This window comes from Calonectris borealis, chromosome 3 (assembly GCF_964195595.1).
Source record: "Calonectris borealis chromosome 3, bCalBor7.hap1.2, whole genome shotgun sequence".
NCBI classification, from domain to species: domain Eukaryota; kingdom Metazoa; phylum Chordata; class Aves; order Procellariiformes; family Procellariidae; genus Calonectris; species Calonectris borealis.
In genome coordinates this window covers 3,826,174-4,066,192 of record NC_134314.1, presented here as the reverse complement: position 1 = coordinate 4,066,192, position 240,019 = coordinate 3,826,174, and the positions used below count along the sequence as shown (strand labels likewise).

The window sequence follows — 240,019 nt, the reverse complement described above, 5'->3', positions numbered from 1 at the left end:
TGTCGTGTGTTAGAGCAGCCGGTGCAATTTGGGAGGTGGAAGGGAGGGATCCTAAACTGGGGGGACTGGGCCCGGCTGGACCCCTGTGTTTTGGGGGGCAGGATCAGGTCGGGCGGGGTGAAGGTGGGGGGGGTGGGCTGGTCGGGGGGGGGGGGAAGCGAGGCACCCTGCGAGCCCGGAGACGTCCCGGGGCGGCACCGCGGCGGAGCGCACCCCCCTCCCCCCGCCCGCCTTGGGGGGGGTTGGGAATGGAGGGGAGGGGAGGGGAGGGGATGCTGCTGTCCCCCTCCCTGCCCGCTCCTGCTCTCCCCCAATCTGGCCGACATGGAACAAGGGGTCGACCCCCGAGCAGCAGCCCCCGGTGGAGTGCTGCTGGGGGAAGGGAGGAATCAGTCCTCCCTCCCGGGGGATTGATCCTGGATCCCCCCCACCACCACCACCAGTTAGACTTGCACTCCTCGCTCCGGGACCACCTTGCACCCCCTTGTACCCCTGCCCACGGACACGTGTTGGGATGTCCCAGCCCAAGGAAACCCCACGGGAGACTGCGGGCAGCTGACCCCACAGCAGGGGGGGGGAACCAACAACACCCCCCCCCACAACCGAGGGAGCGTGTGGGCACGAAGGTGTCAGAGCTGGAGGGGGGCCCTGCTTTTGCCTACCACCCCCCCGACTCATCAAAGTCTCTTGTCATACCTTCAGAGACATGTTCCTAAACAAACGTCACATCTGTTTACAGGTCAACAGTGGCCCTAAAATGCCACCACCCCCCTCACCTACATACCCCCCCCCCCCAAAAGGCCAGGTACTACTGCTTGGGAAGGGTCTCCAAAGAGCATCACGATTCAGCGATGCTCCAGGGGCATTTTAAAATCCTTTTTGACTGCCCTCTCCGCCCCCAAATATTATGTTATTGCTTTTTCTTTCTTTTTTTTTTTTTTTCCCCAATGGAAATAGATACAAATGATTTCCTCAAGGACAAAGCCGTGGGATGCAGAGGCGCGTGGAGCAGCGCTTCGTGCTCCGATGCAGCGGGAGGGGAGAGAAGCTGAGCAGTGAGGTTCAGCGCCGGGGTGATTTGGGGAGAGTCAGGATCCGAAATCCATCTGGAACCGGGACCTTTAGGGAAACGGGAGTCGCAGGATGTGAACATGTGTGCCTGGATCACACCTTGCGTGATGCCACGTGTGTCTGTGCCACCGCGTGTGTGTGGCGGATGCCTGCTGCAGGGGACAGAGGTGTCCCAGGGAGGGCACTGAAAATACAGTACGGATCGGCATGCGACGCTCCTGTTCAGCTTTTCTGCCAAAATCAGGCAAATTGAGCCTAAAATCTCAGGGCTCCACATTTCCTAACCCAGGACCCTCTCAACTGATGCAGAAGGGGCTTCCCCCGTGGGAGAGGGGCTGTGCCGCTGCCACCCGCAGCTTGATGAATGGCCATGTGGGAACCTGCGGGTGCACATCACCCGTGGGTGGGGGGGATCCCCTGGGGCCGCCGGTGCGGGGATGAATGGGTGAGCATCGCCTTCAGGGACAGGGGGAGCCCGCCGGGGATAAATGGGGGTGCGTCACCACCGGGGTTCCCGTCACCCACTCGCACCGCCGTCCAGACACATGATTTTATTGTCATTACGTCAAAGCACCGCGGTGCTCTGCAACGCGCTGTCACCACGCTGCTGTGAAATCACTTTCCCGGTTGTTGGGTACCGGCCAGCGGCTCAGGCCCAGGCACAGCCACTCATGTCCAGTGGCGATGGAAAGCTCCTTCCCATGTCGGAGAGGCTGGAAAAGCCTCCTGCATCAGGCAGAAGGCTGAGCTGCCTGGAAATGCGTAGGCTGGAGTCCTGGCAGTGCAGAATCTCAGTTAGTATCACTACCCATCTACCCATATATCCATCTACCCATTTATCCATTTATCCATATATCTGTATAACTATATATCCTTATATCCATTCCATATAGCCATTTATTCATCTAGGCATATATCCATATATCTATGTAACTTTCTAGTTATTCCTATGTCTACTTGCCTATTTGTGCCTATCTGCTTGCTGAAATACCTGTTTATTTATCTATACATATCGATCCGTGTGTCTGTCTCTCTCACTTACGTGTCTATCTGCCTATACCTAGTCTCTATATGTCCTTATCTCTCACTGTATCTTCATGTGCGGCTGCATCGCTGTATCCCTCCCTGCGGATGTGTATTTATGGGTCTGTCCATTGAGCCCTGACCCCCACGGCCGTCAGTGCCACCTCATCTACGGGGCTGCCTGTACCCCCAGACCCGTGGGGTTCCCTACACCCCCTGACAAGTACCTGCACTCCCCAGACCCATGGCTGCCTTGACCCTTGGGTCTACCTCTTTCCCAGACCCACAGGGCAGCTTGTACCCCCTGACAAGTGATGCTACCCCAGACCCGTGGGGCTGCCTGCACCCAGACCCACCGCCCTGCCTGCACCCAGACCTGTGGGGCTGCCTGCACCCAGATCATCTGCCCTGCCTGCACCCAGACCCCTGGGGCTGCCTGCACCCAGACCTGTGGGGCTGCCTGCACCCAGATCATCCGCCCTGCCTGCACCCAGACCCCTGGGGCTGCCTGCACCCAGACCCACCGCCCTGCCTGCACCCAGACCCCTGGGGCTGCCTGCACCCAGACCCACCGCCCTGCCTGCACCCAGACCCACCGCCCTGCCTGCACTCCACCCCAGGTATCCCAAAACCATTGGTCTCCCTACAGCCCGGACTGATGAGGCTGCCTGCACCTCGGACCCTCGGCTTTGCCTGCAACCCCAACTTGGGGGGCTGCCTGCTTGCATCCCCGACTTAGCCGTGTCGAGCCGTGCCGTGCCGTCAGCGGTGCCGTCGGGGCGGCGAGGCCGCAGCTGTCAGTCCCTATTGATGAGGTGTGGGCTGATGGCGAGGAGCAGCGGCCGTCGACTCTGCTCCAGACTCCCCGGCGCTGGGGTCAGTGCCCCGGCCAGCCCCGTCGCCGCCGGGAAAGGAAGGGCTGGACCCGGCGGGGATGCCCCTGCTCCCCCTCCGAGCATCACGCACCGGGCACTGGGAACAGCAGAGGTGGGGAGCTGGGGTTGGTTATGATGAGAAAGGGCCAATTCTGACCCCAAAATCCTCTGCTCCTGGATGGCAGATGTGGTGTCAGGATGGAGGCTTCATCCCTGATTTCATTCTGGGCTGAAAAAACCATTTCTCTCTCTGCACTGACACATCAGGGGGTTGCACGGGTTTGAATTAATCCGCCTATTCTGGAGAGGAGAAAAAAAAAAAAAAACCAGAAACAAAAGTGAAACCACAAAGCCAAACAGTAGTTTTTCATGCCGATGCTCAGTGCTCCAAGCACTGAAGTGCCAAATCCACGTTTAATGCTCCCAGACGAGCACAGGACAAGTAGGGTTCCATGTGCAGGCCAGTGCTGGCAGGGCTGAGCGGTAACGCAGGAGGTTGGTTTGACCTTGGAGTAGATTGCCAGTCAAAACCCACAGAATATTGACAATTTTAAAATGGAAAACTTGAAAAAAAAGGCATTAAAAATGCCTTTTTCAACGAGGAAAAAAAAACCCTCTGGCGCAGGGTGAGTGCGTGATCTGAGGTTGACAGTGACCTCCAGCAAGGGGTAGCGGAGACAACTGGGAGCTTTCTGGGAATCTTCCTCTCTTCACCTAGATCTGTCACAGACGAATTCCCGGAGCTTGGGACACTGGGTTGGGACCCAGCAGATGCTCACACAGCCTCCCCCAAATTCCCCGGCCTTTGCAAAGGAAAGGAGGACTCAAACTCCTGTGGGAATTGGGGACCTCAAAGCCTCAGCCACCCTGTGAGGTGTTGGAAGGTGGGAAGGACTCAGCTCCTTCAGAGCTGGGGATGTTTAGGATCAGAGGCTGGATAAGAAGAGCTGGTGCTGTTAAATAATTGTTAATCTCCACATGCTGCCAGGGCTCCTTTGGGTTATATCGAATTTCCATGTGATCTACACAACAATTTCTGGAGTTGAGGTGACATCGTGGGCATTTTCTTCTTTCCTAATTACGGGTCCATCCAACTTTCCGGAAATATCCCACCAAAAACCCACTCGGAGCACCCCTTGCGCTGCTGTTCTCCAGCCAAGTGAACATTGCGACCTTCCCCAGCTTCGCTCACGGCAGCAGGAATTCAGACTATGCCGCCGAGATTCCTATGGCCGCACAAATAAAGCTTCCAACTTCCCTTTACCATCGGGAAGAGCCCGCTCACTCTTCTGCTTCTCCTCGTTTGGTAAAGAAAAATATCGCCGGTGTTAATATTGCCGATGCGTTGGCATTGCTGGAGAGCAGCAGAGCTGATGACCCCTTAAATCTGCTGAAAACCAGCCTGGCTTTGGCTTTCAGACTCGGCTTCACACCGAGCTGGTGTTGTCTGGGATGGAAAATCTCGGGTGAAGGTGGCGTTTTGTCATCTGTGGGGAAAAGCAAGAAAATCCACAGCACGCTGTGATCGTAAAAGGTACCGTAACGTGAAAGTTCATTTTATCAGGAAATGAAACGATCGTTAAACTTGCAGCAGACCATGGAAAGAATACGCAGGTATGTTGGCAAATTTATATCTAATTAGCTCTCATTCTTAGGTCATTAATAGAGTGTTGATATTATTAATAAACAGTAATATCTGTCAGGCAATGCGTGTGGAGACAGATGCACCTCTGATTTTTCATGCATTATGTGAATCCGGAGGAACGCTGTGAGTCCTGGGGCTGGTGGTGCAAGAGGGTGGAGAGGGGCACCCCTGGGCATGGCTTGAGTTTTGGAGGGTTTGAATGGAAATGAAAAAAAAAACCAAAAAAGCCAGTTAGAGGCAGGAGGAACCTGGACTTGAATGTCTCTGTAGTTCTACCTATCATCTGTCAATCAAGCCATCAATCCATCAATCAATTTATCTATTGTTCCAGGTGGAAAAAAATATAGATATAGATTTAGGTAAAGCCTAATGCACTTGTACACGCAGCTATTTGAGTTTTTAATGTACCCAGCTGAACAGACAGTGCTTTGAATGGGTGCATGTAGCTCTCGGCTTGCAGCTCGGGCTCAGCCCCGTGTTGTCCTGCCCTGGCCAGGTACCAGGGACTGGATGGATGCCGTAAGGAGGGGGGTGGGAGATCCTCATCCGTTGTCATTAAGGAAGGTGAAACCGCTGCTTGAGCTGGGCGATGTGAACTGCATCTTGCCCCTGCTCTTGGGGTCTTGCCCCGTAACGAATCTGAGATTTCTTTAGCTTAATATTCTTGCTAGTAACGTAAAAACAGTAATAAAGAAGGAGCAGGAGTGCAGGGAGAGTGTGTAGCTTTTATTAGACCATTTCACTTCTTTGGGGGAAAAAAAGTATGCTTTTGCCTGGGAGCCATCACCTTTTTTAGGGTGAGCAGGGTTCCCTGACCTTTCAGAGTTGCTGGGCGGAGGCAGAGATCTTCCTTTGCTCTCCCACCTAGGTGGCCACCATCTTCATGGTTGACTCTAAGGGGAATATTGCGCTGGTGAAAAGATGTGCTGACAGCATTTCAAGCAAGGAGGACAAAGCAGACTTTGATTTAGAACGTAACAGCAAAGACATGGCAAAAGCACCCAGGTCTTCACAGGGGCTGGAAAAACGTGTGTCGCTGCAGTGTCACCCTTGGTGGTACCCAAGGAGCTAAATGAAGGATGGCTCCTCTGCTCTGCAATGAGACCTCCAAGAGAGCTGATCTTGGGCTTGCTTCTGTCCATCAGGTGTAACTCCCTGGGAGTCACTCCTTGGCCATATGAGAGCAAAATCAAGCTGGATCATACCTTTTTCTTTTTGCTTTTTCTTTTCTACAAAGCATCCCCGGGCACTTTATAAAGATTACCGAGTTAAGCCTCACAACAACACTGTGGGGTAGGTAGATCGTATTATCTGGGAAGACAAGGGAAAGGATGATTAAAAGGCTTGTGGGGGATAGCAGATCCAGGAGAGGACCCGTCTCTCCCAGAGCACTTAGTCCTGTGCCTTAACACAGGATTATGTATTTTTGGCAGAACAGCTGTGAAATCTCACTGTAATGCCAGTGGGACATCGGAGGCATCTGAGCATATTCCAGTTGTTAACACCTAAAGATAGACAAACCACCACGGAGAAATGGCTGCACGCACCCACGGAGGGCTCCTCTGCAAAATAGATACTTTTGATTTACTGTCTTCTTCTGACAGGCAAAAAGGACAATTTTTAGCACCTTTCCATACAGACTGCGGTAGAGCTGTACGTCTGATGTTCACTCCAGAAAAACACATGTCAGAAGTAGAACTGATTAGGAAATGCATTTCTTCGTTCAGTGGAAAATCCTCCGAAAATCAAGAAAAATGTCATTTGCGTTTCATCTGGAAGAGGCACAAATACAAACTCAGCAAACTGGAAGGTTCAATATTTTTTGTTTCTGGCTGAACAAAGCTCTGAAGTGTAATAATTTTGTTGTGTTTTTTTTTGTTTTTTTTTTAAATTTAGTTGAATTTCAATTTCACTTTTGGGTTTTTGGTTTGGTTTTGGTTGGTTTGCTTGTTTTAAGAAGGTTTGAAGACATTTCTGGATGAATTGCTGTTTAAACGCAATAAAAAGAAAAGCTAGGCCTGATCTGCTATAAGCAAGGAGTTTAAACATTTCTAATTATTTTCAGCTACATTTAGGGTCGAGGTTCTGTTCTTGAAAGGACAATATAACGGGAGCATGAATTCAGATGGGCTTTACTAGTTTTAGCTGAAAAACTTTTGAAATATTTTCCTTAGCTTGTAGTAAAAACGTATTCCTTCTTTCAAGAGTCTTCTTTTTTGGGGTTCACAGAGAGAATAAAGAACATTTTAAAAATTCTGTCTTCTTATTGCCTGCCTGCAAAATTAAAAAGCCTTGGCTGTTAACAGCATGCAGTGGGAAAAACACAGAATGGGCAAAAGCTGTTACATTTTATGTTGTTGCAGGCAAAAAACCGAACACACAAACAAAAAAACCCAGCAGGGCCTTTGTTGTTTAACTATTTATTTGCTGGCTTTTCATCTTCCATGGAAAATGTTATTAAAAACATGAGAGCCACATCTCTCCGCCACAAACCCCAGAATAACGGAGAAGTCTCCAATGTTTTTTTCTCACTTGTGTGCATAGGATGCACATTTCTATCATCACCCCTTGCAGATGTTTCTTGTACTCACCTGTTCTTTGAGCAAATCTCAGCATCGTAGCTGGGTCACATCAGCCCTGGCCTCGAGGTTTTAGGCGAGATGCATTTAGGAACAGAGGTTTTGCTCTTTGTTCTGCACATCTTCATACCCCATTTGCAATAAATCACAGGGGTTTTCGAGGGCATCATAAAATCTTCCATTTTCCAGTGATCGGTTGCGTGAAGAGCATCTTTGAGCCTTAGCTGCGCCTGTCTTCTTTCCTGCCTTTTGTTTGTCCCTGGGATTTCAGCCCCAAAGCAGAGGTGATGGGAGTTAACGTGCCATGCAGAGCTGTCACATCTGATGGAGCCTGGGCGCTGTGGCTACCGAGGAGGTGCCTGGAGAATTGCTCCCACCGTATCTACTTTCTTCAGACATTCAAGGCTGTAGGCAAAATTCAGGGGTTATTTGTAATCATGGAAATGTCTCTGATCCGCTCCTTTCCTCTGCTGTCCAGATACCTCCTGTGAATTGCAAAATGGATGTCCCTCTTTCATCCTCAGCTGAACAGGATCAAATCAAGCCACACACATACCTACTGCAGGCAGGGACCATGGCTGAGGTGCAGCTGGTGAAAGCAAGTCCAGAAGCAGGCCCTTATCTTCCAGGGTTGGTCCCTTCCCTTTCTCCAGGGGCCCATAGGCTGAAGCTGATGGAGTCCCATCAAACGTAGAGATCAGGAAATGGTGGCAACTAGCAGCTGTGCATTCACTTCGTTCTGCTATTCACTGGGAGGATGGTCTCTCTGCTAAGGGTCTGGACATCAGCCATAGGGACAACCAAACAGACATATCCCAAACTCTTTGTGGGAACTTGCCAAGACCATTCCAATGAGGTGGCTTGGCTAGAAACACTCTGAGTTGGGAGATGGAGTTTAATAGGATGGATGTGGCCACCTGGCCAAAAACCAAGCCTGGCTTTGTTATAATTTACTTGATGTAGCTGAGGATTCAATGAGGTCAATTCCCTTAGCTCTGCTGCAAGCTGCCCAGGAGCCTCTGGGAATGTCGTGTAGGCTTAATGTCCCTCTGCAGTCACTCCAGAGAGGTGGGTGCTTCTCAGGTGGAGGAATTGTCCCTCTCCATCAGTTACTGACAGTAACTTAGACACCATCGGGAAGCGACTGAAGTCAGGTGGGTCCAGCTGGGCCTCAGGGCCAGGTCCTCCTTCTGTGAAATGGGCTTTGTTTCCTTCCTTTATACAAAGTTGGCCACCAATGTTAAACACATGGTGGAGGGTGAGGAGATCTTCTGTTGGTGATGGATTTTTTTTCAGAATTCTTGGCCCATTTTTCATGTTTGGGGAAAAAAAAAAAAGGAGGCAAAAATATATTGAGCTTTTCCCCATTTTTATGCATTTTTCCTGGTTTCTTTTTTCCCCGCTCTCTTTTTTTTTCTCCCTGCTGCTGGTTCAATGCTGGAGCCCAAATGCCTTACATCATTGCCATTTTTGAAAAAGTATTTGGGGGAGAGCTCTGCCCTTCAGATTTGGCCTGTTTTGGAGCCTGGATCATCAATGAGCTTTTACTTTTACTTCTTTTCTTTCTGCTCCTCCACCCTATTCTCGTCCTATCAGATGAATCCTGATGTCGTCAAGTTCTCTGCATATGCTTATCTCTGCTCCACTGACTGGAAGAGGGTTGCTCAGTAAATAAAACTAAGCAAAGGGTCATGTCTTCAAAAGATATGGGGACTTTAGATGGAAAGATGTCTCTGGCCGAGGCTCCTGTGTTCGGCTGTCAGTAGAATAATGCCCTGACTTGGCCAGTCCTTTACAGCATGTTGGAGGAGAAAGATGTCCTTAAGGCTTGGGAAACCCTAGCTCAATTCTCAATCATCCTGAGACCTTGGAGAGGCTACCACACCTCTCCTGGGACCTGAGTTGCCCATCTATCAGGGGTAATAAAGCCCCATGGAGTGCAAGCGGTGAATCTTTGACTGCGACGTGCTCTCCAGGTAGCCGGGCTCTGAGATGGCATGAGTCGAGGGGGACGTTCATCCCAACATCCAGCTTGCAGACAAGGGAGGGAGGGATTTGACCATACAAACAGAGATTAAGCCATTGATCAAAACAATCCTGAATGGGCTTATAGATAGGTCTATCAGCGGCTAGAGCTTGGTACCCTCCCTGAGAAACGTGGAGGGCTGATGGCTCGGCAGTGCCGCTGTGGCAATAAGGTGATAGCGTTGACCAGAGGAGTTATCAGGGTTGGGGACAATGTGAGGACATGAGCAAACACTGGGGAGCGGCATCACAAGGAAGGCTTTAGGAGCCGGCAGGGTGATGCTATCTTGCAAGGCAGACCCTGGGAGCTGCTTTCTCTGCTCGGCAGCGTTGGGAGGGGATCGGTGACTGCGGCAACCTTAGGTCATGAAAAACTGAGGGTACAACGTGATGATGTTTGGGCAACAGCACTGGAAAATCGGTGTGCAAAGCAGATGTCTTGGACTCTTTCATCAAGTGCACTGAAATCATCAGTTCTCAGCTCAACTTTGGGCAAGTTTTGGAAGGCTGTTGGAAAACAGGCTCAGCGTTATCTCCGTGTCTGTGGCTTCCTTTTTAAAAATGAAACTATGTGAGTGTGCTGACTGCACATTTGTCCAGATAGCATTTAAATTTACTAATTAGTTCAAGCCAGGTTGGCAAAGGGGTGGAGACCCGTAGGTAAGAGTAGGAATAGGTACCAGGTATCAGGATTCACAGACTCTGGCTAGAAACAATGCTGAGCCAGGAGCTGTTTGCAGGGCTAAGCTATGGACAGGCTGCAAGACTGGCTAAAGATGAAATAGATGCTCTGGTCTGTGAAAAATCACACCATTTCATTTTTTTTCCCTAAACGAAAGGATTCTAGCTTTCCCATGAAAAGAAATCTGCTCTCACAATGTTATGCTTTGAGACAACCAATTTGCACCCATTTCCACTAGGCCTATAATTAAAACGAGATCCCAGAGCTGAAAGCTCTCAGCCAGCCCCTGTGAAGTTCACACATTTAAATGTTCCCATCAAAGCAAAAGGAACGTCCAGAAACTTGGCAGTAATTGGATCACGAAGTGCAAGCTCCTGTGATTAGATCAGGAGCACTCTGCCAGGATTATACTAAATCAAAAGAAATAATCAGACAGCAAGAAAAGGGAGCAGCTCTTCATTTAAACTTCATTAATTTCCTGTCCACTTGGCAGAGTCCACGAATTATGCACTTAAAGATGCAGAGGTTGCTTCTAGTGAGCATGGGCTATTGCTGCAGCAAGAAAAAACCTTCATAATCCACACTAAGTGAAGAAGCAAAGTCCGTGCTCCAATTGTCCCCAATATGCCTTGTCTAAAGAAAATATTTAGCTGCCTGATGTGTTTTCTGTTCAGGTTGGCAGGTTGCTGCTCTGCTTTAGAGGGTTCCTGGGTCAGCTGAGGTCCTTCTCTGCTGGGCCAAGCAGTGGCATCCCCCCAGGGTAAGAGGAGGGAGATAAAGGCATTGACAATGACCGGTTGGAAAGGCTCATGCAGAGTTAGAAGAAATGTGGAGAAGTGACTGTATTATTTTTTTACAGAATAATCTAAGGTTGCTCAGGAAAGTTTTGGAGATCTCCAGCTTGTGCTCTGCTAGATGGAGGGCTCTCAGCTCTCACACTGATGCTCAGGAGGATATTTGTCTAGAGGTAAAGCCACATGCTTTCTGCTTAAAAAGAATTTTACTAGCAAATACTGGGCATTCACACGTTTAGCCCTGCTTAGCTGTCGCTGAGGTCATTTTTCGCCAATTTGTTTACATCTTCATCTAAACCAAGTAAGCCCTGATGTTTTCCTTGTGATGTTACCTCTTGGGAAGCTGGAAAGCAATAACATGAGCCAACCCCTCTGTGCTCTGTATCTGTGAGGGCCATACTGCCCACACCTCTGGGGGTTGGCTTTGAGCTGAATTTACAGCTAACTTGTCTTATCCAAGCACGTAGCCCCGCAGGTTCGCATGGGAGGACATGACGGGGTGAAGGTTGATGGGGCCGAGCCCGTTGTTTTGGAGGTATCACCAGGTGGTGCTGCTAGATACTCGTCTTCTGGCAGTGTGTGAGCAAGTGCTCAGTTTTAGGAAGATATATAACATGGCAAGGTTTCTTGTACCAAGTTTTGTGTGTCTTAGAAGCAGCGTTTCGTGGAGCTTGGGTGGCAAACCACACTTGGGTGGCATTGGCCAAGGCGCACACCATCTGATTCACCATAACTTTAAAGAGGTCCAAGCCCTCGATTCCTGATTAGTGCATTGTGGCAGGTAGGTGCAGGGATGCTGACCTGGTCACAGGCACCGTAAGGCAGTCCTTACCATAGCCGGAATTTATGTGGATGTCTAAAGGAGTGGGCATCTAAACCTGTTAGAGCAGGAGAGACCAGAAATGTTCTGGGCTGCAACTGCTCTGCATGTGTAACTTCCCCAGAAAGATATTGTGGTTTTAGCCAGAGTTTTTCATGACTGAACACAGTTTCTACGATGAGGAAGGTGTGGGTTTTTTTAACAGAAAATCCCCTAAAATCCCGTCAATTTTGGTTTGAAAGCAAAAAGTAAGGGAGTTGCTGCCAGCAGAAGGCTCATTCATCTTAAAAGAAAAGAAAGACATTCCAGCCAAATTAAATAATAAAAGAAGTGGTAAAACCCACTTCTTTTTAACTCCAGGTTTCTGTTTCTTTTTAAATCAGATCAGTGTATTAAAGATATTCAGACCGAGATTTTTGTGGAATTATTGGGCCAGATCTGTATCTGTTTCAAATGGAAAGAGGCATGTCATTCTGATCACCATCATTTTATGGTGCTGTACATCCCTTTTCACTAGCCAATGGCAGAGGAAGCGGATTTCACTCCTGTTTTACAGGAGGGGAAATCAAAGCAGGAGACTTTCCTAAAGTTCCCCAGGAGGCGAGGGAGAGGGCTGGGAGGACAAGCAGGACTCTGTACCTCTTTGTTGCTCTGGGCATGAGATCATGCTTCAAACCAAGACCTCTTGACTCCCTCGGAGATGGATCTGCTAATTTCCAATTCCTGAGATTTATTGGCCTTCTGATCTACAGGTGAACACTGGCTGTGCAAGAGGATGGTGAAAAAAAGGAGGAAGGAGTAGTAACAAACACCTGGGCACTCAGCACCGTCTCAGCCCCCCGCAGCTGTCCCCCAGTGGGTGTCCAAGCACAACCATGTTTCACCTGTGGCAACACCTATTTTGACACTTCTCTATAGGCAGAACTTCACAGTGGCATAACTGCAGCTCATGCAGTCTGCCATAGACCTAAACATATCCTGCCCTGTCCGCTTCTGGAAACCCTTGGAAATAACAGCTTCTCCTGAGACCCAGTGTTGAGCATCCATACTGCCTTTGAAACTGAGGCTGCTGCAATTCCCAGCTGATTGTGGAGCAGGGACCTTCTTGGAAGGATGTCTGGGTCCTGCAAGGAAGGACCTTGTCTGTTTGGGATTTTTTTTTGCTTGGTGTTGCCAGAGACAGCAGGATGCTGCAAGGAGGTGGGCTGTAAGTAGCCTGAATTAAGGCTATACCTAAAGAACCTGCATGTGAGCAAAAAGGACGGTAGCTAATTTGGTTTCAAGGGCTCTAAACACATCTGTGCCTACCAGTGTATTCTTAATTTAGGGAACAGACACATAAGACAGTGACAATGTAAACTTAGTAAACCTGGCTTGAGTGAGAAGTGCAGCTCTCGGCACAGCTAACGCAGTTGCAAAGTCTGGGATGCACAAACACGAAGTGTGGAAGAGGCTGATGATACCCTGAGACAAGACCTGGGCTGCACCACCAGCAGCGTGGCCAGCAGGTCGAGGGAGGGGATTCTGCCCCTCTGCTCTGCTCTGGTGAGACCACCCCTGCAGAGCTGCGTCCAGCTCGGGGGTCCTCAGCACAGGACAGACATGGACCAGTTGGAGCGGGTCCAGAGGAGGCCACCAAAATGATCAGAGGGCTGGAACACCTCTCCTATGAAGAAAGGCTGAGAGAGTTGGCGTTGTTCAGCCTGGAGAAGAGAAGGTTTCGGGGAGACCTCATTGCAGCCTTTCAGCACTTAAAGGAGGCTTATAAGACAGAAGGGGACAGACTTTTTAGCAGAGCCTGTAGCGACAGGACAAGGGGGAATGGTTTTAAACTAAAAGAGATTCAGAGTAGATATAAGGAAGAAATTTTTTGCAATGAGGGTGGTGAAACCCTGGCACAGGTTGCCCAGAGAGGTGGTAGATGCCCCATCCCTGGAAACATTCAAGGTCAGGTTGGACGGGGCTCTGAGCAACCTGATCTAGTTGAAGATGTCCCTGCCCATGGCAGGGGGTTGGACTAGATGGCCTTTAAAGGTGCCTTCCAACCCAAACCATTCTGTGATTCTATGATTCTAAGGGAGGATTTGGAGGGAACCTGGAGAAAGGTGTGTGAATAACTCTGGGACAAGACACTAACGAAAAATCCAAGGATAAAAGAGATTTCTTAGTTAAGGGCTACCCTAATTAGGGACAAGTATTGTTCTCACCATGACATGAAGAGGATCACGTTGAAGTAGGAGCTTTGGTTGTGTTTGGTGCTGGACAAACATATCCTGCTCCCCCAAAACTGGCAACTTTTATAGCCAAGGTAGAGACTTTGCTGAAGGTGGAGAAAGAGGTGAAAATAAGAGGAGGGACCTGCCCAGGACTAAGCAGTAAGTCAGTGGTGGAGTCAGGGAGGGAGCTGAGGTCTCTTGGTTCCTGCTGGTTGCACCAACCTGTCTCAGGAGCCAGAAACAAGTAGTGACAGTAAATAAGGAACGAGGGTTGGTGCTTTTTATTGCTTCCCTTTTCATGACACCCTTGGAAGCTCGCACATGTGAATGGACCTGGACCTTTTAATGGAAGCTTCTGCTCTACAGAGGTCATAGTGCAACCACTTTACTGGGGTCTGTAGGAGATTTTGGGAGCCTCCAGCCTAGAAAAAAAATCAAGATATCCAGCAAAGTGACCTATTTTGTGGCTTTCCCATTGCTGTTCCCCCGGTATGGGTGGGTTGAGAGTGACAGGCTGTTTTTTAACAAATCTTCCTGGCATTTCCATGCAAGCCCAGGGGGAACGGTGGGAAGGCGAGCTGTAAAATGGTATGCCCTGGCTGTCTCTCAGCTCCCAGCCTTTGCCTTGGAGTTAGATAACAGGAACAGCAGATAAGAGGAAAAGCGGTTCTTTAATTCAGCCAGAATTTCACTTACTGTGAAGGAAAAAGTCTAGTGAAAGAATTAGACTGAGCCAGGAAATAGCTTCTTAAACCTCAGCTCTCCCGTACTAAAAGTATATTTAGCATTTTACATATATACATATCTATTTATCTGTCTTTCTCTATACCACTATATAATCCCTGTCTTCTAACAGTGTGGTGGCCAAAAAATTCTTTTAAACTCATAAAAACAAGCCAATACAACACTACCTTTTCAACTACGTAGGCTGGAGTGTTTTTTTCAGGTCTCTCCCAATATCAAATATTCCCTGAGGCCAACAGAGCCATGATCTCCGCTTGCCAAGAGGTACCCACCCAACCCGTAGCTAGCTCCACAGAGAGGGGCCTTGGCCAAGCATGGAAAAGTCGGTATTTCAGGTGGTTCATGACCTACTGCACCCTGGAGCCCAACACTTGCATGAAGGGGACTCAACCAAGGCTTTGCATTGAGCAGAAGCTTTTGGGGAGGTTGAGGAGGGACCAGGCTTTGAGTCTTACTCTTTTTGAAGACCTGGATCCCAATTCTGGGAAGAAGGCCGTATCTACCCTGCCGCTCCTCTTATTTATCCAGCCCTCAGCTCAGAAGCAATGTTCCTCCCATCTGGGCAGTGGCGTAGGATTAGCACGTGGGATATCACTGTGGTTTGGGGAGATCTGCCATGAACAGCCCTTTTACGGCAAAGCATTGCTGCACCTTCACTGCAATCAGCTGGGTTCACACCAAGAGGAGAATTTGGCCTAATAAAAGACCTTTGGGCATTCCTGTATCATCTTAGCTGGCAAATCACCCAGATTCACCTTTGATTTTGAGAGGGACATACATTCAAACATCCCTTTACAGCCCTTGTATGGGATCTTCCCAGTCTGCTTCTCACTGACAGATGGTCTCCTGGCCCCTCTACCAGCAGTTCCTGAGAGATCCCTGCAGTCCTGTGCTGCTGCCCACACCTCTGCTGCTCCAGGGGGTTTGGTGGGACCCTGGCTTAGGCCAGGGAAATCATGAAATGTTGTAGGCTGATATTAAAACTTGGGATAGAAGCAGAAGAGATCGTCTTGCTGCTAATGGCCAACTTCCACACTGCTTCTCCACTTCAGGTTCCTGAGCTTGGCTCTCCTAAAGACATCAGGCAGAGAGAGACCAAACACTGGGCAGCATCTGGGGTATTCCTTATCCAAAAAAAGCATTTTGGTTAGTGATTTGTATTTCATTTCTTCAATCTTCTGGCCCTCAGAGCCTGCAGGTGGGAGAGTCAGGCTGTTTGTGGTCTTTCCTTCTTTCTTTTTTTGTTTCTAGTTATTCTTGTTATGGAAGAGCAGGTGCTCTTGTTTTTGTTAGAAGTGAAGAGGTTGTCTCCTGGCACACTGGCATCTAATTAAAGGTGGTACGGTCCAAGGCAGGAGCTATGGTCTCTCTCTTCTGGGAAGTCCTGCTTCGTGGCAGTCCTCAAATCCTTTACTAGGCTCCTTTTCTGGTTTGTTTTTAGGTTGCAAAACTCATCAGGCTTTGAGATGTCTTAGTATCTCTATTATCTAGTGCAAAGAAGTCTCTGAAGATTGCTGTTATCATACACCCATCAGTAATATTTTTTTAATACTGTAAGTATGAAATGCTGCTCACTAGGATAAATAAGTATATCAGCAAAATAAGGATATGGTAGTACCTCTTTGCTAGACCACGCAGTCTCCACCAGTCTGTGGCCAAGGATTATGCTGAATCTGAAGTGGGGACTTGGGGTTTAACTGGGGATTTTTCTTCTGTAGTTTTTTTGCCATCACTGTTTGAATGCACATTGACTTTTAGCATCTGCAACGTCCTGGAGGTGGGGCCACCTCCACTAGACTGAAAAGAAATGATGCTTCCAAGCAACTTGTGACAACACCTGAGGGCTAATGCAAAACCAAGAGACATTCTCGCTGCACCTAGCAAGAAAAGGTAAAGTCTGAGCTTGCCTATGAACTGATGCTGAGATAGCAGTTCAGTATCTAAACAGGTAACACCCAATTACAACAGAACTGTGTTGACTTACACTTTCCCTTATCAGAAGAATCAGGTATTCATGTAAATCACAAAAGAGTTTGATGGATGCCAGTTCACAGTGAGCCCCACACCAAGGAACAAGAGCCTAGTTAAACAAAATGTATGTTGTTCTTATCTTTAAGCTGTGACTATTGCTATGAAATAAAAAACTATAAAAGAAAGTGCCTTATCATGGGGGTTATAATTCTTTAATGTTCTCCAGGGGCTGTGCCTGTGCTGGAATCAGACCCTTGGGACCACTTTCTGAACCACACAGAAGTAATTTTCTTGCAGACAGATGATCTTTCCTTATCACGCGTTGTCTTGGCAATAAAAAAGTCTCTTTCTTGAGATGCATGTTTAGACTAAGCCTGGTGAAAAAAAGAAAAAGAAAAGAAGAGGCAGCTAAATTGGTCTTAATTCTGATGCTTGCCTAAAAGTAAACAATGAGGTCCAGGGACAATCTTCATTAGACCTTCCTGGGCCTTCCGTGGCGTGGAAAGCACATGTGGTAAGTAGCCTTCAGACAGCTGTGCCGGAGACTAGCTCAGAGCCTGGCCTGAAAGCCGCGGCTAATCAGACTCTCTTATCACATTTACTGGGAGATGGGTGATGCCAATAAAACCAAGTCAGGCTGAGTGCACTTAATGGAGCCAAAAAGCTAATTGTTAATAGATGCCTACAGCTAAGGGCTTGGGAAACCCACCTGGCCCCCTATGCTCTCCTGCCTTGGTCCCGGTGGGACCTCAGATTTGGGTTATTCATGGATTTCCTTTGGGACACTGCAGATCCCAAGCGCTGCCAGGAATGATGGGCAGGACACATATGATTTTATTGGTATTTAGCCATATGATGGGGTGCATAGGTGCTCTATTTGAGATCAAGACTTTATTAACATGACAGTGGTCCAGCCCCTGGGATCTCCAAGGGCGACAGTAAAATCAAGCCGGTGCTTTGCACTAGGGGTATGCTGAGCCCTGATTTTGCCAAACATGGAAAACTGAAATGTATATTTTGTGACAGTGATGGACTATGTTTATACTTCCTTCCTACAAATTGAAAATAGTGGCTGTTAGGAGATACTTGTGGAAAAAGATGAGACTGAAGTGAGCTTGCAGTGATTTTCTCCTGGTACAGTCCCCCTGCCTCTAGAAAATTGCAGGTGATGGATATCCAGAACCAGAATTTATATAAATGTGTTTAAATACTTATATTCATTTTTTTTCCCCTAAGAAATACCTGTGTATCTAAAGCCTTGTCTGCTGCTTCTACATCCCAGTAGTTTAACAGGGATGTTACACCTCACTGCAACGCCCGCCTTCTGTAGGACACAGTCCCATCTTGGGGATCTTACAGCTTAAATGAATGTGTGTCTTTTAATAACCTGATAATTTAAGCTAGCTAGCTAGATCCATCAATACATAGTTTAATAGATTCTTAAAAAACCAGCGCCAAAACCACAGGACCCAGATGTGAACGGTCGGTAGAGTTTTCCAGCCGCCTGCTGTCCCTGCAGACTCTCAGACTCCAGCGAACACCTCCCACATCTCCGCAGCAATCAACTCCCCTGCCTGCTCCGGGGGAGCCTCCGACAGCAGGTCCTTTGTCCGGCAACTTTGAAGGTCGTTCCTTGTTCCTGTGTGAGTCTGGGCATGCAAAACACCTCAGGGTCGGGCTGCATCCCTCCATGATTCATACCCAGCAGAGGCACGAGGTGGGAGAGACTCTCCGGGTCCAGCTGGTGCTTAGTTCGATGGAGGGGCCATGGTGTTAGCAGAGAGCAGAGATCTCCATTTCCCCAAGCAGCCTTGAGTGCCTGACATGGATACAGGTTAAGGGCTGTAATTTTGAGAGGCAATCACATTGCACATTCACTAGCTGCCTTCTCTTTGCCTTGCTGATGCCCCCCAAGGCTGCCATCATTTCTGAACCTCTGAACCCCAGTGAAACCCCTTTATTACCAGGTGCACAACAAGCACGTGGTGGAGACTGTAAAGTGGTTCTTGGAGACAAATAGCAGGTCTGTCCTTCAGGTACTCCAGGGAAGAAGGCCAGGTGGCCCTTGCAGAGGCTTTGCAGAATTATCTCCCATCACTGAGGCCCTCATTTGCTGGAGCAATTCCCTCCTTTCCGTTTCACTCCATCACTAGATCCGAAATCTGGTACTCAGATGCAGAGACCTGGTGAGCTCAAGACATCCACCTGCAAAAAGGGGACCAGAAAAGCAGCTGGTGGAGAAGGTAAGGGGGCTGTGAGTGTATGACCATCGGCATGGGGCTCGGCTGCAGGTGTGCAAATACAGCTCATCCCCTGGCATCTGCTGGGAACACAGCCAGGCGGGGACCCGCTGCCTTTAACTCTTGACCCCTTGCTCCCTTGCCCTGGGGATCCAAATGCTGTGGGTCCAAGCGCATCCCAGCCAGCCTGAATGGGTCCCATATTACAAGGATGCTTCCCAAAAAAACATATTTGCACCCAGCCCCACAGAAGTACAATCCTCTGGATGCATCTGCACCCACCGCAGGGTCTTGTGCCAGCACATCTGCATCATCTGGACTCACATCTGCATCATCTGGGCTCACATCTGCCCGGCAGGATCTGCAACGGGCAGCTTTCAAAGCTACCACTCGCAGGGGCTAAGCTGCCTTTATTGCAGGTCACACACCCTCTCAAACAACAGTGGATTTAGATGCCGTAAAACCCGTGGTCTAACACGCCCTGGGAGTCTCCCACCACCCCGTATGTGTCTCAAAAGCATCCTTCACTGTGCTGGCCGAGGCGGCCTCGCTCGGCATCCTTTGCCAGCAGTGCTCCGTGTGTCATTCAGCAGCCAAGAAAATCACAGCAGCTCTCGGCCCCCTCTCGCTCCCTCTCTGCTGTTCACACGTGTCGCTTCTGTGGCCGCCTTGCTTTATTTTTCTGGCAACGGAGGCAAAAATAGCTCGTGTGAAAATTATTTATTTTGTATTAATAGCTCAGAGTCAAAGCCTCAGCAGACACTTGGAATAAACAGGATCACTCAAAATACAGTTGTTTGAAATCAGAGCTTTGCCCTGACCCTGGGGTTTCTAACCAAAGCCAGAAAAACTGTGTATATAGAATCCCTTAATTTTTTTTCCCCTGTTAATCCACAATACAACAAACCTTGCTTGTAGGCAGAGGACTTTGACCAGGATGATTAAGCCAACATTTCATTTAGGCGGTCGCACGCGTGGTTGTATAGGTGGTCGAGATGTAAAATAATCCTCCCTATCTGACTAATAACCCCCTTTGCACTTCCAATCCAATTTGTATTCAAGCGTATCCCGCTTCTCCTCAGCCATTCCTCTCCTTTCATCATTTCCCCTCTCAAAAATATATTTTTCAATTAGGGGCAGGTGTCGGGTGAAAAACTGTATTTTGGAAGAAATTTTCTGGACTTGTTTTCTTGAGAAAGAAAGAAGGAAAAACAGCACTTTTGTTTTTTGTTTTTCCTTCCTCTTTCTTTTGTTTTCTTTTACTCCCTGACCTGCACAGTCAGTTTTCCAGCCAGATAAAAGGAAGAAAAAGGGGAAATAAAACAACAAGCGAGTTTATATTTTTATCTGTCTCCAGTGTGGATTTCCTCTCTTCCTCTTTTCTCCACCAAATAACAGAAATATTCCCAGCCAAGAATTAGGGCACCTCAGCTTATTTAAATTATTATGCAATATTGAGCACATCCATTAATGAATGCAGCTCTTTATATGTGGTTAGCCCTTGCTGCTGCTGGATTAATTAAGGCAGAAAGGGGAAGAATAGTCTATGTGGGGGTTAATGCAGACCTTGAGAAACCCGGGTTCAAGTCCACAAGCTCCTTTACTGATTCTGAATCATCCGTATCTCTCTTTTTGTCTCGTTTCTTTGTGAAAAAGGGGTGGCAGCCCAGACCCCATGGCTTTGGCAAAGAGCAGTGCAGGGTCTTGCACCATGACGGTGCAGCCTACGGGGTATCTGCAGGCAAAGCAGAGCTAACCAGGCAGGGATGCTCCCGGAGCAGCTCTGATAAAGGTACCCCAACTTTTTCCCTTTGCAAAACTTCATTATTCCACCTTTGGGTCGCGATTTCAAGGGGCGAGCACTGGCTTTGCCCAGCACCTTTCTCCACCCTGCAGCATCCCTGATGAAGACGGCTCCCGCGGGGTGGGCAGCCAGGCTGCTGAGCCTTCACACTTGCTACAGCTCTTGAAAAGCCTCAGCTAGCGGCTTTCCCTATCCCAGCTGGCTGTTATAATCACACATTGTTCCCGGTCACTGCTTAACAGCACTTGGAAAATGTCAAATGTGGGAGTCCGGCAGCCTTAGGTTAGAGTAAAAACTCCCAAACATATTTGGAGGGCTGCCAGCACTTTGCAAACCCTCTGCAAACTCAGATAAGGGGCGACCTTGCAGCCTGCGGGCTAGGCCAGGAGTTTATAAATCCTCCATTTGCTTGGGTTGAGCTTTCTCAATATTGTGATCATCCCGTCCCCTTCCAACGTCTCCCGGTGCCGCGGGGTGGGAAAGCAGCGTGCGAAAGCAGGGGCTGCTGGCGATGGTGACCTTCGCCGAGATGTCCGGCGTTCAAGGTGGAAGAACCCATTGGAGATGTGACGTCCAGAGCTGGCGGGGACAGGACGCCACCGTATACGGGGAGGCAGAGGGTGCCTGGGGCTGGATCTGTCACGGCCGAGTGAGCAAACCCAGCGCGTGGTTTTGTTTGAGCTGGAGGTTACAGACATTGGCCCAAAAACCCGTTTGGTTTTGCAGCAAACGGTGGTCCTAAGAGCGTGGTTGGGGAAGGATGGCAACGCTGCTTGGTGAGGAGGGGAGGAAGGGTTGAGTTTGGGGCTTCATTTTGAACCGTAACGAAATCTAAACATTTTGAAATTCTTCCCCAAATGACAAATAATGTCAAATACTGAGATAGCACTGGGCTGGATTTGAGCCGCGAGGCACCTTCTTATATTCCTAACTTCTGATAAAAAGGATGGAACAGAGTCAGGAAAACTTTCCTCTCCTTCCCCTCATTATTTTTTTTTTTTTTTTAAATACACAACCTCAGTGAAATCAGCAACGTCTCCTGAAATGTCCCAGTTTGGATGGGAGAGCCTTTCGCAGCAGGAAATGTTTCCCTCCGGGTTTTTCTGGCCAGCTCTGGCCGACTGCACGTCCCCGACCCGCTGCCATTGGGCTGGAGGTTCAGCCTGGGCACGGCAGCTCAGCTCAGCGGGCAAAGACCCCCCCCAAAAATCAGCTCTTGGGGAGCTGGTACTGCAGTGTACACAGCCCAGAGAAAACAGCCTGAATCCCCATTAATTAGCAGGGTTAATTAGCTCAGAGGCAGCACGGTAGCTATATTAATGAAGGAATGTCGGTCATTAAGACAGCATCGCATTTTTCCCTCTTTTCTCCTTTGCTTTAGATTCAAGGCTTTCTGGTAAAACCTTTGCAGGTCAGTTAACCAATATTTATACATTTTTGGTCCGTGAATAATTTACAAACCTTTTCCCCCCTTATCCTTTCCCCTATACCCTTACTGCACAGTTGTAGGTGGCTGAATTATGTCTCGCCCGTCCATACATCATCTAGTGAATTCAGGCTCCTTTTGGGGCCTGTTTGCAGTTGGTTGGCAGATCATGCTTTCTTACTTGGAAACATATTTGTTTTCTCTCCGGGTCAAATAAGTCATGTGAAAATGTCAGTGCGTGAATTACCTGTGAACTATTTACCCCCCCTGCATCCCACCAGGGACCCTCCGAGCTTCCCGATGCACGGCCGGTCACCTGAAAAACCATGAAAGGGTTGGGGTAAAGCAGGATAAATGGCCAGAAAAATGTCCAGGTGGATTCTTGTTTGCTTTCACCTTTGTAAGGAAATCAAAAGCTGTTTTCCTGGACAAATTCCCGGCTCCCAAACTTAAGCAATGCTTTTATAGGAAAAAATACTTGCAGCCGTCTTTTGGGGCTGCTCGGTAAGCTGGGCTTTCCCTAGTTGTCCTTAGCCCCTCTCATTAGATAAGAGTTTTTTGTTTGGCTTCCAAATTTGGAGGAAAATCCTCCTATTATTATGTTTTTTAGCTTCCTGTTCCTTTTTCCACTGTGCCCTGCAGACGGCTCCATTCCTCAGCCCTTTTTGGGCAAAGTGCACATCTCGAGCTGTGCACGGGGATAATAACCTGCAGCCTATCGTGACATGGAAACAATCTCTGCCTGCATTTCCTTCAGGAAAGGCAAAGAAAAGACCCGTATCCTCTAGCGCCGTATCCCCAGCTGCTCTCATCCCGGGGGGGAGATGATGCAGATTAAGCACTCAAATACCCCAAGTCTGGGTTTTTAGTTCCCTTGGGTCAGGATGATAAAGCCAACCCCGGTTTGGGTAAGCATGGAGGGTCTCCAAAAGCAAGAAGAGACCACCTCTGGCCAGACCACGCAGCGGACACCTGCTCCTCCCCTTGTACAAACCAGCTTGCCTTGACCCCCCTTTTTTTTTCTTTTTTCTCCCCTCTTTTTTCTCGCCTCCCCTCTCTCCGGCCAGGAGTGGAGCATTCAGCAGTTAATATCCTTCTGTCTCCAATTGTGTAACGCTTGATAAGCCCCATTTAACTTGGCTGTACTACATTGTTTAAATAATTCAAATACAGATTGGCCCTTTGGAAGGATTTCTGCTCTATTGACCCGGCTGGTCATGAGTTACCAGGAAGTCAGGGAGGGGCTTCTAGGGCTAAAAGCCTGAAAAAAAATCAATTCCAGCTCTTTAGTGCCCCAATCACACCCCATTATTCCCGGGTAATTGCAGACCTGCTTGGCTGTTAACTCTTTGGGAACAATACGGCCTTTGATGGAAGAGGGAAACCAAGGAGGGTTTTCTTCTCCGGCTGGGTCCTAATCTGCATGGACAGAGTCATGTGCTTATTGCTAGGGTTTGGATGAATAATTATTTACAGGTAGAAGTGTCAAATTGCTTGATGTTTTTTTTTTTTTTCCCCTTCCCTTTCTTAATACCTGGTTTGCTGGAGGTTCATTGGACTGCAGCATTAATATTGCTTTTTTTTCTGTTCATCTCTCTTTCTCTCTGTGCATTAATTCATCAGGAATAAGGAACAGGATCCTTAATATGGTCTGTCCTTATTAGTGCTTGTCTTTCAGGCTTGGGCCCCATTAGGTGCCTTTGCTTTAGGTGCTACACAGACACGTGGCAAGTCCTATGCAATAGGTTGTGGAAGAGCGAGAAGAAAGACTACATCAGCCAATGGGGTGGCCATGTAGGACTAGGTCAACATAGCCAAACAGTTGGTCTTGAGCACGTGGTGTCCATACTGCACACATTTCAGCAGGGTTTTACTCTGGGCCAGCCCTGCTCTGGTCCCATAGACCCATTAGCAGCTGTAGCGCATCTTTTGGGTTAGTTTCATTCAAAAGGAATCCAGGTTTTTAGGAAGAGTCAGATCTGAGGGGGAAATTTTCGAGGCTCAAAACAGAGACTGGAGTGTGGTGATGCTTCAGAAATTAACTGATTCAACCCCGAAAGATGTGCTTGAATCTTTGACAGCTAGAAGAACCCCAAATTTTCCATGCCTAAAAATGCCAGCTAATAACAATGTCCTTTGTCTCCATCACTGTCCTTAACAGGTGAAACTTGCCCTGATGAGGAGGAGGCTGTTGTCCTGGCATCTTTGGCTTGTGAGAGCCTGGGAGCCAAGCCTGGGAGATTTCATGAATTAGGCTAGGAACCCAAATGCAGGTAAAAATACCCCAAATGCCACTCTGGGGTGATGCCTTCTGTCTTCATTCAAGCCCCTTCTTCAGCTCACGCTCCTCCTCTTGACACGAGGTAGACAGGACCAGATCCAGGGCTAAAGACTTCTCAAGACATGGTGCACAAAAATCTGTCCTTCTTCATTCCTGGTGCACGAAGGCTAAAAGTCATCCACCCTGTCACCCAGTCTGATCTGGCCTGTGGCAAAAGCCACAGCCTCACCCTGTCACCCAACATGAACCCACAGCTGCCGGTGGTGGCGTTGGGGGAGGAGATGCCAATCTGGGTGGAAAACTTCAGGTGATAGGGAACTGACCACACTTCTTGAGGCTGCTCAGTCCCCACCCCTTTTACAAATGGGCACCTTATCGCTGGGCACTGTTTATCCAGGAACAGGGGACAGAGGACAGGGAGGAGCAGCATCAGCCTGCGCTCCGGATCACCACACCAGAACCTGCTCAGAGTCCATCTCTAGGTTGGGTGGACTTCTTGTCCCATCCGCTCCTCCTGGGAGGCCATCCCAGCGCCTCACTCCTCTGTAGGTTAGGAGCCATTTTCTAATGCCCAGTTGACATTTCCTGGGTTCACTTGTACCTTGGAGCACTGGAACATCCCTGGTGCCTTCCTGAAGGGTCTCTTTCGTGTCTGTGTTTGATTAACTTGTTGATCCAGCCTGTGGATCAACAACCCTTCTAGATTTTGGTGTGTTGGCAGGGGTGAGGTGACATCTTGGGGTAATCAATGAAGTGATGTGCATCCTGGCCAGGTTTAATTTAATGTGGCAGGTGATGTTTTCCTGGGGTCTCTCTGGCATCAGGGTCTTCAAGGGGATAATACAGAGCAGGAGCCTAACTTTGGTGTGCTAAATTGCCCTCAGGAGCTGCCACTGTCTCTTCCTTCACCATGGAGTGCCTACAGAGACTCTCTGGCTAATTTAGCTGGCTAAATAACTGCTAACAAGTCAAGAACCTGAAAACCTTCCTTGTGTTTCAAGGCAGGAACATGCTCTGCTGCACACTGCTGAGACTAAAACACTCAACAGTCAGGCAAGAGGGTGGCTGGATTTGCCACGGGGACACCAAGTTGGGATAAATCCTGCCTGGTGTAGGCTGCAGCAGAGCCATTTCCCTGCGATGTTTTGTGTTCCCAGGTGAAAGCTGGGGAGAAAGAGTGTGTCTGATTAGCTTTGTGCTGTTCAGAGTGGAGATCGTCCCGTTACGGATGTGTACAGCAGCAGAGGAACCGTAGCCACAGGCTGCTTGGGGAAGCTGTAGAACAACCATCACGGTGTGAGTGCAAACAGCGCCTGAAATTTGAAACAGGGTGAAGAGGAAGAAAAGGTTGTGATAATTTTTCAGGGCCAATGATTGGGATTTTCAAGGCGTTTTAAGGCGGTTAGATGCTTAGCTCCCACTGAAAAGGGATGTCTTCAGATGCAGGTACCAAAATCAATTCCTTAAGCATTTTGAAGGGGGTGGGGGATATAATTTTAGAAAAGCCCTGGATGCAGAGCAGGGAGGTAGTATCTTAACTGAAGTTCACAGGAGACTTACCCCTATCTCCGGTTGCTCTAAAGAGACTCCTGGGACCCTGATTTTAGACAAAGCAGAGCTATGCTCACCTCCTCCTCCCTCCCTGACCTGCAAAGGGTTAAAGGGTGGGGGAGCCGTTTGATTAATAGATGTCGTGTGAACATGCACATTTGCCTGTGACTGCATTCCTGGGGCTTCGGCTGGGTGATAAGCTGCGACCAAAGTCCTCTGGCTCTGGGCAAGGAGAGCAAACAGGGCCCCAATGGAGCAGTTATTAATTCCAGCCTTGCATCTCCCAGGGCTGTCTCTCAGCAACGGAGCTCCCGGGAGGCCTTTCACACACCAATCGATAGAACTCACCTCTCCCCTTGCTCTCTCCATCCTAATTTCCCCCCTTTTATATGCTCACCCTGGTCTCCTTCTGTGCCAGGACCTCCAGCTTTGGGACCCTTTCCCATTGGCAGCACGGGAAGGAGAGGATGATATTCCCGTTGGGGTGATGGGAACAACCCCCAGCACCCAAACTGGTGTTGTAGGTATCCTGTCCCACCGTGACCCCCATGGGTCTTGGCACGGTAGGGAAGGAATGTGTCGGACCAAAAAAGGGAAATTCAGCAGCAATATCTCCAAAGAGCGTATCTGCCCTTCTGCACCCCTGAAGGGACGCACTCTGAGAGTCATCGCGTTTCTCCAAAATACATTTATAAAACAAACACACCTGATTTAAAATTTCTTTGGCTGCAAAATTTCCTTTTCCCTCAGGGCAGTTTCAAGTTGGTCTTTTCGACTCCAAACTGTAACATAAAGATACTGATTGAAAATGAAACTCCTTTCCCTCCCTGAAAAGCAAAACAAACTGAAACAACGTGGACCTTTCAACCTGCTTGCCTTCAGATAGGACATCGTTGTACTTACAAACCGGCTTTCAAGAGGGTGTAATTTTAGTGGCAATGATTGCTGCATGGAGGATTTCTGCCCCGGTTTGGTGTACCAGGGCAAAAAGAGGATTTCTGGTTGCTGGTGTCTCTCCTAATCCCACAGATGCTCTCAGGAGGCTGGCGGTGGCAATGCTCAGACCAGGAGGTGTCTGCTTCAGGAAAATAATTTCTTGAAATGGGCCAAGACTTTCAATAATGGCTTTGGGGAGATTTGACTCCAGCCACTTTACAATTTCATCTCAGGACAGGAGAATGTATTTGGTGCTGTGTGACAAGATGTTTTTAAGGCATGCCAAGCTGATCACTTCCAAAATGAAATCAGCTTTTTAAATCAGCCTGTTTTCCATAAAGAAGGCAATTCCAGATTTCACAATAAATAATATGGAAAGCTTCTAGCATTACACAGCATCATAATGGATGCTGTATTCATACATATGCAGGCAGAGGCATGGAAAGGTACCACCTGCAAGCGACAATACCTTTGCTCTGTAGAAGACTTTCCATTGACTTTGATAGAGACTGGACCAGCTGTCTGAGAATACTGAAAAGGATGCAGGTGAAAAGAGGCTGACTTACACCAAGCTGAGGATAGCACTGCGTAGCTGAAAGGTGTCTTAAATGTTCACGTCTGAACCGTTTTTAATCCTTGAGGACAGAAGCTGGGATCACACCACAGTTTGCTCCAAGCCACAGCTGTCCATCCTTTTTGTGGCTCCTTCGGAGGACGTGGTATTGCACAAGATACAAGGACCACCGAGCTACGAGGGGTTTGGGGAAGGGAGACAAGATGGTTTAACATTTGGTCATAAGCAGCAAGCCACAACCTGTCTTGCAGGCGAGTGAAGAACTAGAGTCAGTTGGTTCCTTTCCCCCCAGCACCAGCTAAGATGGAAAAAAGCAAGAAAGACGAGAAAACAACACTATGATCATGACTGTTGGGATAGCAGACCTAATACGAGTGGCTGCTTTTTGACAGGGTGTGCGTTTCCTTTTAATTTTCTTTCAGGACAGGCAAAAAAACAGTTTGTGCAGGACTCTGAAATACAGAGACCGTTTTCAGGTGGGAAAGCCGTTCTCTGGCCATTTATTTGCAAAGCAGTAGGACCTTGTGCCTAGCCCTGGACTGTCATAGAGAAACATTAAAATGAGATGTCCAAAGAGTAAAAGCTGATCCCTGTACTGAGGAACTGAGAATTAAATGCCTGATTCGGACTGTAAAGGTCTTCAAATCTGTAGGATGAGAAAAGTGATCATTTTGACCAGAAATTCCATCCAACATTGAGAATTTTTACAGGATTCACTGAAACAAGTACATTTCCATAGAAAAGTGGAATAATAATAATAACAAAAAAGCTAAATAAACTAGCTTTCTCCATTAAAAAAAAAGAAAAAAAAGAGTAGTTTTGTCCAAAATTTCCCAGCGGGCTCAAGCTAGGCCAATATCTGTGGTAGCAGATATGAAAAAGGCATACTGAGGTCATCTAATCCAGGGGCCGGAAACCTTTCAAGGGTTGAGTGCCAGACTCTATTTTTCTTCCCCAGCAGAAACTCAGCAGTCTCTGTCTCTCTTGAAAAAGGGTGAGCTGATGGCTGGGATCCTGGCTCTCCAGGATCTAAACCATCTGCAACAGTTCAGCTGTATTCTCTGGGGTTTATCCTCATAGCTCCTCCCCCAACACATGCATGATTTAAATGGTTTTGGAGCTGGCTTCAAAATAAGACCCAGCGGCGGGTTTTTTCCATGTAAACAGACCTACAGTGGGAGTAGGTGACCAGTAGGTCACCAGTGTAGGTGATGATCTGAGCTCTTTGGTGGCTTGCAAGCCTTGAGCTGATATGGAGACAGCTATTCTCAAGTATAACTGGAGGAGTAAGAGGAAAGGGAAAAAGCCAAGCCTTCGCTGAGTGAAGATAACAATACCATGCTTAAAATGGGCAAGAGCAACCTTGCTTTCTGCTTTGAGGCCTCTCTGTGCTGGCAGAAGAGAATGGAGGGAGAGGTTCAGCTTGCAGGATCAGACACCTGCACTGGGTACATACATTGGAGGGATCTCCATAGGCTCCGACTGCCTGAGCTCCCATAATAGTCACTGGAGACCCAGTCCATGCAGGCAGAGGAGCAGATCGATTCACCCTAATCCAGGTACCAGGTTTAGGTCAGCCTTTGGATATCCCCACTTAATCCCCAGTTGCTGGACAGAAGGGCATGAGTTATCTGTATTTACTTTGCCTTTCAGTCCCCTGGGGGCATCTTGGTTGCTCTAGTGCATCTTATGTGAGGACAACCATCTTAAGCCCTAAATTTAGGTTCCTGAATCTTTCAGCTGAATCCCATCTAGGATCTTTGCAGGAGGATAAACACTATACATTTCTCTGCAGATAAAGAATATCTCCCCATGGGTTTTGTACTCTGGAAGGTAAAGGGTTTTCATGAGAGCACAGTACCCCCACAGTCATATCGATAAGCAAAGCCCATTGACTTCAAACGTTCTTTGAGGATCTGATCTGGAGACTCTTGTGTTTCGTAACTATTCCTACTGAAGCATTTCCAAAACACAGCACTCAGCATCTGCAGGAATTTGAGACCAGACCCAGGCTGTTCTGTTTCCTGAAATCCAGAATCTACCCCGCATCCCCTGTCCCTGCGTCTCTGAAGCCTGTTCCCCAGTCCTCAACCACGTCTGCAGCTAACACAACACAGCTTCTACCTTTCAAAGCCAGATCCAAGAACAGATGAGGTCAGGGGAGGGAAACAGCACAGCACTGAGGTCATTTCAACTGTAGTTTGAGCCCTCAGGCAGCTTTGATCATTTCAACAAAGAAACGTGTCACAGGGAACACCTTCCTCTTCTGGGCTGCAGTTTGGCACCGCAGAGCCCCTCTTCTTCAAGTAGTCTTGAGTCAAAGGTGGCATGGTTTCTTCTGGAAGAGAGTGACTGCTCCAGGGACCCTTTCTTTCCAGAAAGGGTGACGCTTTTAATTGTGTAGAATGGTTCTTTCTTCATGGAAAATTTCCTGCAAAATCTGAGGTCATTAAAGCTTTGCCCATGGGAACAGAGGTGTTAGTCCATTGGCCTGGTGGTGGTCCAGAGCAGATAATGAATTTCTCATGTGAACATCTCCCTGGAGTTCCCATACAAAGCCAGACCACTTCTCCTGCTCTGTCCTGGAGGTCATCAGCGCTGGCAGACCGCAGGCCCTGATCCATGCTAATGCATGCAGACTGTGGCCCATGATTGCCTCAGTCAATGATAGACAAGAGGTAGGAACCTCCAGGAACCTCCAGGAAGATATTGAGTTTTGAGGGAGCGTGGGTCAACCTCTGAAATACCACTTCATCTTGATTGATTCAGAAGAAGTCTTTAGCACTTTGGGAGCACTTTCTGGAAAATTGTCTTGGTCCTTCATAAGCACACCTCTACAAACCAATGCAAGCAGGGCACAAACTGTCCCCCCAGCAGTCCTGATGAGCAAGGGGAGCGTCCATGCTTCTCTTCTTCCAAATGGAAAGGACCTTCTGTTCTTCCTTGTACACCTAAGTACTAAAGCCAAGCACTATGACAAGAAAGTACCCTCCATCCACCTAGCTGGTATCAGAAGCCAGGTTCATGCTGGGTCTTTCCACACTCACAGGAGTTTGCAGTGGGGCTGACATGGGGGGCTCCTTCAGTTGGTCAGCGTCAGTTTATTGAAACAAAGAGAGTATAGGTAGGATCAAGATGCAAGAGTCAGAGCTCCCTTAGGTGACAGGGTCTCCTCCACAATCTTCCATCTTCAGCAGCTTTGCCTGGCCATCTTGTCTTCTTCACAATCATGTAGATGATAGGCCTCCATCCTCCTTTTTTTGCACTCTTCAACCTTTTGGGATTTGCTTCTACCTTTGGATAATGAGGAAGTGGTCTCCAAGTGTCCAGATTGGTAAGAAAGCCTACTAGTTTGGGGAGAAGATAAAGATTTCAATCAGAAATTTTTCAGAAGAAAAATATGTAAGAAAGCTTTGTTGAAAACAAACATTTTTTTTTGTTTACTTTTCACTGAAAGTCTCCACTTTTGGTGAAACAGAAGGGCAATCTGTGAAGATTTTCAGCCAGATCTGATTCTCCATCACTGGAGTTTCATGTTTTCTACCCCTTTAATGTGCAACATCCTTGTAGCTTTGCTTCATCTCCAAGTACTTGGATGGGAGGTAGCACCCATTTCACAACTTAAAACCCATGGTCTGCCCTTATTCTGGGACTTTGGCCAGGGCTGGTCTTGCACCAGCTGGGTTGTGGCAGGCTCTGAACCCCTTGTATTCCCACAGAGTTGTGTGCAAACATGAGCACAAGGACCAGGGCTGGTTCCTGAGCCTGTCCTGGGTCTCCTCTTGCTGCCCCAGTTTTTTACTGGGGCACAAGGTCTTTGCAGCACCCCCACCGCAGGGTTTCTCTGGGACCTGTCTGGCCAAAGATTGCAGCGCCGGCACTAAAAAAAGCCCTCTCAACTTAAAGCCAGGCCAGCACGTCCGCTGGAAAAATGACATAACCCTGTCACGTAATCTGGAGTTCCTCCTTTGGGGCAGCCTCGCGGGCCGGGGCCGTGTGAGAGGAGATCAAAGGGCAGCACAGGAAAACGAGAGCGGAGCCCATAGAGGGAAAAACACCCTCACTCGCCGGCCAGGGGACTAATCGCAGCCCTCGGCGGGCTTTGGGAGTTCCCGTTCACAGGAGGGATGGAGACAGACATCCTCCTCTGGCTCCGGACACCCGGCTGGGTGCGGGCATGGTGTCTTTCTCCACGCCTCTCCCACCTTATCATTCAGACTAGTGTGAGATGGCAGCTTGAGATGAGAACCGGCCCCTCTTCTGCCTGCTGCTGTTCAAGCCCCATGGAATAGATGATCTTGACGACCCAAAAGAGCTTGGGTGACTGCAGTTACCCAGGGCAGTGCCATCACCATCCCCTCCCTTGCATTTCTCCATCTGACTTCCCACCCTTCCTGACTTCAGAGTACCCAGGGAAAATACAGGGGATGAGTGAGATAGTGGGAGGGAGGTGAAACAGCAGGGAAAAGCCGCTAAAATCGATGGGTCCCATGCCAGGACTGGTGGTGCTGAGGGATCTGCGCTGGATATATCCTTGCACACAGATCCCGGTGCAGTCTTGCATCCTGGACCCTTGCCATCCTTTGTCCTTACTCCCCATCCCTGCAGCCGTGGGGCATTTGCCACCACCCAACCGCGTCCTCCCACCCCAGCTCCGTCTGCCCAGCAGTGCCCACGCCGGGGGATTCGCATCGCCCAGGGTTTGTGGTTTGTGACCCCTGACTTGCCCGCTGCCACTGGAATTCCCTATCGCTCTGTGACTCAGCTGACAGAAAGGGAGACAATGGCATTTTACATCAGCCCAGGCTATCAGGAGCCTGCCTTATCTGAGCTGTGTTTTTCTATTAGTCTAACACTCCATTGTGCATCCCTTTATCAGCTGCAATGTTGATGTAATGCTGGCTTGGAAGTGGTTTCTGCATCCTAGCACTAAGACAGCTCACTTTTATTTCGGGGGGGGGGAAGGGGAGGGCGCGAGAGGAGGGTTTATCGGGATTCTCAGGAGATAGGAGCCCTTCTCCGGCAGGGAGCGGGGAGGGAGGGCTGGCTGGGTGGTGGAGGGGGGCTACCAGCCTGAGCTGAGCAGGCTATTTGCAGCCAGCAATTTAATGAACATAATTTCTGCTCCCCCCGCTCCAGACAGTATTTTTAACTGATGTGCTTGCTTGTCAGGATAAATGTCCCCTCTGGTTCCTCCTGCAAGCCCCAGAAGGTGCAGACCTGGCTTTCTGCAGCTGGACTGGCCCAGCTGCCGGTGGCAGGGTGAGCCCAGACTTTTTCCTGCGGTGCAGGTCATCCCTAACAGCACTTTCCTGGGCAGCTTTTCACTGGCTGATATACTAGTTGAGCTCCCACTATAGCTTTTCCCCCAGTTTTTTTAACCCCTCTAGACATCTACTTTCAAAAAACAGCCAACAACTTGGCATCCTTAAGTGGCCAATGGCTTAAAAAAATTCTGGGGTTGGATGGGAAGGACAAATGTAGCTACCTGCACGAAGTAATAACATGACAAGGTGGCCTCATAGCCTTTGCTTCCTGAGGTTTAAACCCTCAGGACCCCTCTCCATTACAGCAACAGGGGCAGAGTCACTTCAGCTGCTACATGGGAAGAGAGAAGCACATTGAATTTATGCGGCAATGTGATGTATATGGCCAGGTAGGATTAAGCGTGTTAGATTTAGCCTATCCAACAGTAGTAAGAGCAGCAATGAGGTTATCAACCCAGGCCATCTGGAGCCATACCTGAGCATCATCCCTGAGTACTATGGCCTGATTTCAATCAGTTACCCCAGCCCACGTGGCAGCCCTGCTGCACGACCATCCTTTGGCCAAAGTCAGCAGCACCAGTATTTTCAAGCCCACCGTAACTCCCTCTTGGAGCAGTCTCTGGTGTGAGAGGGGTGGACTGCATCAGGTGCTCTCTGCTCCCTCCTTGATGAGATTTCATGCTTATCCTTTCCACCTGACCCCGTGCACGGAGGTAGGATCAGAAGATGTTTGCAGACACATGTGCCAGCTTGGATTTCCACTGCTTATAATGAACTTGCTCGTTTTCTGTTTTGCTTTGCTCAAGCCCAGTAGGCTGGTAAAGAAGCTGCAGCTGGGATATGTCCTCATAAAGTATGTATAGCCACTTGTAGAAACCATACAATAATTAATGCGTTATTAATAAGAACCTGGTATGACTCATACTTTGTTTCACAGTGTGACCAAGCAGAGGGCAGCATTGATTTTGGACTTTGGGTTCAACTACTGGGTGACTCACCCTGGGCGAGGGGCTGTATTGTGTGGCTCTAGATAGGTGTCTGCTGCACATCCATCACCCCAGCAGCCAGGCAGCACTGGTGTCAGGTCAGCAGGCTTGTTTGATGTGGAAGGATAAGCAATTACGTGTCTTGCCACAGACCCTAAACTCCTGTTTAATAGCTAGAGTCAGACTCAAGGCTTTTCTGTGATACATAAGAAGAGTCTGTGAAGCTCCAAAAAGTTACTCAGGACCTATTTGCATCCCTTCAGAATTTATCCTTGAGACAAGAGGAACTTACAGTGAACTGCAAATACTAAGCCCCGGCAAACTCTCTGCACACCTGTGAGCATCCTCTGGGACATTGTCTAGGGTGTTACGGACACGGCTCTCCAGCTGCAGGAGGACTCACACACAACATGCTTTCCCCGGAGAAGAAGATGAGTTGTTTGTCCATACACATCTTGCAGCAGTTTCCATTGAGGTCTGGTGTTGGAAATTACCTCATACATGGTGTTCTGTCTACCACTAATTCAGACACGAACAACAATTTTCATCCACACAGAACAGGCTTCAGCCTGGGACTTTTGCATTTGCCTACCCATACTTTTGCATCTGTGTTTGCATACCCCGGATGACTACGTTTACACGTTGACCCCTGGAGATGCGTGAAGACCACAGCATGTTTTACTTGCAATGGAGAAACCAAACCAGATCTTTCTGAGAAGACCTTCCGAGTTAGTTTGATTTATTGCTCCTTTGTATGGGATGGCACCCATCAGATTAGTGGAAATCCCACTGTGATGAGGACTTGACAGACCAGGGTTCAAACAGAGTGCTTAGGTGGCAATGTCTGAACTGCAGATGAAGGGAAAGCAAGAGTAGAAACCTGAACCATGGTGTGCAGAAAGAGTCATGGTAAATGGGTACTGCCCATCCCCAGTCACATCTATGGTTTGAATTTGCTCTTGTGTCCTCAGACCCCAAATAAAAATGTGGAAGCGCTCATGCAATGGGGTGCAACAGCCCTGGAGGGTCTCAGCTCACAGAGGTCCTACCTGGACCAGTCAGCGAAGCTGTTTGTGCTCTCGCCTCTTCCTCTTCAGCCTCTGGCTGCCCACAGCGGGGCCAGCTGCTCTCTTTGCTGGGCGACTGGCTGTGGTTTTGTCTCAGTCATCATTTCTATTGTTATCTGCCCATTATCTGATCCTCTCCCAGGCCGGGCCAGGAAACATCCTTCTGTCTCTGTCTTCGACAGCGCTCCATCCTCTTCCTCCTTGGAGAAGACAAAAGCAAAACAAGCGCATAATGAATCAGACATTTCCCTTCTCACTTTGCCCCTTACTTCCCCCTCTCATTTTTTACAGGGACCAATTTCTGCCTTTTCCCTCCTGTTTGTTTGGGACGTGGCCTGCGCAGTTCCCCTGCGCTCAGCATCCCGGGGAGTCTGGCCGGCTCCTTTCGGTGTCAGCGGGAGTTCAGCGACGGGTAAGGCTGATAGGGCTCCTCTGGCCCCCACCGCCTCCTCAAACCTAACGTCTGCAAGAAGCGTGGCCTCGTGACACCAGGGCGCGGGATCAAACCCGGCAAGCTGAACTCCAGCCCAGCTAGAGGTTCATGCGGGTTCAGAAAAGCAACTGGACACTTGGATGGAGGAAAAACAGTCTATTGAGGGCCATTAAACATGAAATCAGCTTCATCCAGCTCAGCATGTCACATGGCAGTAACTTGCTAGAAGCTGGAAGAGGGTGTCGGGGAAGCATTTCTCTGTCCTTGCTTTGATTTTGTATTCTCTCATTGGCATTGCTGTGAGATGAGGTGGGACACCCACTTGTATGCATTCTATATGTGTTTTGTTTCAGCTGCAGAACAGGATGGTGCAAAGCTCTGCCTGTGAAGCCCAGCACTCCTTGGCCTGCAGTGACTTTTCACGTTTGCTGTGACTCAAAACAATGTCGGGTCCCACTTCCAATATTCTATGGGGTGTGCATTGCTTCAAAGCCAGGGTGGTCTTGGTCTGCCCTGGACCTGGTCATGGTAGCTGTCTTGAGGACCTGAAAAGACTTGTGAGACATTATGGCTCACCTAGCACATCTACCAGTCCCTATCTGAGCAACATCTCCCTCTCTTTCATCTCTCTCCACTACCCAGCAATAATGCACTGTGGCTTTTCTGTTAATTAGCCAACTTTTCTTGGGGACCAGAGGCAGGGGAAGGGCTGGAGGTCCCTGCAGTCCAGGGTCAATGCTGCTGTGGGCAGGCAATCCCTGCTCACACAGGTGATGTGTTCCAGGTAGGACTTAGGTCTTGGGAAGCTCAACTGCTTGTTGAGATGCTCAACTGCTGGTTGGTCAAGGGCAAAGGCCGTGGCAAAGACTTTGCTAACAAAGGTGTGGGTGACTGTGGGCTGCTGCCAATGGGTGTTGCTGACCCTATTTCCTTGACTGGTATAGCTAGGTAGAAAGAAAAAAATCTGCAGGGAATGATCCCATTTCTGAAATTTTCCCACTCTTTTCAGAAAATAAAGGTGAAAAGCAGAATCCCCTACAGATATAGGAGTTGCCCCAAGTACAGGTTCTGTAGTCAAATTTTTATGATGATTTTTTTACTGGAAGCAGGAAGGAACAAATGAAAATATCAAAAAGGAAAGATGAAAACACCCTAATTTCTTTACCTTTATAAAACCTCCTGACTCTTTTTCTGTCATTTCTAACCAGGCTACATAGCTTTAACGAAAGAAGCCTTCTCTCTGTGAATGCAGAGATAGGCTGTTGCTAGACACTGGGAAAGCCACATTGCTGCTTTAAAGAAGATACTGAAAAATGAGAAAGGGCATTGAAAAAAAGGCTACAGAAATTATCTGAAGAGTGAAGAGAAAGCCTTAGCATGACAGGCTCAGAAAGCTTGTTCTGGTCGGCTTATCAGAAAAGGAGATGGAGAGGTGACTGGAGAAGAATTGCTAGGGGAGAAAAATGCCTGATGCGAAAGGTCTCTTTAATCTAGCAAAAAATGGCCTTCCCATGGCTGCAAAGCAGAGCCAAACCACCCAGGCTTGTGGTTACCTCTGAGGGTAATTAGTCAATAGGCTACCCAGGTTCTTCATTCCTGGATACCTTTAAATTAAGAGCAGATGCCTTTCTGGGAGCAATGTTTTAGCTAAGTGCAAGCTGCTGAGTTACAGGCGGGAGCTACATCTGAATATCCTACCTACGGTGCTGAAATATAATGGGTTGAGCTAGATGGGAGGTGAGACCACGGGGGCCTTGAATGCTGTGATTCACGAAAAGTGAAGGGGGATTTAGGAAAAGGATGTGGGCAGATTTTTTTTTCTACCCAGCTGATGGATGGAGATTCCAGCTGGATTTGCTTCGGCAAACCTGGAAGGACTGCTGAGGGAAACCTGGCACCTACTTGTTGGCCAGTTCAGTAAGTGTTTACAAGAGCTTATTCATGTTCATGGAGCTTCTGCTCAAGGTAAGGTTAACGGCTCAACAGATCAAGGTGATGGAGAAACCAGAGTGAGAATTTTCACCAGGAAAACCTGGAGTAATCCAGGAAATGTTTTCTTGTGCTTTTATACCGGTGTTATTACGCTCCTGGTCCTGCTGGGTTTGCAGGTCATAAGCAAAGAGGAAGGCTGTGTGATTCAGCACTGCACTTCCTCAAAACAGAATCATCCTTTCTTTATTACCCATTTTGTTCTTCTTCATTTTGTGATTTTTTTTTTCTTTAAAGGCAATCATTGCCTTTAAAGGCTTTGTTATCATTGGGCAGTGTTCTCACTGGGCAAGGTTTGCAGGACAGACTTTCACTAAATATGTTGCTTGGAAAATGCTTTTCCCAATCTCTGCCTGCCATTCTGAGCAAAGCTCTTGATGGATCTTCACTGGGGAGAGCTGCCAGCAGCTAAATAGGGTCTAAAGACACCATTTAGACTATGGGCTGCAAGGTGTGGCCATCAGGAGTGCAACATGAACAAGTCTTCAGCAATGGAGGAATAAAAAGAGAACAGGACTGAAGGATATTGTAGCAGGTAGGGGGCCCTTGAGAAACTCAGCCAGTCCAAACATTCCTCCCTCGGCTGGATTAGACCTCCATAACCTTTCCTGCTTGTGCAGCCTGTTCTTGTAAACCACTGGTGATTGAGACACTATTCTTCCTCTCTACTCTCTTCCTAGACAGGCAAATGAGATACATATCACATTTACCCTATGTGTTATCTTTAAACTGAACACTCTGTGTCCTTCAACTGCTCCTCATGGGCTGTGTTTTCCACCTCCCTGCTCACCCCTGTTACTGTCTTCTGCATTCCCTCCACTCGCTCCCATATCCCCATGTGATGCCCCAAGCTGGACCCTGTGCTCCAACACTGAGCAATCTGGACCTCCCGTATCCCAGGTTATGCACCAGTTATACCTCCCAGTGTATACCTACCAAGATGCCAATGGAAATACTGTGCTCTCTTCTTGCTGAGTTTCTCTCACCCACAGAACCGGTAGTGACCCAAACCCTTTGGAAGTCAGACTGGTCGTCTCCATATGAGATGGAGGTGGGCTCCCAACCCTGGGGACCATCAAGTATTTCATGCCCCGTGTACACAGCCTTCAGCATGGCAGGGAGGGGCTGTAGGCTCTTGCATATAGACAAGCCACAACACCTTTCATTGCATGGCTGAAGAAAAGAAAGCCCCTCCATTCATTCCTTCTGAGCAGGTTTTCCAGCCTCTCCCGTCTCAACCCTGATTGCTTATCAGCTGGGATATGTTTATCCTAAATCTTTCTTTTCTCCTTTTCGCATCTCCCCCTCCACCTCTCCCTTTCCTGCTTTTTCTCCCACTGTTTCTCTCTCCCAGCAGCCCACATGCACACCCCCTTTCCAAGGCCAGGGCTGAGCTTGCAGAGGAGTGGAGCTTCAGACTAAACTTTAATTTGTACACTCCCTGTTTCAAGGGCACAAGGCATTTTTTCGGCTGTTGTTGTTCTCCGCTGCAGAGCTGGAAGGTTCTGGTTTGTGCCACTGTCGATTGAGACAGCACCGGTGTAATTACAGCATGTTCCGTCCCTGTGGAATTTAGCAGAGACCAGCTCCTTTTTATAGCCCAGCCGGAGCCCCTCTGAGGGACTGCTCCCGTGCCTCTGATAGTCTTTTACATTCTCTGTACCCGGGACTGACGTGAAAGTGCTGCAGCGTTGACCTCAAGCCCCGCAAGTCCTTTGAGTGGTTCCTAGAAAACCCTCCTGGCACCTTGCCCGTGGGGTATAGTCACAGCTCTGCCCTGGGAAGGCTGTGCCAGGCGTTGGCCCGTGTGTCTGCAAAGTCTCTGCTGCTGCAGACATTATGCAGAGACCAGGTCCTTAAAAAATTGACATTACAGAGGATCTAGTGTGACCCTCCCGGTTGTGCACGTCTCCCATCTCCAGGAGCTGTACATGGCTACCACTTCCTAGATAATTCGTGGGCCCTTTTCCTTAGTCTAGGTTTTACCCAAGGAGTGTCCATACCATCCCAACCACTCTTGCCTGCAGGTTCCCTGCAGGGCAGAGGTAAGGATGCAGATAAGGAACTAACCTCCCTGTGATGACCTCCTTCCAAAGCAGTGGTGGTGGTGGGGAAGAGGCAAGTGGTGGGATGAGGCAGGAGAAGTCTTGTGCTGCTGTTGTCTGAGAGATGTTTGTGCTGTGGAAAATCTGGTCTTCTCTGGCATCCTGGTAGTCCACAGCAGTGGCTGGTCATGCTGATTAAATAGGAAGAAGGGAGAACAGCTTCCCAGCAACATTTCAAACCCAACTCTCAGCCCAAATCAGGTGGAACTAACAAAATGCAAATGAGCACCTTCTTCTCTTCATGGACCTCTCACTTGTTTTGTATTTTCATCCTTTCTCTGTCTCTGACAGCCCATCCTCTTGCTGTCCCCATACCTCCTGGTCTGCTGCTGTTTCTCCACATTTCCAACTATTGGACAGCATTAGCAGAAAGTCAAGTGCATGCAACTCCTTCCCAATAGATGTTTCACGAAGGGGACTGGATACTTCCCCAGGATCTTTCTATAAAGTCTTTCTTGCTCATTCTGTAAAGACACGGACTTACTGTGAAGACATCCTGGAGTGTTTCTCTTAGACTCGCAGAAGCAGGATATTGCAAAATCCCTAAAAAGCCTAGGAGATTGAGACTGGATGGAAACCAAGGAGTCTAGTTCTCCTGAATTGCTTGGATGTTTTGCCTTTCTTCAGCCCAAGGCCCATGGAATAGGGACAGAGTACCTTAGGGTTATCTGCAGTATGTGTTGGGTCCTGTCTCTGCCTTCCCCAGAGATCCAGTTAGCCAAGCAAGACATATTTAGTTACCCACTGAGTAGAGTGTTAGTTAGGGAAGTGAGATGGGATTTCAACTCTCCTCTTTGCAGTATCACGTCAGGTAAGGCATCTCCCCAGCTGTGAAATAAAGACCGTGCAAGAGTGGGATGAAAAGAGCTCAGCGTTATCATGAATAACAAGAACAAGTGGCTTTCTAATCTTGGGAATGAGACAATCTTTTCTGTCACAGGACCAGCTCTACTAATAAATTAGACAATGCCAAGCACAGATACTGGAACTTGATTGTCTGTATCGTTAGCACGATGCTTGGCACAGTTTTGGCCCAAACCAACTAGTGCCAACCTAAGCCATCCTAACTCTGCACAGGGAAATGGCTTTGTGCTCCAAGCACAGGGATGCTGCTTCACCCAGATGAGGTTCAGGTGGAGCACCCGGTCTTTTGGGGTGCCCCATCTGAACCCCCTCTGGGTACAGCTAACATGTGGCCACAGCAGAGCTGAGCCTGTTGATGTATCACTCCTCTTGCCCTGCTTCTTAAACCCTTTACATAAACATTTGCTCGTGGCCAGGGTTGGGAAAGAGCGCGTAAGCAGATAGAGCTCTGCTCTGACTCATTGCGGCTGCTCAGATGTTTTTGCCCTGCTTTTCATGCAGATGAGCTCAGACCATGGCAGAGGTCAAACCAGCACGTGATATCTTTAAAAAGCCCAGAACTGAACCAGATAGTTCTTCCCAAAAGCCTTTCCTGGCAATTTTTTTTTTTCCTTCTGGCATACCTAGGCCATGCCAGAGTTTCTGTTTGCAGCACGTGGAAAATGCAGCGACTGCATGTCAAAAAATGCAGGGGAAGAAAGAACAACAAAAGAAAAGGCAGATAACGCAGGTTAGTTCTTGTTTATCTTGCACTGGAGCTTAGAAGGTTGTAGAGATCCTCAGGCTGAGTTTGGATGGGGAAGAGATGTCCATTAGCTCCGTTGCCTTCATTCCCTGCGTAAAGCTTTCTCCCTACTTTGCCACTCCAGTCCCCCCACCGCTGCCCCTGCCCTCCGCCCCATTAGGACCCAGCGGGCTGTCGGAAGCATAATGGAAGAGAGAGCTTTCATCCATCACAGACCTTGAAGAGTTCAGTGAGGCAGAGCCATCACAGAGGAGAAACATTCCTCCGCGAATCCCCTCTTGTCTCTCGGGTGGGAAGGGGGAGGAGGAGGGAAAGATAAGGCCAAACTAATTTGTCTTTTTTAATTGGCTCAGAATACTTGAACGAAAGCTGGTTTGTTATCCTTGGCTTTGCTCTGGCAGGCGTCCAGGATGCAGGGCAGAGACGGAGGCTTCTGAAGAGTTAACCTCTTCCAAATATCCTATTAGGATCCTCTCCATTTAGTGTAAGGACGATGTAAGCAGAGACAGAGTGGGAGGGCCTCTTCGTCTTTCTTTTTTCCCTTTTTCTATTAGAAACCCAGCCTTGGAAGGGACACAGGGACATGCAGAATAGCAAAGGCCCAAGGGTGAGAGTCTTCTGGTCAAATTTTCCTGTATGCGTTGTAAACATCCAGAGCTGAGCTAATCACCCCGAGCTCACTTTGTAGGCACTTCTAAGGCACGGTTTGTCTCAGCCTGAGGCAAGCATCTCAAAGAGGTCAAATGATTCATGTCTGCTTGTCTGCAAGTGTCTGCAGTGACTGGAAAGGGAGCCTAGAGGTCATTAGCTTGAACGGACACGTCCATTTAGCTGCACACATGAAGGTACCTAGTGCCCTCTGAGATGCTCTAGGCTTTATCATAGAATCATAGAATGGGTTGGGTTGGAAAGGACCTTAAAGATCATCTAGTTCCAACCCCAAGACATTTTTTTTCTGAGACAATTACATTTATCTGGTGTCACACAGATATGACAACAGATCTGTGGGAGACCTGTGTAGGTCTTGAAGAGCCAGTGGAGGCTGAGGGCATCTAAAATGTCACTTGATGCCTACTCATGGGCAACTGAATCAAACTACTAAAGTCAAAGCAGATGACTCGGGCTCTGGATGTCTGGCCCTAGCTGACCAAGTTGTGTGTGCACGGCTGGGAAGAAGTGTCTCCAAAGCCAGGCTTGAGGCCAGATTGACTGGCAATCCATGACTGATGTTTCCATGTCACAAGTGGCTGTTGAGTGACCCATTTGTTCTAGAAGAGAGACCACCAAACGCTTTAAAGCAAACTCAAAGGCATATTTACAAGATTGTTTAGGCATGAACTGCACCATGTGTCCTTTGTCAGTCTTTGTGGTCACAATGTCTGGCAGACAAAGTGGTCCAACATGCTTCCTTGAAGGGTTCCAACTCTATCTTTCATTAAGGACAGATGATGCGTATAGAGCTGAGTTCAAGACCATGCTGGTGTATCTTAGAACAACCCTGGACTTTGCCGGGGCTCCTCACACAACCAGCTCAGGTCCAGCGAAGAGGCAGTTAGCAGAAAACCAGTGATGCTACATGCTTTGGTTTCCTCTCATGCTCAGATGGATGGATCCTTTGTTTGCAGATGGTTACAGTCATGGGTCAAGGCCTGTGCCCTCCACATGTCTGGGAGCATCAGATTTGCTTTGGTCTCTGACAACATTACCGCAAAGTAATTTCTCTCTTTGGGCCATGCAACTCTAGTAGGCGAAGAGGCGAGAGGCAGCACTCAGCAGCTTGACATACAGTTTGTAAGGTCTAGGGTTAATTCTGTGCTGAGTTATAAATTTCCCTTTGTAGAGTTGGCAGGCCTAATTGATTTAGGAGCCAAATTCCCATTTCTCAAAGAAGACTTATCTGGACTTGTAAAAACTGGAGCTTGCTTTCAACCCCAAAGCGGGAGAGTTAACGTCCCTTCTAGACGGTCTGCCATCTTAAATCATGTTAATTAACAATGTCATTTAATTCATATAAATGTCTGATTCCTTTTTTTTGAAACCCATGTTCCTATCAAAACCCATCCTGTGGGCAGTTTAGTTGCGTTCCTCTGTCTTATGGAAAGGAGAGTGCAAAGTCTAATTTGCAGGGGGTTGGTTTGTGTAAATAAAAGCCTGCAAAGTGAGAAAGGGGAAAATGTCCTGGAGAAATATGGCAAAGCCTGGAATAGTACAGCCAGGGCTGGAAATCCCTGCCCCCCGTTTTCATTGACAAAGCCTGTTAGAGTTCACCCAGTGTGACCCAAGCAATGCCATCAAAAGACAATCCCAGCCCCTGGGTTTTGCTTTTCTCAGATGTCTTAATCAACTTGTTTGACAGATGCAGGCAGATTCAGAGGGTGGCCTTGCAGCCAGACACTGGTGTGGGCGCCCGCAGAGATAGGTCTCGTTCCCTGCTCCACCCCAAAAGTTCTGAGACACCTGGGGCAAGTCACATCGTATGGCAGCTGCCACAGCTCCAGCCGACAAGGGTCAAAGCACTGTGGGATTGGAAGGGGCTCCTTGAGGGCATCTTGCCCATCCTCCTGCCTCAGGCAGAATCAGCTGTATCTACCTACTTATCCTTGTCAGAGGCTCTTCTGAAGGATGCTGAGTTTCCCAGGCTTCCCTGTCCTTGCCATTAGAAGTCCCTTCTCTCCCTTCCTCCCTCCCTTCTTTTACCTTTCATGAAGGAATGTCACTCCTCAAGTGTCTCTGCAGACTAACCAATTTCAGTGCTTCCTCCTTAATCTGTCGTTTCTACTCCTTTAGTCATTCTCTTTGCATTTTTTTGGGGCTGTCCCCAGTCTGACCCCTTTTTCCCTTGAAGCCCAGGGCCTAGGAGGGGGCCCAGAGCCCCAGCTGAGACCTTCCCAGCACCAAGGAGATAACTTCATAGCTAACTTCAAAGATAATGCCATAACTCCACAGAGCTCCCAAAGGCTCAGACACTTCCCAGCTTCCCAGGGATTGGGAAGAGCAGTTCCCATTACGAAAGGAGACTGGGGAAGGCTGTTGGTCTGCACATAAGAAACCCACATTTCGGTGTCCACAGGTCAGTCATCCAACTGGCCAAGCCTAGGTCTCTGCTGCTCAGTGGAGCAAGTAGCTGTGGTGGCTCCAGTCAATACTGGGATGGGATTTGGTTGCCACATGGGTATCTTAGGTCATTTTAGCTGGAGATCCTGCTGCCATTTGGACAGGCTTGAGTCTTGTCCCCTATCTTTTGACCCCCTGTTGACATCTCAGGTGCTTTCAGACATTCCCAGTGCCTCTGTTTGGCCAACTGAATCGTGTCTAAGGGTACCACGGGGAATAAAGGGAATATAAAGGGAATTTAGACATCCAGCTCGCAGGGAGACACTGGCCTGGAGAAATTTATTAGTCTTAATCCACAACTGAGTCCTGACTTGGCGTGCCAAGTCTTACAGCCTCCTTTGCTCTGTTTTCATGTCTACCTTCTCTATTTCCATCTCTTCTCCCCATGCAAAGAGACTCTCCTTGACCTGCTCGGAGGAGGCATTGCAGGACCCCATCCCATCAACATCCCTGAGCATCCCCTGGGAGCAGGGCACTGAAAGACCTGAGAGGGACCCCAACATTTGGGACTTGAGTCCCGTACCCACAAAAGGGCAGGTAAAACACCTTCCCTCCGTTCTACTAGCACTGTTGAGCCTTGCATGGTGAGGACCTGCCTCCTCCTGTGTGGGGATGGGCTGGAGGCTAAGAGGAGCCCACCGCTCTCTGGAAACCCCCCTTCCCTTCCCCGTGCCTCGCAGACCCGGGCACCCCTAACCCTCCAAGGGCTCTGACAGTAACCATGCCGCGGGGGGCTGTCAGTCAACGCAACGTTGGGCAGTGTCAGCCACAGTTCGCTGTAATCTCCCGGGGGGGGAGAGCGGTGCCAGAAGTGACAGCTACCTTTATCCACATCCCGGGGATATAAACAATATCGTGAAATAATGACAGGGGGAGCATAAGCATCAATATCCTTCAGACGCTTCGGCCCCCCTCTCTCCACCCCAGAGTATGTTCCTGAAAAGCCTCATTTCCTAATACCTGGGGTTTCTTTGCTTATTAGCCTTATCTGCTGGAGCAAAGTACCTCGGTGAAAGACATTTTTTGGTGCCGTTTTTTGGAATGTTTTTGTAATCCTTGCATTTATGGGCAAAGACAAGGAGATCAAAGCTGCCCAGGGTTTATAAAGCATGTCAGGCTGAAAGTTTGACATCAATTAAAGTGATATACACGTTGTCCAGATTTATGAGAAAACACTGATTTCGCCCCATCCCCTGCCCCCAAATCAGTGAGACTCTTTGCAGTGACTTGCATCTCCTTTCTGGGCCTGCTGATGAGTGATCGGGGATCTGAGAGCAACGCGAAGGGGACCCGGTGCCCAGTGGTTCCTCCCAGCTGCAAGTGCACTGAGTTGTCCAGTCTCAGATGCTTCCATTCACTCTGCTCGTGGCACTGAAATGGCGGCAGTCAGAAATTATTCACTTGAAATGTTTTTGGAAGGGAAAAGGGGATACAGCAGTGAGAATTCAGTTTTCCTCTTAATGCTTTTTTTGGGTCTTCTTTTGCCTTCTTTTGCAGTAGAAATTGTTTTGTTATCACCAGAAGGAAGGGCTGAAAACTGTAAAGCCTTCATGTTTTGGCTGCAAATGGACAAATTCCCTCTTGAAAGGCTACTGAGGGATTTCCTAGCGAGAGGGGTTTGGGTCCCAATCCCCACCATGTTCCCCAATAGTCGCAGAGTGGATACCCTCTCTGTGACACTGCAGTAAAGGGGCAGGAGAGCCCCGTGGCTGGGCTGTTTGGGAGAGAAGAAGAGATTTCAGTTCATAGCCCCTCTCAGGCTCAGGAAATTAAGACTGAAATCATCTGTTTCCCAGAAAGGAGCCACGACCTCCTCTCCAGCCTTCTTGCTGAAGTTGGCCAACTCTATATCAAAAAATAAGTGACTCATAGACCGTGAAGGTAACCGAGGGGAGGGAGGGATGGCTGTGCATTTCATCTTTAAGGTGCTCCCCTGCACGGGTGGATTCTGTTGCTGCCTGTGCATTTGCATCCATGCAGTAAGATGGTGGGGATGGAGGCCGGAATCTCCCTGCCCTGGCAATCACTGTTCTATAGAGACAGACTCCTTCTCCCTATGGTCTTCTGTGATTTGCACTTCTTGTGCAAGGTGATAAAATACAGACTAGCAAAACCTAACTTGCAAGAACATCTTAGAAAATATTTTTGGTGCTCAACTGTGTGTTTTTTAGCTCCCCTGCCTTTGGAAATTTGGTCCATGGAGAAGATCTGAAATTCCAGGAGAAAGTCAGCTTTCCCCTAGCTGGAGGAAGCCCCTAGACATGGATTTGGTAGCAATGGGACTGCTACCACTTTTTTGAGCAAACCAGATGGCAGGGACTGCTGGGTGAAGCTGTGCACGTCCCTGTGGTGAAGATTTCATTCACCTCTGGTTTCTGGCCAGGCAGTAAATTATGCAGGATCATTTTCCTGTGGGTGGCTGGAGTAAGTATTAAAACAATCCTAAATATCTGAGAACCTAAAAAAAGGTTCTGCATCTAAAAATGGCCAAAGGGAAGGCAAGGCGGGGGGGGGGGGGTGAGGATAATAAATGCAAATTGGATAGTTCATCACTAAATTAGACCTTGTTTCCATCTCATTTCCCCTGCTGCGTTTCAGATATCCTCCGAGTGTTTCCTGGCAATCCCTCTGCATTTTTAACATCATAATTTTGTTCATCTACCCCAGCGTTCACTGCTCTTCCTGTGTCTTGTGACCGAGGGTTGATTGCAATGAACGTTATTCCTCAAGAACAAAACAGGAGCTGATTGTCCCTTTAACCCTCCTGGAAACAAACCCATCTGAACCAAGAAATACTCCAAAAGCACCTGTGACAACTAGAAACAGAGCTTGCTGGGTGGAAGGAACAAGAGATGAAGGGACCATAACAGGGATCAGGGTCTGGCTCCTGCTAGAGAAATGGTCACAGCCCCAGTTGCTCAGGCTCTTTCTCCCCAGCAGCCTCAGGAGCTGCCCTGAAGTGATGTTGCCCGTCACAGATTTGCTGGAAATCCACTGTCGGTTCAGCCTCTCTGGGAAGCTCCCTAATTGCAGCACAAGCTGATGAACCTACACTTTCAGCTTCAAAAGCTGTTAGTCCTCACCTGTGTGGAGAAAAAGTGAAATTCTTCAGGATGGGGGAAGATACTTGAAACTCAGCAACATTTTTAAAACCTTATGGTTTTCATGCTAATCTGATGATAGATTCTTCAGGGGCTTGAGGTATGGCACATGGGAAGGTGCCACAAAGCCTGGCTTTATCTGCGTGCTCTCAGGTTGCCTCTGCTCAAGCCCAGGATATCTCAGGACAGCTGAGACATTTGGAGAAGAGAAAGAAATGGAAGCGGAGATGCTCTTTGTGGTGTTCTTTTGGTCAATGTCAGCAGCTTTTTACAGATGCTTGTGAGCAAACCCATCCAGACACTAAGGGTTTAGATCCAGGTTTTTACTCTTTGTGGATGTGAAGCCAGTTTAAGGGTGTCTGGCCCTAGCGATAGCCCCCACGTCTCTGCCCCAGGCTGCCAACCTGTATTTACCCTGATGACAAAATTTCTTGTTCAGTGCCATGTAATTAAGACTAACATTAAAAAAAAAAAAAAAAAAAAAAAAAAAAAAAAGAAAGGTCTGCTCTCAAAACAATAGGATGAGAGTCTTCACTTCCCCTCTGTTTTCTGTGTACTGTTCCTTGGCCCTCCAAAACCAACTTTCTCATCAGAGAAAATGTCACTGAACTGCATCCTGAGTCACAGGACAACTTCTTCTCCTGGTAGGCACATGCATGGTGAAGGCAGCAGGACCTGAGAGGTCATGCTGGAGACCATGCTGGAGAAATGGTGCTTTCAGCATCCCCTAGGAGCTGCTGGCTTCCTTAAAATGCCCCAGAAGCTGTGTGGTCCAATTACAAAAAATATGATCATTATGACTTAGCTGAAACTGTAACAGGGGGAAGTCATGAGATAGTTTTAATTTCTTCTCAGACCACAAGGTTTAGAACTGCTGAAGTAAGTCAGGCGTTGTGAGGAGCTGCTCGTGGTGGTGCTTGGGGGAATGAGCTGGGAGATACGCGGTGATGTGATTTCTACCTTTGCTCCAAACACAAGGAGAAAAGGGAGCAGAGTGGTCTGTGATTCAGGAATTAATGTCCACCATGGGAAGCTTGGCTTTTAGTCCCTGCATTGTCACTAGTCGCTCGACTGCTCTGTGCCCCAACGGTGTAATGAACACGGCAGCTTCCAGCAGCCATGGGGGATTTTCCACCTCCTCCAAGCGAAACTCAGTGCTACAAGGAGCCTCCCAAATCTTAAGACACTGGGCCTCCTCCTACACATTTCAACACCTCCTCTGGATCAGACTCCAGACTAAGGATAAGATTTAATCATTTATTGCCTTTGCATTGAAAAATACCATGGCAAAGCAGTTTTTCAGCTCCCCTTTGCTCACGATGGTTGTTTAATGTGCCTTTTGGACATTAGGAGAAATTTCTTTACTGAAAGAGTGGTCAGGCCTTGGAACAGGCTGCGCAGGGAAGTGGTTGAGTCACCGACCCTGGAAGTATTTAAAAGACGTGTAGATGAGGCGCTTAGGGACATGGTGTAGTGGGCATGGTGTGTTGGGTTGACGGTTGGACACGATGATCTTAGAGGTCTTTTCCAACCTTAATGATTCTATGATTCTATGATTCCCATTGCAGTCACTGGAGATGTCATCCAGGCAGTCAGCAGAACCTGGAGGGATGCAACTCATGCTAAAACAGCCACCTGCATCCAGCTGAATTGCTCCCCAGGCTCCACTGACTGTGTTGGCTGGGATGAATTCAGATGCCTAAACACAGGTGTTTAGCATTTGGGGGGATCCTTTGGATCTAATGCTGAGAGTCACATCCTGGTCGTGTCATTTATCTGGGAAGGGGAGGTATGCAGTGATATTTGATGAAGTGCTGTCCCTCGAGCCAGTGCATGCAACCAGCCTGTCTGTCTGACCGTCTTTTGAAGGAGCACTCTGAAAAAGCCTGTAGCACCGTGAGTTGGCATGGCAGTTTTTGTGTCTCAGCATCCAGGGATGCTTGAGAATGGACCAGAATCAATACTTATGTACCAAAGAGCTGATGCAAGGGTTTCCAGTACAGCTATCATAGGCTGAAAACAAACCAGAAGTCCCTACGGGAGCCCCTCTACTGCCCTTTTGCTCATCTCTGGAGCTATTTAGGACCTCAGGGTGTGCAGGTTTTCTTGAAAGACAACCAGGAGTTTCTGCAGACACCAGTGGCTCAGCACTTTCCACCTTCAGATTTTACAGTGGAAGCTGATGTTTTATCAGTGAACTGAGCTGAATAATCAAATTCACTAGGGAAAGAAATACCAGTTACTGCTTCTACGCAAGGGATGTTAGAAGATTGTCTTTAATTGTGATGCAACCACATTCTTTACTTCCTATTTTGGGTCAAACCAGAAATGACTTTGCAGGCCTGTTCTGCTCATTTCTCACAAATTTTCGGAGACCTTCAGCTTCTGCAAGCTGTGTTACTCAGTCTTTGCATGCACTTACTTCTTGTTTACAAAGCCACGATGAACAAATTCAGTCTAGGAAAGGCACTAGAAAGAGGGGTCCTTCTTCCAAAGAGCTACCTGTGAAAAAGCGGTCAACCCAACCGCTGGAGAGAGGAATGCACAGGAGTTTGCTGTTGTCTATATAGCAGTGGGATATGGACTGTAGCTTTACCTGTCCTGATTGCAATGATTCTTCTTATGTTTACAGTAGGAAAGAAATGGGAATAAGTGTTTTCACCATCAGGGGTGGAAATAGGCTCCCCGTGGAGGCAGTGGGGACAGAAGATGGAGCCAGGTTAGGATGGCATGGGTGAGTTTCTCAAAGTACTGTGTCATGGAGCCTGCTGAACTCGGTGTCTCGCCTCTGTGGTCCCACCTGCCAGCAGTGCCCTTTTGCATGATGGGGCTTATGTCCCCAGCTGGAGGCAAAAATGATGTGGAGTCTTTCTGGCTGACAAAGACCAGGTTACCCCGAGGGCTGTGATCAGTTCCTTCCTCTGTTCACGGCCATATCATGGTCTTCTGTGAAGCAAATGTATGGGACCCCTGGTGCCCTCAAGGACCTGATGGGCCACATGCTATGTGATTACACCACACTCCTGCGCCTCAGAGCCAATGTTTTTATGAAAACAGTTCTGCTTTGGGTTGAAAAGACCAGAAAACCAGGCTTCAGGGATGTCATGTATTACTCGTGCAGCTCTCAGAAGCAGAGGGGACCTGGCGTAGCAGAGTATCAGGCAGGCAGGAGACCGAAGGAACGGATAACAGGAACATGCAAAGAAACAAGGTATAACAGTGTGATCTCCTTCACTTTGACATAACTATATCTCCTGGTGGAGATTTCTCTGCTTTAATGGTGACTGTGTCCACATGACATCTCCCAAAGTTGGAGGTGAAGAGCTGTGGTCCCTGCCTAGAAAAAACTGTGCTGGCAGGAGTCCCAAACTAGCCGCAATTTATACTGGCACAACTGGACTCTCTCTCTCTCAGCCTGTTTTGTTCAGAGGTTTAAACTGTGGCTTAGCTGATATTTGTTGTTTTGCAGTGCCTGTTTCCCAGTGTTGTGTCCTGGCATCCCCACCCAGGTAAACTGGATGGTGTAATGGTTTGGGGGACCAGATGGGCTTCTGGTTTGGGGGACAAATCCCTTCCTCTTCCCACAAAGAATTCAGATCATTCTTTTCAGGTGAATGAAATTATACCAGTATTTCATTTTCTCTTGTTTTATTACTTAATCTCACAAGAAGTTGAATAAGGGGATCATAGCTTCATTTCAAGGCAAAACCATTGCACAAGAAAGAAAAGGCAAGAAATTTCATTTTGAAATTCAGGGCAAAATGCTTCAAAGTTTTCTCCTTTTTTTTTTTTTTTGGCTGAAACAGCTTGCCAAATTTGGCCTGAACTTATAAAGAGGCTTGATCTGCCAAAACCTGCATTTTTCAGTGAATTAATGATTGTTATGAAAAATTTCAGCCAGCTCAGACGAAACCCAGAGCTGTTTCAAAGAGATAAAGTTAAAATGGTGCAAAAGTCTTCCCAGACAAGCCTTTATGGTTAGCTTCTTAAAGGAATGCGTGTACCTAACTCCCTCTCAAATGACGGAGAGTTAGTACTTAATTCTTGGATGACATTGGCCCTTCATGCTTATATGGTGACGACAGTTTTCGACAGCAGAAGAGACTGAACCAATGACTACCAAGAGCAAAAAGCAGAGTTCACACTAGCTCCATTCACCCCTGTCCAAGGATTTGCACAGACTTCTTTACAGTACTGTTTGAGCAGCATTTGGTAGCACATCACCCGATGTTAACAGATCTGGCCCTTCTCCCTAGGAGCAAATTTCTGCACTTGGCAGGGTTCAAGCCCAGCTTGCTTTAGCTATAAAATGCACATTCCGCTGAAAAATCCCAGTGACCAGCTCTGCTCTTCGGCCTTGCTTCATTTTCAAATCAAAGAACAGCCTCAGCATCCTCCCTCATCCTCCCTTTTATTTCCCTCTTGGCAAAAAATAAACGCCTATATTTTTTCCTAGGATGCTGGTATCTCTGCCCAGAACATGCCATGATATTATTTTTAACTCTGTTTTCTCTTCCTTGCTTTTCTTTATGGAAAAGCCTTGGAAGCCCTCTTTTTTTTTTCATCTGCACCCGCATCTGCTTTGCCCTTTCCTTCCCTTCCTCACTCCTCTTGATAAAAGACCCTGGTCCGATTCCAGCAAACTGCCAAATGTACCGTGCACAGAGTTGGGCAGAAATACCTCGACCGATTAAATCACCCTTTTTAAATATCCTGAGCAGTTAATGTCAACTCTCCCTGCCAAACAGTTTCTTGCCTACCCATATCCGTTCAGCAGCGTGGCGGCCAACCTCTCTTGCTCTTGACTTGTGCTGAGAAAAGGCAGCTCACAAGCCAGACAGATACGTAGACATCCCCTGAAACAACAGGAGGAGGTGCAAGTGAATAGTAACAAGCATTGCCGGGCAGATCGGACATTGCATTTCACCAAAATATTGTTGTTTCCTTGCTGAGTGTGAAACGAGTGTTGTGTTAAGGGCCTTAGAGGACTGACTGCTTAGTTGAAGTGTCCCTGGGGGCTGTAGGTGAGTTTGGAGCTTCACTGTGCTGGGGTTCTTGTAGATGGATATAGGGGACCCTAAAATCTAGCCTTCTCCATGGTGCCTCTGAGGAAAAGCTGAGGGAGACTGGGTAAGGTGGGAGCTACCTGAAGACTGGTGGTGAGGAGGGCAGGACGTGGGGCTTAGGTGGAAACAATGCTGTCTGGAAAACCACAGGGCAGTGAGGTGTTTTTAGGGGCTCAGATGTGTCTTGGTGACCACCAAGGTCCTGCCTTATCTCTGAGACATTGCAGTGTTTCCCAGTGCCTCAAGTTTTCTTCTCAAGGACATGGGTCAAAGTGGCTGCCCTGCTCATGCACGGCTGAGCTCCCAGCAGCTCTGAGGCTCCTGTTCATGTAGGGAGGAGGAAGGAGATGACTCCACCTTGTTGAGCGCTCAGGACCTTGCAGATGTTGCATCCTAGAGACAAGGCTGAAGAAGAGGCATGAGGAGGTGACCTGACTTCCTCTGGGCTTGCTGTGGTCAGTGGATGACCAGGGAAGGAGAGGCCCTTCTCTGGCTAAGAACCAGCTTTCTCTTTAGGATGGAAAAGCCTCTTTTCAATACTGGTGGAGGGTGGACTGGCTGGACCGTAGCAAAGGCTGAGAGATTGTCCTGTGCATGGTGTGTGCAGGTGCAAGTGTACTTCTGCATCTGATCTCCAGGCATTGCAGGGCCTTAATGTTTCCTTGTCCTCATTCAGGTCCGGGCCATTAGCACTAACAGGTGATTGGGCGTGGGGACCAGGGGAAATCCTTTACACAAGATGTCACAGGGGCCCAGGTCACGGTGGGTTTACAATCCATGTGAAAACAGAGGGGATGTTTATATGGATAGAAAGAAAAGCCAATTTTGTAACAGCAAGACCTTAAATAATACACTAGGGCTTTGTAAGGGATACAAACCCTTATGCCCGAGGGGAGAAGGTAAATGGGGTCTAGAAGAAATATCCCGTGGGAGCTGCTCATCCTGCTGTTGAGGGTATCTGGCACCTTCCTTGGATGCATTGCTCCACTCCCCAATGAAGCATCACCTTGGAGCCAGCAGCTCGGAAAGGGGACTCCGGACCAGAGCATCCTGCACCCGAGCCCCGTTATTGCACGCTTGTCTGCAAGCGCAGCCCTTGCCTGTCCTTCCTGTTCCCAGGCAGAAGTCAAGGTCTCCGTGGCAGGAGAGCCTGACGCAGGCAGCTCCCCCCCGAGACGCTCCTGCGCCCGGGTACAGAACATTCCCGTGGGGAGGCGAGGGGTGGGCAGGGGGGCCAGGGCACAGATGCGCGCTGCCTGTTACCTTGAGCTCTGGGGAACGGCTCCGGAGCAAGCGGGGATACGGTCGGCTTGTTTTGCAATCCTACTCCAAGCAAGAGGAGGAGGAGGAGGAGGAGGAGGAGGAGTGGGGCCGCTGGCAGGGATTGCATGGGAGACTGCGTTGGAAAGAGCCGGCACAGCTGGGCTCTGTCCCATGGCCTTCACCTCGCTGCTTTGCTAGGGGAAAAGGAAAGGGGGGGACTTGGCTGGGGAGCCCTTTGGTTTCTCTTGCCTTCATACTTTGGTTTCTTCCCAGGTGGAGGCGAATGAGAGCACGGGGGGTACATTCACTCTCTGGTCCTGAAGGCAAGCAGACCAGCATGGATTAGATCCATCCTATTAAGCTCTCTTTGCCTTCAGAAAAGGATGGCCGCATTCAAAATGACTATTGGGAATGGTCCTTGGCCCGTGATAACTCCCAAACCATGCCTGGGACTCATCTGGGTCAGTGCTAGCCAGGCCAAGCCAGACCTGTGCCAGACTAAGTAGGATGGACAATTTGGAGATGGAGGCTCAAAGAGGTTTTTCCATGTTTCAATGTGAGACAGAACAACGTGATGGTCCCCTTTCCCTCCGTCCACCTTTGTGAGCTCTTCCTGCTTCATAGGGGACATTAGTTGGACATTTCCCTGCGGTGAACCATCCTGATATCCCGTCCTTTTGCATCCAAGGGGGACAAGGTTGTGAGAAATCCTCTGAGTAAAATACAGCCCATCCCCAGGGCTCAGACCTTCCTTACTTGTATCCGAGGAGCTGAGGCTGGGAAACAGGAGGCATGTTCAGACCACCAGCCTGGTGGATGTTGCTTTTATCCCAACAAATAGCTTTAGATTTGCAGGTCACACCTTGGGGCTAGGATGTTATAGGTACATGCTGAAGGCTTTACAATCTTCCACTGTCCCACTCTTTTTAGACCAAATACATAAAAGAGAAACCAAGGCAATGGTTTAGAAGCACCTATAAGTGCTTTTCTAGCACCACACACACAAAGCTGTGCATGTAGAGCACACACAATTAGTGCTCCCACCCCTTCAGCCTTCCCTGACTCCCCAACCCACCGTAGCTGACACTCAGCCACAAGCTGAGCCTCTCTCAGCAATTTTGGCTCTGAGCATGCCTCTCCTTCGGGCTCCCAATGCTGTGGGAGTGAGAAGAGGGTAGGGGGATCGGGGGGAAGGGTGTAAATTGCTCACTGAGGATGCTATCACGTCAAGCCCACTGTTTACAAGCTGCTGCCAGGTTATTGAAGATCAGAGAGTCGCTGGGTCTAAACACAGCTACTCCTGGAGTGCAGCATGTCGAAGCTGGTTGATACATGTCCACCCGCTGCCCTTGGGTTGACCTTTAAGACCTCGGAGTTATCAGAGGGAAGCGACCATGCGGTGGGGCTGGAGGACCACCTACAGTGCGACGTGAGCTGTGTGGCGATCTTGCACAGCTCAAGGAGAGGAGATCTAGAGATACAGTCTACACAGGGGGCTCCTGGCCCATATAGATCCAGGGCTGGGAACCTATATGAGCATCTAAACACCTGGGATAAATAATTGCCAGCTCACAGATGGCAGAGGTGCTTTTTCCCAGTTTATCCAGTTGGGCTGACTAACCTCCTCTGTGGTGTTGGCCCATGGAGCAAGGTGACTCTGTCCACCAGATGAAAAACAATGCTGGTGATTTCAGGAAAAATTTGGGTTAGTGGATATATCTGTACTAATAAATTCAACGCAGTCAGTAATTTGAAAATCTGCACTGCTAAATTGTTAACATGCTCCCAGCATCAGCTTGGTCCAGCTCAACTAGCATAGACCCAAACAATCCCTAGGCATCAGACTGGAGACAGCATACACCAGGGACCATTCCCAAAATGTATGTTGGATGTGTCCATCCTGTCTGGAGGTTGAGAGAGCTTAATAGTGTGGACGTGGCCAGACCAGGCTAGCTGACTCAGGGTCAGAGGCCAGGCAATGTACTTTTTTGTTTACCAGCACAGCCATAACGAGTGGGCTCAAAAGTTTAAGGTACTGGAGAATCAACACCACCCAGAACAGCCCTAGCAGTGTTTGTCTTGCAGAAGGAAGATCTTTGAGGTCCGTGGTTGAAGATGGTAAAGGCAAGGCGCTGGTGAAGAAGGAAGGTCAGAGTACACCCTCGCTCTAGGGCAGGGTCCAATTTCAAGTGCAGAAGGGCTTGTTGTAGTATTCATTACCTCCTGGACAGGACAGGCCAGTTGTTCTGAAAGTTTGGTCTGGATAAGAAAACATGGGGCAAAGGCTCTCACGTTTACAGGTTCAGAGCAGCTGAACATCCGTCTGCTTGCAAGAGCACGTGCCCCACTCAAGGCTTATCCCTACGGCTTGGAGGTGCTCTTTGTTCTGCCTTTCTTCTTTGCAAGAGGGATATCCTCTTAGCGATAGGCACTGCCCCATATAGCTCCAGTCTTCACCCTTCCTAATATATCCCTATGGGTGAGCTGGGGGCCTGGTTAGGACCCCTAGCTTGTGGGCCATGCACGTAGGGCTCACTGGGAAGGAGGTCTGTTGTTGCTCACATCACATTGGTAGTTCTTAGCAGAGGGGAACCTGGAGGCCAGGCCAGATCTTTCTTGCAAAGGTTTCTTCCCGAATGAAACACATGAGCTCAGCTCTGGGCTGGGTTCCTACATGCCGCTCTTCACTTGGAAATACAATGAAATCCCTGCTCTGGAGCTGTTCCTCTGTTATTTCTTCAGAGCTCCTAGGTAGGAACTCAAATTCCAGGAAAACTCAGAAAACTGACTGCAGTCCCTGTTAATGTCACACACAGAGGGATGCAGGTATGTGGGCATCAAATACCAGAGGTAGCAGATAGGTCCAAACTAGGTGTCCTCATTCCCAGACGCCAATAAGGCTGTAGCTCCCATTTCTGGGTGAGTGGGTCCACATGAATGGCCCCACATCTACGTGCACTGAACCTTTCTCAGAGCATGACCTTCCGTATCACATTTACTGGTTTTGTCCTTCAAAGACTTCACTACGAGCTGGTAATTGCACCCCATCTCCCTGCTGGCCCTTGATGGAGAGGTGGTGACCACCACAAGATCTAAATTCAGAAGCAATAATATTTCAGGCCCTCATGAAGCCGAAAGAAAGATATATTGTTAATACCTCAGCTGGGTATCAACACAAGGTACCCCATCCTGGGGCCCACATTGTCCAGGCTTGGCTGCCAAAAGGTCTCAGCACCTTGACTTGTTTCCAGGGACCTCTGTTTCGCACCTCATTATGAAGAATTTCCTCAAAAGAGCAGCACCTTTGGGAAGGAAAAGCCAGAATTAAATCTGCAAGACAGGACCAGAAAGATTGTGCAGAGACTGAAATAAAACTGTTGCTCTCCAAAGCTTTGAAAGAGATCTTATTGTAAGTAGTCCACAGGGGCACATGGTGGGTCAAGATACAGAGAGAAGATTTGGAGAAGTGTTTTTTTCCTGCTGTTGCAGTATTTTTGAGATTTTGGAAATGTTTTCATGGTCCACCTGAGACCCAATAAGTTTTCCATCCAAATGAGGTGTTTTGGGAAATGTGGATGAACGAACTGTATTCTCAGTTGGGGGAGTCCTTGCAACTGGATTATTTGTTGTCTAATAAGATGCTTCCTCCAATCTGAAGCTTTTTCTGCAGCTGGGGCATTCATAACATCTCTTTCAGCTCCTGTAATAAGGACTGTGCTCACGCTACAGACTTTCCCTTGGAAAGGACATCCATGGGCTCTCTTCTCCTCAGCTGCCCATTTCCTTGAAGCTCACAAGAACATAATACCTCTGCGATCTTCACCCTTCTGGCCAGGGAATCAGGGCTACAGCAAGAGATGCTTTCTTCCCTCAGTGGGTGGCCAGGTGTTACAGGGTTCAGCAGTGCTGCCAGAAGGACAAGGGTTCAGACGAACCATGTCCCCAAGGCCCTGCTCTCTAGACCCAGATGATGATGCTCTGCTAGTCCAGGACAGCTTCTCTTAACCTCATCCTTTCCAGCTCTTCCCCTTTGTGTAGGAGATTTGTAGCACAGGACTTTCACCCCAATAGCTGTTCTCCAAGGCACTAACCACTAGGCTGGGCATGTAACATTCCAAATATCCAGGTTTTACCCCAGGAAGTTCACCAAACCCTTAGTTTCATACCCTTAGTGGTATGAATCTCTCCTACCCCTCTTTTGCGGCTGTTGGTCGATCCCAAAAGTCTGCCTGACAGCTTCAATTCAAGTGAACATATTTTCTCTGTGAAAAACTTAGTTTTGTCCAGATATTTCAGGTGGCATTTAGTGATACGGAAAGGCTTGGGTGTTAGAGCAGTTTCTTTCTGATATTGGGAACACCTCTATTTTTGAAGAATATTCTCTCTCGAGCAGTGCCACCACAGGGAGTTTCATTTGCAGCTGCCCAGTGCAAAGGTAAGGCTGCCATGCTCATTCGTTCCTCCTAGCGAGGTGCACGTGATTTCCCTTTTTTCTGCCATCACTCTGTTGCCCACATCGGCTACCAGTGGCTCACGCACCAATGTCTGAATTCAGGGTTGAGTTCAGCCTAGAGGAGATGCCCTGACTGGAACATCAGGGAAACAAGGATGCTCTTTCTCCTTGGACCAAATTTTGGTGCATATGTTACCAAGCTACGTGAGCGTTACTGCTGCAGGGGGAGCTTTCCTGGGCTATGCACCAAGCTGGGACTGAGGCCCTGATTCCCTTTACCATCTGTGCCCTTTCCTGGTGGACCAGACATCACGCCCCTGAGCATCCCCAACCCAGGGCAGGGGACTGACCACAGCAAAACTCCCATCACCCTGCCATGGCTGCCTTTCTGCTATCTCCACCCTGTGGCTTCAGCCTGCCCTGGATAAAAAGGAAAGAAAGATAAGAAGGCCAGGAAGAGGGATCACGTGAGGACGAGTTAAATATAGATTTGAAAGGCTGGGGCAACTCTCTTGCTATCACAGAGACATGATCAGTAGAACGTCTGGCTTGGGTACAAGGGGGGTGACGTCTGGCATTCAGAGGATGGTGGTGGGAATTGGAGGGAGATGCTCCTTCCTCCTGCTTTGCGGGCAAATCTGGAGCTCAAATTTAAGGCAGAGAGGGTGAGCTGGCTGCAAGTCCTTTGTTTATGACCATGAGACAGCAAGCACAGGCTCTCTCACCTCCAAGGGGAGACAGAGCTGGATCCCCTGACGCCAGCTCTCAGGATAATGAGAGGGCCAGGGAAGTTGGCCGTCCCTTCTCTCCAAAGCTGAATAAGCTGCTAATTTTAACTGGGAGTGACTTTGAACAGCTTGGTGGGGAAGGAAACTCCAGAGAAAGGAGGTCTGGAAGCAGCCTAGAAAAGGAACACCCATGGCAGGTCAGAGCAAAGCCTGTCTCCAGCAGTGGGCAATTGCAGATGCCATGGGCAGAACAGGGAAAGCGTGTGACAAGAGCCCTGAGAGAGCAGAACAAGGAAATCAGCAATTTAGAGACTTCCCTAGCCAGGATGGTGTTATAACACCTGACTCAAATCACTGAGGGATGGGCAATCGCCCAGAAACAGCTCCAGCCCTCCTGCCTGCAACCCGTCAGGACTGAAGCGAGTATCTTTGACACATCCCGCAAACCTCTCTGGAGCAGCCATGGGCCCTGAGCGTATAAAGAAAATGCTCCCCTTGAGCCTCGTTATCCATGGGGGGTTTTTCTGGCTGCTGGCAGAGATGGGATGTTGCACTGAGTGGCCAGTGGGGATGGAGAAGTCTTTCCGTCGGCAGATTTGCTGGGGACTCTGTCTCTGCTTCACATCAGTAATGCATCCCTACTCTCTACCACCCACACAGCCTGGCTGTGACACATGACCCCAACCTCTCCTTCGGTTAGGGGGTGCTCAGGGATGGCCGCTCACACTTTTCAGACCCAGCCAGGAGCTTCACCAACCCTTGGGGATGCTCTGAACCAAGACTTCTTCTTGGAGAAGCAAGCTAGATGAAGTCTTCCTTGGCTGTAAGCACTTGGCTAGCTAGCTGCCTGGCCAGGGAGGTGGCCCTCCTGGCAAAAAGTGGTCATTGTTCCTTTTGGTGGAGCAGCTTGGAGACCAAAGCTCAGCCTGGCAGGACATTGATGCCCTTGTTTGCTCTGCAGTATTTGCCAGGGGATATTTGCTCTGCCATGTGTGGGTGGAGGTAAACCAGAGCAAGGTGAAGGCTCCTCACCACCTCCCTTCCCTGGCAGCCCTGCCTTGCTTTTCGGTGGCAGTGTGGCAAGCTCCAGGCACCCTGTCCTGCACGGAGTGGGTGGGGACACTTGGATCCTCAGAGTGCCAGGGTCTTTATCACCCTGGGAGAGGTCCTGAGCTCCTGGCACATGCCAGCATGCACTGTTGGTGAGGCTGTGCCTGCCAATGCTGTTCTGCTCAGGACCAAACAAGAGCCTCGCATGGGATGGCATTGAAAAAAGCTCATTTCCCAGGACGTGACTTCGATACATCACTGCTTTGCTTTTGCTTTACACCAGCCGACCAAGACCACCTCACAGCTCCAGGGTCCAGCTGCAGCCTGTTAAAGTAGATGCAGACCTTTCTCTGATGGGCAACTTCCTTTCCAAAAAGGGTACCAGCTCCCCCATTAGCCAGAGATCTGGAAATGTAATGGACTTTTCTTCTTTACCCCTGCCCTGGCTGAGTCCTGCATGCACAGGGTTGAGCCAGAGTCAGGCAGATCGGGGTGTTAATATAGCATGGGGAGGAAGAAGAGGGTAGAAGAGCATCACCTGAAAAGCCCTAGGTCTTTATGCCCCGGGTAGGGCTATGCGCTCCCTCCTTTTCCTTCTCCCTGCTCTGCTCTTCCATTCAGCTAATCTTGTCCTGCTCTGATTTTAACCCAGCTTCCTAAAGACATTCAGGAAAGCCTACAGTGTATGCTATGCTTAATCTTTTACTAGACATGAGAAAATCCACATTGTGGTGAATGCCTGGGTGATGGGAAAAGCCTCAGCTGGAGCTCACACCTTACTAGACATCAATGAAGCCACCTGATTTCCTCAGTGCTGCTGCTCCCCCAACCCTGCCCTCTCACTGGTTTTCCTTTGCTGTCCCTCTCACTCCCTCCTCTCTCCTCTGAGCACCTACTGACTTTTTCTCACCCCCTGGCCCTGGCTCCAAGTTTCCAGATGCACTTTCTGCTTTGCTAAGATGTCACAGTGCACAGCTATGGCCTGGAGAAGGTTTGACACTGCAGCCACGGGGGTATTTCCGCATTTGCTAGGTGGAGAACTGAGAGATACCACAGAAACCTTCCCTCCAGCGCCTTGCAAACAGGGTGTTAATGCAGATGAACTCAACACCAACAGAAGACCAGACATTACCTGCACAGATGAAATTTCAGACAGAGGATGGGAATGAAGTAACAGGACCAAGGCTGCATGGGAAAGCAGTAGCAAAGACCAATAATGGAGGTTTGGGTCTTTCCGTGAGAATGAGAATTGGAAAGACCATTCCAGTGGTCTTTGGAAAGACCACCTGGCACCTGGGGAAGAAAAAGACTATCTTGGTTGTTATGCAAGATAAATATCATGAGATACCCCTTTTAATCCTTGTCTTGGCCGTTCAGAGAGTTCATACTCTGTTTACGGCAGGAATTGCCTTTGTCTTGTAAAACACCTCGCACAGCCCAATGCCTGCACAAAATAAACAACGTGCTCTTCTTGGGCAGCTTCACAGGGTCCTTGTAACTGAGCTGTTTGTATGAGTGATAGGGTCCCTGCTGCAGATCACTCAAGAATCACAAACTGATTGTGAGAATCTGGATCACTTTTACCACCTTTCTCCTGCTCTGAGACCCATCTGTGAGCCTCTGGCTGGACCTCGCTCATGGTGAAGAGACACCTCTTAGGCTGCCAGGTAGGTATGGGGGTGAAGAGGCTCTTGCAGAGCTTGCTGGGGCCATTGGAGATGTCCTGGTCCCCTGCAGTACAGTTGCCTCCTGGGCTGGAGGTCACAGGAGACAGCATCCCCCTTCTCACCTGGGTTTTTGACTGAGGTCTCTGATCTACATGTCCAGGATGAAGACTGGAGTCCAGGTCTTTTTCTCTCCAACTGAATGACCTCTGCTGTGGTGGAGCTGTGGGATCCATTTCACAGTGGTTTTGGTGGCTGTTGCGTAAAACCATGGCTGCTCATGGGGCTCACAGTCTCCCTCCATCCTCTGGAGAGACTCAAGTTGGTAGCACAGCCCCCAGCCCACTCCCCTAAACAAAAACAGACTTGCCAGCAGCTTCTGCAATGACTTTGTGGTGGAAGCACACATGACTATGGAGCCAGCTGAGTGTCTGCCCCATCCATTTATCACAGGCGTGGCAGGGAACAAAATTGAAGAAATATTTGTACAGCATGAATAAAAAAGACCATGGTGTCCAGTGCAGAGGAAGCACAGCTTACAGTCTCTTTGTTATGTTCACCCTGGGCTCGGCCACGTGTTGCTATTGGCCATAAAAATATCCATTTCCTTTCTAAATTGAGCTACAATACTTGACTCTTTGGCCTTGGGTGATAATGAAATGCAGAAGTGCTTAGCAGAAGCCCTGTAACTCTTCTTCCTGGTTTGCTCCAGCACAAATGATCCACAGTTTTCAGTTCAATAAAATATTTGCAGCCAAGAAGTCGTATATCTTTCATTTGTTTTTATTTGCAGTGTGTCATCTCACTCACAGAAATCTGCTAGTCCTGCATGGAGTTCCTGATAAATGTGAAAGACCAAGCTGGAGTTCAAGCAGGGGGAAAGACTGTTTCTTCAACTCCGGTGAAATTATTGAATAAATGACTTCTTGTTTAAAATGGGCTTTGTATAGTTATAGCACATATAAGTTGTACCTTGGAACCGTGAAACAAGCGGACCAAGCCTGATTCATCTTGAATTAACACTAGGAACTACCAGCTGCGAATGCTAAAGCAGTCCCTACGTCCTCTTTCTCCCAGTTGTGGGTCTGCAAAGGAGGGATAAACAGCATTTGAAGCCAGGCAAAGTGCTGTTCACCCCAACACAAGCACGTTATCCCATCGGGAACACCTGGGAAGTGATGCTGGCATCACTGTGGGGGATTTTGTCTCATCACAGGTGACGGATAAGGGCATTATGGCACTGAAGATCAAGGCCTTGGACTGAATGTAGCTGCTGATAGCCCGGTTGTCCCTATAGGTTTGTTATGAATCTTCCCACCTCTTTTTCCTTCTAGGCTCTCTTGCAGCAGGGGCGTGCCCAAGTAACTCTCCGTCAGGTGTTGGTGATAGTCAGGTATTTTTTCTGGCACACAGGTCATCTCTGCTGTTTCTTTCCCGTAGCATCCTTGTTACACTGTGAAAAGCACCCTCTACAGAAGGACTCAAAATCTGGTTCATGGGGTAAAAAACAGCAGACCAGGCACCCTGTGGAGATGCTGCACAGCGCAGAGTCCACCTGGGTCCCAACCTGGTGCTCACTCCTGTGGTCCTCACACCCCTTCAGTGTACTGTCTGTGCCTTATTTCTTCATCCTCCACTCCCCAACCCAGTGCAACTGCTGATCGGAGACCACCCTGCAGCTTGACATGGGCATTAACCCCGGAGCAGTGTGTCCAAGATGCATCAGAGAGCAGGGAAAGGGCATTTGAACCTGCCTGGTGCTGGTGCTGGTGACCTGCTGTGGGGCTGGTGACCTGCTGTGGGGCTGGCATGATGCACCAATGCTGCATCAGGAGCTTGTGCAGTGAAGGGCTCAGCAAAGCAGGGAGGGTATTTTTTTATTTTTTGGATATTTAATTTTTTTTTTTTTTTATTCCTCCCCACCAGCTGGGTGGCAGAAGCCACCAAGATTTGCGGGGAAGGAGGGACATCTCGTGGCCACACCACGAACATCTCTCCTACCTCCGGGCTCCAAGGTTGCCTGTGCCAGCGGTGGGTGGGGTGCACCCCGGGCATGCCCCCTTCCCGCTCCGGGTACCACCCCAGCATCACTCCGAGCTGCCCGGGGAGCCCCATGGCCTCTCCCCTTCTCCTCCGTGGGCTGGATGTGGTCATGGGAAGCACAGGGGCCTGTTCTCACCCTGACGACCGAATAAAGAAATGGGAAATGGTCGTATTCAGTTCTTTATTATTGACTTGGGGCAGAGGGGTGGCACCACCTGGAGAGATTGCTCCAGAGCTTGGGGGCCTGGCGTGGCCCAGGGAGGTGAGACAGGACACGTTCCCACCCTTACCAGTGGCATGAAGTGGGTTGTAGTATTGCCGGCAGTGGCATCAGAAGATGGGGAGAGATTGTGCACCCCCCATACCACCACCCCGGGCATGGTACCCTCTTCTTGGGGCTGCAGTTGCAGGGCTGAGGGGCTTTTCTTTCTCTGGGTGGGTCACGAAGGGATCTGCTGTCCTTCGTGGCAGAGGCGATGTCTGAGAACTGGGTACAGACCTCCAAGGTGGATGGGGAAGGCGCTGTGCCAGCTTTCAGCCACCTCTTTAGTCTCCATGATAACCACAGAGCTGGCAGCATCCACCTCCCTCATGTCCCTCCTTGTTCCCCGTCTCCAAATGCATCTTGGTGGCACACAGGAGAAAGGGAAAGGCCTGAAATGAGCCATCGCCAGGCTGTGCAGGACAGTGGCTTTCCTCCAGATCTGACCCCAGGCGCTGGTGGGACCGTGGCTTACTGCTGAGGCTCTGGTTCATACTGCTTCTCCGTGGCAGTGTAAAAGTCCTCGAGGACCGACTGCAGGTACTCGAAGGTCGGGCGCTCCTCAGGCTTGTTTCGCCAGCATTTCAGGATGATGTTGTAGAGTTCACCGGGGCACATGTCCGGGCAGGGCATGCGGTAGCCCCGCTCCAGGTTGCGAATCACCTCGGGGTTGGTCATCCCTGGAGGGAAACACAGCCCAACAGGAATTATTCAGCACCCTGCGGGTAAAGCTCAGTATTCTCCGTAGCTCACATCCAGGCAGGGCTGGAGGGGCATGAGGGACCACGATGCTGGGCCATATCTGAACACCATCCCTTCTTCAGGGTTGCGCTCCCTGCTCCATCCTTCTGCCCCCTCCCCAACTCCCCTCTAGAGGTTTTTCCTGGCACAGGTATAACCGAGGCTCGTGGGAGCCTAGGAGAGGAAACCCAGCATGAAGAAACAGGGGTCTGGGCACGGATGTGCACGCTTGGGTACGTGTCTCCAAGCGTAAAAGCTTTGATGCCGATGCACACTCATCCCGTATTCGCAGCACGCTGTACCTGGGTAAGGGATCCTGCCGTAGGTTATGATTTCTGTCAGGAGGATCCCGAAAGACCATACATCAGATTTGATAGTGAAAACTCCAAAGTTAATGGCCTCCGGTGCTGTCCATTTGATCGGGAATTTGGCACCTGTCCGGAGGAAGCAAAGGGAAATAGCACGTGGAGATACAGCATCTCCCTCTGCTCCCACAGGCACCGGCAAGCAGTTCCCCAAAAATTGAGCCCTGGGTCCTGCAGGGCTGCGATGGGACTTATTGATGGTACTGTGGACTTACAGAGATAAGGCCAGAGGAAGGTAATTGCTGTCTGTCTCCTGCTTTCATTAAAAGGTCATTTCTACCTGGCATCTTTTTGCCTTTCTTAGTTCTTTTTCCAGTGCAATCAAGGCTATTTTGTCTTAAAAGACTTTTTCATATGTATAGGCTTATAAAAATCCATAGATACTGATCCACGGAGGCCAAATAATGGAAAAACTTAATTCATTAGGTAAGTGACAATATGCTTATTAAAAAAAAAACTAGGTAAACTATTTTACTGATGAATTTAAAGGACTCTGCAATCTTATCACAACTTTGCATCTCGTGTGTGTTTAGCAGTGGGATCTCAGGAATGGAGCCAAGAATGGTAGCACGGACCCGCGCCGTGCACGCCGAGGGCGCGATGCTGGGAGCGAGCAGTGCCTGCCACAGCCCTCGTGAGAGACCCATCGCTCTTCGGGTAGCAACCTGCCGTGGGGAACCGGTGGGTTTCTGTAGCCCAAACTGTGTCTCTGTGCTATTCAAAGCCAATGCCTAGAGTAGATTTATTAGAGGACAACAACAGTACGATTTTATTCTGTACTCGGGACGTTTTTAGCACAAGTGCATAAACAATACAGCAAATATAAAATATTTGGTTCTTTAAGCTGCATATGTATATTGGAAACAAAAAAAATCCCATTTTATTTTGTCCGCCAAGATTTTGTTTTGCACGCTGTGGACAGCAATGACCATAAGATTGCAATTTCAGTTTAGCTAAGGCCAAAAAAATCCCCAAACACCTTGATACGTAGGAACTGAATGTGTTAAAGACTGCAGAGGAAACCACATTTTTATTTGTATATATCCTTTCAGGCCCGAAAGCCCAAATGCAGTGTGTGAAACAAGTGCCTTTGTTCTTGCATATCATACTTCTGACAAGTAGACTGACGAGGCTCGGAAATGCTGTCTATGAAGTGAAAATTGTTCAAAGTAGATAGAGGGGCAGTTGTTATTTCAGATTAAAGCTAGCTGGAAAAATGCTGATAGGAAATGTTTTCCACTGGAAATGTAGCCCCTTGGGGTATGTTAACAGAATTATACTGACTTCACCAAAACTTCTCTTACGGATAAAAATTGCCTTAAAAACTTGCAGCAATCTCATAGTACCCCTTCATGACATTTCACAAATGACATTTGAGAACTTTTGCTATTTTAAAATAATTTTACATGTTGAAATGGGCATAATTTGTATCATAAAGTATTTTGGGAACAGCAAATTGAAAGAAAAGTTTCCTATCTTATAAGAAAAAAAAATCTATTCCATTTCCTTTCCCCAGAGTATTTTTTATGGGGAATTTTAGCTTCATCCCAACGCCAGAGGTGGACAGATTTCCAAAATTTGAAAATCTTCTAGTAAGTGCCACTTATGCTAGACTTAATTGTTTTATTTCAATCATTTCTGCTTGTTTTCCTGATGCTGTAAAAAGTCTCTTTGCAATCTGAATGATACAATCTCAGAGTCAGTACAGAGAAAGTACAGAGAAAATGCTGCCCCCAGAGGAATTTGACCCAACCCTGTTGTCAAATGGCTGTAGATGGACCTCTGGACCAATCAAACCAGTCGTCACCTCTCGTGGCCATGCTCTCCTGTCCACTACCAGTTCAGATACTCAGTCCCAGCAAGCGGCTTGGCTTTGCAGGTGGAATCATAAGGAGATTTCACATTAACATGGGAAATATCGGGTTTTGTATGCCTTTTTTATTTGGTTGGTTTGGTTTAGATGCTCAACGTACTCTGTTCCCATGACAAACACCTGCCAAGCTGCAAACCCTCTCCCATGTTTTGTAAGATATCCCTCTTGATCTGATCTGGGCTTGGTTTGCCTGGGACATCTGGAAACTGCCGTTAGGTCCAGATTCATGGCTCCAGCTCCCCTCTGCAGTCCCGCAGTGTGCAGTGACTGAGTTACGCTGCTATTTCCTTCCCTTCCGACTGACTCACTGTGAACACGGAGGCACAGGCAGCAGGTTTCATTACTAGAGGTCAAATTTCTCCAGTAACGCAACCTGAGATTCAGCAGGACTCCCCCGAACAGTGCCAAAATACTTTTTTCCCGTTTCCCTCTGCAAACCTCACTTACTCTTTATTGTCCCCAACCGCTGCTCCCTCTCCTGGGACCCCATTTTTGGCTCTCTTGCTTGCTCTGCCTGCTGCCTGGGTGCTGACAAGGGCAGCGACGGGGGCTCTGGTCTCATGCCCTTGGCGGTGGTGCCCCATGCCTGGTCCCAGCCCAGCCCTTGAACACCCCATATCTTGGCACATCTGCATGGCAGGAGGATTAGAGATAAGGGAAACGTGTTGGTGAGGCAATGCTGGGAACGACACCCACCTTCTTGTGCCAAGTATTCGTTCTCGATGATCCTGGCCAGGCCAAAATCAGCAATTTTGCAGCAGAGTGTCTCCGAGACGAGGATGTTAGCAGCTCTCAAGTCGCGGTGGATGGAGTTCATTCGCTCGATGTACGCCATTCCCTCTGCCACCTAGGAGAGGAGGAAAAGTCCATCTTCATGAGTCACCTCCCCACGACAACAAGCTAGCCTTCTAGCCACCTTTTCAAAAGCACAGCAAGCGTGTAGGGTTGCTCCATGGATGGATGGATGGACAACAGATCAACAGACAGTTAAACAGGTAGACAGATGCATAGGTAAATAGATATTGCCCATGTACACATGCATATGTGCAGCTCTACCAGCGTGCACCCAGCCTCCAAAAGCTGTAAGCAGCCAAATCAAGCAGAACAGAAGCATCACTCTCTGTTTTGCTCAGAAGTTACAGCTGTGAGTCGTGTCTGTAGCGAGATACAGAAAGTTAAAGCAAACCTGAAGCCACATCACTGGATTCCCAGTTTCTGCCACAAGACTCTACCCTCTAGTTGGGATTTGAATCACAAACACTCCAGATTAAATATGTGAATTAAAAAAAGAAAAAAGCCCTCAAAGAGCTCATCCATCCCTCAGTCACAGTAGCAAAGTCCAGAACTAGGAGGACAACTAGATGTTCTTTAGCAACCTCTTCTGCTCTCCCTCACTGGTCTGCTTTGGGGTGGGGAGGAGACCCCTGGCGATCCCTCTGCAATAAAACTGAGATTGGTGTTTTCTTTCCCTGTGCTAGATCCAGTCTAGGACCCAGGACACAATACAGTTCCTCTCTGATGCCTACAGGATGCAATAGAGCAGAAGACCTGGATATCCATAGAAATATGACTGGGATAGAGAGTATATCCCTGGACAAATCCCTTGTCCTGGGCACATGATGCCTTCTTCAACCACCTCCAAACTTTACTTTGGGAGATTCTTGCTCCCAAGATCACCTTTCATTGTTTAGCTCCTTGGAGCAGGGAGCAGCCCTGGGGAGGTGCCTGGTGTGTGACGAGTCCCTGTAAACGACGGCAGCAATCTTTTATTGCTGGGTGCTGGGAGATACAGAAAAAAAGAGATTGCAAAGTTGCGCTATCAGTCGGGTCTCAGATTTGGGTCAGGTATTTATCAGGAGGGTGAGTGAACGCACGCAACCCCTGCTAATAATGGTTAGCACCCATTAAAGCTTTTATGCGCTTGTGGGTGAGGGCAGAGCAATTTTCCACTCCATACAGATTCACATCAGCATCTCGACTTACATGTGGTTTTAAACAGGATACTAACACATACTTTCCAAAGCTGCATTTCTAACCTGTGTCAACAGCTCTTCAGCGCAAGTGCTGTTTGCTGCAGTGGAAAATGGAAGAATTGATGTAATTTCCTGTCCTGATGTTAATGAGATAGTACCCGGTGATGGCCCCGTTCCAGCCCAGCGTGCTTTTGAGCATGTGAGACTGACCACAGGATCAAGTGCATCAGCCCAGAGATTTCTAATTTTAACTCAGACGGATGCTATTGGATCCAAAATTGCGCTCATGAGGGTTGGGTGCCTGTTGGGCTGTGATGTCATCCTGACACCGCAGATGAACAGATTGCAAAATAGCTTGAGAGACTGCCCTTTTCCTCCTCCTGGAGCTACCCAGTGAGTGTTTGAATCCCTGCCCTGAGGAGGTGGTGCTGGTGTGGGAGGGGGAGCGATGAAAGCTGTCCTTCCGATTGACGCCCATGTCTTGAGGGATGGGCAAAATCCTTCTTACCCCATGTGCTGTGGGTGGCTTGTGTGGGGTATTACATTGCTGGGGTGTGTGGGTTTGGTCTGCATTTAATTATCCTGGTCCTGGAAGTAGTGCACGGTGGAGGATGGTGCAAAGAGCGTGGAGGGGTGCGAGACGGGTGTGCAGGACAGGTGAGTGCCTCCAGGTGCCCATGGAGAGGTGACATCCACATGTAATTGCTCAACCCCAGCGATGGTGCCCACTGTGGGGACTATTTGACCATTGTAGTGAATGGGTTTCTGGCCAGCTCACGCGATCATATTCAAGACTTTGATCCTGAACTCGGAGGGGAGGTTTGGGTGCACGAGGTTGCCCTGGGACAAGTTTCTCCCAGGGGTTTCTGCAGGCAGTGTGTTGTCAGACCTCTACCACCCTCGTGCCTGGGACAGAGAAGATCACTGACCTCTCCCCAGATGCTTCCACACACCTGCCTGGAAGTGCTTTGTTATTCCACGTTCTCAATGCAAGTTATAATGTTGTGTTAAATAAACGCATGAGTATTTGTAGTTTCTGCTGTCCCTGCCTCAAAGCTGGGTATAACGTGGGCCAACAGCTCTGGGTCACTCCTGTGACTATAGCTGAGTGCAGATTGCTCTGGCTACAGCACTTTCCTCCTGCATAGAAATGCATCAAGCCAATTTTTGGGGTAATGCTCCCGTCAAACTCAAGGGCTCTGTAATATGGATGAATTCGGACCATTCTGCATCAGGAATTTAAAACAAACCACAGGCTATACCTTTCAAGAGAAGAAATGAAAGAATGAAAAAGGGAGGGAGGGAAGTGGGGAGGTAAAGAGAGAAGGAGGGAAAGAAGGAAGAAATTAAGGGAAAGATACTAAACAGGGAGGCTGCAGTTGGATCCATAATCTCTCACAGACACAAAGATAAAGCTGCAGATACAGAAGATTTATCAGTAGTGAAGAGGGAAGGCACTGAAACATGTTCAGTGAAAAATAAAAATGACAGATGGGGACACTTCTTTAAAGTACTTAAATATTGTCATCCTGGTTAAAACAAGAAGGAAAATTTTTCGCTATCATATGGTATTTGCTCAAATATTCAGATTCTCCAGTTTTTAATACATTATAAAATAACTCTGTATGATGGCTAGAACCAAGCGGGCAGCCTTTATACATTGTTTGCTCAAGCTCACTTTGACCCAGAGAGGACAAGTGATCTTACGGGTAAATCCCACATCAAAATAACTGTATTCAGCCGTCGCACTGATGCTTCATGGCTTTTTTCCAGTATTTCCAAAATTAGCCTAGCTCTGCTCTGGGTGAGCCAAACTCTGTCAACAGCTGGCTAGGACCAAAGTGGAGTGATTTTGGCAATATCATCATTCATGTACAACTTGTGGCCAAGATGCTGCCACTCTGGTTGCGGTTTCCCTAGCTTTGACCTCTTTGAGTTTTAGATGCACTTCTGGACCAAAATGTTACGGTGCAGCTGCAACTACTAACATTTACACCCTGGGGATGCTTAGAGGGAAACAACCCTACAAAGGCAAATGTTTGTTCTCATAAGGAGCGATATACCCATATTTGAGGGTCAGAACATCCTTTATGCCTAATCATCAGAAGGGAAAAACTGTTGAAAGTCAGCGTGTCTCTACATTAAAAGTCTCTCTGCTGAGCTTTTTCTTCCTTTTGGTAAAAAGAGAAACAAACTTATTTCCTGCTCAGCAAGCCAGAAGAAAAACAAAACAAAACAAAACAAAACAAACCCAAAAACCAAAAAACAAACCCTAGTTCTCTAGCACTGCACTAAGTTCCCCAGAGGCTGTCCTAAGGACAGCAGAGCATGGCTGAGCTGACATGCACAACACCACAAGAGGGCTGAGAGAGAAACCCTAAGAGAGCACACCAGGAGGTGCTGTTTTTCTCCATGAAATCTACGTTCTGATAGACTTCAGACTTGCAAGAATTTCACTGAGGCAATAACAAATCATGGTCTTGAGTCTGTTTCCCAGAGGCTGTTCACTAACCTGAGCAGACATATCAATGAGTTTTGGGAGATTCAGTTGGCTTCCTTCTTCTGTCTTCAAGTAATCCAGCAAACACCCTGCAAACGAGGAGAGACTGCTGTGAGTCTTCTGAATAAGCCTATGCATTTTCTTTCCCTGGTGTTTCTCTGAATATATGCAACAAATCTGCCTGCATCCTAGAGAAAATCTGAGGAACCACAGAGGGTGTCTGCTGGACCATCTTCCATTAGGGAAGTTCCCAAACGCAGCCCATTTCCCCCCTCTATTTTGCACAGACCTTTGCAAACTGCTGGGCAAAAGAAAGGACAATTTCACCATGAGAGGAGTAAAAATCTGAAACAAACTTCCAGTAGGAACAGTGGAGATGAGAACTTTAAATAGTCTTCAAATGGAGCATCACCATCTTGTGAAGTAGCTTATGAAATATGAGACCACAAGAGGCAGGATTTCATCACCCAGGAAGTCCATTCCAGTACTAGAAACAAACTTGTGGATCACTAAGTCCTTCTGCTTACAGATTTCGTACAATGCCCTCCTCCCCATCCCCCTTATGATGGGAGTACCAGCTAGCTCGTTGACCTGATTTTGCAGAAACCCAACAAAAAAGCTCCAGGAGGCTTTTTACCGTTGGCCATGTACTCTGTCACAATATAGATTGGCTGCTTTGTGACTACTGCATATAGCCGGACCAGTTTGTTATGCTGGAGCCTCTTCATCAAGTTTGCCTCTGCCAAGAAAGCATCAGGATCCATGCTGCCCTCCTTCATGGTCTTCACAGCCACCTTGATGTTGTTCTTGTAGTAGCCTGCAGAGAGATAATGATGCATTGAGGAATTTCGGCCTCTCTACGGGCTCTACCAGGCCGTGCAAAAAGGAACAGAAGAGCTTGTGGATCAGGGAGCAGAAAACCACAGTAACAATTTTCAATCTCCCAGTGAGAAAAGAATGGGAAATCTCAGTACCCATGGGCTCTGAGCAACCCGCAGGTATGAGAGGAGAAGGGAGAGACATGGCAGAACTGTCAGTCCATGTGGCTTCGTCAGGGATCATCCCTGCTCTGGATGGTGGATGTCCATGCAATGAGCCCATCCTCCCTGCCTGGCAAGACTCTTTCTGGATGGGGCCTCCCACCAGCTGGGTTCTCAAATAATCCAAACACCACCAAGAAAGCCAGGACTCTGCAGTCAGGACATCGACTCTGTCTGATCCTGTCCACAATCTCAATTGCCAAGGCAACAGGCAACCACAAAGAGGACAGCAAAGGAAGCTGAGCTCACCCCATTTCCTCTCCCACTGATTAGCAGTGGGCAGGAAGGCGTAAGGGATTCAGATCTGGGTTATAAAGTGGAACAGGGAAGCAGAAAAAGTGGGATAGTGTCACCCAGGTACCCTGCTGCGTATAACTTAGATCCTACAACCATGCCTAGGATTCCCAGAAAGAAGGAGAGCATGTCTCAGGAGATGAGTATATAGTTACTTAAACACCTCTTGCATGTATCTAGCCTATGAAACCCACGCTCAACCACTGATCTGTGCAAACAGAATCTGTCTGGCCCTTCCCAGGAGTATGGCACCTACTGCTGCAGGTGTACCCATAAATATGTGTTTATACTTTAGGATCCCCCCGCCCAGACTACTCCTGTCTTAGGGAAAGAGGGATTTCCATCTCCTCTGTTTATATTTTTTTTTCCTGGAATGGGGGGAATTATACTCACCCATCCATACTTCTCCAAATTGCCCACTGCCAAGTTTCTTCACAAGCTTCAGAGACTCCCGTGGGATCTCCCATTCGTCCTGTGCCCAGGGTCTCTGGGGAACCAGGGATATGCAGGGAGCTGTGAGTTGTTGGCACAGGCCATCCCCTTTCTCTGTTTGAGGACAAAGCACAGGACAGTTCAATGAGATGGCAGAGCTAACCTCCTCCTCCGTCTATACATGCCAGCAAAAAGTCAACCCATGGGAAACCTCCACAACTACACAAATGTTTCAGCCACAGTGATTGAGTCCTCCAGAATGGACTCAATGAAAGGAAAAAACTCAAAGGGAGCCATAAAGGAACAAATTCTCCTGCCCAGCAAGTCCAAACCCTGCTTCCCAAGCATCTCTCCTGTATATCCCTTCAGCATCCACCTCTTTCCTTTCCTGATGGGAGACACTCCCTGGTTATAGGGCTTTAGGCAGAGCTCACCCTCGCAATGCCCTAGGATAAAAGATAGGATATGGGTGCCCAAGTTCTGCTTGGAGAAGCACATCTTGCCCATGAGAGTGGATGGAGTGATGGTGGCGGCTAGCAAGCCTGTCCTCCCTCTGTCCACATGCCTACCTTCTGCTAGGAGACAAACCCATTGGGGAAGGCAAAAACTTACGGCTGTAATGATGGATTAGCTCTGGCAGGCTGCAGAAAGTCATCCTGGGGGAGATGTAATACCCCCCGCCATCTAAGGAGCGGATCCTGTAGTGTTTGATGATGTCCCCGTGAGAAGAGTTGCTGTCTCTCACGGACAAGGAATAGGCACCTGGAGAATGAGCAGAAGAGGGAACTGTGAGGACAAATAGGACCTAACAGGGACCAACTATGTCCTCTTTCTTTGCCTGCCTGCAGCTGCAGACACCTCTCCCAGCCCTTGCTGATGCCTTCTCAGGGCAAGTCCCACCAGACTGCAAAGCTACAAACTTCTCTCTCTCCAAGGCAAGTGGAGAGGATAAAGGTTCATCAGAGCTTAACTGGGCCTGTCGAGGCTTGGTTAAGACCTGCCTATGCCGTGGCCAACAGCTCCAAGGAAGCAATATGGCAATCGATAGCACATCTCCAGGCAGAGCAATCAGAAGCTCCTTAGGTCATGATGGTCTTCCCACAGCTCCACGTCTCTCATCTGAGCTCATCTTAGCTCTCTCAACCCCACCATCTCATCTGGACAGTGACTGCGGTCTCACCAGTTTGTACAAACACAGGACTGACAAGGAGCTAAACCACTCTGCCAACACAGCCAGAATTTCAGTTAGTGGGAGAGAGAAGGCCAAGAGATGTGTGTTCCTTTTCAGCATTATCCAAGGTCCCATGTCCCTGTTATCCTCTATAACTCTTGTGCCAAGGTCAGTGGTTCAGCTGGGAGGTACAGAAGGAGGTACAGAAGGGGGGTTCAGGAGAATTGTCATGTTCAGCCATAAACTTGTGGCTGTGGCTAAACCAAATCTAGATTCACATCTCGGTTCAGGTGCCTTTTGACCTCAAGGGAGCTACTCAACGATCTACCGCTCCAACCTGCTATTCTCTCCTTATAGTTGGTTTATAATTGAAACCACGAGGTTGTTTTTTTGCACACAAATACATCACTAGGTGTTGCTACAGAGCAGCAACTTCCAGCCCATGTCAGTGTAAATTTCAATACAGCTTAGCAATGTTTTTTTTTCCCTTTGTCTGGATCGTATTTCCGGAGTAAGTTGTTACAAGCCTGCTGGGCTGTGAAAAGTCTAATACGTCACCCGGGTTGATAGGCTGCTTTTTTTAATGTCTGAAAAGGCAAGGCTATATATGTTAAAAAGTACGTATCTGTCATGTAGGATCATAAGCAGAAGTGGGGCCTTCCACAGTGACTCTGAAACCCTAATCCTCCCCGCGAGGGGAAAGTTTATTAACATATAATGCTCACTGGCTGGTGTTTCTCCATCGCAGCACCAGCAGTTCCCTACATTGTGGCTGGAAATCATTCCCTGTTCTGTTCGCATTTTAAAACAAAAGGAAACCACCTCTGTGGATATTTGCTCTGTTGCAGTGATTATAAATCTTTACAAGCAGGATTTGGGAGAGTCTAAAATTTTTCCTAGTCCTAGCAGTCGTCTGGGGGGGACTCCCTTTCTGCAGAGACCAGACTATGAGATATGGTGGCATAATGTTCATGGAAGACCTGCTGGTTTAAATGCAGAGCCAGGAATCTCAAGACTGGAAGCGCACAGCCTCAGCGTGGTGGGCCCTTTCTCAACAGAGATTGCTCTTCTGAAACTCTCCTCCACCATGAGTGTCAGGCAGAAGACAGACCTGAGAAGCCCTTTTGGCTCTATCACTCCTGCAGATGAACCTCTGAGAAGCAGCCCTGCAGCATCTTCAACAGGGCAACAAAAAACTCCAGGGAAGGGCAAAGGAATGGCTCAGCTTTGCAGTCTATGTCTCAGTGACCAAAGGTCACTACACAGCTAAGGGTGTCTTTCCCAGGGAGTGATCTTTGGTCCCTGGTGGGTGTAGAGAGGTGTTGGTATGACTTGTGTTCGCAGTGCTCAGCACAAGTCCTCCTAGGGTGGATTAGTCAATTCACACTCCCTAGCACTTGGCCCCAGACCTCCTTTGGCTCCTCTGTGGTACCTATGTGGCCCTAAGTTACAACAATAATAATAATCATCATCATCATCATCATCATCACCATCATCATTATTATTATTAACTTCTATTATTGTTGTTGAGGATGATGATGTTATTTTCATTTCAAAGTGATTGAAATAATGTGGAGGCCAGGCTGCAGCCCATCAGCGTTGGGCTTATACGGCACAGGTCCAAGAGGGTGCTTTGCATGCCTGGGACGTGGCGTAGGGTATGTGTGGGATTTTTACAACGCAAGGCCTGCTAGAGGAAGGAGCCAAACGTGGTGTGAACCCAGCTGTACTGACGACAGACAGCACTGCAGAAGGGAGCGCGGGAATTAACGACTTACATATGTGCAAGTGGGTGCCTGGGGGCCGAGAGTCAGCAGAGAAGAGGAGACCGGATCTGTTTGTTAATGTGGTTGCACCCAAAACGCCTGCTCTCCTGCAGGACCTCCTCTCCAGACCCCACTGACCCTTTAAACCCTCCTGCATCTTTCAAACCAGTGACATGCAGCATGCAGGGGCTCCGGGCATGCTCCAGGCCAATCTATCAGCTGCCTACTACCAACCTTAATACTTATCCTGTCATTAGGGCTAATGACTGTATTTCACCCCAAGCCAGAGTTTAGTTTGCTGGAATGAGTGTGGTAGAGCTTTCCCTGTCATTCACCGTGGCCGATTACTGTTCCCTCGGGAGCTGCAGTGTAAAGGCAACGCACCAGGGCTGAAAAGCTTCAATTCTCTCTTCTCCCAGTGACAGCAGCAAATGCAAAATGTTAAGTGGAGCCGGACAGACGGCAGGGCTCCTAATCTCCCCCAGTGATAGCCAGGATGGCTGAAAGGAATTCCCGCTCCTCAGCCACAAGGGACATTCGCCCGTCCTGCAGTCCGGCATCGCATCCCGGCACAGAGCTGGACTGACACGCAGAGGTCCACGCCTGCACTCGACACCAGCTCAGAGCAGTGTGAGCACAACCAAATCTTGCCCTGGGCAGCTCTGGGTGTCAGACCCTCCCGTTCTGGGTCTGGGATCCCCAAACCATCCCACAAGGGCTCTCAGGTCCTTTCGGTTCAAAGTGCGGCAAGTTTTGTATGGGAAAGAGCAACAGAAGATGTAAAGGGTGGGATTCAACTTCACATCATACCTAGGGCTGATTCAGTCACCTAAACATGGAGGTCTGGTACCCAGATGTTCTGGGACATCTACATGGGCTTGGCAGATATGGTGCAAAACCACACCTTCTAGTGGAGCACCTGGAGATGACTCCAAGAAGTTCAGGATTTGGCAACCAAATCAAGCCCCACTGGCTACAGCAGGAGCTCAGGCAACGTGCGATATCTACATTTTGATGCCTGCATCTCAGACTGAGTCCCACTTTCACATTGCACGTGTGGCATCTCCTGTTCCTACAGGTCTCATCAGGCTCTCGACTCCTTCCCGATGGGAAACCCAGGAGCTCAGCTGGATACGGCGGCTGAGCTCTGCGAGGTCCCTCCTGCCGGGAGCACAGACACAGCAGTCTTGCTGCGAGCCAAGAGTTCGTGACTCTGCACAGCTGTGCGACTGCGTTCCCGCAGGTTTCAGAATGATTATTACTTTGGGGGAAGATGTGTTTATTTCCAGCAGCTTCGGCAAGGCTAGCTCTCCGCCGATGATTTCACTGCTGGTCTGCTTCCCACACTGTCTTGACAAGGACCCATCTTCCCGGGATGTTGAATGTGCCTTTCATGGCCTCTGTAAAATGTTGGCTGAAAGTGAAGCCCACAAGTTTGCAGATCTTCAGTATCTTTAATTGTAATCAAAATGAGACACTGCTTAGGGTGGGCTGTCAATAGGTGCTGCTCTTAGGCAGGGTGCAGAATGCATCCTGCTGTGGCTGAGACAACCCAATATGAGACAACCACCCTCCAGTGCTTGCAGCTAAGGGGGCTACCGCCTTTAGCTTGACTCAATGCTCGGCCCTGAAGGTCAAATGTTGCTGATGATGTGCGAAGTGAATGAAAATATACGTCATGGAGGAAGAAAATAGGAAGAAGCTGTGGGATTCGAAGGGCAGGGTTAATTCCATGGCATTGCTCTGGATATCTCGTGGTGGGTCACAGGGTACTTTAGCGAACTCAGCTTCATGGCATATTTGGAGATGTGGGGCTTTCTCTTTTCCCCTTCTCTTTAGAGAGGAGGAAGCTGTGGCTAAGATAGATCAGATGATGTCACTATGGCCATTCAGGCAGTCTAAGGTACAGGGTATTCAGGCAGAAGCTGAACACATAGGATGATTCAGAGAAGAATGGGGTGTTTGAAGGAATAACAGCCATATTTTGAGACAGAATACTAAATATCAGAAAAGGCACAGGTGAGACTCACATTTCAGAGCAGAAGCTGATCTCTGACCATTTGGGACTAACATGGGACTTCCATGGAGTGGAACACGCCACATCTGCTAATGCAGAATATCACACACCTCCAGCTAAGCCTGCTTCTAACCAGACTTAGAGACAGGGCATTAAAGACTGGGTCTAGCCTGGTTATTTTTCCTTGAATCTCAGCACTCCACCACCTCTGTCCAAGCCTCGTGCGACCTAGACCCAACCACGCTCCAGAGAATTGCAAGGAATGGTTTCATCCTGTGTTTGCAGATCATGGCTAGCAGAAGCAGGGGACAATTGTCCTGAGCAAGTATAGGGAAAGGTCTGATCCCATCCATGTGTGGCATCTAGAGATGCCACAAAGACTAGGATCATGTGTGGACAGAGGGCCTCACCCTTTCTTAGCCCTTCAGATACAATGCTCAAGTGTCTGCTGGGCTTGTGCACGGCACGTTGCTCCCTACCCTTACTGGGTGCAATGCACATCATGCCAGCTACCCAAATATCCCAGCAAACAAAGGGGAGAGTGGGAAGGGGATAAACAGAAGAGCAGCATGTGGTGACTAGTCCAAGCCTTATCATTTCAAAAGCACCACAAAGCCAGTGGGGAAACCGATACACAAGCAGAACAAGTTACTTGTACAGTGAAATGCTTAGAAACAAGTTTCCTCAACATTTCCTGACCTGAATGTTCCCTAAAAATTCTGAAAACTGCAAATCCGCATGGAAAGCAGCCCTCCTACTTGGCACCAGGGACATGTGGAGGTGAGCCCAAGCATGGGGCAGGGGGGAAAGTGAAAGCAGGCTGCTATAATGCTAACGCAGCACACCTGCCTGATCGCTGGAGGGAGAGGGCTACAGGAAGATGAGCACCTTGTTGCCTCACTTAGCACACTAGATATCACACCAGTTCAAGACCAGCACTCCAGTTTGACTCTATTTGTCAAATCTTGCTGTTGGAGTGGCTGGAATGGTCAGGTCTGCAACACAGCCAGGGCTCAGACTACATCTCTGGGTAAACTACACCATGCCAGGGTCACATCCACACCATGAAACACTCTCAGCCTCCAAAACAGGGTGACTGCACTCAGATTGACTATTGGGAATGGTGCCTGGTTGATACCAGGACAAAACCTGCACAGCTGTGCAGGCTGTCGCATCCAGGCTCTGGCACTACTTAATTTACTGATAAGGATGTAACCATGGAGGATGGGACAGACAGTGCCTTGGAGACCTCCCATGTGAATGGGGGAAAACAGAGACAAGAAAGAAAGGAGGAGATGCTACCGTAGACAAGAACTTGTTGTAAAATGGAGGATCCAGTCTATCTGTTCCCATTCTTATAGTTTGGCCAGGGCTTTGTAGAAGCATTTGGGAAGGAAGTCAAGGAAAAAAAGGTCCCATATTACTTCAGATGGATGCTCCAAGTCTCTACTGATCTATTAGGAAGGTACAAGCCACCTTTTCCCATGTGGTAAGGAAAGACTATATCCATTTCACAGGAAAGAAACCAAAGCACATCAAGACTGAAGTACTTTCCTGAAGTACTGAGAGGAGCTTGTTCAGAGCAGAACCATGGGACCACCATGAGCATCATTTCCTCCATGCTGTAAACCCACCTGCTGGCCCAGAGGATGCAAGGAGAGAAAAGTAGGAAAGAAATAATGTGAAAAATCCCATGCTACAACCTAAACTAACTTCCAGACTGTCTACAAGTTAAGAGCACAGAACAAAGAAGTTGCAATTACACAGTTAAGTGTTATGGTTAATAACTATATCCACTGCCCGAGAGAAGTGACCACAATGCTTTGCTCTTTCCATCCTCATTTCCATCCTCATGTCTTCAAAAGCCAGCCACGTTCATAGGGAAGGAAAGTGGATGAAGTCCACCTTTCCTGCTCCAGTCAGTCCCCTTCCAAAAGTCCTGGTTTGCATCAATTCTCCCTGCTACAGACTATCAGGAAAAACATGTTTCCTCTGGGAAAATGTTTCACCAAAAGACTTTTTCCAAAATTCTCCGAATTTCTGCTGCAAGCAGGAGAAATGCTTTTTCAAGAGCACATAAAAGAATCTCCATTTGCCAAAAAAATAACATTTCCTCAGGGACAAAAGGAAAAGAAACCCCCTACACATTGTTTTGGAAAGTCTTTTCTGCTTATCTGTGTTCCTGCGTCTCTGCCACAAACTATGGTGACAAGAGCCACCCTTACCACAGCCTGAACTACACATATGAGTAACATCATGAGCAAATCTTTGCCCTCCAAATCCCCAGCTCACGTCTACAGCCCTGTTGAGCCTAGCAAGTGCTGTTTTGCCTAGCTAGATCCAAGAAACACTGACATGGCTGAACATTGCAGCTCAGGTCTGAAAGGTTTTCCAAGTCATGGCAATAACAAGGAGTTATCCTTGCTCTGTGTATCTCACCTTTGCTGGTTTCACTCTCTCGGACAAGGAAAGAGCCGACTTTGTTACCAGAAGACAACAGCAGCCGTTCAGCGTCCTTTCTGCTCAGAGTTTTAAAATACCACCTGGGAGACAGAAAAAGCAAAAACATTGTTTGAAAAAGAAAAGCTCTAAAAAAAGCAAATTCTTTCCAGTTAGTTCATTTTTTTTTATCGTTACACTCTGAAACTGAGGGTGGCTTTTATCAGCAAATAGGTTTTTATCTGCTGGAAAGTGCCAGCAATAGACTGTTTTCAGTAGATTAAGACCAGATTTCGGTCACTTTGGGCTTGTTTCACAGCCTAGCAATTCAGCCAGAGCAGAGAGTAGATGGTATGTGCAGTACCCCGTACACGAGAGAGGTGCAGGCTCAGCCAGAGCACAGCCTCTGAGGGACGCAGGACCCACGGCTCACCTGGCAAGTGAGTGAGCCCAGAGCAGTGCCCAGGCAAGCTGTGTATAAAGAAGATACGTGGCCCGGAGGCTGAGCATAGGGTGCCCACAGCCATTTAAACGTACCCATTTGGATACAAAGAGCATTTATGTCCCAACCACATTTCTGTGCGCTGTTAAATATTTGCTGAATTCAGTGATGGTTGGGTCCCTCCAAGAAGAGACTGCCAGCGGGGCTGATCATTTATAGCTGAATGCCATAGAGGAGAATAAGTCATGGAAACAATTTTTTCTGCTGCTTGTATTATAGGCATAATAAACCCTTTTGGTTCAGTCTTTCTTACTATCTTCTTTGCAGGGAGCCAAACACGAAGGCTGCATCTGTGCTAATGAAGCAAACAGTGCCAGGCTGTGGGTCTGGGCGCTGGCACTCAGAGTCTGCCCTCTTAAATTATTGTGCCAGTGGTCCCTGGCACGTCTGAGGCCAGGATCAAGGCACCCTTCCTGAGTGATCCCCAGTCCCAGTTTACATACAGACACCCTCTTAGAAGTTAAGGAGGTTTAACACTATGCATGGGTGGACTGGCCCAGTGGGGCCAGAGGATGGTCCCTGGCACTGCTAATTTACCAGTGCAAACATAACCTTTATGCTCTTTCCTCCAAATCTTTGTTTTCCACGGTGGGTGCAATCAGGAGTCTTTACCACTTTCCCCATAGCAACCTCATCCTCCCGGCTCCGCACCCACATGGTGCTTAAAACTTCTCCCGAGCATTTGGACAGTGTTGTTGGGGATAATGAAAGACCTCTTGCCATCCAGCCCAGCAGTGACATCTTCCTGCCATCAAGTAAAGCTGTTCCTGTAGCTTGTTGAGAGACTGAGCTCTTTCAGAAAGGAAAGCCCTGCACCAGTGTTCACTAATCATAAGCTTTCACACTTACTTTTCCTCTTCCAAACTGTCCACTTGTGCGACGAAGTTACTGGGGATGTAACCTTTCCTCCCGCTGCTGAGGGATTTTGCCAGCCACCAGTCCCCCTCGCTGCAAAGCAAACAGAAGAAAAAACATGAGTGCCCAGAAGAGATTTCATGACAGGCTAAGGCCATGGGGACAGCATGGTTTCTGGGGTTTTGAGCACTGCAAATAGACCAGCATTCCTTAATCCACTCTCCAGGTCCCTCTTGATTTCCTAGGACCACCACCACATTGAAGGTTATTGGTTTCTCAGGGACTTGTGGAGGTGACAGTCTCTTTCCATGAATGCAGAGGAAGTGCAGAGTGACCACAGACGTAGACCTCTGCTACGCGCCCCAAGTGAGAGGATGGAAATCTGGGTCACTGTGGGTTTATTTTGCATCTTGCATAGGGACATCGGGGCTCCTCCTTTCTGATCCTTCCTTTGTCCACCAGACACCCTACTGCTTTGCTTTCCCACCACTGACTCATCCACCAGCCGTGACCAAAAGCCATCCTCACCCAGCAGTCTCCCCTGCCCATGGGACCCAGCCCATAGCATCTGGGTGAGAAATGTCACCTCTGGAGACCACCTCATAGAGAGGTCAAGGATGGAGCAGCCCTACAAGGCCAAATGACCCGGGGACCCAAGCCCACCTCTGCCCTGTTATGGACTGGGCAGATGGACTGCCAGCCTCTTCTGTCGTGAGTTTGAGAAGGTGGTGAAATGAAACCACATGCCTCTCTGGCTTGGTTCTGTCCTTTCCTCTGACTACACCCAACCCACATCCTTTGCAAAAGCACGATCAGCACAAAATATAAAACAGGAGCTAGGTTATTGCTGTTATTTATGCTACTTCTGCGCCCACGCACACCGGCAGTGAAGGAGGTCCCAGTAGTATCTAGGCAGGGACACTACCTGACCCCAAAGTATTTGTAAGCCAAGGAAAGCATGGAAGTGTCACCTTCTGCACCTTGCAGAGAGAAGAGGGTACCCAGACTCACACTCTGGAGCAAAGCTAAGGCACAAGCTCAGCTCTGGTGAGCTGCAGATTGGTGTCTGACCCCAAGGTCCCCCCCTTTCCCAGCCTCACCATTCTCATCTTTGAACATCCCTCTGGCAGCAAGTCACTTACTTGGAGAGGATTTGGAGTTTCTCCCCCTTGACCAGCTGCAGGTCACGGTCACTTGAGGCAGGAAAATCATACAGTGCAACCACAACCAAGTTATCTGAAAAAAGAACCAGCACCATTGAATCCAGCTGTTTCCCTGCCGGGGGGGGGTGATGCACACCCGGGTGTACAGCAAGGCATTTCACCCCCCCACATACAGGGGCTGTCAACCCCCCGGTCCCCAAAAAACCAAGCTTTCCACCAACCCAGCTTTCCTGCTAACCACAACCTCTGCTCGGGGACTGAGGCTGATTCACCAAAGTGTTTCCTGTGTACGTGTTTTTATAGCACTCCAGACCCCCCCATCCACAAAACCCAGTGTGTCAACAAGAAAAAAGGGTTTGTGTGGAATAACAAGGGTCATAAATAACCTGTCAGTGTTTGGCCTCAGTTTTACACGGTGGTAAATGAAAACTGCTGTAGCAACATTTCCCAGGGTGGCTCTGGGATTTGACTCAAAGAGATGAGGTTTTCTTGATTGAAAAAGGTGTAAAGTCATCTCAGTTTCTGTTATTCGAGCCCATTGCTAGGATTTAACTCTCCCTCCAGATGCTCTCGACTCAGCCTGTATCTTGCCATCCCTTTTACGCACTGTTCCTTGCAGATGCGCCACCACGTTTAAGTCACGCCACCGCTTTCGACTCAGCAGCTCTATAGCATCCGGCTGCTCTTGCTCAGCTGAAATTCCCAGGGGAGCGGTGGAGGCTCCAGGATTCCCTTCCCCCTCCCTGGCCCTGATGCACTTTAGATGCTCTAAACCACAAAACCGATGCTCTGTGTCTCCCATTTCGCTTGCAACACACCTGGACCAAGGCTGTGAGCGGGTCTGAGTCCCCATCCCCTACCCTAACACCTTGATTTTACTCCAGCCGTGTTGGTTGAGCCTAAATTTTGGCATGGCAAAATGAACTTTCGTGCTCTGTTGCATGCGAGCCGTGCTGTGCATGGCAAAGCTGCTGACTGGTACGTGTGCTACGAGGCTGCTAACCCACCCCAGGGCAGATCTCTGCGGGCTGGAGCTCAATCCTTACGTTTGCATGCTGGTGCTGCTCTCAGAGGGGTTGTGCAACCGTTCACATGTGCTCTGCAGGCTCGCAGCTACTGAAGCAGAAATGAGCAGCTATTTTGGGGCAGGTCAAACTTTACAGAGGATCAGCAGATGCATACAAACACAAAAATCAAATGGCGAAAAAGAAGAGGAAAAAGAAAAAGGAAAAGGAAAAGAAGAAGAAAAAGAAGAAGAAGAAGAAGAAGAAAAAGAAAAAGAAAAAGAAAAAAGAAAAAGAAAAAGAAAAAAGAAAAAGAAAAAGAAAAAAGAAAAAAAAGAAAAAGAAAAAGAAAAAGAAAAAGAAAAAGAAAAAGAAAAAGAAAAAGAAAAAGAAAAAGAAAAAGAAAAAAAAAGAAAAAGAAAAAAGAAAAAGAAAAAGAAAAAAGAAAAAGAAAAAGAAAAAAGAAAAAGAAAAAAAAAAGAAAAAAGAAAAAGAAAAAGAAAAAAAAGAAAAAAGAAAAAGAAAAAGAAAAAGAAAAAGAAAAAGAAAAAGAAAAAAGAAAAAGAAAAAAAAAAGAAAAAAGAAAAAGAAAAAGAAAAAAAAGAAAAAAGAAAAAGAAAAAGAAAAAGAAAAAGAAAAAGAAAAAGAAAAAGAAAAGAAAAAGAAAAAGAAAAAAGAAAAAAAAAAAGAAAAAGAAAAAGAAAAAGAAAAAGAAGAAGAAGAAAAAAAAAGAAAAAGAAAGAAAAAGGAGACTATCTGCTTCAGAAAGGTTCTCACTTGTACACGGCCTAATTAATGCACTGAGAGCGATGGACGGTCTATAAATAGCATTTTTCAAAACAGACTGTCAAGCCACAGTCTCTGCGTGACCTTTTCAAATAATGCCACCAGCAAGAGAGCCAGACTGGCCCTTTGTCATCGCAAGATAACGTGTCTCTGGGGCAACTTGGGTTTTGTGTCTGTGCAAGGCCTGGCTGCTGCTCTGCTGGCAATTTATTGGAAAGGAAGCAGGAGAAAGGGTCAGTGTGGGAGGAAACGTAGCTTTGTAAACCAAAGCCCTGAGCAAATCCCTTCAGGTTTGCGAAGACGAACTTGGAGATCATGAGAGGTTTCAGCAGAGCCTCACTCTCTCCTACATATGGGGAAAAGGATGGTCGGTCACAAGGGAGAAGGCTTTGAAGTCTTAAAATAGCTTGCACAGTTGGGGGCTTCTCCTTGAGGGATCTCAAAGCTTTTGGCATTAGCAATGCACCCAAACTCTTGTTGCCTCCTTGAGAAAGTTGTTATCACGCAGTTTCTCTGACATGAAAGTTTTTTGGGCATGTGCCTACTGCAAGGTGTCCACAACGAATGTGTTCATCCACATGCACCATCCTGCTCCTCTTGGACGTAAAATAATGTAGTGGTCGCACATGCGCTTTGAAAAATAGAAGCAAATGTGTAAACATCTTCAAGCACAGATTGGCTGTGTACTCCAGAAAATAAAATGAAAAATGTAGTTTTGATCTTGAAGCAACTGACATAAGTGCAAATAAACAAAACCAAAACCAAAAAGGACCGAGGGAGAAAGAAAAAGAGCAAATATAGCAAGGACAAAAAAGTTTTATATGCCGAAAAAACATTATGATCACCTCTTATTCCCTTCTCAACATACGTGTTGAGAAACGCTGCACACTTAAGTGAGCCAGAAGAAAAGCTCTCTCTGCTCAAGCCAGCAAGACTTGTTGTTTCATGATGAAAGTGACTCTTCCCTTCTCCGCGTCACCCCACTGAGAAACAGCGTCGATAATACTTTCTTGGTCTATTTGATCAAGTTAGGTCATGAGTGACTCTACAGCAGAGAAGCCATCGGCGCTGCTAGAAGTGACTGCTTTGCAGATAGTGCTAGCAGCCCGGAGCCTTTGATTGCGAGCCAAATATATCTTGGCTCAGAGTTGCTGTCAGGAAAGTTAGATACCAGCTCGGTTTGCATAGGCTGAGTGCCAGTTTGATGGCTTAATAGAAATGATTCAACCAGTCTTCCCACCGTTGCCCTGCCATGAATGGAAGGTATTTGCAACCATCTCACAGCTACGGAGCCAGGCTGAGACTGTGCCAGGGTCCCCCAGAGGACCATGAATTGGTTTAGAGCCATGCTAGGATGGTCGTGGGGTAAATGACAACTCGTAGCACGTGTGTTGGTCAGCTGGATGCACTGAACTATGAGATACTGCAGCTGAAAATGGGTCCAGCTTTCCATTTCAGCGTGGCATGGGCTGGTTCACCAAGGTAAACGTGTGCTAGAAAAGCATGCCTTCAAAACACAGCTGCTGGTGGCACTCTGTCTTCGTTGCTGCTATCATCAAGAGGAACATCATTAGATCCCATTGGTGGAGCTGCAGAAGGCTGTGGGCTGGGACTGTTGATTCTCCCAGCTGGCCAGCAAGCCCAGGTGTGACAGAATGGGAGGTGTCTCCTGGGACATCCAGGCTTTGTGTCAAATACCTTTCTGCCGTGTGTTTGGACACAGTGAATGTTTTTGCAGATAATTTCTGCTTTCCTTATAAAATATCAGACCCAAACTCATAACTTTTTTATTAGGAAATCCGAGCACTTCGGGCAATTCCCTCTAATCTTCCTTCCCCCTCTTATTTTTGATTGGCAGTGTCCATTTTTGATGAGAAGTTTTAATTTCTTATTGAAAAGTCAGCCTTTTCGGTAGAAGCAACCCCTCCTATTTCCAATTAAGCTCAAAAGCACATTTCTGACAACATTCCTTTCAAACTCAAATCCATATTCAGGGAACAACAACAAAAACGACTAAGGGCTTTGATGCTAATCTTGAGATGCCTCAAAAGACCTCAATTTCCAGAGCATGCTTAGTTCCTACCCCTGAAAATCAGTCCTATTCATACTATAGTTAGCCAAAAGCAAGTGAGAAGAGCTGTAAGAAGTTGCAGTTCCTCAATCAGAAGAAACGGCCTTGCAGAGAGACCGGTTCTTTGTGCAGGCTCAGTTGTTATAATGCCTGAGGACAAACACCCAAAACAACCAGTTCTCTCCACTGCTTAAATCCAGCTGTGAGCAGCTGGCAGGGCAAGGGCAGGGGTTATTCTACCTATCTGCTATGTCTTATCTATTCAATGCAAGGGAATAGCAGCGGCTGTGGCAATGGAGCTGTTGTGTTTGGGAACCACCATCATGAGCCAAGACTTTGCTGTACCGAGAATTTTAGATGTGCAGAATTAAAGGTAAGTTTTGACCCTATAGAGATATAGAGCTAACCTTAAAGATATCATGAGTGCTTAGGGAACGACAGTAAAATGAATGAGACACTCACATGATGGAAGAACCCACCCCAAGTGAAAAGTGGATGGGCAATGCTGCCAACACCGCAGTCGAATCCAGAGGTATATACTCCTTGCCTGCCTTTGTGTTACTTCCATTAAGCTAAATAATGTCAGGAGGAGTTAGGCTTTTGTTAACCATAAAAAAATAAATAAATTATTTCTGAGGCAGCAGTGAGAAAGCTGGAAACTGTGAAACAAGTTGCACAACACCGAGATCAGAAAAAAAAAATTAAAAATCAAAATGCAAGGAATGTAAAAAAATAATTAAAAAAAAAAAAAGAAAGAAAAATATTTTGATTTTACATTACATGCCACATTTCCGTAGTCAATAATTTTGCCTGATTGAACTTGAAGTGCTCCCACAGGATATAATTCAGCTCTTTGATTTTTTTAATATGATTGAATTGTCTGGATTTTGTGCTTCCTCTATCAGTTCACTTGAATTGCCTTCTTTCATGAGACTCTTTCAGATATCTCCAATATCTTGCATGGATCCTATCAACCCATTTTGCCACACAGGACAGAGTCAAACATAGCATCATTTCTGGAAACTCAGGCATCGGTAGAGAAAAATAAGAAGTTCCCCAGACTATCAATGTGAATTTTCCTCCAAAACTGGAACTGAACCTAATAAACCAAAATATTTTTGAGAGCTGAAAATGGCTAACATGGTACTTAATGCATTTTTTAGCATCTTTCCACTTCTGCCTTCTGGCATGAAGCAGAAGTAAAAGCCGCCTGCCTGAAGATAGCTTCTGTTGATAAAAACCCCGTGAAAAACTGGTAGCGTCTGCTCAGTTGTGGAGGGAGAAGAGCACGGCCACTTGGAAATGTGCCATGAAAACAACTTTGCAAAAGAAAGCATAGTTTCTGGAAAAATGGTACTTCCATGGAAACACACCCCGATTCACATGATTGAAGAGCTACACCTCCCACAAATTTGATCTCCATAACAGACATCAATTTTGAAGAACATTTTGACGTTGTAGGAGTTCCTCGGTCTGCCCCATGGCAGAGACCCTCCATCATCATCCATAAGACCTAAGAAGACCTAGGTCTTCTGATTCACCCATCCTATTTATTTGTCACCCGCTTTTTCCTTTCCTCAAGCCCTGTCTTCCCTAATACTCCACTTTCGCCTATGTGAGGAACTTTTATGTGTTGCTAACTGCTTTCTTCCAAGCTTCCTCTATTTTTTGCCCTCTTCTAATTCTCTCTCTCTCTCTGTCCTTAATCTGCAAAACTTCTTTGACAGAAATATATACAAGTTGCTGTCGGAGGCTGGGCAGAGGTAGCAGAGGGCTTCCTGCTAAAAGGCAATCATTATCTGTGACAGATAATTGCAGAGGTGGATGAAGCCAACAAACAGTCTCCAAGCAGGAGCTCTGCACATCCTTATTTTACACTCTTTTCTTTCTTCTCGCTCTCTTTGTAGTCTCTCTGGGCTCTCTGATGCCTGCTATTTCCTCTGAAATTTTCAGCTGGCTGGACATAGCATCCACAAGTTGTCAGACTGCAAACAGGGCAGCAGACAAAGAAATCTCATGCAGTTGATGTCTCAGATCTCAATCAATGAAGGAGGAGTGCTTTTCCCTCTTAATTTCTTTGATGAGCAGGGGAAACTGGCAGCTACAAACAGTTAGTGATGTAAACTGAATCTTCCAAAACACGCTGATAAACTCCCCCCTGGCAATGCTAAAGATACAGAAACCGCACGCCTGCAACATGACGGGTTGTTCTCAAGACTTGCTGTTGGGGGACAACCACCTTGCAAAACCCCATGGGAAGGTGAAGAAAACTTGAGCTAAGAGTCTTACCTTGTACAGAGGCTTGGTTTAGATGAGGGATGTTGATAAATTGTCTGCCCTTTGGTAGAAATAGAAAGAAAAAAGACAACGTTTATTACTTTGCTGTGTTTGCAGGAAGACCTGCTCTCAGCTTCGCAGATGAGTGGGAGTCTGATCTGGAGCCCACTGTAGTCAGTCAACAGCCCCTGCATCTGGCTCCGAATGTGTCGTGATGGCTTTAGCGCATTTTGCCATGATGTGTTCATAGCTGTCTCGGCAGTCACCTTGAATAATCGTTGGCTCCTCTCTGAATAAAAGCATAAATCTGCTACCCACTCATTTAGACCCTGGTCTATCTAACTCTTATTCACTGATGCCAGATTTCAGATCAATGGGGGATGAGACATGAATGGTCCCATTGAGAAATGACAATTGCAATATTATTTGAAGCAGAAAACCCAGGATATTCTTTGCCATAATTGTCCCAAGGCTCATGAATATCCTTTGCTCCGGGACATGTTCAAAAAATGAAGGCAGTGACTGTATTAGCAAATTAAACAGCAGCAAGGTACTGCAACTCATCTAGGCACACTTTTAAAACGTTGACATGGTCCTTAGTTTGGTTTGGCCCAAACCCTGAGAGTGGCCAGTTGACCATAGATCCTCAGCTGGGATGCAACCACCTTGTTTTGTGGACTAAAAGTTTAATACTATGGAAATGGCCAGGTAGGGTCTGTTGGCCTCTACCCAACTTCAAACACCAATCCTGTGATCAGCCCAAGGTACAGTACCTAGTGACTAATGTGGGTGTTTGACCACTGCCAGGTATTTTTATACACGTGCAAAAGGAGTGAATTACAGACACTGAATTAAAAACATGTAGTGCTTTCTGTCCGCAGCACCCTTTGACTCCTACTTAGCAGCAGTGTGGGGTGGGAGAGCTGCTCACCCACTGTCCTTTCTAATTTAACTGAAAGAAATATGGACTTCCCCTGACATGTGAGAGCTTAGTGCCCATGGCAAAAAAAATAAGTGTCAGAAGGTGATTGATGATACTGTATTTACACTGATAGTAGCTCCTCTCCAGTGAGCTGGAGAGAAGGAAATTTAGGAAAAGAACATCCTATTGGTCAATCTGACATTTGCTGTCATGAAAACTGGACTTCATAACCATGGGAGAACTCAGAAATGAAACGAAAGGAGCAAAAAACATCTCCACCTGTCATCAAAAGCAATGACAGGCAATACCTCCCCCCTCTCAGAGCTCAAGACCTGAGATGGTTCTCACATGACAGTTGCACCTAGAGTTTTGCTTGTGCTGGCTGCTGGATGCAGTGCTGACAAGCACAAGAAAAGGGAAAACAGCTTCGTGTCCTCTGTACAGCAACAGACAGATAGATAACATGATTTCCAAAGTTTAAACAAGGAGTTTGGGTCTCCTAAATCCTGACCCAGAGTCTTACTGATCAGTGTCCATGCGAGCAGAGGCCAAATGAATTCAAAGGGAGCAGCACATACTCAGCATTCCTGATTCTCAGCCCAGCCCAACACAGATTAGTTGTAGACCCTCTTTAGTGAACCTGTTGTCCTCCCTGACGGTAAAGTTTCCATTGCGGTTTGCAGCTTTGAATCTTAGCCTGAATCTGACCCATCTTTCTGCTGTTTGCAAGTCAGCAACATCAGCTTGGGTTGCAGAGTGCTGAGGGCAGCAGCCCTCTCTAAGAGATATGGGGTCAGCTCAGAGGACTTGTGTCTAAGGGATGGTGGCCTCTTGCACCTTCTCTCCCTGGCCGCTGCCCTGTTCTCCAGTCCAGCCCACGCAAATAATTTTGCCAGGCTCAACATGACATAGCCTTTCAGAGCACCACCATCCCACCACTCAGACAATTCAAGGCCATAACATATTCCCAAAGAGAAAATGGAATCTTTTCTGACAGAGAAAAAACCTAGAGCAAGAAAGGGTTGATTAAACAGTTCACCCTGTATTAAGCATCTCGTGGGGAGAAGACAGGCATAAACATTTGTTTTCTGCCCTTTGAACAACATTTCCCAATTTTTGACCCAATTTTAGGACATAGAAGTACTCAAGTTCCTGCTGGCACACACAAGGATTGTCTGCATCACTCCAGACATTAACTGAGCTGTGTAGGACCCCAAAAGGACACAAAACTGTAGGCTTACCTTGTGTGGGGCAGGAGGAGGTTTACTCTTGTTTTTTGGGTTGCTTCCAGAAGTGTGTTTCTCATTGGACATCAGCTGATTTTTGCTCCCAAGCAACCCCATCCTGGAATGACCAGAAATGACTTTTTAATATCACTGCTCTTGGGAAAAGGGACAGGACCCAAGGGACAAAACAGTCTTCTCATTCATGAAGAACAAGTTGGAGAAGAAGAGAATGCAGAGCAATGGGACAATGGAGAAAAGAGTCTAAAATCGTTCCTTCTACAGTCCTCCTACTACCTTGGACCTCGTGAACCCCATAGTTTCTGTTCCCACACAACTCTGGTGTTTTACACTTTGCAGATGAGGCTCAGACAGACATTATAAGTCACCAGAAAAAAATGAGCACAAGTGACTGCTTTCGATATGTCCCCTCTCCGATGCAGAAATCCCCAGCTGGCATTAAGCAGACTTGCTCCAGAGCTGGGTGATGCCACACGCATGCACTGCTGGAGGGTTGAAAAGGGGATGCTGGAGATCCTGGGGAATATCACCGTGCTGAGCTGTTCAGATGTGTCAGGGCTTCAAGAGTGTCACGCAGGCCCCAGACCAAGACCAAGCCCTACCCATGCTGCTCAGCACTTTCTGTAGGTCGTGTCCCTCCCATGCAGCAAGAGCAGCACACAGATGTGGTAGCTATCTGCGTGGTACAGTCCCACCCTTCCTTGCACTTGAGCAGCACAGACACACACTCAGCTTGTCCATGAAGGCATGGGTTTTGATGGGACACTTTGGAGGACCACAAGAAGCTTAGGGAGTCAAATATAGTGTAGCTTGCATCCATCCTGCCTGTAAAGTGTGGGCCTAGGGCTTGACTCAGTTGTCCATCTGCAGTGCCCTAGTACCTTTTGATGTGCCCTGGGGTCTCACAAGGTTTGGATCTCCCATACGTCATGGATTATGTTTCCCAACCCCATGTATGTGTGTCTCAGACATTCTGGACACCTCGAGGAGCACTAGACACTAATGAATCAAACCCTTTCCATGGGCTATCCTCTGGTTCACACTAGGGTTTCCACACTTGTGCTTGAAGGTTGGTTTAACTTGCAGCCAAGAAATGTAATTTCATCTCTGGTCAATACTTGTAGCATAATACTGGATCTGGGTAGCCAAGATAGCCAAACCATGGCAAACTCGGCCTGCTCAGCCCCCTGAAAAAGTAGGGAGCAGTTGAAGCCAACATTACTGAAATGTTGTTGCCACGGGTATATAAGATATCTACACCATCCAGCACCAAATTCTGCCCCAGACCCTGCTTTGAACCAAAAGCATTGAAAGGTGTGGGCTACAGGTCCAAAAAAAAAAAAAACCCAAACCCCTGAATACTTGTAGCTCAGCAAAGACACGTTGGCTCCTGTTCTTGCCTCAAGATGCCTCAAGATCTGCAATGAACATGGAGGATTGGGGACTGGAGGTCCAGCGACCAATGTGGTTAGTCAGTTCCCCCAAATGTCAGTCTGGCGCTGTGTCGTGATAGTCAGACTCCAAAAGATGTCTTCAAAAAAGCTTCCAGCAAACCAGACTTGTGGGAAAAAGATATTCCAGTAAAAGCAACTTTTTTTGCTTTCTAGTATATACCTAATATTTCAAAAACTGGGACTCTGAAATGAGGTTTCTAACAGAGCCATCCCAATATTTTCAGGTGTTATTTTTCTAAAATATCTTCTCCCTTCTGCCTCATTTTTATTTGCACTGATAAAGTGAGCAAAATTGAAGGAATTGGTGAAATATTTCAGGATAGCCCAATGCACATTTTTCCCCCCAGTCAAAAATTTTTCAGCATCCAAACTTCTCTGAGCTTTTCTTTGACCTGAGTTTACAGATGGCCCATCCATCTGTATCCAGGTCTCAGCACCGCTCCGGGCACTGACAACACAGGGGGGAAGTTTTGCCTACTAAATCAGCCGCAGCAATTCCTGCAGTAAGTTCATTTTAATTTGGCAGCCTCCCGTCCAGGTTGCTTCGGTTGTCATGCGATGTCTCATGATTTATTAAGTGAGCTTTTCCTGCTCTGCCACTTGCAAGTTGGTGGAAGATAACTTTGGGCTGGGATTTTTGATTCTGAATGGTGTTATTTGCCAGGATAGTAAGTAAGAGTAGCTGGAGTTCCCTTTTCACCCAGGGAACTGCAAGGTATCGTTTTAAGTCAAGGCTGGATGATAGACAAGTTTTAAGTATCACTCATTACCAACCATGAAAGGCACAGGGCCTACCTATGTGTTGGACATCTATCTACGGTCCTTATTACTATCTCACTGGAGCATCTCAGGGTCTTTGATATACTCTGCTTGTGAATGGGAGATACAGACGTGGCAATTGCCGTCTTTTCGGCAGAGTCAGGGGACGTGAGATATAGCACGAGTCGGCAATATGCTTCAACCTCCAGTCCTGTCACCAGGATGGTGGATGCACATTTTGGGGTTTCGAGTTGCCCTCAGTGACGGCACTGGTGGGGCAGAGTGGGAAAGAGCATGGAGGAAAGTCAACCTCAGCAAGCCCCATGAGGGGCTTGTGGCCATCCCAACTCCTCTGACAGGGTTTGAGAGGAGTGAGGACCATGCCCTAACTTGTGCATCTCCCCATTGTGCTTCTGTGTCCAGGGGGACATTGCAACCTTTTCTACACCACGCTGAGACTGGAAACACCTCTCTGCATGTTTGCACAAACTGAGATTTCTCCTCACATGCATGTATCGAAAACACATCCGTGCAAAGCGGCACAGAGAAGTGAACAGCATGTCCCAGCACGGGCGGGAAATGGAACCGGTGAAAAGTCTCCCACAAAGGTCACTTGCTCCCACCCACGCACAAAAAATGTTAGCACAGCTCTGGGTATTCACAGTCCCTATGAAATCCACCAGTCATGCCCTCCATGTTGCCTCTGCAGCCTTTGGCAGCCAACGCGACCATCCTTCATGCCAGCAGGTGCTATACAAAATCCCAAAATAGCGCGGCAGAAAAATGTCCTTAGATGCGGAGAGCTGCTGGTGAGCTCCCAGCCCACAGCTGGTGGAGTTTTCATTTTTTAAAAAGTAATTTTTTTTTTTTCCCCCAAAAAAAAGGTGGTTGAGTTGAATGTACATTGTTCCGCAGTGTTTCTGCTTCTGATTAATGTTTTTTAAAATTAGCTTCAAAAAAATAGTTTGAGAAAAGCAACTGATAGTTCTCCCAGCCATTTTTGTTGGGTTTTTTGTTTGTTTTTTTTTTTCCCCAGTGGAAAAGAGTACTGGGGAGAAAACAGTTACTCAGAAAAGCATGAAAATTTCCTTTTGTGAATTTACAGTTTTTCGCATCTAAAAATGCTTGTTTATTTTTAATAATTGAGAGTGGAGAAACTCATTTCCTCAACTTTACTCAAGTTCAAAAAAAGAAGATTTACAAAACAAATTCTTTTTAAAGCAACCAGAAATCAAAACAGAACAAAAAAATTTTAAGGCAACGCAAAATTTTTCTGTATGCTTGAAAAGATTTAGCAAAAAATAGTCCAGCTTAGCTGCTGATAAGTTTTGAATAAAAATATTTGACGCAGAGTTCTTCCTGGGAGAGTCAAGCAAGCCCTTGCTGAAGAAGTCAATAGACACCATTAAGGTGAGCTCTGTGTAGCATCCAGCTCTGAACACGTGTGGACATGCATGTCACAGAAACGCTGCACGCTTGTATAGGACCTCTGCAACATGCTGTGTGCCCCACGTTGCAGGATGACAGAAGGCAGTTTTAGTAACCTTCAGAGGGGCAGCTAAGGTGACATTTTGGCTAGCGAGAGCTGGATGCAGGTACAGATGTTCCTGCAGCAATGGGCCAAGGGGAGATCTTCTGAAGATCCCACCACAAGGCCCTGCTCCAGCAATGCTTCCACTGGCATTTGGATAACATCTTCGTGGTGGAGAGAAAAGAATGTGACTAGATGTCCTATCACTCGCCCATCTTCAAAGAGGGTTGGAGAACATACCCTACAGGAGCAACCCATGAAGCTGAACTTGGAACTCCAGGGGGACCAAGGTCCAGTAGAGGTAGACACAAGTCTTTGTTGACCACAGGCTTTGGAGACCTGCCTTGCCCCTATGCTTAACATGTTTTGAGTGCCCAGGGTGGGCTAAAGCAAACAGGACAGTGTCGAATTGGACCTGCTGCATGCACTTACTCCTTTTGTTGCAGCAGATCAGAGGGTAGGGTGGAGGTACCCGGGCTAAGCCAAGTGCTGCAAGCATTTGCCCATCTCATCTTTACGGTAAGCAGCCCTGCACCATGGGCACACCATCTACTGTGGTTGGCTGGTTTCCGCTACCAGAGCAAGAGTGCTCAAAAGTTGTTTCTGATGTGAATGCAGCAATGTCTTCTGCCACAGGGATGTGGATGACACAGACGAACAGCCTTGGGATTGCATGGGTGGGTGTGGGGAAAAAACAAGACAGAATCTAGCAGAAAAGCAGAAGTCTCGGCTCATCATTTGCCTCACCCTCATGAAACTGTGCCATGGAAAAATAGGTTAAGACACAAGCAAGCCAATAGCGTTTCACTGTGAGGGCAGCTCCAAAAAACCCCCCAAGCCCAGTGTAATCACAAAATGAGCCCCCTTTCCGTTCAGATTCTAGGGTGGGTCCAACAAAGTGTTTTCATAGTTCACCAAGATTAGATATTTCACTTCATTTTAAAACTCCAGAATGTCTTTTTTAAGAAAACACATTTTAAAAGGAAATGGCATTAAAACCCCTAAAAAAATTACTTTGAAAATGCAGATATAGCCAGTTATGAAGGGTTTTAAATGCTGAATTTCTCTTTGCAAGTCCTCGCCCTTCCAGAAAGAATTGCTGAAATCAGCTCACTTTGGTTACAATAATTTAAGTATTTCAGATTTGCATTTTTGCATCAGCAAGGAGCAAAAAAGTTAAGTAGAAAAAAAAATTTGCCCCAGTTCTAGGCACATCCCAGATGCATTAAATTCTCTTTTTCCTCAATAAAATAGCTCTTCAATACATTTCCCGACCTGGCACCCACGATCGCTTTGCAAGACACAATACCGGAGAATTACTGAAGATCTTGGTGAGATCAGCTACTTAAATAGGAATGAAGATTTGCTACCAAAGCGTTTTCTAATCTGACTGTTTTCTACTTTTGCTGGGTTTTGGTCAAGTTCTTTTTATATTTTTTTTTAAATGATTAGCGGCTTTGTTGCTAGGAGGTGGTGGTTAGAAGATAGCTACAAACAACTGTGCAAACAGCACTGACAATGCAGAAGGTCAGAGGCAAAAGGTGGAGGCTACAGCCACCATCTTCTAGGACACAGTGGCCAATGTCTTGCTGAAGACCTCTCCCTGCAAGTGGGAGGGCAGTGAGACCTCCTGCGATGATATACACAGCGCTGGGTCTCTGGCTAACATCAGGGGGACTTTCATAGCCAAAAGCTGCTGCTCAGTAGGACCAGGCTGTGCGAGGAGGAATTCTAGGGAATTATAGGGAAAATGTGGGCCCTCTCCAGAACAAAATGGGAGACCTGGTTACCTGGGATACAGAGAAGGTGGAAGTACTCAATGACTTTTTTGCCTCGGTCTTCACCTGCAAGTGCTCGAGCCTCACCGCCCAAGCCACAAAAGGGAAAGGCAGGAACTGGGAGAATAAAGAGCTGCCCACTGTAGGAGAAGATTGGGTTCGAGACCATCTAAGGATCCTGAAAGTGCTGGAAAAGGGGAAACATAACTCCCATTTTTAAAAAGGGAAGAAAAGAAGACCCGGGGAACTACAGGCCAGTCAGTCTCACCTCTGTGCCTGGGAAGATCATGGAACAGATCCTCCTGGAAACTATGCTGAGGCACATGGAGGACAAGCAGGTGATTCAAGACAGCCAGCATGGCTTCACCAAGGGCAAGTCCTGCCTGACCTACCTAGTGGCCTTCTGTGATGGAGTGACTACATCAGTGGACATGGGAAGGGCTACCGATGTTGCCTACTTGGACCTCTGTAAGGCAGAGACACGGTCCCCCACAACATCCTTCTCTCTAAACTGGAGAGGTATGGATTTGATGGGTAGACTGTCCGGTGGGTGAGAAATTGGTTGGATGGACACATCCAGAGGGTAGTGGTCAACAGCTCAATGTCCAGATAGACGTCGGTGACAAGTGGTGTCCCGCAGGGGTCCGTATTGGGACTGGTACTGTTTAATATCTTCATCGATGACATAGACAGTGGGATTGAGTGCATCCTCAGCAAGTTTGCAGATGACACCAAGCTGAGTGGTGCGGTTGACATGCCTGAGGGACGGGATGCCATCCAGAGGCACCTGGACACGCTCAAGAAGTGGGCCCGTGTGAACCTCATGAGGTTCAACAAGGCCAAGTGCAAGGTCCTGCACCTGGATCGGGGCAACCCCCAGTATCAACACAGGCTGGCGGATGGAGGGATGGAGAGCAGCCCTGCCGAGAAGGACTTGGGGGCACTGGTGGACGAAAAGCTGGACATGAGCCGGCTATGTGCGCTCGCAGCCCAGAAGGCCAACTGTATCCTGGGCTGCATCACCAGCAGCGTGGCCAGCAGGTCGAGGGAGGGGATTCTGCCCCTCTGCTCTGCTCTGGTGAGACCCCCCCTGCAGTGCTGTGTCCAGCTCGGGGGTCCTCAGCACAGGACAGACAGGGACCTGTTGGAGCGGGTCCAGAGGAGGCCACCAAAATGATCAGAGGGCTGGAACACCTCTGCCATGAGGACAGGCTGAGAGAGCTGGGGTAGTTCAGCCTGGAGAAGAGAAGGCTTCGGGGACACTTTATTGCAGCCTTTCAGCACTTAAAGGGGGCTTATGAAAACGATGGGGACAAACTCGTTAGCAGGGCCTATAGCGACAGGACAAGGGGAAATGGTTTTAAACTAAAAGAGGGGAGATTCAGACTAGATAGAAGGAAGAAATTTTTTGCAATGAGGGTAGTGAAACCCTGGCACAGGGGTAGATGCCCCATCCCTGGAAACATTCAAGGTCAGGTTGGATGGGGCTCTGATCAATCTGATCTAGTGGAAGATGTCCCTGCCCATGGCAGGGGGATTGGACTAGATGGCCTTTGAAGGTCCCTTCCAAACCAAACTATTCTATGATTCTATGATTCTATGATTCTATAGCAATGCAGAAAGAGCTGGAGAGCCTGGAGCAAGAAGCATCATGGGTTTTGCTGGGGAGTGAAGCAGATGTTGCATGTTGCATCCTTGCTGGAGAACTAGGAAAGTCATATTGGCAATATTCAGATCCCATCCAGTCCTGGTCCTTGTTGGATAAATATACCAAGTTGTATTTGTGCTTGCATTAAGGCCTCTTTCAAACACTCTGGCCCATGTAAAAGGTCTTTGAGGGAGCAAGAAGGGCAACCCCCAGGAACAGCCAGGCTCTCCAGCTAATGCTGGTGAGGTACTAATGTTGGTGCTGTGCTGCTGCAGGTCCCAGTTTCTAGCACAGCCGGTGTGGCCAAACTGGTCTTGGCAATGTCTGTCCCTTGCCAGCCCAAGGCAGTCGGAGGACAAATCCAGGAGCTCTGTGCTCCTGCTACGTACCCCTCACCGAGGGGTACATTGCAGAAATGAAATTGGAGTCCTTTGGCTTATTTTGGAATCTCTTGCTGCAATCCCAACCAGTTTGCCATTTCCATTGCAGCTTAAGTCTGCCCTGAATCTTAGGCCATGCTTTGCAGATGAACCTGGTCCCAAGGAAACCAACCAAGCTGAAAATCTGGCTGTTTCAAGCCTTTCTGAAGAGCTGGGACACCCCGTGGGAGAAGGCTGTGTGTGAGGTTGGGGGGTGGGAACGCACAGATTTCCAGGACCCTGAGTTTAAGCAGATGCAAAAAGTTTCTTGACAAGGGGGAAAAAAAAAAAAGAAAAAAAGATAATAAAAGTTTCTTGCTCTCTCCAGAAGAAGAAAACAGCCTCCTGTTGCCAGAGTGGTCATTCACTAATCAAAACATCTGTCTGGAGGAAAAATGGCTGCTTACATTGAGCATTGCGCCCTGCTGGAACCTGGCAGATGCTCGGCTGGGCTGCAAGAGGCTGTGGGCCAGGAAGGAGAGCCAGGGCTCAGGGTCCCAGGGTGGGGAAAGAGCAGGAGGGCAGTGCTTATCCCACCTCCCTTAAACATGCTTTCCTCATGAGCTCACCCCAGGTGTTGCATCAGCCAGGTGGGATGTCTGCTGGGGATGGCTCTGTGGGACCTGAGGTCCTGCAGCACAGGGAGGTGGGATGCACTGGAGGGGGAAGGATGAGGATGGGGCCAGGAGGAGCAGGCACCTGTCTTTGGGTACCTGGAGCATCTCTGGACTTCTTCAGGTGTGAGAGGTTTTATCATGAAACTGTATTGCTCCGTGGCAATTTCTGCAGTGGCTGGAATTTCAACCCAAATTTCAACTCAAATCTATCTGCTGCCCAACGCAGGTGTGGGCCAGACTTGTGGGTGGGCTATGGGCAAGTTGGGGCACAGCAAGGAGAAATCCTTTCTGGAGGCCATCCCTAACTGAGGTCTAAGTCCTGTGGAAGTGGGCACAGCCCATGCTTGCTTGGCCAAAATCCATGATGCTCTGTTTTACAGTGCTTTGTGGGCACATCATGGTGGTCTGCAGGGATGTGGGGAGGTCTTGGCCCTCACAGCCCTGGGGACACGAGGAGATGGATGGGGTGTCCCTCCACACCTCTGTGTGTGCCTGCCCACATTTCTGCCCTGGGAAAGATCCTTCCCAGAGGCCCTGCATCCCAGTGGCTGCCTTTTCCTAGCAAGGGGACAGCATTTATTGGGACCTATTAGCCATGTCCCAAGAGGAGCAATGAAGCTGGTGGCAGGCAGGTGCTCAGGCACTCAATGCTGTCAGAGACCCGCTCCTTGGATCAGGTCTCATTGGGAATGATGCTCCCTCCCACCATGCTCAGATGAGGCAAAGGGCTGTATGAAAAGATGTACAATCCCAGTTTCCCACCTGAACACCTCCAACTGCTTGGAAAGCCATCTCAGAAATAGCTACTGGATGCCAGAACCCTTCCCCTACTTGTCACAGCTGTGTCCAGCTCCGGCCAGCCTTCCCCACACATATACCCTCTCTTCCCCCCTCCAGGCCCTGGGGGGAGAGGGGAGGATGGGAGTACCAGGGTGTGCACGCCGGGCGCTTATTTGTCCTCCTCTCCTTTTGCAGTAAACCAAGGGAACAGCATCCCTGGAAACCATCCCTCGGGGCTGGATCTTAGCAGCCGCTGGGTAGTGCCCCCATCATCTCTCTACCCCACAGATCTTGGAGAAGGGAAACAGGGCAGGGGGGGCATCACGTGCGGGAGGGATGGGAGAGAGGAAGAGGACATAGAAAAACCTGCTGGGCTTCTCCCCACCCTCAGGGGAATGTGGATGGGGGTGGGATGTTCCCTACTTGCCTGCTTCCTACGCAGCTGCTCCTGGAGACACGATCCGAGGACGGATGAACCACTGACCCGACCCATGACAGATGCTCCATGGGGCTGAGGACCCTTGCAGAATTTCTCTGTTAGAGACCTCTGGCTCCCACCACGTTCACACCATCCATGGGACTGACTGCCCAGATTGCAGGAGCAGCCTGATTTTGCAAATGCTTTTAATGGGCTTTCTTTTTTTAATCAGGTCTTTGTGTCAGAACTGACTCTTTTCTTCCCCCCAAGGATTCCTTGCTCTATTTTGAATATAAAAATGATCATCTGGGAGGGGGTGGGAGTTGCACTTCCCAGACAACCTGGCCAATGAAAATAGCAGCGAGGAAGGCGAGAAACCCAAAGAGAATCCAGACACAAAACCCAGCAAAACCCACAAGCTATTAACAGCTGTCATTAAAAACAGCTACAATGGCTGTGAATGGGTTGTGTTTCCACTATGCAAACCACCAAATTTTAGGAAACAGCTGAACAAACTGGCTTTGCAATGTTCTTTCCTTTCTGTGATTAAAAAAAGACCTTTTCAGATGAAATGTGTCTTGTTCCAGTGAGCCCCAACCCTCTATGAACCTACTCAACTGTAGCGCTGAGGAGGCAGCGTGGTCTAACGAATGAAGACCTGGACAGGGACTTGTGGGTGACTCCGAGGAAGTGACTTTCTCATTCTGCCTCAGCGTGTTCAATGGGGAGATTGAAACGCCTCTGTCTTAGGAGCTAAATGTTGTATAAGGAGCAAGATTTGTTTCTACAAACTCCTGAGGCTTCCTGTAGGGTGCATAAAGAGCTGGCTTCTCTGGGGTGTTTTCAATGTATTTGTTTAAGCTGTTGCAGAGATGAGGCCCCTCAAAAAACCACTGTGTAAACCTCTGCGGGTAATTTCATGACGTCATTTTTGCGTTATATGGGGCAGCAGGAGGGAAGGGACTCTTGGTCTCAGCCACCTCGAGGTTGGAATGACCTCACATAGTTTGTACTTCAGCTGCTCTCACTGAGAAGGACAAACACAAGCTGACATCTGCCGAGTGTGATGCACAACCTAAAGGTCGCCCACACGCTGGTGATGTTGTTTACAGGAGGAAAGGCTTCGCGGAGCAGATCTAAGCTGAGGTCAAGGCGAAGGACCTTTACCAACCATAAGACCCAAGGACAAGATGAGGCTGGCTGAGAACACAATGCTGTGTGAGATGAGAGCAGCTGCTCCAGGATGCACATCCCTGATGCCCCAGCACTGCTCATGGGGCTGTGAAGTTCCCTCTCCGGTAAACTCCCACTGGACGCATGCTATGGAAATCAGCCTTGGCTCTGCAACCACTCTGTGCTCCTGAGAAAGGAAGAAAACCCCGTGGAGGGCTGCAAGGTTGTCTGGGCCATAGGCAGGGGTCTGCAAGTGCTCGGGGGTCACACCATGCCCCTTACCCTAGAGGGTGCTCTGAAGACAACGAGGAGAGACACCCACCCCATTGCCCCTCGGCCAGGTGTGCTGCAGAGTCAGGCCCGCTGTTTGCATACCGAGGAGATACATAAATGAGGAAGCCCTTGCAGATTTGTCAAACTTCTCCATTGCCAGCTTGCATTTTGCCTGCTCAATTCTCCTCCAGCTAAGGGCAGAGCAGAGAGATGGAAGCAGCTGGGTTGGGGCTGGGGAAGGAGAAGACAGCTTCAGGGTTAGCTGGAGTGATTTGAGCTTTAGGGCAGGGGCTCGTCCTTTGGTGGAGAGCACATCTGAGGTACCTGATCTCTCTTCGTTAAGCAAGCTTCACTTCCTATTGCTATGAAAAGGGAAGTTGCTTTTTTAGAAAGCTGCTTGTCATCCACCACTGAGGTAGGAAGGAGGAGATACCATGAGATACAGCAAAGGCTTAGAAATAAGCTAGTGGCTGCCAAGTCATCTTTGGAAACAGGGCGATAGCACAGTGGCTCCACACAGAAACTTGCTTCTGATTTGAGACATGCTCCCGATGCTGACCGTGGGGAAACCCAGCAGCTGCAGCCGGGTTGCTGCAAAGACCCTTCCAGCGACAGCCATGGTTCAAGCAGCTCAGAAGCAAGAAGTAAAAATAAAAAGGATTAGATATGGTGTGGTCTGCTATTGCATCCCGAGAAGGTTTTTTGGTATCTAAGGTACCCTGGCTGTGCCCTTGCACATCACATCCCTTCACCCTTGTGCCTCTTCTGTTTCTTCCAGGCTGGGCATCTCAAGGCCGTGAGATGAGACCTGGAGTGAAGAAGCTCAGGCAGAGAGAGTCCTTCTGCAATTTGCTTACTCAGAAATCATGAAGCAACAGCTCAGGGATATCCTTTGAAAGCAGCTGGAGAGAGACGACTGAGAAAGCATGTGAAAAAGGGCACTAAAAAAAGAGAAAGTCTCTCACATGCAGCTCCCGGGTCACTCAAGATGGGTTCCATCTGCCCCCGCTTCCCCGACCTGAAAGCGCAGGCTGTAATCTCACCCAGCCACTGTCTGGCAGTGGTTTTCACCCTGTTTTCATACATCAGTCCCTAGATGTTCTCCAGTATCTTTGCAGGCCTCTACACAAGTGTGCAAACCCAAGGCTGGCTTGTCTCTGCCATCTTTTACAGTTCCCTATAAGACATGCATGGAGACCAGAGGTCCAGCCCATGTGGTAAATGCCCATGGGCTCTTAGGCTTGCCCATAAGAAAGACCTCTAGGATCCACCACTCCACAGAATGCGAAGAGGGACCAGAAAATGTGGTAGCCTCCCTCCAGATGACCCATAGCCCACCAGGATGAACCCACAGCCAGACACCTACACCGGTGGCCCACTACATAGCCTCCTTTTGCAGCAGCGTCCACTCCCACTGCATTTTATCCACCGAACCAAAAGTGTTCCTGTTAAGGTGTCTGCTGCAGAGGTGATGCCGGCTTTAATCTGAAACCACCAAGAGGGATGAAGGCACCTCTCCTCTTCCAACTGGCCCCCAGGGTTGCTTCCCTATGAAAGTTGGGCAGCTCATTCCCTCCAGATGCTGTTTTCATGGTCTGGCCATGTTTTTCTCTTCCCCCTTAAGAATGAGTAGTCTAATGTACCATCTGAACCTCCCTGTTTCCGTTCCTCTCGCAGATTAAAAGCTTATTTAATGCAATGTACTGTTGCTCCTGGGAGATGCTGATGCATTGTAACCAACCCACCAGCCTCCATTTTGAGCACTTAGACTTTCTGAACAGCATCTTGATGAGTAAAATAGGTGATATTGGGGCTCGTTCTCCCACCCCTCAAAATTAGGTGGCTGCATCCAAACCCCTTGTAGTCCCCATCCCATGCTAGCTCCTGGAGCGTGTTTAGAAACGTCTAGCCTGATTGCTCAGGTTGCACTGCCTGCCTGTTGGGTCTCTGCTTTCCCAGAGGCAGGCTGTCCCTTTTCCCCTGATTTACTATCCTAAACATGTCACCATGTTTGGGATGATACTCAGACACAAGCGCCTTGTGTAGCTCCAGGTACCAGACCACCCCGAGTGCAGGGTGGTGACGGGCTCCCTCACCCATCCCGTGGGCATTGCAGGGCTATCTTGAGGGACTGGGATGAAAATGCAGCAGTGGCTTTGGCTGCTGGTAACTGGGGGATATTCTCCTAGTAGGGACCACGAAGAGATCTTGTCTGGCTCCCGTTAGGAAAAGCCTTTTTGGAGGGAGAATGTGCCTTTTTTTCTTTTTCTTCTTCTCACATATGAATAAGAGGACTAATGAGGAGAAATGCAAACATTTTAAAAAAGACACCTTTCTAGTGACCTCACGGAAGTGTGAATTTCCACTGTTCAGAATCAGTACAACCGCTTGCAGAAAATAGCCACTGGGGAAGCATCTAGCACAGCCTCGAGGCAGGATCAGCCCTCACAAAACCTTGCTGGAGGAGCGTGTGGTCCTTGCTCCCAAGAGCCTGCCCATGCTGGACGTGATGGTGCTGATTCTTCTCTCCTACGCACACCAGTCCTCCCTGCCAGGCTTCCTCTACACTGCTCACACCATGCCTATTCTTGGCTACTTGCAGCAGCCAAGACCCTGCCTTAATATTATTTCACTTTTGAGGCTAGGAAAGAAAAAAATCCCCACCATTTTTTCATGCCTTATTCAAAATTAGAAGATGAGCTTGACTTTCAGAATTAAAAGAATATTCAAAATTCCCTATGGTGCTCGAAGGAGATAGAAACGCAGCAGAACAAGGCCAAACCTTGCAGCCAGGTCTATTGCAGAAGTCATTATTTACAGCACAGAAGTGATGGGGCTGATCCACTCTCAGGTTACCTCATCTTTGATCTGGTCTAATTCTATTGCATCAGAGCCAGAAGAAATCTTATTTCCTCAAGATTCTTGCTTTGCCGATGTCTGTACTCTCACTAGCATTAGCAGGACAGGTTGATGTCCAGGAATTACTGCATTTAAACAACCAGGATTTCTTCTCACCTGGCTAAGACCTCTCTTGTACAGAGTCCCACATTCACGATTCTCTTCTGCGCACAGTTGTTATTCATTGGCAGCCCACCAAGTGACTTTTACACAGAACATTTTTTTCCCACTTTTCCACCAAAATTTCCAGGGAAAAAGGCATTCTATGGGAAATCACCACCCTTGAAAAGGTTCTGTCACAAAAACACCATGCGTATTGGCATCTTTCACTGGAAAAAGAATAATTCCCCATGCAAGCCTGCTATATTAATGTCTCAAGCAGCTGCGGTTTTCTTCCTGTGCTTCTAAAATGGTGAAGGCCAAATATGTAAGAGACAGCCAGGAAAAACTCTTGAGATAAAAGTCAAGTTAAAGCTTTTATATCAATTTCTCCACTTGCTTAATACGACCTTAGTTCTCCCTCCTTCCATCACGTATTGCGGGTGATGCCTTGATTTTTCCATAGATCAAATTTAACCTCTATTCAAAGCCCACTTCTCAAGCATCATGCTCCCATACACATATTTTGAGATGTTCTGCTCCAAATTTTCATGGTTCCAAGCCATTCACCATTAGCAGCTATTCACATAAACATGGGTGCCATCATGGCTCGGGTGTCGGGCAGGCAACCAACTGGTCTGGAAGAAGTCCTGCAGTTCCTCTGCCCGCAGCATTTTGTCAGGGTTTTTCTTTCCTACCCCAGGGTTTCACGGAGAAGAGGAGTATCTTTTTACGAGGACACCTCGTGTGACCTGACGGTCCTTCACCACTAGCCACCATAACCCGGGGAAGCACAGAGATCTGAGAAAAGAGGAGGCTGTGACGTTCTGTGTACGAGGTTACACCATAATGTAGTAAATTGGGACCCCGGGGACCTGGGCACAGGGCCAATCACCCCTTTTGCTTCTTGGCCATAAGGACCCTTAAGCGGATGGCACAAAGATTTTTTTTCAACCAACCTTCATCCACCAAAAGCGTTGCATATTCAACCATCAGTAAGGCAGACCAGACATCCCGGACAACTGAGTAATTTTTCACTCTTCTCCCCTCATTAGGTAACAAAGGATTCATTTGCAAACCATGTGTTTTCCATTTCTGCTCTGTCCCCTACGTGCCTGACACACAGGACGTGAGGAGTCCTGCACACTGCTTTTTGATCAGCAGCACATTTCATGGTTTCCAGAGAAGCAGAAATAATCAGTGAGATTTGGTCAAACTTGGAGAATAATTTTGTAAACACATAAATAAATAAAGAGGGGGAAATGCAGAAGAGAGATTTTGAAAAGCACATTTCACTTAGAATCATAGAATCATAGAATCATAGAATCATAGAATCATAGAATCATTAAGGTTGGAATAGACCTCTAAGATCATCGAGTCCAACTGTCAACCCAACACACCATGCCCACTGCACCATGTCCCTAAGCACCTCATCTACACGTCTTTTAAATACTTCCAGGGATGGTGACTCCACCACTTCCCTGGGCAGCCTGTTCCAAGGCCTGACCACTCTTTCAGTAAAGAAATTTCTCCTAATATCCAACCTAAACCTCCCTTGGCGCAACTTGAGGCCATTTCCTCTCGTCCTATCGCTGGTTACTTGGGAGAAGAGACCAACCCCCACCTCACTACAACCTCCTTTCAGGTAGTTGTAGAGCGCGATGAGGTCTCCCCTCAGCCTCCTCTTCTCCAGGCTAAAGAACCCCAGTTCCCTCAGCCACTCCTCATAAGGCTTGTGCTCCAGGCCCTTCACCAGCTTCGTTGCCCTTCTCTGGACACGCTCCAGCACCTCCATGTCCTTCTTGTCGTGAGGGGCCCAAAACCCAACACAGGATTCGAGGTGCGGCCTCACCAGTGCCCAGTACAGGGGCACGATCACCTCCCTAGTCCTGCTGGCCACACTATTTCTGATACAGGCCAGGATGCCGTTGGCCTTCTTGGCCACCTGAGCACACTGCCGGCTCATGTTCAGCACCCCCAGGTCCTTTTTCTCCGGGCAGCTTTCCAGCCACTCCTCCCCAAGACCACTTCAGAGGTCACGTATATTTCACAGGATGGCAGAAATGTAAGACTGGCCCCTAGAAAGTCATTCATCTGGTGGACCTACATTGCATCTGAGAGACTACTTAACTTGAGCTTCAAAGCTTTCAATGATGGAAATTCCCACTGCTCCCCATGAGTCTATCCCAGCCCTCCAATTCCCATAGCTTTAAAATGACTTCCTAATGATCAGCACTAATTTCCTTCACTGAAAGACCTACAACTGTTTGTCCTGCCCATGGCGGACAAGAAGTTTATTCCTTCCTTCTTCGCAGTGGCTCCAGCAAATGAAGCTACATTCCTTCTTGCAAAAATTCCTCATTGATCACACTTTCCACACCTTTGCTCAACTGTGTCCCTCTCCTTCAGGCATTGATAATTGGGTTTGGAAGTTTGAATAGGCAAGCCCACAATGTTTTCTGAATTAAAACTGACCAACATTAACAAAGGCAAAATTGCTCCGTAAAACCACAGAAACATTGTTCTTCCACTCAGTTGCAACATTTTCTTGGAAAAATTATAATTAGAAACCTATTTTTTATTTCAACACAAGGAGCTGCTGTGTTTTGAGTTTTGTTTTTTGGGGGCATATTTTTGGCTGGCCAGTGAAATGAATTCACGTGGATTTAACCCTGATATGGAAAACAGGCTGACCTCTGAGAAGCACATGGCTTGTCCAGCATGAAATACCAGAGGTCTGGTTTACGTTCGTATTGCATATGTTGTGCCTTAGCATTTATTTTTAAGCAATAACCGTGACCCTGTATATCCTGTTTCGTAGGGGGATGTACTTTCTTTTGAGTTTCACAGTGATGTCCAGTGGTGCAGCCACTTCTTCCACAACAAGGAGCAGGACCCTGAGGCTGTAATCTGTTGCCAAGACCTCTGCCAAGGGCGAATTGCAGCCTTTTTTAATCCCCTCAGCTACTTCTAATCTTGCAATGTGGTGCTGACCTAACAAGGAAGCTGACTTGCACCACATAAAATGAAGCGGTGAATGGAAACTTTGGGGCTGCCGAGGGCTCCAACAGGATTTAGCCCCAGGTATCTTGCTAAATTCTTGCCCATGAATGAACCCTGTGGGCCTGCAGGAAATGATTGACTACAGGGGAGCTCACCCACATGGAGTCAACGCTTGGTTGCCTGCAGAGTCTCGTCAACCGTGGAAGAGCAGTGAGGAAACTCCCTTTTTAACATAGCGAGAATGGAAAGAATGAGGGGAAGGAAGGAAGACAAATAATGATGAAGTAATAGTGTGCCCAAGTGCTCCTACTCTGCTCAACACAGCGCCGTGACCCCCATGCAATCCATGGTGACCTGTTTCCACACCTGACCGAGATAACAAAAAGCCTTGGCTTCACCTAAATACGGCCTCAAGACCTTTTTGGATTCTGATGTGCCCATACAGGTGCCACTGAGAATTGAAGGCTGAAAGGTCACTCAAGAGGAAAGTCACAAAGCAGAAATAAAAGAGCTGATATCCTCGTCTGAAATGGACGCACAGCCCAAATTGTGCAAAAGTGGGATGCTCAGCCTGGGATATCGTGGGCTTATTTAACAGGGGCTGGGGAGCACAGCATCTCAGCTGAGAGCCCAGGGTATAAATGCATGGCAGAACACCCCATGCTGATTATCAGAACACGGAAAGTCATTATAAAAAATGATCAAGAAAAATCTGTAGCACCTTTGCAAAATTTTCACTTAAATATGTCTTGGGTCTTTCCTTCTCCATCAGAAAATTCAGCCTTCGACTTTGTAACCCTCGAGGTGCAGCGATAGCCCTATTTTGGCAGAACAAAACAAGAATGGGCCAGAAGTTTTTTCACAGATTTTTGTGCATCAGTATAATGATAAAGCTGCAGGAGGTCTGGGAGAAAAAAATAAAATGTGGGCAAGAAATCACAAGCTATGCAGCCCTCAAATCTTCTGATAAAAATTACTTAAATCTTGACAGAATAACTAATGGAGCGTATTAATGAGGGTGCTTTTGCTGCCCTGCAGCTGTCCTTTTTTCTTCTTAATTTCCATCTGCCTTCTCTTCTCCAGAAGCAGGGACCACGTGTGCGTGCTCTGCGTGCAGCAGGAACCCTCGCTGCTGACAGTGTACGCACCTTGTCCTGATTTTGCACTTTTAAGGATCCATAATCAATTAAATACCACAGCAGCCCTGCAAGAAAGGCAAGAAATGCCCTCATTTCCCAAGTAGGGTAACTGAAGCACCTTGAAGAGCATTGGCTTGCCAGGCATCGCTGGCCACAAAGCCCTGAGCAAACACCTGAGAAGGTCTGAGATGTAAATACCCCACTACGCTGCAACTGCTCTTCCCTTCCAGAAGTGGCACAGCAAGCAAGGTGGCTTCTGAGATATCCAAGCTCCAAGCTAGAGCACTGTGGAATTTTGAGTCTGGCCTAAATTTTAATCAAGAATGAAAGTTATGGACTTAGTGTAGACTCTACATGTGTGGGGATAGGAAGTGGCCGGGGGAGAAGCAGTAAGTCCATCCTTCCTATAACTCTCCTGAAGATCTCCAACTTGCCAGAAGCTTTGTCCTGTCACTGGTTTTACCAGCTCGAATGGCGGAGCTGGTGAAAACAAAATATTACCTCCGAGGAGACCATCCAACCCATCTGTGGAGCAAAAGAAAGCAAAGGTCCTAAACCCCCAATGTGCCTCTTGGCAGAAGGGGAATTAAAGTCTCAATCCTTCTCTACACTGTGAGCAGCATCCACAGGTTCAAAGCAGCAACGGTTGCTGAGCTGGAGCCTGAACATCCAAAATTCCACCTCCCCTTAAATTCTCTCTCATCTCCAAGGAATTCAGCTGGAAGAAACTAATTCCCCCCTTGCTATTTAAAGGGCTTTCATCTGCTTTTATTTTTTTTAAGAGAAAGAGGTTGATCTGTGCCCAAGAGACAACCTGCCGGGTCAGCGTCTGACTTAAAGCATCAGTCCCATCTCAGAGAGTGCCCCGATTTCAGCACTGAGACACTGCCAGAAGGAAAGAAAGAGACGCACCCTGCCCCAATCTGCAGCAGCCCATTCCCTTGAAGATCCCACTCCAAATTTTTAAGTGCTTAATTACCCCCAGTCCATAGACAATAACCAGAGATGGGCCAAATCTTTAAATGCTCTAAGGGGATGCATCCAATGGAGCTCCGGGCAATAAACAGGCAGCAGGAATGAAGCAAAGTTGCTGGAAAATCGTTTGCACTTACCCGGCAAGTCCTATGTTCAGATTAAATCATATCCCGCTCGATCCTAGTTGTCCACCAGAGTTAAAAAATCCCTTGCAGGGTGCGTATGTGAGAACATAAGCTCTTCTTGATAAGTTTTAATCCTTAGAGCACGTAGAAAGAGAAACCCTAATTCTTCTTGGCGTCGTCAGTTGACTGCTGTTAGTGGTTTCCTGTCGACAACAGCTGAATGACAAATCGAACTGGTTTGTTACACTTATAGCAATTAAGGGCTGGTAGTATAACCACACTGCTCATTTAGCACTAATGTTAGCACGGTATCTACCTTAGAAAAACCGTTACCCGCAAAGGCTCGGCGGGCTATAAAAAGTACCGTCCCACTACAAATGATGCCCCGAATCGCTCTCATTCAGGCTGGTGTGAGCTGAAAGTCATCCCCTGGAGCCACAGGGTGTAAAACTGGTCTGCAAATGGGAGGAGGAATATGGGTCCTTGAGTTTTCTAGATTGGCCCATTCACAGGCTAAGAGCAGTCTGGGCCAATAGCAGGGGTGGAGATATTTATTGCATGCGCTTAACCTTTGGGAGCGTTTATCTCCAGTCAGGTTCTAGTCTGAACAGTTTCCCCTTTTGCAATCATCTAGGTTACGGTGCTGTGAGCTTACTCACTTTCCATTTGAGGTTCTGTTTCTGCTTAAAATCTCATCTGAAGAGAGTGGTCGTGTTCCTCCTCAGAGCTGGCTGCCTTTCGGCAATGAGTACGAGGCAGCTGATGCCGTTTAGGGCACGGGGGGAAGAGAGGTACGGGAGACAGCTGAAAGCACATCCTGATATCTCTTTATCGCTTGTACGTAACATCTTGTAAGATCTGCCTTCCCTCTATTTTGTGCAATTAGCTACTTGCTGTATTGCAAAAAGCTTTGCCTGGGCTGAGCACCCAGTGCCCACCTGGAGCTGTTGTGAGCAGGGATCAGCTCAGATCTCACTGCGCTGGGTTGGTTTGGTGCCTGCTATCCCCAAGGGTCTTTGGGCACCATGCAATACTGTGAAGCTCCATTGTTCTCAATTCCACCCTCACCAGAGAGTTTCAGACCCACCAACCCACCTGAAGGCCAAGAAGCTGATGCGTGTCATCTACTGACCCTGCTGGATTTTGGATAGAGCCTCTGTCACATCAAGACAAGCAGAAAGGCAAGTCAGCCAAAGCTTCATCAAACAGGACAACAGGGATCCTGCCTGAGGCTGGTTGAACAATGGGCTGTTTATCAACTCTTTTTTGAGATGAGGGATGACAACTTTATGTAAGAGAAGGTTGAATCTTGGGTCTCGGTCCTGCAGTTTTAGGTAGCATCGTTGGCTGAGATAACAGCCTCCTGCTGATGGCTGTCTGGGGGTTGAGGACAACCTCCCAACTATGGATCTCTCTGCAATAGCGGCCATCGGGAGTGTTGCAAACGTTTGTCTACGGTTCATTCACTAGGCTGAAAAAACAAGAAAGCAGAAGAATCTAACAAGCAGCAACGTTTCACTTGCTTTCATTTTAATGCCCCAAAAAGGGATCAGTTTGATTCAGGAACATGAAACATCAAACTGCTGGGCTGAAAAAAAAGTCAAAAACAATTACTCATCTTTCATTTTTTGCCCTACACAGAAGCTATTGTCCAGACTCAGTTTGTCAAGCCACCAAGGGTTGAAGTGAAACTGTGTTTTCTGACAATCAGCTACAAATCCAGGAAATTTCACTCAGCTTTTGTCACAGGAGCGAGCAGAAACTGACTCTGACCCTGGCGCGGGTGACAAGGACAGGGACGCTGCAGCTTGTCTCTTCATCATTCATTCATCCCAACCTAAAGCAGGTATCTGAGATGGGCTTTCCTTACCTTTCCCTTCCTTGGCTCAGGAAGCTAAGGAAATGAGTTGAGCATAAACACAAAATTTTTTAACTGAAGTTTGGAGAGATGGTGTCCACCCAAGATGACTCCGCTCTTGTGTTTTTCAGTGAACATGCCTTATTCGGTAGCCAGGTAAGATCGGAGGGGGAATTTTGGGTTCATTAGCAGTTCTGGAAAATAATTTACAACAGATATTTTGGGTGAAAGTGGAATTCAAGTCCTTTTTCCAGCAAAGTAGAGAGGTGGAAAAAACTACATATCAGTCCTGAGGTTTTAAATCTCAGAAGCAAATTATGGGTTGCTGCAATTAATTGGATAAGCAGGTTTATCGAGGGAAGGTCATTACACATAAGCCACTTCAAATCTTTGGAAAAGGTTTTGATTTTCTTTGGAAATGATTTCTCATTCTTCAGGGCTTGGGAACTTTTTTGGAGGTGGAGGGAGGAATAATTCACTAACTCAATATACACACTTGCAAAGTTAGTTCTGTCGTCACCAAATTGATTTCGTTTTACCTATGAAAAAACAGGTGAGCTGAAAATTCCCACTATGATTTCAGTAGGAGTTCAGGCACAATTGTCCTTTGCTTTTGTCTTTGATGTTGACTCACCTGGGAGAAACCCGTGGAGAAAATATCGCTGATACCTTGAGGCAACACACAACGCAAAACACATCACAATGTTCCATGACGGTGAAACTTATGAAATCTGATTTCCTCTCGATGCTTTGGTGTTTAACACCCTGGTGGTGCTCACTGTTCAGCTTGTCCTCTAGTGAGCTTAGTCTCCTCGCTCCTCTGCTCAGCCACCTCTTTGCGTCTTTGAAACATCTTCTCCTTTACCAAACTCAGCTAGAATTCACCAGAAAGTTTACAAGATATTTGGTGGGAGAGGTTGGATAGACCAACAATACCATTGGTTTGGAAATTCAAAGGAAAACAAAATACCAACCTCTGAAAATATTGAGAAAGAAACCTAATGGCTCACAGGGTTGGTATTTGAATGAGGAGGGTCAAGGTTAAGAACTGTTCCAAATAGTGATGAAATATTTACAGCCACTTGCCTTGTTCTTGAAGCACTTCACATGCCACCATCTTTCCCCTGTTTCCCTACTTCACTAGTCTACCTCCACCTACATGCAGGATATATGGTTCAAAAACCAGCTTCCCTCTTGCTTGCACCTGTTTTACTCTGAAATAACCCCAGCACTTTCTGTCACATTATTCCAGATTCCCAGGAGCCCAATTCCTCCCCATGCCACGTCCCAGGAATTGTCAATTAATCTGCATCAGACTCCAGGCTGGGCCTGAAGGCAGAAGTGGACAACCCTTTCCATGGGAAAAGCAATTCCTCAGTCCCAGCATGCACATCATTTCGGCTGGGTGAGGTGTGGATGCTCAGCATCATCCAGAAGCAGAGCAGGACCAAATGCATGGGTGCAGGGGGCTTGTCCTTGCAGTGGACTATTTCCCCTGTGTTGCTCAGAAACCTTGTGCCATCCGAGCTGGGAAAAGACGTCTCTTAAACAAGCTGACCCAGACTAAACAACAGAGCAATACTGAAAAAAGCCAGTCCCTGGTCCCTCAGTGATCCATGGAGATTAGCAGCCAGGTGACCACAACCCTCTGCACATCATCTGTGTTTGCACCGGTTCCCTTGGGGTGACCAGGGGACAGCATTAGCTGGAGACCTGCTGCCCTCTTTAGGTGCCTCTGCCTCATTTCCAGGCTGACTGGCTCCCAGGTGGCCCTCCAATGATGTCAGAGGACTTTTCTGGTACAAGTCCCTCTGCAGGGAGTGGAGGGTGCACCTGACTGGGACAGGATGGTGATGGTTAAGAGCACCACAGCCTCTTCTCCCCATCCCAGCCTGGGCAGGCTGAGCCCCAGGGACCTTGCTTTGGGGGAAAGGCGTTTATTTGGTGACTAACTGAGAAGCAACCATCAATGTTCCTCCAAGATGCTTCCAGCACGTGGTCCCACAGAACGGCCACACTCCCCTGCCGGGAGGTCCAGCTCCTCCATGCTCTGTTGGCAGGATGGCTACAAGGAGAAATTCCCCAAAGCCAGGAGTCAGGGCAAGAAGCAGATGGGTCAAATCCAAGCTGCATTGAACTGCTGCAGTTATGGAAGAGGAATGGTCATTTCTGCCCATTTCTGGTTAAACAGAGGCAGCTCAGAAGATTCAGATGAGATTTAGCTGGCTACAGGGCACATCTACCTCATAGCTTTTGTGGTGCTCAGATTGGCACAGGAGATTTGGGTTCCCAAGAAAGTCTGGAGGGAATTACCACTACGGCAGCCAATTCCCAGCTTGGGTTTTGCAAAACCACATCCCAGCAAGGACCCAGGCTTGGATCCAAGTGTTCCCAAGGATTCAGGAGTCCACTGGAAGAGCTGCTGCGCCCAGGGATGCTGTGGGATGTAACTCTGGGAACTGGCAGCTTCTGCACCTCTGAGTGCAACAGAAAGGCCTCGCTGTATCTGAGCAGAAGAAAAAAATCCAAGCCATCGGTATGGACAGTGTTAGCGTTGCACAGGTTTATTTTGACTCATCACACGTAATCTCAGGTGCCCACTGCAGGTGGTTGGGGTTAGAGCCTCATCACTGGGAGCGTCACTGCTCTTCAGCAACTCCCCACTACAGGTCTTTTGGGTGAATACAACTTAAACGAGATAAATTCAGGCCAAAAAACATTCAAAACCCATGAGGAGACTTCAGAGGGACCTGGCTTCAGCCTTTCACTGGTGTCTTATGGCAGCTCATTTGAAATCCATTACACAACTAAATTAAAAATAAACATTTACAGAAGAGGGAGTGTGTGACAGTGTGTGGTCTGTTACTGCGATGAGATAGATGTCCAGCCTCGGTAGCGACACCTCTGCTAGTAAACTAACCCACGCTAGATGGGGTCTCTGGCCCTGAAGCCAACTGACCCTGTCCGGCCACGTCTGTGCAATTAAATGCTCTTGACTATCAAATCTGAGTGGCTGCATCCAACTTGCCTGTGGGGAAGAGACCCTGGTCTTGTTCATTCCTGAGCCATGTCCCAGGATTGCCCCTCAAAACCAGACCAGGGACTATGTTTCACCAGGCTCCTGTGCCCATGCCCATTCCTGACACCGTTTGGTTCATCGGCACGGACCCAGTTTTTGTTTTGAGGAGATGTTGCAGGAAATGTTGAACCACCCGTTTGCTGCTAAGAGCTTAAATGCAGCTGTAGGTCTGTGTCAGATGGTTTTAGCACGAAGGCAACAGCTCTTCCATCATTCTGGTCCCTCTCTGTGGTCAGCAGCCCCAGGAAGGACGGCTGCAAGCCGTCGGGTGTCTGCCTGCAGCACAGCGAGAGCTGATCCCCAGACTGAGTTTGCATAGGCACATCTGAAATCTGACAAAAAAGGGTGCTGGCAAAGCAAAAAAAAAAAAAAAAAAAATCTAAAAAATCGCATTTTCATCAGAAATGTGAAAATGCTGTTCTTCACTCTTTGGAATCTGCATTACTGCGTCTCGCAGGGCGCCCGCTCCCCCCGTGCTCGGTGCTGTACAGACACAGCATCCAAATTACTGGGGGGGGTCTGGGGCACCCCTGGTCTGACTGGCATTTGAAGGGAGGTGGGAAATCCCAGCCCTGCGATGTGGTTTGTCAGGCCCTGGTTGGGATGCTGGACCCAGGAAAGGGCTGTAAATCTCTCCCTGATGCCCGTGGGGGAGAGGAGGGACAGTTTAGGCAGGAGAAGGGAAGGGTAAAAAAAAAAAAAAAAAAGGAGGCTGTGAAGGGGTTTCTCTCACAAAAGCTGAATGTGGGAAGGGGCCTGGGTGGTTAGGTGTCGATGGCCAACACTTAACCCTTCACACCACCAGGTTCGCGAACACGGTGGTCCTGAGACACCACATATGCAATGGCTGCACATGGGGACAGACGTGTAGGATGCTTTTGAGAACCCCCAGGCTTCGAGGGGTTAACCTTCAGCTCCTGGTGAAGGAACAAAATCCTCTCTGTCCCCTCTGCCTTTGCTTCTGGCCCCAAGTCAGCCAGCAGCTGGGGCACGTGCCTCTATCAGTCCCTCCTTGGAAGCAGTTAAAATGGTTTCCAGCCCTACTGGGGGAGATGTGGGAGCAACAGGCACTTTCCCAGTATAAAAGACAGGCAAAGGCTGGTTTCTGAGCTGGTTTCTGTCCAGGGATGGATGGTGCCAGCAAGCAAGTACTAGCCACGGTGCCCAGAGATACCCACCCCAGGGCTTCCCGGAGATGCTGATGCAGCCTTGCAAAACTCCCCTCCACACGTTGACCTCTGGGCAAGCCGTGGCATCTGGAAAACGTTATCCCAAAGCTCTTCCGAGTGCCAGAGGACCCCAAAGCTCCTTGGAGAAGGGCTCGTAGCTCTCCGTGGTGTGCAACGGGAACAGCCGCGGGGACACCAACCCGGGTCCGTGTCGGGAAGAACCACAGGCTCCTTTGGGAGTACACCAGCTCTCTGGGCATCTCTGCAAGCCTTTTGGGTCCCTGCCCTCGACAACACCCCTTCATCCCTGTTACCCACGCCGAGGGCATCTCTACCCCTCCTCCCTCGTTTGGGTGCCGGAGTCGGAGGATGTTTAGGACCCAGGCTGCGCAGCTCCTCCCTTTCAGGTCTCTCCAGGGTTATTGCTTGGTGGGAGGTAGGTTCAGGGCTTGGTGGTATGAATGAAAGAGAGAGAGGAAATCTGGACTGAAAAGCTCAAACTGGAATAGCTCGCCTGTCTCCAGGCAACAGGCCTGACGCAACCGCTGGGGGAAAAAAAAAAAAAAAGTCCCTTAAATAAAAAAAAAAGCACACACAGAGATTTCTGAAGCGAGACAGAGACGAGGATGAGACAGTCTCCTGAAGGCACTGGTGACACCGCTCTGCAAATACCAAGTTGGAGACCCGAGGCGGAAGGAGGGAGCCAAGATGTCCGTGCAATCTTCCCTCTGACTTGGTCCCCGGTAAGTTTGTTGCTCACGTTGGCTTGGCCGTGCTGGGGCTGGAGGGGGGAGCAGAGCCACCCTGGGGACACCCCGCTGCACCCAGGACAGGAGATGTCTGAGAGATGCCCGGTGCTAGAGGGGACCCCCAGCTTTTCTAGCCCCACTGAAAGGGGTAGCAGCAAGGACCAGGTCCCTGGGGAGCATCGGGGTGGGGACGATGGAGACCCCAAGCACCGTGAAGTTCAGCACTGGCATCCGGTACGCCAGCTACGATGTAGTGGGGCTGGGGGCTTGCATTGTCCCCTGCCCAACCACAATCTCCTGCCTTGCCGAAATCCCCTGGAGATGGCCGGCACGGTGGCTCTCCGTTGATTGGGACGGGCTGGAAATCAGGGCAGGGTTTGAGTCCTCCTTTACGGTGAGGCTTGTGGATTTTGCTCTTAGCTGCGAGTGGTGTGGGGGTACTCACCACCTTCAGGGGGATTTTTCTGCACTGGATGAGGTGTAACAGGGAAGAGTCTGGCCAGGTTTCGGGACGATCACCTGTTGCTCCCTCTGCCCCCTCCCCGAGATTTGCAAGAGCCCTGGAAAGGTTTGTCAGCTTGTGCAGTGCAGACATAATGGGATAAAGCGTGGTGGCCTCGCAGGGCGTAGCTACCTTTGATTTTTGAAGCAGGCACTGTGTGAGCAGAACAGGTTTCCACCTGCTCAGGTCTGGCCCTTGCAGCTCACATTAACACTGAGGGGGAGAAAAAAAAATCATCCAGAACTTCTTCGGAGCCCTTTATAACAGCTTGGGGCTAATTGCTAAAATAATACCGTCAGCCCATACCCCTCCCAGAACAAGCTCTTGTGCAACCCCAGCCAGCGCACCCCGGTGCGATGCACACCCCTGCACCCACACCCCTGCACCCACACCCCTGCACCCACACCACCCAAATCGTACAGCCAGCACCCTCCCTAGTCCATGCAGACTGACACCTCTTCCCCAACGGGCACCCGCTCAGGGCTAAGGAGACCCCTCCCTATTTTCCTAGGATGCTCCCTGTATTATTTGGCACTGCTCTGCCCTTTGGAGATTTTTCTACATCAGGGACCTCAGTGGAGGGGGGGGTAAAATGGATGAAAACCAAGTGCCTTGTTTCCAGGATCTATGTCTGGCTGGTACCACGTTATCTCGGCTTTGTCTGCTCACCCCCTGTATCCTCTGGACTCCCCACTTTTCAGTAGGAACAAGCCTGTTTTGGCTGCTGTGGGGTTTCCCTCTGCCAGCCATCATTTCAGCATACTGGGGCTGTTGCTGTTATTTGCATCTCGGGTCTCCTCCGCTTTCAAATGCCCATTGCAGCGGTACCTCAGATGGGGGGATTTGTACAACACAAAAATAAAGCAGAATGGGAGGAATCCGGCTTCTCCCGGGCTCTGGGCTTGCAACAGCTCTGCAGCCATTAGGTGTTTGCAAAATGTAGCAGAGACACTGCAGAAAAAAAAAAAAAATAAGCAGCCTCAGAGTAATGTAGCCTTTCTGGGGGAAGGGAGTGAAGATCTGTTTGTAACCAGCTCGCCTGAAATAATATTAAATAACAAAGTGCAGCTCAGCATTGGGAGAAGGCAGGTCTGAGTGCAGAGGTTGTACGATCATTGCCCGGGCAGCCGCCAAGGCGGGTAATCGGATGGGACAGGGAGCATGTAAAGGGGATCAGGGGATCGCCGGGGGTCTGACCCCGCTCCCCCAATCACTTTAACTTGGAGCCTCGGGATCTCGAGTGGGAGCTGGCCCTGGCGCTTCTCACTGGGGGGGTGAGCTCAGCGCTGGGCAGAATGAAGCCCAGCGAAGCCAGAAAGAGGATTTTTTTTCTGAAAACATACTCTTCTGCCTTCCATGCTGCATTTAAGGAAAAATAACTCCCTGTGCCAGTCTCCGGGGAAAAGAGCATTTCTCAGCCTGATCTGGCTCATTCCCAAGGAGTCCCAGCCCTTCACATTACCCTGGCTGCACGAGCACAGAGGTCCCTGCCTGCTCCATCTGCTCTTTCCTTGCCGAAACGCGGCTGTGCTTGGGGTGGCAGCAGGGAAAATAAGGGAAGGAGGTGGCTCTGCCAAACCACAGGTCCTTTGAGGGTGTCTCTGGGCACAGGTTAGGCATGCCACCTCCAGGATTAGGTCTTAAAACCTGCTTGGACCCTGGGGCAGTGCATGGAGGAGCAACCCTTGCCCATAATCCGTGGCTCCCTTCACCACAACAGACCTTACCAGAAGATGACTAGGGTGGACAGGGCGTCTTCACCAAGAGGCTGTAAACTTGCCTTTGCTGCTGCTGCTTAAGCCCTTTCCCTCTAAGAGTAATTATACCTGGTTTTGGCTGAGGGGCTGAGACCATTGACCCCCTCCAGCTTCTAGTTTGCAAATGCTTCCCACTCACTGGAAGACCGGTTTGTGGGAATGCCAAATATCTGGCAATGCCAAATATCTGGCAATGGCCATCTTCATGCAGGATTTCCACTTGACCGCTGGAAATCTGCTGATCAATAGGACCCGAGCTGCTCTGAAAATGGAGCAGCCAGGGTCCATCTAAAGCAGGCAGCAACCTCAGTCCTGCTTCCTCGAAGGGAGCCTGCTTGATTTTGTGCGGGGGAGGTAGGAGGGACAAGATGCAGCTAGGCAGGAAGGGACAGATGTATTTATTGAAGCAGGTTCTGACTCTGCTAGTGATGCTGGAGATCAGCCTGGGAGAAATACCTTAGGGCAGGGAGTGCAAACTGGTCCCCTGTTATCTCTGCACTTCTGCTCTGCTCCTCTTGTCAGGCTGGTGGATTGGCTGCAGTCACCCATTGCTCTCCCCTCCTCCCCTCATTGCACTCTTTGGGGGTCTGTCTGGGGGTCATTTGGGCAGAAGGATGTGCCAGGGTGAACCCTCACCCTGCTCCAGGTCAAACATGAAGGGAAAGCCCCACTTTTGCCCCTGTGTATCTGTGAATGCCACGTCGACACCTGAAGGGCTGAAGCAGCAGGATGGGCTGCTTCCCTGCTGCTGACCTTAGCATCCAAGTTGTCTGGGAGGTCTTCTAGGGGTTTGTTCGTGGCAGTAAATGAGCAGGAATATCCAGGTGCACTCAGGATCCCATTAAGCCAGGTGCTGTACCCGTATCTCAGCCCACTCTGTGACCACCTCTCCAAACCCCTGCAAGGGCATTGCATTCTGGATCAACCCCGGGGACAGAAACTCGGCTCCTCCCTGGGCTTTTGTCATGTATTAAGCTGGAAGTCAGGTTTCTGTGTATGTGAAGGGACACAGCCAACGTGGGCAGCCCTACAAGGAGGTCTGAAGGAAGGGTCACCAGACCTGGACCTGCGCTCCTGCTTATGATGCCCAGCTTGGTGACTTTGGTGTCTTCGTCTTGGCCCTGGAAGGAAGGCCAAGCTCACAGTCCACATGAGTGTGGCCAGGAGGTCTCCATGGACACTAGGTCCAGTGGGCACTAACTGAGAGCTGGCGGCCCTGCCATGACCCTTGCAACCTTGCATGGACAGACGTCCTTCCATCCTGCCCCAACCATTCTGAGCAGGTAGAGAGCATCTGATCCTGACAGCACCAATTTCAGCAGGGCCCTCTGCCCCGGAGGGAGTCTTGGCTTCAGGATCAGGCAGATCTTCTGCTGGAGTCTTCTCTTTTTGGGGGGAGGGAGGCTTTGGGACAGTTGAAAAAGACATTTGGGAAGCAGATGAGTTTTCTGCAGGAACAGATTTCAGGTGCTACAAAAAGGGATCAGGTATCTAAATGCTGGATAATATAACCCAGGGAGATTGGCTCTCCTCTGAGTCTGTGGGATGGCCAGGGGAGTGATTTGGTCTCCATCTCTGTAGGAGCCTTGTGCAGAGCAGCGTGCTACAGCCGTGCTGCTGGGGGGGGACTGTGGCAGGGGACCCCAGGGTGAGGAAAAGCCCAAGCTCACCAAAGCCCACAGAGCACAGGAGCTCCTCTCCTGAGCGAGGTCATTTTGGCATGGGGAAAGGAGTTATTCCTGTACCACCTCCCTGAAAGGGAACCACCAGCTCTAGGGAGCTGTGGTGTTGACCCACATGGGTCTCTCCTCCCTTCATCCGCTGCCCGGGGCCTCAGCATCTCCACTGCCTGGAGGATGCTCTGGAGCCTCAGTCCACCACCGTGCAGCAGCCAGAGTCCTCCCTTACTCCATTGCTATGGCAACCCCCTTGCACAGGCACCTCCTCCTCGCTGTCCCACTGCCAACCTCTGCAGACCTCCGGGGGGGGTCAGTCATCCCCACCCCATCCCCATCTTCTTGCTCTGCCCAAAAGGAAAGCAAACACGAGTCTCCCTGCGTGGGGTATGCACACTGGGCACCGTCCCCCCACCTCTTGCTCCACCTTGGTATTTCTTCAGCCCGTTGTTTCATGCTCAGGGTCCTTCTTACTTACTAGGACCTACAGAGCTCAGTGATGATGTTAGCAGGTGCAATTTACTCTAGGGTTTTCTTTTGTAGGAGATCAAGGGATGTCTGCATGGCCCACAGGGTGACACCTATGCAAACCCTTGGAGCAAATGCCTTGCAAACAGTCAGGGGATCCACATCCCAAACTCTGTGGATCATAGAGGGTGTCCCTGCACTCATTATAGTCAGAGCATGGGGACGCAGATGAGATGGAGGGACCTGAAGATGCCAGAGGTGAATGTCCATACGTCTCTAAAGATCCTTAGAGCTTTTTTCCTGAAGGCCGGTTGCACGAACTCCCTACTCAGTGAGAGGAAAATTGAGGCATAAAAGGGGCTGAAGTGCTTTTTGAAGGTCATTAACAGGCTGAACCATTACCTCTGCCCTGTTTAACCCATGCCAGAAATGCCATGCAGGCATCCCTTCATCCTGCAAAAGGACTTCCCTTGGCCTGGGCTTTATCTCATGCTGAGGCTCTTTTTTCTTCTCAGAGGCTAGATGAGCAGAGTAATATAGACTCTTACAATCACTGCTGCTCCTCTGTAATAAAAAAAGGTATTCCAGTAAGCTGAAATGCACCAGAAATAGCAAAAGGAGCAGAATAATTTGCTCCCCACACCTCTGCCTTGGCTGATAGTTTTATTTATTCTGCTTTTCCCCTCTCATTTCCACCCTGAGTGTTTCTCCCTTCTTTTTTTTTCTTTCTTCTCCTAGACATCTTGCTCCCCAGCGTGTGACCTTCCAAAGCACCGTGTGTCCTTATTTATAGCCCTTAATTATACAGGCTGTACCTGTGCTGCCCTGGTCCAGCAGATACCAACCAATCCTGCTTCGTGAATGCCTCATGCTCAAAGCTGACCAGGGCTCAGAGCTGATGGGGAAGGTACAGATGTATAAAACTTCTGGTTGCATGCCTGGAAGGTAGAGGCATGTAAAACTCCCGCAAAGTAAAATGCTGTGCCTATCATCATTTGTGCAATCTCCCTTTTGACCATGAACAGCATCTGAATTTATTGTTGTCCATCATCAGTGACAATAAAGCAAAGCTTTTCTCACACCCCTGTACACCTCCCTGTGCCTCTTAGTACTTGCCCCATCACACCTGGTCTGTCAGGAGATGTTCACATGGGTCTCCTGATCCCCTGCTCTAATGTAGGGGCAGGGATGTTTGAGGGTATGTGATGGGGACGGGTCTTCTGCATCTGCCTCAAGGTTGGAGGAATGGCTGCAGTGGGAAGTTGTGGTGGCAGATTGCGCCGCTGGACCTGGTTTCTTAGAGCATAGGACACCCCATGAGCTTCACAAAGTGTGTGTGGCGTGGCAGAGAGCAGGATTTGCATTGCTGACCTGCAACCATGCAAAAGCCAAACCTCAGGGCATGCCAGCTTGGTGAGTCTTGGCATGGTAGGACTTCACACCCAATCCAGTTTGACAGTCCTGTTATTTCTCCATCCTGGACGTGTGCTTCTGCTAATCCCTTTGCATTACAGCCTGCAGGGTAGGTCAGTTAAGCTGACTTCTCCAATGGAAACCTAACCCAACAAAGAAATTAAAGGGGTTTTTGTCGTCTCGGTGACCTGATGTGTCCTTGTGCCTTCAGGATTAATAGGATTCATGCAAGAGAAGGGGGAAACCCCTAAGCAAAGGGTCTTAGTGAGGTGGAAGCAGACCCTCACTCCATTTTGGTGCCAAACTCCTGTTACCCCTAGTTAGGCATGGTATGAACACCCGGCAAGTGCATACTGAAGACAAATCAAGGGTTAATCACCTAAATTCCCTTGCACAGGCCAGCCTAGGGGGAAACTGAGCCTCGGGCAGGGAGACTGGGAGTCTGTTGATTTGAGCTGGAGGCCAGGTTTGTTCCTGGGAATTAGGAAGCTCTCAGGCAGCAAACAGGTTTGTATTACAGCCTTGCACACGGACATTTTTCACACGCTTACCACTTTCAGATCTCTTTTTCTACAGCAGGTCTTTGACCCAAGTCCAAGATATTGATAGGAAATTAGAGGTGGCTCCTTTCGTCATTTTTGAGTTTGGACAGGCTGGGCAACAGACGTGCCTATTTAGGGGGTGTCCCTACAGAGTGGATGAGAAATTTCGTGTTGCACCGGAGAGGAGGTGAAGGTTGGGTTGGATCTATGCTGCTTTTAGGGTAGAAAAATCAAATCCCTCTAAAGCTGCTGGGAGGCGGTGATGGGGAGGGGGAGATGGCAGTGGGGTTGTGACAAAGGGGATGCTCCAAACTGCTGTCCTGTTTTCATGGTCCAATGCTGTAAATGAAAACTGAGCTGTACCCGGGGCTGAAATAGCAAGGGCCTTTTCCACCCCAAGGATTTTACACATGCTGAAGACACAAGACCAAAGAATTTGTGAGGGCTCTGCTTTGTAGCTGTGGCATTCAGAAAAGTCAGACTTACAATAAAAATATTGTCTTTGCTAGGGGTTACCAAATCCAGTATCCCAGTGTGGAGCTGCAGCAGACTCTACTGGGCTGCTCGTTTTGGCCACACCTAGCAATCTCCATCTCAATGGACAGAAAAAAAGCTCAGAGGTGAGGTCTTTAAAGTCATTAGGTGTTTCCCTTTATTGATTTCGGTAGGCTGGAACTGGAGGCAAGTGAAATTCATCCACATGTCCTCAGCTCTGCAGAGCATCCGTGCAGGAGCTGGTGCAGGACCTGACTTTCTGACAGGGCAGTCCTCTGCTTTCCCTTCCATACATTCTATTTTTCAACAGAAGAAGGAAAATTGTTGCTGCTCGAGGCATGAGAGCTGTTGGCTTCAACCTGATATAGTATCTGTGTTTGCTCCCGCTCACTGTAAAACTCTCATTAACATAAATAGGAGCAGGAACAAGACCGCAACATGACTAATTCTCCACCCCCAGACTGTCTGTGTGTATATTATCAACTCCTCGTTCAGCTCATGTGCCTGCACACAATTGTGGGATAAATCTTGCTCTCTGATGGTGTTTATTTTAAATTGAATCTTCTTGCTGAAAAGGTTCGAGAGGCATAATTATGGTCTGGATGTCAGAGTTACACACGTCTTTGTGGGCGCAAATAGCAGGGAAAAGAATGGCTGAGTAACTCGTATTGCTGTGATTTAGTGCATCCAGTTAGAAAGCTGCATACGTCCTGGCTGGTCTTTCTGGGCATGTTACCAGGCAGGCAAAAAAGTATTTTGTTTTGTGTTCAACGTGTAGACGAAAGCGCAGCCATAGCTGAGCTTACAACCTTGAGAAAGTCTCTTATCTGATCCTACCATCAAATGAATGCAGAAGCTGCCTGAGCTTAACTCTTGCGGAGTTGTTAGGGTCCTCTGTCCCACCAGGTCCCACGGAGGCAGCTTTGGCTGTGGGCACAGCTTCTCCAAGTCCACAGCCCATGGCAGGAGGAGCTACGAGTTTTCCCAGGACTCTGTGCTAGTCCTCCTCCAGGGTGTTTTCAAGGAGACCATCGGGACCATTCCCAGTGGGCAGACTGGACGTGTCCAGTGATGGAAACCTGAGCGCAGGCATCTGAACCTAAGCCGTGCCAGCACCCCATTTACTCCCATACTTGGCTGGGGACCATGCTCCTGCCCTGAGCCTGCTGGACAGGAGGGAACTGAATCTTATGGCTGTAGATTGGCATCTTTAGCAAACCTAGACCAAACACAAATCTGTAAAACTGGGGGGGGGGGGGAAGCCACTTTTCCAGGCTCCCCTTTTGGCTCAAACTCCTGGGAGAAGTTTGGGTTGTCTTACTTCACCTGGACCTGTTTTGCCCAAGTGGAAAGATGTAGGTTTGCCAGCCAAGAAATCAGCAAAACAGCACGCATAGACACCCCAACCCCCAGCAATGGCCATTGCTGTCTCCAGAGGATGTTGAGTTGTGTGATAGAGCTCCAGAGGGGTCTGTGAATGTGTCCTGGCCTCCTTGGCAAACCCTTTCATGGCCCCTTGAGTTAAGATTGAAGATGTAGGTAACCAGAGCTTCCCTAAAAACCAGAGCTTGTCTGTTCCTGCCCCAAAAGCAGTCAGATAGCTGAGGTGAGGTAACACTTCCCAGGAGCACCTTGGCACCGTGCCTCTCCCAAAGCCCTCGCTCCCTCCGCTACAGCAAGAGCCGTCTCTCTTTTCTTGCTCCCTTTTCCTTCTCAAACTGGAAACCTACCCTCTGCTTTTCTTCTAGGTGTTCGTCCAAGGCCGGTGTGGTGCTTGAGTGGGAGCCACCACCGCCGTGGCTGTCCTCTGAGGACCTGGTCAAACCTTGAGGATTTCCCATCCCCGTCCCTGGTCCTTTGCAGCACACCCCTATGCCTTTTGACTCCCAGAGAGGATGTCTCTACCCAAAATCCAAATAGAAGAGGTGCTGGACAGCATGGATGCCGGCTCTGGAGGTGCTGCTCCTCCTGACGACCACCTGAGGACCCTCAAGGCACTGACAGAGAAGCTGAGACTGGAGACCAGGCGCCCTTCCTACTTGGAGTGGAAGGCGAAGCTGGAGGAGCAGGCATGGAAGAGCCCCCAGCCAGCGGGAGAGGAGGACGAGGAGGCGACCGAGGCCAAAAAGGCCACGGGGGAGACTGTCCCTTTGAGGAAGGTGCAGCTGCATCTCAATGGGAGCCCTGCCCAGGACAAGGTGACTCTTACCTCAGGGAGAATAGGCGGCTTTGAGAGCATCGATGAAGCTTTGACGTGGCTCAGGAAGGAACTGGTAAGTGGTTTCCTGTCCCTGTTAGATAGCACACTTTTTCAAGAGGGAAAAAATAAAAAGAATGAGGGAACAAGCGACTCCTTGTTCCTACCGGCCTTCAGCCCCAGGTGAAAAGGCAACAATCAATCATTGTGTTTTCTGTGGCTGGTGGGAGCAGGAGCCACCCAGGGAAGGGAAAAGATGAACGCCAGAGCATCCATAACCTCAGAAAAGGAGCTGGGCCAGTCTCAGCATCCCTGCTGGGATCCAGCAGACTGGGGAAACATGGTCGCTTGAACTGGTTAGGATTTTTTAGCAGTTTGCCCCCTCCCCTCCTTCTCTAATTATATCTCAACACTCGGATGAATACAGCAGGTATGAATACACCATGAATACGTGGGCACTGCTGGTGTAATAGCAATTCTCTGATGGACATCACGAAGGGGTGCTTCGTTAGGGGTGTAGGAAGGAAGCATGACTAGATCCATCCCCTGGATCTGCCCTTGCAGCTTGGCTGTTGGTGGTTTAGGAACTCCCTCAGCAGGAGATTGTAAGCTGACCACTGCATTTAACAGTCATTAGCAGATCTAACCTCCAAGTGTTTGCCTAATTCCCCCTTTTTCTTTTTTTTTTTTTTTAACTCATAACTCTCTATAAGGTCTTGTGGTAATCTGCTTCCCCCAAGTCATTTCTGCATGGTAAGACCAAGTGCTTCCTTCTGTTTAAAACTGTTGTGGGATCCACTTGTTCTGACCACGTAATACCTAACAAATAATATTCCTTTTTCTGCTGCATGCATGATGCCAGAACCTTACCTCAGACCCCTCCTCATCCAGCTCTTACAGGTTCATCGACTGTTGGCTCCTGCTTCATTAGAAGCCAGCCCACGTTTCTGTCATCCTCCCATCCCACCCTTGGGCCCTATCTTACACACATGTTTATTTCTGGTAGTTATGAACTGGTAGGTTCACAGAGAGGAAGGCAAGACAAAAATGTTACACCGGTGCTAGGAAAATACAGAGAGCCAGGGCATGGGTGCTGGAATTCATCTTTTATATGTTGTGTTGCTATCATGGTCTTTGGCACAAATTTGGCCTGAGCCAACTAGCAGCTCCCAAAGCAGCTCAGGAGTCAGCCTGGGGATAATACTGAGGAGGAAGCATGGATGCAGCACATCTTTTCTGGAGGCCACGGGAGGTCAATAGGATGGACATGACTGGATCAGGGCTGCTGTTTTCAGGGCTGGAGAATGGGCCCTGATGTTCTTCACAAGTGTAGGAGCAAGCAGAGACCAAGACCACCCTTGCAGTGATCCTTTCCTTCTCCTCATTGGAATGAAAAATCTTTATTATTTGGCCCACATGTCTGGAAACAATTCATATCACGTGGCTTTGTTTCTGCTGCCTAATTGGAAGTTTGCCTGTGAGTCCCACCAGCATTTGCCACTGTATCGACAACAGCAATATTTGCAAGAGGGTCCCCGGGGACTGGGACAGCACTTGCTCTTCAGATGCACTTGTGAAAATGCTTTTATTTGTCAACTTTTTGTTGCTCTTGCTGTATTCACCAAGCTAGATTGATCTCCAGAGAAGTTATTTGCAGAGGTGGTTCTGGATGTCACAGTTTTAGTGGTTGAGACGTTTCTCAGGACCACGGCTTTCACAAGGCAAGCACAGTGCTTTCAGGAATCCACGACTACTAGGAAGAGTTTTGAGCTTATCTCCTAAAATCACTCAGCAGTCTGTAGAATCTCAGCTCCAGATCTGAGACCTGAATCTGGGTCCGTGCTTGCATCTGTGATGCAATCTTAAATCCATAGAGTCATAGAATCATTTAGGTTGGAAAAGATCTTTCAGATCATCAAGTCCAACCATTAACCCAGCACTGCCAAGTCCACCACTACATCATGTCCCTAAGCACCTCATCTACACGTCTTTTAAATACCTCCAGGGATGGTGACTCCACCACTTCCCTGGGCAGCCTGTTCCAAGGCCTGACCACTCTTGCAGTAAAGAAATTTCTCCTAATGTCCAATCTTGGCACAACTTGAGGCCATTTCCTCTTGTCCTATCGCTCGTTACTTGGGAGAAGAGACCAACCCCCACCTCACTACAACCTCCTTTCAGGTAGTTGTAGAGCACGATGAGGTCTCCCCTCAGCCTCCTCTTCTCCAGGCTAAACAACCCCAGGTCCCTCAGCCGCTCCCCATCAGACTTGTGCTCCAGGCCCTTCACCAGCTTCGTTGCCCTTCTCTGGACACGCTCCAGCACCTCCATGTCCTTCTTGTCGTGAGGGGCCCAAAACCCAACACAGGATTCGAGGTGCGGCCTCACCAGTGCCGAGTACAGGGGCACGATCACCTCCCTGCTCCTGCTGGCCACACTATTTCTGATACAGGCCAGGATGCCGTTGGCCTTCTTGGCCACCTGGGCACACTGCTGGCTCATGTTCAGCCGGCTGTCGACCAACACCTCCAGGTCCTATTCATAGTGGACTTGATGTAAACCTAAAATCTCAAGATGCCTAAAGTCAGTAAGAAGCAGATTTTCCTTCTTAGAGCCCTGGATTTTAAAAGATTTAGTTTGTTCTTTCAGTTTCTGCCCATGATGGAAGTATAAATTTTCTCAGAGTCCGATTCTACCCTTTAGACTGGGGTGTGGTATATAAACCACCATCTGATGAAAACTAGAAGTTTAAATTAAAGAAGAAAAAGGGCAAAGCAAACCCTAATTGTTCCTCACTTTCCATTTTCCTGCCTCTTAATTATACCAGTCTTTGCTGGATCTGGACGTGACTCATGTAATTTAGAACAATTTCCCCAAAAGAGAGAGCATGTATTTGACTGACCACACAGCTAAATCGCTATGTTGGAGGCACTATTGTTGGGTAAGAGCTGCCAGCAAACAGTGAGAACACAGCGAGGCCATCGCATCACAGGATGCTGGAACAAAAAGATGCATTTCACATTACATTTCAAGGGTGAAACCCAGTTTCTTTTCCAATAAAGGAACAAGCTTCCACACATCCCAACACAGCCAGGATTTTTCCTTGTTTATCCCCACGTTGTGACAGTAAAGCAAACGGGAAGGCTTCGGAGCAGGATACGGTTATGTCTAAATTTCTACATTTACTTAAGGCAGGAGCCAAAGCCAAAGCCCTCAGACAGCACCCAGCTCAGGGCAGCCAGGCAGGGGTCCAGCACCCCACACCTTGGGTAGGGTCACCCTAAGTGGGCAATCAATCCTTTTGGTCTAGTTTAACGTAGGAGACCATAGACCTGGAAGCACCACACAACCCAGTCTTGCCCCAAGCAAGTGTGAGTATCCCGGGCAGCTTTCTGAAGATCATCCAAAAATGATCCAGTAGTCATAGCTGGGGTGAAATCTGCCCCCATCACGCTGTCCTCTGCTGCAGGATGAATTCTCCTCCACTCTACACAGTCCTCCATGGGAAGTCATTTTAGAGTATGTAGGATTCATCCATTCAATGAAAGGGCAAAAGCTGGTGTATGTGGAGATTTCTATCCAGGAAAGAAGTACACCAACCTGTGCCCTTACTGAATGAAATGCAACGATGCAGGACATGCAGCTCCATCACCCACACTGTGCAACCCTCATCACAGCTACCGGTGTATTTAGGCTGGGTTATTTCAATAGCATGGTCCCAGCATGGTCTTGGCTTGTACCAGTTAGGATCCTGCCAAACAGTTAGAGCTTCAGCAGTTTGCACATGCTGGGGGCTGTTCTCAACAGGCAATTTGTACGCGACCACCCAATTTTGGAATTATCTCTATCCCAGCCAAAACCGGTACAGGCAACAAAGTGAATTTAGTAGTATGTGTATGCCCAAACTTCCCCTTGGCCATGGTGCTACAGAACAGGCCGCGGCATGGGTTAGTTGCTCGGTCAAGTGATAGTCCAGGAGTGCCCAGCTTTAAAATTAAAGTTACCTGTAAAATCTGTAGCATTACTCCCAATCCACACAAAAGGGGTCATCCAACGCTGCCAGGAATCTGCTTCCGTGTCTCCAGAGTCTGCTCTGGTTCAGGTTCAGCCAGGTTCAGGCTCCTCGTGTTCAGAAGTGAAGGACAAACCCAAGGTCTTACCGTGCATCTGCTGTTCTTGGTCCTTCACCCTGCGTGACCCGTCCCAGGACCTGATTCTGCATGTTAAGCCCTGGCCCCGGTTTATAGGATTGACATATGCCCACTGAGCTCCAGCCAGCCACGCCAGCTGGGACCTGCTGAGAATCTGGCCCCGAGAAGGTGATTTATTCAGACATGCAAACTCCTGCTCTTGTTTTCGCGCTGAGAGGCTCTGTGGAGGTGTACGAGCAAATTGCAGCACTCGGCATGTGCTGAACCGCCCCGGGGCTGCAGCGCTTCCCTCCCCAACTCCCCTGCCTCTTCTTTGCCCTCGTGTTTGCCTTTACACTGTCAAGTGTGGCTGCTCCTCATCAGTGCTGAAAGTAAAGCCATCACCAGCCAGGGTATGGTGACAGACCCAAGGATCAGAGTGGTCAGACTGTATTTTCTTCTTTGTTTATGAAATTTGTCAGAACAAATGTTTACATGTTCTAAAATTAAGCCCTCAAAGTTCTCTTCCTCCCAAATGTGGTTGAAGAACAAAACTCTGCTATGCACTCGGACATTTTAGGACAGCTCTGACTTTGTCCCTGTAGGAAAATACGCTTTCCATCTCAAATTTACCAGCATGAAATCTGAGGTGTGTAAGCCAGAATGCAGGAAAGACTCTTGAAAAGGGACACAAATGTTTGATGCTCTCTCCTGGGAAATAGTAAAACACCTATGTCCTGTTGGTCAGACATTTATTATTAAATATTAACTGCTATTATCTCCATTTGGGATATTGATATTGGCTGAACAAGTACTTAAGTGAATTTAAATAACAATTTGGCACCAAAAGAATGTTGACATAAGCCTCACTGCAGATTGCTCTGTGGTTTTTCAGAAGTGGAGAGGAGAAGAGCATGGATATGGTGATGGAGACTGGCCTGCGTTGGGAGTCCTCTGCTACATAGCAGGTCCAGGAAGGATTTGTCTGTATTTGTATTTAAAGCATTGAAAGGACATGGGCACAGGCGTTGGAGGGGGGTCATCTCTTCTGTTAAATTGTTAGAATTGGGGCACAGTTTAGGAGTTATCACAGAACAGGACCATCCCCAAGGGGAACTTGGGTGCAGCCACCCTGTTTTGGAGAGAGAGGGATTTTCATGGGGTGGTTGTGGATTTATGCGCATAGCAGAAACGTAACTGCAGAAACATCTGAGAAATGATGTGCTCTTCTCCTGTGTAAGCCCACATGTAAGCCCACTGAGATGTCCCTCTGTTTGCCTCATTCAGATGCTGCGCTGCCAGGCTTTTCCTCTGGCAGTGGGCTTTGTCCTAGGTACAGCATTCCCAATCCTGAATGCATTTTAGCACCCCTTAATTTAACCAAACCCAGAGGTAGCTAACTCCCCCAGGAAAGGTAATATGAAGATTAATTCTGAGGGAGTCCACACAGACTAAACTCAACACTGAAGAAGGGTGAGATTTGGGACCCATGTCAGGCTCTGCAGGTGTCAGCTGGCAGAGGTGTCCTGGACTTTGGTGGTGTGTAACTCCCAGGCACTGCAGAAGGAGATTAGATACCTCGTTTGGGGCTGTGGGTTGCACTACAAAGGCACGAGCATCTAAAATTAACCACGGCAGGGTGGCATCTGAGCACCTTTGAAGATGAAACCTCAAACTAAAACACAGACTTAACTGACTTCTCTGAAGTGTTTGGCAAGGGTCTAATACCTGGCCTGTGCTTCTCCATGCTTGAATCCAAGTGCCTGTACTTACTTAGGAAAGCACCAGTTTAGATCTAAGTTTCTTTTGATCTTTTGGAAATAAAAAGGACTATCCCCATGGGAGCAGCCACTTCTCCACAGACCGTCACCCTGAGCTTCATGGACCACAGACTGGGATGCTGTCCATGGGGCACTTCTCTTTTGAGAAGAGGTCCCAAGGAGCTCCACACCTCCACACCATGAGGTGCTTTGTGCTGATACATCCCTCCATAGCAACGCAGAGGTGGACCACTGGCAATGGGAACATTATTGGTCTTCCTCTCTGTGACCATATGGTTAAGGCAAACTTGAAGGCAAGTCTGGGCTACTTCTACATATTTGGGCTAAGCTACCTAGACTGGACAGCAGGCAAGGATACATCCAAAACTTTCTCTTCCTCCCCCACATTAAACATCCCTGGGAGACTCTGAGGCTCAATCCAAACAGGTTCCTGGGTTCATAAGACTTTGGGCCTCTGTGGTCCAGCTTTGTGAATCAACCCAGGAGCTGCAGTATCTCCTCTGCCAGGAAGGACCTGGGTTTGGTTCCCTCTCCCACCCAGGGAAGTTCAAATCAGCAGCTTGTCCACCCCAATAGCGTGCTCCAACCATGCAGATGAAAGGCAGCTTTTTGCAAGCTGGAGCTGGGCGTGCAGAAAGAGGCAGAGTGTGTTAAAAAGTGGTTTGTGTGAGCAAGGCTCTTCCTGCATTTGGCATGTGAGACTCGAAGGAAGCAAAATGCATAGCTTCTGCTGGGTGCTCCCCATGGGTTTCTCCAGAACATTGCTGGGTGCTCCCCGTGGGTTTCTCCAGGACATTGCACAGAGTGTGTGGGATCATGCTGTCATCCTACACAGATGAACTGGTGCATCGAGTTACTTTGTGGTGACTGGCCCTGTGGGTGAATTGTGTAAACCAAAAACCCACGGCTTCCCATGATGTGACCCCTGTAATCCCATTATTTCTTTCCACGAAGCTTTGTGCAGCTCTGCTGACCTGACAGTGCTCCTTTTAAAAAGAGATCATTCATCATTTTTAGCGATGGCTTGGTCTTCAGCGTGGGATGGATTGAATGTTTCTAGTGCTTGTGAAGAGCCTCTGGGAAAGGGAATGAGATGAGGATTTCTGGGTTGTGATACAAATTTTCCTAATATACTCAATGGTTTTGAACAAAGCGAGGTTTAATGGGACAAGTCCATGGAGGGAGGACAGGGTGTTTGCAGCTTGATCCAAGCCCCAGTGATGAGTGGGAAGAGTGAGAGAGGATATGCCTGGCAGAGCAGCCCACTTCTCCTGCCCACAGTGAGGCCTTTCGTGCTCTGTCCCCTGCCCAGTTTTCATCCCATGGACCTACCTCCACAGGACCTGTCACCATGCAAGGAGCTCCCAAGCCCTCAGGAAGCCAAGGCAGGCTCCCAAGGGGTGCAAGCGGTGACTGCCCTCATCCCCTGTGCCATCTCCTCATTGTGCACATCATCCTTTAGTCAACCATTGCCAGGCTTTGTTCCTCACCCATCCACCTTTCTTTCCTGGAGGGCAGAAGAGGACTTTATCCCCCTTGGGAAAGCCTTGGCTGATGGTGCAAATCTGACAGTCACCCTCATTTCCCTGTTCAGCCCCAGAGCACAGCCAGGCAGAACTGTGTCTAAGATGGTGTCACAGCCTAGACGATCAATGTAGATGGGTGGTGGGTTTGTCCCATGCCACATTGCCCCCATCCTACAGGCCATTTGGCTGTGGAAGAGGCTGGTTCGGCAAATGTCAGGGTCAGCAGGTCCGATGGGGTAAGGAAAGGTGACTGGAGATGGAACACCTGAAGGACATGCCCTGGAGAGCTTTGTCTTCCAGCTTGCATGAAAGCAAGATGGCTTCCTCAAAAGACAGGGAAAGCAAGAACCGGTCAAAAAGTGGAAAGCTGGTTTGCAAGGGAAAAATAGCAATTTCCATCTTATATCCCTCTCCACAATGGCCTCATAATTGATTTTTAAACCCTTTTTGGTGTTGTGTTTTTTTTTTTTTTTTTTAATCCCACATTCCTCAAAGCATTTAATGAAAGCATTTGTTGACACTTCTTATGTAGCTAGATAAACTGACAAGAAAGAATGACCAAGGGTCGGTTCAATAACACCCACGATCGCCTTCCTGATAAAATGTCAAGTTGCAGCATTCATTGCGAAACAGGGAAAAATGTCAACAAAATGAATTTTTTTTCATTGCAACTCAGGTGGGAGAAGAAAAACCTGCCGAGTGGCGTAACTCTGCTGGGGGCACAGGCTACGAGGTCTGCAAGGAAATAGTGGGTTTCTGAAGAAGGTAAATGGCCACAACCCTGCCAGATTTTATGAGAGAGAGAGAGAGATTCACTCTGAGATTTGTACAAAGGTGACTTAATCCTCTCCAGGCAACCAAGCTGGAATCCACTCGCTGGCTGAGAGCACCAGGCAAAGTCCTCCAGGGTGCCTCCATGATGCAGGGGTGAGAAAAGCCTTGCCTGGTTTGGATTAACTTTCATTATACTCGTGTCAGCTCTCGGCTCAGGCTCTGAGCACAGCATTGCAAAGGGCTTCCCGACAGCTGCAGAAAACAGCTGAAGCAGAGCCAGGCTTCCCTCCAAGCCCTTCAACCTCCTTAGGTGGCTGCTTTGCCTTGCTGTGAGACTGGCAATGCTGCAAGGGGCAGTCCCGACATCTTTGGAGGCATTGCCTGGAGGAGGAGGGATTGTGCCACAAGCTAGAGCAACCCTGAGGGTGCTCTGGTTGACAGCCTTGTTGCAGCAGCCCATGCACGAGACCATCAGAAAGGTCTCGTGTAGAAATACCAGGGCCACCTGCGGAGCCTCCCAAGGGGAATTTTCCCTCCTCCCTTCCTTTCTGCAGCTTCATGTACGAGCCACCAGATCAGGAATAAATTTATCCCCCACCCCCAGAGCTACATCTGTACTTGTAAATCAAACAGCTCATTTTCAGGCCTGGAGGCAAACTGGTATGGTTTGGCCACGTCCATGCTGTTAAAATCCAGACAAAGTGGCTGTATCCCAAATGCCTTCCGAGGATGAATCCCTCTGTGCTAACTCCTGAAGAGTGCCTGTGGGAAATTGCTTAGGACTGCGAGAGCTGGCCTCAGCTCAAAGGACGTCAGGACCTTGCTCGCAATCAAGTGGAGAGACTTTGTTGCAATGCACTATTTAATGCACTGCTATAGATGTAGTCTGGGTCTGTTTCTGAGCTCGTTCAAACCACAGGGAGCCAAGAAACCAGTGGTACAAATCAAAGGAGCGAGGTAAAGGATGGATTTGGGGTCAGGGCAGCTCCACAGTGCAGCTGGAGATGAGCTCAGGGCATCATCTCATGCACTGAGAAGTCAGCGAGGACAGCACATACCCAGGGAGACATTGGGAGGGGAAAAAAAAACCAACAAACAAAACAAAATCAGGAGCTTTCGTACCGAGGAACTCCTTCCAGTGCCAGTTCGTGTCCTGCGATGGTGGCAACACCAGGGAAAGAGGCAGGGCATCGCATCGGGGCAGATGTAGGACTGTTTTCCAGCCAGTTTTGCTCCCTCCTTGTCTCCAGTAGTTACAGAGAGTTTTAAGCCACGAGGTTTGCTAAGAGCTGTTTGGCTTCTCTCCCACCACTCTCTTTTCTTTGTGGCTTGTGGTTTGTTGCTCTTCTGTGAGGAGGGATGTGGGGTGAGACGTGGGGATTGTCTTCTTGGCATCTGCTGTTCTAGCTCTGCCTGCTCCTGTTCCCCAGACAAAGGCTGAGTCTTGCACCAAGTGTTCACCTCCTTCCTTCACCGCCCCCAATATCCTGTGGCAATAAATTTTCTGCTTAATTATAAGTTGGAATTTAAAAAAAAAAAAAAAGCTCTTTTCTTTCATCACTTCTGAATCTTCCAGCTTCCAAAGTTAGGTGCCAAGGGAGGAAAAAACCCTCTGAAACACTTAGCTCATTAGCCTGCGGGATAGTTGTTCTCTCTCCTGTGGGAAACCGTGGAGGTCCCATCCCGAGAGCCACTTCAAATCGGCGAGATCAGACATGGGGGATGTGGAGGGCCGCATTCCCGGCTGCCGTGAACCAGCTCTGATTTATGCAGGCTGGAAACCGGGGCCAAGTATTTGGGGATCGGTTCTCGGGGGTTCTTTTAATTGGTCCTTTCCACCTCTAATTGCTACTTCTCACTGTGGCCGCTCCCTTATGAACAAAATTAATTTGGACTTTGCTTAAGGTTGAGATGGAGGCTATGAAGCCTGCACTGATGGATAACTAAGCCAACAACTTTGGTATGGCTGGCTATAATTCCAGTTTCCTGGTGCTCCTGAAAACCTGAGCAGGCACAGATTTCCTGAATACTAAAAATTCACCATCCTGAGCTGGTATTTGACTGGGATGCATGGCTAGCTTGGAAGACCCCCGTCTCCTTTCCAGTTCTTTGCAATGGGTTAGCATCTCTAGGTGAGTTGTATTTCCAATTATTTGGTGCAGCCTCTAGCAGGGAGCAACATAATGAGCAAATTTGCTGTGCCCTTGCCAATACCCTCTTCCCTCCCCACCCTCCATCTTGTGTTTCAGGCAGAAATGCGCCTGCAGGACCAGCAACTGGCGAGGCAGCTCATGCGCCTCCGCAGCGACATCAACAAGCTGAAGATCGAGCAGACCTGCCACCTGCACCAGCGCATGCTCAACGATGCCACGTACGAGCTGGAGGAGAGGGATGAGCTCTCCGATCTCTTCTGCGACTTCCCCCTCGTGAGCTCCTTCAGCCTCTCCACGCCGCTCAAGCTCATCGGGGTCACCAAGATGAACATCAACTCCCGCCGGTTCTCGTTGTGCTGAAGGGGGGAAGAAGAGGGAAGGATGGGGGAGAAAGAGAGAGAGGACTGGGCAGTGCCAGGGCTCTCTCCGCCTGACGGCTGGGTGAAAAGAGGCCAAAGAGGGGCAGAGGGAACAGGAGCAAACAGGGAACCCACAGCTGGTCTTGGTGGCAGGGCAGAGCAGCAGAGCTGGGCACTGAGATGGCACGGAGATGCTCATTGAGAAGATGGGACTAGCACGGAGGAAGCGTGGAGAGCATCTGAACCCAACATGTGCACTTAGCCTGCTCCTTTGCAAAGTCCCTTCTCCTTCTCTTCCCCCCACAGTAACTAAGAGAACGCAGCTCCAATGTGACTGTTTGTACTCAGAAATCAAAAGAGCGGTGTGTCAAAGACCAACCACAACGCAAAGCAAAATCCCTTTTCTTTTCCCCTTTACCTTCTCCCAGGCTAGAGCTGTCTCTTCAGAGTCACTCTCCTCCCTGGAAGTCTCTTTGGGCATCGATCTTCAGCCTCTGCTGATCCAAGTCCAGGGTCCGTGGGGCTATTTCAGGTAGGAAGCTGATTTCCAGTGGAAAGGAGCCCTCCCAGCAGGTGAGGGACTGTGGGTTAAATGGTATGCAGCTCCAAGAAGTGGTGAGAAGATGTGTTTGTTGACTTGCTCCGTTGAGTCCAGTGTACTCTAGCTTAATTTTGCCTGTGGTATAGATTACGGACAGATCATGGACACATTTATATAGAGACTCCAGCCAGCCAGAATCTCCTGTGTGCCCTACGAGTTATACCCAGAGCAATACGTGTTCCTGATCTTGCTGTCGCCAGCAGTACGGCAAAGGAGGTAACTTACACCCAAGACATCTCATATCAAAGAAATCACCCCAGGCTGACATTCCCCCGACAGCAGCACCAGCAAATCCTGGATCCTCTGTAGCAACACGCATCCATCTGAGAAAGGAATTTCAAGAGGAGAAAAGGGACTTTTGTGTAATGAACATAAAGTTATAAAGACTATAAAAGTAAAGGGAGAAATATTGCTGTGGTGAGCTTTGGACCTGCAGCAAACACATTCCTTCCCTGCTTGGCAGAATGTAAGATGGATGCTGTATTTTCTTGCCTTTCAGTGCACACAGCTGCACACCTGCCTGTACATGGCACGGAGGGCAGAGACACCCATGGCATAGCCCAGCAAGGGCAGGGACTCAAGAGGTCTAGCCATGGCAATCTTGGGACTCCTGGCACCCGAGACAGTCTGTCTAGAGGAAGCATGGGTCCCTCTAGGTTCTCCCTCCTGTGCCAACACCTCTCCTGACCGTGTCAGAGCGGTGCAGTCTCTCAACCCATCGCCCCAGCCCAGCTCTGCTCTCCGCCGCATGCCCAAGCAGAGAGCTCTGCGGCTGAGTGAACGTGACTGTGTCCACGCAACACCAGCCCAAGCCCTGGGGACAAGCAGGAGATGCAAGCCCACGCTGAGCTGAAAGCTGTGTGGCTGTGTTGACGTGCCTGTACCTGACCGTGTCTGTAAGCTGTGTGTGTGCATAAGTTGTTGTGTGTGTGCATGTGAGCCCGCAGGATGCCTCTCTCGGGAGGTTGAGTGGTGGACCCACGTCTTTGTTCCCAAACGTGACGTGAACCAGAAGCTGATGAGACTCTGCCATGCCTGGGAAGATGCAATGAGACTTCAAGACCTGTGGTTTCCACAGAGAGCTTAGGTCGATGCAGAGAAGACAAATAATTCATCTGCCTCCACAGGTTTCTGTGGGAGGAACAAATTAACATCACAAAGGGGTTCACAGCCACATGGGGCTGGGGACTGGCAGGGACTCTGGAGCTGAGTTCAGTCCTCTGTCTCCCATAGTATGTAACCCCTCGGTGATGCCTCCCCCTCCACTTCAAAGCTCACTGAGTATCATTTCTTTCTGCTAAGGAAGGAGGTATTTGGGGCACTGGAGCTCTATCTATACCAGTAAGTTAATCAGTGCTGTGCCTGGGTGCTGAATCTTGTGTTGCCCAGACAGTGAAGGTTTAATTGGGTTGTGGCCAGACTGTCAGTTGGCCTCTGGACAAGACAACCAGCCACGATGTCGTTTAGTTTACTAGTAGAGAAATAGCCTTATTTCCCCATGGATATCTTGAAAAAGAAAAAAAAAATCTCATTAAAATTCTTCTTTGTTTACTTTTTTAATAAAAAAAAAATCAATTCATATCCCACATGTTGATTTTCAGAGGCATTTTCGATCAAAAGATAGCAATGACGACTTTTCAGTGAAAATAATGCCTTGGAAGAGGGGGACTGGTTCTCCCTAGGATCAGCTAGAGTCGACTATAGGTTGGACCTGCCTTTGGGCTCTTGTCTGGTAGCCAAATGCAGGAGGTTAGTACAAGCACAGTCTTAGGAGGTCATTATATGTGGCATTAGAAATATCAGACGTCTGGGTTCCAGACATGTATTTTCTGCATTAAGTGGAATGGGGGATGGTTATAACTGCCAGCTGTTCGTCGAAATGCACAATTTTTTAATTATAAAATTATGTCTGTATTGATTTCTGCCTCTGGTCTCTCACTGTGTTCAGTGCTCCAGCTCCAGCTCTGCCTGGAGAGCGGTTGGGGAAGCACCAGTCTGGTGTGTTCAAGGTTTACAGGTGTGCAAGGATTCCAGTCAGGTTTCTCTATCCACACACATCACTGGGACACCCCTACAGATCCATCAGCAATTGATGCCTTGCAGTCTGGAGGAGATGGGAAGATATTAAGGTGGGAACACTTATTACGTATTTGGACAAAAATGTATGGGAAAGAAAGCCAAAAAAAAAAAAAATCTCACTCTTTTATGTTAGGTGCTGTTTTGTTAGTCAGCCACTGAGTCAAAAGTGAGTCCAGGCACTTAAAAATATATCAGGCTAGGGAAGAAAAATAAATAGAAGTATGTCTGATTTTTGCTGGACTTTGCTTAAAAAAAACGAGTCATCCAAAGGTTGGGTGTGCCTTGAGAAACATGAATTCAGGTCACTGCTCCCACCACAAAATTCCCAGAAAAGAACCACCAGGTCTCAGCTGTCTGCAATGAGATGATTCATGCTCTCGAGTGCCAGTTCCTCTCCTTGTACAAGTGGCTTAGAGCCATGTCCCCTTTCCTAGGTGACCTATGATGCCTGCAGAGAAAGGCTGGTGGCAACCAAGGTTGACGCTTCTGGGGTCCATCCTGAAAATACCCTTTAATGTGACCACGTGTGTGGACCATCGAATCAAGGCCATGGTATCTCCATCTGGAGCACCGGTGGCATCACGGTGGTGGCTGCTGCTCTATCTATTTGAAGCTGGGATCTACTGGACATTGATTCAAGAGTTGTCTACAGCCACCCAGCAGTGAGACATGTTCCACGCTGAAATTAAAGAGCAAGTTTAAGACTAGTCCATGTAAATAATTAACTGCATTTTTGATTTAGATGGCCAGACTGGAAGACCACAGATTTCTCCAGGCTAACTAGAAGACTAAATTTCAGATTATTTTTTCTTGCCCCAAAAAGGTCACGTATATGCAAATTTTGGATGGGGGGAATCAGTCTAGCATTTTAATTGGTTACATTTTGCTTTTACTTAAAACAGTTCTAAAAATCTTAATTTAAAACTGAAGCCATTAACACCTCATTTTCATTGTTTTGTAATGAACAGTCAAAATATTTTCCCTGAAATAGCCTTAATGAAACTTTTCCACTCTCTTTCTTTCAGTGGGTATCAGCCATTCATCTAGCTAGACCCAATCCCTGAAGTTTTAGTCAACCCAAAGCTCTATATACTTTTCAGCATGAAGAAATCCATTAAAAATGAATTGGCCCAGCTTGATTTCTGACTTCCTTTGGGTCAATTAAGAGGAAGAACAAAGCAATTTTACACATTTTAACTTACGGTCAACAGGCCACGCTCCCTGGCATGGTCTGGGGACGTATTAATGGACAAGACCTTGCTCGTCTGTCACAGCCCCAATGCAGCAGTGATGAAAAAGGTCATTGTTCCTAGGAGAGTGCCTCATTCCTCACTCTTTTGGCATTGGGAAGTGCTATCATATAATCAGTGAGTGATTTGTATTTTGACGTCTCCCACAATTCCCTCCATATAACCCTTAACGAAATTCAATAGAGATAGCATCACAGAAATGCCCGGGTAGGTCCCACTTACACCACAAGAGCCAGGGAATTACATGTTTAAGGACTTAAAGACTGAATTTTCAGATTTTCTCAGCTACACGGTATTTCAGTTTTCACAGTCTAACCTCTTTTATACGTATACATGGAAAAAAAAACCAGCTGGAGTATTCCCAGCACCTTGTGGGTTTTTTTTTTTCACAGACTGACGCTGTCTGCTAAGTGGGTTCTATTTTAGAACAAGGAAGACAGAAGGAGGGGGGAAGAAGAAAAAGTATTGCAAGGCGGAGGTGGCAGGCTACACACCGAAACCGGAGTCAGACTCGCTTCCCTCGCTGCACGTTTTACAACCAAGTGCCGTGTCTGAGGAGATACGCACAAAGGAGCGAGGCATCCCAAAATCTCGGGGAGAAATCACCCCTTGGGCATTGCTTATAGCCCAGCTGGTGTCCAGAGGAGTCATGCAGCAGCCCAAAGGAGGAGCGGCACCGAAAGATGTGCAAACCGCTCCTGAAATCCTCACCGGTCTCCATGCGACCCAGGAAATCTGGAAAGCTCAATAACAGGCTTCCCAGGGAAGTGGTTGAGTCACCATCCCTGGAGGTATTTAAAAGACGTGTAGATGAGGCGCTTAGGGACATGGTGTAGTGGGCATGGTGGTGTTGGGTTGATGGTTGGACTCGATGATCTTAGAGGTCTTTTCCAACCTTAATGATTCTATGATTCTATGAACACCAGCACCTCTCCCCCTTCTCCGACCAGGGGACACCCCTGAGCCTCGGATGACCGCACTCATTCATGTGACGCTGGGCCCCAAGCCGCAATGGTTGGATGTGGATTTTAAGGTAAGCGATGACCAGATTTGGGGCAAACTCTTGATTTCAGGCTTTCATCTCTCATCCTTTCAATCTATTTTATGAAGAAGGACCAAGACACCTGCTCCATGCACCCATCACTCAGAGCAGTCGAGACCTGGCCTTGCCCCATCCTTGCAAAAGGCGGATGGTGCAGAGTCCCTGTGGTCCGATCCTTGGGGCAGCCAAACCACCCTTGGTCACCGTTGCCTTCAGCATCTCTATGTGCTGCAAAACACTCTGGGTCAGCCACCGCGAGAGGTCTGCAATGCCCGAGCCCCGAGATGTTGGTGGAAGATGCCCAGTGCTTCACCGCTGCCCCTTCCCCGACACCCCCTCTCCCTGGTGGCTGTCTTGGCCCCCCCCCCCGCCTGCTCTCGGAGGGGGAGGAGGAGGAGGGGGGCTATTACACAATGTTTTTGTTCCACTGACAATTTCCCTCTGCCAGTTGGAACAGGCTGCTCATAAATTGCAGCTTTCTGGAGGGGTTTCAAGAGCTTTGCATTCTTAGATCATTGTCTCTCCTCCCAGGGAGCAATGGGGGTAGGAAGGAGCTGCTCCAAAAATGCCATGTGCTACGAGGGGATTTCTTTAGGATGGGGTTTGCTCGGGGAGGCAGAGAGAGTTTCCTCCAACCGCTTTAGCTTGCAGCCTGGGTAGCTAAGGAGGCAACTCAATGGGAAGCAGGAACGCTGTTAACAGGGCTCTGCGGAGATCTGCAAAGGTCAGCTCCTTCATACCACCCCAGAAAGGTAGTTAGAACAATTATCCTTTGATTATAAGTTGGAAAATGAGGCGTGGGATGCCCCAAGCTATGGCTGCTCAGTCTGAGATACAGCCTGGCCTTTCAGATGTGACCGCCTTGGCATGCTCAGCATGTCCTTTGCCATCCTGGCAGCTGCTGGGACTGGGCTTTTAGATAAAAGCCTTTCCTGCAGGTGAATTAAAATTGGAAGCCTGTTGCAAGGCGTTTAACCAAATCAGAGGGATCGAGTTCTTAATGCTATTAAGCTCATCCTGTGAACCCAGCAGCTTGTTAGACTGCCCTGTTCCCCTTCCCATGCTGCCAATTCCAACCACAGCTTTGGTGGCTTTGGCAGGTGGCTTGCCAAGGCTTAGCTCTGCCTGCTCGATTGTCAGCGAGCGTGATGTTGGTCCAGTCCAGCTAGAACCGACTCAAACAGCTGGCAGGTATGGCTCAGGAGTTAGTGTAAGCCAGGGACCATCCCCAGTAGGCAATCTGGGGGCAGCCACCTCCTTCGGGGTATGAAGGTTTAACCATATGAACCTGCCTGGGCCATACCAGTTGGTCTCATGGACAGAGGAGGGACCCTGATGCTGTTCAGTTCCCCAACAGAGATGCAACATCTGCATGATGAAACACAGTCAGGACAGCATGCGATAAACCTTTCTAATAAAGCAGCAATCATTAATGACTCGTAAGTCTTGTGAAGGGACAGTTCCCTACTGCACTTTTAAGCCAAGGCTGTAGAGACAAAGTTTTCTTGATTCATGACATACAAACCTCCCACCCAGAGGTAGGATCACTCATTTGGAGGGGAACACCAAGAGCTACATCTCCACCAGCAACCAGGACCCATTCTCTGACCTAAGCCCAAGTGACCAATCTGGCCGAGTCCATATTATTAACTACAAAACAGGGCAGCCACAGACGAACTCCATCTTTGGAATGGTCCCTGACCCAGCCCAGCTCCCAAACCTTGCCTGGGGATTGTTGTCCCATGCCTAAACCATGCCAAGGACTGTGACGACCACTGAACAGTTGAACTCCAGCACCTGGAAATGCTCCTCAGCTGTTTGGTTTGCTACCACAAATATAGCCACAGCACAAAACCTAGCAAACTCCTAAAGAAGTTGTTCTTCCTTGCTCAGGTCTCTTCTAAGCCCACCCAACACAGAGGACCCCAGTCCTCTCAGATCCCCATGGGAAAGCTTGGCCAGCTTGTTAAGAAAGGTGACTATAAAATCTTAATTATCTTCGTTAGCTGCCAGTCTGCTCTGAGTGGTGGTCCCAGGGATGCCAGGATGCTCCCTAGACATCTTGGTAACAAGATGCAATCAGCAAAAAAAAAGAGAATTACTTATCAGACTGTTTCTTGTCATGTAGGAGGAGAGGACGGCAGAAGGAGGATGCTCCAGGGGCCCGACGGGGAGGAGCGGCAGCCTCTTGCACCTCTCCAAAGGATGGTACCGGTGTTCCTGGAAATCCCTCCTGCACCAGAAGGAAGTGAAAGATCTCCCACTCTGTGCCCTGGGTGGGATCAACCATGATGCCACACAACAGCCAAGCTGAGCCCCTGCTCTGGGCAAAGGGGAAAGCTTCAAGCAAGGGGCTGGCTATATATAGGCAGCCACACTGGCTGGGAACAGCCCTTCTTTGGGTTTTTCACCATTTTCCTATCTTTTTTTTTTTCTGTTTTCTTATTCAGGGGGAGGAAGGATCCCCTGAGGTGAGCCTTATTTGGCAGTGACCAGGCCAGAAGGGGAAAGTGATGATTCAGTGGTCAGGGCAGTCCCCAGCAGAGTGGAAACTCTGGATTTCTCTCCATTTCTGTGCCTTCACCAGTGACTCTTTAATGTAAAATATACAGAGAGACTGGGAGCCAGCTAGCTGGGCTTGCTCAGCTTGAACCAGCCACGGCAAGCCCAGGTTTCTGCAGGGTCTCTTTGTCTTCCTCATGGTTGTCCAGCTATTCCTCTGGGATGAGCAAGGGCAGGGACTAATCTCGGTGCATGCAAGCCTCAAGATTTGTCATGTATCACAGTGCAAGGTGAAATTTGCCCCATCGGTTGTGGTTTCTTCCCTGTCTCAGGGTTCTGGCAGAGAAGGAAAGGATTTAATACCAGGACTTTAGTACTAAGGGGTTTCTTCATACCCCTGAAACGCAAGCCTTCTTCCCGGCCCCAATTTAAAGCCATTGCCACTGAAGAAGAAAAGCAGATTCCTTTGTCTGCTCTCTTCCTCCCTGAAGTCTCATACCTGTTTCTGCAGAGCAGCTTGTACACCAGGCTCCATAAACCATGCCCTGTAGCTTGGGGTCCCTGGCTCCCTGTCTTCTTGCTCTCCATATACCCAGAAATGAATTCCTGGAGGACATGCTTTTCCAGGGCCCAAGCTGAGGCTGACCTCTATAGCTCTCCACATCCTCCTTTTTCTCTTTCTTAAGATATGTATAACGCTTGGAGACACCTGATGGGTGGACAGAGGCCAGACACCATGGGTTTTTGTAGATGACAGGCAGCAGCCTCACAATCACATCAGAGAGCTCTATCGGAGCACTAGGATGAATCTCATCCAGTTTCATGGGTGTAAATACATTTAATTTCGCTAAATAGTCCCTAACGTTTTTTTTCCCCCACTGCTGGCTGTTCTTCTGCTTCCCAAATGCTGTTGTTATGTACAGAGGCTTGGAGCAAGTCTGACTTATAAAAACTGAAGCAAAAAAGGCTGTCAACCTTTTCCATAATCATCCATCACTAGGCTATTCCCCTATCCACCAATCAACCTACATTTTCCCTGAAGTATGCTGTTAAAATACTTGCAAACCCCCTTTTTGTTACTCTCAGCATCCCTGGGCAGTCTTTTCTCCAGCTGGTCTTTAGCCCTTCTGCTTTTATCCCTAAGTACCCAAGCAATGCATTTGCACTCTTCTTTCAGTTTGTCTCCTTATTTCCATTTCTTGTATGCTCCCTTTTAGCGGCTCAGTTCACTAAGAAGCGTCTTAATTAGCCAAGCAGCCTTTGTGCTGAAATTCCTGATTTTCATGTGCAAAGACAGGGTTTGTTCCCAAGCTCTGAATAAGTTTTCTTTAAAAAAATCAGCCAGCTGTCTCAGACACCTTCTCCTCTCATAGCAACCTCCCAGTTCCCCAAATAAGCTGAACCGTCCTGAGGTCCAGAGTCCTCAATCCACAGCTTGTCTTCTCGAGCCTCTCTCCAGATGCAAGCCCAGTCATCTCACAGCTACAAGAGACCAAGCTGCCACCCCTGACCACAATTGCCCTCTACTCCTCCACATTTATGAGCAGCAGGTCAAGCACATTGATGGGGATGAGAACAGGCATTGATCAAGGACAAGCTAATGAGCTTGAAAATTAGCGAGGGGAAGGCAAGGGTGGTAGTTAAAGACAGACGTACACACACAGACCCTGATGGTGCAAGTTTTTCTTTCCCAGAAAACTGGGTTAGAAACAGGGCCAGCCCTGCCCTCGCTGGAATTGGCCTGGATCCCTTCCAGGTGCCAACCTGCCTGCCTGCTAACTCCCCTCCAGCCTTTTTTCCTTCTCTCCCATTCGATGACCCAAGCGTGGCAGGGCAGGATTGACTTTATGCCTTGGGTTTTCTGCATGGTTTAGCCACATTAGTTAAAACTTGGATGGGTTCATCACTCCAGCTCCCCACGTGGCTGCACAAATATGTGTGCCAACGCACAGGAGAGGGGTAGGAAGGAGGGGACGGGGACAGGAGCCCTCAACTTCTCAGCACCAGCTTGTGCTGCTAGTGGAGCTACACATTGTGTCTAACTAGCAAAGAAAACCCAGCCAAGGGTGAGCCCCACAACCAGCCCCGTGCTCCCTGGCATGTACCAGCAGCGCTTTCCCAAACCAAACCTGGGAACTGGTGGTGGCATGGGCTGGTCTCCAGCAGCAGACTGATACAGCTGCCCTGCTGGGGGAGGAAGGATGTTTAGCTATAGGTATGGATGTCATCATATGGATGACATCATCTATATCATGCCACTTGATTCTTGGGACCAGAGGATAGTTCCTGGCCTGTTTTACTTACTAGCATAGACGTGGATACACAGCCTGAATTCAAGGTCTTGCATTCGCCAAAGGTTCAGCTCTCCAATGCTTCAGCTGATGTGGCAAGTGGGGTTTGCAGATGCCCCCTCCTCAAGCACCAGACCAGCCTGTGTTTCCTCAGCTTGGCCAGACATCCAGCCCAGCCTGCCCGAGGACGTAGGTCCAGTAGAGAGCAGAGAGGCAAGCTTTTCCCCTGATAAAACACTGCCTTCCTCTTCCCTTGCTCTAACCGGTGGCAGAGTCTATCTCAAACCTGGCTGTCACATCACAGCCCGTAGGAAATAAGGCTTTGGATGAGTTCGAGCCCAGCAGATCTGAGAGATGCCATCGTGGCTCACCCCTCCGAGCTTAGCTTGTCTTTCTTTCCCAGCAGTGCCCTGCGGAGAGTGTTCACTCCTGCCTCCCCGCTCCCCCCTGCGCCTCTTTGTTTTCCTTTCACCGCTCAGCGGCTGCAGGGGTTTGATCACCTGCAGCTCATTAATTACGATGTGCAGCTCTCCTCCGTCTCTGCGAAAAGCAAAGAAAGAAAGGTCCCCTTTTAGCTTCTCCCCGGAGACCCATTTTGTCTACGGGCCTCCAGTTTCCTCAGAGAGCAGCTCTGCCCCATCGCCTTGTGCATCCCGCTCGTACAAAGCCCTCTTTGTGCTGGCGCTGGGCTCCAGCCAGCCCAGGCTGCAAGCACATGCTTATCTTTAAGCAGAAGCGGCGTTACCGGCTTCAGCAAGACAGCTCGCGTCTTGAGATGAGGAGCGCATCGCCCCAGGCGTCTGAGCTCCTCCTGCGGGTACTCGAGAAATGCCCTGCCCCAACCCACGCTGCAAAGTCATCCTTTTTTCCGTGCCTTCCCCCAGGTCTGCGCTCAGGGTCGTCAACATGAAGCCTCCAGGCGAGGCGATGCAGAGGGGACGGTGCTCCCGCTGCCGTGGTTGTTTGCCATCACTTACTGGCACCAGCCAGAGGGACGTTGGGCTTCTTGGCCAGGCTTTGGGGGGCTCTTGCCAGCACAGGATTCCTCGGAGGCTCATCCCGGTCTCCCAGGGTGATTGCTAAGGAGACAGGGGGAAAGTCAGGAGTGTCTGGCAAACAGCATGGTGCCGACGCTCTTCCTGGGATACAAAGATTCAGTTCGTCATGTCCAGGTACCTGGAGGGTTTTCACACATTGCAGAGGAGGTGGTTTTCCTGGGAGAAGCTGTCTGGGAGGTGCAGGAGATGGGTGGATTCAAGGACTGCTCTTAAAAGAGGCAACATGGATTTCATGTCTGGAGTGGGCTCAGCAGGAGGGGATTCAGAGAGGGGTTTTTGGGGATTCCCTCTGGCTTGTTTTTGCTTGGAAAGGTAGCAAATTCTCCTGATGCTACTGGTTTGTCCTCTGCAGGCTGCACTTGCGGACACCTAGCCTTGCGTGCAAGTCGTGCCAGGCTTGTTTTGGTAGGGTTGCTCGCAAACAGCAGGCTGAGCATGAGCTCTTACTGTTCCCCTCTGTGGGTCCCAGAGGGAAAAGCACGCTCCTTCACAGGAGTGCCCTTAAGGTCATAGGTAACTATATCTGTGTGTTATTGTAGGGTCTTTTCTAAGGGGAACACCCTGATTTTTAATTACTGGGTTGCCGATGAGAAGATTTTTGCAGTCACGGCCTGATTTTTGTCCGCTGGGCTGTTTGCAAGTAGAAATCATCAGCTTGGGGGTGGCAGTCTGGGTTATTTACCCACCTCCAGAACAAGCCATGAATCCTGAGAGCGTAAGCTCTTGCCTGGCTTCTTGCAGAGAGGTTTCCCCGGAGTTTTGCTGGCTCATTTTTGCAGGCTCGCATGCATACCAGCTCTTGCTCGCCCATGCCAGCTTGCTGCTTGCTTCCAGCGAGCGTCTGTGCACCATGCCGGTGGGTTTTGTAATGCTGGCGGTGTAGGAAAAGGAGTAAAGGTGTCTCTTACAGGTAAGTCCCTTGCGGGAGGGGGAAACCTGCATCTTCTGTCCCCAGCCAGCACTGCCTGGGGGGAAGAGAAGAAGAGCAAAGCCGCTCCCTCTCAAATCTGGGAGGAGAGCAAAAAGTGAGGGCTTGAGGGATGCGCCAGCGGCAGACAAAGGGCCTGACGAGGAGGGGAGGGAGCAAGGAGCTGGCTCCGAGGCTGCCGGCCGGGTTGCCATGGATTTTGTGCTAATAGGTCCCTTCCTTGCCTGGAAGAAGAAGGAAAAGGGAGGGGTTTGAGCATGGAGGAGCTGCCTTCGTACCTGAGCTGTCTCCTGTGACCATCTGCCCAGTGGCTGTGCCAGACTGAAAGGCCAAAATTCACCGGTTTAGGATATTTTGGGAAATAAGGAGGTGATGTCCCTGCGCCAGGGACGCCTGCTCCACGGCACGCTGCTGTGCTCCTGGCTGCAGCTCGGACCCAGCCACGCTCTCCCGCAGGGCTGGCCGTGTGCTCCGGATCGTGCCGCGTTTGAGGTGTGGGTGATGGGAAGGGGAAATTCGCAGGAGCAGACAGCAGGGCCGGGATTTTCGGGTGCCCACCCGGGTTGCGGGATGTCTCCAGACCCCAGGCAAACCTCAAAAGCTTTCCTGTTCCCCTGCAATGCAGACATTAACACTCCTAACTCCATGAAAACCTCCTTCTGCAGATTTCGTCTGTCTCCAAGTCCCCAGTTATGTGTTTGTGTGCATATTTCTCACCTTGACATGCTCAGGATGCCGTTGTCTACCTGGACCGGGGTGGATGGGGTCACGTCTGTGCTAAAACCCCCTGCCTCTAAGTGATTGCTTTTTATTAAGCCCTGGTTTTGAGAGCATCAGGAAAGCCACCTCGGTAAAGCCAAATGCGATGCTGGCTTCCCTGAGAGCGCTGCTGCCTTCGCCAACCCAGGCGAGGATGCTTGCAGTGAAGTACGAGGAGTCGGGAGCTGGCATCAAGCATTCAGAAAGGCAATCACACGTCAAAGAGCTTGGGGTTTTGAGGGCTCCATGCACTGTTATAAAGGGATTATAATTTATTAACATGGCTGCCCAAACCCATTAATTGGCCTCAGACACGTAAGGAGATCTCTGGCTGGGGATCAGCTTCCAGGAGGGTGATGAATCTGCTGGGTGTGAGTGTGTGTGTGTGTACCGCGATGTTAACCGCGGCGCGTGTGTCTGCACGTGCCATGGTGTTCACGGCGTGTGGACGGGCGCGTGTGTGCTGCTGTGCACGTGTGTTGGCACACATCTGTGTACTACAGGTGTGTGCATGCCCATAGACCGTGCTGAACACGCTCATGTGTGTAACACAGACTTTGGATGTGTGTGTGTACAGGTAACGTTCAAACCATAATAAAGTGGTAATAAACAGCGTACGTGTGTGTGTACCACAATGCTTGTGCACATTTGTGTATCACCCTGTGTGTGTGTGTGTGTTGAACACACAGTGTGTGTTGAAAACTGTTTACGTGTGGTAAGTGTAGTCCACAAAGCACGTGCACAATATTTGCATGCACGTGCATGTGTACCACTGTGTGTGTGCATGCATGTGGGTATAGAATCACAGAATAGTTTGGGTTGGAAAGGACCTTTAAAGGCCATCTAGTCCAATCCCCTGCCGTGGGCAGGGATATCTTCAACTAGATCAGGTTGCTCAGAGCCCCGTCCAACCTGACCTTGAATGTTCCCAGGGATGGGGCATCTACCACCTCTCTGGGCAACCTCTGCCAGGGTTTCACCACCCTCAGTGTAAAACATTTCTTCCTTCTATCTAGTCTGAATCTCCCCTCTTTTAGTTTAAAATCATTCCCCCTTGTCCTGTCGCAACAGGCCCTGCTAAAAAGTCTGTCCCCATCTTTCTCATAAGCCCCCTTTAAGTACTGAAAGGCCACAATAAGGTCTCCCCGAAGCCTTCTCTTCTCCAGGCTGAACAACCCCAACTCTCTCAGCCTGTCCTCATGGCAGAGGTGTTCCAGGCCTCTGATCATTTTGGTGGCCTCCTCTGGACCCGCTCCAACAGGTCCATGTCTGTCCTGTGCTGAGGACCCCCAAGCTGGACGCAGGTATGTGTGCGCATCAGTGTGCAAACGTGTGTGTGCGCCTCGTTGTGCGCTTGTGTGAGCACAACGTGCGTGGGTGTGTAGGGCTGGTGCTGTGCATGTGGCTCACTGCAACACTCAATTTTATCTTCATTTTCAGGATGTTTCCTTGAAGAGCACCGAGGGGCAGAGCCAGGCTCCAGAGCTGAACATGCCGATGCTCCGGGGTTGCAAACCAGCCCTGGGGACGTGTCACCCTGTGGGCTGTCAGATGGGCCAAGCGTACAATCACTGCTCTGTCTCTGTGCCGTGACCTCCAGCCACCTTGTCCCTCTGTGACCGCAGCAGATGCACAGGGACAGGGGACAACCCCACTGCTCCCGGTAGCCCTTGCCAGTGCAGGCAAGTTGGAGGGTGGAGAAGAGCTGTGCTGGCCGTCCTTGGGGACAGGAGATGAAGCGTATCCCTTTGGTACCTAAGGGACTGCGAGCCACTGTCAGAAGATGGATCCTCATGAGACATTTCATTCCCAAATCCCCCTTTCCTCCTCTACACCAATCTCCCAAGCCTGCTCCTTGCATCGCTGTTCTCCAGCTCCTCTCTCCTCCCCAGCATCGCCTCCAATGCCCTTTTTTCTCTGAAATGTCCTCAGCTGTGGTACTGAGATAAGGGCACACGCTTGAAAAGGATGCAGATGTTCTTTATTCAGTTTTGCCTTCCAGATGGCTGCCAGAAACTCCTACTCCAGCCCCTCCGATAGACAGAGGATAGCGCCGGTGCTGCAGAAAGCCCTGCTTGAGTGAGGAGCCGCTTGCTGGCTCGCCTGTTGGTTTCTCCTTCCTCCGCATCTCAAACAGTCAAATATTTGCCTTTCCTTGTAGCATCTTTTTTGTAGAAATGGGCGGGGGGAGAAAACGGTCTCAGTTCACCCAGCCCATCTGTCCTCTGTATCACTGTAGATCTCATTAAAAGAGGGGACATAATTAAAGAGGAAATAAATAGAAACTGTGCTGGTCCTGCTTTACTGTTTAGTGGTGTTCCCAGATATTTCTCTGTGCAGTTGTTAGTGCTTGTCCTGCACTGACTGCATCCAAGGGCATCCCTTCTCCTGGCTGCCGTGGGGTTTGGAGCACTATATAAAAGCAAACTTCAAGTCCACAGCAGGCAGGAGCTGATATTTGCACTGCTCCTCAAGGATGATGAGGGAAGGAGCCCCAGCTGCTTCCAGATCCTTTCTGGATGGAGCTGATTCATTGCGTCCATCTACCACAGGAGCTCCGCCAGGCTGGGCGGCACCCATGCATGTACCACTTCCAGAGCTCTTCTGGACACCGTAAAACATTTTTTTTCTTTTTTTTTTCCTGGGTTTTTCATAGTGACTCTTGAGATACTCATCCAACTCCACTGCTGCAAAATCCAGAGCTGGTAAGTATGCGGGCTGGTCTTAAAACCTACACACCTGAGCTTAGAAGACCTCTGAACTTTTTAAAACCATCACAAAAGCTCCCAATGCAATCACTTCTCTGGGCAGCTGCTTTATATTCCGCGGTTGTGGTGTTCAGGTACCAAAGCCCATAAACCAGAGGTGTAGCTGGTTTGGATCTGCAAGATCCCCTACACAAAGCCATGGTTCTCCATCCAGGTCCCGAAGGATGGCTGTCATTTACTGGCCCATCAGTCTGGGCACTGGCAGTGGCTATCCTTACCATGGCAAGGGCCAAGTGGGCTCAGGATTTCAGTGGGAAAGGATGAAGGCAACCTTCCCTCCTTGGGAGCTCATTTTGAGGGTGCATCTTCATCTTGGCCCCACTTTTAAGTTTCTGCCATGAGTGTAAGGTTTTCCTGAGCAAGACTGAGTTCAATTACCATGGATAGACCAACCCTCCATGAATTTCTCTTAACCCCTCTTTGCATCTCCATACCCCCTGGGCTCTGCAGGGAGGAAATGCATTAGCCCAGGAGTCAGGAGTGTTTTTGTGGGCTCCCAAAGGCTTATGCTGGAGTCCAGCTGGGAGATGTCTCTATTGCACATTGCTTGGGCCAGTGCAGCCGTTTCCCACTGCACCATCATGGTTTCAGCCCTGGGATGAGGTTCATCGCACCCTCAGTCCTTTCCAAAAGGTGCCTGAGCTGGAGAGTGAGATGTGGGGAGGACCAGAGCCGCTTTGGCTATTGAAGCTGCAACATCATTTCCAAAGCAAGCAGCTTCCAGCTCAAGCAAAAAACAACCCCAGACAATCCCCTCCTCCTCTTCCAGCATCCTTTTATCCCAGCACAGCAACCTTGACCGGGTGTTCTGCTCTGGGGAGCAAAGGGAGGAAGGAAGGGGGTTGCAACTTGAGACAAAACTGGGTTAATTTGGCATGGAAGGGGTTTTTGTCTCACCATTTCTCGCTTGTCAAGGGAAGAGTGTGCTCCTTCTCCTTCCCCTCACTATTCGTATTCCGAGCTCATTTGCTGCAGTGGGAGCTGCGCGGCCGCCAGCCGGGCTGGGAAGCAGAGCTGCATCGTGATGTAGTCAGAAACTCGGGTCTCCAAATCAATTACTGACCTGCTGCTGCTCCAGAAATTGCTCAGGATGGATTTGCATGTTGGGTGTGGGGAGAGAGGGAGGCTCAGCCTCATTTTCTTCCTCTCTGCTTCTCTGGCTTCCTCAGAGGCAGAGCTGTGATTTATTTGGTGGATCTGATTAATTATGCCTTGTAAAATTTCCCCATTTGTCCTGATCTTCATTCTCTTGGTATCAGTTTTGATTGTTGATGCACAAGCTCACAAACTGGTTTTGGAGTGTTTTTTTTTCCTACGACATGAATGACACCGATTGTGTATCCCTCTGTTCGTTGTCCACCCCCTCTTCCCTCCGAACAACTTTGGAACCTCCTGATCCCTGCCAGATTTGACAGAGCAGTGAACCTCAGAGATGTCACGTTCCCACAAACGTTTCTCAAGTGCTTTTCCATCAGTGTATTTATCCAGCGGTGGACATGCTTGAGACTAACTACGTCCATACCAGTGAATTAACCAGTGCCTGGACTTGTCTTCTGTCCCAAGGCACCCCTGGCCGTATCAAGTGACCACGACGGAGGTGGATATGATATCTGAAGACCCACCTTTTACCAAGTCCTAGGGAGCAACTGATGAAACCATCAGGGAATCAGTTTGAAACAGATAACACCAATTAGCTCTTGGCACAGCGGGCATCAGAAACTATAAGGATGCTGGGAAAAGAGCGAGAAATAGTCATGGGCAGCAGGGCCATAAATGGATGTTAAAGACTAGGCTGGGATGTCCTCCCTAGTGTCCCTAACACCAGAGGTAAGGATGCTGGGGAAGCACTTGAGGACTGGTCCATGGACAGGTGCTGGATTCATGAGCTCTCCCTAAAAAGCATCTCTGGCCAGCGTGGGCTCAAGGGACCATGCTCTGACCCTCGGGGACATTTCCTACATCCACTCCTGCTTGTACCACCCGGATCCACGCAATCCCTCTTGGGACTGATGCCCCTCCACCCAAGGGGCTGTTCAAACACATCCCGAGGGAGCCCACAGTCCAGCCAGGGAGAGGGGCAGCAGATGGGAGAAGGCAGAGACATGTGTCACAGCGCCCAGAAGTCCTGCAAGGATAGAGACCTTGGAGAACAGAGGAAATGGATGTCTCGGAGGGAGATAACTTTCCCCCGGGAGCAGCTCTCCATCTCCATTTGTGTCACGTGCGTAGCAGAGCCGGGAGTACCCGGGAGCCGAGCATCGGTGTTTGCTGAGCCGTGACACGGAGAGGCTGGTGTCATTTGTCTCAGCAAACTGGTTATTAATTCTTGCAGCCAGGAGGGGATGCATTCGCATTTCCTTGGCAGTATCGTGTGCTGGCCGGAAACGAAAAGGCAGAAATGTCGGCTCTTTCCACATTTAGAGAGCACATGGACACCCAGGCTCTTCCCAGCCATCCACGGAGACACTGAGAAAGCACCTGGGGTGTGTGCAGTCACTGCCAACACTCAGATCTACCTAAATTAGAGGGGTGCATTTTAGCCTTTTCAGGGGGAAAAACAAAAACAACCAGCAAGGAAATGCAAGCCTGTGTTCATTTAGAAATCCCTATACATGCCAACAAACATGCCCACGCACACAGTGTCAAATAAATAAGTAAATACGGGAAGGTTGCTTTAGTTCTCCTAAGGTTTTACCCTCAGCTCGCTGCTGGAGATCAGAGCATCTCCTGAATAAAATCAGTACTCGGCTCAAACTCCCAGCAGGCATCGAGGGGGCTCGGGAGCTGCTCCCTTCCTCAGAGAAAAGATAGGAGGGCTTTAGGACTTGATTATCTCAGTTTATGTTAAATCCTCTCCTTCTTTTCCTGGTTGCTTGGGGCTTACGGGAGAGGGAGGGCGGTGGGAAAGGCCTCCATCAGGTCAATGACAGTGGTAGAAGTCGCAGGCTGGATTTGGGAGAGAGGGGCAAATTCTACAGGGACCAAAGCTCAAAAGGATCCCTGAAGCTTCACGCTAGTCCCATCCCTGTCCCTCTGTGCTGGGGAATCCCGTGTCTCACCAGTGTTGCTGCACTTAGAGCTCCACTGCTGATTGTGAGAGCTCAAAAGCTCCATTGAGGTCATTCAGATCTCCCCCTGCATTCAGACATCCCCTTTGCAACTGTTCCTCTGGGGAATTTGGAGGTACCAGGTTACTCCTGGGGTCATCTGAGCCAGCTCAAGCAAACTGCTGAGTCCCAAGGAGCCAAGTAAAAAGCAGAGATGGCCAGTGCCAAAAGTGGACTGGGGAGGAGGAACCTTCCTGGCTTTGCACATAATGTTTTCAAGGATCACATTTTTCACCTTTGAAGAAGGGGGCAGGATATCCATTCCCAGAAAAAGATCAGATAAGGCCTCTCTGCCTGCAGAGATGAAGAAAGGCAGAAGATTCACTAAAAGGGTTTCTGCATCCCCAGCAACCTTTGAAAAATGGTCTTTGATCAGGAAAAAAGGCAAAGAAGCTCCATGCACTGGATGAATCTTTACAGCGTTCAGGTTCGTGAACAACTCCTAGGCTTCTTTCACCCACTCACACAAGACTCCCAGATAATCCCATAACCCTCATTTATCCTTCCTAAGTCCCCTTCATCTCCCATGTGCAATACTTCCACTCCCTTCTCTCCTCCGTGCCCCTGTCTCCTACCCATCCTTGGCTCTCAGGCTGTGGATACACCATGTCTTGGCCTTGTTTGGAGCTGTACAGGTGCTGAGCAAGAGGGCAGAGGCGCTGCCCGGCTGCTGTGGATACGAAACCGTCTGAGGCACTGCCACCCCTGCCCTTCCTTCAGTGCCAACAGTAATGCATCTCCTGTCCTCCAGCCAGGAATCAGTTTTCCTAAAAACCTGCAAGAACCAAATATCTTTGAGATCTGCACCCCTGGATCAGACGTGGCTGCGATTTGTCACGTATTTCCAGGTGACTAACCTTGCAGACAAGCAAGTGGCATAGGTCTGCATGGTCATGTAAGCCCCTTTCTTTAGGAAACCCAACAAAACAGCGTTTCAGAGCCTTGAATTGGCTGTTGGCTGTAGTGTGGTTTCATTTCCTCCAAATGTTGCTATGTAAACACTAATCAGTTTAAATTATTCAAATCACAACTGTCGAGCATGGAAGTATATTAATGAGGAAGAAAAGGGAACAGATCAGTAGAGCAGAAAGTGTCCTTTGGCTGGAGGTCGGTGGCTCTCATCCAACACATGCAACTCACACCCCTTCCTCTCCCATAGCCCTTGGAAAGGTCTCTTGCTGGAAGGGAGCTTTGGGCCAGGTTGTCTAGCCCCAGGGTTTCTGGTTGGCTAAACACTAGGGGATATTTCCCTTTTCATGGAGAATATAAGCACCTTGGGGTCTGACTCCAACCTGAGACATCCCAAAAACTAGAAGGGCTCTGTCCTGCTCTGCTGCCGTGTTTCCAACCAGTGCAGGACCACCTTGGGTGGCTACTGCAAAACCAGGACGTGTGTGAGTGCAAGGCTCTGTTTTATCCTTCCGATGTGTGTGTGCAGACTCATGAGTCATTTAACCATTTCCAAAGCCAGCTAAGATTCAAGGCACTCTTAACACCTATGGCCACCAGCCACAGTCGTGGTGGTTCCCAGAGGCAGACTCACACTAGGTCATGGTGCCCCATCTCTAGGTGACAAAGTGATCGCAGAAGTCTGTCACGGTGCCAGGTGAGCCCTCCATGTGGTTTGGACAAAGGAAGGCACAAGCCTCCAAAGTCCAGGCCTATGAAGCCCATGGCAAACAACATTTCCCCATGCAAATCTGGGTGTACTATGGCTGCAGGGCTGCATGCATTCATCACGTCCCCCTGCCTGTCTCCCCAGAGCTATGTTAAACCAGGAAGACTATGTCAGATAAGGGAAAAAAGCTTTCAGCCTGCCTCAAAGATCTACACAGCATGGCCAGGCCCTTCTTGGCCTCCAAGCACCAAAGCATGGCACCTCACATGGGCTTTGATAACTCATACCCAGCACATTGCTACCTGCTTAGTACCCCATGTAAAGATTACAGCTAAAGCCCACAAACACCATGCCTAGACCAAAAAAGGAAGGCAGATGTTACAACAAGTTACTGTTTTCATGTTCGGTGTTGGCAAGACTGGGAAGTCACCCAAGGTGGGTCCTTGAAGGTCTCTCCAGGCCTTTGCAGACCCACTAAAGGGATGAGCATGGTGTAAATAACACTCAGAGCTCCAGGGCAATCATCTCACATCACGCCTATCCACCCAGGATAAGCTGAAACAGCCACAGTGTGGACACCGCTAGCAAAACCTCTCCCAAAGCAGAGGACACAAGTGCACACCTCTGCCAACCCCTGCCCCAGGGTTGGCAGGTAAGCGGGTTGGTGCTGCTATGCCAGCCTGTGGAAGGAAACTGTAGTTGGCTTTGCTGCAGGGCAGTAGCTTCTGGAAAAGGAGTAGAAACAAGTTGCCTGGTGGTGTCCCAGAGAGGCTGAGGGATCTTCATCCTTGGAGGCATTCAAGACTCAACTGGACATGGCCCGGAGTGACCTGATTTAATTAGACCTGCACTGAGCAGGACGTAGGATGAGATGAGCTCCAGAAGTCCCTTCCAACCTGAATTATTCCATGGTTTTAAATTGCTGCTGTGGTCTGTACTAATAAAATAACTACTACCAGTCAACAGGCCAGGAATATGTTTCGCCCCCGGGGGCTACATCTGGTGGGGTTTTTTTAAATGAACTTTTCCAGATAGTTTTTGAACATCGGTGACACCAACACCTGAAATAGATGTGAACCACTCATCCAGAAACGTCACGGCAGAGCCTTGCAGAAGGGCTCTTCAAAGGTGGGAACGGGGATCTCTTGGGGGCTGTTCAGATTCAGCATATTGGAGCAATTTTCAAAAAGCAAAGCAGGTGTTATGTGTGGAAAGAGTATGCCAGACCCTGAGGAGGGGCAAATCGACATCGTTCCATGGAAAGCTGCTGGTCTACAGAGAAAGCCGTCCAGAAATCACCTGCATCCAGTATGACATCCAACTGCAGCATATACTAAAGCAGGAAACCATCAAGTCAGCCCCTGAAGCTGGTGTTTAAACTATCTGGAAAATATCCCAGACATTAAACACGCAGAGCTGTTAGATTAAGGTCAGAAAAGAGAAATGACACTTGGGAAAGGAAGGAATGAACCCATCAATCTTCAGGCCTCAGGAAGAGTGATTTTAAAACCTTCAGGAGGAAGAATTTTGAATTTGGCCAGAGCACCATGAAACACTTCACCTAAGGTGTTGGGTTTCCCTCTTTGCTTTGCTGGCAGTCCAGTTTTCCACCTGCCTGGCCCAGAAACGTGGAAAATCTGGGTGTTTTGCTTTGTGGCCCGGCTCCTTTCCCCACTGAGGTATGAAAGGATCTGTTGTCCCCATCTTCGCTTCAAAGGCAGCAGCATTTTCAAGGGACAGAAGCCAATGCCTGAGCCCAGAAGCTGGAGGAAGGTGTCTGTATTTCTCAGAGACTGACTGTTACCCTGTTTTCCAGCCAGGCTCAATTCAATTTAGAAAGTGTTTAAAAACAGATTCGGTTACCAGAACTGTGGAACTCTTTGCTGCAAGATGTTGTTGCTGCTAAAAGTTGACATGAAGTTGTTGGGAGACCAGATTATTTTGTGACAGTGAAATTCGGTGTTGGTAAATGAGGAGACAGAAACCACAGACAAATTCAGGAATACCTTGAGGCACAGCTGAGGCTGGAAGACTACATGGGGGAAGGATATTTTAGATTTCCCTTATCCTTATAGTATTCCCTAGGCATCAGCTTCTGGACACTGTAGCAGAGATGTTGGGGAGATAGACCTAACCCATGAGGGCTGATGTCTGACAATACAGTTTTGCATGTCTGACCCACCCGGTTTTGTATGCCCCAACCCAACAAAGATGTTTGTCTCTTTGGTCTCCGAACTCATGCAATTTAGACTCCAGCTCTTTGTGCCTTGTGTGGTCTGTTCTTATTAATAGGGCTTGGGGTTTGGTTTTAGAGGGGTAATTTCTCCCCCAAATAAGAGGTCTGAATTAGCCTCAGCTGTGCTTAGCTGCAGCTTTCTCCTGAGAAGAGATGAGAGCGGTGGGGTCAGTGCATGCAACTCTAGAGACTCCCAGGTCAGCTCCTGGTAGCCCACCACGAAGGAAACCATGCCCATCCATGCCTCCATACACCTGATTTCCACATGTCTATATTCTGCTCTGAGTCAATGTTTACACTGGAGCTAAACTGAGGTTGGGATTGTATTTACAAGCCCAAAATGTCCTCTACTGATGGCTAAATGCCTGTGACTAATAAGGATGCTCTCTGCACTCAGGTAGGTGCAGACTGCCTCTCCTCCAGTCAGACCTTGCAGCAAAGTCAGTGATGTGGGTCAGGGTTGTCACTCAGCTGCCAGCACCCAGCAAAGCAACCCCAGGCACCCCTTTCAGATGCAGGTACCCCAAAATCCTTGCATGGAGTGTTTCCTGTGGGCTTCCAGGAGTCTTTGACATTGGAAGGTTGAAGTGGTGCAAGGGAGTTAGGTGGAAATTAAGCCATCTGTGCCAGCTCCTGCATCCCACTTACTACACGGCAAGTTGGTTTTCAAAACATCACTGATGCTGTGGATCAGAGGGACAGCAGATTTATTACCTGCCCCCCAGCTCACTTTGCCTGGAGACAGTTTTGGGGTGACAGAATTAGCATTGCTGATCAATTATGCAAGCAAGAAGGAGAAGGAAAAGGAAAAAAGACCTGTGGGGTTTGCAGCATGAACCACTCCAGCATTTCACAAGGAGATGGAGAGCAGCAGGGTGGGCCAAGTCCCAACATCACATAGGCAACCTGCTCCGAGCACGGACACCCTTGGGGCCAGCCCTGGCTTGGGGCTTGTCCTTTGGTAAATTAGTTGGCAGTACTTTCCACTCCTCTCAGAGGATTTACACCCAATCTAGCCATCCCCTGCTTTCCTGGGCACCTAGTCAGCTTTTTGTAGGATGTTGCTGAAGCTGAGGGATGCATGCAGCATCCTAAAGACTACACACATCCCAGAAGCTGTCCTGAACCCTGGGTGAGGGCCAATGGGCACTTCACAGCACCTACCACCCAAAGCCAAGGGACCTCTGAACTGGTCTCGAGGACCTGCAGTCCTCAAGGATGTGTTTGAAAGCCCCCTTTGAGGAGCTATGACATGGTGTTAAGGTCAGAAGAGGGTCCCCCTTCCAATGGGACTGATTTCAGCAGGGGGTTTTGGCCCACTGATCTCAGTCTGACATAAGCAGGGGCTGGCATGAAGCAGATAATTACCTGCTCAGTGACACACCTTACCCACCGTGATGCCATGCTGCAAAAGTGGTCCCAAGAAACCCTGAACTTTGACCAAGTTACATAGGAAAGAAAGCAATGAGCAAAGATTGCTGTTCTCCAACGCAAGAAGATGTGTCCTAGATCAGGTCCTGGCTTGGCCAGCACCCAGACCCCCGGCAGAAGGACCTCCGTCTCTCAGAGACCATACAGCCAAACAGTGGGGAAGAAGTTATTGTTCCCTCTATTGTTGCTCTACCATCCTACCACTAACCCCTTCCCTTCCAGGTTTGAGGTAGAAATCCTTCATTTTGTAAGCAAAATCATGTGAGCGAGTATGACAACCCAGTGGAGATGGTCATGGTCCACTGAGTGGGTCCATCTCCCGGCACGTAGCGACCTTGTTTGCTGGCACAAATGCAGCTAATGAAACCCACTTCAGCCTGTATCCATTTGCACAAAGCCTTATACGAGATTTATTTGGGACTTCACCTCATATTAACCCCATGTTCTTTCAAGGAAACATGGCAGGGACCCAGAGCTCCTCAGAGGCCAGGACACAGTTCATTATTGGGTAACTGCATGAGCAATTACAGCAGAAAAGCTAAAAGAAACCTAAACAGAAAGGCCAGACCCCAGCCACAAGCTACTAGATCATATCCATGTCCTTGCCCAGTGCATACGAGACGCAAAGGAAGGTTTGATGGCTCCAGGAACCGTAATTAGCTTGCAGCGATGAGTGGGAGACTGGGAACAATATTAGTGCAGCATATATCATCTTTTAAACAAGTCCTGTTTACTTATAACAGGCTCCCATGACCTGTGCCCTGAACTTAAACCTCCTCCTTTGCTCTCTTATCCACTCATCTCCGGGTTTTTGCATCACTGGGTGAAAGGGAAGGTCTGTCTGTTGGTTAGCAAGCTCGTTCGGCCCTTAGGAAATGCAGATGAATAGATCTGGAAAGGGCCTTGAGAGGTTGTTCAGATCATTTCCCAGCCCTGTGGGAGGAGAAACTACACGTAAATCAGTGCTGGTGGCATCTGTCTGATGGTCTCATCAAGTACCACACCTAGATCCTGTACATTATCTTGTGTCCCATCTGCCCTGGGTTTTCTCTGCCATAGACTGGATGTTCCCCTTTGTCCCTGCTCTGCATGCCCTGGTGACCCTTCTTCATCCCTTAGCTGTGCCTTTTCACTCCAGAATGATGCCCACGACGCATTGAAGCTGGTAGCAGGGTTCTTCATCTCCATCCAAGTCCCAGTGATATCTTCTGGAAAATCCTCCTTCCTCCAAAAAGCCCATTTTTTTAGTCCACCACCCCCACATGCACATGTACAGGGGTTGTTTGGGTCAGTGGGACTCATCCTGGCCAAACCTATGCCCACAGCCAAACGGGTGAATGGGTGCAGAGCAGGAGTACAGCTCTGAGCCTGCTTGCAGCTTTATACTGGCTCCGGTACTGCCCTTCCCATGCAGCTGAAACTAAGTCAACTCTTTAATTATGCCAGGTTTCCCAAAAAAGGGACAATTTTCTAGGGAATGTGCTTAAATATACATTTAATGTATATCTTGAAGCAACCACTTTCAGCAAGGCAGGCCGCGTGGCAGGGACAGAGAGACCTCCCAGCCGAGCAAGGGATCTCCGAGGGGATGCGACCAGGGCAGGGTGGGTCATTGGTGGTGCTGCCCCTTGCTCAGCCTGCCCTCTGCAAGGGGTACAAGGGACAGACATGGGTCAGGCCCTGCTGTAAAGTATGCAAATACACTATAAATAGATGCAGTTTCCTGCTGAAGCCTGTTTGTTACTGTTTTAAGGGCCTGAGTCAGGTCTTGGTGCTGAAGTCCCCACGAAGCCAACGGGAGTGGAGGATGTGCTGTTGCAGACAAGAGCGGTCCTCGCCACGCCAGCGCCCAGGCTGACCCCAGCACCAGCTTTTCTCTGAGGCAGAGCCCCTGTCACTGTGCTGTGGCCTGGGAAGTGGGTGCCCAAGACTTTCTGGGGTTGAAGACAACTCGCCTCCTCCCTGTCGATGAGCCAGTTCCTTGCCATGCTTCCCTTTGACCTGCTGCATCTCCCTGGGAGGTGAGACCTGTTGAAATGGCAAGTCCTTTGCGGCAGGATTAGAGATTGGGAAAGGGTTTCTTACCAGAGGGCTCATTCAAGAAGGGAAATTCCTTAATCTCCATCCATTTTTTTAAAGTAACCCAGAGAAATACCTGCCAGGATGAGTTTAGGTGGCTTGACCCTACCTTGGAGCATGGGAATGGGAGCTTTCCTGCCAACTCTTTGATCCTGTGATCATTGCCAGACTCAAAACAACATTGGCAGCAATGGCACAAATCTTACTGTCCTTCCTGTTGCCGGCCTTGGCCTTAATCTCTGCCCCACGCATGAGGTTTTTGCAGGAAGGGCTTGCAGGAATGTCTGCGCCATGCTCAGCTGCGGTGATCACAGGGGCTGGAAGGGGAGGTTAGTGTCCTCGTACTCAATCTCACAATACACCTTGCAACCAAAAACATCCTGTCCTCATTTACCTGCCTGTCCTTCCCACTGACACCGTGGAGTGGGATTTCCACCAGCTGGAGAAGGGAGCCCTCAGGCTGGAAAGGACCTTTGGCCTGGAGCAGTCCCTGGCCAAGCTACTGCAGCAATCCCTTCCCATAAACCCAGCCATGAGGTGAAATGGATTATTTAACAACACCCCTGCTTCTGGTTTGCATCCCATGGTGGAGGTCCCCTTGCCCTTCATGCAGAGACTCGCACCTCCTGCCCGCCCAGCCGATGGCACCGGGCACTGGGTCAGTGGCACTCACACGAAGGGCTCCCTCCATAGCTCAAAAGGGAGAGCAAAGCAGAGGAGAGCAGCGAGGCTGTCCTGCCTCCTGCTCTGCCTCTCTTTATAAGCAAAACTTCTCCAGCATAACTACGGAGTCCCTGAATTGGAGTTGTGGGAGCCCAGACAGTTTGCAGGTACCACTATTGGCTGCAGCTCGAACTGTCTGTTTTTTGGAAAGCAATACATAGGGTTAAACTTGAGGGCTACTGCCTCTGACCTCAAAACCAGAGAGAACTTGTGCTCCTGTTTTGATTGGGACTTACAGTTTTGAGGAATGAGCATTTAATGCACCCAGACCTCCTGGAAATCACTGAAACCATTTTAGACTATGCTCTTAAAGCAGAGCCCACGCTGACACTGAACTGCTCTCTGCTGGCGGGAGAACCTCTTTGCCACCCGTCTGTGCCTCTAACCCCTCATTTCCTATATCCATACACATACAAACACAGCCCTTTGTTCACCTGAGATGAAGTCTGGCTTCCCTTAGTGGCTGGGGCTCAGTGGTTTTCTCCCTCTGACCTGTAGACCCACCAGCACAGGAGGAACACCCTTCACCTTCTCCTGGCTCCCAGCATGGCCTCCACCCCATACAAGCTGGGTTGAAGACCCCTCAGACAGCCCGGGCTTTCCCCAGACCCCTTTCCCTGAAAAACTGTAATGAGGGCAGCCAGAATGTTAAACCACCCCATGCATTCAAATCCCTCCTGGTCCTCCTCTGATGTTCCCCTTCCCCAAGGGCCCCGGCTATCCCTTGTTCCCCTCCTTCCTCCCCAGTCCGCTCAAGCCAGAGCAAAACCACAGAAAGAGAAAGAAAATGTGTTCCCAGCTCCAGCCCACGGGGAAAAGGTCTGGGGAGCTAATTATAGACTAATGCATCAGAGCCATCAATAATTCAGGAAGCTCCAAAACTGAGCTGGAGACGAGATGCAGGACGGTGCTTGCTCAGCGGCTGAAGCACCCAATGCTGCTCTGCCCCGGGGCCAAGCCGTGGGTGAACACGTGGGATGCAGTGCTATCATCCACGCATTTCAAGGGGCAGACACCAAATTCAGGCTCCCCATCCTTTCTCCTGCTTCACCTACAAATGAAGATGGTAGGATTCTGCTTCTCTCCAGGTTTCAAGTCACCAGGCTCCATCTTGCTGCTAGGCTCTCCCTCCCAAGAAAGACCCAAGTCTCATTTATCACCTCTTCCTACATTCAGCTCTGTACTTTTCTCTACCCTGAGCAAGGTTTTGAGCTTGCTGGAACAGGATTTTATTTGTAAGGTTGGGGTTAGGGTATCCATACAGGACTGTGCATTTTCTGGCACTGTAGAAATGCTCCACACTTACCGTCCTTGAGATGTTGGGATGAGGCGGTCACACCTTTCTGAGCAGCCCTTAAATTTAGAGGGAGCAGGGAGAAGGAAAATTGGAGGGTAAGAGCCTGAAGCTGAAGTTAACACAACAGCACAGGGGGCATCTCTTGCTGAATTGGGGATTCAACTCATCCTTGGATGCATTTCTCATCAGCTGATCTTCTGGAAGGACACGTGCCCACCCCATCATCAGTTTCAGCAAAAAAAGAGTGATTGCACTTGCTAGGGTAGATGAATCCAAGCAGTTTTGATGTCAGCACATCCTGAAAACACAGCCCAGGTGTCTGCCTGTCTCATGCAGACACCACACGTGCACACCTGGACAAGCTCTCAAACACACCCCGGTTAGTGCACACCTACGTCCAGCCCCACGGCCACACGTGTGTACCGGTGCACGCGCAGGCTGGCCCCACGGACACACCACCATGTGCTGCCACACACAAGTGTACACCAACATGTTCAAATATCCGGAAAGTATTTTGGGGGCGGCTGAATTCAGGTTCCTAACACCTCAGAAGAGGGGGCAAGGAGAAATCCCACCCAAAGCACATAGCACCCACAGCACTCAGTGCAATTAAAATTGAGGGCAAAACTCCAACAGAGCTTAAAACTGCTGTCCCACAGGGCACTGGTCCTTTGTGCTGACTGCACCAGGATGTGTCTCCAAAAATTAGAGCCCTGAAGGACCTGACTTGCTGGAGTTGCTCTGAGCATCCTCAAATGTGGCCGGGACCAGCTCCAAAATGACGGTGGGTGGTTGCGTAGTCTGGGATGCCCCTATAGCGGTGAGCAGCCCTCCCTGGCAGCTCTTGCAGCTCTCAGTTGATGCTCTGGCTCCCTCTCCTGACACCTTTTATGGGTCCAAACATCCTCCCAAAAGCTGGTGGGGAAGGCACTGGGGTTGCTTATCACCCATCAGGTCTGGGCCACAGGCATGAACAAAACCACCAGTGGCTCAGGTGTCCCTCAAAATCCAGTTTTGGTGATGGTTCAACCACAGAAACCCTGGAAGGAATAATTAGGTGCAATGTGCTTCAGCAAAACTTCTTCCAGAAAACCATATTAAGCATGCTGAACGAAATCAAAGCACCGCCAGCACTGTGCCAGGCATGGCCATGCAGATAGACTCATAGAATCACAGAATAGTTTGGGTTGGAAGGGACCTTTAAAGGCCATCTAGTCCAACCCCCTGCCGTGGGCAGGGACATCTTCCACTAGATCAGGTTGCTCAGAGCCCCGTCCAACCTGACCTTGAATGTTCCGAGGGATGGGGCATCTACCACCTCTCTGGGCAACCTCTGCCAGGGTTTCACCACCCTCATTCTTCCTTATATCCAGTCTGAATCTCCCCTCTTTTAGTTTAAAACCATTCCCCCTTGTCCTGTCGCAACAGGTCCTGCTAAAAAGTCTGTCCCCATCTTTCTCATAAGCCCCCTTTAAGTGCTGAAAGGCTGCAATAAGGTCTCCCCAAAGCCTTCTCTTCTCCAGGCTGAACAACCCCCACTCTCTCAGCCTTTCTTCACAGGAGAGGTGTTCCACCCCTCTGATCATTTTGGTGGCCTCCTCTGGACCCGCTCCAACAGGTCCATGTCTGTCCTGTGCTGAGGACCCCAGAGCTGGACACAGCTCTGCAGGGGGGGTCTCACCAGAGCAGAGCAGAGGGGCAGAATCCCCTCCCTCGACCTGCTGGCCACGCTGCTGGTGGTGCAGCCCAGGACACGGTTGGCCTTCTGGGCTGCAAGCGCACATTGCCGGCTCATGTCCAGCTTTTCATCCACCAGTGCCCCCAAGTCCTTCTCGGCAGGGCTGCTCTCCATCCCTTCATCCCCCAGCCTGTATTGATACCGGGGGTTGCTGCGATCCAGGTGCAGGACCTTGCACTTGGCCTTGATGAACCTCATGAGGTTCACACGGGCCCACTTCTCGAGGTTGTCCAGGTCCCTCTGGATGGCATCCCGTCCCTCAGGCGTGTCGACTGCACCACTCAGCTTGGTGTCACATGCAAACTTGCTGAGGGTGCACTGGATGCCACTGTCTGTGTCATTGATGAAGATATGAAACAGTACCAGTCCCAATATGGACCCGTGTGGGACACCACTTGTCACCGACCTCTATCTGGACATTGAGCGGTTGACCACTACCCTCTGCATGTGACCATCCAACCAATTCCTCACCCATCAAATCCATACCTCTCCAGTTTAGAGAGAAGGATGTTGTGGGGGACTGTGTCAAAGGCCTTACAGAGGTCCAGATAGATGACATTTGTAGCCCTTCCCCTGTCCACTGATGTAGTCACTCCATCACAGAAGGCCACTAGGGTGGTCAGGCAGGACTTGCCCTTGGTGAAGCCATGCTGGCTGTCTTGAATCACCTGCTTGTCCTCCATGTGCCTTAGCATAGCTTCCAGGAGGATCTGTTCCATGATCTTCCCAGGCACAGAGGTGAGACTGACTGGCCTGTAGTTCCCCAGGTCTTCCTTTTTTCCCTTTTTAAAAATGGGGGTTATGTTTCCCTTTTTCCAGTCAGCGCAGACTTCACTGGACTGCCACGGCTTTTCAAATATGATGGATAGTGGCTTAGCAATCCATATGTGTATCCATATAAGATACACATCTTTCCCCCTGACCTACAGTGAGCTTCCCCCATATCCGCCTCTTCCCAGTGCATCGGAGTTTGCACATGGGAAAGGCCCTCTTGCTTCTCTAAGCCCCATTGGCCAGAGGTCTCTCAGTTTCACAGGTTTCACAGCCCCCTAACCCCATCAAAATCCATGCTGTGGCCTCTCTGGGCCAGGTCATCTGCAGCTCATCCTTGGAACCTCTGCTTTGAGGAAGGTGAAACCAGGTGAGCAGCAGCAGAGACAATCCAGAGAAGGGAGCATCCCTGAGCCAAATCCAGGGGACCAAGAGGGGAGGTACCCCTGAGGGAGGTTTAGGAGAGGGACGATGCTATCACGAGGATGAAAATGTTTAAGCAGATATTAGTAGACCACAGGAGCTAGGAAAGCCTTCTGGAAAGCAAGAAATTAACTTGCAAGGCTGTGCTCGGTTCCCTCCTGATCAGGCTGGTGCCCCACGGGGATGCCAGCAGAAGCACAGGGCTCAGCCCTCCCAATCTCCTTCTCCTGGCTGTCCTCTGCCCCTACTCCTGCTCCTCTGACGGGCTTCCACCAGTAGATGGCAAGACAAGCCCACATTTTGGGGTGAGAGCAGCCATGAGCCCCAGGGAGAGAGACCTGTGCCCAGGAGGGGCTTCTCTGGTGTCTAATATGGAGTTCAGCTTACCCCGTGGCATCTTTCTCTTGCTCCTTCCAGCTGCCCCTGCCCCAAAATTTCTACAGACTTGGCATTTTTTTGTCTCTCTAGCTCTTGGTGCAGCCTGGCTGAAATCAATCATGGGATGCAATTATTGCTGGAGAAGCGCTGACGGGCAGACAGACAAACAGCCGGGCAGATAATGCTTCATTCCTTAGGTGGGAGGCTAAAAATGCCTATGGCACTGCATCAGAACTAGTGTGGCCAGCAGGAGCAGGGAGGTGATCGTGCCCCTGTACTCGGCACTGGTGAGGCCGCACCTCGAATCCTGTGTTCAGTTTTGGGCCCCTCACTACAAGAAGGACATGGAGGTGCTGGAGCGTGTCCAGAGGAGGGCAACGAAGCTGGTGAAGGGTCTGGAGCACAAGTCTGATGGGGAGCGGCTGAGGGAACTGGGGTTGTTTAGCCTGGAGAAGAGGAGGTTGAGGGGAGACCTCATCGCGCTCTACAACTACCTGAAAGGAGGTTGTAGCGAGGTGGGTGTTGGTCTCTTCTCCCAAGTAACAAGTGATAGGACGAGAGGAAATGGCCTCAAGTTGCACCAAGGGAGGTTTAGATTGGACATTAGGAACAATTTCTTCTCCGAAAGGGTTGTCAAGCACTGGAACAGGCTGCCCAGGGAAGTGGTGGAGTCCCCATCCCTGGAGGTATTTAAAAGACGTGCAGATGAGGCGCTTAGGGACATGGTGTGGTGGGCATGGTGGTGTTGGGTTGATGGTTGGACTCGATGATCTTAGAGGTCTTTTCCAACCTTAATGATTCTGTGATTCTATGAGCTTGGGGAAGAGCAAGGGGGAATGGCCACATTTTCAAGCCCTTTAGAAAATAACTGAAAAAGTAATGCTGGCCCCATGCAACCCCCCTTGCAGATCACCTGGTTGCGTTCCCTGCCTGAATTTGGCCTTCTCAGGAGAGATTTGGTTCACACACCCCCAGTTCCCATTTTAAATACCCTTGGGATTTATCCCAAGGACCACTTTCCTCTCTCTCCATAAGCTTCCCATCCTGCCCTCCTGCTTACGGGGCCACATGCGTTTCCGAGGCATCATGCATGGCTTAGGGTAGGAAATCGCCTCTCCGCAGGGCTGGGGACCATGCTCCTAACCTCTCCCAGCTGCTGGCACAGGCTCAGCAGCGGCGTGGCACTTGCTATTCCCTAACGGTGCCTGGAGTCACTTTGGGGGTTGCAAGAGCCACAGCGTAACCAGGGCTCCCCGAGTTATCACCATGCACGTGGACCTTATCAGACACCCGAGTTTAACCTCGCCAACATGTGGAAGAGATACAGGGGAAAAGGAAAGTTTGAAGCAAAATGCATCATGTTGCAGAGTAACTGCACTGCTCAGGTTATAGAGGAATGTTGGATTCACCCTGAAAAGCCGATCCACAGCTGGACTGGGAAAAAAAGCAGGGAAAACAGTGATAAATTTTGCTTAAAAATGTTCTTGGGAAGGGGAGAGCTGGTTTGACGTAAACGTGTATCCCAGTTGTGCACAACCATCGGTTTCCCTTAAAACACCAAAACAAACAAAAACCCAAACAAAATCCAGTATTTGGGAAGTTTTGCATCATCAGCCCCTGCAATACATCATGCACAAGGCCTTCAAAATCCAGGGTGGAGATGGGGGAGGGCAATGCAAAGCAGCTTTTTTGGCCTGGGCTCACTGTCTGAGGGTGGAGAATCCCCCACCTTCCCACTTCTCTGAAATCGCTCCTTGAGCAACTTCTCTGGGGTCACAGAAGAAACCTGGGCCAGATGTACCTCTGACACCAACCTTGGCCATGGAAAAGCCCTCTCCAAAGACTTCTCCTGCTCCAGCAGTGTTGCTTGCCCCACGCACACCCCAAATCGGGGCAATTGCTGCACACCCAAGTGTCTCCCATGCCCAGAGGAGCAGCAGCATTCACCACCTCCGCTTCTGCCTCCCAGCCAAAGACAGTGCTAATTAACTAATGGCTTCTGGGGAGAGGACAAGTCAAGCTTTAAATTATACTTTCCACTTCAACAAGCGTCTCAGCAGGGATGGAGACCCCTGCCCTGGCCAGACGACAAATAAAGCTGCGACAGGCTCCACGTGTCTTGGAAGAGATGGAGAAGCCCATCCTTGCGGCATGGCAGGTGGCTGTGACGGAAAGGGATTTGGAAACCAGCATGCAAGCAGCTCATGCCCCGAGCTCAGCAAATATCTAATCACCATCCCTGGAAAAAAAAAGCCATCATGAAGAAACGTCAGTCAGAGCAATGAGCAGAAACTTCTTGGCAATAACTGCAAGGTGTTGGAAGAGTATCCGGGCTTTGCGTTCCCCGAGCGGAGCTGCTGGCACTCCTCTCGCTATGTTTTTATCACTGCATTCAAAAGGTTTAAATAGGGCCTTTCTTTCAAAAATGCCTCCTGGCCCTGAATTGAGAGGGAGATCTTTTAAGAAAATCTCTGAAAATTTTTACTTATTAAACCCCTGCATTTTGGTAAATAAAAAAGAACTTTTTTTTTTAAATTTAAATTACAATTTTTAAAGTAAATATATAACACCAGACAATTGAAGAGAAAAAAAGGAACAAGCCAACATCAATGTAATAAATATTTTTTTTCCCTCCTTTGATGATGGAGAGTGCTGGGAATGGGAAGAAATTTGGAAAAATCTTCCCCATTAAAGCTGAATCCAACAATGTTGGCCTCACTTTGCACTCCCTGCAAAGGAGAGAGGGTGGAAGGCACCACCAGTGCCCCAACTGGTATGTGCGGTGGAGCTGGGACACTGCATGTGGTTGGTTTTTTGGGAAGGACATCTGGCAGAGAGCTCTGATCACCCTCTCCCACTGGTCACCCCAAGTCCCAGAAACCCCCTGGGAAGGTCTCAGATCTTCATGTTCTGTTCCTAGACAGCATTTCTAGGGAAATCCAAAATGCCAGGGCAGGGACCGACAGCCAAATTTCATCTCCTTCTCCCATCTTTTTGCTTTCCCCTCTGGGTTCCCCATTGCACACCCATTTCAGCTGTGGCCAGCTCCAGGACTCCCCATTGTCCAGGCTACATGGGGCCTTCACACCTTCACTTGGCCTCTTTGGGTGGTCCAATGAGTACTGTATGGTTTAGCGAGAGGGACACAGGTGGGATTGAAGAAGACCCTGTGGGCAAGCAATGGGGAGACTTTGGTTCCTGTGTTTCTGCCAAAAGAGGTGCAGATGGATGTGCACCAGGGTCACATCCAAGCCCCAAAAGAATCAGCCAAGGGAGATCTAATGGTGGTGGGTCACAGCCTCCAGCAAACAGCTTAGGGACTGTGGTTTGGGATTCCTCCTCCTCCCTGGGTTCCCAGCCCAATGACACCTTTTTCCTCTTGTGCATGGCGCAACTGCCCTTCTCCATCACAATCCCCTTCACCGTGGTGGCTGTAACTCTGTTGCAATCTCTAGAAAGTCAAAATCCCTGCAAACTGCCCTGGACCCTTGCACAGACATGCTGTCTGGATCAGGCCACAGTGTCCCTGCCTTTAGCAGGGACCAAGGTACAACCATTCCCATGCAATGTGGATTTGGCTGGCCCTGCTCTCCCACCAGCTGAGGACCTGCAGGGGTCACTGGCAGGCATACGTGCCTGGGGACATATGAGAAACGTCCCCCCTCTCTCTCCCAAAGGCTCAGCGTTATCTTGGGCAAACGTCCCGGCCCCTGTTGCCAGGCGGAGAGGCTGGAGGTGGAAAATCTGCTCCTGGCGCTGATCCCGGGACATGCTGCCAACAGAGCAAATACCCCTGGGCAGCCATGGGTCATTGGCAGCTCAAACATCTGCTCTTTCATCTACGGCATGTCTCGAGTGAGACCCTGCTGCTCTTGTGCAATGGATGGGGCAGTTTTTCCACCCAGCAAGAAGACTGCAAGGCTGAGGGTCAGCCGGATGAAGAAATAAAGGTGTTGCTGTTTTCTTGGCAGCTCATCAGCCAGCCTTCAGAGAAAGCAGCTGAGCAAACCTCTAGGTAGACCCTGTCCTCTGCTTGGTGTCACCATGAGGCTTTGCAAGTCCTCTACGGTTAATGGAGGAGGAGATATTCATGGACAAGGGCTGGAAGAGGTGGTGCCATGGTGCAAATCAAGGGCTGAACCTTAGCCATTGGGCGTGCGAAGCTGATGCCCACAGGGAAGTTTGGACATGCAGTGCAGTGGAGTGATGGGGGACGTGCTGGATCCCTGGTTAGCACTGGTGTCCTGCTGCTCCTGGCAAGAGCCCAGATTTTGTCAGAGTCCACTTTCTACCCACGTGCTGGATACAAACCCCTCCAGTCCCCGTCAGCACAGTGGAACAGTAGCTGCTCCTCCAGTGAGGCTGCTGCATGGTCTGGTGGGGAAACCAGAAGATCAGCTGTCCTGGGCTTGGACAAGCAGGGTCTGCACCTCACTGACTCCCTCTCCTCCTGCCCTCAGCACTGGTAAAGATGGCTGTTACCTGATTGGGGACTTTTTTTTGTTATATATGTCAGGTTTCATACCACTTTCAAGTGGGGAAGAGATTGCAGGAGGAATTGGGGTTATTCCCAGGTTCCAAATTACATTTGGCTTCAACAGGGCCAACTTTGACACCTATTGGGCCCTGGCACAACTTCAAACCTGTGTAACACACACATAACCATGGAAAAAAACTAGTAGATGTGGAGGGAGGAGAGATGACATAAAAGAAGGAGTAATAGGAAGAAAGGGAAATTGCTCATTTATTGTCCTTTCCTCCCTTTGCATTCCCCAAAGGCAAGGGCAAGGGGGAAGATCGTGGAGGGACACATGGGTGGGCGTGAGGGGGTTGGACTCAGGCAGCGGGAGGGGGCATCTATTTGCAAAAGGAACATTTTTTATTTCATTATCAGATACCCACATCAATCAGCTGCAAGACACAAATCCATACCAAACCAAGTTGCTCTAGTGTTGGAGCTCAATATACCACTTATTCCGTGAAACGGCATCCTTGGGGTGATGTTTCTGCGTAACTAAAGACACTCAGAGACTCTGTGATGAGCTCCCTATAAGACACTCTACAGAAAATGTCATTTTAGCAGTTTATCACAACTTAGGAGATGTTGGCAAGCCATATCTGAGCAATAACAGTGCAATTCCTGTATTTACCAAAGGAATGTATGACTAGACTGCTGTGGCCATATAGTGGAAAACTGTGAGTCCACTAAATTAAGTGAGATAGTTAAAATATAAACAATGATTATAAATAAAATAGTAATAAAGTATTAAACCCCTGCACTTTTTAAAATTAATTACAGATTTTTGAGCTCATACAGTTCATATTCTTTTTCAGAAGATTATTTTTTCCTTAAAATTATAGATTAGAAAGACAGGGATTATTTCTAAACCTCATATGAGAGTCTCTCAGAATCACAAGACTCCAGGAGGCAAGGCTTTAAAAAATGCACCAAATCTCATGAATCTTGGGCTTCTGATGCAAAGAATCAGCAGCACCGGTTGAAGGACCGTCCACCGGATGGTCAGTGGACAAACTCTGGACTTTGCATTGTCTCCTCTGACACATTGCTTTTGCAACAGCTCTGCCCATGACCGGTCTTTACCCTGGCATTACGGAAAGGCTGGAGAGATTAAGGACCTATTGCACCAGACAGGTAAGAAGAGATCCTTGCAGCAATGCTCGCTCTTGCCAAAAAATGATCAGCTCGCTGGTGTCCTTGGAGCTGCACTCTGACATCCCCTGCCAAGAACCTCCTCTACTGAGGATTGGTCTAAAGGTCATTCCACCCATCCAGCAACACACTGTGACCTCACTGCAGGAGGGAAATTCCGGGGATGCATTTATCCTGCCAGGAGCGTGGTCCCAGCCCTTCCCCCTGGGCAAGGAGGGGGCTGCGGAGGCCGACAGGACCAGGAACAAAGGCAGGGACATGCTGAGCAAACAGCAGCAAGGTGGAGGACACATCTGTTGAGTTTAAGAGGGTCAGGAGACATACATTTTGGTTAGGGGAAGATATTTAAGAGCCTCCTCATGCTTCTTCCCAAGCGTGGCTGGATGGCCAAGTCCCAGGACCTTGGTGGAAAGGGTAGGCTGGAGATGGCCAAGCCTGTTGATGTGGGGCCCCAAGGAGGGACACATCCCAATCCACACTGCAGTGTCAAATCCCCTTTCTCCTGCTTCTTTGTTCCCCGTACTGGACACTGAGACACCCGCATGACAGATGGGAGGTAACGCACGTGAAGGGTCTCATCTGCTCCTCTGGGAAGGTTTGACTGAGAAAGCTGAGGTTACGTCTGTGCCAAGAAATAACCCCTCCTGCAGCTGTTCTCCATTCAGCTTTACATGAACCTTCAGAAGAGCTGAGGAGATGTACAGAGATGTCTTCAAACCATCCATGTCTACCTGCCACCAACCATGACTCCAAGCCCATTTTTTTTTTCTTTCCTCTTCCATCCATATCCACCTCTCGTCATACAGTAAGACTAAAACTCTAAATCTTTCCAGCCTGTGTCTGCACAATGGCGTGGGGATCGCTCTGTATTTGAAGACCAAAGTGACTACAATAATAGAATGAAATAAGACGACCTTCAAGCATTGACATCTGTAAGGGGTTTCTGTTTTTCCTGGTGCTCAGATGAGGTCTGCCCAAGCAGCCTGGGAAGACGTGGCAGCAAGAGAAATTAGCATTTCTGTGCTGGGGAAATGCCTTCTGGATCAGGAAAGGAGTGGATTTCCTCACTGTCTGAAATCCTCTGAGGTGAAACACATTTCAAGATCATAGAATCATAGAATCATAGAATCATTAAGGTTGGAAAAGACCTCTAAGATCATCATGTCCAACCGTCAACCCAACACCTCCATGCCCACTACACCATGTCCCTAAGGGCCTCATCTACACGTCTTTTAAATACTTCCAGGGATGGTGACTCCACCACTTCCCTGGGCAGCCTGTTCGAAGGCCTGACCACTCTTTCAGTAAAGAAATTTCTCCGAATGTTCAATCTAAACCTCCCCTGGCGCAACTTGAGGCCATTTCCTCTCGTCCTATCGCTGTTACTTGGCAGAAGAGACCAACCCCCACCTCGCTACAACCTCCTTTCCGGGAGTTGTAGAGCGCGATGAGGTCTCCCCTTAGCCTCCTCTTCCCCAGACTAAACAGTCCCAGTTCCCTCAGCCGCTCCCCATCAGACTTGTGCTCCAGGCCCTTCACCAGCTTCGTTGCCCTTCTCTGGACACGCTCCAGCACCTCCATGTCCTTCTTGTAGTGAGGGGCCCAAAACTGAACACAGGATTCGAGGTGCGGCCTCACCAGTGCCAGTACAGGGGCACGATCACCTCCCTGCTCCTGCTGGCCACACCAGTTCTGATACAGGCCAGGATGCTGTTGGCCTTCTTGGCCACCTGAGCACACTGCCGGCTCATGTTCAGCCGGCTGTCAACCAGCACCCCCAGGTCCTTTTCCTCTGGGCACTTTCCAGCCACTCTTCCCCAAGCCTGTAGCGTTGCCTGGGGTTGTTGTGGCCCAAGTGCAGGACCCGGCACTTGGCCTTGTTGAACCTCATACATTGGCCTTGGCCCATCGATCCAGCCTGTCCAGGTCCCTCTGCAGAGCCTTCCCACCCTCCAGCAGATCAACACTCCCGCCCAGCGTGGTGTTGTCTGCAAACTTACTGAGGGAGCACTCGATCCCCAGATAAAAGGTTGCTCTGGAAAAATAGAACTGAACGTCCTGTTCTGGTAAAATCTATATGGGATGTTTCTGACTTCACTCAAAAAAATGTCATTTATAGGAAATCTATATATTTTCCACATGAACTGTCACTGAAACCAGCACTTTCTCGTTTTTTTGAAGTTGGCACTTTCAGCTAGAAAAGCATTTAGCAGTGAGTGCCTGCAGCAGCTCCCAGGAAGATCTTGGTGGGCCCTCAGACTGGCTGGAGAATCTCACACCTTTGTTGGAAGGATGAGAGATAAACAAGGTGGGACCACGCTTTAGAGGATCGCCAGAGGGAGAGGGAAGCAGAAGGGAAATATTGAATGGTTTGTAGGACTTTGCTTTGCAGGATATCAGAGCTCTACTTGAGGTCAGAAGAAATCTCATCCTGCACTTTAGATCTTTTCTGCTGTGGGGACCCATCTGAGAGATGGGGAGAGGACACCTTGGTGACACTCAGCCGCTAATGTTTTTTGGCAAGAAGATGAAATCCTCTCAAAGCTGAATGCTAACCTGTGCACTGCACCTTCTCAGGAGCTTCAGTTTGCTCCTCAGGGAAACTGCACAAGACTATAGAAAATACATCTACTGGAAGATACTAAATGCATAGAAGCAACCCCTGGGTCAGGATGGATGGTGGTTGTACTAGACAACCACTCTAGCGCTGAATTGGATCTCAGTTTTACCAAACTGTTGGCTTGAGTCCTCAAAAATGCAGATAATCACTGCCAGCTTGAATGAAAACATCCTAAATTGTTCCCAATTGCAGTATCAGGTGCAGAAAGCAAATTTCTTTTCTGGCTGAGCAATGCCCACTCCAGATTTGAGTTCTACAATGGTGCTGCTGAAGCACAAATGTCTTTTGAACCCTGTCTCCGCTGGCAAAAGCCAGCCGTGTGCGCCAACTCTCTTAGCTGCTGTATGGAGTCACTGCCGTCTTTAAACACCCGGGTTTATTCCAGAAGCTGGCCCTGGCTTGAAGAGGTAGGCATCATCACAGCCACCCCCCTGCGACACAAATGAAGCACCCAGGAAGGACAGCGCTGCTACCGAGCCCACCGCTCCGCACCCCCGGCACACCCCCTCAGCCCCAGCGTGCCACAGGCGCTCCGACCCGCGATCAATTTAGGATCACGTACAATTATGGTATGAATCCAAAAATAGCCTGAAGAGCACTCGTCTGGCCCGAGCCTCCAGGAGAAGGGCAAAGGTTTCGCAATGCCAGCTAACGTTCGTCTAAAATAGAAACAGCCTGTCCCAGGGCCAGGAAAGCCCCCAACCCTGCCCGAAACAGGGGGTGTCACGAGTGGGGCTGCAAGGCGGGCATCCCAGCCCCCGGAGCCATGCTCCTGCCCTCTGGCTAACCCTGGTGCTCTCCTCTCTCCACCTCCCTGGGCTTGGCTTCTCTTCCCTGGAGGCACGCAGAGATCCCGACAAATGGTATGTTAGAGCCTGACCGTCCTGAAGAGCAAAAGGAGGGATTTTCCAAAAGCACAGAGGTTAATCATCCGCAGCCCTCGCGCTGTTTCACTGAGGGAAGAAGATTCCTCCTCTTCTGCACCTCTCTCTGATGTCTTAAGCAGCTAAGAGCAGAAAGCAGCTGTGCCTGTGTGGGCTTAAACAAAGGAATTAAGTTTACCGTCTTAGGAATGAATCATTGCAATAGGACCCAGACCCGGACAGGATTTGCATTTCTATCCCAGGCTTGGGCGGCGACTTTCAGGATGATAGAAAGATCCTTTCCCCTGGCCCTGTTCCAAATTCGGCAGTCTGGGTATTAATAGCGCATTGCCACAGAGGCACGTAGTTCAGCACCGACTTCAAAACCTAGGGGAAGCTGAACAAGCACGTTCCATCAGCACTCGCACCTCGAGAAGGAGCAGAGCTCCTTCCTTTAAAGCTTTCTAGCGCACGTCTACCGATAACCATGGCATCAGCACGGCTTCAGCTCTGTGTTCCCTCTTACGTGGGAACAGCGAAGTGAGGACAACGAAGCCAACCGCTGACTCCAAGGCAAGGAGAAGTAAATCTGAGAATTCAAAGCAAAAAGGTTGGGAGGCTTTTGTTTTTTCTGCATGAATGTGATTACAGGGTCAGATGTTCTTAAATCTCTGAAGAACAGGGTGGAGACAAAGTAGGGAAAAGGAAATACTTGTTTTTGTAGAGCCTGACGAAGGACCTGAAGAGTAATGGCATCCTCTCCTCGGCTACAGCAGCTTTAGATGAAAAGCACCTATAGCACCTACAGAAGCCAGACTGAGCATGTGTAAACAAGAGTCAAACTAATTATCAAAGCGAAGTAGCTGGAAAGAGTGCGGTGCTGTAACACCCTCACCTGTTGCGCAAGAAACATAACGCCCGCCTTAGTCATTAAATCGTGGTCAAGCGGAATGCTTCCTCCACAAGAAGTTCCCACCACTAGAAAGTTGAGGCGTAGAAGGCGGGAAAGGCCTTGTTTAACCTGAAGGGAGTGTTTATTCATCGATTAACGAGGCAGGGTGGGTCCACGGTAAATTATTAGGAGCACACACATTCTTGCTCACGTCTGCACAAACTTCTCCCGATGACCAACATTACTGGTTGTGCAACAGCTGGAGTCAAGACTTGCACAGAAGCAGAAACGAGGACCCTACAATCTTAAATTCTTGGCATGTGCTTTTTAAAGCTCCTCCCTCAGAACACCATTGCTCTTTTCCTGCCGTTTCAAAGCCGCACGGGTGTAAAGAGAGACGGAAACGCGGTGAAGACAGACTAACTGACTTCTCAGCATGAGAAAGGGCTAAAAAATCTAGACGTGACAGAGGAATATTAGAAACCCAGCACTTTTTGGATGCCTGCCCAGTGGCTCACTGAAGATTACAGGGTAACCGTGCTGTATCTGCCTGTGAGCAACCGCCTGCTACACAGAGCAACTGGAAAAATCAGCAGAAAGTTAAAGATACACACAAGTGTGCGAGAGTCACGGCAAGACCGGGGACCAGGGGGGGTCTGTATCTTCCTCTGTGCCTCAAATCATGCATCACTTCTGCAGCTGAAGAACAGGCTTCAGCACTAGCCAGCATCCTCCATCACTGCTCTCGCGTGCTCTAAACAAAGATGACAAAACAAGGATACAGCTGCATAGGATTTTATTAAAGTAGGCATCATCCACAACTTACAATATTTGAAAAAATACTTTAACAACTTTTTTTTCCTGAATAGGTAATTTAACAGCTACAACGCTCAAATGTCATGAAAGAAGTCTCTGCCCAGAAGTCAAACTTCAAACGGGTAGCAAAAGTTACACATTTTGTACCACATCAAATTGGTTTAATACAGAAAATACTGTAACATAGTTACAGCAGAAGTTAATGGGGAAGATATGGAAAAATATACACGCATCATTGGTCACAGGTTGAAAAACCAGAATTTCAAACAGGACTCAGACCATTTATAATCACATTCCCTGACTGTCACCACCTTGTTACCTCCAAACAACTCTCTGTTGCAATATGGTTTATTTCAGATTTTGCAAATTAGAAATTTCTTAAATGGCTGCTCCTAAATGAAGTCGGCAACTTGTGGCAGGAAAAAAAAAAAAGAAAAAAGAAACTTTTGTTCAAAATGCCACAGGTTTGAATTTCACCTTCGCTGTAACCCCTTATCCAAAGCTTTGTGCAATGCCACGACCAAGGACAGTGTGTTTCAGAAGAAAGAACATTCTTGCTCTTCACTCTTGGTAGTGCGAACTGGAGCTTTGAACAAGGGAGAGGGGAGTAGACCCCATGACTTTGAGTGAAGTAGAGAAATGGAGTGAGACCCGTCAACAACTCTTTATTTCACACGTCTCATGGACTGGAGGCAGTGAGGAGTCCCCAGGGTCTGAATTACGAAAGACTGGAATGGACAAGACACTTCAGCTCATACTAAAGCCCTTCACCTGATGGCTCAGTCTAACAGTTTACTAGGAGATAATCCTGCTTTGGCAGGGCAGAGGACAAAACCCGAGCCAGTCTTTCCTCGGAGGGTATGAATGGAGGGCCAACTTTGCTGGCCCATCGGGCCAAATATTACACTTAAAAAATGTGACAGTTACAACAGCGGCCAAAGTTTAAAAACTTGTCTTTTCAGAAACATAAACAATATAAAAAAAAAGTTTCAACAACAGGCCACGACCTTAGAGGTTTTCGAGCTTAAATACCTGGGAAACGCATACTTTGCCAACAGATGAAACAATAAGATACATACAAAACCAAGAGATACAAGTTTAACAAATGTTTAAAATAACTGGGTTTCACCACAGAATCTTCATTTGAAGGTTACTTTCGTGAGAAAACATATTCCCTGCAGCATGTAGACTCCTTCACAAAGAGACAGAAATCTGGTCATGTCAGTTATCCACTTACTGAGGAAACACCGCGGGGTTACAGAGAACGTAACAGACTCGCAACTGCCAAAGCATCGTCACAGAAAACATAGCAAACAAGTCGTAGGCAAAAAAACATACTTTAACAAGTTTACCTACTCACGCTATTGGAGTATACAAGATAAAAAAAGATGGAGAGCTTCATACAGTGTATTTCCAGTCATTTTGAAAATGAAAGATATTTTTTCTTTTTAAAAAAGAAAAAAAAGTTCCCGGATGCTGTTTCTCAAGGCATGCTATCGCTAGAGTAGCTGATGGCTCAGATTCACATCCATGGGAACTGGTATTTTACCTAAAATGGCTTTCCTGTCTCTCTCTCTCCAGTTTGTCATTTCTCAAAGTCTCCTAAGTAGCTTTTGAATAGACATATCTTCCTTGCACGCATTTACTAAGACTCCCTTGTTAATCCCAGAATCTCCTGTGCATGAAACCCAACGAGGAGAACAGCCCTTAACTGTAGCTAGAAGATGGTTTCAGCTTCTGCATCCCTCTCTAAAGAACAAAAGCGTAGGACAGTTACACATAAATAGCATCTACAAATACACTTACAGTGCACGCGGAAAATGTAGCGAACATGAACAGATTTCAAAGGCTCACCTGACTCTACCGTAAGGCTCCATCATCAGCCCACCTTTAAAACTTGCTCCAGGCAGCATGTCATCATGCTAGCACAGCAAACTGGGATAACCAAAACTAGTGCTAATTACCAATAAACCCGTACCTGGGCACTACCTTCGTGAAATACGCCCCAGATTCACATACACGTAACAGCTCTTCAGATTTCAGATCCGCCTCCAAGGTTAAACTGAAGGCAGCAGCACTTTCAAAGAACAGGACAAAGCTTGGCTTGTAAACCCCGTTTTTTTTAAAGCATAATGAGAATTCAAGTCCTATTCCCCCTTCACATTTATAAGCATTATAAGAATAATGCTTGTATGCCCTATGTATAGAAAAGTATATGTTTATACAGCACTATATATATGTGTGTATATATGTATATATAAATAGGAACTATCGACCAAAGTTTGACTTTAAACTAGAATTGCAACAACCCCTACAATTTGGAAATATGAAGTAGCTCTTCTGATCTCTTTTGAAAGCAAAGAGTAGAAATGATCATACCTTACTACAATCTAACATCCTCCACCAGTAAAAATGAAAAACCTATCTTTAACTTTGCGGGATATGCCTGAAACACCAGCCTGGACAATATTGCCCCATGTCGTTTGCCAAAAAAGAGGTAGGCAGCAGGAATGATCGGAGAGTCATCAGCCAGGAGTAAGTGCCTTTTTTTTTTTCTAGCTGCTTAAGTGTGAAATTTCAAGAATTCTGTGTTTGTCATTGGTGCTGTGCTTGGAGACAGTACCAAATGATGTTGTTTATCTAATAGTACATTCCAGCTACAGTATGTTTCTGCCCAACTCTATTGCTGCTTACAAAAAATAATAACTGACATGCTCTAAGACTCAGAAGATTATGAACTAATTTAGCCATTTCTTCCTGGTCCTCTGTGGAAATCTGGAAACATCTTACAAAGTATTTCAGTTAGCTTGAGCAATCCTGGAGTCAGACCCAAGGAAGCTAAACATTGTAGTCACCAGCTCGGGGAGATCATAATCATGTTTCCAGCCCCAATCCCTGCGGGCGTTCCTGTCATCGAAGTTCATCGGCCAGCTGTCAGCTGCAGTGAAAAGAAAGAAGAAACACAGGGCATGAGGTTTAAGAAAAGTTTCTTTAAACTTCAAGAGGTACCACCACTGGCCATTTGAACTACTAAAGCTGAATTTCAAACTGTAAGACTTGAATTGTACAGGAGCAATTTGCAAGCGCCTAAAGAGAAAAGAAACTTTGTTTTGCCCTTAACATACAGCAATCTAATGTTTTTTCTTACCCACTGCTAAAGAAGCTGATACTAACCTATGGCCTGCCTGACTTCATCCACATTGTAGGTCACCTGGAGTTCAGGAACATGCTTCTGCACCTCTTGCGCCAGCTCTTCAGGAGTGAAGCTCATGGCACTGATGTTGTATGTCCTCATGCTCAGGGCATCTGCAGGGGCCTCCATGACCTCTAGAGTTGCTTTCAGACAGTCATCAATATACATCATAGGGAGACGAGTGTCTGGCTTTAGGTTACATTTAAATTTGCCGGTCTTTATGGCATCATGGAAAATCTGGACAGCATAATCTGTAGAAAAGAACAATTGATGCATGTATTCATCTGCCTCAATCTGTTGTTCACTTCATGACACTCAACAATCCCCAGACCACCCCCAAAGTCTCTTAACTAAAGTCTAGCAGCAGAACTGTGTATGATTTACGTTGTAAAAGTCATTCCAACTATCCTGATGCTATTCCAGCATTTGCACATTGCAGCAAGACAGCAGTTTAAAATATTTTTAAAGGAAATGGTCTCAATGAGTGTTAATTAATCCAAAATCTCTCAGACACTGTTTGAATGTAAAGACTACAAAATTACGCCCTAGGCTGGAGCAGACAAAAGTATTGTTGTAACACTGTTAAAATAGCATCTCTACACTGAGATTTCTACAAACACATTAAAAATTACTGTATTGGCTTATGTTTTTGCTGTTCTTGCCTGCAATACTGAGAACTACACACAAGTGGCTTACCAGTTGTTCCCCCACCAGGCTGAGAGTCAGCGGATATAATTCCTGGATACCTCAGGCAGCGGAAGTCTAGGCCATACCGGTAATGGTAGTACTATGGAGAGAGGAGAGAAACACAGCTTTACACGTCAAGACTAGGCCACACAACTCATTGATTTCACAGGAAAAATCTGCCACAGGATGAACCTTCATTCTGTAACCGTCTCATGACGGGGATGAAAGAAAAGGAACTATTGAACGGTCTCCATTCCCTGCCAGGTAGCTGAGCTCTCTGCTTGCCCTTTTCTAGTTTTCATCCACACCAGTAGATATTGATTGATACGGATTGGCTTCTAACGTAGGGTCTAGATCTAGTGTTCAGAAACTGAAAATTCCTAAGTGTGTGAGACATTTCAGGTTAATACAGTCTTCAGACCTGCCACTGTCCTTCATAAATTTGAAGTGTGAGGAAACTGTATGTAAAAATATCAGCTTTAACAATGTTATGTTTCTAAAAAACTACAAAGCCAAAAGAGAAGTTGTGCATGTACAGACTCCCACGGCTTTGACCTTAGAGTCGTCTTCTTTTTTGGCAAAAGTTGTCACTGTCTAACATGCTTTCGCAAGGTTTTGTACACCGTCATTTATGCAATGCCATTCACATTGGCAGACGAGGCAGAGAGGCCAAAGTCAAAAGAATCAGGGAAAGAAATGATATTGAAAGTTAGATGTTTGCCAGCTTCCAATTCTTTGTACTTTTTCCAACAAAACTCAAAAGATATTTGTCCCTAAGAGCTGCCTCAGACCACTATTGAGTACTAAAGCCTGAAGGAAGGAAAGAATGGGGAAAAAGAACACTGCACTGAGGAATCTTACAAAGGCAAAGAAGTTCTCCCAGAACTTTCATGAAATAAATAAAATAAAAAATTCTCACTTCTCCCATGAGCTCAGCGTGAACCTTGGAGACTCCATAGATTGTCCTTGGTCTCTGAATGCAGAGATCAGGAGTTGGATCTCGAGGAGAGGTGGGTCCAAAGGCTCCAATAGTGCTTGGAACAAAGAGTCTCAAATTATGCTCAGCTGCAATATCCAGAACATTGTGTAAACCTGGAACAAACATCGGGATTTATCAGAACACACACTGCACTTTCTCAAGCCTCTGTAGGAGTCATGAACTTGAAACCCTTGTCACATACCGGTAATATTTACAGCTCTGGCCAAAGGGACGTTTGCTTCTCCAACAGCGCTGAGCAAAGCGCTATAATGGAAGAGCCAAGTTATCCGATTATTCACCACTATTTCACGTAAATTCTTGTAGTCCAAGATATCCGCGTAGATAAAAGGACCTAGAAGAAATGGAACCAGTAGGAAATTGAATGCCAAGAAGAACAGAGGTCAAGAAAAGTTCTAGATGAAACTCAGATTGCTGCTTCTTGACCATACCTCTATTCAGGATTGACTGCACAGCAGAATGCACACCTTCTAACAGCAGCGGCCAATAAATCAGTAAATAAGCAAGAGAAATGAAGGGAAACTGCTACCTTTACCTCAACAACAGACTGATGTAAGAAATCCTGTTTTATGCAGCCAATGGCATGAAAACAGGGAACATCTAGTGTACACTATTCAAATATCTAAATACATCATTAAACAGTAATGATGAAGAAAAACTTATGCAAGTTTCTAATGAAAATAAAAGAATCCAAAAAACCTACCCTACATCCATCTTATCATAAAAATTGTCTGAGCATGGAAGCACAAAGCACAAATTTAATTTCCAATTTGTTCCCTCCAAAAGAATAAATGCATCTCTTTTTACAGCAGGAGCACAACAGCCAAGCTCAACTTGACTCAAGTATTTATTCTGGTCAACAAAACGGCAAAGAAACAGTGAAAAAATGCAAAGAAACATATTTAGAAAAAGGGAGTAACTAACAGAAGAAATTAATGTCTTGGCAAGATTTCAAAGCAGGAAAGCATTATCCAGAAGTTTCGAACAGCAACTTCTTCAGTTTAATCCACTTATCATTTAGACTTCAGTAATTAGTCTATCAACATCAGAGGTAAAGTCAAGATTTTTCTTCCATATGCTTCCCCAGTCACTTACCACTATAAAAAACATTATCCGCAGGCTTTCTAATGTCTGACAAGATCACATTGTTCTTTCCAAAGCGTTTCCTGTATAAAAATACCCACATGGTACAGTGAGCCCACAGTCTTTGAGATAATTCATAAGTTGCTATGCTGCTATTTTGTTTTGCAGGAGCAGTATCAGAAGAACAGTGGTGCAATGAAATCAGTTATTGTACTAAAAAAAAACCTACCAATCCTTTAAATGTCAATACAGCATTTTAGAAAAATCAGTAAACTACTACTAGTAGCAGTGGAAGACTGCATAAGGATAGAGAAATCTTTTAGAAAACGGAAATACGTTGAGAAGAAAGACCTTCCTATGCTCTTCTTTCTGAAAATTTTACCCAGAGATAAACCACCCCCCTGCAGGCAACAAAAAGCCACTGGGCTTGCTGTAACTCCAGCTACTTTTATATCAACGAAGTAAATACAACGGAGTAATCTCCGCCTTGTGCTTTTCTAATCAGCACAAGGCTGTCGCAGAGAGCAAGTCTGATGGCACTGGAGTATGTTCCAGCCTTCCATTATTTGGATGATTTTTAAATATATCGTAGAAATGGTAGAAAACGCTCAAACTGCAACACAGTGTTGAATGCAGTGAGTTTGCCCATTTTTGGTCATAGTTCAAATCTTCTGCAACAAAAGCTGTCTATGTGCAAACGATACTCTGGAGCTGAGTAGGCGTGGATATGGACAATGATATGGACTAGGGAGAGCTCTCGGAGCATTTCACATTTCTTGAAAAGATACCAGGAAAAAATAAGGTAACTGTGTATGTGAGGTGGGGGAACAGAAAGGGCCAGAAGAAACGTATTTTGATTTAATTCTTTTGCTGCATCAGTTCATCTTTCACCAAATCATAAAAACTTCAAGATCTTGTATCCTAATCTTTATTTTTGTTTGCACTTTACTAAACAGGGCACCTTATTCCTGAAGTTACTAAACTGAGATTCTCAGAGATAAAAGTCAGCAGTTGCAAAGCCCAAGAGCTAGGTAGTTAGCAAAGGACTATGTATTTTTTCAAGTGGATGTTCACACTTTTTTCTCTTCTGTAGTACCTGCATAAAATCACAGCCTTTGTTTCTCTATTGAGCACTCAAATCCAGCCTTATTTGGCTAGACCAAAAAAGAGAAAAGGAAAACTGACTACCCTCTGAGGATTCAGATGGTGAATACTTCCATTTAGCTGGAAGCAAACTGAACTCAGCAGCTAGTCTCTTAGACAAAATTATGTTATTTTGGGAATCCTGACCAATGTACACACAGAAAGTACGTCAGTGAACCTAAACCAAGCACCGGAGTAAAAAATAAAAAGACTGAAAATTTAAAGTTATTTATAAAACTAAGAGGCAAGAAAGAATCTGCAGTTGTCACTAGGATTCTTTTAAAAGACACCTTCCAGAAAATTATTGCTTCTAGAAGTGATGGCTAAAGCTTGAATTCCTCACTAATACCAAGTCAGAGAATCATGACATACCTCAGAAGCTTAGCAAGTCCCACTCCAAGCTGGCCAAGACCACCTAAAAGGCAACGCACAAAAGAAAAATCAGAAAAAAAGTGATATCAAAATACAGAATTCCATTATTATACGTATCACATCCGAAATGAGTACTATTTTTCTCAGCAAGTCAGAAAGGTTTTGAATTTTTCTCAAGGAAAACCCAATGAACTGGTTTTAGTAGATTTCTGGAATAAAAATAGTAGGAAAGTTCACATGGGACTCTGATCCTATCACCATATGGGAAAGACCATCGCAATCCCAGAATATTTGAGTATTTTTGCTTCCAGCTTTCTGCTCACCAGGGAGGGAGGGAGGGGAGCGGGGGATTCATCTGAGAAGTTGGAGCAGGAATACAGTTATGACGGGAATGCTGACCTGTAATTAGCACCCGAGGATGATCAGACTCGGAAAAAGAAACCGAGTGAAAGCTTGCATCAGAGGCCACCTGGCGGGGTGAGACTCCAATGCATCGAACAGGCACGATGGAAATCCCACATCCACAACCAGAGCTCTGTAGCAGCTGGCTGACAGCTCTGCTCACGTTTTTGACAATTGGCATCTTCCTCCTTCAAATACACTGTGAGAACAAGAGAAAAGATTAGTCACAAATGACTCAACCATATTAAACATTTTAAACACTCCCTTAGAAAACTCTGAAGGGTTTCAGAGAAGTTTGATGCAATCCAAGTCCTAGCTGACGTGCCAACTGAGTGCCACGTCTAGTAGAAGCAGCCTGCGAAGTAACATGAATAGAGGTAATGCATTCACCAGAGGGAGCTCAAGAAAATATCCACAGCCCCAGCACAGGATCCAGTATAATGAACAGTTAGAATATAGTTCAAGTTTAAGCTTTTTTAAAACCGTCACTAGAAACTATGATTTCAAGCACAAAAGACAACACATACAGAATTCAACAAGTTCAGCTGCTATGATTACACAGCTTCACTGTAGGTACTTCTGAGTGAAAGTTTTGTAGACTGCCATGAATAAGCAACCCTTCTTAGTATTGCATCAGCAAGATTCAGCTAAGCCAACAGAGGCGGCAGTAAATCTCTTTAACAAGCACCACTTTGCTCAGACTTAATACGCATGATGGACAGTACCCGGGAAGTGAACAAAGGAGAAGCAGTATTTACCCAGGGCTCATGAAAATGTCCTAATTACTTCACAAAAAAAAAAAAAAAAGACATGATTCACTCATAATAACACATTGCAAAAATATCCGTAAGTTACCCTGAGCTACATGCAAGTTTGGTTTTCTTTCTCTCCAAATCTTTCATATTGCAGAAATGGAGAAGAATGTACCCCAAATAAATCACACATGCATCCACAAACGGCTTTTTCTGAGGTTCCAGTTTACTTCTTTGAAATACAATTCTTAAGGCACAGTCACTTAAATTCTTCCTTATCCCCCTTCAAACAACTTCTAACTCTCTTTCCCAAAGTGACAGAATGAGTAAATTCCCAGATGAAAACACCTTTAAAACTAGCTTGCTTGAGATTACCCTGTCAATTCCTTTCTTGTAGATTTCTTATTGCATATATTATAAAAAAGAGAGTCAGGGTGAAGGAAGGCCACAATAAGAAATGATGGCAGCTAATTGCTGCAGATTAATTCCAGCACTACCAATTCTAGTATGCATAGAAAAGCAAACAAGTAATTAACGTGGGTGTTTCTTTCACTCACGGCAAACACACAAGGCTGAGAGTTTTCTGATACTTTAGGGAGTCCTGCTATTTAAACACAGAAGATTTGCTAAACCACCTATCACATGCTTAATAAGATAACCTCCTCCAAAAAAAAGTGCATTATTAAAAATCACATTTGCATATTAAAACTGATCAAAGAGACTTATTCTGAGAGGTATCTCCCCCCCCCCCCCCCCCCTTAAACTTGTTTGCTCACTTGTTTATTGCCTTGAGAAGCATTGTCAATTAGTACTCTGATGAATTGGCCAAGCCTCTGCTGCACCTCACAGCCACAAACCCATTAGAGGGATCGGTCTCCCTGATTATAGGCTTGATCTATTAAAGCTGTCTCTCTCCTGTCACAGTGCTACAGAAGCAATCGCTCTATCTTCTCTAGGCTTTGCACAAGTCTTTTGCAATTCCTTGTTATACACCGACCATACATCTAACTCCACTTACAAAACCAGAGCAAACAAACTATTCCTTGAGCACTGAAAGCGAAGAAGCCCCATTCCTGAGGACTCAATCTCAGAGGTAACTAATTGCTATCTAAGAGGTTATGACATCTTTCTCCTATCTTCATTCTCTAGCATTGGTTAGTATGATTCAGCTTATATTCAGCTTATATTGCTGATGGGCCACGAAGGTGATGAAGGGACTGGAGCATCTCTCCTATGAGGAAAGGCTGAGAGAGCTGGGACTGTTCAGCCTGGAGAAAGGAAGGCTCTGGGGGGATATTATCAACGTATATAAATATCTGAAGGGAGGGTGCAAAGAGGACGGAGCCAGGCTCCTTTCAGTGGTGCCCAGTGCCAGGACCAGAGGCCATGGGCACACACTGAAATGCAGGAGGTTCCCTCTGGGCATCAGGAAACACTTTTTTACTGTGAGGGTGACCAAGCACTGGCACACGTGGTGGAGTCTCCATCCCTGGAGCCATCCCAACACAGTCCTGGGCAACTGGGTCTGGATGGCCCTGCTTGAGCAGGTTGGACCAGATGACCTCCAGGGGTCCCCTCTAACCTCAAACACTCTCTGATGCTCAGCCAAGGCACTAATGAGATTTCCCTCCCCTGCAAGCCCACCTTCACAAAACAGACATGTTCTTGCTATTTTTGAGACTCAGTCCCTGTCACGCTTACTTGAAATTAGCCAATAGGTGCAAAAAATAGTTAGGTGTGCAGGGAAAGAAGGCAGCAGGCAGACATATCCAGACAATTCAATCTCATAAGACATGTTTCTCCCTAGGAAACCAACGTAAGAGTGTTAAAGGGCAGTGTCAGCCCTCTAAAAAGCCACGATAATCCCTTCTTGTTTCAGAATGGGATAATGAACAACTCTTATAGCACTAAGAGAGACTCACTGGTCTCTGTTGCGGAAAATTTCCCATTAAAGTACCTGAAAAGGCATTTTGCATTTTGAGCTCTATAAATAAATTACGAACTAAAGTTAGCTGCTACTAAAAATGCCACGCTAGGATCAAATTGGTTTCCCACCTACTGGACTGGTTTCTCCAAACACACCTGGAGTGAAACCACACAGGCTTAAGCTAAGAATTTACCTGCAAGTCTAGGCTGACTCAAAAGAACAGTAAACACATTTTATACCAGGCACTGAAAAAAACCCTGGCTCACCAAGCAGCACAGCTGCATGCCAAAATCCCACCTAAGACATGCATGTATTTCTATTTCAAATATGAAGCAGGGAAAAAAAAATGATGTAACAAGTTATTAAATTCTGAAAGTTGCCAGCAAGCGCACAGACACATAAAGAAATTAATAGCACCGCTTAAAAACGCTTCCCCAAAGCAACCATGAGAAAAAGGTAGCCCCAACACAAAGTGATTACCTTGCAAGAGCAACTTGGACAGAAAAGCCCATTCTGCTAGATCAGAGTTTCCCATTTTAAATAACTTCAAGAAGTTATTAACAGCTCTGAACATAAAAAGTATTAATTTAACTGATATAAAAAACTTAATTTTTGATAGGTTTTTCTTTCTACTATCCCAAAGAGGAATACTTCTGTATCGTTAGGAACTGGAGAAAAAAAAATATATACAACTACATATTCTAACCTCCCTACCCTATATTACCTTCTGACTAGTTTTTTCAGTTACTGGTTTTATTCATTGATCCAAACAGATACTGGAAACTAACCCTTTTGTTTTCTAGATTAAGAAAATGAGGAAGCTTTATCCTGAAACATGGAAGTTATTTCCCCCACCTGCACTAATTTAAATTAACAACCAATGCCAATTTCAAGGATCAAGCAACACACACTGGAATTTTCCCTCTTCTGTACTCACCTGTCCCTCAGCTGGCGATAGAGCAGAAGCAGAGTGGAGATGGCAATTTATAGGACACTGCCTCTTTTGAAAGCCAATCAAAACCTGACAGAAAGTAGGAGTTGTCCCACACCTTAAAAAAAAAAAAAAAAAAAAAAAAAAAGCTTGTGCGTGAGAGCAGCAGCAGCCAGGGATATCACTTCACTTCGTTCACATTTGCTTGATTTTGAAATGTCTATAACTTTGTGATAGGTAAAGGACTCTGAAGCTATGCAACCAGCTCCTTTAACTAACAGAACCGTACAACCTAGGGTCATCTCTGAAGAACAGGTTTTAAACTAATTGGTTGCAGTGCAAAGGATTAGTATAAAGCAAACACATGTTCAAATGTAAAGCAATAATCTCCCTCGGATAGCAGAAAATTTCTGAGTTTTGTAAGATTAAAGCACAGGGAGAGGGAAAAGAGGGGAAAATTTCTGAGTTTTGTAAGATTAAAGCACGGGGAGAGGGAAAAGAGGGGAAAAAAGAAACAGGTTCATAAAATGACATTTAGCAAGTTAACTGCCAGCTGCTGTTCCTCTGCAAGATTTCCAAAGTGTTACATAAGCAGCAAGCACCTGTTGCTCATATAAAGGACAAAAACACGTTTATAGAAGCTCGTAGTTTCTTATGTATTAGTTATTAATAGAACATTTCGGTGATAAGAAAGATAAGAAATTCATGGGTTTGATCTAGAAAATCCCACAACAGTAAGCTTCAAAGAAAATGGGAAAGAGGGAGGAGAGAGAGAGGTCAGAACCAAATCCCAAATCTCCCACAGCATTTCTGGGGGCTGCACAGCTGCTGAGATGCCACAGGATGCTCCTCAACAGAGCTAACCAAGGAATTCCAAAACTTGCTTCTTTCAAAGAAAGTTAAGCTGCTTTCTAGGCCACAGGATCTCGTGGATTCCCAACCACTAGTACTTTCACAACAGCCAACATCCTCGGGTATGTGGTCCACACCAACACGCGAAACTCCAAGTTATCGTTCTCAACTCACACTTGTCTCCAAAACACAGTTTCTGCTTCAGACCTGAGGAAGGGAAAGCTCCTCTACTTTTTCCAACTGTATCAAGAAGAGCTTAAGTGGAAAGATACTGCCCGCCTTGGGCATCCAGAAGACGAAGCACATGCCACCCTGCCTCTCCCATGGGAAAGTCTTACTCCCTGGTGCCCAAGCGCTGCCAACTGGAAAGTCCATCGGATCATCACATTTGGGAGCGCTCAAGCTGCAACAACTAGGGGATACTCTCAGCTCAACCAACACTTAATGCAGCCTGGATAGACAGAAAGACCAAAGCCATCACACATCTCCTACTGGCATTTCCTCCAGTTCAGAGAGCCCCGAACAGGGGTAAGGGGACCCTGTGTCCTTCCCTGTGTCCCCTGGCATGGTGGATGTGCCAGGGCAGGGCAGAGGGGTGGCCGGGCTTGTGATGTTCTCTCTGGCAGGCAGCTGTTGGCTAACCTCAGTTAAAATAACCTTGACGCAGACGCACAACCTCCGCGGCTCGTTTTTCAGAGGTGACGCACAGCCGCGGGACGACGCCGTACCCCTCGCAAAGCTCGCCAAGAAACGACGTCAGCCCGAAACACCAAGGGACCGACTAGAAATCTGACGTCAGCAACCAATTAAAAAAAAGTCAGATTATACCAGCCACTGAACGGCGTGACGCTCCTGGAGCGGAAAAGGAACGATTACTTCACACCGGGCCCCCACAATGAAGTAAAGAGGCCGGTGCGAGTTTCGCGCATGCAGAAAACCCGTAACCCGCGCCAGGTCTCTGGTGAGGAGCAAAAGGGCCAAGAAAGGGGCTGCAGATCAAGGCGCCGCTCCCACCCCCGGCCCCAAACGGGCGGCGGCACCTCACGCCGATGCCCCAGGAGGAGACGGAGGGGTGGCGGGGGGGAAGCCGGCTCCCTCCCCCGGGCAGCGCCGGCCGCGGGGCGAGGCAGGGCCCGGCCCCCCCCCCCGCGGGATGAGGCGATGCAGGGCGGGAAGCGGCGCGCGCCGCCCCTCAGGCGAGCGGCCGTTGCGGCCGTTGGGGAGCAGCGCCCGCCCCCCTCCCCCACCTCATTCATTCGGTCCCGGGACGTGGAGCGGGGCGGCCCCGCGCCCCCACCGCCCAGCCCCGCGCTCACCCGCGGACCCCGCCGAGCTCCCGCCGCCGCCTCTCCCCGCTGCCGGCTCCGCGTGCCGCTCGCCCGGCGCCGCTCCCCCAGAGGCCCGGGGGCGGTGGGGGGAGGCGGGGCTGAAATCAGACGTCACCGCCTGCCGGGGAGGAGATTGGGGAGTGGGGGGGGGGGGAAGTGATGTGACGTCAGAGCGACGCCATGCAGGCGTGATGTAACGCCCTGTGAGGCGCGTGGCTTCCGGTGAGGGGGGCGACCCTCCCGCAGGCCTTGGCCCAGCGGGGTGCAATGGAGGGAGCCTCCTCGGCCTCGGTGGCACCAAGGGGGTACCGGGGAAGCACAAACAAGACGAGGTCCCCCAAGACGTGAGGTCAGCAGTGACTGGCCCAGCTACGCTATGACAACACGGCGCTGGCAGAGGCCAGGTTTGCAAAGAGAAATTCAGGACGTGCAGGTCTGAGGCAAGGGGAGCCACGGTGGCCCCTTTGCAAATGCCACCGAAAATAATATTTCTAACTGCAAAGCATCCTCCGTATTGGGCTGCAAGGTAAGAATGTCACAAAGCCTGCCTGGCTGTGAAAAGGGTTGGACTAATTCAAGATATGGTGAAGAAGCTTTTCTTGGGGATGGGGCGACCTGTTGCTCAACTGCTTGAGCAGGATGAGTGCTGCTGTTGATGATCCCTCTGGGGGAGAGAAAGGACCAGCAACCTGAATATTTTGCCAAAGAAAACCTTTCAATTAAACAACTGTTGAGGAGGGTGTGGGAAATCGGTGAATTCTGCAGGATTTGTGTACTTGGGAATAAGACTGTTCGATGATCAGCATACAGATGGAAAATTCTTCTACCTCCAAGAAAGAATTCATACTGAGGTTCATGAGCAGGTTCATTTATCAGAGTTAAAATGCCAGAAAGGCTTTTGAGTATTCAAAAAAAAAAATAAAAATCAGGACCTCCATCGTGAAGAAGATAGAAGGGAAAAGTCCTCTAAGACCATGGTAACTATCTTCTGTGGTAATTAATGGCAGAACACTGATGGCAAGACTTCAAGAATAAATAAAGTATTAGACATTTGCCTTTCTACATGGAGGAAGACGAAAAACCGAAAGCAGGAAGGTGTTTTATCTCCCCTCTTCCCCACTGTGAACAATTTAAGACCTGTTTATGGGCAGAAATTAGGCAAGATGGAAAGACTATAATCTGCAAAACACTGTGAAATACAAGAGACTTAAGAAAAGATAGGTAACGTTTCAAAGATATATGTTTAAATGTGAAATCCGGGTTAAAGGAGGAGGTTGGTTTGCCTTCAGGAGCACCTTCAAACACAGAAAGTAAGTACTGCTGAGAGTGAGGGTAAACATGACTCAAGTACTAATCATTTTTAAAACAGAAACTGATAAGCTCAACACCACACAAAAATGACTCCTTTGTATGAATAACAATCAAGTGGGTCCAGCCAACAGAAAGGACCCATACTTAGCTGTCGTGGTTTAACCCCAGCCGGCAACTCAGCCCCACACAGCCACTCGCTCACTCCCCCACTGTGGGATGGGGGAGAGAATCGGAAGAGTAAAAGTGAGAAAACTCGTGGGTTGAGATAAAGACAGTTTAATAGGGAAAGCAAAAGCCACGCATGCAAGCAAAGCAAGACAAGGAATTCATTCACTGCTTCCCATCGGCAGGCAGGTATCAGCCATCTCCAGGGCTCCATCACGCGTAACGGTGACTTGGGAAAACAAAGGCCATCACTCCGAACGTCTCCCCCTTCCTTCTTCTTCCCCCAGCTTTATATGCTGAGCATGACGTCATATGGTATGGAATATCCCTTTGGTCAGTTGGGGTCAGCTGTCCTGGCTGTGTCCCCTCTCAGTTTCTTGTGCACCCCCAGCCTGCTCACTGGTGGGGTGGTGTGAGAAGTAGAAAAGTCCTTGACTCTGTGTAAGCACTGCTCAGCAGGAACGAAAACATCCCTGTGTTATCAACACTGTTTCCAGCACAAATCCAAAATACAGCACTATACCAGCTACTAGGAAGAAAATTAACTCTATCCCAACCAAAACCAGGACATTAACAAATGTAATTACTGCACTTAGCTTCCTTATGCCTCGATGTTCTGCTTATAATAAATGGCCTTGAAAAACAGCATTTTTATAAAGAGTGGTTAGTTTGCAAAGCTTTGTGAGGTCCTCATCTGCTCCTTGCTGTGGTTAGGCAGGTATTGCTCTTCACTCAGGGAACTGAACTAAGAACATAAAAGCAATGACGGCAAATCAAGCAAAGACCATCCTAGTACAGTTTTTTTTGTCTTTAACAGCAGCTCTTTCCCCACAATAATCTCACAGACCTCTGTGATCTACAGCTGAAGGACTTTCTGAACCAGACATGGTATCTTCACATTCAGTATATTTACTCGTCATTAATGTTTTTCTCCTCCACAAACTCACCCACATGCTTTTCAAACTCAGGTAAGCTTGTAGTATCCACTCTGGATAATATGCCTGCTTCATATATAATTTTGTGCCCTTTAATTATATGTAGCTAAGCTGTTACGTAACAATCCCCAACCTGCCTGCCAAGGGGTGAAATTCATAAGCAGGAGGGAAGGGGAAAAAAAAGCCTTATAAACATCTCTGTGGCAAGCTAATCTTATCTCAAAGCCTTTGTTCTTCAAGATTGCTTGGGGAGTTAATGTTGTTTATGGTTGTGAAAGATAGAAGTGTTTGGAATAAAGGGAAAAACCGTAGTAACGTTTGCTAGAAGTACAGCTCAGCAGAAGAAAGGAGAAGGGTCTGGAGCTATGGAAGCTCTTTGTACAGCTGCTGCTGGAAATGAGAATACTTGTGAGGATCGGCTCAGGGAAAGGAGGATTCAATCAACTTCTGTCTGAAAGCAGGCATTGCTGACTGCATCCCCTGTTTACGACTTGCCGTGGTCCATCAATTCAATGATCCATCAAACACAGTGTCCTGTTTGCCAGCAGCTTGTCCTCTTTGTCCTTCAGAAGACATCCTACTGATCCACATAGTAACAATATTCCCCTGAGAAGGGGAACAACACACAAACTTCCCCTGCCAGCAGCACCTTATGCTGTCAGAAGTCACCTACTCCCTCAGCCAGAAACAGCAGGAAAACCTGGATTTAGGAGTGGGGTCCCCATATTGAACCCTGCTTCCTAGGCTGCAGCACCTTATGCTGTCAGAAGTCACCTACTCCCTCAGCCAGAAACAGCAGGAAAACCTGGATTTAGGAGTGGGATCCCCATATCGAGCCCTGCTTCCTTGGCTGCAAAAACCTAGCACACTAGAATGCTGCTAAGAGTTTTAGAAAGTGTGACACGGGATCAGATTTATGTCCAAATACTTTGCACAAACTGCTCCAGGCTCTCTAATCCCTCCTGGTTGCTCATTAAAAACTTCCGGCTACATGCAGCTTTACCAATTGCCTAGGAAATCCGGAGTGCCTGGGCTGCATTGAACCATGTCATGTTACGGGGCTTCTGCAGTTTTGATCAAGTAAGGCCCCACTCTAGAAGGATGTTCTGCCAGTACACCCCAAGAAACGTGCAACGTTGTCCTCGCTGCCTCCATACAGTGTTATGGTATTATCATCACATCGGTTTGGGGAGTGTCTGCATATCAGCCCCAACAGATGGAGTTGCCCTTCAGTGGGCTGTCTGCAAACAAGAACAGGCAGTTCAGGACATTCGCTCTAAGTAAACCAGGCAAATGTGGGCTGGGGATGAGAAGTACAACAGATGGGGGCAACAAATAGCACGTGATGGGCTGAGAAACAGAAGAGGAGGAGACTCAGCACTGAGGCAGGCAAAGGAGTGCAGAGAAGATATGGTGAGACTGAGTGAAGGAGAGCATTGGATAAAACAGGCAGAACTAGCATACGGAGGTCCCAGATGACTGTATGAGCTGGTTGCTCTGTGCAGTCACTTCTCTCTGGAGACTTAGCAGTCTTTCCAGAAGGGTTCACCATGGGCTTCACTCCACGGCTTTCTTGTTAGTCTACCAGTTGGAGAGGCACCAGCAGGGATCCTGGTGTCTCGGGTAAGACACCTCCTTTGTGCAATCCCAAGCCAGTGGGCACTAAGAGGGGGGCCTTCTGGGCCCCCATTTTACCCCCAAGGGAGCCCTTTGCTCCAGCTACCTGTGCACCTCCCAGATATGTGGAAAGAAGAAACACTGGTGCAAAAGTGCTAAGGAGATCAGCATTGCATGATGCAAACTGTAAGCTGGGACAAGGGAGACAGGCCAGAGGCCTTGTACACAGGTGGCTATCTATGCGGGACTGGCTTTGAAGGCATCTGACACCCCAGAGCCCCCTTTACAGTGATGCATTTGGGGGTAAGAAAAGGATTTGTAGAAGTTGCTTTCTCTGTTGTGGATGTGAAATACCTACACAGGTGCTTCAAATGAAGATCATTTCTCCAGAAAGGAAAATGAAGAGGCAGAGTTTGGAAGCAAGAAGCACAGCTCCAAAACCTCAGCACAAATAGCTTTGGAGGACATGGGAAGGGAAGACGTAGGAGTGCATTTTCTTCAGAAGGCTTGTCAGCTCACAGGACATGTTCCTGTGGTTGAGATCCAAAAATGTTAAACCTAGGTTAATAACCCATGAAGCATTCAGTCTTGCACTCTTGTCCTATATAGAAATTTACCAGTAGTGTTTTCTACTGGTAAAACAGCATAAAAAGAAATGTCTCCAATGGAAAGTGCCATCCTATCCCAGCTCATACACCTGATATCAAGCGAATTCCCTTTCTAAGATTCTTTTAAAAAGTTTTCACTTGTCAAATCTAACAGTATCGGAGTGTTAGCCTTACCCCAGAGCCTAACAGTGGGATCCTTGCTGTGGACATGCAGCTCCACTAACTTGATTCTCTACATGGCCTCCTACTTAGAAGAGCAAGTATGTTGATAGGATGACTTTTCTTCCTGGAATAGCTACGCCCATCTGCTACACAAAATCAGCCAGCAGACTCTCTCCTGTGATATGCTAGAAGCTGCACAGGAGTTTGCTGAACAGCTGTCAGCTGGGGCTGTAAATGTGAGTGTGTGTACTGATAGGGTGTATCTCCAGTTTTGAAGCATGGTGTCACAACTGTCAGGCTGTGCAGATAGCACAAACACAACAATTCCTACAGTCCCTGTTCCAGCAAAGATCCTCCTGACTGAACAAAGTCCCCTCTACGTTGGTTTCTGCACCTAAGACCAACCAGGTGACTCATTCTGCTGGGCTGAGGCCGCAGTTAGCAAAGCCAATTAGGACTTTGCATATACATGAGACACTGGCCTTGATGGGGAGGGGGGAGCCACCACCTTCTTTTAGGAAGCACAACCTTGCTCAGAAACACTGTAGAACCTAACAGGTCCTACCCTGCCACTGGGCTGGTGACCTCAGTAAGAGTGGGAACTCTAGAAACCACAGACTAATGAAGGGAGAATAATTCTTAGCAGCTGTTCATGCAGAAGAGCCACTGGAAGGATGTGCAGTTGGGAAAGGCAGCGGAGGAAGTTTGAAATGCAAAGGTGACAATTAGCAAATGAAAGATTATCTGGGCAGTCAAGGACCTGGTGATACAACCTAGGAGAGCCAATGGTATCTGTTATGAGCTGCAGTCCTGACCAGGAGTGTGAGTGGTGCAGAACAGCCCTTGAGCACATGGACTGAACCAGGCAAGGCTCACGGGAAGCAGAGAGAACAAGCTGCAAGAAACTGGATCCAGGTCACACAATTAAGAAGCTAGCAAATTCTTCCACAACCAGATCACTCACTTGGGTAAACCTATAGAGCCATACTGATCTACACTTACTGAGAACAGCAGGTGCTCCTCCTATTTATTGATGAATACCGATCTGGACCCCACTTCTGCCCTCAGACAAGTATATGTAATTCCTGTAAGAGGCAGTGTATGCAGCAGTTTAGGACTATAATACGTATCTTTAGGAGAAAAATACCAGCTCAGATGTCAGGGGAAGAAAGTTACAGAGTCTCCACACAAGGAAAAAGTGGTACAGACTGATTCATTTTATTTCTTCTAAAAATTTTCATAGAAAAAGTGTTGCTAGGGATATCACTCCATGGGATCATATTGATCTGAAAGTAGCACTGGGAGGCTGGCTCAGAGGACCCACGCTAACTGGAGAACATAACAAGACATGATATATGACCAGAAGACTGCAAGATCACTGTATGCCAGGTTGTATTCTTATGTTTTTTCTACAAGCTCTTGCCACTGCCCACTGTTAAGAGACAGGTTAATAAGGAAGTGGACTTTGCCTTGACTTTATGTGGTCTTATGTCCCTCAGACCACAGCAGCCAGCACTAATGAGTAAATTGTCAATTCTAGATACAAGTTCCTGTTGTGTTAAAATGTGCCACAGTAGCCATGAAGGGTCACCAAGGAGGAAAACTGAACTTCACGTTGGTGACAGGTCAGCCACACAGAATGTGAAAAGAAAAAACATGTTCTCCCTGTGGCACTGAACTGGTTTAACCCTGATGTTCATCATTGCCAACAGACCTGACACAGGCTATGCTTGTGCACAAGAAGGTGTCACATTGTGTTGGCAGTCAAGGAAGAACCTCGTACTGATCAAAGTCAGTTGTAATCTTCGCTCTATGAGTGACTGGCATTGCTTTTGCACCCAAACACGTGCATCACACAGGATTGCCATTTCCTTGGAGGAGAATAGATGGGGAAGAGTTTATTTAGAAATCATTCTTTTTAATTAAAAGGAAGAGCTTGATGCTGTTTGGTTCAATTAGATTTGCCTTACTTTTTTTTTTATTTTTTGAAAATGAGAGGTGAAGTACTGTGTGAACCATGGGTGCATTGTTTTTAAGATCATTCACCTGGCATCATTCCAGTTCTTGTGAGCTCCTGCAAAGTGAAAACACAGGTGTTAGCCTTTCAGACAGGCTGAGAAGGAAGCATGCTTCTGCTAATAGCATCTTTCAGCTTGGCTGTTCAACACACTGTGTAAGATCATGGCCCGAAAGGTAACATTTTCTCCAGGCAGGCTGGTCAGAGAAAGCAGGAGTTTCTGCAGCAGGTTTTACTCCAGCACTGTGTGCATACATCTTAGGCTGAAGTAGCTGCAGTCACATTTCTCTGAGTAAGGAGAGTGTACGGTATCCTGCCCAGTAACGTGCCAGGATAAAGCCTTCAGTGCTCCCGAGATGCTTTTCTGTAGCTGCCTTCTTATAATCAACATCTTTTTGTGAACACAGGATAGCAATCCTGCAAGGGCAGCTCCCCTTAGAGGCAGTAATTTGTCCACCATCATGTGAGACACAAATACTGCTAATGCCCTGATGGCAGATATTTTATCTGGTTTCTTTCATATCCACGATGCTAATTTCCAATCTTATGGTGAAGGGTTTTACAAGAGAGATAAGACACAATTAATGACAGTCCATAGCGACAAGAATTATCAGAAAAGCGGGAAAGGAGAAGGGAACAGAGACGGTTCTGTGAAGAGCAGAAGTGGTTGGAGGAAACAAGGAGTCAATCTTACAGAAGAAAGCACCACCACCACAACAACAAAAACCCAAAAATATACCAGTTTTGAAGCCATGTACTCAAATAGCAGCAAGATTATTCATTAGGACAAACTTTTAGCTGTAAGGAAAGTCCTGGAAAAGATCACTTCAGGAGGGAGCAGAGTTTTTATTGCTAAGAGATTTAAGAGCAGGTTAGGTAAGTCCCATCAGCAAAGATGTACATTTAGTGGATCCTGTCTCAGGGCAAAGGGAGAGATTAACGACCTCCTCTCTTCAGATTTAGGGCCTGAATCTCTCCCCATGCTTCCTACTTCTGCAGCTCTGAAGCCTTTGCAGTATAACTCTGTTTACATATAGAGCAATCCTCCAGTTCTGGTGTCACCCATAGAATTGTTTGTGATTTATTGAATATCCAAGAAACATATAAAATAATGAGGGAACAGTTGTTTATCCTGAATATTCACCAAAAAGGCCACTGATTCAAGTTTTGAAGGTTACACAGTCCTCAAGAAGCCCTGACCTGCACTGCAACCAGCTAGTAGGAATTCCTAGATCTCGGAAAGAGATGCGTTTGTTATTCTGGGGAAGGAAAAGCTTCATTTGTTCCCTGAAGACTTTCCTATACATGCCTGTTTACCCACTGTCTTGCAGCTTCACATCTAAGCAAACAAAATTCACATCTAAGCAAACAAAATGGGTGAAGGCTACATATAAGAACAATGATTTGAGATATATTTGCATGTATAGGTAATGAGCCAGGCAGGGAAAAATCAGGCCCTAATTCATACCCTTCATGAACACTTGCCTGTACAGAGGCCATAAAGTTGCTAAGAAATCCACAGCAAGTCAATGCTTACCCTTAAGCAGGGTTTTCGCACCTCAGAGGGGATACACAGAGCTCACAGGGGACAGGCAGGTGCCGTAATTCAAAGTGACTCTCGCTTCCCTTTTGCTGACTTTCCCAGTTTTCCGGCAGAGCTCCTGTGGCACACCGAGAACGTCACACGGAAGGCTCAGAACAGAAAGAGTAAGTCTCAACCAATCTCCCTGCCCTTCACAGCTTCTATGAAGGCCAAATACATTCATCCTTAACATAAGTAACCCCAGCAAAAAACAAAGACAGAAGGGAAACATATACCCTCAGCAGCTGTTTTTGCAGAACTAGATCCACTCTAACAGTGCCTGGGGTGCACACAGCATCCATCTTGCTTCCTTACTGGCCTTGACAGCGCAGGTCTGCACACAAGGATTCATTTAAGTAGGCTATGGAAACAAGATGCATAATTAGTGCAGTTAATGACAAGGATGAGTTTCCAGTCTAAGCAAGAGCAGCGTTTCAGACAGCTCTCAGGCCGGTAGAAGAGAGTTTGTTCACAGTAGGTTTTCTCTGTCCAGTAAATCATGGCCTGCTTTCCTAAAGGTCTGTGTCCTTCTAAACAACACACAACCTGGTATGAAAACAAGCTCATACAGGTCTTTGAGGTGAGCAGATGCTGCAATACAGTAAGGGTTAAGGAATGTGCCCTGTGAGACATGAAAACCAGACTATCTTAAAAATCCAGACAAAGGCTCACACCAAGTTTATCACACACCACGAAGAACAATGGTCATTAATGCAATGAATTTAATTGTCCTCCTCTGTCAAGGATCATCTGGATCTGGCCTTCCAGTTATTCCACTGAATAGCTGGGCTGTTCAGTGTGTACCTGAGCTAGTGAATATTCTCTGAAAACACAGCAAGGTTTCAAGCTCCGTGAGAAAGGGGAGACTTTAGTGGAAAGGAAGTCGGGCTTAATCCTTTACTTAGTTACAATAAGGGAAAACTCGAGGCTTTTCTCCCTTAGAGAACATACTCCATAGTCACAGAAATACCTTTTCCTTTCACCTATCCAACAATACTAATTCTCTGATAACTTTCCAATCCAAACATCTGAGGCTGGCAGCATCTGCTGGACCATTCTGAGGCAGCCACTGCAGTTGTTGGGACACTCAGCTAAACAGAAGCAGGCCGCTCTAGCAACCTTTGTGTATGGATGGACCCCTTGATGCTGAAGAAGACAACGTTTGGAAACCACAAAAGGCAAACCAGAAGGTTTTGGAAAAACATCTTTATGCCATCTTTTGTGTTTTTATAACTCAGGTTCACTGTCAATGCAGTGATGTGTCTTCCTAAGAAGCTCAGAAACCAAGAAAATGGGAAGTGACCCTCTGATCCAAAAGGAGTGATCTACCGTGGACTACCTGGTGGTTTACTCTCCTTGGAGTGCTGATGGATTACAGAGTTTCTTGATAAATGCTTTTACCCAGTAAATACACAGCTACAGATGAATAGGGCAATGAATACACTCCTTTATAATTACAACCTACGTTTATTGAGCAGGAAAGGTTCCGCATCACTCCAGTCCCTTCCTTGCTGTCACAGACAGCCAGACAGGAGTGACAAGACCATCCACTATCTTACAGCAGCAGAGCTAGTGATGTCATCCTAGTGCAAGGATGCCATCACAGGCCCCCTGTAGACATGGTCTCTCTGGACTATTTCACTAGTTGGTGCAAAACAGCCTCTATAATTAGCAGAAACACACAGTATTGCCCCATGAGGAAGATCCTACCTCCAGTGCTCTTGTGGTAAGAAGCAGTTGGGCTCAGCAGCGTGGAGAAGCAAGCATTGAACACTGTGGTGGAAGAGTAAGCCATGATCACAGCTCCGACCAGGGCGGGCGCTCTGGGACAAGAAGGGTGAAAGATCACCTCTGTCTGCCCAAGAGATGGAAACTTGTCAAACACCAAGTAGCAGCCTTCAAACACTGAATACCCAGAAAATGGTATACTGTGAAATACTCAGATGTTCACAAGTCCAACATCATTGTTTCTTCCTCCTCTCTTCCCACTGCCACAGCTGGCTAAGAAGAGGCCTCAGGTAGGGTTGGCTGAGGCCAGTTACAGCCTGAAAAGGCATGCCATTCATCAGGGTCATCTTCTGCAAGGGAACAAAGCAGAGGAGGAAAACCCTGTAATCAAGTTAAAGCCACCTTCCCAACTCCATTTACGAGCGCATTTGTTAAATAGACTTTGGAGAATAAATAGTGGGTTTATGAAAAGGACTCGGGTTTCATCCGATAATGTAACGTAAAGCTTCCCTGTCAGGGGCTCAAACCCTGTAAAACCTATGACTTGCCAGATCTGGGAGTAGATGCACAACTGCTCAATGTAGCTCATTATGGTCCAGGGAGCCACTGGGTTTCATTGGTCTCCATGAATTGACCTGAGAAAAGCCTGCTAAAAACATATCAGTGCATTTTATGAAATCTGCAAGGTCTCATGGACCTAAATGCCTCATCTCCGAAGTTCCCTGTTCAATTAACCTCAAAACTTTCACTCTAAAATAAAGCTGACTTTTGGCAGAAGACCTTGGAGGGAAACTTCAGGACAGAAAAGTTAAAGTGCATTTAAAATGAAATATAAAATGGCCATCTCTGCAAAACAGAGCCATTACCACAGCTGCAAAATCATTTATCAAGTGCTAGGAGCATGCTTGATGCATCCAAGAACAGGCAGACACCTTTCCCACAGGCTCACCAGCCTCTCACAGCTGTTAAGATTGAGCAGAGCAGCCAGTAGTAGCATGCAGACTGTCAGTGAAAAATCAGCTTAAGAACTTCTTGCCTTTGCTTGAGGGCAATAAGGCATCGCATTATGAGCTAGGGAGGGGCAAAAGCATTTAAGAATTCCATTTTCCATGCAGAATTATTAGATAATCTTTATAATCTATGACAATGAGTCTAAAAACTTTGCTCTTGAGGTTTAATAGTCCTCTTACTGAAATAAAGGTAGTTTATTCCTTCCTCTCAACTGACATCTCTCAGGCAATTGGGCACTGTAGATCAACTTTTCAGGATTTTCCTGCATTTACAGAGAAGTCCCCTGTAGGACAGGTGAAAGAGTTGGAATTATATTTTATTTTCTTAATTAGTACAATTTTGCTTTCATTCCTGCAGACTGAACTGTAATTGACATTTTCCATCCCCCCACTGGCAACATGAGGACTGTTGGAATGGGGAAGGGAACTGCATGCTGCCTTCAGCTCTTTTTTTATCCACAGCTTTTCATTGGAGCAAGATACAAACATACATCAGCATATGCTTTATCTAAAAACAAGAGCTTGCCAACTCAAGCAGGTTGGGCATTTTCCATCCACAGAAAGAGCAATCACAGCAAAGGAAAAAAAAAAATTGTCCTTGGGGGCAAAAAGGGGATTTTGCCTAAATCATTCAATTTTCTTTTCATTCCCCTTAAATCAAAAGTCAGCATTTTCTTGAACTAAATCCAAAGTTTTTCAAATCTTCTCAGCGTTAAGTTGCATGACTTCAGGCCACTGTTTGCGTGGTGGGACTGCAGCTTTGGGTGCCATACATTCGTAGTCTTTCCAAAATAAAAGGGAGAGCCAAGTGCTTGATCACCAAGTCCCAAAGGGAACATGGATTCAAGAGGCGACTTGCAGAGGAGAGCTCCGTAGTGAGTATCAACATGACAATCGAGATATAACTTCTGCTTCAAGCAGTCATTGAGCCGCTTATGACTGGAGTCTGGGAAATATCCCATTCCTTATATTCTCTCCTTAAACATCCACTGTTGATGGTTGCTGGAGACGAAGCGTGGAGATGCTTGTACCTTCTCTCTGACCAGCATGGTCATTCGTACATGCTTGCATTAAACCAGCTCAGCTCTGTTTCTCATGGCAGTGTCCTGCTCTGGGGAGACATTGTCTGGGCAGAAGTCCAGAGCATGAAAATATGACATAAAAAGTATCCCAGGCCCCTGTGAACGTACAGCTCAGTGAGCCGGAACCTTTAGCTCAGCAACCCAAAAAGGAATCCTGAAATATTAAAATGCTTTTGTTAAAGGTACCTAAAAGGAAATAATCTGGCAAGCTTAACTAAATAAAGAAAAAAAAAATTGTCATCTAAAAATATGCATGCATACTTCTTTCTTTTTTTGAGGTCTTAATTTTCCATCAGGACAAAGACCAACATTAAACTATCAGAAACAATTTCCTGAGAGGGGAACCTTTCACAGAGCTCTGCTAGCAAAATAAAACCCTGCATTGCACACACAGATCTCTCCACCCTAGAGATCAGAGGCAGAGTCAACCACATGTGGCAGCTATTAATCACATCGGTTAATGCCTGGCTGGGCAGTATGTGGGCACAGCGACAGGGCATGAGCAGAAGACCCTCCACAAAACACTGCACCCAGATACGCACTTAAAACAAAAGGAAAAAGCGCTTCAGTTCCACTGTCCAGCTATTTCAAATGGAAGAATGGCTTGTCATCAAGTCTGCCAAAAAAATCCCTGGCATTTGTTGTAGATACAAGATTCAAGTCAATTCAGGGTTGGGACAGAGCCTGAGTTTTTAAAAAAAAGAATTTCTCTTTTTTTTTTTTTCTTAAAAGGCAAGTGATGAATGAAATTGGTTTCAGAGCATTTCAAAATTAGGAGAGCAAACAAAGCAGGACTGGCCACTATTTCCAAGCCTTTCAGGCACTAACAAATGGCCACTTTTTAAAACCTTAGCTCACAAAGTGTGGACATCTTGGAAAATCATGGTATACAGAAGCTGCAGGGGGGAAAATCCTTTGCTCGCTATAGAAGCTGAGTGCTCTCAACTCCTGGCTAATTGAGTTTGAAAGAACTGTTAAGTACCATTCACAAAACCAGCTGTCTCTCTTTAAAAGAGGGAAAGCTACAGTAGGAAAATAAACACAAAGAACTCTCTTGTTCACTGCAGAGCCTCGAAAAATGTATTTAAAGCCCCTTGGGAAGCCAAGCTATGGGGGTATCAGCAGTATCACTCCACCTGCTCTAGATTGTGCAGTATCTTCAGCAAACTGAGTCGAACTAAAGGGTCATCCGAGTCCTGTATGCTGTCTCAAAGGCCAGCAGCAGCCAGACAGGGCACAGTACATGGAGGAAAAACTAACAGCTATGCATGCCCAACATCCTGACACTGTATTGCTCAGGGACATCCATTGACAGCTGATGTACAGCTGATGGCTTTGTGTTAAATAACCCCTGATGGATTTTTCTTTCCCATATTTAGCTGCTTTTTGAATGCGTATCATCTTTGGCATCTACGATGTCGCATGGCCATGAGCTCCCCAGCTGAACCACACACCCTGCCAAACACCACTTCCTTCTGTTTCAAGTGCCACCTGATAATTTCAGCTGGTGCACCTTAATTCTTGTATGAGGCAGAGCAAATAGTTGTTCCTTACCTTCTCCATGCCAATATTTTATAGACCTCCATCATATCATTACCTCAGCAATCACTTTTCCAGGCTGAGTCGTCTGCCACCGAATGAAAAAAAGGAAGAGCAGAGCCTCTAGCATGACTCCATGGCTGCTCTCAGGAAGGGCACCATGGATCCAGCCTTGCAGAGAGGGCAAATAGATCTCACCTGGCATGCTGCAGAGGTAAAAAGAAAAGATCCTGTTGTCTCCAGGGCCCTGATATATGCATGCAGTTGAGCAAAAGGGCTTTTTCTGCTTGGGAAGGATGATGCATAGAGCACCTGAAGTTGCTCACCAGTGGTTTTACTGTATCTGCTAGCCTGACGCAATGTAAAGTTCTCTTCTAGACCAGAATCGCACCAGGACGGCAGATAGCAGAAGCAGGAGTGATTTAATAACCCAGTTACCTCCTCCAGCACTGAGGCAACCATCTGGAGCATTAAACTGGCACAAACACAAGCTAGATGAAGCTTGCAGCAAGCTGGCCCTGAAACCACCCCATCCTCCAGGTTCAGCTGCGATCCAAGGCCTCCCTGATATGGCCCAGCTGGATAACTCTGCCTCTGAGAGCCAAGGAGATTGCCAAATTGTGAGAAAGAGCACAGAGCCCTGCAAGATAAGAAAGGTAAAACCGAGGACAGAGGTAGGATTGTCAAGATGTGACAGGTAGCAGTTCAAAGGTACAAGAGGAAAAACCTCACATGAGAAGGCAGAAAATCCTAAAACCCAACTCCATGAGATGGATGATGGCATCTCAGCAACGTGGACGATCCATTCCAGCAAGTGGCCAAGGCCAACCCTCCCACCCAATGAGTGCCAGTTTGGGCACCAAAGACACTTCGGGTGTCTTTCTTGGTGGTCAGCACAGCCTTGTAGGTCACTAGTCTTTGCTTGTGTGTATCCTGCTCACAGAGCATGACAAAAGGTGCCCCAAAAAGTGCTCCAGGGAGAGAGGGAGGGTTACAAACTACTGAGAAGCTTGTATGGTTTATATTTTTCATCGTATCTGGATTTTAAGGTTTTGTGGCCTTTTTTTTAAATCCATGTCTGAGAGACCGCAAACAAGAAAAGCCAGTCTGAAGTTCAGAAACACACTAACAGAGGAATATTGGACATGCAAATTAAAAGAGCCAAGGGGAAGAGAGTAGGACATGTTCCAGCAAGCTGCTCTGCCTCTCAAGGCCGTGATGACAGGGAAGGGAAAGTCAGCTCTGGGCCGGTGTTGAGGCAATGTTCTCATCAGAAAGAAACCCAGGGAGCTGAAGAAGGGAGAGAGGACAGCGAAAGGTTGATTTTTCAGTCAGGAAGGGTGACAGCATGATCCTCATAGCACAGCACCCTTTCTTCCTCACTCACACAGAGAGTGCCATCCTGTAACAGCGGCAGAGTTGTAGATTTAAGGGTGCTCCTAGTTTGGAGAGCAGTATACGCAGGCAGCCTCTAAGTGATCTGATTTTTTAGTAGTTAATCCTATTTCTTTTCTTCCCCGCTCAAACGGTTCCAAAATAGCAAGAGTTTTACCGTGCTGTCACTCAGGCACAAGGCAAGCCCAAGCAATAGCAGTGTACAGACCATTTCCTTCTTGTAGGAGGGACAGATCATTAAAACACAGTAAGCTGGCAAACTTCAGAGCATCTTTTGCACAGCGTGTGGTGAGGCACTCCTCCGAGCTGGGACTTGTGCGTAGCGCTGCCAGAAGGGCCAGGGTTGCTGGGAATGATTTCTGCTGTTGGGAGTCTCCAGCAGCAGACGAGAACCGTCCATCCTCTCATAAGCAGCACGGTGCCATGGAGCTGATAGCTCCAAGAGCGCTCATCACTCTCCCCACTCTACTTTACACCACTGCCTCACCCAGAGCCTCATGCTTAACCTCCCTCCCACCCCCTCCTACTCCCCTCTGCCCACTTGCTGAATTTGCACACCTTCCTCGCAACTCCTGTGCTTAGATAGCCGAGCAAAAGGAGCTCTTCCCGGCCTTTCAGGACACTTGGAGGCACAACAGAGCTCTCGCAATAGAGACCTGCTATCCCTTTGGTTTGCTGCTCCGCATGGTACCGTGCTCTGTGGGCACAAGCCTTGCATTTCTGTAGACCAGTTATTGTTACCGTGCAGATGGCTTTCTGTAACGTGAGCAGTGGGCAAGGATCAAGGTGTACCCTCTCTTCTCCCCTTTTCGCTCCACCTGGGCTTCACTACATGCTCAACACCTTAGACCCTGTTTTTAATCAAAGCTGTACAATAGCCAAGCAGGCTGTCCCAAACACACAAGAGGCACATGAGAACAGGGAGTTTCGCCTGGACTCAGCCAGAAAGTGCGCTTTTTTGGCCAAGGCTGATGCAGATGAAGTAACTCACTTGAGATGACACCAGCAATCTGTGGCAGTGGCAGGGCCAGGACTTCGGTCTCCCAAACCCCTGTCCAGTGCCTAAAAAAATAAAAATTTAAAAAAAAAAAAATCAATCGTCCTTCCAGTCTACATGAGGATCCAGTTGCAGTGACAGAGCCTTAGATGACAGCTCATTAAGCCACATGGGTTTTCACCTTACAAATCTTCCCTGTGGCTTAATTACTAAAAGCACCATTGCAATGTTTAACACCACAGATGCTGACTCAGACTGCAGGGCTTTTCCCTTTTGGCTGGGTTACTTTTCCTTACCAGTTTTTCCAAACCATTGTGCCACATGGAATCACAAACAGCTGGACCAGCACAAGTGAGGAGGAAAAAGAGGTGGAGGAGAACAGCAGCATTTTAATTCAGCATTGCCAAAGCCTTCCCCATTGTGAAATGACAGCCTTGCCAACTGCTGGCCGCGCAGCCAGGATATTTTATGTATTTGATGTTGCGCAAGTGTCCCTTAAGGATCTGTGGAAGAAAACCTTTTTCCCAGCAAGGCACAGCTTGCCTTTTTTTTTTTTTCTTCCCAAACCTAGGGAAATGTAGAAACCAGAGCCCTGTACTTACCCCACTGTAGTCCAAATTGCTGTTTTCTCCCTGAAACAACTGATTAAATAAGGAACGGAGGGAATCCTCTTCACTCTAGCAGCAATGTCATCAAGTCTTCAGGGAAAAGAGGTTCAGGTCAAGTGTAGGTCTCAGTCTAGCGCACCAAGCACTGTGCTTACTCAAAGCCGTTCCTACACCACATCTAATCCACTGCTTAACACAGGCTTCAAGACTCTACAACCATGTAGGATATGTAGCTTAAATACCCAAGCACCACAAAAGAGGGCAGCTGATGAGACGAAGCACAGAAGAGGCAAGCAGTTCTCTGCTCCAAAAAACCCTAACTCTGAAACAATCCTTATAACCGCCAGAAAGTTTTTGACAAGAAAGTTTTTATTTCATACCATCAAGAAATTGTAAGCCAAAAAGAAATGGCTAAAACAGAAAATATCCTGTAGAAATGTTGCACTTACCTTGCTGGGGCATCAAAACAATTTATTTCATCTCAGGAAAGAGACTAAAATTTGCATTTTAGAAGTGATACAAGTCAATCTACCACAAAATACAAAGGGCTGAAAAAACATATACCACTCCAACAACAATGTAAGTAAGTTATTAAATAATGATCCAATTTAAAAGGATATGAATGAAGCCTTTAAGGAGGTCTTTTCTACAAGCGTATTATTGCTCATTAAAGAAAAATACGTGAAAAGGCTATTGGTCATGGCTTTGTTAACCACTGTAGAAAATGCCAATTCTCTGGTCACAGACCGGGAAGCAAGTTTCCTCTCTCCTCTTGTACTTTTGAATTATCCACTTGCCAAAAGGCCGAGAACCTTTTTTCCTCCACACAGTGATCAGAGTCTACAACCTTCAGCCCTGAAACCATTACCACGACCGATTGGGATGTGCCTAGCGCAGCCGGTGCAGTGCAAACCCTGGATCTGCACCTTCCCCTGGACACTTGACTGCCCACCTCCACGCAGGAGGCTCTCCTCCTCCCACACGTATTCCTCCTGTGAAGATTTACATCCTAGACACACATGCCAAGCTCAGACTATCAGAATAATTTCAAAAAAGGCAGCCCAAGTGTCTGAATCGCTGCCTGACAACGTAGGTGCTAGAAACTCCTGGAGCTGAAGGTGGCTGGGGAGATAGCCTCTGGCAAGCTCTAAGACTAGGGGCTGTAATTATGCCTCCTTTTAAATCAGCATAAATGATCCAGTCCACTAGCTTTTGCTTTGCACTTTGGCAACTAATGAAATAGCTTTTAGCTACTCAGATTAAGTACTCAAAATTACACAGTGTTGGGGTGCAGCAATCAGCCCCCCGAACAAATACGCCGTGTGTTCTGTATTTTTCATCCTATAGTTCAAAGGGATGGCACTGTCGTACAGCTATGAATCAAATGGATCCTCTATATACAATAACAGTTCCTCTAAACTGTTGTGACCTAACCGTACAAGCTCTAACCAACCTGATTTTAATAAGTACCCCCAGTGTCTTTAAGACTGACATAACGTGCATTTTACCGCAGTAAGTCGTACAGTCCATTTAACGGACATTTTGCTCTTACGGCGTCCCTCGTTTGCAGAGCTACAGCCCTCCCGCGCGCTGCACAGCAACATTGAAGCCTTCAGCATTTATGGCAGAGTGCCTTACCTGCACAGCCATGACCCACGGCGCTGAAGACTGGCTGAAAGGTAAATGGCAGTACAAAGAAGAGCAAGCTTCAACTCATTTTATGTAAACAAGCACAGAAGTGCATTTTCCCTAAAAAGCAGCAGGAGCAAACACTGAATTAATGTGACCAACCTGGTGAATTCCCATGGGAATTCAACAGCAACTTTGTGTCTTTTTTCCCCCCGATTATTTTATCCCAAGCAAAAGTTTTGCTCACTAGATTTGCAACCAAAAATTGTCTTACAACCCCAATATTTATACGAGAAACAAGTTTTCTTCTCTTCTGTGTAGTGGCCAGGTTGTCTGCCAGTACTTTAAGATACTGAGGGAGCAGTTTTTGAGCTTTAAGAGTAAACCCTCCATTAGCGTGACCTGCAGCATCAGATAAAGTGATCTAAAGCCATCAGCAACACTTGCAACAGAACATCAAAGGAGCACCATCTCCGGCTCCAAAAGACAAACACCACAGGCTTGTCTTGACATTTACACAGCAGGAGAAACTGTGAGCAACCCAACACAGCCCAGCATCCTTGAATTACATTTAATGCACAACAGTAGTTCCTCCTCATTGTTTTCTTTCACCGCTTGGGGGAAAAACTGGCAGCATGGAAGAGAGCCCTACAATGGCACTAAACAAAGACACTTGGGTTTTCAAAAAAGAAATGCCAACAGCCTCAATCTGCTGAGTTTTAGCTTCCTCGGGATCTGTTGGTGCCACAGCGTGTACAAGATGCTGGGATTTGGAAGCTGCACAGTCACCACCAGCCAGAGGAACCCAATACTTAATGAGGTGAGCTCGTGGACATCCCATCCGCAGGGGTTCACTGGTTTCCCTGCCAGGCTGCTGCTTCTCGTGAAGCTTGTAGGAACGTAATCGCCTTCCTATTCCCTACCCTGCAAAGCCTCTAAGTTGGTGAACAGGTTAGAAAGGGGCGAGATGGGACAGATCCGATGCCAGATGACTTAAGAAAGTGAGGCTTGGAAAGCCAGGCTAGAGTCCAAGTGAGTCACGGACCGGGCACCAAGCAGAGTCTGCCTCCGTCTTCTCCAGTCCCTCCCATCAGGTGTTTCTACGCATTGAATCAAAACATCGTGTTTTGCACACAGGTAATACAGGCTAAAAAAATCCATCACAGCTGCCCTGAACAGCCTGTTTGCACAGTGCAAGCTCTTTAAAGGCATTGTTTTTTCATGAGTGACATCTCAATTGTAGTTTGAATCCAACACATGGTTTTATAGGCTTTTAAATAGAGCCTTTATGTTTTTGGTTTTCCTTTATTTATTTGGTTTTAAACTGTTGGACTTATGATGCCCTCTTACCCATGCCTAAATAAAAACGTAAGAAGGAATTTCAATAAATAAAGAGAAATAAAAAGAAATTTCTACATTTGATCAGATAGTTATCTTCTCCCCTCCAAAAAGCAAGCTTAAATCAAATCAGGCTGCCTGATTATAGCTAAAAATATTTTAAAATAGACCCACTCTGTTTCAGCTGGGACTTTGCACACATTTTGCACAAATAGGGACTGAATATCAATCTTTTCACATCAAAACCTTCAGCACCCTTCACTATGTTATCATACGGGACTGCACAAGCTGCAGGGCAGCACACACACACCCAGAGTCTCCATCTGCTGAAATGCCAAAAGCCATAAAAATTCTTCACCTTCCAGAGACCACGAATGATGCTGCAGGGAAACAGACAGCCCAGTGGTTCACAGCCTACTGACCCACCAGCCAGGAGAGATCCAGGAGTTTCCATGGTTCACAGCCTCTGTTTCCCAAGAGCTGTTTGTCCTTTTTTTGCTCCTTCCCCTGGCAAGTACCCACCTCCCTTAAAAAACAATAGGTAACCGTGACCCGAGGTCTACTGATGGACTTCTTGCAAGGTTTTGCTTCAGTCCGAACCACCCTCCCTTTGAAGACATCTGCCTGCCTTCCTTTAGAGAGTTCAATACAAGCATAAAATCTTAGCTAATTGAATTGTTTATCCATCACGTGCAGAGCTGGTGTCAAAGGACCAAAACCATGGCAGCAGAGCTCCGCAAGCCACGCACAGGCTCAGAGTCCCAACCTTCTCCTTTCCGTGCAGCCCTGCAGCACAAATCCCTCTTCTACCATCACAGCGTGTGTTCAGCTGTGAAAGAAAACACACGTGAGCTGAAAAGAACCAAAGTTTCAGGCAAGAGCTAACATCCAAGTCAGACACACGCATCCCTCCAATGGAAAGTGAAGGCAGTACTAATAAAGAAGATTCAGCACTGTAATTAAAGAACTTTTTAGAGTCTTCAAGGTTTTAATTTGAACAGACATTTCTACTATGTTCTCAACATATCTACAGCAAAGTTTACAGCGACTTTGTATCTGTTTTTCTGCCCTCAAATGGCTAAGCAATGTGAGCCATGATAGTTTTTCTCAGATTTGTTACTTTTTTTTTTTTGCAATATATTCAACACCACAGCAGCTGGGATTCTGTACACATACAGCATACATCTAACAATAGCTCACAACTCCCAGCCCTGTTACTTATTTCATTTAAAAAAAAAAAAACAAGACTGATGCAGCAGCCAAGTCCAATTAGCAATTCCAGATGTTTGGACAGAAGTGCGCTCATCACTTGAATTTGTACCAGTTAACAGATACATAGCACACATCACACAGTGCTAGCCAATGTCACACAGTTACAAAAAAGGGAGTGCTAGTATAGACATTTTCCCCTCATACAGGAACCTGTACACCATAGCACTTTCCAAGGCTTTAGCAAAGCATACATTAGACGCCAATATGCTGTACAGTGCAATTTAAGTTATATCATATGCAACATGGACAATAGTGCACTTAAACCGGTCGCCACATTCAAGAGTTAGATCAATACAATCAAGATATTGAAGGTACATATTCCCTTATGAAAACTGTGCAAGTTAGTTTCCCTTTTTTTTTTTTTTTTTTTTGGTAAATGGCAGAGTGTCCGCATTGACTGACCCCAGAGTTTGGGGAAGGGGGCCCTCAGTGTCCAGCTTATTTCACAAACAGCTATGTGCAAAAGAGCAGAAGCAGGGGTGTCGGCAAGAGCGTAAGGCAGCGTCAGACCGAAGAGCCAGAGCCAGGCACAGTGCTTACAGCTCAGGAAGTCGCAGGTAACCTGCAAACAGGGTGTCGGTGACTTTATGGGGCAGAATCCGACAGACATCCCCCTCTAAGAGGAGGCAAGCTGATCATCAACATTAAATACATGAATAAATACGGTGGACATGCAGGTAAGCAAAGAACTGGAATGCTCCGCTGTGTATTACACCAGTAGCCACCAGTCTGGAGCCTGAGAAGCAGTGGGAATGAAAAGGGGAATGTGCAAGTAGCCTGACACAAGAGGTCCGTGAACCGTGTTCTCCCAGGAGGACCAGCAAGGGTCCACACATCTTGTCTCAATTCCACCACGTGCAATACCTTGCAGGACTGCTCCGGTAACACCTCCCAAAGGCGATTATTTCCAGGTTAACTTAAGCCTCCAGGTCCTGCTGCCTGCAGTGACTACAAGGGGATGCGCGGCAGAGGAATCGGGGAAGAAACTGCTGTGGCTGCTCGGAACACCACCAGCATTTTCACGTGAAGGCTGTGACCCAGACTACTACCACTAAGCCAAGGCAAGCACGCAGCACTTGAGTGTGGATTCAGTCCCGAAACACAAGTCGAGGATGAAATGCCAGCTCAGAGAATTTTCTGCCTTTTGTTAGCTGTCACAGCTGGTTACCCAATTTCCTCAGATGCCTGCAGTTTGCATGAGAGACTAGAGCAGCCAGGCAATTAGATCAAAAAAACCCTCTTTGCTTCTCTATTATTTAGCTCAATATATAATTACTGTGTTAGGAAATTGCATAACCTTTAAGTATGTTTTATGTATAGTCTATTATGGGGAAAATAGTGCCTTCTGAATCCGTCCCGTCTGGCTAGTGCTAATGTATTTCAGACGTACAGGAACAGCACAAATTCTGAATTGGATAGGGGGACAACACCCAGGCAGGTGCAGATCCCACAGACATAATTTTAAAGGGTGAGCAATAATTTTAAGAGCTTACATTTGCAATATACCCAGACGGTAGCTCCAGAAGCCAGGGTTTGGAGGTGGGAGGAAGGCATGGCCAACTTGTGCCTCCCTTGTTGCGCAGTACAGATCACCACCCACCCTGAGAAGCATTCCCTATCTCAGACTTCATTTAGTGAACGAGGCTGTCACTCTCCAAACCCAAAAAGAAATTGGCATTACAAGTAGGGGGAATTATTCTTCTGCCTTCAGTGAGTAACGGTTTAAAAGGGATCTTTTTATTTTTTAAGCCAGATGACTTTGGGACTAAGTTTAGGTTAGTCAAGAAGAAAATAATTAAGGATATAAGGACTGAAGCAAAAGGCATTAAGGTAGCACTTAACCACTATTACGTAATTTTATATAGTTTCCTTGGTCATAGAACTTTTTTTAGAATATATTTAGTGGTTACATGATTTTTGCAGAAGATTACTCTCCAGATACTTCTATGACAACTAAAGATCCTCCATTTTCACATATACCTATCTATCTTTACGTGAAGTGGCTTTTAAATAAAGGCAGCTTCATTCCAAAACAGCATAAAGTGTCACGGAAGCTCAACAGTTTCCAGAGAGATCAACACTGACCTAACGCGGCTCCATTCATTTCAGTAGAAACAGGCTAACAGCAAGCGCCTTTTAAGATAATCCCAGCCACATGCGCTGTTGTTAATTCAAGTCTTCGCAGTCACGTACAGCTACCAATGGAATCAAGCTGAAGAAGTGTCTAGGTGAGTTAATATTTCAGACCCACTTTAATCTGTCTTTTTAAAGGAGAAAAAAAAAATCTCTAGCAAAATCTCTGATTTTATAAAAAGAGCAGATTGCAGCCACAGAAACACAAAGATCAGCTACAAAATACAAAGTTACTTGGAAAAAAGCTTATCCCTAAAGTCTTTAAGCAGTTTTAGCAGCTACAAATGATCTAAACTATTAGCATTTTTGTAGTGTAACAGCCTCTTAATCTGCAGCAGCTACCTGATATGTTAGACCACCTTGACTCCCAACTTCTGCTTTTGATGTTTCACAAAACACAGAGTAAAAGCATGAGAGGAAAAAGCACACCAGGTGGAGCAAAAGTGCTTTGTTGAGCTGTAGATTAAGTGCTGCTCTTGCACCCTAGCAATGCTGTGAACCTGCTCAAATGTAGAAAAAAAGCCAGTGCAGTCCGAAGTTTCAAGAGGGCAGCTTGGCTCTAGTTAAAAGGACAGCTCTGAGCCACGGTTTTGCAAGTGAACACCTCCACCAACTACTTAACCTTTTTGTTTTCCAGGTAGAATAAAAGAAGTTTGTTATTCCTTAGGAGATATTTGTCCATGAGGGACAATTCCACCCCAAGGTCATGGCTTAAACATTAGCAGCAGAATCCCTACTTCAGTTCTGTATTGCACTGAAATTTCTTGCTCTGGTTTGGTATTCAACTTACTGCTCCCAAGCCAATGCTTAACACAAAAAACCAAGTGTTAGATGTGAAGGCTACTGAGAGTATCGTATAGACTGGTAGAACCGGTAGTTAGATTATACCATTTTCTAGTTTTTCTAGCAAACTAAAGAACTAAGCTGCCTTACTTACTCTTGGAGAGAAAAGGTGCTTTCAGACTAAATGCCTTTACCTATCTATATATAACTTCGTATTTTAATCCTGCCAAGTGTTTAGAGAGTTCAACAAAACCAGAAAAAGTCCAAAAGAAATTTGAAACATCCTGTCTCTTGGCCCATCCTGGTCATCCATACAGTTGGGTGGAGGTAAGAGTTCCAGCTTCCGCTGACACTGTACACAATTTCGAGACAGAAAAGCTGCCAAGAGAGGACACCACGCCCAGTTGTGTATGTCTTCTGTAAACAAAACAAAAATCCCTCCCAGGAAGCAGGGAGGTTCATAGTGTGAAGTGAAGGTCTCAGCAGTGGGAGGACCGAGGGTCGGCTGTACCCAGAGGGCTCTGCAATACATGCACTTTCCATGTTTAGTCTTTAACGTAAAGGGGACTGGAAAGGAAAGACCTGAGGCAAAGCCCTGCCAGCTCACAGGTTCTCCTGCATCCTATCATCTGTTTCCATCTCTGCTAGCTGCCTCCTCAGTGCATTAACCTTTGCCTGAAGTTCCTTGTTGTATTTTATAATGTTGATCATTTCTTCATGGGCTTCGTCTAGGAACTTGGAAGGCCTGTTCCACCGGAGGAAGACACCTGAAAGCCCAGAGACAGCACAAGTCAGAAGGGTTTCTTGTTACAAGGAGGAAATGTTATTCATATGCCATCAGCTCTCAAGTAATGTGCGTACAGTTTACGCATTTTTCCCCCCACCCTCACCCCTAAATAGCATTTAGAAATACTGACCCTCCTCTCCAAGTTCACCATTCTATTAAACAAGGTTAACACAGAAAAAATGAGGGGTTTTCATTCCTTTTTTCATATACTGATCAGACCAATCCATATTCAGTCTCCACCCTGCCATGACAGCCTGCTTGCTTCACTGTAATTAACCCTTCACCGTACACGGGATGGAGAAAGCTTCTGCAGCAGGGAACCTACTGCACACAGATTGTCCTGGCCAACGTGGTCAGTAATGGAGAAAGGGAAGTCTTGGTTGATAGAGAACAAAAGCCTGAGGCCTGCAGAACACCTATAGATTAGGCTGTATCGCTGCAGAAATACTAGGCTGAGAAGTTAAACGGTACTAGTAAGGCTCCCTGGGAAAGAGTAGCATGTCACCAAACCTTAGAAAGAGAAAGCATTATGCCTCTGGAGATGGCACATGCCAAAAATATTTTGGAACAGATTTCAAAGGGAGCGAGATCACCATCAGCTGAGACAGATTAAGCACGGAGCAGAGACAACAGGAGCGAACACTTAAGAAGCTTTACAAGTAGCCAAAGTATATATTGCCTGTAACAGAAAAAGCAAGCCTGGCTTACCTTCCCAGAGCTGCAGGCTCTGTGGGGCAACGGAGGGCCAGATGACAAGGCTGTTGGCCTCAAAAAGAGGATTCTGGAATTTGCTCAGCTCTTCAGACCTGTTCACCCAGGACCACAGGGACATAGTCTTTTGCGGCAGCTTCAGTTTAGACCTAACAAACCCACAGGAACAAGTTAGCTTCCACTTTTATACTGTAAAGACTTGTTTTGTTTTGTCAGGACCCCACAGACTAGAATGCCACAAGCTTTCCGATGTGCTACTAGCCCAGACAATTCAGACTAATCCTTTCAATACCTCTCACCAACAGAGTACAGGATGTAAACCTAAAGGAATTTACTCAACCTGGCTGACTACAATTTGTTTTGAAGAAAAGATGGGGAAATAACATTTTTAAGTTGTGTGGAAGCTAGCTGCCTTCTGTCCAGATAAAGAATCAGTCACCTCCCCAAAATGGTTCGACTGCCAGGTTTTGAAAGGGATTGAACTCCTGTGCTAAGATAGAGCCGGGAGGTGCGGTAGGTCTGCATCACGGAAGGAGCGTAGTGCAATTCGCAGAGTACATTAAAGCAGTGTTATTGCTGGAATTGTGCAATGGGCACGACTGATTAGGTCCCTCTGGTGGCAGGAAGCATCAGAGCACAGAGAGCAAGCAGTGCTGTTTTCCTGGGCCAAACCCACCTCCAGGAGTTACACCGGGGTCTCTATTCCTTAGATTCTGGCCAACCTCACTCTGCTCACACCAGCAAATTGAACTGCCACCCAGGCAGGAGATTCACCATCCCTGTGAATACTTCAGACAGCTCAAGCTTAACATCAGACTTCAAACATTTTCTGTGCTCACAGGCTGACATATTCAGATGTGACAGGCAGGTTATTACATGTAACATTCAATCTCTTTCAAATTTCATCTTATTCATTTCGAGTCTAACTTGGTTTTGCAGATGACCAGTTCAGCAGCCCTGCAGAAGACTGAAGAGTCTCTTCTAAGCAAAGATTACTTTAAGGGCAGAGGTTTACAGGAAGCTTTAAACTGCCTTCCTTATCTGTAAGATCAGTTCTGTTTTTCCCTTCTGCTCATTCAGTGGTCTTCAGTTAAGCAGGAGACCATCAGACCTGGTCTTACTGGAGTCAGGAGTCCTGAGAAACAGAACTGCCAAGTTCAAAACAGGCACCCAAACCTCTCTGGCAGCTGCCATCAGCCGTGGGAGGCTCCAGCCCTCCAGGGCTCACCCTGTTTACTGCTCCCAGCAGCCCTACTCAGGGCATGCCTAGAGCTGCCCCACTGGTACAGCCTAAGCCCGGCTAGGATTCAGAAGCTGGGTGCTGGTCTGCTCAAGTACCTTAAACACCACAAGCTTGTAAGCAAGCTCAGCACAGGCCTGTCATTACCTGACAAGGTAGACTCCAGCAGAATGCAGTCCTGGCTGCTTCCTTTCAAAGCTGCACGAGCATCTGAGAGCTCATAGCATTCGCTCAAAACCTCATCCAGTGCAGATTGCCAATTCACATTTCTCCAAGTCACAGGTTATGGCTGGAGGGATTTTTGGTCCTTCTGTTGAAGTTGTACCACTGCATAGCCAAAAAGACCTCAAACCTAATCATGACACTCGTAGCCAAACAAGCAAAACTTTTGCCAAGGTGTAATTGTGAGGCAGATCCTTCTGAAAGAACCTCTTCCATGTTCTCCACTTCCAGCAGTTTTTTGCAAAAACCAAAGCCTTCCTTTCCTGGGGGCGTTGGGACCACAGGCTACAGGGTCATGTTCCTCCCTGACAGTTAAGGTAAGAACCAGACTTCCCAGCTTTGGCCTCTGACTGCCTTGACCTTCTCCTCCAGGCCTGCAGGGAGAAGTTTGCTTCCCACAGCTACGACTCACGTCATTGTTGAACTCTAGCTGTTTATTCTGTTATGGAAAAACTTTCTGCGTAAGAGACTATATAAACTGGTGATGTGTGTAGATTTTTCAAGGCCACACAGGCAAACAGAAAAGTCAATCTAAGGTATTAGCTTGGACTTGGAGAAGACTAATTCAACTCCCTGACCAAGCCACAAACTGCTTTAGTCACAATGTCCCACTTCTAAGAGGGGCAAGCTCCCCAACATTGCAGCAGACTACATAACTGCAACAAGAGCAGCTCACCTGTGCGAGGGGAGATCACACAAGCACCCTCGCCTTTTTTCAAACCCAGAGACTTTTTTTTTTTGGTCAGATACAGCCCGATATTTAAAGAGTTCAAAGCAAGCATCCTCACCAACCTTTCATTTTCGTTGTTTCCCAGGAAAGTCCCAAACTGTGAAGCGTAAGCATGTTCAAAGAGCATAATGAGGAACTGTTCGTTGAATTCAAAAGAGCAAGGGAACTGACGAAGGATTTGCCACACACAGTCCAAAAAGAGGAGAAACACTGGGGCCTCCCATTTCTGCTTGCTATTTGAATAGGCTGATTGGGCACAGCGCTGCTGAAAAGGGTGACCAGCCTATACATAAGAATCAGAGAGAGCATCACACACAAAGTAATGGGATGTGAGTACATGTAGCAAAAAGACTTCAGAGCTAGTTCATGCAGCTGTGCTATTACTACTCTTTTCTACAACCGTAATTTCGTCAAGCATCCAGTAACAAATTGCTAGCAACCACGACCAACTTTGCTGCCTTTTTCAGGCTATGTAAATAGCACTGTATTTGATCAGAGAATTTTACCAAGAACAAATTGGAGTAGGTGCACCGAATGACCAGGCTGAGGAATATTAGCTGCAAGAGTACAAAGAGCAGAACTAGCGTTTTGTGGTTTAGTCTGAACAGTGTTCTCTAAAGAGATGTCCACCCTAAGCACACAAAACAAGCAGTTCCCCAAACCCAAAAGACTACCATGAGAGGCAGAGCCGCGTGGAGTGCCAGAGGTACAAATGACTCAGTTAATGATGTTGCTCTTAGGACAAAGGCCATTCACATTAAGCAGGGCTGCAACAAGGCCCAACTTGTTTGCTGCCTCTCAGGCTATTTCTCAATACAACTGCCACTGGAATAGATTGCCGTTTTGTCCATAGGCATTTCTTACCTGCAGCCACTCCCTCACAACAAGAGATTCAAAGCCATGTATGGTCCTGCACCTCGGATCCAAGATAATCTGTGCCAGAGAAGTTACCTGGAGTGTCGAATCAGTTCCTTCAGTCCCATGGACTAACACTGATGCGCCTTCCCTGTGAAAGAAAAAGGTGAAAAGGATTAGGAGTGTGAATGAGCAGAACACATCCCAAGGACACATGCATTCCAATGGATGCCAACGCATCCCATGGACACCAGTGTTGCTACCTTGACAATACTGAGTTTTTGCTGGCTCTTTACCCCTTCTTCCCTCCCATAAGCTTACTCCCCACTCCACATGGAAGCACCTTCTCCACCTGGATCCTCACCAACACTAACTAGAACTCTGCATCACTTAAGGCTAAGCATTCTGGAAATCTAGAACCTTTGCCATGTTGACTGAAGATGTGCAGCAAAATCTCTTTTGTGGTTCTCACTATTTTGAATTGGTACCCCTTTAAGTTATAGCACGAAAATGCATCTCAAAATTTGCTTGCGTCATTTGTTGTTTTGTTAAGTACTCTGAAATCTTCCCATAAGCACTGCAATGAAGACATATCATCCCTCCAGATGCTGTGTAAAACAATACTATGAGATTCTTGCTCAAACCTGGGCTTAACTGTATTTGGGCCTCAACTGGGGTTTACTGCAAGAAAAGTAAGCCAATAAGCCAGTTCAGGAGAAAGAAAGAAATGGCAGAGCTTGGCCTCCACAAAGGCAGGAGAGTTAGGGTGCTGAGCAGGGAACCTTGTCAAAGAGCCAAGCACAAAGGCTTCTCACTCGCCAGCCAGCACAAGTGAATCAGCAGAACGATGTGAGGAGCAGGGGGAGCTCAGAGTCTGGGGCAGGAAGGTTTTGCACATTGCTAGGGGCCCGTGTGCTGTCGCTCCCCACGCTCCAGCGGGAACTGTCCAGGACAGCTGATTCCCTCCCTTCTTCCCCCATCCTAGGCTGTGTTTGGATATCAGAATCTCATCCGTGTGCTCCTGAGGGAAGGACTGGATGGTATTAAATGGCATTTATTCCCCCTTATGCTTCCCAAACCTTGTCCTAACATCTTACTTCTGCCAACATCCTTACACCCAGAAAGGAAATTAACTGCAGGTTGTATTTCTTTCTAAACAGCAAAGCGTGGGCAAGAAAGATCAATCTACCAGGCAAGTAACCCTGTATACATTACTTGCTTTTTGAAGGGAAAAGCATAAAAATCTATACCTTGAACACGGCAACATCTTTGTCTATAGTCCTATGTCTAAAACAAACCCAGTGCCTCTACAGTACAGATAATCTCCAGATACTCTCTCCCTCTCCCCAGGCAGTGGCAGATAAAGAGGCTGCTTCACAGCCAAGCACAATTGCAAAGGCTAACGGCAAGCCTATGCGCTCCTCAAAGCGGGGCACACCAGGATAACGCTATTTTCCCCTTTCATCTTTCAGGCCCCAGACCTTGAAGTTGCTGCAAGATCCGTCCCAGCCATTCCCTCCCCACGGCCAATATAACTGAACCATCTTTGTCAGCTCAGCTATGATCTCCAGGCTCTGAATGAGGCAGGCCAGGCACCAACGCTGAGCTGGCCTGCCATAGTTCCAGGTAAACAGAAAAAGCAAAGCTGAGGTTAAAAATGATGAAACTGTCCACTGTCCCAACAAGCCAGAAGAGTTTCGTCACAGATCTTTCTCATTATACACGTGCGGGAAAGAATTACAGATAAAACTATTGATCAGGAGCAATCCTTTTCTGGCACAGTCAATAACTAAACAGGCACCGTCAGTGTTTTTAAAAAGCACAGCAGCTCATATTTTAATGCATTAATGCTGTTTTACCAATAAGACTGCATTTCAGCCTACTTGTGTATCTGTATAACACATTCCCTAGCTGGAAGGAAAATCTATGTTTTCCCTGAGTTTTGAGAAGGGCTTTCCCCTCTCAGAGCCACAAAGAAATCGCATTTAGACCCCTGCATTTGGCCTTACTAACCCTGGCACCTGGCAGCTAGCTTTTGCTCTCCAGCCTGAGGTCTGAAGACATTTTGAGGACAAGTTAGCGAAGTCAGCAGTATTTATTAAAGAAATGTCAGGTTAAAAGAGGTCACAAGCACGTATAAGGGATGAACAGGATTGCTTAGATAAGACTGTGGGGATAAAAATTTCAAGAGGAAAAAGCACTGGACCAATTCCTGGGGAAAACAAGGAAATACCATTGTTTCAATCTCTAGAAGCGAGGTGGGGTATTGGAAACTTTCAGTTGAAAAAAAAGGACATTTTTTAAAAAGACTGTGTTCTTACTTTACTAGGCTACCAGACAGCATTTCAGATGGGCACTTTCTAACCTAAACCTTGAATAAAACTAACTAAATTGGATTGGTTGTGTCAGACATAGGAATATACCTTAACTAAATGATCTAACACCTATTCTTAGTCAAGATTTCCTCCCTCAGGCTTGTACTTCTAAAAATGCAAGCATGATTTACTGGATGAACATTCCTTAACCATGATGAAACAGTATCTTGCATGGGTACAAGCAAGCCCGTTCATGGTGGCCAGTTACTAATACTTGAAGTGGAAATAGAGGTATTTAACAAGCAATCTCTAACCGGTAAATAAGAAACTCAAGGCTTTCAGGAAAAGATTTACCTATCAATACACTGAGCAGCTAGACAAGCTGCAGTTAGTATCTCCTTGATGTGAGTCAGCCAGTTGGAAGCTTCCAGTTTACTGAGCCAGCGGTCCATATTGTGCGACTGGTCATTACAAGCTTCCACAAGTTTAATGAGGCTTTCCTGCAGAATATTAAACCTTTGGGAAAAGCAAAATATTATTGAAAACATAAGCAGTAACATACCAACCAGGACAAGACGCTTACAGATATACACTGCTCTCAAAATAAAGCACTACAATTCGTACGCAGTTATTTCAAAAAGTACGACCCTACAGAAGTCACGTCTCCTCACGCAGCAAACCTGTTTTCACTGGGCATCCCAAGCCATGGCTAACTGCCGGCAGAATACCACTCTTCGGACATCAGTAGTCTCTTCCCTTTCAAAACAAATTGCTTCCTAAGGCCTTATAACAGTGCAGCCTTTTCCTTATCTTACCTGAACTCTCTGTGTGTTCAGCCGTATCTGACATTTTCTATGTCAAATGTATTTCAGTGGTCTCACTCCTAATACCAAATACAAATGCGATCGCAACTGGCATGGGCATTAGCAAGTGTCAGCCAGGCTTCAAAGGCTGCACCTTCCTTCTCTTTACCACACCAGAAGTTTTGGGGGAGTTCTAACCTGCAGAGCTGCAACAGTAACCTGAAAGCCATTCATCACAAGGACACAACCCCACTGTAACACAGAACATTTTAAACTAGACTCAACTTCTTGACGTAGAACCACACTAAAATTAGTTTGGCTAATTTCTTAAGAATGTAAGAAAAAGCGGGGGGAAGGGAACACATTTTGTATCACTTCTGCAGTTGTCGCAATGTGTCCTCGAGCCCTGGCAAGCTGCTGTTCAGCACGCAGCTGGTAAAACCAGATGCTTCTCTGGTCTTGTTTCACGCTATTCCTTCCAGGGCCACCAAACTACTGATGGATCTAACGTGACTTAACGCCGATTCCAGCGTGTGCTTAGGTGTAACAGAGGATGCAGCTAGCAGACCAGATCTCAGAAAAGCTGACAAAGCCAAATAACAACAGCATGAGATATTTAGTCTTTATATATTGTGGTTTATTTATTCCTCTCTATCTGATGCTTATGTCCACCTGTAAAATGATCAACATCAAACTTAAGTCCACATAAAATTTTAGAAGCAAAAACAAATAGTTCAAAGCAACGGCCAGGAAATTGCTTATATTAGCTCCCCAAGAGCTGGCCTATCCAGTGATGGTGGGAGCGACTGCTTTCCGATAGTAACGTTACTGCACGCCCATGTAGAAGGGTTCCCCAAAACCAAGGCTTAAGAGCAGTTGAACAACATTGGACCAAAAGTTTATTTAACTTAGCAACTTGTCTCCAAGTGACCAAACAATATGAGATGTCCAGAGAAAAGTACTGGATAAGAGGAGTGTGACTGCCACAGAATAAATCCTCGCCTGCAGAAATTTTCTGGCAAAGGACTTGCCCATTCCTGTGCACTACTGCAAAGAGGAACACAGGAAGGCTGGAGTGCAGCTATGGATGGTCAGAGAAAGAGATGGCACAGGGAGATTGCCTGATGTATGAAACCTGCAGCAGGTTGTTCAGAACAAGGAACTAAACACAGCTTTCCAAAGCCAAATACCTTTATCATCCACATTTCCTTTTTTGGCAAAATCAGGGTTATGACCCTGTTGACAGGAACCAGGATACACGGCCATTTCTTACAGAAGCAAATACTTTATGGAGCTAGCATGGCTCTGCCAACGCAACCCTACAAAGCTGAGCAGAGAGGACAGCCTGTGTGATTTCACCCACCTCTCAATACATTTGTGAATCCTCCTCCACTGGGGATAGTGCGCTTCTTGTTCAAAGCCCCCTCCTTTGGCCCTGGCCTGCTGGGCAATATTCAAGGACCGTGTATCAATGATGTAGCCACGCTTACCAGGCCGTAGCGTGGCATTAATAAGCTTTTCATCTTCTTTACACCGTCTCCCATTCGTACCTGTAAGAGGCTGGCTACTTCGCATCATGACCTGCGGAGACAAACAACCTTGAATTCGGCATTGGAAATGGAGAAACTTAAGACTGAAAGCCACCGATGCACTTGAGCTCCAAGCCAAGAATGGAGATTTAAATTCACTATGCAAAGGACAGCCCTTCAGTAGAGGATTTCTTAGGGGTCTGTAAATGCAGACTGCAAACCGATGCATTAGATAACTGGGTCTCAGTGCCAGGCATGGAGAACGGCTCTCTAGAGAAGCATGCTGCTCAGGATGCTCCTGTTTTCCTTTACAACTCGGGTCGTTGTAAAAATGCTTATGGGAGTGAGACAGCTTAACCTTAAAAAGCTTCCTCTATCAGTTCAGGGGTAAAATTCAAGTGGGGCCCTCCTGGATCTCCAGCTCTTCTCTGTGGAGTTACACCAGCAAGTGCAGCTCTCCCTCCACCGCACCTCCTGCTTCCATCTGCTTCAACTTCGATCCACCACGCCTGGACACAGACAAGCAAACGCCCTGATCTGCACTGCCCAATGCACAGAAATGTCTCTCGTTCTTTCTACAGCTGCTGTTCTCCCTTGCCCTGAATCCTTCAGTTCTTTTAAGTGCAAACCCTTGCAGGGGATTTTTTTTAAAAAAAAACAGACTAGAAATCCTTGAATTGAGCAATTATTTGGCAAGCCACTTTCTAAGTTACAGACGTCTTCTTAGAGGCTTTATCCCTTTCATTATTCCTGTAGTACCATTTTTGTGAGCCATTGAACTGGCTTTCTGCTAATGGCTCCTTTATAAACCAACATTTTCAGAACTGTCATTTTTAAGGTCTCTTTCCAACTCTGTTTTTAAAACATTCGAGTCATTCGTGTGTTAAAGATGCCTCTTAGGTACAGTTTTACCCAGTGGCTAGACTAATAAACCTTAGGTCCGCAGATTTATGAGCTGAGATTTCTCTTTAGTAAATGCCTTTCAACTCAGAAAGCATCCCAGCAGCTCAAACGATAACTAAAATGTGAGGGCAGCCAGTCAGCAACCCCAACTATGCTCGAGAACTCAGAGGCAGGAGAGCAACGTGACAGGCAGCGTTACTGTCACAAGTTCAAGCACTCCGAGCCAAATGCTATTATATTCCTCACACTTGAAACATGCACAATTCGGAGAGATAATTGAACAAATCTTCCTTCAAAGGTTTTCAGTCAAGCTGAGAAAAAGCAGAAAGCACGACCTATGAAGTTGGTGGATGGCTGATTTTAAAGTAAAGCAAAAATCAGCTTTTTTTTGCTACCTTTGCTTGGTACTATTAAGTCAGACTAGATGTCCTCTAATTCAGGGCTTACAAATCTTGGCAACAGGAGGTGAGAACACATTAGAGCATTTGACTCAGAAGCCTAGATCAAGTTTACAAGCCGCAGGTTGGACATCCCAACATCCTCAGAACTGGTTACATCAGCCAGAGATACAAAGAATTACTCAACAATTTCATAAAGTGCATTTCTTAATTATAGCGTATCAGTCACTCAATTAGATTTTGGCTTGTTGAGAGGTGGTAAAGTCTGTGCAATAGCAAGAATTTGCTACTCCTGAAATATGTTATACTGACAGGCTCGGAGAACAGATTGTTCTGATCGCTCGTTCGACAGTTACACAGCAGAAGCAGTGCTGGCTCTGGGCACGCTTGCTGTCATCATGACTCTATCATGAAGAAGACAGCCCACCACCCAGAGGCAGGACAATGTGGTTTCTGCCATCCTTTCAGCATGAAGCCTCTTGGCAGACAAAGCAAGGAAGGGTGCCAGCACTGGCTTTACAAGTCTCATCTTGCTCTTACTGCTGTGAGCAAGCTCATGCCACATACGCTCCCAAACAAGCAGATTAATAGCTAATTCTCGGATGGAGATCACTCATTCCATCACCCAAAACCAGTTTCACTGCATACATTTAATAAGTTGGAAAATAAAAAGAGCAAACATCTCATGAACTGTCTTAAGTCTAGAGCATAAGTTGTTTTTTTCATTAAATGAACAGATTCACACACTTCTTTCAGGTACAACCATTTCTGATATGCAGCTTACCATCCCATTCTTCTTATGATAATAGCTGAGGACTGGGAAGCGACTGCCATGGCGAAACATGGCAATTTTCCGAAGCGCTTCATCATCGATGGATTTGGGGACAATGACAACCGGAGGGTAGGAGGGACAGACAGAGAATTCCTTATTGATGCAGCTTAGACGCCATTCATCTGTCTGAAAAAGATCAGAACATATAGGCTTTGGGTCAGAAAATAGATTAGTAATGTTACAGCATAACATACTAGGGAAGAGAAACTTCCATATTCAGGATAAAGCATGCACAGAGTAATATCGGTGATCTATTCCATTTGCACCACAGATGAAAGCTCAGTTGCCACTACTGGCATAATCACTTTTGTTCATCCAGGAATCTGGACCCCCTGGAATAGCATAACTACACTAATCAGTCAGATCAAATCCAGCACCGTATCACGTCTCCAACAAAAACGTGGCAAAAGAGATGCTGTTCAAGAATAAACAAGCCTGGCCACTCTCTGCAGTGCACTCCTCATCCCCTACCTCTCAGATGTTGTATTACAAGATATTAGAAGGTAAACCCCTGCCTAGTCCTTTTAATATCCATTTATAGGTCTGTTAACCAATTATTTTTCCCCCCCCACCACCTCTTGATGCTGCCTGCAATCATAATATCTTGTTGCAGCAGCTCCCAGAAGCTCATTACGCAGTGTGCAGGTAAAGCTCACAGGCAACGGAAGAAATTATCAGGTCACTCTGGTTCTTGAGGTGCAGGACTTGTTGAACAACGGTTCCTCATCTGGTTTATCCACATCCTCAATAAACGGCACAAAATAAGCCCACGTGGTCAGAAATGGGCGATTGCGGCTTTTAATTATTTCACAGACACAGCAGGCAGCATGTCTGCAGTATGCACTATAACATAACTTACTGCATTTGCAGATAGCTTCAATCTCACAGGAAGTAAGAGCATGGTCTGTCTCTCTCTCGGGGAGACCCCAGAACAGAAATGTATTCCTCCAGCGGCAGATTTAGAGGAAAAAAGGTTGATTTAGATGCAGATAACATGGGCTCAAACCTCAATCTGTGCTGAGAGCAGAGTTTGTAAAACTGTCCACAAGACAAAGGTGGCCAAGAAAGGCAAGAATGTCCACCAACTCCAGACAGTGAAGCTGCTTTAAGGTTAAAATTGCAATTTAACATTTCCAGCTTGATTCTTTTCTATGGGTTCTGCTTTATGTAAAGCGCTCCAGCTCTTCCTCCAAAAGCACCTCCTGGAACCAGCACAGCATCTAAGCACAAGGGTCTCATTGTGAGCTCCTGTTATATAATTTTTCAGCTTCCAACAGCCAAACGCTCGTGGAAGAAGTGCACCCTGCACCCTCGCAGGCACTTGGCATGAGAACTCGGGCTACCTGATACCCAGGGCCAGACACAGGATCTTGGCTCCATCTCAGGCAAAACCAAAGGTCAATGAGCAGCCTCACTGACGAGGAGTCCTCACTTACTGAAGTCCAGGCTGGAAGAGCTGACACTGCCCTAACTGCAGCCTCGGACAAACCCAGCCTTCATGGAGGGCTTGCTGCTTCTGGTACCACACCACTGGCTCCTGCATTAAGGACACCATCCAGGCACATCAAAAGGCCATGAGGCATATATTTTCCCCGGGACCACATAGCACACAGCAGAACCTTGCCTAAAGTTTGGCAGGGAACTGAGCTCATGGTCCTCGATAGCAGGACGGTGGCTTGGCTGGCCTGCCTCTTCAGTCATTGCATCCTTATTCCGTATTCTTTATAGCCAACAAAACCTGCTGGCAGAAGCCTTGGTGGGGAAAACAACCCAGAAGCCTCTACAACATGTTTTGATTTTAACAGCAGCATTAAATCCTTAAAAGTAGCAGCAGAATGGCAGCCAAATTTGCCTGTAGAAAGCTCCAGACACAAAGACATTAAAATGAAATAAGAAAACCTTTTGAAGAGGAACAGGCAGCTTCTATCAAGGGGGGTTTTGGTTTTTTTTTTTTTTTATTTTTTTATGGGTTTTTTTTAAGTTCCTATGCACTGACATGACACAGGTGTGAGAAAGCAAACAAGACCTTAAGTAACTCCTCAGCTGAGGTGTTTTCAGTACAGGCTGGGAAGCATTTGTGTGCCACTGCAGCAGGCAGAGACCTCATACAGACGCCACAAAAAACTCTGCTCATTCGTGCTCAAAGAAAGCTTCAGCTAGACAAAAAGGTGGGGGGATAAAGCAGGTATCACAGGAAGTAAGAGAAGAGCATGACAGTTAAATTATGCGGTAACAGAATACACAAAAAACCCACGTCAATTCAGGAAGGTTAGTTTAGCATGCATTAATTACACAGCTCTGATCAGAAGTAGGTCTCTCTTCCTCTTTCCTTTCTTCCAGAGGCTTACTACCTCTTGCTTTACATCTCCTGACTGGTACCTGGTTATGTAAATGGCTCACTGGTCTGATGGAAAACTAGGATCCATTTCGGAAGGTTTTCTGGCAATGAAGTCTTTCCATCAGATGAACAAGCTGAACTGATTCACAACACTATTTCATCATCACTAGATCCAAGGCACGGGATATGTGGTGTAGGAGACAGCAAAATTGTCCCTTTTGGTGGCAGCCTACGAAAAAGATGCTGGGAAACGTACACATTGTGTGTACCAGCATCGTCAAGAAGAGTAATTGCTACCTGTGTTCAGTAGCCTATCCAGACAGTCTTGCATCAGTCCTGTTGCAAGCTTATTTCATTATTCATTAGCCTCAAAACAGCTTCTCTGAACATCTACATTTTATAAAAAGCAGAGGTTCTCCCAGATGCAAAGTTAAATTGCCTCCAGCAATCACGTCATAGGCGGAGATGAAAGAAGTTCTGGATCACATAAGGGAGGCCAGCTGGTCACAGCTCATGCTTTTAATGCACCTGCAATTATTTTTTTTTACAGCTTTTTGGGGTGTCTATGTTAAATTCCAGCAGATTGCATATGATGGCATGCAATTTGTTTACAATGAAAAAATATATGCATGGACATAGAGTAGAACTGATGAGTACCTTACAGCCGCATAGGGTGTAGAGAAGGCAAAATCAGAACTCCTTGGTGTGCTTTTTTGAGAGACTGGCTGTCACCGATATCACCAGTATGAAAAGGAATGGAAGAATATCAGCCTGATTTATCTCCCCCTTTGGTAATTTAACTCTGCCCATAACCTCCTCTCCTCACATTTATAACACGAGACAGATGATACTGTTATGTCACCCAGTTATAATTTACTGTTACATGGGAAGGAGGAGGAGCATGGCAGCAATTAGCACCATTTGTCTTCTGTAGCATAGCTATTTTTGCAGAGATCCAGTTAACCTCTGCAATGCCAGCTTCAGACTGCTAAAATATACTCCAACATGAATCGGATGATAATAAAATCCAACAGTGCAAGTCTCTTCTCGGCTCTTGCTTGGGGTATGTCTGCAATTTGGAAGAAAAATTTGCCATTGCTAACTGGAAGAGCGAGGGAATGGCAATTCAGCTGTGTGCAGCAGCAGATGCAGACAGAGGATGCAGTACGGACTGCAGTGAAACAGAAGAAGTGGACCTTATCTTCAGACATCACCAGAAAAGTACGCTGCGTGAAACTCGGAGAAAGTACAAAGTTAACATTTACTTCTCCCAGCAAGAGATCTGTACTTTAGGGAAATCAGAAAAAAGTTAATTCCAGTTAAGGCTAGAAGCAGCAAAGGATGGGGGAGTGAACAGAAAGGAAAGAGGACTCCAAAGAAAAAAAGAAAGTAGTCAGAAGTATTTTCTTAAACACAGTACAGGATTAACTCTTACTTTTCTACTTTTCTTGTCCTAGTACTTGTTTAGAGATACGAATTTTCAAGTGTTACTAAAAGGCTAAAATAACAGTTATCACTCCTCCTAAAACTTATAATTGCTAGGAGAGGTTGTTTTCCACAAATCGGTGTGAAACAATTCAAGCTTTACTAATAAGCCTTAAAAGAAAAGTCAAGACACCAGCATGGACCTTGAAGGATCCTGCAAAGCAGCAATGACAGAGGCCATTCCCAAGGAACAGGCAGAAGGCAACAAGCCCTGTTAGTAACAGATTGCGCGTGGACAAGCAGCATAACAACAAGCAAAGATTGAGCTTGTCTGATAAGAGCAAAACATGGGCTATCCACACCATTGCAAACTGAGCCCAAAACCAGAAAAATCAGCTTCCTTTAAGAAGCTCCAGTAGAGAAGATAAAGCACAGCTGAACTGGCCAGAACCCTGAGCTCTTTCCTACAACAAAATGGAAGGAAAAAAAAAAACCAAGAGAATGAAGAAAGTGAATTTTGTGGCAATGAAATAGCTTCACGTTAATTATACTGTTAGCGTACAAGCTTCTCAGGGTCTCTACACTTAACTTTAAGAAGAAACTGAATTTCCAGAGTTAGTTTGCAGTATCCTGCAGCTGTAGAATTTCACAGAAGAGAAACCTATTAGCTCTTCTCTGACTCCTCAGAAAAAAATATGAAACCCCTTGCATACACTCTAATTCCATTCAGCCACTCACTGGTTATGCAGTAGTACAGTGAAAAATATAAATTTTTACACACATTTCACCTGACATACCTATAACCAATCCAGACCTCATGTACTACCCAGTACTTCAAGCAAACACACACCACACACAACCAAAAGCTGGATAAGCAAACATTAACTACCCTGTGCATCTTTTATTCCATTCATATATTTGTCTATAGTATCTTTAAAGTCTCGCAGTACAATAATTTGGAGCCTGTAAGCACTGTGGAGTTTCTGCCGTGACATTTAGTGAAATGTTGAGCTGATTTCTTCACATGACTTAATTCTCAGTTGAGAGTCAGATTTATCACAACAACAATTCATGAAATAGATGTTTGACAAAAGCCTTGCTGACCTCTCCTAAGAAAATAAACAGGGAGCACACACAGCAATAGCCATCAGCAAATGACAGCCCACTGAAACTTGTTAACTGCTCCGTTTTCTTTAGATCAAATTACCAGTCCTTCCCTTAACACCTTCATGGACTAAATGCAAGACTGCTGTGATAGTATAGCAGCCTCCCTAATCCTGGAGTTGAGCTGCAGGGGCAAAGTGCTTAAGCGTTTGCTATCAAATTCTAGGTGCAATGCTAGACAACACTTTGTCAGATCAATGCAATGGAGTGAAATTATGCAGGGGGTATGCGTGTTGGGAGAAAAACACATTTGGCACAACATATGCCAAGATACACACATAAATTATTGTATTACATAGTATAATACCATATTATCAAGCTTTTTTTGATCTTAACCTTTATAATTTTACTTTGCCATTATAGAACGTGTCAGAGTTAAAACAACTCTTCTGTAGCAGAGAAATGTGCAATCAATACGTTACTAGAGCTGCAGTGTGGGTAGAATAAAGTTAGACAAGTTGTTACCATACTGGGGAAGGTAAGGCGTAACAGATCCAGATGGATGATTTAAATGGAGAGGGAGGTAACCTTCTGAATTCCACTCATTTGACTTATTGGAGGAGAAAAAAAAAAAAAATCAGCCATTTACTTGTTCTAGCCTGTCATGTAAGAAAGTTTAATTACAGAACAAGAAATATTTGGTCAACAATATATTTATCTGTTGTTCAGGAAATGTAAATCATTTGAACATGGCTTTTTTCACCATTTCGTTAAAAAAGGAGTTACATCTGAAGTTTTGGGTTAAAAGCCAAGAATTAATCAACAGCTGTTAGACATGCATATTTTAAAGAAATGAAACGTAGCGCTATAAAGTAATTAGGTTTTTAAATGTAAGCCTTCCGAGGAGCATATGTTCAGAAAGCCAAGAGATCCACAAATAAGCTATCAGTGCACTTCTAAACCTCTGAAGGAAAAAAAAAAACACAGCAGCATATCAATGGATTCACATTAGCACCTGCATCTGCGTGCTCGTAAATACAACCATCAGAAGTGATGTGATTCCCGAAATCTAAAAAAAGATTTCAGCTACACATAGAAAGCAAAACACGAACAGAAGCAGAACCATCTCCTGCAATCTTTCACTGAGCTCCGAGGGATTTCCTTCTGTTGCCTTCAATCCTGCTCCCACACACCTCCCTTCTCACCAGACAGCACTTCAGCTTCTGGCCTTTCGGTTCTCATTGAAATGCCTGCAAGCTTCCTCTGCTGAGCTGGGAAAGCATCTGCTGCTTTGCCTCCAAACAGGAGAACACTGACCACATATTTGACTTCCTCAGCTGAAATTAAAACCAAAACTGTGGTGCTAGTTATTATAACAGGTCAGTTTGTATGTCTTTTGACAGCAGATGAAGATGGGACATGTGAGAGTACACAATTATGAGACAAAAATAGGAAGATCCCTGAACTCCTTTAATTTTCCAGTGATTTCATCATAGGCATCTGGTCAAGCTAATCATATTATTCAGTTATTAGTCATAAACAGGAAGCAATAAATGCTGCAGACAGGCTGGGTTGCAGATGAAAGAAAAAAAAAAAAAAATCAATGTTCTTTGATGCTGTGCTAATGGATGTTGTCTCAGAAACCTAGGATGATGCAGCAAGTGCACATATTTCATGTGAAACAAAGACCCGGAACAGAGATGCTAACCCAAGGCGCTATTAAAACAGGTAGGCTCCTGCAACGGAGCCAGTTGCCACTATATCAAATTCAGCATTCTAAAATGAAGTTTGAATAACAGGTATAACAGGCAATGCCACAAGAACAATTCCTACCCTACAGGTACCAAAATAGCATCAACATGTGCTCACAGCTCACATGGAAGAATACGACTGGAAATTCCCTGCTCTCTGAACACTCCCAGTATTTCCCCAGCATGGACTAGAGCGAAGAGTTTTTCAAATTGGACATCTTTATCTACTGTCATCTTCCTAGAGAGCTAAGAAATCCTTCGCAATTTTAAATTTGTTCTTACAATAAGGAGGGCCATCCCCAAAGAACAAAAACATTTCCTACCTTCATGTCCTTCCAGGTGACATTTAAATAAGCCTCAAAACTCCATTTGTAGAAAGTAAAACACAAGTGCTAAATAGGAATATTTAGCACATACACAGAAATGCCTGATGTTTACACACTGAATATTTGAACAACGCTCACTTTCCACCCAGGCATGGAACAGCTCTTTTTACCACACAGGATTTCAGTCCAAACACTGCTGGGTGAAATACTGGCACAAGTATATCCGAGTACCTGTGCAAATCCTGAAGATCCAACTTACCACTGAACTGAGGAGCTCAAATTCTTGGTCAGGCAGAAAAGAGCGCCAGCCATCTTCAACGATTTCAAACATGGGCCGGTAGAAGAAGGGATACATGAGAGTGACAGAATCCAAGGTGGAAAGTGCCTGTGAGAGCAAGAGAAATAAACAGCTACTTAATTCATTCAAATTGCTATTTTATTCCCAAAAACATACAGCAAATAGTGGTTTGCTTTAATATTAGTGATGCAAACTTAAGCCACCCAGAAGTATACAGCCATTAAGCTTGAAATATGAAGTTACCTGCAGGGTAGTTTAAAACATAAACTAGTAGCACAGACAAAAGCAGATGATAACAGACACAGAGGCAGTGTACACACCTTTCTGCAGGCCACACTAACAGCGCACCAAAGGATGAAAGAGACGCACACTGAACAGGCATAACTAACAGGACACGTCCTACACGGCATTTACCCGATCACTACCAGCAGAGCTTAAACTCAAGAAGTCACTTAATGTTGTTTGAGACACGTGAAACTCAACCAGTCTGATTTGGTTTTGCCTCCTCATGCTCCAGCATAATGAAGCTGAGCTTCATTTTCCCAAATGCTATGGTAAGATATTTGGTCAAGAAAAGTAGGGTGTTTTGGTTTTGTTTTAAATAAAAAAAAAAACCACACCTACAAGCAACAAACAATATTTTAACAATTGAAAGGAAATATCCCACAATTTTCATTTGCCCTCCAGAACATCAATGAAAGCCTTCCTAACTGGGAAAAAAGCTGTTCAGGTTGAGGTCAGATCAAGACCTGAGAATGTAGGTGTTATTTATCATTATGAATTCTTACCTCAATAGAGCTAGCAATGTTCAAACACTCCTCCATCCCAGGTATATCCAGCTGAATAATTCGCAGATCTTTGCATTTTATAATGATGGTACCCAATGAGCCCACAAACCTACAGCAAGGCATGAAGAAAGAGTCTCTTAAGAACAGGATTTTCTAAGGTATGATGAGGTATTATAGCTCTTCCCACAACATATGCCTACAAGATAAAATTCCACGTGTAGTAATTTGTCTGCAATATCATCTTTCAAAAAAAAAAAAAACCAACCAAAACCACCTCTTTATTTGGTATTTGCAAGTTGTGATCCGCTTTTTTTTTTTTAAATTCCATCCTTGTGATACAGCAGTGAGTGGAAGTATTATGAGATAAAGAAAAGGGTTTCCTCCCAGCTTTTCTTTAAAACATGAAAGAGAAAAGGTGCGTTCAGAAATTTTCTGATATTACTGGAAGCTTCAGCTGGAAGTTTCCAGTTTCATTAAAGTAATGCATTGAAACTTTGAGGATTGCTAAAAACATTTGAGTTTAAATTAATTTTTAAAATAACATTTCAGTCTGGCTACATTACACTCCCTTGTCTTTAACAAGAAAGTTCTGATACCTGCAGTGCCACAGAGCTATTCACCCTGCAGACCTCAGAGAAGTTAAGGTCTTACCACTGCTGGTTACAACGCAAGTCAACCCAGAAAAAGCTCCACGTTACAAAACAAACACAGCTCACAGACGCCCTCTCCAGTCTTCCTTACGTACCTGAAAGAAAGATGATGCCTGAACAGAAACCCAGTGTTTTCTTGATGTTAACTAGCCACCGGTGTTCACAGAAATGCTGTAGATTTTAGTTCACAAAGCAGTGAACTACGGAAAAGCAGCTGAGTCTCCTCATACACCACAGGAGCGCTTGCAGCAGCCAAGGGCGATGCAAGAAGCAGGAGGAGGCAAGACCTGAAGGACCAAGTTTCAGTCCCTGGTGGCCTAACCCTCAGTTAGACCGTGCACGCACAAGGGCAGAGCTGTACACGCTCCAAGAGAAGACCTGTTGCTAAGCTTTGGGTTGCTTCACCCGTGTTACAAAAGGTGCCTGTAATTTATTTTGGATTTATTATTATAGCTGAAAGGTCATCATTATCTATTTCTTCTGTGCAGACAAAGGTTAACACGCAGAACCAATTATGATTGGGGTAGCGCTGAAGGAAGAACTACAGGCGTTTTGACAGAAAAGTTCTGCAACTCCAGCAGAGCCCGTCTGTGCATCGTTTGCCCTCGCTGCAGTGCTATTTCACAGATCCCCAGCGTAGTGCAGCTACAACGCATCACCGGGGCTGTGACTCCTTTCCAAGTTTCTTTAAGCAAAAAGACCACAGGAGATCATTAGAGATCATTCTCAACAAACCCTACAGGTCATATTTAAGTCGCTTAATAATCTACAAAAATAATTGAACTGCAGTTTGATGACCGTCTGATAATTAGGGAAAACACTGTTTTGTACAAAAGACACTGATATCATGGAAGTGGGAAGAGAGATCTTATGAACCTGGCACAATGTCACAGTTATTGTGCACCAATAACCTGAAGTAGTGCCCCACTGGACCCTTCTACCACCTTTACTGGTTTAAGAGTCTCGTTATTCCATTCTCTCCAGCACTGAGAAGACACTCTTATCCTTTTATACGGCAAAGTTTCATTGCAGTTACATTCACACAAAGCTGCTTTCAGGGAGGGAGAGGTCTGCTCTAGAGACCTTCTAGAAACTAGGGCTGGCAGTAAGGGCTGCGAGTATCTGCAGACGTAGCTAACTCTGTTATAAATCTTGTATGAGCTAGCCATGCACTACTCCCTCACCATAACTTAAAACGTTCCTTGCTCATTTGGTACTAACTCACATTGTAATTGCAACTAAGCTCATTAAATTAAAAAGAAAGAAAAGCTTGTCTATAATAATTCTCAAAACGGAGCTATGGCTGGTTTAGTACAAGCAGTAAGGAGGGTGAGGCCAAACCACCCCCATGACTGAGCAGTACAAGATGGGAACAGATTTCCTGAGGTTTCCACCACTCTGTTCCTCTCCACCCTCAGGCCAAGATGCAGCATTTCTCAGAAACACTCGGAGAAATCAGGAACACGGGAACAAAATCAGCATCCAGTACTTCAGCCACTCTCAGATTTTGAGGCAACCTGATATTTTTAATTGCTGCTGCTTGATTTTTCCAGTCTTGCTGGCAGAAAGGAAATCTATTCTTCCAGATTTCTTTAAAAGGCAAGGAAAACAGGGGATTGACTTTGTAATTAACAAAAAATAAAATATTATGAGCAAACTGAAAAAAGGACCAAGGTGAGGAAGCAGAAGACAACGACCAGGTGAGATGGGACCACCACTCAACGAAGGAAGCGTGATGGGGCAACGGTACACGTAAAGCAGACAGAAGTGATGGTAAGAAGATTAATCTCTGAAGTCCCTGCCACAAAAGGGGATAGGCAAGAATAAAACGGAGTGCTGCAGCTACAACTCAGCTTCACCACGTCGTTCCTACAAGGAGAATGCTGTTAAAGTGTTACTGAGTTGGAGTAGTAAGGGGATGATAGTGTCGAGCAGTAGGAGACTGATCCGGGGCTGAGAAAGTCCGGAGTCCATTTCTGCCATCAGTTTTGCTGGGTGACCCAAGGCAAATCACTTCATTGGTGCCTCGGCTTCCACCTCCATTGAATGGTGGTAGAGATGCGTCCTTTATAAAGTGTTGCAAGAGCTACCGATGAAATCCACTGAACAATTAACGCAGAGTACTGTTGACAAAGGTGTTTAGACATAAAAATTCCAACCCTACATATGACAAAAAAAAAACCCACCTTAAGATGCAACATTCAAATATCGAAACAAAATGAGAACCAACCTGCCCGTGCCAATATTCTGCCCTGTGCTGACTGTCCTTTCTCCTCTCCACACCTGGATTTGAGAGAGCTGAGGTGCGAGCCAGTCTTGACAACCACTTTTCAACCCATGAGACACAAACAATCGGGTATGGGTAGGCAGGGAAATTAGGAGGCATACCTTTTCTCAATTGAATCAATGTTGGAGTGCAGCAGCCACAGCTCCTCAGCATTATCTTGACGCCGTGAAGAAAAAATGAGATGATGGCCAGTCAAACACAGAGTCCCCTCCACGGCCAGGTAGAACGGGCGGTGCAGGATCACGTTGTCCGCCCGAGGGGTCTTGATCAGCTCCGCAAACTCCATGTTTGCTATAGCAAAGGGAACGGGCCTGGCGAGGCCTTTGCCACAAAAACTTGTTGGGGAATCAAGAGGCAGCCTCAGCCACTCCAACAGGGAGGGGATGGGGAGCCCGGGGATGGTCTAACAACCGGCGGGCAGCGATGCCCCTGAAGGCACCCAAGGGGTGATCCCGTCTCCCGCTGGAGAAAGCCAGCCCGATCCCGGCGGGGGGAAGAATGATGCCGGGAGAAGGAAGGGAGGAGCGGGATACCACAACCCCCGCTCCGAGAAGGCCGATGGGCCCCCGCTCCCAGCCCGCTGCCTGACCGAGGGGGTCCCGGGGGCGGCTGACAGAGGGGAGCCGGTGCGGGGAGGCCCTCGGTGCTTGACAAAGGGAAGGGCAGGCCCGCGGGCGGAGCGGGGCGGGAGTACACGGGGTGAGGCGGGGAGGGGAGCCCCGGGCCGCGCCGAGCCGCCCCAGGACCCCCGGGCCCCGCCGCTCCCAGGAGGCGCCCGGCGGAGCGGTACGGACCGGAAGCTCACGGGCCCTTCCCCGGATGTTGGGATCTCACGTGACCCGCCAGGCCCAATCCCCGCCCACGCCTGCCCTTACCGGAAACGGCGCTGCCGCAAATGCCCCGGCGCACCCCACGACCCCACGACAAGCGTTCCGCCGCCTCACGGGGAATTTAAGGGAGATGGGCGGGGTCGGAGGAGGGGGGGGCTGGGCCGAAAGGGGCGGGGCCTTGCCGGAGGGGAGCCAACGGGGACGGGAAACGGCGCGGGGGCGGGGACGGGGGGCGGTGGAGCGTGGAGAAGGGGCGGGGCTATGGGGGCGTGGCCCAGGGCCGGCGTGGAACGGGCAGAAGGCGGGCAGGGGGGCGGAGCTTGGAGATGGGGCGGGGAGATGGGGGCGTGGCCCAAGCAGAAGCTCAGAGCCCCAGGCAGGAGCAGGCAGGGGGGCGGAGCCAGGGGGCGGGTAGGGAGCAGGCAGGGGGCCGGAGCTCCGGGGAGCAGGCAGGGAGCAGGCAGCGGGGCAGGGCCCTGAGGCAGGGAGGGGGACTGGGCCCCGGGGCGGGCAGGGAGCAGGCAGGGGGACAGGGCCCTGGGGCGGGCAGGGAGCAGGCAGGGGGACAGGGCCCCGGCGCGGGCACGGAGCAGGCAGTGGGGCAGAGCCCTGAGGCAGGGAGGGGGACTGGGCCCTGGGGTGGGCAGGGAGCAGGCAGGAGCAGGCAGGGGGACAGGGCCCCGGCGCGGGCAGGGAGCAGGCAGGGAGCAGGCAGGGGGACAGGGCCCTGGCGCGGGCAGGGAGCAGGCAGGGAGCAGGCAGGGGGACA

The 240,019-nt window shown here is 47.7% G+C and overlaps 4 protein-coding genes and 1 long non-coding RNA gene across 16 annotated transcripts; 2 read left to right on the top strand and 3 right to left on the bottom strand.

Moving 5' to 3' along the window:
* Nucleotides 1–62,854: 62,854 nt before the first annotated feature.
* Nucleotides 62,855–110,410, bottom strand: BLK (BLK proto-oncogene, Src family tyrosine kinase). The gene is made up of 13 exons (XM_075144865.1): nt 109,994–110,410; nt 90,890–90,992; nt 88,739–88,787; nt 82,568–82,661; nt 81,420–81,518; nt 80,069–80,172; nt 73,288–73,437; nt 72,637–72,789; nt 71,547–71,726; nt 70,922–70,998; nt 67,133–67,283; nt 64,501–64,632; nt 62,855–64,137 (listed from the first exon to the last, which is right to left on the bottom strand). The coding sequence occupies exons 2-13, from the start codon at nt 90,989–90,991 to the stop codon at nt 63,929–63,931; spliced, it is 1,500 nt and encodes a 499-aa protein (XP_075000966.1). The 5' UTR covers nt 90,992; nt 109,994–110,410; the 3' UTR covers nt 62,855–63,928.
* On the bottom strand, nt 88,049–239,356 carry MTMR9 (myotubularin related protein 9). 10 transcript variants are annotated; one of them, XR_012672847.1, is made up of 12 exons: nt 238,522–239,242; nt 235,484–235,592; nt 234,657–234,782; nt 227,406–227,579; nt 225,155–225,372; nt 223,343–223,504; nt 220,683–220,824; nt 219,881–220,101; nt 217,624–217,775; nt 216,798–216,895; nt 208,968–212,769; nt 208,355–208,430 (listed from the first exon to the last, which is right to left on the bottom strand). XR_012672847.1 is itself a non-coding variant. In XM_075144859.1 (12 exons), exons 2-12 carry the CDS (start codon nt 238,704–238,706, stop codon nt 212,620–212,622), a joined length of 1,737 nt encoding a protein of 578 aa, XP_075000960.1. In that variant the 5' UTR covers nt 238,707–238,741; nt 239,296–239,356; the 3' UTR covers nt 208,438–212,619. The 10 variants fall into 10 exon arrangements, 6 of the variants coding, with proteins under 6 accessions (XP_075000961.1, XP_075000960.1, XP_075000965.1 ...); XM_075144859.1 differs by lacking the exon at nt 208,355–208,430 and adding an exon at nt 239,296–239,356 and having other exon boundaries at nt 208,438–212,769; nt 238,522–238,741; XM_075144860.1 differs by lacking the exon at nt 208,968–212,769 and having other exon boundaries at nt 208,297–208,430.
* Nucleotides 114,789–139,657, top strand: FAM167A (family with sequence similarity 167 member A). Its single transcript, XM_075144878.1, has 3 exons — nt 114,789–116,830; nt 125,438–125,962; nt 136,347–139,657. The coding sequence occupies exons 2-3, from the start codon at nt 125,585–125,587 to the stop codon at nt 136,608–136,610; spliced, it is 642 nt and encodes a 213-aa protein (XP_075000979.1). The 5' UTR covers nt 114,789–116,830; nt 125,438–125,584; the 3' UTR covers nt 136,611–139,657.
* LOC142080050 (L-threonine 3-dehydrogenase, mitochondrial) lies at nt 178,514–192,290 on the bottom strand. Of its 3 annotated transcripts, none has more exons than XM_075144876.1 (10): nt 192,206–192,282; nt 190,044–190,155; nt 186,425–186,626; nt 186,026–186,068; nt 184,523–184,593; nt 183,612–183,761; nt 183,350–183,522; nt 182,440–182,530; nt 181,725–181,994; nt 178,514–181,488 (listed from the first exon to the last, which is right to left on the bottom strand). In XM_075144876.1, exons 3-10 carry the CDS (start codon nt 186,606–186,608, stop codon nt 181,349–181,351), a joined length of 1,122 nt encoding a protein of 373 aa, XP_075000977.1. In that variant the 5' UTR covers nt 186,609–186,626; nt 190,044–190,155; nt 192,206–192,282; the 3' UTR covers nt 178,514–181,348. The 3 variants fall into 3 exon arrangements, with proteins under 3 accessions (XP_075000977.1, XP_075000976.1, XP_075000978.1); XM_075144875.1 differs by lacking the exon at nt 192,206–192,282 and adding an exon at nt 191,532–191,651; XM_075144877.1 differs by lacking the exon at nt 190,044–190,155 and having other exon boundaries at nt 192,206–192,290.
* Nucleotides 206,109–208,461, top strand: LOC142080052 (uncharacterized). Its single transcript, XR_012672851.1, has 2 exons — nt 206,109–206,187; nt 208,318–208,461. It is a non-coding gene; the product is annotated as an uncharacterized LOC142080052 (long non-coding RNA).
* Nucleotides 239,357–240,019: the final 663 nt, after the last annotated feature.

Coding starts and splice junctions, on each gene's coding strand:
- FAM167A (XM_075144878.1), top strand. CDS start 125,585: ATGTCTCTACCCAAAATCCAAATAGAAGAGGTGCTGGACAGCATGGAT. Junction 125,963..136,346: donor CGTGGCTCAGGAAGGAACTG/GTAAGTGGTTTC, acceptor CTTGTGTTTCAG/GCAGAAATGCGCCTGCAGGA.
- BLK (XM_075144865.1), bottom strand. CDS start 90,991: ATGGGGTTGCTTGGGAGCAAAAATCAGCTGATGTCCAATGAGAAACAC. Junction 81,519..82,567: donor AAACTCCAAATCCTCTCCAA/GTAAGTGACTTG, acceptor TTTGCTTTGCAG/CGAGGGGGACTGGTGGCTGG. Junction 80,173..81,419: donor GACAGTTTGGAAGAGGAAAA/GTAAGTGTGAAA, acceptor TCTGTCTCCCAG/GTGGTATTTTAAAACTCTGA.
- LOC142080050 (XM_075144877.1), bottom strand. CDS start 186,608: ATGCCAATTGTCAAAAACGTGAGCAGAGCTGTCAGCCAGCTGCTACAG. Junction 181,995..182,439: donor GCCTGGTGGGGGAACAACTG/GTAAGCCACTTG, acceptor TCTTTTCTACAG/ATTATGCTGTCCAGATTTTC. Junction 181,489..181,724: donor TGAAGTCAGGCAGGCCATAG/GTTAGTATCAGC, acceptor TTTTCACTGCAG/CTGACAGCTGGCCGATGAAC.
- MTMR9 (XM_075144859.1), bottom strand. CDS start 238,706: ATGGAGTTTGCGGAGCTGATCAAGACCCCTCGGGCGGACAACGTGATC. Junction 220,825..223,342: donor GCTGCTCAGTGTATTGATAG/GTAAATCTTTTC, acceptor TTTCTTTCACAG/GGAAGGCGCATCAGTGTTAG. Junction 212,770..216,797: donor ACAAGGAACTTCAGGCAAAG/GTTAATGCACTG, acceptor TTTCTTTCACAG/CTGAACACACGCTGTGATGG.